Below are 277,281 nucleotides of genomic sequence, written 5' to 3'. Positions count from 1 at the left end.
TTTAACTGCTTCCCACGCTTCCCACAACTAGTTCTGGAAAGCTTTATTTCAAGTATTGATATGAGGGAGACATTCCTCTCTAACTTGGACTGACTCTGCATTGCTGGATAATAGTTGTTCAAAAACCTCTTGTCTGCTCACTTCAGGGGATAAAGATCTCCCATTCTCACTCCTCTTAGAGTCCTTGTGCCTGCTGAGAGAAAAGCTCGGGCTACAAAGCTCATCACATTACCATCTTTTCACAGGCTTGTCGCCATTTATTTTCTATTCACGCAACTTGCTTGATTCCAATCTCCCCAGCCAGCGGGAACTAAACATCTTCCCTTCAAAGTTTCCTTAAAATTGCAGTGATTGCTACAGAATTCTAATTGCCTCTTTTATAAGCTGTCGGGGTGACATCTAGAGAAGCAGAGAGAGAACCTTCTGCAGCTTTCTTGAATGAGGAAAGACAGTCACAAGTTCACAGAATCTTTTATTTTTAAACATGGATTTTCATCTCCCTTTCTATTTTTGCATATTTGTTAAGAGCATGTTATTTTGCAGGCTGGTAAACCTCTAACCAAATGTCCAAGGATTTGAGATTCATTCTTCGGTTGCTCCACAGTGTGTATCTAAGTGCATTTACTCAGAAGTAAATGTCACTCAGTTTGATAGATTTAGTGTGAAATAAGAGTATAGAGAAATGTTAGGGACAGCATGATCATTAGACAGAGGAAGGGGGCTGCTGGGCCAGCAAACTGTCTTGCGACTGTATTTCTTTTTACTAAAAAAGCAGCATTTGTTCAGTTTAGCAGGTGCAGTTGACTGGCCAAGGGTGGGTACAGTTCAAGGATGTCAAAAGGGTGGCTGCTTGTAATGGTATGGGGAAATGGTATGGGGAAATGACCTTGGGAGACAGGGAAGAGCCACAGTCACATGAGCAGTTGGATAAGAGGCAGCTTAGCCTGCAGCAGGAATGTGGACATAGTAAACGTCTCAGAAGGGACCCTCCCTAGTTTCTTGGGCCTTAAGGGTGACAGGGGAGAGATGTCCTTTCAGTCTTGCAAAATTCTGTTAATGTAACCTTCCAATGAAGTAGAAATAGTTCATATGGGCGTGCTTCCTGTCTGGACTACCTCACAAGGCTGACATGAATCTTGCAAGTCTCCAACTCTCTTCCAAAGAGAGGTAGAAGATCCCGCACGGAATGTTTGAAATGGCCTCCAACCTCCAGATGAACTAATTCTATTTTACTGTAAGGTTACATTAACAAAATATTACAAATCTGAAAGTACATTTCTCCCCCATCGCCTTTACAGGCCAGGAAACTAGGGAGGGTCCCTTCTGAGACGTTTGCCACACCCCCATTCCTTCTACAGACTCAAATGCCTCTTATCCAACCATTCCTCTGGCTGCAGCTCTTCCCCATCTCCCAAGGTCATTCCCACGTATCATTACACTATGTGAGAGAAGCCTTGCCCTTTTTAATGTGTATCACACAATTGGCACATGAAGAAAGGAGCAGGGCCTTAACTATGCAGCTGCCATCTTGACTGTTTTGACCCCCTTGGATGCCCTTTATTGTATGCATCTGTGCTTTAGAAAGAAACACCATTTTGTGTTCTATTGCTGACCTCAAAATGTTTTGGCCTGGTTTCAGGGCTGTGGTCGAAGAGCCAATTAAGTATGTTTTGGGATATCAGGGCTGATATCCCAAATATGTTGAAGCAGGGCTGCAACAGTAAAATGAGCAAGGCTGTGTCACACATATTGGTGGGTCAAGTTCACATTTTTTTCTTAAAGGGGGAGATGTTTGGGGGCTGATTCCTATGGTTTTTAAAGTAGGCCTATTTTAGGACTCACTCTACAGTTTTGTGAATTTTCTGCTTCAAAGTGGAAGAAAACCTTATCACCAAAGGGATTCTGGGACCTGTGAAACAGATTTGGGAATCTGATGAAACTCTCTTAACTTAAGCTGCTCACCCTGGGCCTTAGGATTGCTAAATATTCATCTACTGGCTTGGGACCATTTTTTGTTGAAACCAAAGCCAGCCATAGGCCATGGCAGGCAAATCAAGGTAGAAAATACAGCAAGCTCAGATTTCAAAGTTTGTCTAATCTTAAAATGGGGGGTTACTCCAGAACCTCCAGCTGACTGACATTCATGAAGTTCTTTGTATGTAATTCTTCCTTTGGGGAGAACTTACTAATGCCAAGTTTCATCCTGCTCCTATGAAACTAAGGGCAGCATAATGAAACATCTGCTTCCCATGACATCCTCAAAGCAATTTTGTGATGTGGGCTAGGCTGAGAAATAGTGACTGCACCTAGAAGTATGGAGTGACCTTCACAGGGACTCAGGCCGTCTAACTGAGATCTAACTTCTAACTGTACCTCCTAGCTGGAACCCTAAAAGCATATTTCGTTGTAAGAGCTGTTGAATTCAGTGGGAGTGGCTTCTCAGTCTTTAGCATTTTTCACCTCTCTCCTCCCTTCAATGTGGTGAAAGAATGATATATAGAAAAATAATGATGAGTAGTATGTGGGAAAGGGCACCCAGGTTAGGAATAATGAGATTTGAAATGTCACTGATTGCAAAATACATCCTGTGCTCCATGAACCTTTCTATGTTGTTAGAATGACTTTTTTGTTGTTCAGAAAGAGGGGTTTGTAATAGACTTGCAGCAAAAGAAGAACGTGTTCATTTGGTAATAACAGTTGTGAAACAAATCTTTAGCATAGGGGAAAAAACTGGAAATATCATGAGCTAGAGAAATAATGGTGCTATAATGCACAGGTGAGATAAGCAGGAACTTCTCTCCAGGTAACTTCCACATCGTCTTGTGATAGGATAAGGAGATGCCCTCTATCACATCAAATAAATGGAGCCTTTAGCACAGTGAACTCTGGCTCAGGAGTGTGATTCTCTCGATTTTGCTGAATTACATCTTTCTGATCAATTTCCCATCTTCCCTGAACAACTTCTTTCTTTCCTGGCCACTGACTATGCTAACTAAAACATCTAGAATGCCTTGATCCCATAATGTACTAATGGCCATGGAAAACATTCTTAAGTTGCATTTATTGACCTTACATCAATCTCTGATTTTGTCAATTGATTTAAATTGTGAGAAAAACTCAAGAGAACCAACATGGATAGACAGCTTTTCAGGTTATTGATGGACTTGCATTTTAACCTTAAAGGTAGGTGACAGTGAGTCAACGGCAAATTGTTATTGGCCCCCTTCCTATATAATTTTTGTATTAATTATACTATTCTGGCCACAAAATCACAGTCACCTTTGCTTGATAGATATAAGGTAATGACCTTGATATGCTGACAATATGGCACTTGTGTCATGTGTCAAAACTGGGCTTTGAAGAATGGCTGTGAGAAAGGATTAAATTATGATGAAATCAAAATAGAGGTCTTTGGTCAGAGCAGAACCCAAACAAGGAGTCAATAAAACTATGCCCCTCCTTTAAATACTTGGGTATTTCTTTCCAGGAATCATTGTTCTGAAAAGTGCATCTTAATTTATTGTTAATAACTGCTCAACACAGTGGGATATTCTGAAGTACTTCTACTCTATAGGGGGTCAGTTAATTGCCTTTGCATTCAAAATATTCCAGACAAGGTAAAGCAGTTCTGTAACTTTTGTATGGGAAGAGATTTTGGGAACAGAAATGTTGTTGCCCAATAAAAACATTTTCCCAAGTCTTCCATGGGATACTCCTACCACAATATTTAAGAGTGGAGACAGGATTCTTCTCAAACTCTGTCTCTCTCACACACACACAAACACACACACCACCATCACCACCAGGCTAAAACATTTTACAAAACCCACAGCCTCCCAGATGACTTCCTTTGTAAATCATAAGTCAATAAAATGAGACAAATGTACTGGGTTTTATTGCAGAAATATACTTCTTGTCCTATCCAGAAGAACTGAAATCCAGGGTTAGGGAAAAGATCTTTGACCAGCTCCTGAATAGGATAATAGCCAAGACATAGGCTTAGTTCAATGTTCTAAGTTCTTTCTTTTGGTGTCCTCACGTTAAATAGACACACACACCCTAAAAAAGGAAGTCATTCACCAGCTTATTTTAAGAACAAAACAAAAGAAACCTCTGTACTCTCAGAAGGCAGATTCTATAAAATGTCCACACAGCAGCGTTTTTGCCCTTGAACTTAGGGGCAGATCGAAGAGCTCAAACATTATGTCCCAACTTGCCCCTTTTATGATGCGATTAGAAGAAAAATGTTCACGTAGATTATTGACAACTTCTCAGACTCGGAAGCTTTTTTATTTTGGCTGGCAGATGTGTTTCCTTGTATTAGTTATCAAGTGGTCATCTTTATTTTTTATTAAAATTAGAATGAAATATGGACCAGTTAGACTTTCTAGATCTCTGCCCAGGGTGTAGATTTTAGCCAGAGTTTAGACTGCCATAACCCTGCTATAACTCTAGATAGACATTTATATTTGCTGTAATTTTATTTGCATTTGAGCTTTTCTTTTTTTTTTCTTTTTGCTCTATTTTATATACATTAAACTTGTGTCATGAGTTTTGGTTACAGCAATAAACTTAACTACTGCATCTAAATGAGGGGTACCCAGATTTCTGGGGAAAACCACATTTGATATCTTGGGGAAATACGCTCTAAGATAGAGAAGCAAGCTGGCCAAGTAAATTTGATTTGATTTAATTGAAGTTCAATTAAATACATTAAAACTTTTGAAGCGAATATTTGTAGCTCAGCGTTGAACTGTGGAGTCCTTGGTGCTCGCTGAGCCTTGTTTTTTCTTGCAGACGTTTCATTGCCAGACTAGGCAACATCTTCAGTGCAACTGAAGATGTTGCCTAGTCTGGCAATGAAACGTCTGCAAGAAAACAAGGCTCAGAGAGCACCAAGGACTCCACATTTAAACTTTTCCAGGACTGGATGTGACTCTGTATCTTTTGACTTTGCATCCTACATCTCATGGGCCACTGTTCCTCATGTCATCTCTTCCCATTCTTCTGGGGATGTGACCAAGATCCTTTAATGAGCAATGCTTTGCATTAAAGGGTATGGATAAAATGAAAAGAAACCTTCCTCAGCACACCCGGTCCCTGCTTTCTGGGCAACAGATTCAGGTCAGACTAAATCAAAATCACACAGGCTGGTTCTGCAAAAACCTGCTGGCTGTGACAGCTAAATGGAACCACCACATTTAGAGGTAGTTTACCTCTCAGTACCTGACAGAGACGGCTGGTTATTTTGTTCCATTTTTAACTGACTGGACCCATTTGCATGTCCAAGACAAATATTATTTCATTTATTTCATTGGATTTGGAGGCCGCCCAACTCTCAGTGGACTCTGGGCGGCTTACATCTCAAAAGCAAGAAACGATAACAAAATAGAGAAAAGAACCTTGCACTCCTGGACAAAACACAAAACCCCCTCCCCCTCAAAAAATGACAAAAAGAATTATCAGGGCTAAATAACCACTCTAACTCGAAGCTGGGAGCAAAGCCAGGTTTTCAAAGACTTCTCGAGCAACTGGGAGCCATATGGATCCCTGGGGAGATGCTATTCCAGAGGGATATGTGGGTCAGGATGATCCACTCATCTTCTCCCAATTTTTGTGACTTGGCTCATAAAACAGACAAATGGCCAGCTCAAGAAAGTTACCAAAATATGAATAAAAGATGTGCATTTTGTGTTACAATGCTTTACAATGCTCGTTCTCAGTGTTTACAATGAATTAGCACACATATTTTGTGGAGAAAAAAATAATTTTAAAAGGTTCATGCTTTTCACAACACTACATACTGGTTTGGAAATGGGATGCAATGGTTTATGAATTATGATGAAACTGTTTCATATCAGAAACAGACTGTTGTATCCATTCCTAGAATCAGATGTTGGGGATCAAAAACGGGAGAAAGCTATTTCTTTGTTGGCAATTGGCTTGGGCTCCCTATAAGCAACTGGAAGGCTACCTTTGGAATCATAAAACAAACCTCATATATTCTGAACTGATTCTTCTGATGTTCTTATTTCCAAGAGATCCAGAGAGAAGAAATCCTGGTTTAAATGAAACACTTGGGTTAAGATGAAAAGCGGATGGTGAACATACTAAGAATAGCATGAATAGAGGTTGCTTTCAGATTGTTGTTGTTGTTTATTCGTTCAGTCGCTTCCGACTCTTCGTGACTTCATGGACCAGCCCACGCCAGAGCTTCCTGTCGGTCGTCAACACCCCCGGTTCCCCCAGGGACGAGTCTGTCACCGCTAGAATATCATCCATCCACCTTGCCCTTGGTTGGCCCCTCTTCCTTTTGCCTTCCACTCTCCCTAACTTCAGCATCTTCTCCAGGGTGTCCTGTCTTCTCATTATGTGGCCAAAGTATTTCAGTTTTGCCTTTAATATCATTCCCTCAAGTGAGCAGTCTGGCTTTATTTCCTGGAGGATGGACTGGTTTGATCTTATTGCAGTCCAAGGCACTCTCAGAATTTTCCTCCAACACCACAGTTCAAAAGCATCGATCTTCCTTCGCTCAGCCTTCCTTATGGTCCAGCTCTCGCAGCCATATGTTACTACAGGGAACACCATTGCTTTAACTATGCGGGCCTTTGTTGTCAGTGTGATGTCTCTGCTCTTAACTATTTTATCGAGATTTGTCATTGCTCTTCTTCCAAGGATTAAGCGTCTTCTGATTTCCTGACTGCAGTCAGCATCTGCAGTAATCTTTGCGCCTAGGAATACAAAGTCTTTCACTGCTTCTACATTTTGCTTTCAGATGGAACTACTATAATACATATTTTAAAAAAATCCCTTCTTACCCCTATGGGGTCTTGAGGTCTTCCTCAACTTCGGGTCCTCTACCAGAGGCCTGGGTGTTTGAGGGCTCTGCGCAGTATCTTGGCTGTTCCTAGCACTGCACTCTTCTGGACAGAGAGCTCTGAGGTTGCTCCTGGGATCTGTTGGAGCCACTCTCCCAGCTTGGGAGTCACAGCCCCGAGTGCCCCCACCGCCACTGGGACCACGCTGGCCTTCACTTTCCACATCTTCTCCAGTTCCTCCTTCAGGCCCTGGTACTTCTCCAGTTTCTCATACTCCTTCTTTCTGATGTTGCTGTCACTTGGCACTGCTACATCTATCACCAACACTGTCTACATCTGTCACCAACATACAAATATAAAAAACCCCTCTCATCTCTAAGGGTTGTATGTGTCTTCCTCAACCTCAGGTCCTCTACCAGAGGCCTGGGAGTTTGAGGGTTCTGCATTATCTCTTAGCTGCTCCTAGCACTGCACTCTTCTGGACAGAGAGCTCTGAAGTTCCTGGGATCTGACCTTTTATCATTTTAAAACTACATCCATATTGTCACAACTTAATTTTGCCATTCTTCTACTGAAGCAATTTTGTTTTTAATGAGGAGCATTGAGTATCCTAGCAGCTATTAACATATGTGAAGCTAGTTCAGTATACCTTGTAGAAATATAGTTTAGTAATATTTAGTAGAAAGATGGCAGGCTGGAAAAGGAATTCGACTTTTGGAATTTATTTCATTGCATCATAAATTATTTTCCCAAATCACTGAGCTTTGGAACTACTATTAAATGTTACACGAAATGATTAGAGAACACCTCCAATCTTAACTCATATGGATGAACCACAGGTTATTATTTTTTTCTGTTCAAAATGATTTCCTGATTGTTAGTCATTAGAATTGGTTAGCTGGATACCGGAGAACCTCGGATATTTTCTTTGTGTTGTAACAGTGCTTCAATAAAAAGTAAAATCAATCAAAGGAGAGAAACAGGAAGATCCAGATTCCCAGTGAAAGGGCAAAACTTTGATGGATGGTGCTGGTGGTTGATGGGAGGTGTGCCTTAATGGAGGAGAAAGCTGCAACAGGCAGAGCAATGAAGAAGATGGGGCTGAACCACATATAAGCAAAACAAGAAATTTCTGAGTTTTTTTCCTTCTGGATATGGGTAGAAGGTTTTATTTATTGTATTCATTCATTCATTCATTCACCAGATTTATATTCCCCCTGTCCACTAGAACAATGGTTCTTAAACTGGGGGTAATTACATACCCTGGGGGTTATGGAACAATTTCTAATAGCTTGTTTGTGAATGGAGAATCCAGTTTGGGACTGCTGCGGAGATGCTTGTATAAAACAACATAGTTTGGGGGATCTTTTTGTGGGGGTAATGATGTTATTCGAGACCAGGAAAAGGGGTAATTGGATCAAACCACTTAAGAACCACTGCACTAGAAGCTCAGGATACCATATATATTTCCCTCTACCCTAATTTTAACCCTATCTCCAGCGGCGTTTGGTTGAGGGGGATGAAAAAGTCAAGATGATGATGATTGCACAAAGCCCTGTCCCCCTGCCCCCTTTTTTCAACATGGATAACATATAAAAAATGAATAGGGCTTTGATCGCACAATTGTAGCCTTCATCTTGACTTTTTTGCCCCCCCTGCCCAACAGACACTCCCACTAACCCCAGTGATCCTGTAAGATGGGAGATGGTGATTGGCCTGAAGTCAACCCATGAGAATTCCATGGAAAGATGAAAACTGCCCCACTGATTCTTAGGAAGGATTCTGTTCCTAATAAAGATCTCAGGGGAGAGTTGAGGGCCACATGGACCCCTGAGGCTGAACGTTCCCCATTCCAGTCACAAATTAGGGCTCTCCAAGTATTTTCTTTCTAATTCAAAAACGGCAAAAGGTCTAACTGGAAAAAAGGGACAGGAGTTAAAGATACGATAGCTTGAAACCTGACTATATTGCAATGTCCCTGCGTTGTTATTCTCCTGAGTTATTCAGAAGGAAGGAAGAGATTAATTCAACGGTGACATTTTGATTCTTTCTGGTATCTTCATCATGGATTTCCTACAGGGATATTCAGAGTAAGCACATTTCTCAAACAAGGGAAAGCAGCAAGGGAAGGAAAGCAACACGGTACCTTACAAATTATCTTTCTAATGTGACAGGTTAGAAAATGATATTATAGTTCATACTATCTCCCCATTTCTTGCATCTAAAATTCCTCAGGCTGCGAGAAAGAAATTGCTTTTGGAGGGCAGACTTCGCTGCACTTGATGCTTTAGAGATTTGTATCTTTTCTTTCGAGAAAAAGATACCCTGGTTCTTACGTGCAATGTTTCGTCTACAATTATAAATTAAATTCTAATTCACAGAGCCGGCTGGCTACAGCCAGACCTTAAAGTATAAAGTTGTTACAGACTGCCAAATTTTACAAGACTAATATGTAGCAACGTAGCAATAAATAAATGAATAAATATCATTTTTTTATAAAAAAAAAAACAACCCTCACAAAAGACACCTCCCATTGTTGTTTTATCATGATAATCTATCCAATTTCTTTATAGATACTTCTGGTGCAGAATAGATAGAATAGATTTCTATGCACAGTGCTACGAACAACATTTTTGTGTAGTATTTTACGCATTTTCAACAGAATATGGGAAGATTACTTAAGTACTGAAAAAGCAAAAAAGAACTGGTTGCTTGTTATTGTCTTCGCGTTGGCACCCTGGAAAACAGAAAGATGAAAAGGATGCCCATTAACGGAACATGCCAAACCTGTAAAACCATGTTTGTGTTATTCCAGAATGAATGTTATGATTCGCTAAAGAAGTTTCTTAGACCAGGGATGAGCAGCCCTGGAAGGCCACATTACTTGGGGGACTGGGGAGGGGGAACAACAAACGCTATAATGAAAAAAAAACCCTTTCGGGGGGAGATGGGCGGTGATGTTGTTGTTGTTGTTTATTCGTTTAGTCGCTTCCGACTCTTCGTGACTTCATGGACCAGCCCACGCCAGAGCTTCCTGTCGGTCGTCAACACCCCCAGCGCCCCCAGGGATGAGTCCGTCACCTCTAGAATATCATCCGTCCACCTTGCCCTTGGTCGGTCCCTCTTCCTTTTGCCCTCCACTCTCCCTAGCATCAGCATCTTCTCCAGGGTGTCCTGTCTTCTCATTATGTGGCCAAAGTATTTCAGTTTGGCCTTTAATATCATTCCCTCAAGTGAGCAGTCTGGCTTTATTTCCTGGAGGATGGACTGGTTGGATCTTCTTGCAGTCCAAGGCACTCTCAGAATTTTCCTCCAACACCACAGTTCAAAAGCATCCATCTTCCTTCTCTCAGCCTTCCTTATGGTCCAGCTCTCGCAGCCATATGTTACTAGGGGGAACACCATTGCTTTAACTATGCGGGCCTTTGTTGTCAGTGTGATGTCTCTGCTCTTAACTATTTTATCGAGATTTGTCATTGCTCTTCTTCCAAGGATTAAGCGTCTTCTGATTTCTTGACTGCAGTCAGCGGGCGGTGATAAAATTTGATAAAGAAAAAAAAAAAAAATGAAATGAAATGAAGTGAAGTGAAATGCAAGGAGGATTTTGTGTTGGCCTACATTGCAGAAGTATATGCAAATGGGCCTCTCTGGATTTTTGTTTGTTTGCTTGTTTTTAGCAAAAATGGTCAGTGTGTGTGTGTGTGTGTGTGTGTTCAAACACATGTATATACTTAGGCATACACTTTACTTATTTGTATTTATTTACTGTATTTACTGTTTATTTGTATTTATGGACTTGTTTGTATTTATCAGGGCCGTGCAGAGGAGTTTTCGGAGCATATGCAAGACAAAATAGCTCGGATCCGCTCCATGTTAGACTCCAAGCGTGAGGCAGGGTCTGTGGAGGTACCAAGGGATCGTACTTACCATGTTATCTGGGAACAGTTTGATCCTGTTGGACCCGAGGAACTGGACAGGATCCTCCGGACAGTAAATGCCACCACTTGCCAATTAGATCCATGTCCCTCCTGGCTGGTGAAAGCAGCTCGGGAGGGGACATGTGGTTGGATCCAGGCGATGGTTAATACATCCTTGAGGGAGGGGGTGTTTCCAGCTGCCTTTAAGGAGGCGCTGGTACAACCCCTCTTCAAGAAACCATCGTTGGACCCTACTGTACTGGATAATTTTTGTCCAGTCTCCCACCTCCCCTTTTTGGGGAAAGTGGTTGAGAAAGTGGTGGTGTTACAGTTCCAGAGGGTTCTGGAGGAAATGGATTATCTAGACCCCTTTCAGTCAGGTTTCAGGCCTGGATATGGGACAGAGACCACATTGGTCGCACTTATGGATGATCTCTGGCAGGAGCGGGATGGTGGCAGTGCATCCATCCTCGCTCTCCTTGATCTCTCAGCGGCTTTCGATACCATCGACCATGGTATCCTTTTGGGACGGCTCAGGGAGTTGGGGGTGGGCGGTGTAGTTCTGCGCTGGTTCACCGCCTTCCTCCAGGGCTGGTCCCAGTCAGTGGTGATAGCGGGGGAGAGATTCGACCCTTGACCTCTTCTTTGTGGGGTGCTGCAGGGCTCGGTCCTCTCTCCTCTCCTATTCAACATCTACATGAAACCGCTGGGCGAGATCATCCATCACCATGGGATGAGGTATCATCAATATGCTGATGATACTCAATTATGTGTCTCCATCCTGGGTGAGGTAAGTGATGCTGTGACTGCCCTCTCTCGGTGCCTGGGGGCTGTAGGCTCTGGATGGGGAACAACAGGCTTCCGAGTGGCTGTGGGTTAAGGGTTCCTCCGTATCCGGGACTTTGTCATCTTTAGTTCTGGATGGGGTTGCACTGCCCCAGACAGACCCGGTGCGTAACCTGGGGGTCCTCATGGACTCACGGCTCCTGCTCAAAGAGCAGGTGGCAGCCATGGCTGGAAGGGCCTTTGCACAGCTTCGTGTTGTGCACCAGTTGCGCCCTTTCCTGGATCGGGAAGCCCTTTGGACAGTCACTCATGCCCTGGTCACCTCCCATATAGACTACTGCAATGCGCTCTACATGGGGCTACCCTTGAAGAGTATCTGGAAGCTTCAGGTGGCCCAGAATGTGGCCTCGTGGGCTATTTTTGGCGCCCCTAGAAGGGCGCTCATAACACCTTTGCTAGGCGAGCTGCATTGGATACCAGTTTGCTTCTGGGTCCAATTCAAGGTGTTGGTTATCACCTTTAAAGCCCTACATGGCAAGGGACCAGGTTACCTGAGGGACCGCCTCTTCCCCGTATCATCAGCCCGTCCCACCCGCTCATGCAGAGAGGGCATGCTGCGGACCCCGTCGATAAGAGAATTCCATCTGGCAGGGTCCAGGAGGCGGGCCTTCTCCGCAGTAGCGCCCACCCTTTGGAACATCTTGCCCCTGGAGGTGAGGCTAGCCCCATCACTCCTGGCCTTCCGGAGGAAGTTGAAGACCTGGCTGTGCCCCGGGGTTTGGGGCAGGGAGGAGAATTGACATACTTGGGGTTGGCTAGTGCCTTGAAGTGCCCCTCCTATGCAATGACTGAAGGAGATCACAGCCATCTGGATTTTATGAGCTGGGGTAGTTAAGAAATTGTTTTAGTGGGATTTTATTAGAATTTTATTGTATATTTATTAGAATTTTATTGTACATTTATTGTTCTGTATTGTAAACTGCCCAGAGTCGGTTTACAGGTGACAAATTTGATGGAGGAGATGGGCGGTGACACATTTGATAAATAAATAAATATGGGCATCACTAGGAAGCAGGCAATGGCAAACCACTTCTGAAAAACCTTGCTAGGAAAACTGCAGGGACTTGTCTGGGCAGTTGCCAAGAGTCAAACACTGGCTCTAAGGCACACAGCATAATTTATTTACTATATTTATATTCCACCTATTCTCTAGAAGCTCTAGGTCAGTGTTTTTTCAGACTTGGCATATCTTGGCAAGATATGTGGACTTCAACTTCCAGAATTCCCCAGCCAGCATGCTTTAGGTGGTGTAATTTATTTACTTATTAGACATATACTGCACAGCCACCCATATTTAACCACAACCCTGGACAGCTCACAAAACAATAAAAACAGCAAAAACAAAAAACAAAAACCCTCCAAACAACCACATTAAAACTCATGGTGCCCAGGGGCAACACTCTTCAACTTATGAACTTACCATTTTCCTGGGCTCCAGTCACACACTGTGCCAATGCTTGTGGGAAAAGCCAGATCTTCAAGGCTTTTCAGAAGTGTAGGGGCCTGCTGATCTTGGGGGAAGGGGCAGAGGCAGCTACAGAGAAGGTACACTTCCGAGGTCCCACTAGAGGATAACATTTAAGGGAAGGGCTCCAGTTGTAATTTCTGGATGGTCTTCAAGGGCAGCCCTATGTAGAATGAATTACAGTAATCAAACCAGGAGGGGACCAGGGTGTGAATAACTGTTAAGAAGGCCTCCCGGTACAGAAATGGGCACAACTGGCGCACAAGATGGATCTAAGCAAAGGCCCCCTGGCCACAGCTGCCACCATGGAGCTGGAGCCATGAGTCCAGGAGGACCCCCAAATGGCACACCAGCTCTGACTAGGGGAGTGTGACCCTGGCAAGAGTCAAAGGTATCCCTAGACCCTGAGGGAGAGGCCAAAACTCCACAGCTGCTCTGTCTTGCTAGGGTTGAGTTGAAGCTGGCTCCTCCTCATCCTGACCCTTACAGCCTTTAGGCACTGGGCCAACAGTGGGCCAACATCACTTGGCGGACCAGAGATGGAGATGTACAGCTCCACACCCCAAGCCGCTAGATGGCTGGATGACTTCTCCCAGTAGTCTCATGTAGATATAAAAGAGGAGGGGCTACAGTCCTGAGGCACCCCACACTGTACAGGCCTAGGGCTCAATCTATCCTTCCTCACCAACACCAAGGTTGTTACCTCTCCTTTAATTTGAATGGCACCACCAGGAGTTTTTGCTGGGAGGTTAACATTTTAAACCTATTCTAACACAAAATGAAAAAAAAAATCCACTGTAGGTAATCTGGGCTGGAAATTCTGGAAGTTTGGCAGTGCAATCAAGTTGGAGGATTGTGAATCAAGATGGTCAATCTATGAAAAGAGTGCAAATGTACCTATCTGCCCCGCCCCGAGTTTACAACCTAATGTACAGTTCTAATCACAGTTGTGTGGAGTAGTGGTTAAAGTGTTGGACAAAGACTGGGGGATCAAGTTTATCCCTGGACACAAAAATTCACAGAGTGTGAGGTTTCAGCCAACCTCTGACTCAGAAAATGAAACTCTTTTTGAGTCAGAAGGGGAAACAGAAACTTACCAGGCAGAAACCGGGAAAGCAAAACCCAGAAATGACTCAGCAGTGTGGGAAGAGTCACAGACACTGATTGGCTGATTCGGAGGAGGATTTGAATCCTCCAATCAGTGCGCGCGAATGACGTGCAGAAAAGTGCGCAAAGGAGAAAGCAGCCCAAATGGCTGCAGAAGAAAATAGGCGCGCAAGGGATCAGCATAAAAGGCAGACGTGCGAAGAGCAAGCTGCTGGAGACAACCGATCCTTCAAGCTCACAGTTCCAGCAGAAGAGTCCTTACCCACGTCGGAAACCTCGTCTGTAGCCAGAGGGGAATCAGTGCCTGTGTTTCCTACCAAAGGGGAATTGGATCCTGCAACCGCTGCCACAGAGGATCTTCTCCCTGCCAAATCCAGCAACCTCAGCCTCGCGTCCAGCTTCGGACCTCACCGTTGTCATTCCGTGCGTTCCAGGCATGCTTCGAGTTTCCAGCCATCAGAATCTGCAGCCCAGCTTTGTTGTGCTCCAAGTCCTCAGCCTTGCCCAGGATCTCCAGTTCAGCTTTACCGCGCTTCTAGCTCCCGGCCTTGTCCAGAGTCTCCAGTATAGTTTCATTGAGCTTTTGACCTACAGTCTTGCCTAGCATCTCCAGTCCAGTCTAGCCAAGTCCTGGTTGCCCAGCATTGTTCAGGACCTTCACATCTATTTTTTCATGAACCGGGTTCTCAACCTTGTCTAGAACCTGTGGTCCAGTCCAGTTGTGTTTCAAGCTCTCTGCCTAGTCAAGAACCTCCAGTCCAGCCTAGTTGTGTGCCAAGCTTCCAGCCTAGCCCAGAATCTCCAGCCAAGTCCAGCTTTACTTTGAGTTATCAGCCTTGTTCAGAGTCTCCAGCCTGGGTCTCCCAGTTCAGTCCAGTCCTGCCTCTAATGCCAAGCCTTGCCCAGTGGTTCCAGTTTGGTCTCACCCAGCTTCCAGGTGCCAGCCTAGTTCGAGTTTCAGACCGCGGACAGCCGTCTCCAGATCCAGTCGTGCCATGAGCCGTAGGTTCTTCCAGCTCCACAGCTCCCACCAGCAGATCCTGCCGGGCTGTTTTACCACAGTCTCCTCCTGCAACCTTGCCAGTTCCCCCGCTGTTACCCGGGTGGTCTTGATCGGAACCAGCCTACCTCTTGACCATAAGGTCTTAATTATTGTAAATAGTTATTTAATAAAGAGTGATTTTGATAATAAACCTGTCTGGCCACCTCATAGTCTGAACAGGACACAGAGTATCTTGGGGGCTAACAAGACTATTGCCGCAGTGAAAAAGGAAAAATGGAAGGAATCTCTCTAGACTGCTTTGAGGTCCCACAGGAAAGGTGGGATGATATTAATCTAACAAGCCAAAATGGCCACTGTGTGAATTGTGATCTGCACAGCACCCAATCGCTTACCCTGCTATGAATAAAATGGATGCCAATCTTATTTTGCAGTTCTACAAATGGTTTTCAGGGTAGCCTCTCTCCTTCAAATTCCTTTTAAAAACATTTTAAGGAAACTTTGAGGGCTACCTTATATTTTACACCTAATCTTCAGGGTAACTCTTATCTATATATTTTATTAAAACCATGCTATCAATTGTGGTCAATTCTAATACTTTGCTTACACATCATTTCTGCTTTTTGCTAAAATGTTGTTATTTGTTTACAAGGGCAAAACACCAGTAGGATCCTGATTTTTCCCTGTAATTGTGTGTATCTGTCTCCTGCTATTGGTTTCAGTCTTTGCACATTTAAGTCAGAAAACCCACTATGGATATCTGCTTTAAACACCTGCTTTAAAAATACACTGTTAACAGAGAAGCTCAGATAAATACTCTTCGCTGATAGAGACACTTTCTATTTGGGGAGTGCAGGGATTTAGTGGTGAGCAAAACATTTTGCATTTCGCATGGGATCTCCTGTTTCGACCATCGCTTCCAGGGTGGTCTAAACAAAGTTGGAACCCTTGCAGAAAACCAGGAACAATTATTTTGAGCTTGAAATTTTGTGATTTCAAAATGTTTGGACACTTTTACAGGAACCCTGCAGACTGCACACACTCTGCAGTCCAGAGGGGGCATCAATCCAGAACTCTGGAAATTACCCAGTCTAGTCTGTGCTGCTCTAGAGTAACCCAGTTAGACTCACCGTCTAGATCTGGAACAAGATTTCAGATCTAGGCATTCCATTCTCTATAGCTTAGCTGTAACTGATTGTAATGTTGTTTTCCTTAGAATGGGATGAAATCTGCAGGCAAGCTATGCCGCATGAGATGATTGGGACATATGAAGGGGTGGTGTGAGAGTTTAATCTCCTTAACTATCCTTAAATGGAGTTGTTGTTTTTCCGAATAAAAATGGAGGTGAGGTTGAATGATACATTGTAATAAATTTTAGGTCTTTTAGCTCTGATTTCATGCCAGCTGGGAGACTCCAACAAGGACGGGTGGTGTATCACTCTTGGCTAATGTCACTGATGAGTCTGCTGTTCTAGTGCAGACCAAGATGGTGGCACGTCCCTATTTAGGTATCAGATATGGAAGTGGAGGAAATGACCATGAGAACCAGAGTGGCTCTTACCACACCATTCTTCCCCCAGAAAGCTGCCAATATTTATGTGTCTGCTACATAAATTGAAACAATATAGCAAGAATAAGCTAGGCGCCTTGGCAATGCAGTCTTTAAATGTCATTAACAAAATAATGCAGTGTTAAAGATACCCTTCAGATAACATGAAAAGCTTGCAAAGGAAAACTGTGAAAGGCACCCTGCTGCTTGTGAATCTTTCAAATACTGCGACATTTAAGGGGGGGTGGGAGAAGGACAACAAACTCATTTAATAAGTGTGAATTGTCCTTCTGGAGGACTCTATGCTTTGGCAAATATTTATTTTTGCTCAATGAATGGGCACCAAGCTCAAGCAACACTGAGCAAAGCACAAGGAAATACCCATGGAACCTCTGAGGGAATGAATTCAAGGCTGGCAAAACTCCCGAGAAAAAGAAAAAGTGTGTCTGTGTGGGGGGGGTGGGGGTGGGGAACAAGCAATTCCAGGTTTTATCCACTGGAAACTTCTTACAGATTTGTCAAAAGGATAATAAGAAAACTTTTGAATTTGTGCCAAAGAGATGTTTGAATCCGTTTCATCTTTCATGAGCTGTTATCCTTTGAATAAATTCAATCCTCTTAACATCCTAAGAGCTGTGAGGCTGCGATAATCAGTTTTTCAATGTTTTCCATGGTGATGCCCAATTGTTTAATCAATGATCATTTAAAGAAAAATCTATACATGTTCTGTATTGTTGCAGTGGCCACCTTTTAATTAGTTTTGCACAGTGGAAGATTTTTACTCTGACACCATTATGATTATTTATCTCTGCCTTCCTCTAAGCCTTTATTGGCTTACCAGTCCTGCACACAAGGGAACAGAAGTTGTGAAAAAAAGTCCCAAGTCCAAACCTTCTATACATGTGCATACACGCATGCTAATTTTGAGTGGCCCATATTTGAATCAAAATTTGTTGGTTTGGTATCTTTTATTTGTTCAAGATATGGGCGAAAATGTGGTTATTCTCAGCACGGGTGGGATGGGGGTAAGAGTGAGAAAGAACTGAGGGTGAAGGGTTTTGTTTTGTGAACAGTGGTAGGTGGACATTGGTGACAGTGGTCCCTTGGGAAGCGGGGAGAAGGACCTAGGATGGGATAGTGAGGATGGGTCAGTAGGATATGTCAGGTTGGGATCAGACAAAGGAAGGAAGGTGCTTAAAAGTTCAGAGGATGGGCAGGCCAGCGCTTAAGCCCTACAGTGGAGGGAGGAAGAGAGGGGGTGATGGACACCAACTCACTACGTAAAGACAACATGGGATCCCTCTGGGTTTCGTTTCTGCCACCCGAAAACAGTTTGGCAGAAGTTTCAGAAGCCATGTTTTCGGTTTTGTCCACATCCTACAAATGCTAACAGGTCTTCAATGTCTCTCCTCTCTCCCTCTCTTGACAGAGAACTACGTCGCTGTAGTTACTTTGGAAATCTTTTCTATTGCCAAAAAGATGGAAATATGCAAAATTATCATCATTCAGGAATGCTTGCATGAAATCTTGTGAGGTTTCAATGTTTGCAAACAATACGTTTTTCAGATTCCTGAAATCCAGCAAGACAGACAATGTGGTATAGTGGTGAAGGTGTCAGACAGGGATTGGAAAAAGCCAAGCCAAGTCTGTTCTTAGCCACGGAAGCCACTGGGTGACTTTGGATCAGTGTCTCTATTTCTCCCTGCCAGCACACTTCACGGTGGAGATAAAATAAAGAGAGATCCCCATATGAACTCTCCAAGGAAAGGTGGGATGGAAAGCTAACAAACATAAATATAAAAAATTAGCAATCTCACTGAATATGCGAGAACACTTTTGTATGGTGAGGTGTCCAGGCCATTGCAAAAGACTGGGTGAGGTCACCCAGGCAAGAAAGTGTTGCCAACCATAGCTCATTTTATTACTTCTAATTATGGAGTTGTGTAGTTTAGAGAGCTGAGCAGTAAAAATGCACATGCTTACACTTTGCCTTCTTATATCTAAAAATCTTTTGCCTATACATAGCCTCAAATAAATACTATATTGTAGTCAATCTGTACTGTACTCAAATATATTGAGCGTGGTGTGGGCTGAACACCAGGCTATCATTGTGGTCAAAGTAGAGGAAGGGGTTGAAATCCAGAAATGGATTATTTAAGCCAGCTTCATTTCTAGCAGGAGGCAAGCAGCTTAAGGCTGCTATCTGGAAGAATCCTGAGTTGAGGAGTAGGAGGGCCTGTAAATTAATCAATCAATCAATCAATCAATCTTCAAGGTTTCCAAAAGCACCCTTGAAGTCACTGAAAGGCCTGCTTCTTTTTCCATGAACTTATTTTTGTGAAAATGGGTTTTCAGAACTCAAGACAAAGACCAAACACTGAAACAGACTGAATTTTACATCAGTTCTAAAACTTTCTTTAACATATCTTCATCTTGATACTGAAAGGTGCTACACATCCTATTAACATTTCTAATTAATTTATGAAATGTAAAGGAAAATAAAGATAATTATTAAAATGTATTTGATGTCTTCCCTGGCTGTTTTTAAAAGAGAAACAGACAGAGCTGATCATTGTTTTTTTTCTATTGTCTTCTTAAGTTTATGAAACTGTGGTCTAAACCCAAAGCAGTGCCATTAACTATTTGAAGAGTTCCATTGCATGAAGCACATGCAAAGGAAGCTACTGTGCCTGAAAATGGAAAAACAGCTTACTCAGCAATCTAGCTGGCAATTTCCCATTTCTTTTGATCTTTTCAATTAGAACTGGAGATAACTGTGACGGCTAGCAGCGTTTTTCACTCTGCTGGGCAAGATGCTTTTTTTTTGTTTTTAGTTAGTGCTTGGAGTACAAAGACTACTTTCAATGAAACAGTCCAGAAAGCAAATTCTAGTTTTCTTCTAGTTCTCCATGGACATTTTTTGAATTAAAATGCCACCGTCACAGAGAGGGCTATGAGCTTTATCTAAAATTGCCCAGCTGAAAAAGCCAAGTAGGGTGTAGTGGCTAAGATGCTGGACCAGGAGTAAGGAAACCCAGTTCAAGTTCATCCCCAGCCATGGAAATTCACTGGACTTTGGACCACTTGTTTCATCTCAGCTCAACTGACTCCACTGGGTTTCCTTAGAGGGGAAATTTGGAGGAGGAAGTGCTATGTTCAGCATCTTCAGTTCCTGGAGGAAAGGTGAAACAGAAATCTAATAGAAACAAAGACCAGGCAGGCTTAGGGAGAAAAAGAAAAAGCAGGAAACATTTATTTATTTATTTTTCAAATTTTGCCACCACCCATCTCCCCCAAGAAGAGGGACTAAATATGTATTTAACAAGTGAGGGCTGTATCTGATTATACCAGAATTTTCTTCACCTTGGTCTCCTCCAAATAAGCGTACGAACAGGAATGCTGAGAATTACAGTCCGGAGTCATCTAGCAGGCACTCAGCTGTAAACACTGAGCTAGCAGTTGGACCCTGCTTTCTCAGATGGCATCGCCAGGGGAAATTACTGTTGGACAGAACTGCTGGTTGGCTGGGCTGATATGGCATAAGGTGATGACAGGATGACAAAGAGTGAAATTCTGAACCTCTTTATCATTTCTGTTATCATGTGAAGCTTTCACTCTTCATTCAACTGTCCTTTGTGGTGCTTGTTTGGCCTGTCTAGACTACATAGTTGGGATGTAGCTTTAATGACACATTTGCTTCATCACTGGAAAACATAGGGGCCATCTTAGGGAATATCTGTGGAGCTACTGCATGAGATACAAGTTCCTTTTCACCAGACATACATCTGGGGAAGCCATAAGCCTCCTTCCCAGCTATCCCAACCTGAAACCATCCACATATGTATGGAACACAAAACCCAGATAGCATGTTATTTGGGCATTTTCGGAGTTGTTGCCACGTTCATCTGGAGGGTGCCAGATTGTGCAAGTCCAATCTAAAGTAAAATTCAGATAAAATACCATTCTTGCAGAGCTTCCTGCAACAATGATCAAGAAATCTACGGTGGGCATGCCCATACTGGCATCCTCCAGATGTATCAGGGCAATTTCAAAATTCTTGGCTATTACAGACAACTGTGGCCAGAGCTTTTTAGCAGGGAAGGGAAGGGAGGGGAAGGAAGGGAAAGGCATATTATTGAACATTTTTAGCATCACACCAAATTGTCTAACATGAAAATCCAATCCTTTAAAGAACATAAGGGCTAAATGTTGCTCTTAATAAAACCCATGGACATGCAAAATAAAGTTGCTTCAAAAGGCTAACTTTTGGGAGGGGGCTCCTGATGAAGATCTGAACATGCAAACTCAAAGCTTTCTTCCATTAATATTAAGTGTTATTGTGAAGAGCTTTTGAAGACAAGATATTTTTTTTAAAAAAAACAACCCTGAACCCAGTGGACACAAACATGTTCATTTTAAAATTGCCTACTTGTCTAAGAAGATATGAATGACTTAACATTTGCTTGACCTCATTCCAAAACTGCTCAATACTGGCACTGAGAATAACAGTTTGGATCTAATTTTTTTCTTTTTGAAGCATCAGTGTGCAAGTCAATGAGCTGTAACTGGATTAAACATTTCACTTCCATCAAACGGCACATGCAGACTGGCAGAGCAGAATGGCCATAATTTATATTTTCTCAAGCTCAGCGTAAGCTGATGGGGGAAAAATAGAATCTGGGATATACATATCTGAGAATATTCCAGTGTGCTTATCAGGTAACTGTCGTTCCTTTTGCTATCTGAATGAAAGCAGACAACTAGCGCTCTAACCATTACGGGAAGGAAAACTTATTTTATTTTATTTATTCGATTTCTATAGCCGCCCATCTCAGCAAGTGACTCTGAGATGGGCAGCTATAGAAACTTCCCATTAAAGCTACCCTATAACATGCTTACAGTGGTATTGTTACAGTGGTCTGTTCTAATGCATACCTCAATTTTTCAGAAGAACGTAGGGCTGCTACTGAAAATAAGAGAGAGAAATAATTCTGGACAAAAGGCAGAAAACAAAATCCATCATGGATTTCTAAGGCTGAGCTTTGTTAGAGCTACCAAAAGCGGTCCACCAAGGAACCAAGGGGAACTCTGCATGAATGGAGTCAAGTAATACCTACTTTTCTCTAGGCAATGTTCTGTGCTCTTGCTTGTGAGAAATGCAAGTGAAAAAACATGGTTGTTCAAGTAGTGTGCAAACATAGTCCCCCGCCCCTTCTGATATATGTAGCTCAGTGTTGAACTGTTTGTTGGGTTCTTCATGTCCTCTGAGCTTTGTTATTTTCCTGCAGATATTTCAGTACCATACAAGGTAACATCATATGCACAGGGGAGAGTGGGTTTTGCTGGTGGTTTATGTATAGTAACTAGCTTGACTGTTTCTACTGGGAAAGTTACATCTTTTTAAAAAAATCTGCATTAGGGCAATTTGCATAACAAAGGAAACAACATGGAAACAACATGGAAAGTATACCGGAAGTACTGAAAAGCTTCAGAGAAAAAAAAGGGAGTGTGAGTGTGACAGTCCTACAGTAGAGTTAAAAAGAAATATTTCGGTGTTGAGAGTATATTCTGCACCTCCAAAAGTGACAGTTCAGTATATGGGCATCTGCAGGTTCCTGCTGTTGTTGTTGTTTATTCGTTCAGTCGCTTCCGACTCTTCGTGACTTCATGGACCAGCCCACGCCAGAGCTTCCTGTCGGTCGTCAACACCCCCAGCTCCCCCAGGGACGAGTCCGTCACCTCTAGAATATCATCCATCCACCTTGCCCTTGGTCGGCCCCTCTTCCTTTTGCCTTCCACTCTCCCTACCATCAGCATCTTCTCCAGGCTGTCCTGTCTTCTCATTATGTGGCCAAAGTATTTCATTTTTGCCTTTAATACCATTCCCTCAAGTGAGCAGTCTGGCTTTATTTCCTGGAGGATGGACTGGTTTAATCTTCTTGCAGTCCAAGGCACTCTCACAATTTTCCTCCAACACCACAGTTCAAAAGCATTGATCTTCCTTCTCTCAGCCTTCCTTATGGTCCAGCTCTCACAGCCATATGTTACTACGGGGAACACCATTGCTATAACTATGCGGACCTTTGTTGTCAGTGTGATGTCTCTGCTCTTAACTATTTTATTGAGATTTGTCATTGCTCTTCTTCCAAGGATTAAGCACCTTCTGATTTCCTGACTGCAGTCAGCAGCTGCAGTAATCTTTGCACCTAGGAATACAAAGTCTTTCACTGCTTCTACATTTTCTCCCTCTATTTGCCAGTTATCAATCAAGCTGGTTGCCATAATCTTGGTTTTTTTGAGGTTTAGCTGCAAGCCAGCTTTTGCAGTTTCTTCTTTCACCTTCATCATAAGGCTCCTCAGTTCCTCTTCGCTTTCAGCCATCAAAGTGGTATCATCTGCATATCTGAGATTGTTAATGTTTCCTCCAGCGATTTTAAGTCCAGCCTTGGATTCCTCAAGCCCAGCATGTTGCATGATGTGTTCTGCATACAAGTTGAATAGGTAGGGTGAGAGTATACAGCCCTGCCGTACTCCTTTCCCAATCTTAAACCAGTCCGTTGTTCCGTGGTCTGTTCTTACTGTTGCTATTTGGTCATTATACAGATTCTTCAGAAGGCATACAAGATGACTTGGTATGGGGATCCATACCACTAAGAACTTGCCACAATTTGTTATGGTCCACACAGTCAAGGGCTTTAGAATAGTCAATAAAACAGAAATAGATGTTCTTCTGAAACTCCCTGGCTTTTTCCATTATCCAGCAGATATTGGCAATTTGGTCCCGAGTTCCTCTGCCTTTTCTAAACCCAGCTTGTACATCTGGCAATTCTCGCTCCATGAACTGCTGAAGTCTACCTTGCAGGATCTTGAGCATTACCTTACTGGCATGTGAAATGAGTGCCACTGTTCGATAGTTTGAACATTCTTTTGTTGTTTATTCGTTTAGTCACTTCCGACTCTTCGTGACTTCATGGACCAGCCCACGCCAGAGCTTCCTGTCAGTCGTCAACACCCCCAGCTCCCCCAGGGACGAGTCCGTCACCTCTAGAATATCATCCATCCATCTTGCCCTTGGTCGGCCCCTCTTCCTTTTGCCTTCCACTCTCCCTAGCATCAGCATCTTCTCCAGGGTGTCCTGTCTTCTCATGATGTGGCCAAGGTATTTCAGTTTTGCCTTTAATATCATTCCCTCAAGTGAGCAGTCTGGCTTTATTTCCTGGAGGATGGACTGGTTGGATCTTCTTGCAGTCCAAGGCACTCTCAGAATTTTCCTCCAACACCACAGTTCAAAAGCATCGATCTTCCTTCGCTCAGCCTTCCTTATGGTCCAGCTCTCGCAGCCATATGTTACTACAGGGAACACCATTGCTTTAACTATGCGGCCCTTTGTTGTCAGTGTGATGTCTCTGCTCTTAACTATTTTATCGAGATTTGTCATTGCTCTTCTCCCAAGGATTAAGCGTCTTCTGATTTCCTGACTGCAGTCAGCATCTGCAGTAATCTTTGCACCTAGGAATACAAAGTCTTTCACTGCTTCTACATTTTCTCCCTCTATTTGCCAGTTATCAATCAAGCTGGTTGCCATAATCTTGGTTTTTTTGAGGTTTAGCTGCAAGCCAGCTTTTGCACTTTCTTCTTTCACCTTCATCATAAGGCTCCTCAGTTCCTCTTCACTTTCAGCCATCAAAGTGGTTTCATCTGCATATCTGAGATTGTTAATGCTTCTTCCAGAAATTTTAATTCCAGCCTTGGATTCCTCAAGGCCAGCTTGTCGCATGATGTGTTCTGCATACAAGTTGAATAGGTAGGGTGAGAGTATACAGCCCTGCCGTACTCCTTTCCCAATCTTAAACCAGTCTGTTGTTCCGTGGTCTGTTCTTACTGTTGCTACTTGGTCGTTATACAGATTCTTCAGGAGGCATACAAGATGACTTGGTATCCCCATACCACTAAGAACTTGCCACAATTTGTTATAGTCCACACAGTCAAAGGCTTTAGAATAGTCAATAAAACAGAAATAGATGTTTTTCTGAAACTCCCTGGCTTTTTCCATTATCCAGCGGATATTGGCAATTTGGTCTCTAGTTCCTCTGCCTTTTCTAAACCCAGCTTGTACGTCTGGCAATTCTCGCTCCATGAATTGCTGAAGTCTACCTTGCAGGATCTTGAGCATTACCTTACTGGCATGTGAAATGAGTGCCACTGTTCGATAGTTTGAACATTCTTTAGTGTTTCCCTTTTTTGGTATGGAGATATAGATTGATTTTTTCCAATCTGATGGCCATTCTTGTGTTTTCCAAATTTGCTGGCATATAACATGCATTACCTTGACAGCATCATCTTGCAAGATTTTGAACAGTTCAGCTGGGATGCCGTCGTCTCCTGTTGCCTTGTTATTAGCAATGCTTCTTAAGGCCCACTCAACCTCACTCTTCAGGATGTCTGGCTCTAGCTCACCGACCACACTGTCAAAGCTATCCCCGATATTGTTATCCTTCCTATACAGGTTTTTTGTATATTCTTGCCACCTTTTCTTGATCTCTTCTTCTTCTGTTAGGTCCTTGCCATCTTTGTTTTTGATCATACCCATTTTGGCCTGGAATTTACCTCCAATGTTTCTAATTTTCTGGAAGAGGTCTCTTGTCCTTCCTATTCTATTGTCTTCTTCCACTTCTGTGCATTGCTTGTTTAAAAATAATTCCTTATCTCTTCTGGCTAAGCTCTGGAATTTTGCATTTAATTGGGCATATCTCCCCCTATCACTGTTGCCTTTTGCTTTCCTTCTTTCTTGGGCTACTTCTAGTGTCTCAGCAGACAGCCATTTTGCCTTCTTGGTTTTCTCTTTCTTTGGGATGTATTTTGTTGCCGCCTCCTGAACAATGCTGCCAACTTCTGTCCAGAGTTCTTCCGGGACCCTATCTACTAAGTCCAGTCCCTTAAATCGATTCTTCACCTCCACTGCATATTCCTTAGGAATATTAGTGAGCTCATATCTAGCTGATCTGTGGGTCTTCCCTAATCTCTTGAGTCTGATCCTAAATTGTGCAAGAAGAAGTTCGTGATCTGAACTACAGTCAGCTCCAGGCCTTGTTTTTACCGACTGTACAGATGTCCGCCACCTTTGGCTGCAAAGGATGTAATCAATCTGATTTCGGTGTTGTCCATCTGGTGAAGTCCATGTATAAAGCCGTCTCTTAGGTTGTTGGAAGAGAGTGTTTGTTATGCAGAGTGAATTGTCTTGGCAAAATTCTATCAGCCTGTGTCCTGCTTCGTTTTGTTCTCCCAGGCCATACTTACCTGTAATTCGAGGTGTCATTTGACTGCCCACCTTAGCATTCCAGTCTCCTGTGATGAAAATAACATCTCTTTTAGGCGTGTTGTCCAGTAGGTGCTGCAGATCCTCATAGAACTGCTCTACTTCAGCTTCTTCAGCATTTGTGGTTGGGGCGTATATTTGGATCACTGTGATGTTAGATGGCTTGCCCTGAATTCGAATTGAGATCATTCTATCATTTTTTGGGTTGTATCCAAGCACTGCTTTAGCCACTTTACTATTAATTATGAAGGCTACTCCATTTCTTCTGTGGTCCTCTTGTCCGCAGTAGTAGATCTGGTGGTCATTTGATGTGAAGTGGCCCATTCCAGTCCATTTCAGTTCACTGACGCCCAGAATGTCTATCTTTAATCTTGACATCTCACCAATAACCACATCCAATTTGCCCTGGCTCATAGATCTTACATTCCAGGTTCCGATGGTGTGTTGATCCTTAGAACATCGGATTCGCCGTTCACCACCAGCACCGTCGGCCGCTAGCCGTCCTTTCGGCTTTGAGCTAGCTGCGTCATCACGTCTGGGGCTAGTTGAGCTCATCCTCTGTTCCTCCCCAGTAGCATTTTGACCATCTTCCGACCTGGGGGTCTCATCTTCTGATGGTATACCGACATATCTCTGGTTGTACTGATCCATTTAGTTTTCACGGCAAGAATACTGAGGTGGGTTGCCATTACCTTCCCCAGGGATCGCATTTAGTCTGACCTCTCTGTCATGACCTTCCCGTCTTGGGTGGCCCTTCACGGTTTAGCTCATGGCATCATTGAGGTGCTCAAGCTCCAGCACCACGGCAAGGTAACAATCCTTTGCTGAAGGAACATTCTTTAGTGTTTCCCTTTTTTGGTATGGGGATATAAGTTGATTTTTTCCAATCTGATGGCCATTCTTGTGTTTTCCAAATTTGCTGGCATATAGCATGCATTACCTACACAGCATCATCTTGCAAGATTTTGAACAGTTCAGCTGGGATGCCGTCATCTCCTGCTGCCTTGTTATTAGCAATGCTTCTTAAGGCCCATTCAACCTCCCTCTGCAGGATGTCTGGCTCTAGCTCCCTGACCACACTGTCAAAGCTATCCCCGATATTGTTATGCTTCCTATACAGGTCTTCTGTATATTCTTGCCACCTCTTCTTGATCTCTTCTTCTTCTGTTAGGTCCTTGCCATCTTTGTTTTTGATCATACCCATTTTGGCCTGGAATTTACCTCCAATGTTTCTAATTTTCTGGAAGAGGTCTCTTGTCCTTCCTATTCTATTGTCTTCTTCCACTTCCGCGCATTGCTTGTTTAAAAATAATTCCTTATCTCTTCTGGCTAACCTCTGGAATTTTGCATTTAATTGGGCATATCTCCCCCTATCACTGTTGCCTTTTGCTTTCCTTCTTTCTTGGGCTACTTCTAGTGTCTCAGCAGACAGCCATTTTGCCTTCTTGGTTTTCTCTTTCTTTGGGATGTATTTTGTTGCCGCCTCCTGAACAATGTTGAGAACTTCTGTCCATAGTTCTTCCGGAACCCTATCTACTAAGTCCAGTCCCTTAAATCGATTCTTCACCTCCACTGCATATTCCTTAGGAATATTAGTGAGGTCATATCTAGCTGATCTGTGGGTCTTCCCTAATCCATTTAGTCTGATCCTAAATTGTGCAATAAGAAGTTCGTGATCAGAACTACAGTCAGCTCCAGGTCTTGTTTTTACCGACTGTATAGATGTCCGCCACCTTTGGCTGCAAAGGATGTAGTCAATCTGATTTCGGTGTTGTCCATCTGATGAAGTCCATGTATAAAGCCGTCTCTTAGGCTGTTGGAAGAGAGTGTTTGTTATGCAGAGTGAGTTGTCTTGGCAAAATTCTATCAGCCTATGTCCTGCTTTGTTTTGTTCTCCCAGGCCATGCTTACCTGTAATTCCAGGTGTCATTTGACTGCCCACCTTAGCATTCCAGTCTCCTGTGATGAAAATAACATCTCTTTTAGGCGTGTTGTCCAGTAGGTGCTGCAGATCCTCATAGAACTGCTCTATTTCAGCTTCTTCAGCATCTGTGGTTGGGGCGTATATTTGGATCACTGTGATGTTAGATGGCTTGCCCTGAATTCGAATTGAGATCATTCTATCATTTTTTGGATTGTATTCAGGGACTGCTTTAGCCACTTTACTATTAATTATGAAGGCTACTCCATTTCTTCTGTGGTCCTCTTGTCCACAGTAGTAGATCTGGTGGTCATCTGATGTGAAGTGGCCCATTCCAGTCCATTTCAGTTCACTGATGCCCAAAATGTCTATCTTTAATCTTGACATCTCACCAATAACCACATCCAATTTGCCCTGGCTCATAGATCTTACATTCCAGGTTCCAATGGTGTGTTGATCCTTAGAACATCAGATTCGCCATTCACCACCAGCACCGTCGGCCGCTAGCCGTCCTTTCGGCTTTGAGCTAGCTGTGTCATCACGTCTGGGGCTATTTGAACTCATCCTCTGTTCCTCCCCAGTAGCATTTTGACCATCGTCCGACCTGGGGGTCTCATCTTCTGATGGTATACGACATATCTCTGGTTGTACTGATCCATTTAGTTTTCATGGCAAGAATACTGGGGTCGGTTGCCATTACCTTCCCAGGGATCGCATTTAGTCTGACCTCTCTGTCATGACCTTCCCTTCTTGGGTGGCCCTTCACGGTTTAGCTCATTGCATCATTGAGGTGCTCAAGCTCCAGCACCACGACAAGGTAACGATCCTTTGCTGAAGAAATCAAGTCTACACATCTTAAAAGTTGCCAGGTCTGAAAAACATTGGTTTCAACGACCCCAATCTCCCCTCTTCCCACCCCACCCCTGAAAGAAGTTCATTCACCCCACCCATTCTTGGAATAGTAGGTTGTAGAAGTTCTGAGGTTCATACAAAGATTTCCTCCTATTTAGGCTAGTTGAATGCTTCTTGTGATCAAATGTTCTCAACCCTTCCAAGCCCTTTTTTTACAATACATGGAAAAGGGACATGCAGTTTTTTAATTCTGGCACAAAATGAAGATAAAGTTTCTCTAGAAATAATTTTAAAGTGATTTCTGTATTCCTGAATGAGCAAAAGAAAATAAATTTTGACAAGAGAGGGAAAGACAAGGGACTTCTCCACACTGCAGCCTTCAGGGGTTGGTCTCTGTTTGGGGGCAGTTGGAAATGAAATGGGCTTTTAAGATCCCTTCTGGATTTCAACCGTCTTCTCCACTTTGGTGAGAGGAATGGCCTTGTGTTTTGTCCAGATAGTGCTTGACGTGCCTCCCCCCCAATTTCTTTTCCTTCTCACCTGTATCAAGAAAACAAAGTCCAACTACTTTTCCTTCTGGGGAAATTGAATTGATTGGGTGTGGGCGGGGGGGGGGGGGGGGGAGAAGCGACCACCATTTCCTGTCATTTCAGCTGGGAAAAATTGGCAGAACTTTTATCAGCTTCACCAGTTAACACAAAACCAAGCTCCACCATTTTTCTCTTCCTCTGCTGAGCTGGCCAGCAGTTCATTATTTCACTACTGAACCCGAAAAAGAAAAAAAGAAAAGAAAAAAAAAAGAGAAGAGAAGAGAAGGTTCAGCCTTTCATGGCAGGCAGTCTAGCTCCCCTGATGACTCATGAATATCCCCAGGAAGACAATGCCATCACATGCGTTATGAAATCATTGCACAAATGAAATGAATTATATTATTTGTATGATAACAGCAAGATGCAAGTGATGTCACGTTGGCTTGAATGGGACATCTGTGGTGTGACCGCTCAGTGTCATGACCCCAAAGGTCTGGGCACTGATTGACTCTGGCTGCTCTAAAAGCCTAATGCACCCAGACCTGGTAGCCGCGCTTAACCTCCGCTGCTATCCACTTCAGCACCATTTGGTGTTCACTCAGCTTGACGGATCAGCAGTGGGAGGAGGCCCGGTCACCCAATACACCGGAGAAACCGCGCTAAGGCTCGGCAGCCACAAGGAAAAATTGGCTTTCATCGTGGCACCGGTGGGGCAACCCCTACTCATACTAGGGATCCCATGGCTCGTGCAGCAAAACCCAGTTATCAACTGGAAAACCAGAGAGATTAACTTTGCTGACGGGTGTTATCAAGCACCCACAGGGAACAGGGTCCCCCGAGCAGCCATGGGGAGGGCAACGACGACTTGAGAGCACAGAGAGGCGGTGCTGCCAGAGGGACTGCCAATCAAATACGCGGACTTCGCAGATGTCTTCAGCGAGAAAGAGGCGGACAAACTCCCCCCCACAGGAAAACAGACTGTACCATTGAACTTGTCATGAGTGCCGTTGAGCTGAAGTCATCAGCGCAATGGCACACATGACAATAGCAAGGAAACAGGGGAAGGGGCTCAAGATAAGTAGCCATCAACCCATAACGACTAACGGTCAAGAAACAATAGCTAAACGGATCACGGAACACACCCAAGCCATCAGCGCTAATACAACGGAGATCGCCCAGCTGAAAGCAATCACCGGAGGAATAGAGAAACCGATGATGGGCGATCCCGGAACGCCAGCGGGGCCTCGCAACCCCTCACCCACCGGCAGGGCAACGTATTGGACAAAGGGGGGTGACGTGACCGCGAGTGAGGGGGCGCTGACCGGCACGGGGTATTTAAACCCCGCACCGGCGCGCTCCTGTCACTCTCAGCTTTTTTTCCCGATGCTGTACCTATGCTATGAATAAACCAGAGCCTGTTCCACCGAGCCAGTGTCTGAGCATTATTCAGGGGTAGGCAGCGCATGACATAAAGCTGAGAGTCATAAACTCAGCCTCGCCGAGCCCCACCGGACGACAACGAGCCGCGGGAGGAATAGACGGCGAGAAGACCAGAAAGATGAAGCCGGAGCGACGCGGACAAGGAGGGCGAGCCGCACGGCAAGAAACAGAGGAGGACCGACCGAGGCCAGAGGCACCGCGGACTCCCGGAGCCATGGACGCCCACCCGACCCGACCCGAGCCTCAGCTCCAACCCCAAGGGGAGATGGCAACGGAGGCAACCCGACCGCGGGAAGGAGCAACATACCTTCCGAAACCAGCGGAGGACCCCGCGCCCCACATCGCACCCCAGCAACGGGCGTGGTGCGACAGCCCAACGGCGGTCAGCACGGAGGAGGACGACGGAAACACCCAGCAGACGGCGGAGGAAGCAGACCAACGGCAGAGGGAGGCTGAACCCCGCCGGCAACCCACCCCCGCCGACACACCGACGGAACCGGCCCCAGCGGCGGCGCGGACCGTGGACGAGGAAGCACGAGCTGAACACGCGGCCATGCGGGCCCAACTGGAGGAACTCCGGACCATGCTTCAGTCGCTCATGCCCCCCGCGCCGCCCAACGACGTCCCCGCACAGGCCCACACCCCGAGCGAAGCACCGAACCCCCACGGGCCAGCTGAAGGTCAGCAGACGGCCCAGGCGGACGACACCACAGGCCGGGAAGCGAGAAGAAGGGCCGCGCAAAACGCCCGGGCCCCAAAGGACTTCCCCATCTTCTTCGATGGGAACCCCACGAAACTGTCGTTTTTTATAACGAACGCCAGGGAGTTCATGGGGAGGCACGGACACTCCTACGACTCCGAAGCGGACAAGATCGCCGCCGTGGCGATCAAATTACAAGACAGGGTGGCGGACTGGTACGTCCAACTGTACGAGTCCAGCTCCCCCGCCCTCGCCAACTTCCCCGCCTTCATCAATGAGATGAAAAACTACTTCGAAGACCCCCTAGCCAAAGTGAGGGCGAAAAGCGCACTCCAAAGACTTAAACAGGGCACACGCACTGTCCCAGACTACGCCCTGGAGTTCAAAGCCCTCGCGGGGAAGGTCAGCGACTGGTCCGAGACCACCCTGCTGGAAATGTTCAAAAGGGGGCTCAACCGCGACGTACTCCAATGGGCCCTCTACCGCGACGACCCAGAAACGCTGCACGGGTGGATCCACCTCGCGGGGAAAGCCAAACACGCGCACCGCACCTTCCTCATGACAACCACGGAAGACACAAACTATACCTGCAAAAAGGTACCCGCACCACACGTGGGGACGGCCGGCCCCATATACCCAAAGAAGAAATTCAATCGGGAGCCCTGCGGGAAGTGTGGCAAACTAGGGCACAAGACGGCGGATTGCTTCGCCAACCGACCGCCGACCAGTGCGCCTAAACCCACCCCGAAAATTAGCCCCAAATCACCTAACCCGGGGCCGCCCCCTCACCGCCGAATGACCGTGGCCACAGCGACACCAGAGGAAGGCTGGGACGCCTACTGGGGGGAAGAGGACAACGTAGACCCCGACCAGCCGGCGGGAAAAGCTCCCCGCCTGCCCTGAAACGCGTTGCGAGGCAGGCGGTGGGACAGCAGCGCGGACCACCTCGACGGAACGGCGAAAGCCCCGTAATAATGGCGGCAATTAAACTCTCTACCGGCAACGGAGCCACCACGGCCGCGGCACTAGTGGACTCGGGGTGTTCAAAAAACCTCATCCACCCCGACCTAGTCGCCAAACTCGACCTCCGCTGCTTCCCCCTCCCCACGCCGCTGGCATTCCACCAGCTGGACGGCTCTACAGCGGGAGGGAAACCAGCTACGCTGCAAACCGAGCCGGTCACCCTGCAAATGGGCACTCACACCGAACGCACATCGTTCGTCGTCACTCACATCGGACGGCCCATCGCAGTCCTGGGGATGCCATGGCTCGCGACAAACAACCCGCACATCAACTGGGAGACCCGCACCTTCACATTCGGCGACGGCGAGTATCGGGCACCAGTTCCAGCGGGCAGAACCAACCCCACTGTGGGACGAGCGGAGGCGACTACACAGGACAATGCCGCTACCATAGCAGACCTACCGGAACAATACGCCGACTTCTCCGAGGTCTTCGGAGAGGCGGAAGCTGATCAACTACCCCCACACCGCAAGACGGATTGCCGGATCGACCTGCTGCCCGACGTCCCCTTACCTAGACCAAAGATCTACTCGATGACCCCGAAGGAGATGGCAACCCTCCGGGAGTTCATCGATAAAAACCTAGACAGGGGATTCATAGAGCCAGCATGCTCACCGGTCGGAGCCCCCGTCTTATTCCGGGAGAAGAAAGACGGCACCCTACGGCTCTGCACCGACTACCGGGGCCTAAACGCGGCTTCCCTGTCCAACAAATACCCCTTACCCCTGGTGAAGGACATGCTCGCCCACCTGTCCACAGGCAAAGTCTTTTCCAAATTGGACCTTCGCGAGGCGTACTATCGCATCCGAATCAGGGAGGGGGACGAATGGAAGACTGCGTTCAACTGCCCCCTAGGCGCCTTCCAGTACAAAGTGCTGCCGTTCGGACTCGCGGGGGCCCCTGGGGTGTTTATGCAGCTCATCAATGAGGTACTGCATGAACACCTGTTCAAAGGGGTCCTTGTCTACATCGACGACATCCTTATCTACACAAAAACGCACGAGGAACATGTGACCCTAGTCAGGCAAGTCCTCGACAAGCTCAGAAGGGCGCAGCTCTACGCCAAGCCTACAAAGTGCGAATTTCATAAAGCGCGCCTAGACTACCTGGGGTACCGAATCTCCGGGGACGGCATTGAAATGGACCCCGCAAAAGTCGAGGCGGTGCTAAACTGGGAGCGCCCCCGCAACAGACGCCAACTCCAGAGCTTCCTCGGCTTCGCGAATTTTACAGGTCATTCGCCTGGGGGTTCGCAGAGATAGCCCTCCCCCTAACGGACCTCCTCAAAACCAAAGGGGTGGGGGACACCCGACGCGCCAAGAACCCGGGCACAGTGTTGAATTGGACTCCCGCGTGCCAGACTGCATTCAACAAGCTGAAAGCGCTGTTCACCACGGAGCCAATCCTCGCGCACCCGGACCCAGAACGGCCGTTCGTGGTCCAAGCCGACGCCTCAGACTTCTCCCTGGGGGCCATCCTACTCCAAAAGGACCCCACGGGACTCCTGAAACCATGCGCCTACCTGTCAAGGAAGTTTTCTGAGACAGAAAGGCGATGGCACGTCTGGGAGAAAGAAGCCTTCGCGGTAAAATCGGCGCTAGAAACATGGTGACACCTACTTGAGGGAGCCACCCAACCATTCGAGGTCTGGACCGACCACCGGAACCTCGAGGCCCTACGAACGCCCAGACGCCTTAGCCCAAAACAGGTCCGATGGGCCCAATTCTTCAGCCGCTTTAATTTCCAGCTGAAGTTCTTGCCGGGCAAAAAGAACTTCCTGGCCGACGCCCTCTCCCGACTGCCCCAAGACGAAGAGCCCGCCCCAGACACCATTGGGACGGTCCTATCCGCCTCGCAACTGGGGATGGCCGTGACCACCCGAAGCGGCGCCCGGAGACAGCTCGACTCTACGGCGCAACCGACGGCGGGACAACCTGCGACCAGACGAAACCAACCGCAACTACCAGGGGGAATACGCACGGACATCGCCGCCGCCCTCAAAACCGACCCCTGGTTCCTGGCAAACCCCGACAAGGTAACGATGGCACAGGACCTGGCATGGGGGGAAGGCAGAATCTATGTCCCGGACTCGCAACGCCAAGCGATCTTGCATAGGTCACACGACGCCAAGCAAGCGGGACACTTTGGGTTCCTCAAGACCCTACACCTAACACGGCGTCAATTCTGGTGGCCCGCGCTCAGGCGAGACGTGAAAGCATACGTAGCGTCCTGCCCAACGTGCGCTAGGGCCAAACGGGCACCAGGCAAACCCGCGGGGCTATTACAACGGGTGGCAGAACCCTCCCGCCCATGGGAGGAAATCTCTATGGATTTTATAGTGGACCTCCCACCCAGCCAGAAGAAAACGGCCATTTGGGTGGTGAAGGATTACTTCTCAAAACAGGCCCACTTCATCCCCTGCACGTCGGTCCCGTCCGCACAACAACTAGCCAAACTCTTCCTCATCCACGTGTACAGGCTACACGGATGTCCCGCACGTGTGGTGACCGACAGGGGCACACAGTTCACCTCTAAATTCTGGCGGGCCTTCCTAAAGCTGACGGGGACCCAACAGGCCCTATCCACTGCCTGGCACCCCCAGACGGACGGAGCCACAGAGGTCCTCAATGCCACCCTAGAGCAATTCATACGCTCATATACCAACTATCACCAAGACGACTGGGCTGAACTGCTCCCGTTCGCCGAAGTCACATACAACAACGCCGTCCACACGAGCACGGGGAAAACTCCGTTCGAGGTAGTCTCGGGGCGCGACTTTGTCCCCATACCGGAGCTACCTCAACCCCCGGAACCCCAGGTGGACGCTAGCGATTGGGGACGGAAGATCGCGGAATCATGGCCAATAATCACGGCGGCGCTGAAGGATGCACAGGCAGCCTACAAAGAGCAGGCCAACAAGCACCGGCGCCAACAACCGACGTTCCAGGCGGGGGATATGGTCTACCTATCCACCAAATTCCTAAAGTCCCCCCAACCCTCGAAAAAACTGGGGCCTAAGAACATCGGGCTGTTCCGAGTCACGCAAATAGTGAACCCGGTGGCAATACGCTTGGACCTGCCACACAACCTACGGAGACTCCACCCGGTGTTCCACACCAGACTCCTGAAACCGGCAACGACCTCTCGATGGCACCCAAGCACGCCACAGCCCTCACCGGTGATGATCGACGGGCAACATCACTTCGACGTAAGGGACATACTCGACTCCCGCAAGCAACGAGGAACCCTACACTATTTGGTCAGGTGGAAACACTTCCCCCACCCAGAATGGGTGGCGGCGCACAACGTTAACGCGCCTGGCCTGACCCGGGCTTTTCACCGGGCATACCCCGACAAGCCAAAACCAAGGTTAGCAAGCCGTCCCCTGCAAAACCCCTCCCCCGCGGGCCCCCCCGCCTACCATGCCCCAAGGGAAAGGGCCCCCCCAAGCCCGCGACTTGGGTGGACCTCCCCCCCCGGGACTCACTCCCCCCGCCCCGGGCCCACGAGGCAGTAACAAGCGTTCGCCAGCACCCTCCCCCCGCCCCAGGCCCACGGGGGAGTGGCAAGCAAGTCAACAGGGCAACCTGGGGGCAACGCCCAGGAGCACAAATAACAAAGGCGACGCACTTTAAATAAAAAAGAAGGGCCTTACCTGGAGCTGATAAGCACCCGACCAGCCACGCCTCTCTCCTCGCCGAACTGAGCCAAACAAACAGGGTGTGGCCGGAGCATGCGCACGCCAGGGCGTGACCTGGGCATGCGTACTAGGACACACCCTGGGAAGGCACGTGGTAGAGGGAGGAGCAAAGGGAGGGGCGAAAACTACTCCGGCGGGAATTTCAAAAAAAAAAAAAAAAAGTGCCGTTTGACAGCTCCACGAAAAGAAAAAAACAAACAAACCAGAAAACCGGGGGGGAGCACTATTCGGACAGGGGGCAGTATGTCATGAGTGCCGTTGAGCTGAAGTCATCAGCGCAATGGCACACATGACAATAGCAAGGAAATAGGGGAAGGGGCTCAAGATAAGTAGCCATCAACCCATAACGACTAATGGTCAAGAAACAATAGCTAAACGGATCACGGAACACACCCAAGCCATCAGCGCTAATACAACGGAGATCGCCCAGCTGAAAGCAATCACCGGAGGAATAGAGAAACCGATGATAGGCGATCCCGGAACGCCAGCGGGGCCTCGCAACCCCTCACCCACCGGCAGGGCAACGTATTGGACAAAGGGGGGTGACGTGACCGCGAGTGAGGGGGCGCTGACCGGCGCAGGGTATTTAAACCCTGCACCGGCGCGCTCCTGTCACTCTCAGCTTTTTTTCCCGATGCTGTACCTACGCTATGAATAAACCAGAGCCTGTTCCACCGAGCCAGTGTCTGAGCATTATTCAGGGGTAGGCAGCGCATGACAGAACTGGTCCCGGGGGTACCCCTACCCAAACCCAAAATATATGCCATGACCCAGAGGGAGCTGGCAGCATTGAGGGACTTTGTGGACAAAAACTTGGCAAGAGGTTTTATCGAGCCTGCAAACTCTCCAGTAGGAGCGCCAGTCCTCTTTCGTGAGAAAAAGGACGGGTCACTGCGGCTCTGTACAGATTACCGTGGATTAAACGCCGCATGCGTATCCAATAAATACCCTCTACCCTTAATAAAGGACATCTTGTCCCACCTGGCAAAGGATAAGGTATTCTCTAAACTGGACCTAAGGGAAGCCTATTACCGTATACGGATACGGGAGGGGGATGAGTGGAAAACTGCCTTCAACTGCCCATTGGGGTCGTTTCAGTACAAGGTGCTACCATTCGGACTGGCAGGTGCACCGGGGGTATTCATGCAATTAATCAGTGAGGTCCTGCGTGACCACCTTTTAAAGGGGGTTTTGGTTTACCTCGACGATGTATTAATCTACACTGAAACAGAACGTGAGCACGAACGCTTGGTAAAAGAAGTGCTCAGGAAACTCCGCAAGGCAGAGCTGTTTGCCAAGCTCTCCAAGTGCGAGTTTCACAAGAAACAAATTGACTATCTAGGGTATAGGATTTCAGCTAAAGGAATAGAAATGGACCCAAGCAAGGTCCAAGCTATACTGGCGTGGGAGCGCCCACGCACGAGGAGACAACTTCAAAGTTTCCTCGGATTCACGAATTTTTACAGGGGGTTCATCCTGGGACTGGCGGAGATTGTATTACCCCTAACGGACCTGCTTAAGACTAAGGGCTTGGGGGACACGCGCAAATCAAGAAACCCGGGGGCGCTACTAAACTGGACAGCTGATTGTCAAACGGCATTCGAGAGACTAAAAAAACCTCTTTACAGCTGAGCCAGTGCTACAACACCCCGACCCCACCAAGCCTTTCGTAGTGCAAGTAGACGCCTCCGACTTTTCCATCGGAGCTCTCCTGCTCCAAAGGGACTCTGACAACCAGCTAAAGCCCTGCGCCTACCTTTCCCGCAAATTCTCTGAAACAGAGCGGAGATGGCATGTATGGGAAAAGGAGGCGTTCACAGTAAAAGCAGCTCTGGAAACGTGGAGGCACCTGCTGGAAGGGGCCACCTGCCCCTTCAAGGTCTGGACAGACCACAAGAACCTGGAGGCTCTCAGCACGCCTAAACGCCTCAGCCCGAAGCAGGTGCGCTGGGCACAGATCTTCAGCCAGTTCAATTTCATGCTGAAATTTATACCGGGCAGAAAGAACTTCCTGGCGGATGCCCTCTCCCGACCGCCACAGGACGACATGCAAACCTCAGACATCGTGGGGACGGTATGGACTGACAAACAGCTGGGTTGCCCAGCTGTCACGCGCAGCCAGACAAGGAATCAGCGCACGCCAGCACGAACGCCAGGGAACGAACGGAGCCACCATTCAATTTCCCCTAACTGGCAACAAAGACTCGCACAAGCACTACAAACAGATACATGGTTGCAAAACAACCGACACCATGTATCTATCAAGGACAGCCTCGCCTGGAAAGAGAAAGTCTTGTACGTGCCAGAATCACTGCGGGGGGAAATTTTAAACAGATCACACAATGACAAAACTGCGGGACATTTTGGGTTCGTAAAAACCCTTCATCTAACGAGGAGGCAATTTTGATGGCCAAACCTGAGAAAAGATGTGAAAGACTATGTTGCCACCTGTCCCACATGTGCCACCTCCAAACGGAAAGGGGGGAAACCCCAAGGGCTGCTGCAGCCAGTAGCCAGCCCCTCCCACCCATGGGAAGAAATCTCCATGGATTTTATTGTGGACCTCCCACCCAGTCAAAGGAAAACAGTAATCTGGGTGGTAAAAGACTATTTTTCAAAGCAGGCACACTTCATTCCGTGCGCAACCATCCCCTCCGCCCAACAACTAGCACGCCTGTTCCTGACACACATATACAGGATCCACGGCGCCCCCTGCAGGTTGGTGACCGATAGGGGCACACAGTTTACGTCAAAGTTTTGGATGGAATTTTAAAAACTAATCGGGACTAAACAAGCACTGTCCACTGCGTGGCATCCACACACGGACGGATCTACAGAGATCCTAAACTCAACACTTGAACAGTTCCTGAGGGCATTCATAAATTACCAACAGGACAACTGGGTGGACCTACTACCTTTTGCAGAGGTAGCCTATAATAATGCAGTACACCAAAGCACTGGCCACACCCCATTTAAGGTGGTCTACGGAAGGTACTTTGTACCAATACCAGAACTACCTCAACCAGATGCCCCACCCTGCTCACCAGACGACTGGGCAGCACAGCTGGCGACAACCTGGCCAATCATCCAAACGGCCCTAGCAGACGCACAAACTACGTACAAAAAATATGCGGACAACCACAGGGCGGAGGCACCAAACTACAAAGTGGGAGATAGGGTCTACCTCTCCACTAAGTTCATAAAAACCTCGCAACCCTCGAAGAAGCTGGCACCTAAATTCATCGGACCCTTTAAAATCACAGAGGTAATCAATCCAGTTACATTCAAACTGGAACTGCCTCACAACTTGCGACGGGTCCACCCGGTATTCCACTGCGCTCTACTGAAACCAACAAACACATCCAAATGGCATACGGAGGAACCCCCGCCCCCACCCACCATGATAGACAACCAACAACATTTTGAAGTACAAGAGATACTGGACTCAAGAAAGCAAAGAGGCAAGCTGCAATACCTTGTCAAGTGGAAACATTTCCCACACCCAGAGTGAGTCCAGGCACAACATGTCAGGGCAAGACAAGTAACCAGACGTTTCCATGAGGCATACCCATAGAAACCAGCACCCTAAAAGACATCTTCGGGGGGCAGCATGTCATGACCCCATTGCAAGGCACAAAGAGCCTCACAACGTGGATCATGATCATTAAGGAAAAGAGGAAGGAGATAATTAAAACAGTGCTTAAACCAAGCACCCAAAGCACCCACACCCATGGACTCATTATACAGCTGAAAAGAAGGGCTTCAGATAAGCAGCGATAAGCCGCACCTGGTGCCCTGGAGGACACACCGGAACCAAGAGGACAAGGAAAGACACCGGGAAAATGCCCACACAGCCATCAAGGAGCCCATCAAGAGGGATTGGGGACAATGAAGGGTGGAGGAGCACAGGACCCCGCAAGAGGGTATAAACAGGGTGCCTCACCACCGCACCCCCGTTCCCGTTTTTCGTTCTGTCAGCCACCATTCCAATAAACCGGAAATCCTTAATACCTATTAAGTGAGTCCGTGCCTTATTGCGAAGCGAGACTGACCCTGACACTCAGTCTACAAGCCAAACTGAAGGGGAACTCCCACCATAGGACTGCTGCATGAGTCTCCCTACCTTGACAGTTTACCTTTTCTGTTTCTAGAGCAACTGGATACATTTTCTACAAGGTACCAGTCAGTAGCACATTGCACCCACCATCATTACTTTTTAGTAAGGCATCTGTGACCTATAAAATTGATGCTGGAGGCTCTCACTTGGCTGGGTTCACACGTATTTACATATGGCATCTAACAATAATAGATTATAAATCTTGGGGAGGGGACGAAGGGTAGTATCTACAGTATAGGTATATTAAAGCTAGGGAACTAGTTGCATTCTTCTGATTTATACCTATTCAATCTAGACAAATTTATACATCAATTTAGAATATCCAACAACTAAGAGAAATGATAATGATAATAATTCCTGAGAGATCACTAAAATATTTACACTGTAATGGTGAATTGTTTCTGAATTAATATTGTACTTCTCTATCCAGTTCTAGTAATTATCAGAAGAATGTCTTGGCATGGAGAGTACCAAATGGTTTAGGGTCTAGCAATTATGATAGCATTATCTGCATATTAACTGTAAATAAGTACAGAGATGATTGATATATATATATATATATATATATATAGGAACACAAGAAGAAATCTATATACTGGAACACAAAACAACAACACAGATATAGTTAGCAGGCTCCTACTATACGGGGAAATTATCTTGAAATCTCCCCCTTCCAAAATCACCTTAATGAACAGTAAGAGTAAAACAAAAAACAAAAATCTCACCAAGTTAATACATTCATTCTTTTTAAAGATCTTCAAATATTCTGTTTTGCTTCCTGCTCTTTCAACATATTTCAGCTCTATACAAATTCTTATGAATAGACATTTAAGAATATTACATCATTGCCAAATTTAGAGCAAATGAGAAACTTTTTAAAAGTTTCTGTCCTCATCGGGGCCCATCAACACCCACCTCCGCCCCTTTCATACATTCTCACCCCATGTGAATGGGAAACGGAAGCTTTTAGGTCATCACCAATTAGATATCTTTTCAAAAGGAGCCAATTTTCTTTTCTTTTAATGCCAATCAGACACCAATTTTATTTTCTTTTAATGCCAATCAGACACCAAAGAGTATGAAAAAAAATCCGGAAAGCACCAGTGGTAAAACAGGGAGACCATGGTAATACTGACAATTAAGGGCTCCCCCAGGAGGTTAATTAATCACGTTAAGAGCCAAACATTTCAGAAACTACTTTGCAAATGTCATAAAAGAAAGCCTTTTCCTCCAGACAATTTAGGGCTAAACTGTTAACAGTTTTGTTGTTTGGGAAAAAGGTGTTGAACGAATAAATGTCTTAGGCATGTTTTAACTGGGCCTGTCAGTGCAGGGGAAAGAAGTGAAATCAGTTTCAGTCTCCAAGCTTGTATCCATCTGTCCATATTCTGACTTGTACTAATCTTGAAAGTCCTGAAGCAGTAGCATGAAAGGAGAATAGAAGATAGGCTGGGCTGCAGAGGGGCAAAAATGGCATTCGAAAATTCTTCAGCAAATTTATGGAGACATTAGGTAAATGGTGTCCCTAATTTCATGTTCTGAAGATAAAATTCTCCAAAAAGTATTGAAGGATACCCCTATTGACTTCAGCAAAGGATCGTTACCTTGTCGTGGTGCTGGAGCTTGAGCACCTCAATGATGCCATGAGCTAAACCGTGAAGGGCCACCCAAGACGGGAAGGTCATGACAGAGAGGTCAGACTAAATGCGATCCCTGGGGAAGGTAATGGCAACCCACCTCAGTATTCTTGCCGTGAAAACTAAATGGATCAGTACAACCAGAGATATGTCGGTATACCATCGGAAGATGAGACCCCCAGGTCGGAAGATGGTCAAAATGCTACTGGGGAGGAACAGAGGATGAGCTCAACTAGCCCCAGACGTGATGACGCAGCTAGCTCAAAGCCGGAAGGACGGCTAGCGGCCGACGGTGCTGGTGGTGAACGGCGAATCCGATGTTCTAAGGATCAACACACCATTGGAACCTGGAATGTAAGATCTATGAGCCATGGCAAATTGGATGTGGTTATTGATGAGATGTCAAGATTAAAGATAGACATTTTGGGCATCAGTGAACTGAAATGGACTGGAATGGGCCACTTCACATCAAATGACCACCAGATCTACTACTGCGGACAAGAGGACCACAGAAGAAATGGAGTAGCCTTCATAATTAATAGTAAAGTGGCTAAAGCAGTGCTTGGATAAAACCCAAAAAACGACAGAATGATCTCAATTCGAATTCAGGGCAAGCCATCTAACATCACAGTGATCCAAATATACGCCCCAACCACAAATGCTGAAGAAGCTGAAGTAGAACAGTTCTATGAGGATCTGCAGCACCTACTGGACAACACGCCTAAAAGAGATGTTATTTTCATCACAGGAGACTGGAATGCTAAGGTGGGCAGTCAAATGACACCTCGAATTACAGGTAAGTATGGCCTGGGAGAACAAAACGAAGCAGGACACAGGCTGATAGAATTTTGCCAAGACAATTCACTCTGCATAACAAACACTCTCTTCCAACAACCTAAGAGACGGCTTTATACATGGACTTCACCAGATGGACAACACCGAAATCAGATTGATTACATCCTTTGCAGCCAAAGGTGGCGGACATCTGTACAGTCGGTAAAAACAAGGCCTGGAGCTGACTGTAGTTCAGATCACGAACTTCTTCTTGCACAATTTAGGATCAGACTAAAGAGATTAGGGAAGACCCACAGATCAGCTAGATATGAGCTCACTAATATTCCTAAGGAATATGCAGTGGAGGTGAAGAATAGATTTAAGGGACTGGACTTAGTAGATAGGGTCCCGGAGGAACTCTGGACAGAAGTTGGCAGCATTGTTCAGGAGGCGGCAACAAAATACATCCCAAAGAAAGAGAAAACCAAGAAGGCAAAATGGCTGTCTGCTGAGACACTAGAAGTAGCCCAAGAAAGAAGGAAAGCAAAAGGCAACAGTGATAGGGGGAGATATGCCCAATTAAATGCAAAATTCCAGAGGTTAGCCAGAAGAGATAAGGAATTATTTTTAAACAAGCAATGCGCGGAAGTGGAAGAAGACAATAGAATAGGAAGGACAAGAGACCTCTTCCAGAAAATTAGAAACATTGGAGGTAAATTCCAGGCAAAAATGGGTATGATCAAAAACAAAGATGGCAAGGACCTAACAGAAGAAGAAGAGATCAAGAAAAGGTGGCAAGAATATACAGAAGACCTGTATAGGAAGGATAACAATATCGGGGATAGCTTTGACGGGGTGGTCAGTGAGCTAGAGCCAGACATCCTGAAGAGTGAGGTTGAGTGGGCCTTAAGAAGCATTGCTAATAACAAGGCAACAGGAGACGACGGCATCCCAGCTGAACTATTCAAAATCTTGCAAGATGATGCTGTCAAGGTAATGCATGCTATATGCCAGCAAATTTGGAAAACACAAGAATGGCCATCAGACTGGAAAAAATCAACTTATATCCCCATACCAAAAAAGGGAAACACTAAAGAATGTTCAAACTATCGAACAGTGGCACTCATTTCACATGCCAGTAAGGTAATGCTCAAGATCCTGCAAGGTAGACTTCAGCAGTTCATGGAGCGAGAATTGCCAGATGTACAAGCTGGGTTTAGAAAAGGCAGAGGAACTAGAGACCAAATTGCCAATATCCGCTGGATAATGGAAAAAGCCAGGGAGTTTCAGAAAAACATCTATTTCTGTTTTATTGACTATTCTAAAGCCTTTGACTGTGTGGACCATAACAAATTGTGGCAAGTTCTTAGTGGTATGGGGATACCAAGTCATCTTGTATGCCTCCTGAAGAATCTGTATAACGACCAAGTAGCAACAGTAAGAACAGACCACGGAACAACAGACTGGTTTAAGATTGGGAAAGGAGTACGGCAGGGCTGTATCCTCTCACCCTACCTATTCAACTTGTACGCAGAACACATCATGCGACAAGCTGGCCTTGAGGAATCCAAGGCTGGAGTTAAAATCTCTGGAAGAAACATTAACAATCTCAGATATGCAGATGAAACCACTTTGATGGCTGAAAGCGAAGAGGAACTGAGGAGCCTTATGATGAAGGTGAAAGAAGAAAGTGCAAAAGCTGGTTTGCAGCTAAACCTCAAAAAAACCAAGATTATGGCAACCAGCTTGATTGATAACTGGCAAATAGAGGGAGAAAATGTAGAAGCAGTGAAAGACTTTGTATTCCTAGGTGCGAAGATTACTGCAGATGCTGACTGCAGTCAGGAAATCAGAAGACGCTTAATCCTTGGAAGAAGAGCAATGACCAATCTCGATAAAATAGTTAAGAGCAGAGACATCACACTGACAACAAAGGTCCACATAGTTAAAGCAATGGTGTTCCCTGTAGTAACATATGGTTGTGAGAGCTGGACCATAAGGAAGGCTGAGCGAAGGAAGATCGATGCTTTTGAACTGTGGTGTTGGAGGAAAATTCTGAGAGTGCCTTGGACTGCAAGAAGATCAAACCAGTCCATCCTCCAGGAAATAAAGCCAGACTGCTCACTTGAGGGAATGATATTAAAGGCAAAACTGAAATACTTTGGCCACATAATGAGAAGACAGGACACCCTGGAGAAGATGCTGATGCTAGGGAGAGTGGAAGGCAAAAGGAAGAGGGGCCGACCAAGGGCAAGGTGGATGGATGATATTCTAGAGGTGACGGACTCGTCCCTGAGGAAGCTGGGGGTGTTGACGACCGACAGGAAGCTCTGGCGTGGGCTGGTCCATGAAGTCACGAAGAGTCGGAAGCGACTAAACGAATAAACAACAAACCCCTATTGAAAAAGCCCAAGGAGATGTGTTCTCTGATGTCTTCCTCCCTTGGGATTAAACTCAGGGAGGGTAGAAACAGCTAGAAAGATAGGGTGTTGATTCAGTATTTGGTCACCTGATCATTAAACAAGTGAAAGAATCCCATACTCCAGCAGTAATGGTATGGTGGGTTGGCATCTCCAGCTCCCGCAAGGAAAGATCCTTAAGACTTTCCCCCATGATCCCCACCGCTGCATCTTCCCAGTCACTTGGGGACAACCTGTTTTGCAGACTACCGCCATTCAACCCTTTGCTCCTGAGGAAATTCCTCGCTGCCCCTTTACTCAAGAGGAAGAGTGGAACACCTTCTGCTCTTGGTTTTCTTGCCCTTTCTGTAGCTCAGCAGAGTGGCCAGGATGTGCGAGAGGCTAAATTCTCTGCCTGAACAACAGGGAAAGAGTTCCAGAAAATTCCAGAAAAGGATACAAGACTTTTATAATATAACTGGGACTTGAAGACAATGGGAAATAGGGGAAAGAAAATATCATGATATTTTCCCACAGGCTTTACTCAGTGGCAATTCTTCCATGTAGGAATAAAGATCTGCATGCACACATGCACATACAGTACAACAAAAGAGGACTCGGGATACCAAAGCACAGCTGAGATCAATCCATAAAGTAACTCACTAAAAGGGTCCTAATCTGCATCTAGCTCCACTTGATGGCTATTTTTTTCTAATTCTCCAATCCCTTGTCTGATTTGGGACACTTTAATTACTGGGCTTAAGCAAGACTGAGATGAGATACAATCTCCTCCCATGATGGGTGGCCAAAGAACAATGGCAAAAATGGAGCTTTCCCATTGTCGTTTTGAAGGTCACCTACTCTTGACTGGTTCTTCAGAGTTTGATTCTCCTGGGTGTGGATGATCTTTCTTCCTTCAAAAGGATTGCTAAAGCAAATTCTTGTCCATCCAACTGAAGGAAAAAGGGGAAGGACAATTTCCCTGTCCAGCACTATCTGGATCTGGTAGTGGTTTCCCTGAAATATGTGGTTGGCCACTTTCAGAACAGGAAACGACAAGATTATCTTCTGTGTGTTCCAGCATGACTATTCTTGGAAGTTACAGGAGGTAAACAAGGTTCTCAGAATCACCACCATAAATTATATTCTAAAACAAAGCTTATGGTAACCCACGGACCAAATGGAAAAACCATGAGATGAATCAAAAACTTCAAAATACTAACTGTATGTTTTTGTACCAGGTTCAAGTTGGTGGATCTTGGCTTCTAAACTGTGTGGTCCTGTGGCCATGGACTCAAAGTGAAAGTAAGCTTTTCCCCTGACATGAATCACTGAAATCTTCCTAACAAGATTTACTGCATCACTTCAGTAGGAACAGGATTACAAGAATTTCAGCAAATAAACTATTTCCCACCAGAATCAATTTATATTCTAAACAATAAGGGATAAGCCTGTAGGTGTCTCTTTCGATCTTCGAAATCCATATTAGCCTGAGAACCGACTCTTAAGTAAACACAACACAAACAATGAACAAATAGAGCTCCTGAAAACATGCAAACCACTCACTGCTGTAACTAATTCATCCCCTCTTCAGTCACAGAGTTAAATGGCCAGCAAGACTGAGATTTGTGTGCACATTTCCATTATTCCAATCCCCCAAATCCCAGAATCAATGCTACTGATTTAGTGTAAGTCTAATAAATGTTGCGATTCCTTCTCCAATTAAAAATAGACATGATTTTCTTTTAAGGGCTGCTTGTGAAATGCATTAGCTAGTCGGCAACCACTTCCCACTGCATATAGATGCTTTCCCTCTTCATTTTAAGGGGTACTTATAAGGAAATGGTTGATTTACTGACTGTGGCACAGTCAGTAAAATCCATGCAGGCCCTATATAAAATTATGACACCTGATTTCCTACCTCATTTTCAACCTGGCCATATATCATATTGTTCTGAGGTTTGAAGTTTGCCCAGGGATCCATTGAAAAAGAGATTGTATATATGGGTCCACAAGTCTCTTTTTTTGAGTCCCTTAGCACTCTTTGAAATCACAGCCCCAAAATTTGGTAGCAAAAAAAAGCATGGAGGTACAATTTTCCACTTTTTTAAGAGTAAGGAATAAAATCACTCCCTCCCCCAGTCCCCAAATCCCCAAAATTTGAATAAAGGGACTAAAAATTCCAGTCTCATTTTTCTGCAAATGTCATTGCATCATCAACTGGAGCCCTTGAAAACAACTTTTTTTCCCCTGTTGTTGTGATTTCTTGCAACTGTTTTCCAAATTCTGAAAGCTTATTATCCTGACCTAATGGCTGATGATAAAAGCTTCAGGATTAAAGAATGTCCCCAAATGGTTAAACTGGTTGATTTACCCTGAAGGGACTCTGCTTTCCTCAATTTATCTCCATTTCGAAAATTAGTGTACAAAATGAATGCAGTTGGAAAGGGACTGGATATGGACATGAAGAGGTCTGAGTTACTTCCTGCAGGAACTCCATGATGCTAAAATTTCTCCTAGGAATCTAAAGGAGCAGTACACTCTTCTGAAGTGTGATGAAGCTCTGAGCCTCCACCTCTGCTCAATTTCATCTGTCTGTCTGTCTATCTATCTTTATCTATGCGTAAATAAACTATGCATCACGAAAAGTCAACAGTAACTCATTCAAATACCAAATCCTATGTGAAACATTTGCACTACCAAAACCTCACCATTTGACTAGGTTTATACATCTCCTAGATCACAGTGTGATTCATTTGGTTTGTCTTAGCACACAGTATGTGACTCGAGCCCCCATTAGTTTGTAAATCAAGTTTTACAGTTTGGGGTATGCTCAGATCAAGGTAGTAATAGTTTATTCAACAAAGCATGGTAAAGCAAGCTTCAGCTTAGCATGAAGTGTGAACCAGATCAGTATTTACCATTGCAGCCACCCTGAACCATTAGATAATAGATCGTAGTTTGACGGTTAATTGGGACCTTCAATCCAGTTCACTTCTTGATGATTTGCAACTGTGATCTGTGGGTAAATTATGTTTTATGCTTTTCTGGATGTAGCAGAAACAGAATGGACAGGAAGTACGCTTAAGCAATTGAAGAAAGGCGATGAACAGAAGGAAAGGCTCATTTGTGCAAAATCTATAAGCCGGATCATCCTTTCACCATCTTTACCTTACCTCAAGAAAATGTTCTGCCTGCTGTTCACGATCTAGCTTTCTTGCAGTTGTGGTTATGAGCCCTATAAGAAAAAACAGAAATATTGTCGGTAATTGTGAGGCCAGTTGTCTCTTATACAGCACATCTAACTGAAATAGCAAATGTTTCTATTTCATCTGACTGTGGTTAGTATCAAAAAGTGGGGCTTCCACTAACTGGAAGTGTTCTATTGCATTCGCACAACAGAGTCCTACACTTGGTTAACTGATCACAGACACACATCTGAAAAGACTGTGTTGACTCAGGCTGGAACTCAGTTACCTCTGAAATCAGCAGGTGAAATTAGCTGTGACTTTACAGATGCCGCCGACTTAAAATGACTGCTGAACGAGACAAAAGATTCCAGAGACTTTGCTTAACACACATTTTTAAGCAAACCGGCTTGATTTCACACTTCCTGGGTGAATATCCAGACGAAGCACTGTTATACACCGTTATACTGTTTTGCAGTGTTTGTTACTTTATTTATTTAATAAACAAATGTATATGGCTGTCATCTCATACACATGGCTCTGGGCAGCTAAAATTAATGACAAATAAGAACGGGATAAAACAAGCGTAATTAAAAAAAAAACAAATAGCTGCTGAGAATATTCATAATGTCCTGCATTGAAATTAAGCATGAAAGGGGCTCACCTGTACTGCCAGCGCCCCAGGCTAGATGGCAAAGTCATGTTTTTAATTAATTAATTAATTTGTTTGTTTGTCAGATTTCTCTGCCGCCCATCTCATACCCAATGACTCTGGCCAGCTTACAGATAATAAAATAACGATCAGTAAAAACAGTACAGTATAAAATAAATACAATATAAACATACATAAATAGCAATAAAAATATTAAAAATATTTATTTATTTATTTTATTTTTATCCTGCCTTTATTATTTTTATAAATAACTCAAGGCAGCGAACATACCTTCCTCCTCCTATTTTCCCCACAACAACAACCCTGTGAGGTGGGTTGGGCTGAGAGAGAGTGACTGGCCCAAGGTCACCCAGCCGGCTTTCAGGCCTAAGGTGGGACTAGAACTCTCCTACCATGCCTGATTGGCTCTTGGGCTGAGAGAGAGCGACTGGCCCAAGGTCACCCAGCCGGCTTTCAGGCCTCAGGTGGGACTAGAACTCACAGACTCCTGGTTTCTAGTCCGTTGCCTTAACCACTAGACCAAACCTTGGTGAAAGGTCCTCTGTGCAAGCACCGAGTCATGTCTGATCCTTTGGGGGGACGCCACTTTCGCGACATTTTCCTGGCAGACTATAGCAGGGTGGTTTGCCATTGCCCTCCCCAGTCGTCACCTTCCCCAGCAAGCTGGGTACTCATTTCGCCAACCTTGGAAGGAGGGAAGGCTGAGTCGACCTGAGCCGGCTACCCGAGAATCCAGCTTCCGCTGGGATCGAACTCAGGTCACGGGGAGAGTTTCAGTTGCAATGCTGCCACCTACCACTCTGCGCCACACAAGGCTGTAGACCAAACCTTAATACCTTGCAAAAGGCCAGCAAGGTTGAAGTAAGTCTAATCTCAGGGAGGATAATATTCCAGAGGGTGGTCACTATGGCAGAAAAGGTAGACTTATACTTCGTAGTAAAATGCAGGGTTATAATATGTTTAGAATTTGTAATGGACTTTAGACTCAGGAAAGCATGTACACTGCGTTTCTCAATCTTGGCAATTTTAAAGATGTATGAACTTCAATTCCCAAGCTAGCATGGCTGGCTGGGGAATTCTGGGAGTTGAAGTCCACACATCTTTAAGTTTCCAGGGTTGAGAAACACTGCATGTACATAATGAAATGAAGCCACAATGTTGTATTGTGTTGATACAGATGAACTACCCATCACAAAGTGTTTCTATTTTATTAATTAGACTTGCATTAGATGGCAGTCATTTTCATCTCTAGTATCTACAATTTTGATCATAAAGTCAAGTCTTCAATCAGCATGGACTTCTGGTGACTTCACAGACACGGTCATGGAATTTTCTCACATAAAGGCCTGACCTTATTTTCTTCATTTTGTTTTCACTTACTCCTGAGTTTAAATGCTCTTATCCAGGCTAAAATAATACATCAGAATTTTCTTTTTTTAAAGATTATATCCAAGTCACTCAAGTTGTCCTGACCACAGGCAAAAGGAATCCCATCATGATAATAAGAGGCAGTTTTATTATCCACCATGAATAAGATTTATTTTAAATGTAAACAGCATGTTCACCTAGCAAATACTGTAAATTAGAACTTGACAAATCAATCAGAAAAAAATATATATAAAGTCAGTCATATGGAGAATAAGCAGGCATATGATGTGATACTGTTATTATTCCTGTAAGCTTCTAATTTGAAAGTGGATTATTCCGATCTGGAATAAATGAAATTGTTTTACAGATATGACCAAATAAATAGATTCACAGCCAAGACTGATCCATCTTCCTTTTCCTTTCTTTCTTTCTGAAATAAACTTAAAGAGAAATATACTTCAGCAGATGGTAGTATTGATAAACTTGTCTGTGTTTGGGAGGTAAGGAGCAGCAGGTGTTGTTAGTAGCTGGATGGAAGTCCACCAGGGAGGAGCTTGGAAGGAAAAAAATTCCATAAGAAAGCAGTTACAAAACACTTGCATAAACTTACCAAGAAAACTATGGATGTTCATGTGACATCACTGGGAGCTGATGATGATTCAAAGGAAACTACATTTTAAAGCTCCTTGGAACTTGGTTTACAAACAGATTGTGAACTTTATTTTCTACGTTCAATTTCTCCTATGCTTTTCTTTTCATAAGGTCATAATGGTCACCCAATTGTTCAAATAATCATACTAATCTACCCAAACCTTTCTTTCTCCAGTTGTGTGGGGTCTACAATGTCCATAATTCCAATGATCCAAAGGCTATCCTGTCTGGCCATTTCTGATATCCCAACACATCTTGAGAACACTACCTTCAGGAAGACTGACATACAGTGGAATTAGTAATTTTGATCAGTATGGTAAAATGGGTTGAGAAATGCGATGTCAGTGTGAACCAGGAAAATTCAGGCCTTGCAAAATACGAATATGAATGTGGGTCTATTAATTTCAAAGAAAAACAGAACCTCCTCAAATGAGATAGTAGTTATTCTGTACTCAGGGGGCTCCCTATATATGAAATATATACATTTGTAAATGACTATTTTTAAATAGCCTGACAAGGGACAGCACATGCCAATTTTTTTAAATTAAAAATTACAGAAATCCCCTAAGACTTTGATAAACTCATCCCTAAGGTCTTGTACTGTATATCTCAAATGAACATGCCAACATCTTGTGATTTCTCAGCTAAAATCTTGTGATACGTAGCATTTTCAGCTGAAATTGCTAGAGTTTTATTCCATTCTAAAACTAATATTTTAATTTTAACTCAGGATGCCACTAGGCGAGTGCTGCCGAGATCTTGCTGTCACCATGTTGCTAATCCCTGAGAAATAGAGCGTGAATGACAACTTGGTGATCCAAAATCTAGGCTGAAATTCTATGCACAGTTAAATTGGAACAAGCTCCATTGATCAGAATTACTCACCAAAGGGCAGGCAGACAATTGCACCATTGTGTAATAAATCTCTACAAAGCAATTTGTCCCCTAAACAATCTGTAGCATCTCTAGAACTGGCCGAGGAAGAACGGCTGGGCTTCAACAGTATAGCAAAATGGAAAAGTATGCATTTGTAATACCCCTGAGGGCTAAACACATCACCGAATTGAACCAGGAGCCAATTTCTTCTGCCCAGAACCTCTAGAAGCTATAGTTGTGAAAGAGGAAACACTTGGAATTTGTAATGAAGATGTTTTGGTATCCTCTCCAAAATGCAATTCCCAGGATACTTAGGAAGAAGCCATGAGAATTATAGTGATATTAAACCTATAAAAACTCATAGTGCAGACAAGGCTGTTTGCAATCCAAGTCACAGCCTGTCGTTGTTGGAGTGTGGATAAGCGCTAGCTTGCCTGTCCTGATTTGGATGTAGTCTATTCCAGTCGATGTTTTACGTACCTCCGGAGACTTGAAAAGAACATAAATTATCTTATTTACAAATTTTACTATGCACAACCACCAACAACTGAACTGCCAGCAAAGGCTAAAGATATATTTTGTTCTTCCCCAAAGAACAGTAAAAATGAAACAACACCAGCTCTTTATTTTTCTAATGCAACCAAGTGCCTTGTGCTGAATACATTAAGATAGCCTATAAATCAAACATCACTATATAATTGCCTATCCCAGATGTACCATATGCAGCAGAAAGCTTAGTTATGTTAGAGTTATAATGAGCTGGAGATGTAACGGTGGCTAAGCGTAAAAGGAAAGGAACTCTATCTTGGATTATGGTGGATAATGCAGGAACATTGGGGAATGAGGGGTTAGGTGGTGAGGATCTGGGATATAAAGGTGCTCAATCATGTGCGACAACTGGGTACGGGCAGCAGAGTTTGTGGCACGACTGATGTCTGAGCTTTCTTTTGCGTAACGCTGAGGTTGGACTTCTCTACTACACCATTTCTTCATCCCTAATGGAGAAAACATTTGACAACCTCTCTCTCTCTTGTCCCAGATCAATGTTACATGGCATATTGGGCAGTAAGGGTTCTCCAACCCTTTCGGTCTTGGGCAAGTGCTTTGGCATCCTCTGACAACCTAGAGACCACCAATTGTATACACCCTTCAGTCCAATAGCAGCTTTCAGAATTTACCAGGATTGTGCCACTGCAATTATGTAATAAAATGACAATTTAGGACAGTGAGATGTTGGGCTTTTAAAATTGTTAGTGTTAACCTTTCTGCCCCCCACCCCCCAGCCAATATACAACAGGTCCCAATTCTGTTTGCCTTTAGGAAAGCTGTTAAGGTCTGGCTTTTCCCCCAAGTGGAATCCCCTTTTGGTTTTTTCTATTGGAGTGCTTGGTCACCATTTTATATTCTGCATTTTGTACTTACATTTTGAGTATGTTTTACTATTATGTGGGGTTTTTTTTTCAGTTTATTGTTTGTTTGGGGGGGTGTTGTTATCATATGTCACCCAGAGCCACATTGTTTGACTTGGGTGGCTTTATGAATCCAATAAAAAAATAAATAAATCTAAATTAATGATTACTTGACCAAGTTATTGTGTCATATATCATCCTACTTCAACTGCTCTTAATCTCCACCAAATTGGCCAGAAAGCTAAGGGCCCATCAATTCTAGTGATATCCACAACCCTCAAATACCAAAATGGAAAGGAGGTTGACAGTCTCCACAGTATGGAGGTTCAAAAATTTTTTAGGAGAGTAGGGAAATGATGTGGCTTCAAGGTCAACTCCCATTTCAAAAGGATGTAAAAAGTATTTTGACATTATTTCCATTATCAATGTAATGCTATGGAATATTAAAATCTTTGGGCAAATATCACAGACACCCCAAGAACAAAGCAGTAATGTAGCATCTTATCAGTATACCAGTATAATATATGAAACTATTGATATTGCAGATGGGAGTTTGAAGTTCACAGAAAATGACTTGTCAAAGGACTTTAACCAGAATCTCCTGGATCCCAGCTCAGTGTTGTTGCCACTACAATTCAGCATAAACATGGTCCAGCTGACTTCAGTTTAACAGACTTTGAAGACAACAGCCAAATTTTTCATTCAGATTTTACTCTCATTTAATGGACTGATGTCTGTTTAATTGAGGATTTCCCTATTAAATCAAAGGATTATCCTTTAAATGGAGGTTTTCCTGCAAATGAAATTTATCTCAATTCTATAATTACACAAATGACATAAATTAATGTAAATGAAATAAATATGGATTTAACAGACACTTGGAAGTAAGAGACATCATTTCCCCTGGATGGTCTCTTACATCTAGGTCTATACAAGTTTTCATGAAGTATTATTACTGTAGTATTACTCAATGGTGTCAAACAGAACTGTCCTAAAGATTTATAGACAAAATTTAAAGCAGACATCACACTGATTCTTATTTTCCAGTTTTCTAAAACATACCACTGAGATTTTATGTAATGCCTCATTCTGGGTACTAGCTACCTGTTAACACCCCTGGCAAAACAAAACACATGTACAGACACATCCTGCATTGAATATTCATAGTACATTCTTATTGACAAAGAAATGGCTGTTCAGAAACCAGGATGGGAATTATCTGTGAATATGCTTATGCTAAAGGTTATTTTATGCTTTATTTGGGGTCAAATCTCAAACCTGATGAGAATCACCCCCTGTCACTCCACCAATTTAATGCTGGTACATCCACTGGGAGTGACTGGGCATGGATTTCCCCAAATTCTCCCAAATGCCAAAAATCTCTGATTTGAAAATGAAAGGTCAGAATCCTTGAAAAAGTCTAGGAAGGACAGTAAAGCTGTTGGCAGTGAAAACCCCCAAATTTGCACCTTATTAAACAAAAGAGAATGGCATCTGAAAAGACTATAAACCTTTTGTTGATTTGAAGGGTTGCAGGGACCAAAACAACCCAAATAAAATTTCCAGGTGAGAAATCCATTTGGGAAGTCTTTATCAGCTGATGCAAAGTTGAACAAGTTAAGGTTTTGTGCAAGAACAATAATAAGCCAAATGGAATGACTATAAATTACTATAAATTGTAGACTCACACAACCACAAAGTTGGAAGAGACTCTTTAGACCACTGAGTCCAACCTCTGCTCTGTGCAGGAGCCCAATTTAGCGCATCCCTGACAGATGGCCATCCAGCATCTGTTTGAACACATCCAGAGGAGGGGAGATCACTACTGCCCTTACTAATTGGCAACCTTTTTGGTAAGCTTGAGAGATAGCAGATGTTTACAATTAAGGCTCTGTGGAATTCCCAAATGGTAAGATGTGGATAATAACACAGGGCTTTGCGGTAGCTAGCCTACTATTCTGGAGTTTGCTTGTTCCTTCTCCCACTGAGACACACATGAATCTGAAGAACAATTCCCACTTGCAAATGGAACTAAGGATGAAAAAGCAATCTTAGTGCAGTCTTAAATCTTAGTGCAGTCTGAGTGCCTTTCAACAGCCTCTAAACCGATTTTTAAACCATTTTCATGTCATACATTATGGGGCTCATATACATTTTTGATGGATGCTTAGATCCCCCCTCCCATCCATCCATCCATCCATCCATCCATCCATCCATCCATCCTTCTTTTTATATATTTGTTTTGCCTTTTGAAAGGTCTTTTCTCTGAAACCTTCTCATATGTTTCATCTAACAGGAACTATTACATTTGCTTTGAATTTCATTACTGACAGAATTGCTGACAGCTTAAAGTTCTGTGGGAACTCCCTGGATGTCTCTGAATCCGGATGCAATAGCTCTCCATGTGTCTCTGATTTTTATTTCTTCGCATTCTGGGCCTGAAGAGAAACTCTTAAAACTGCTTGGAATATCTCCTTGAGCAGAATGTCTTAATAGCATCACTTGTGTATTACGAAGTGTGGGTAGTGACTACTTTTGTATTAAGCTGATATTAAGAAGATAATATACCACTGTGTGGCAGAGGATGAGCATGAAACTGTAGCTCTGAAGGCTTCCTTCTGCAGGTGTGACTTGTCTTGAAGTAGAAAACATACTGCATTATATCTTTAATTTTCTTTTCTAGGGAAAACAGGAATTGAAATGAGGCATATGGCTGGGGAGAAAGGATTCGGCACCCTTCCATGGGACAAAGGCCTAAATCTGATTTATAGAGGGATCTCTGCAAACTTCTTGCAGATCCTCCTAAATAACTACAATCTGATTCTCTTAAAATTACAATGATTTTGCATGAGAAAATGGTATAAAAGAGAGATTGCCTTTTTCCATGCATTATAATTCTGCTGATTTCTATGTAGATAACATGTGCAAACACAGAGATTTATTTTGATGTTCTCCAAAGGATTCCTGTCTTACCCATATGCTTCAGGAATGAATGCAGGATGGGATTCTTGTATAATAATCAAAACAATGGCTCTCTCTTTCATATGGTGAAAGGTATTCTGGAGAATCAGAACTTTCAGCATTGATACTTGCTGAATCTCAGCAGGACCAAGAATATGTTGGGTAAAAAGTCATGGTGTGCAATATTAACCTACTTTATATCAAAGAAGGAACTGTAAGATATCCAATCACATTGCTTAACTACAGTCTGAGATTCAGTGCATTAAGGAAGTTTCCTTAGCCCATTAGTGGTTTGCAAATAAGGGGATCTAGCTGACTTTGGCTTATTTCAAACGCCTAAGCAGGGTTGGATCTGGTTAATGCTGATAGAAGACCACGAGGGAATATCAGGACTATAAACTGGACTGGGAAGTCAAACCAACTTCCTGAAGGATAACAACAAACCATGTCTGTATGACTGTCAAGAGAAGTATCTGAAAACTCCTTTGACCTAAAGGAGACTTTATTTTAAGTCATCATCATGATCATGATATCACCACCGCCACCACCACCACCACCACCATAATCATATTAATATTCGAGATTTATATTATGCCTCAGGGTAGTTTAAAGTATATTGTAATAATACACATGAGGAATGGGGAGAATTCATTTGGTTTGCAATTTAATGCAAATTTAGCTAATTTCACACATTTCAAACCAATTAATGAACTGAAACTCAGTTATATTTCAAATGTTGTCACTTCTCTGAATTTTGCAGATTAATTCACTAAGCCAGAAAAACAGTACAAATGTTAGAGAAAATAGGCACAAATCATATGAGAAAAATTTCCTGCAAAAGTGTACTCCTTTGGCAAAGTTCTGAATAAAAATGTGAGTTCAAAATACATACAAAGTTTAGTACAAACTTTTTTCTTTAAAAAAACTCTCAAACTAACTATGGAATGACAATGAACCAGACCTAAGACTAGACAAAGGAGAAATTTATATAAACCAGAGAGGACAGATTTGATTATCCTTAACCTATACACTGAGACACCATGAATCCATACATGTTTTTATTGTTGTTGCTTGTGACTCTGTATCCAGAGTTATGGTATATAAGATGCAGGTGTTACAAGTTTTCCAAAATAAATATCTAGTCCTTTGGGGCCCCTAAGACAAGAAAACTGAGATGCCCCTTTTCTGAATGAATTACTGGCCCAAGCTGGATCCTGTCCAGGGAAAAAAAAACAAATGTAATTACCGATTTATTCTTGATAAAGAAACTATCCAGAAAATATATTGCAATTTATATGCTTTTAATTTTGATTTTATTGTAAACCGCCCACAGTCCCCCCTTTTGGGAGAGATGGGCGGTAAGAGAAATTTGAAAAATAAAAAATAAAATAAAATAAAATATAGCAGAATAAATATAGACATCCATTACAATGCCTGTTTTTTATTTCTATTTTTCCTTCTCTTCCCCCATCAGGTTGATCCTCCCCCCACAATGAGGTTCTTCTAGAAACTCATTTATGGCCATTCCGAAGCCTACAGCACAGTCTTCCCTATGGGTGCAAAGCTCACATGGATAATGGCCCTGAAATTTGTCGTAAAGCAACCATTTTTTTTGCTCGTTTTTTTTTGCCTATGCTAAAATGAAAGTGATAACTCTTCACAAGACTAATGTAAAAAAAAAACCCAGAAAAGATCAAACTCTAAAATTGGGGCTGAACATTTCAGACCTGCCCCTGTGGCAACATCACAGCATCAGTATCAAGACCCTGCCTCCTACTGTCCTTGAAAACCATTTTTGGTGCAGCCCTCGATTGCAAAAAGGCATCCTGTCCCTTTAGGGATTTTGATCTCCTGGCTGATGCAATTTCAGAACATCTGGAATATAAAAGGATTGAGATACCGGGGAGAAAATCTCTACCAGCCTGATGATAAGTGAACAATCACAAAATGGAGAGGCTCTAACTGCAATGAATGGGACCACCAGCATGAATGATGAGGACAAGTGAATAATGGGCTGTTCCCCCTTTCCCCCCGATATCTAAAAGGTTCCAAAATGTACTCATTTGAAGACAAATGAAACACAGATGGATGTAAAACAAAATTTGGGTCCTTTTTTGTCTGCCTCTTCAGAGAAAATTCAGTGTCTCCTAAACAGCTAATTGTTAATATGGAGCCTCCTCACAGTTTTAAACAACTGTGTCACTCTCTCATTTTCAATGAAAATTATGGTATTCTAGTCTGCTTGCAATTAGTGTATAATTAGTACTTCCAGCAGTTGCTATAAATACTTATCTCACTGCTGGCTAGCTTGGTATCCAGCACGCACAATCATTATGCAATTTCCCTCATTTTTATTCCCATGCATCAGTGCCAGGGGAAACTGAGTAAAACTTGGGAAACTGATCAGAGTAATTTATGCTCATTGGCTTGGCCTTTAGCAGAAAGCAAACTCATATCCTATGTGTATGAGGTGGGTGTGGCACTCAGAGAGGCAAAGGGTTAAATCACAGCTAAGGAGCCTACCTTTCAAATTTCCCTTCAAACTATTAATATTTGACGAACGTTAAGAAACGTAACAAGGAAGTGAAGTCTCCTTTTTAAAAAAAAATTACACATATGCACTAGTCTCAGTATGGTAATATGTGGATATTTACTTGACCAACTTAGGGGTTGGTAGGATGGAAGAGAAAGAAAAAAATCCCCCATCCCTAATTTACAACATCTGCAGTTGCTGCTTAAGAATCCAAAAACTTTTTTTTGCCAGTCTTTCAATAGAATATTTTATACAAAAGTTACAGCTGGCAGAATCAAAGGACCCATCTTCCCTTCTCTTCTTGTGTAAATGAAGAAGCTCATTCTCTAGTCATGTAAAGCTCCAGGCCAGCTTTTTCCAAACTGATGCCTTCAGATGTCTCAGGACTATAAATCCAACAATTCCAAGCCAGCGTGAAAACTCATCTGCAAGGCGTCAAGTTGTCCAACCAACAAGAGAAAGAATCCGGCATGTATTGTAAGCACCATTGTCTCAACCTTTGATAACTTCCCATGGTATGAATTATCAATTAATTGATAATTAGCATTATCATAGCATTGCTTGAAGAGAATTCATGTTTTCTGGGATGACTGTACTTGGGTGCTATGTCCTTGTTCTTTATACATACGGAAAAAGCAGAAGCACATACCATCCAGCAAAAAAGATATGAGAATCAAAAACAACTAGGTAAGAACTGCTATATCAATCATTTCCACATTTTACAATTATGTGCAACAATTTCGCAGCCATAGGCATGAAAGAAAGCAATGTGATGCATCTCTAGAGAAAATAAACACATGAAAAATGCTTATATACAGCTGACATCAAATCACTTTAGATGGTTGACAGTTGAATTTTAGTCCTTTGGGCTGGTTTGGGGAAGAGAGATTTTCATGTAGGGTTTGAAAAAGGAGAGACAAAATTCCCAGAACAGTAAATCCCAGTCATATTCAGGTCTCCAACTATTATTATTTAGAAAAGAGAGACTTAGACATATTCAGCGCAGTCACACATCAGTCTGGTCAATGATGTCACAAATTACTGGGAAAATGGAAGTTTTTTTACAGGAACAAGAAAGTATTGCGTGTTAAAGAGAGCATGAATTATTGTGTATACGGACAGCCACACCCAAATACTGAAGTTGGGATTGCTGGACTACTGGCAATAGTAGGAAAGACTTTCAATTCTTTTTCCCATCTTCTTTCCCATTCCACATTGTTGAAATTGACATACAGCCAAATTAGAACACGTTTTTGCAGTTTTTTTTTAAGGGAATAAAGTAGATGTGTAACCCTTCCAATAGGCTGAACAGATCTGATTTACTGAAAACAATACTCTGCCCTAGTCCCAAAACCTCCACCTAAGGCAGCATTATAACTCACACTTGCCATCCATCACTTTCACTGGAATGAAACACCACAGTGTTCACAAAGTTTGCATATTTAGTGAACCCTACAGTAATCATGAAAGGATTAAACCTTCTCCTATTCCTGAAGATGTCTGTCAGCTGGGTAATCGTGCAAACAGGCCCGCATCAGGTTTTCAAAAAGTCTTCTCTCCTACCTTGTCCTCTTCAAATGTTTGACTACAGCTTCCAAGAATTCCTAAATTAAACTGGGTTAGGCACTGTGATCCACTCCGTCTGAAAGTAAGAATTGCTTCTGCTGATATTTGTGTTGTTTTCATTATTTCTGTTGTTAGACCACAGTATGAGGTAGTAGCAGACAGTTTCAGAGTGGTGTTATTATTTTGCCTAACTAAATTTTGTTGTGCTGTAGTTGTCAGTAAATAAGTGCAGCTGTTAGTTCCATGAAAAGAAGGGTGGCCACAGTTGTTAAGGCTGAAGGTTACATTTGGCCTTTGAATGGTGACAATACACTAAAAACAGAAGAGATTGGACCAAAGCTCTACTGGATTTAATTTACTTTAGATTTGAATATTGTTAAAGTTACTCACATGCAGTTAATACGTTTATTTGCCATGAATTTAAACATGTTTTCCCTTTTCATTTGGGGCAATTTGGGGAGGAGTTTGGTGGGCTATACAAAGCTTTACAGAGCTCCCTATGGTTCTTCCTAAGATCTCAGGCTGTACAGCTACTCTGAGCATCCTTTAGTATGGAAAAGTGGAATGCATTCAATCTGAGGAGAAAGAAAGGCCCTGAATGTCATGGTTGAAATGATGAATATGCCATTCATCGTGGTATAACTAGCTTTAGTAATGTCTACCTTAGCTAGGAATCTGTAATATTGCAAATCTGCAGCAAAGTGGCACATTTGGAACAATCATTTGCATCTCAAAAGGTTGCACAGTCTACCTCCTGGAAGCTGTTTCCTTGCAGAATAGCTGCCTTGAGTGTGGAAAGGGGCTGAATGTGCTCTTTTATAAAGCATTCCGCTGAGTAATGAATGGCCTTCGTATAGTGGTCAAATTGATCCCATTTTCCATATCTGAAGTCTCCCCTTGTAGTTCCCAGTTATCATGTGCAAATCTGTTAATAAGAATTGAAATTACAACAGTGTGAGCCATGCTAGGGGCTCTCTTGTGGAAGAACTGAAACAAGAATTATTTTCCATCTGCATAAAGGCTATGGAAGACATGTCATGCTTGGCCAATATTAATTTTCCATCCTATTTACTTGATATTAGTTTGCAAAGAGTGTGTTAAACTTAGAAAGAGAGAGGGAGGGAGGGAGAGAGGGGGGACTGACTCTGTAGTTCTTGGTTTCTCCACATGGCACCTATATTACCTTTGACTCCCCCTGACATCATGCCTCACCCGATTTTTTTAAAGGTTCTTTCAATTTAAATAAACTAAATGAAAACTACCACAATGTAAACTGCTAGCATCCAAGAGATATCCATCTATATCCAAGAGATGGGTTCTATCTATGTTTGGAAGCATTACAAAATTAATAATAATAATATTCAATAACCACCCAGAATCGTCACTGAATGAGATTGGGTGGTGGATAAATTAAATAGATAGATGGATAGATGGATAGGATAGGATAGGATAGGATAGGGTAGTAGTTGTTGGTGCTTTATTTAGAAGTGTGCATCCTTTCTACCCTTCCAATTCAGATAAAGGAAAGAACAAGTTGGAGGGGTATGCACCAGTTTGCCTCCTCCTAAATGTTTTTCTTTTTTTCTTTTAACCCAATTGGCCCATCCCAATAATTATATGAAAAGTGCCCATAATATGCCTGAAATGTCCAAATGTGCTCACTGGCCCATATGAATTTGAGCTATTCTGTCATTTTTATTCGTTTTCTTAACTGATTTTAGGTTTACCCACCTATCCTGGGCAGCTTACAGAGGGCTTGTGAAGTCTTTTTCAAGCTACTGATAGAAATTAAGGCTAAAACAAGCTAAAATGGGATGGATTGAGAGAAAGCTAAAGAGTCAAACCAGACATGCCTTTGAACTCATTCACCAAAAAGTAGCTGCAGACCTTTCCATTGGATCTGGACTTCCAGGAAGCAAGAAAAAGAGTGTGATAAAACCTTCTTCCACCACAGTCTTCAAATTTCTCATGCTTTTAGTGCAATTGGTAACTTTCTTCTTAGAGGAAATCACAACTTTAATTCTCCACATCACAGACTATCACTTTATCTTGAGAAAACAACAACAACTATTATTATTATTTAAATGTATATGCCACCTGACTCCCAGCAACTCTGGGTGGTAAACATTTTAAAACTCATATTAATTCCAGTCAAACATTTTATAACCTAATTTTGAGCTAAATTGTGAAACGGGCCATTGTGATTCCTCATCACCTGTCACATTCATCAACAGCGTAATCATAATCCTGACAACAGATGCTCTTCCCCACATATGTATGCAATGAATGAATGAATAAAATGATAGAGCAATCTTGAGCTGAAAATTATTAAATAAAACCATGAACAGTTTGCTACAACACAGGGAAATAAAACAATAGAGGAAAAATACTTGAAAGAAAATTCAATTTAAAATACATTCCTAACGGCAGTCTGTTTCTGGAGTAGTTCTTACCCTGAAGCATGTTTTCAGCAGGTGTTTAAAATGCACAATGTGGTGACAATAATCTTAGGAATGGATTGGACTGGAGAAGAGTGTACAGTATTCCTAGGTACTGCACTGCAAGTCACATTTATCAAATCTGTATTTTAGGTCAATTATTAGCCTTTATGTTTGGACATTATATTTGTAATGCCCTAGACAAAACAGGTTCATGCACAAACAGCCATAATTTGGACTGTCTGGTTTCAGTTTAGTTATCTTCAGGAAACCTCTCAATGTGTTTTGGAAAACCATAGTTTATGACGTATAGTAGTATATAGCTAAGCTTTTAACCATGAATTGCTGAACCAGAATTCTAGAGCTGGAACATCTACTGATGTCCTCAAGTCTACCCCTTTGCTCAAGGAAGGAATCTAACTTAAACATCCTTATCCACTTCTAGTAAAGGGGACTTGCCCACCTCTCTGGCTAATTGATTCTACTGTCACTGCTCTTACAGGAAGGTTTTTCTAAACTTCAATTGAAATCTGGTTTCTTGAAACTTAATTCTATTATTCCACTTCCCGCATTCTTAAATTATGGAGGTCTTGAGCTATATATGTGTGACATCTTTTCAAAATTTTCAAGATATCATACTCTTCATCCCCATCATAAATCTTCTCTTCTCAAGGCTAAACATTTGCAATTGATTCAGTCTCTCATCATAGGACCGCTTTGGCTAATATCAAGTCTAATATGCATGACAGGATCTAGTTTCTAATCTTTGTTACTGTTTTCTGATCATATTGCAATTTCTCTCCCTAAACTGTGGTGCTTCAAACTGGACATAGTACTCAAGCTAAGTTCTGACCAGAAAAGAATAAAATGGATCTATTACTTCCTATGAAAACTGTATTGCTATGCCATAAACCACTGATTAAGTCATAAGCTAAAGACTGAGTTCTCATAACATGATTAAGCCAAAACCAATGAAACAAATTATGGCTTAAAGGGATGGTTGAACTTAGGATGCTAAAGGTTAAACTCTTATGAGGGTTGCAAGTAAAAAAAAAGTATCGCCCTTTCAGCTCCTCTAATGAACTTAACCACATTTAACCAGTGAATACAGCTGAGTGGTGAGCATAAAAGACTCTTTTTCCCTACCCTTTTGAGTAGCTCCTATAGAACAGACAATGAAAGAGAATTTGGAATTGTATTTGGAGAACTTCAAAAGAACAACATCCTTCGTAAAAGGACAAACATCACTCTTAATTAACTGTGCATTGATAACGACTTGCATGTCTTCACTTATAAGTTCTTTTCCTGGTGTTTTCCACATTAATACAAGTTCCCTTTTCTTTTAAAGGAAACGTAGGGGAGAAAGCATTTAAATATTCAGGTACATATTTTTGACCTTATCTCAAAATATACCTTTTTTCTTTTTAAAAAAAGCATGATTTTAGCTAGAAACAGCATCACAATATGCAGAGAAACGAGAAATCCGATATGAAGCTGCATTTGATGGCTTTTTTGTCTGGAAGGTGTGGATCAGGAGAATCTGTAATTGCATTTTCAAATGCTGAATTCTTCAACCATAAAGGAAAGTATCAAGAAAAACAGCACTTGTCTGCTCCGTCTCCAACATCTGTATATGCTTGAATGGAAACCTCACTGTATACTTCTGGTGATAAAGACATCATCTGTGAATCTATCTAACCTTTCTCTAGAACTACAGCAGGTAGTGGCCATTGTTACATATTGTGCTAGTGAGTTCCATAAGTTAACTGTGGTTTGTGTGAAGAGGTTCTTCTTTTTACCTATGCTGAATACAGTGCTGATCAACTGGGTCACCTTACATTCTAGCGTTATTCATCCTTTCTGCAGCAATTGCACGATTATCAGCTTTATTATCTCCCCTTTCAATCTTCTCATTTTTCTAATCTAAAAAGACTGATTTTTTTTTTTAAAGATGAACAGGACTGCAACCCTTTGATCATTTAAATTGTTCTCTTTTGTACCAAAATAAGAATGCATGCTGCCCATTCTATCCAGCATTCGATCCAATTCTCACTGTAGAACTGAAGTGAAAGTCCTAAGCATTTTTTTTAAAATGCCAATTGATAAAATTCAGGAAGGCAAACAAATTATCTTCCTTGTTCACCTTCTTCACTGACTTTTTGGAACCCAAGATTTGGCCTGGGCAACAGTCTTTCTTCTATTGTCATAAAGAGCTGAGAAGCATCACTCCATCTTCACCCCACTGCGCTTATGTGCTGCTGCCATTAAGCAACTTCAGCGAGGGTTAAGGATGTGAAAAACTCATTTCTATCTTTCTGTCCAGATTAGTGGGTCAGATTTTCAGTCCAGTCATTTTTTTGGGACGCGGTGGTGCTGCGGGTTAAACCGCTGAGCTGCTGAGCTTGCCGATCGGAAGGTCGGCGGTTCGAATCCATGTGACGGGGTGAGCTCCCGTTGCCAGTCCCAGCTCCTGCCAACCTAGCAGTTCGAAAACATGCAAATGTGAGTAGATTAATAGGTACCGCTTCGGCGGGCAGGTAACGGCGTTCCATGTAGTCATGCCGGCCACATGACCACGGAAGTGTCTACGGACAAACGCCGGCTCTTCGGCTTTGAAACGGAGTTGAGCACCGCCCCCTAGAGTCGGACACGGCTGGACTTAATGTCAAGGAAAACCTTTACCTTTACCTTACATTTTTTGTAGAGAACTTCTTTTTAGTTCATAGAAAATTTTAAATGTGTCTACAAAATTTTGAAATCCCGTTCGAAATGCTTTGTAACATATTGACAAGTCCTATAATCTAATCTTGCTCTAATTGGCACCATTAAGTAAAGGTAAAGGTTTCCCTTGACGTAAAGTCCAGTCGAATCCGACTCACATTTGCATGTTTTCGAACTGCTTGGTGAGCAGGAGCTGGGACGAGCAACGGGAGCTCACCCCGCCGCGCGGTTTTGAACCGCCGACCTTCCGATCGGCAGCTCAGCGGTTTAACCCGCAGCGCCACCGCGTCCCTTTTGGCACCATTATTAAAGCCTATTGTCCAAGAAGAAATCTTAAAAGAAATCATTCTGCCCTCATTCTTTGATATTTATTAGATTTAGAGGCTGCCCAAATGGGCAGGTTACAGTACATCAAATAAGATCAAGAAAACAAGAAAAAACAAGATAATGCCATGTGTCTGGACAAACTCACTCCCACTAACAAAGGCATCACCTGCAGGGCTCCACAAACACCCTATCCCAAGGCCTAGGGGTAAAGCCAGGTTTTTAAGGCCTTCTGGAACATCATCAGGGTGGGAACAACATGGATCTCTGGGGTGATATCATTCCAGAGGGCTGGCATTGCAACAGAGAAGGCACGTGGAGGGAAATGTGAATGTGACACTGTTCCTAAATGTAAGTTTTCATTTTAAATGCAAGGAAGATCCATTACTAAGGCAATAATTAGACAAGTGCAGCTTTGGTCCATTCCCAAAAACTAACTTGAGAAAACTTCTCAGACAGGCACCCCCCGCCCCCAATTCACATGAAGATAAAGTGAGGGAGGGGGGAGCACATCGAGACTTGCAAGATTCTGTTACTAAAGCTGTTCTAATAAAAATAGTTTTAGACCTGTATGGCATTGGTTTCTTAGTCTGGTCTATCCTACAGGGCTGACAGAAGGCAGGTGATCTACTGCCCAATTATATGAGAGTGCCATGCTCTAATTTTTAGGTCCTCCCCAAATGACTGCCACAGATGCCTTTCTGTAGTCGATGAACAAAGAAGACACATAGAGGACAGTCTTCTTCATTGATGGTTTATGTGCCATCAAGTCAGAGTTGACCCTTAGCAACCAATAAATAGATTATCTTCAGGAGGATCTGCCCCCAACTAAGTCCATCAGGTCTTCCAAAAATGGACCCGTTGCCCCTGTCACTGTCAGCCCCACCAGATAGATCAGACCAGGAAATCAACTCCACAGGAAGACTAGAACTGCTTTTATTGAGAGTGGCTGTAACAACAGAATCATGTGATTCCTGATTGTGCTATACGTCCTCCTTATACTCCTGTGAATTAGGGAGGTGTCTGTTTGAGCCTCTTCTGCGTATTTTCTGTCTATTGCGGACTTAAGATATGTTCCACCACCCCCCGCTTTGCTTTGGTAAGAGATCCCTCATATTTCCATCAAGGACATCTTCCTTACTCTGAACTAACTGAACACACACATCCACACTGCTGCTGGTCATCCTCTTCTTCCCTTTCCTTCCACCTTTCCCAGTATTACAGCCTTCCCCAGAGAATTAGGTCTACACTTAATGTGTCCAAAGTATAAGAATTTGAGCCTGATCATTTGTGCCTCAAGTGAAAAATTTGGGTCGACAACCTGCTTTATACAGTGCTTTTACCAAAAGTAGGTTCTAACACATAGTTGCCCTCTGTGGTTACACAGTCTCTTCACTGAACTTCTTTCAAATGCAGTAACGCCCAGATTATAACTGTTACAGTTAAACTTCACTCATGTCTACACTTTCATGTGTTCTAGTATATTTGTGTTATCTCTTACAGGTCTGCACTTATTAGAAGCTCCAGTTTAAGATTACACTAAACATCTTTCTTCTGTTAACATCGACTATTGGTCCCTAGTCTGAGGGTGCACCATGGTGTTATCCGATCCAACTTTAAAAATATGAATAATTTCACGGGGAATGTATTTTTCTGCAGTTGTATGATTAAAAAAAATAGCAATTTGAGAGCTGTGTTTACCTCCCAATCCCAAATCATGGCAAAATAAATTAAAATTTGCTTTGATAGAAAGAATCATACTTCATTTCAAGCTCGATTCTTTCATACTTCTGTCCTATTAATGTATAAAGATGTAGAGATATGTCACTTAAGCCTACAGCATATAATCTGTATCCAAATATGTTAGTGCAGGAGGAGCAAGAATTTGAGAAATGCATATTCTGAACTGAAATGACCCATTCTGCACATATTATGCAGATCAAAACTTATTTTAAAGATGCTAAGTTCAACAACAGGCTGAACTCGGTTACTTATAAAACTAGTAGCACAGCATACTAAACTTGGTTAGCTTTATCCTTGATTAGCCCTTTCTCCCCAGTGTGACAGTGTGCTGTGCGAACCCAGTCTCTTTGGTTGTATGATCAGTCAATGTATTCTGTGAACCTATAAAATATGCTAATTTGTAAATAGGTTAGTGAATGAACAACTAAGCATGTAATATGAACATAGTGCCATTCTGTAAATTGATAATTCCCGAAAGATTTTGATTTTTTTTTTAAAAAAAGGTTTTACACACTTCTATTTGAAACAAACAAAAACATTTAGAGATGCATATTGAGTGAAAAAATAGGTTAAAGTAATTTAACCCTACTTTTCCTCATGGATTTCCTTTTTAAAAAGATAACACACGAATGAAGAAACAAGGCAAAAATCGGAAATAGCTGATTTGCCCATCCCAGCTATATGCAGAAAAGTTTCCATCTGCATCTATTCCATTTGCAATAATACAGAGCAAGCAGATGCTCTGTATTATTGCAAGGCAAAATAAATAAACAAAATATGGAAAAAATATACACTACTATCTTTTTTTCCCAATAGCTGAGATTCTGACCTGTGAAGAATTCAACTTTTCCCACCTGCTAAAATACTTGAAGGATATTACTGAAATATAGTCCTGTTGCTACCACAATGCTATAAATAGATTCCACTGCCATTACATCAAGATTACAGCTTTCAGACTGAGGCCCCCTCACAATAGCAGCAGCAACAGGATGGATTGATGGATGGATAAATGAAATAAATAAAGAAACAGAAGTAGCACCACTTGACTTCCAGTCCAATAAGCAATCAGGCTATAACCATATTCTATACCAGTTTTGAATCTCCTGGGGAGAAGGGAACACGACAAATGATAGGGGAATGGGGAAGATTCTGATGAGCTTCTTTCTAGCTGAACAGGGACCAGCAATTAAATCTTCTTGCCTATGTCTCCCATGAGAAAGCATTCTCAAGCTAAGTGGATAACAAGATGGCACTCAAGTGGAAAAGTGTCAGGAAGTGTGGAAAGAGTTCTAAGTTGGGATTGGTCAAGCCTTGTCTGAAGTTATATAAGGGAAGGAACTATAGTTCTAGGGAGCCTTGACACAGAACAAGATACTTGTTGGGAGAATGGCCTTGGGAGACAGGAGGAAGAGCAGCAAGATAGACAGCGGTCTGCTAAATGAAACCTGAGTCTAAAGGAGGGATGCGGGTGGAGAAAGCGTCTCAGAAGGGACCCTCCCTAGTTTTGGGGAGAGTAAAAGTAAGGGAGGGGAGATGTGCTTTCAGACCTGCAAGGTTCTGTTACTGTAACCTTGCAATAAAGGTAGTGTTAGTATTCCTGGTTTGTGCTTCTTGTCTGGACTACCTCGAAGGGCTGACATCAGTTTTGCAAGTCTGAAAGCACCTGTTTACTTGAATGGTGGGTGCCCTGCCTCAACTCTTCTGAAATTCAAACCGAGCCTGGCCAGCTAGATGCTGAGCTGGGTAAGTATGTATGGGTATGGAATGTGTGAAGCTTTCAGTCAGAAAGTGAACAATTACATTTGCAAACCTGCATTTGTTTATATGTGTCCTGAGTTTCTGCATTAAAAAAAAGCTGGAGGTATCATAAAGATCCTCTTTATTACTCTCAGTGGGACATGAACAACTCAGCAATGGGCCAGCCAGCCAGGCCTCTAATAATTGTACGATCTTGCTCACATGGAAGCCAGTGCAAATAAGACAAGTGTACAGAGGTTTTACTTTTCTGCAGGAAAAGGTAATGGAAGGAGGGCTTCCAATCTGGCAACAAGAGAGGCAGGGGGCTGATTTTTGGCTCATCAACCACACAGTGGAAACCAGTCTACGATTTCAGTGAAGCAATGTTTGGATCTATATTATTTGCAGCTAAAAGGCAGGTTTGCAATGTCACTTAACAAAGGATGTTCAAGATCATAATTTAAATTTACTCATCCTATTCTGGCCACAAGGTGAAGCCTAAGGGATGGGGTGGTAGGAGGGATAGCCAGACAGTAGCAGAGTGTATCCCACCCCTTTTGAATTAGCCAAGCTGTTTGTGTGCAGAAGCTAAGCTGAAATATAACCAACCCTTTTGAATACATTTTGAGTTTACTATCCCAAATACTGGCATACCCATTCATCACTCTTCCTTGCAGTGATAGGATCCATACTAACAATAATCTCACTCCTCTGAGTACCAGCCCTTAAACTGATAAAATAATATTGCCTAAGCACAAAGGGAGTATAAGGAGACATGCAGGGATTCCAGGTTTTGCCAAAGTTCAACAGAATCATTAAAGAAAATATCATGTGTGAAACCCCCTCCTCCATTACTCAAAAACTCAGTTAAGGACTAAGTATACACTGTGAATACAGAGTACCAAGCGTTGGCTTGGAGGGGATATAAACCTCCATTCACACACAGTGGGGGGGTGTGGGGATGTAAGAAGCCCAGTTGATTGAAGTGCTGCTGCAGTTCCCATAAAAATACACTACTTGTAAAAGCACTGATAAATCATTGCAAAAATGAATATATTAAAAATAATTAAGAGTCACTATGGAACACAGCAAGCAAGCTTCTCAGAAGGATCTCAGTGGCTGAAAATATGTGCAGCGGGGAAAAGGAATGGAAAGGAAAGCTATTATGAATCTGTACAAAATTGATGGGAAAAAATAGCTTATTTGAAAAATGAAATTATTCTGCATTCATTCACTTGCAAAGATGCACATACTGTTCAGCATGGGATACCACTACGCATGTGCCAGCAGTCTGCAGGCCTTCCATAAATGTGTACAGAACCCCAACTCATTACACGTGCCATCTTTCAATTAGCAGGCCATTTGCCCAGACCACTGTTACGTACCTTTCCTTAAAGGAATTAATAGAGACAATTTTAAATTGCTGATGTTTTTTAACCAGAAGGAGCAAGTGACCCATAACAATTCTATTACTGTGCTCTCAAAAATCTCCATAATGCAGCTTCAACTGGTTTTGACATGGGAGCAACAAACTTTGATGGTGGGATGTCACCTCCCCCATTCACACACTTTTTATTTTTATGTCCTTACGTTCAAAAGAGTTAGGAGTTACTTGCAACCACTTGTATATAGCTGAAGAGCCAACCCAAGAAACACACACACACACAAAGGAAGGAAGGAAGGAAGGAAGGAAGAAAGAAAGGGGGGAAAGAACAGGCGGGGGAGGGAGAAGCCAACACACAATTCAGCAAATGATGTTTCCATGGAGAAAACGCTGAGACAGCACAAAAGGCTCAGAGAAAGCAGCGCTCAACCCAGTGGTAGCCTGATTGTCACATATATTCGCAAACACTGACACTCCAGCAATGCTAGGCAAGTAAGAGAGAAAAGGCCCTTGGCCATCTGTTGCTATGGATGACATCACCCTTCCGAATCTTTGGCCTTTCTCTTTAGGATTCTATTTGGCTCATTAATCAGGATGGCTGCTATACAGACCCATTCAGCAGCCTCTTTCAATGGCCAACAATTGAGACCTGGAGCTCAAATGAGACAAGGATACTGGCCACCATTGCTCTCTCTTGAGCTTTAAAGTGACTTGGACATGAAGGCAAACACTGTCCTAAAAGGGGGTGGGAGGGAATCAGTTGAAGAAATAGGGGGAGTAATGCATTACACTAAGCCACAAGGTGATTCATCTGGTTCAGTCTTAGTGGGGGTGTGAATCCGGTCATGCTTGTTTGCAAACTACACTTTAGGGCATCGGGCATGGTGCACTGAAACCAAGTATGGATTATTCAAACCATCATGGTTAAGCAAATGATGACCTAGTGTGATATGTGAACCTGGTCACTGTTGGAAACGAGGGCTTTTCATGTTGGTGTCTTTTTGGGTGAAAAAAGAGCTGGACTAAGATACTGCTGGAAGGTTGGTTATTCAGTGGCTTGGCCTCATAGCTGTATGTACCACACAGCAAAATGCAAACCCTGCCCCAGATCAATATATCCCTTAACTAAAAAATAAGTAATAAATCAGCTAGAGCTCAGAGCAGCATTTCTCAACCTTGGCGATGTTAAGATAGGTGGACTCCAACTTCCAGAATTCTGGGAGTTGAAGTCCACCTATCTAAAAGTTGCCAAGATTGAGAAATGCTGGCTCAGAGGTACAGTAGCCTGCTTGGCAAAATTCTGCCAAAGTTTGTAGTTCTCAGCTTGTGGGGGAAAAGAAGTTTAAGGAAGTAAGAAAGGACATTTCAGTCAGAATATTCAGCTTTTTTTCTTATAACAAAGGAACTGTTCTTCCTTTGCTTAAGAGACAGTGACTGATGCATGGTTAAATGGGGCTTAAATGCGTGTTTTCCCAATCCTCGTCTCCTGTCTTATCTGCTATATCCACCAGTTCAGGATTAGTTATCCTGATTCGTAACACTGTGGGTTTTTCACAGTGACTTTTTCAACAGAGCAAATTAATCTATGCACACATATGTCCCTGTGTGAAAGAACTCTGTAAGACGGCTAGATTATGAGATCTATAAAACCAGCTTTACCTGAAAGACTAAACAAAAATCAGATGCTGTGCCAAGCATCAAATTCTAAGGGAAATTGCACACATGTAGAATCTCAAAGACTGTGTAGCTTTTCCTTTCAAAATGTAGGAACGCTAAGGTGTCTTTGCAATCCCCAGTATAATGCTGAACTTTATCTGCTAGCTGGGGAAAAAAAATGGCAGAAGCAGTCTGGCACAATAAAAGCATTAAAATTTCAGACAGATGAAATGAAACATGACAAATTTCTCAGCAAATCCACAAAGCCGTATAGACCAGAACACACTTGGGTCCTATGATTCATCTACTCTCTACTCCAGTTAAGGGAAGGGGAAAAAACAAAGAAAAGTAAGAAGAGCGACCAAAAGTCCACATTAATTTGGCAAGTAGACTTTTCAGTTCCAACTTAGACCATATTATTTTTAATCATGGGCAACACATTTAGGAAAAGACCGGCACATTAGTTTTCATTAAGCTTGCAAGATACTTTCAGGTGTAGAATGAAATAAAACAAAACCACAGTTTTAACTTCTATTTTCCAATGTTCCTTACAGTCTTGCTAGATATTGTCAGATTTATGTGGCAATGGCTGTGAACAGTACTCCTCCCTCATTTCTTCCTGTTCTGCTCTATTCAAAAGGGACTGAGATGAAGCCCACTTTTTTTGGGTGGGGGGCTGGTAGAGAAGGAATACTGTTTCTCTTTAATAAGTGCCATCCTCGGCAACAATTTGAGGGGTCTGTGAAACTGAGCCCTCATCCTGATTTTTGTTTGTTAACTCCCAGAATTTGTACTGCTCAAGCCATATACAGATTGGAATCCAGCCTGGCAAAGGAACCCTTACTCTGTAAAGTGTGGAATGCAATTCGCCATTCAAAAGACCCATGCATTTGGGAAGATGACTTGCAAAATGTTATGGACAGGGAAAATGAATGTAATGCAGAAAGGTGCACATAAAATTCACTAATTAGGAGAAATCTAGCCATCACAGAAACAGGATGGCATCAGCTTACCCCTGGGGGGAGGGGGGTTTGGGAAGAACAATAGGTAGAACTGGGTTTCAAACTCACCAATCCTGAGACAGGACAGAAGTAAAATATGTCTAGTGATTCAAGCAATTGTGTTCTCCATAGCGCCTGGCCCCTATTTACCAACCCCAAATTATACAGAAAAATAAATAAATGAATAAACAACCAACCAACCAGGAAAGATCAGCTAAGGTGCAAAAGTCTGGAAAAGTTAGAAAGTAGACTTGGAAGTATTATAATGCTTGCAGCTTTTTAAAAAAGTAAATAGAGCTGGGTTACCTTGGCATAAATACACAAGAAGAACAAAACAAATGAAGCAAAGAAAGGACAGCTGTTCTGACAACTGTATGTAGAAGCTTTCAGAACCAGCACCCCCTTCCCCTTGTTTCCTAATGTGCAACAAAGCTGAAGGAACTGGGAAATTCTTTTCTGTGTCAACTTGCAGGTTGAGGGTATCGTATCATTCCTGTTTCAATAATAGCTCCTGGCACACAATGCTCATATATTGTAACACATTAACAGCAAGCTGTGAGGTTCTCACAAATCAGAAGCCAATTGCTGCTGGGTTTTTTATGGAGGAGAGAGGGAAGAAGAATATTATCTAAGATTCAGTAACTGAAATGCAAGCAGAGAAAAGAAAGTGAGGGGGAAAAAATGGCCCATAAAGTTCCAGGACAGTAGCTGTAACTTGGGAAGGACCTACAAAAGAGTCCAAGTTCTTTTTTAGAGAAGGAAACTCAACTAGCTGGGATGGGGAAATGCTTGGGAGAGAGGCAGGAGATCTGGGAGATGGGAAGACTATGGATTGTTCATTGCCATCAGATCTGTGATGGCCAACAATATAGGAGACTAGACAAATTTATTAAAAATTGGGTTGTGAACAGCTACAATTTTGATGGCTGGATACTACTCCTCAGTCAGAGACAGCGTACCTTAAGTAACAATTTATGGGAAACAACAGTGAAAGAGGAGATTGCCCTCCTTTCCTGAATTATCCAGGTTGGCTACTGTATGTCACAGAATGATGAACCAGATGAACGTGAATGCAGGCAGGAGTAACTTTTTCCAGGATATTCTGTGCAAATATTTTCCAACAATGGCGATGTCCAGATCTGTAGACTTCAACTCCCAGAATTCCCCAGTCAGGATGATCATTGTTGAGAACTGTGGGAGTTGAAGTAAATACAATTGGAAGTGTCCAAAGTTAAGAAACACTTTTTCTCCTTGATCAGATTTTTCTGATTTTTTCCCCTTTTTTATTTGCCCCTCAACTGTAACTTGGCATTCTGGGGATCCACTAAATATTCACTGGGCTGTTTGAATGTTGGTGATTTCAAAGACAGCCCCACATACAACACAAGGATCTTCTAAAAGACTGCCAGATTTTTGGACATCAAGATAGCTGATATACCACTTGTGAGCCAAAGTTAATAAAAGGTTACTTAAAAGAAAGTCCCACTGATTCCCATTAAACAGATTTCTAAGAAATGTTCTTGGGTTAATCATTTTTGCTTAATTAACCAAACATTTTGAAGTTCTGCACACCATTTGGATAAATCGCCAAAGATTCTAAAGTAGGGTTTCTCTTACAAAACAGGATTGGACAGCCTATGTTCTCTGGGTATTTTGGACTACAATTTCATGCCTTTGGCTGTCTTGGCTAATAACCAGACTGTAAAGTTCTAAAGCCGACAGAAGATCAGAAGTCATGTTATAGGATAAGCAGTAAGCAAATTGTCTAAAAACAAATGAGGATGGAACCTCAGATTAAAGGTTATTCTTTTTAATTCTGTGGATTGTTTTTTGTAATTAACAAAGCCCAGGTAACAGGAATTCTTCCACCTTCTCCCTGAGTTTGTCACCATGCTTAAATTGAACTTATGACCACCCTCTTTAAGATTCCATAGATGACTGCCCTACATAGGAAAATTAGCAAATGTCCTTTTCACTTCTGATAAAAACACACTGGCTCTTTTGAGACCTAGTGAGAAAAAAATGTGTGTATATGTGTATGTTTAAAAATACAAACAGCCTCCCAACCCATGGCATTGCAGGCTATTCCTTTAGTGAAGCCCAAAGTATTGGCGCATCAAATGTCAACATCAAAACAATATAGAAAAAAAAATAATTACAGACAGTGTTAGTGTTGTAAGCTGATAAGGACCAGATGGTCTTTTGTATTTATGGTTTGCTTTGTGCATACAAATGTGTTGGGGATCTAATTAGCCTTCTCCAAAACTCAAACTGGGTAATTACTATCATTATCTCCTTTTCAAATAAATCTGAAGTCTAAACTGCAATTAAGTTTTAGAAAAAATATTTTATTTTACAATTTAAAGATTCTTCACTGGAATCTTTTTCAGGGAAAAATAATGATTGGAATAGAACTTCAGCTTAATTTTTAAAAAAAAAGCTGGAGAAGAGGGTGGAAATAATAACTCAGCAGAAAAAGAAATAGCACGTCACATTAAAATGATTTCCATGCAAGCACTGAGCCCATGCAAGACTAACCCTTGTTTCTAAAATAATGCCTAAAATAGTGGCAACTTTCACCTTATAGTCCCCTAACAAAAAAGATTTAAAAACAATGCATATTAACCGATAATCATCTGATTAATTTACATATGATAGCTGGGAAGTCTGTGACAGTGGGGAATCAGGTTAACTATTTTTTAAAAAATTAATAGGATAACAAGCAAGAGGCATTATACAACATTCTGCCTCTTCGTTAAATACTTTCTGTGCAACTATGCAGACTGGCCTTCCACAAACTGGTGCCTTCTCAGATGTGCTGAGACTGCAATTTACAGAATTCCCACCCACAGAAAATGCTTGTTAGGAATTCTAGAAGTTGCATTTCTAACATATTTGGAGGGTATCAAGTATAAGAAGACAATGCAACTAAAGAGGACTATGCAGATGAAAGGGAGGTACCATCAAACAGAAACAAGACCAGTCAAAGCAGACTATTTAGTTCTGCGGGTTGAAATAAATGAGTTGCAATTAGCACCATTCTGAAAGAAAGGCTGCATTTTAGAAAAACTTACTTGAAGGCGTTTGGTGTGGCAAGCCTGGCTACAGATAGGCTTTAAACTGAATCCTCTGGAACCAAAAAATAAACTGAATTAAGGACTTCAGATAAAGACTTGTACCCTCTAGAAGCAACTGGAAGTATTGCTGAAGTAAAGCCACTTGACCTCAATGAAAATTCAAATATAACATTAGCATATCAAGTTCACAGCTGTTCACTAATACTCGGGATATGGGAAAGAAACCTGGTGAGGACAAATTTTAATACTAAAACAATTACGATTTAATAGCTGTAAAAGATATTTGGTGGAATGAGTCCCACGATTTCAACCCAAACCCAAATCTCATGAGATCTTAGCTGAGAAATTGCAACATTTTGGCAATTTGGGGGGCTCAGCTGATCGTCTTACCCACCTTCCTACTCCACTGAAGTAGACCAGAAAAGAAAAGAATACTGCAACTCAGTGACTGGCTACACAAATGGTATCAACTAAAATGTTTGCTTTCTTGGAACACGTTCTGAGTTATCTACAAGATGGACTGCTGGCAAGAGATGGTTTGCACCCACAAGAATTATTAAAAAATGTGTTTGGTTCGCACGATTGCGATGACTTGTAAACTGAATTGTTGACATCATCTTTATTACAGCCAAATACCAAATTTAATCACCAAAAAGGCAGAACTTCTTCATTCCTATTTTGAGTAGGTCTTCTCCTACCAGAAAGTATGTGTTATACTAGGAAAATGTGAATGTTTTCTGATTGAACTAGACATTCAAAGAAACAAGCTTGGGGACTATCTTTTTACTTTGAATGAACTAATGGATCCAAGGACAAATAAATTGCATCCTAGGGTCCTGAAGGAACTTGATGAGGGTATGGTTGAACCTTTCTGCATTTTTTCTGAGAACTCTGGAACCCTGGAAATGTGGTAAAGTTGTCCCTATCTTCAAAAAGGAGAAAGAAAGAAAATCCCAGGATGTACATATTAGTCAGTCTGGCAGTGATATCTGGAAAATTTCCAGGACAGATCATAAAGAACCCAACCTGTTACCAACTTAAAAACAATATAATACAGGACAGTAAGTAGCAGAAATGAACATGGATTGTCAAAAACAACTCTCGCCAGACCAACCTTACATTATTTTAAACATCTGGTAACTTTCTTAATAACAACCAGTTCAGATTAGTGGTTAGGGAGCTGGACTAGGGGTAGGGAGACCTCAGTTAATCCTGCCTTAGGCACAGAAACCAACTTGGTGACCTTGGGCCAGCCGCTTTCTCTCAGCCCAGGAAGAATGGCAAGCTGCTTCTGCAAAGGTTGACCTCTCCATGACTCCATGCCAGAAGTCAACACTGATCTGAAGGCACATATACACAAAACACAGACATAGAAACAACTCCCTCCCCTTTCTGAGTAGACTGTGAGAATGCTATAGATGTATCTTGATTTCAGTGAAGCATCTGACAGATTGCCCCATGAGTGTCTGATAGCAAGCAGGCTAAATGTGAGCTGGATAGCATGACAATTGAGGGGATACAAACTTGGCTCAAATATCATACTCGGTGTCCATCAATGCTTCCTCACCCCATTCTGTGGCATCTACTCTTCAGTACTTTTTAAAAGAATTTGGCAGAATGCTTTTCAGATTTGCAGATGATGTAAAATTAGGTGGGATAGGTAATATTTTAGAAGTCAGAAACAAAATTCAAAACCATCTCAAAAGGTTAGAGAAATGGGCTTAAATTCACATTTTATATTTATATTTCAAATTTCGTCACTGCCATCTCCCTCAAAAGATACTAAAAGCTTACAGAGACAAGTACAAAATGCTTCACTTAGGAAACAAAAATCAAATGCAAAATTATAGGGCAGGGATAACTAGCTTGATAATTGTACTTCTGAAAATATTTGGGAATTGTGACTGATTACAATGAAATGTCAGCCTGGATGCAAAAAAGACAAATGCAATTTTGGGTTGCATGGATAGAATTGCTTCCAAATAATAGGAAATGATTATTCTCACGTTATTCTGCATTGGTCAGAACCTACCTAGACTATTGTGTCTCACTGTGGGCAACATACTTTATGGATTTGGGGAAAATAGATTCAGAGAAGGGCAACAAGGAGGATCAAGGGAAAAGGATCAAGAAATTAAGTTTAGGAATTAAAACTGAAGGATCTGTACTTATCTAACTGGGTCAGCCCTTGAAGATAGGCCAGAAAAAGAAATAAGTACTACCGTGTTTCTCAACCTTGGCAACTCTCAGATGTGTGGACTTCAACTCCCAGAAGTCCACACATCTGAAGGTTGCCAAGGTTGAGAAACACTGAGGTACAGTAACAGAATCTTAAAAGCCTCTCCAAGTTTCTTGGTGTCCCATCTTACACTAAACAAGAACCAGTGGAGTTATTTTGAGTTTCTTGCTCATCCTTTCCTTTTTTTCAGGACTGTGTAATCTTTGGAAAGCTCCTCCTTAACACTTGTGCCTTCCTTCTCTGTTCCCAAAGTCAGCTCTACTGTCCTTCACAAACCCTGAGAAGACTGAAGAGGTATATGATTGTGCTCTTCTTCAAATAAATGAAAGGAGACTGCATCTTCTCAGACTGTAAGACACGGAGTAACAAATTCATTTCGTAGCAAAGCAGATTTCTAACATTTATTAGAAATATATTCCTAACATTTAGACCAAGTGGACACAGAATACTGTTACCCAGAGAAATGGTGGGTTCCCCTTCACGGGATGAGTTGCTGGAGAGCCACCGCTTCAGAATGCTTCCATTTAGATTAATGCACTGAACATTGGGTTGGACTCAGTGGCCTTCATGGTCTCTTCTCACTCTAGCGTTCTATGATTATTGGGGCAGACCTAACTTTTGATGCACCTTAGTGTTGACCTTGACTTTATGTAGACCTTAATTTTAATCCCATAAATCTAAATGTGGTAGTCATGACACAGGATTGAATACCATACTACTAATACACATACATTTGTTTGTCGTCATGGTACATCCTTAATTCCCTAAACCTAGTCAAAAGTTGGGAAATCCAAAGACATGGAGGACCCTTAGGGAAGGGTGTTAGGTTATAAGAAAGTGATTTATCATCAGGTCCATCTGGATTTTAATTCACAAGGTACCAAGAACTGTTTTCCTATCTAACTGAAAAATTGGCATGCTGCCATATTGTAAATTATCCTATGCTCAAAGTAGTAATTGCCTATGAGATAAGGAGCGGATGGTGATTTCTTTTAATGAGATAAGAAACAGCACTCATTCTAATTAACTTTTAAATCCACCCCAATAGGTAACATGTATCCCACGAAGGAGGTATAAAAGTATAGAGGGGTAAATAATTAAGCAAATCACATCAGTCCTCTTGGTTTTAGGCCTTTAATGTGGAAGATCATGTGACCAAACATGCCAGCACCATATGAAAGCACCATAGTGAACTCAATTAATGGAAAAATTAATCAAAATCTATCAAAAGCCTAAATAAATTAGAGGTGTCAAAATTAAAACTTAATCCATTTTCGCTGTTCTAGAAAAAAAAGGAGGAAAAATACATTTCTGAGCAGTGTAATTTTTGTTTTTAGGTCTCTCAACACAAAAACAACAATAATAATAAAAAACACTGCCTCAGTGGTACCCAGGGGAGACAAATTCTGCAAGATGGCAGCTGCAATGCCACAATCAAAGCTCTGCCTCTTCTATGCATGCAGTCATCTTGCGGATTTTGACCCACTCGCCCCCAGAAGAAACCATGCACCATCTTGAGTCAAACAGACTGTATATCAGAACTATATATCTGTACTTAATTTCATTACAGGTAGTCCTCATTTAGTGACCACAATTGGAACTGGCAGTTCTGTCATTAAGTGAAGCAGTCACTAAGTAGGAAATCACATCACTGTGCTTCATTTTTTCCCACTTCCCCGCCCTTTGGAATGCTCACCCTGGCAGTGGGATAATTAGCAAGAAGGGAAGTAATGTCTGTATTTACATTCCTTCTTCAGCAAAGGATCGTTACCTTGTCGTGGTGCTGGAGCTTGAGCACCTCAATGATGCCATGAGCTAAACCGTGAAGGGCCACCCAAGACGGGAAGGTCATGACAGAGAGGTCAGACTAAATGCGATCCCTGGGGAAGGTAATGGCAACCCACCCCAGTATTCTTGCCATGAAAACTAAATGGATCAGTACAACCAGAGATATGTCGGTATACCATCGGAAGATGAGACCCCCAGGTCAGAAGATGGTCAAAATGCTACTGGGGAGGAACAGAGGATGAGCTCAACTAGCCCCAGACGTGATGACGCAGCTAGCTCAAAGCCGAAAGGACGGCTAGTGGCCGACGGTGCTGGTGGTGAACGGAGAATCCGATGTTCTAAGGATCAACACACCATTGGAACCTGGAATGTAAGATCTATGAGCCAGGGCAAATTGGATGTGGTTATTGGTGAGATGTCAAGATTAAAGATAGACATTCTGGGCATCAGTGAACTGAAATGGACTGGAATGGGCCACTTCACATCAAATGACCACCAGATCTACTACTGCGGACAAGAGGACCACAGAAGAAATGGAGTAGCCTTCATAATTAATAGTAAAGTGGCTAAAGCAGTGCTTGGATACAACCCAAAAAACGACAGAATGATCTCAATTCGAATTCAGGGCAAGCCATCTAACATCACAGTGATCCAAATATACGCCCCAACCACAAATGCTGAAGAAGCTGAAGTAGAGCAGTTCTATGAGGATCTGCAGCACCTACTGGACAACACGCCTAAAAGAGATGTTATTTTCATCACAGGAGACTGGAATGCTAAGGTGGGCAGTCAAATGACACCTCGAATTACAGGTAAGTATGGCCTGGGAGAACAAAATGAAGCAGGACATAGGCTGATAGAATTTTGCCAAGACAATTCACTCTGCATAACAAACACTCTCTTCCAACAACCTAAGAGACGGCTTTATACATAGACTTCACCAGATGGACAACACCGAAATCAGACTGATTACATCCTTTGCAGCCAAAGGTGGCGGACATCTGTACAGTCGGTAAAAACAAGGCCTGGAGCTGACTGTAGTTCAGATCACGAACTTCTTCTTGCACAATTTAGGATCAGACTCAAGAGATTAGGGAAGACCCACAGATCAGCTAGATATGAGCTCACTAATATTCCTAAGGAATATGCAGTGGAGGTGAAGAATCGATTTAAGGGACTGGACTTAGTAGATAGGGTCCCGGAAGAACTCTGGACAGAAGTTCTCAACATTGTTCAGGAGGCGGCAACAAAATACATCCCAAAGAAAGAGAAAACCAAGAAGGCAAAATGGCTGTCTGCTGAGACACTAGAAGTAGCCCAAGAAAGAAGGAAAGCAAAAGGCAACAGTGATAGGGGGAGATATGCCCAATTAAATGCAAAATTCCAGAGGTTAGCCAGAAGAGATAAGGAATTATTTTTAAACAAGCCATGCGCGCAAGTGGAAGAAGACAATAGAATAGGAAGGACAAGAGACCTCTTCCAGAAAATTAGAAACATTGGAGGTAAATTCCAGGCCAAAATGGGTATGATCAAAAACAAAGATGGCAAGGACCTAACAGAAGAAGAAGAGATCAAGAAAAGGTGGCAATAATATACGGAAGACCTTTATAGGAAGGATAACAATATCGGGGATAGCTTTGACGGTGTGGTCAGTGAGCTAGAGCCAGACATCCTGAAGAGTGAGGTTGAGTGGGCCTTAAGAAGCATTGCTAATAACAAGGCAGCAGGAGACGACGGCATCCCAGCTGAACTGTTCAAAATCTTGCAAGATGATGCTGTCAAGGTAATGCATGCTATAAGCCAGCAAATTTGGAAAACACAAGAATGGCCATCAGATTGGAAAAAATCAACTTATATCCCCATACCAAGAAAGGGAAACACTAAAGAATGTTCAAACTATCGAACAGTGGCACTCATTTCACATGCCAGTAAGGTAATGCTCAAGATCCTGCAAGGTAGACTTCAGCAGTTCATGGAGCGAGAATTGCCAGATGTACAAGCTGGGTTTAGAAAAGGCAGAGGAACTAGAGACCAAATTGCCAATATCCGCTGGATAATGGAAAAAGCCAGGGCGTTTCAGAAAAACATCTATTTCTGTTTTATTGACTATTCTAAAGCCTTTGACTGTGTGGACCATAACAAATTGTGGCAAGTTCTTAGCGGTATGGGGATACCAAGTCATCTTGTATGCCTCCTGAAGAATCTGTATAACGACCAAGTAGCAACAGTAAGAACAGACCACGGAACAACAGACTGGTTTAAGATTGGGAAAGGAGTACGGCAGGGCTGTATACTCATCACATCATGCGACAAGCTGGGCTTGAGGAATCCAAGGCTGGAGTTAAAATCACTGGAGGAAACATTAACAATCTCAGATATGCAGATGATACCACTTTGATGGCTGAAAGTGAAGAGGAACTGAGGAGCCTTATGATGAAGGTGAAAGAAGAATGTGCAAAAGCTGGTTTGCAGCTAAACCTCAAAAAAACCAAGATTATGGCAACCAGCTTGATTGATAACTGGCAAATAGAGGGAGGAAATGTAGAAGCAGTGAAAGAGTTTGTATTCCTAGGTGTGAAGATTACTGCAGATGCTGACTGCAGTCAGGAAATCAGAAGACGCTTAATCCTTGGGAGAAGAGCAATGACAAATCTCGATAAAATAGTTAAGAGCAGAGACATCACACTGACAACAAAGGCCCGCATAGTTAAAGCAATGGTGTTCCCTGTAGTAACATATGGCTGCGAGAGCTGGACCATAAGGAAGGCTGAGAGAAGGAAGATCGATGATTTTGAACTGTGGTGTTGGAGGAAAATTCTGAGAGTGCCTTGGACTGCAAGAAGATCAAACCAGTCCATCCTCCAGGAAATAAAGCCAGACTGCTCACTTGAGGGAATGATATTAAAGGCAAAACTGAAATACTTTGGCCACATAATGAGAAGACAGGACAGCCTGGAGAAGATGCTGATGCTAGGGAGAGTGGAAGGCAAAAGGAAGAGGGGCCGACCAAGGGCAAGATGGATGGATGATATTCTAGAGGTGACGGACCCGTCCCTGGGGGAGCTGGGGGTGTTGACGACCGACAGGAAGCTCTGGCGTGGGCTGGTCCATGAAGTCACGAAGAGTCGGAAGCGACTAAACGAATAAACAACAAAATTTACATTCCTTGGAGAAGAAGGGATTACAAGAGAGTAAGATGGCACACAATAGGGAATACACATTGAAAGGAAAACCACTGGTGCTGGCAGCCCCAAGGGCACTACCCAAACAACCCAGTGTATTACCCATTGTGTCCCTGCTTACTCTCTTGTAATCCCTTCCTCTCCAATCTCTCTTCTCTGCAAGTGGGGAAAAAAAGAAAATCCACACATCAGGCACAGGACTATGCATACTGACTGTCATGGCGATCACGTGACTGAGAGATGCTGCTAAGGTCATAAATATGGGCATTGGTCAGAAAGTTACTTTTGCAGTACTGTCATAACTTTGGAGGGCCACTGAACGAGGCAGTCAGTAAATGAGGACTACCTGTATGCTAATTTAGTAAAAGAAAAGACATGCAGTATTACTGTAAGTTTAGAATGGAATCTTGTATATGCTTACCTGGGAATAAACCCTATAAAACTTAAGACGGAATTGCTTTTGAGTGGCCATCTTCAAAACTGCTCTTTTACTTGAAGAAAATGCCATTGAAATAACAATAATAATAATAACAGCAACAACAACAACACATGCAAAATATTTGAGGGGAGAAGAATGAGGAGTATAAGCACAAACAGACCCAATTCCTGGAAAGCCTACTTCGTGTTCCAAATAATCCTACCACTTTTTACTATCAAACACACAAACATACATATTTCTCTGGGAACTCTAAGAGAAACTGGTTTAAAACATTAAGAAATATCTGCAAGTGAAAATCCGAACAAATCTTGTGGCATGTTGCCTTTACAAATTTGTTTTGCTCCAGAACAAATCCAGGAGAATTATACCCTAAATCCCACATTGAGAATATGAAACCAGTTCCTACTGTTTGGCTCAGACTAGAGCCATGAAATAACAGTTAAGTTTCATTTCATTTCTGCTTCCTTTCCATGCACCATTCATTTCAACAAAGCCATGACAGAGGAGCCTAGAAAATTACCCCCTCGTTCCTAAATTCATTCAAATAAAGCAAATCTGGAAACTTGCAATGTTCCAAATTAAATAAAAGCACACTCCCATCTATTTTCTTCTTGAAAGCAATGGGTCCACCAGTCTCAAAAAAGCACATGGAGACAAATAATGTTGTCTTAGATTCTTTTCACTGAAGGAATAGAATAACCTGCCCCAACCTGGTGCCTTCCAGCTGGGTTGAATTTTAAGCTGGGTTGAATTATTAATATATTATCCAATACAGCTGGGAATTTCAGAATTCCCAGCTGTATTGGATAATATATTAATAATATGAAAACCTAAAGGTGGGATCTTCCCTAGTTGCTCTGAAAATTGATATTTCTGACCTTCCTAAAATATTGTGGCTTTCAGATAAACCACAGAATGTGCCTGGGTTCATCCAACACTACCCCTCCCTTCCTCACTCCAGAGAGATAAATACATGTTTAGTTTACATGTAGAGAGATTGGGTAGCAAATCCTCAATTAAGAAAACACAGCATGTCAAAATTCAGCATCAATTCGCTCCTTGTTTAGCTACAAGAAGATGCTTTGTTTGGATTAAAGGCAACAACAATGAATTTTCAATAGAGAGCAAGTGGCATATTGAACACCCAAAAAAAAAAAAAGGTTTGATTATTGGGATGACTAGATGAAGAAGCCTATTCTTTGCCTTGTTTTTGGCAAGTGACCATGGAGAGAGATGCTTTCATTGTACCAGGACAAAGTCTATTCACCATTATAGGACAGCAAAACCAGATCTGTGACATGTGTTTATTTGACAGGAAATTACAAATCCTAGACCTTCAGTAAGTATATTTGTATTGTAACGGCCTTTTAAATGGCTTTTTGCGCTCAACGGCACAAAAGCTTTCCCATCAACTGATGCTGGCATTCAGTCCCCATTGTGACATCAGTTCTCCATGGCATGATCACATCTAGTCAGTTGAGGTGTGCAGAAATTTCCAAGTGGTTTGATGCACTGTTATCAGAATTAAAAATGGATCACAAAGCCAAACATACTGACTATAAAACTAAGGCCAGAATGGTTTATTTAGAAGTTGGACTACTTCCAGTAAGGCTGGAACAGCCTGTTCTAGTGTTGGGAGACTTCTGGCAAGGTTAGAATGCAATGTTTTGGGGTTGGGACATGTCAATATGGGGTTGTCCTCTGAGTCTCTTTAAAAACCATAATTGGTTTGAATACAGAGATTGGCTTGACAATATCTGGAACCAAGCAACGGAGAAAGGCCATTCTTCCTTTTTTGTCTTTCCCAGAAATCTTATTTGGAATTTTCTTTGACCATACCATTCATAATATTGGGGAAGGAAGGAAGGAAGGAAGGAAGGAAGGAAGGAAGGAAGGAAGGAAGGAAGGAAGGAAGGAAGGAGGGATTATTTGTTCTTTTTTCCCCTAATGTGCCTATTTCTGTGCTATTTTCCCTGGTGTGTGCAGTTCAAGTTTTTTTCAGTCATAAACTGCACTTTCCACATTTAAACACACACACACAAACACACAGTTTTGTATTTCTTGAACTGTGATCAATGCCACCATTGTGAAAAATGTGCATTTTGCTATGTGTGTCCTTTTCCTACCTATTCATAAGGTCTGAAATTGATTTAGGTAAAGGTAAAGGTTTCCCTTGACGTAAAGTCCAGTCGTGTCCGACTCTAGGGGGCGGTGCTCATCTCCGTTTCAAAGCCTTGGAGCCGGCGTTGTCCATAGGACACTTCCGGGTCATGTGGCCAGCATGACTCACGGAACGCCGTTACCTTCCCGCCGAAGCGGTACCAATTAATCTACTCACATTTGCATGTTTTCGAACTGCTTGGTGTGCAGAAGCTGGGACGAGCAACGGGAGCTCACCCCACCGCGCGGTTTCGAACCGCCGACCTTCCGATCGACAGCTCAGCGGTTTAACCCGCAGCGCCACCGCGTCCCTTCCAAAAAGTTATATGCCAAAATTATTTATATGCATATCCATATGTCACAAATTTCTTATTTGTTACTAGGCAAAAGGAGCTAACTTTGCTAGTGTTGACAGAATATATTTCCTGGGAAGTTCTGAGCACAATTCTACGTGTTTAGCATTTAGGTGGCCTTCACTAATAAGTATTTTCTGAACAGAATATTAAAGGCAAAGCTGAAGTACTTTGGCCACATAATGAGAAGACAGGACACCCTGGAGAAGATGCTGATGCTGGGGAAAGTGGAAGGCAAAAGGAAGAGGGGCCGACCAAGGGCAAGGTGGATGGATGATATTCTAGAGGTGACGGACTCGACCTTGGGGGAGCTGGGGGTGGCGACAACCGACAGGAAGCTCTGGCGTGGGCTGGTCCATGAAGTCACGAAGAGTCAGAAGCGACTGAACGAATAAATAACAAAATAATTAACTACATAATGGAATCATATTAACTGCATTTAGTTCATCTTGGCTGTGACCATTCCTTTACCCTGGTTCTTCACCTTTTGGCAGTGCATCTCACTCAAAGACCAAGTACATTTTTAGCAACTAAGCTCTAAACAGCACTGGTAGAATTCTTCCATAGTCTTGCCCCTAGAGATCCTTAAGTTCCTCTCTTCATCAGATGCCCAACCCAGCAGATATTTTATAACGTGCCCAGATTAGCCTATGTTTTGGAAACGGACTGTAGAATATCTGTAATACTAATTGTTTTAACGTTTTTCAGTTTTGCATTTTCCACTTAGAGTCTGGATGGAAAACATATAGTCGGAATACAGAGTACTGCCAATAACTATCTTTGTTTTGGAACTGGATTGTGAAATGTATCTTTCACGTTACATCAAAAATTGTAGCCAAACTGGACTTCTGGAGAAACAATGTCGAACTGAAGATGGCTCGGCTGAGAGCGGAGTTGACAACCGCAGTGGAATGAGGAGCTGGCAAATGGACTGGCTTCTCAGAATTCCTCTCTGGACAAGGAGAGGACTCAGGATCACCCACAAGTACTCTAGACAATAGCTCCCCATGAGAAGACTGTAAGACAGTGGTCTCCAGTGGGTTTAGAGCTCTGTGAGCCAAGGTAATGCCATCTCGGCACCTTTTTGGACATAGGGTTCCCAAACTTCCTTTCTTAATCACTTCTGGAAATTACTTGTTAACTCTTTTTTGGATACCAATTGAAGCGAATATTTGTAGCTCAGGGTTGAACCGTGGAGTCCTTGTGCTCTCTGAGCCTTGTTGTTTTCTTGCAGACATTTCAGTGCCAGACTAGGCAACATCTTCAGTGAGAACATCTTCGCACTGAAGATGTTGCCTAGTCTGGCAATGAAACGTCTGCAAGAAGGCTCAGAGAGCACCAAGGACTCCCATCTTTTTTGGATATTAGGAAACTTCAGAATGGCAGTGCCCACATGTATGACCTTTGCAGCATCCCTCAGTCACATACTCACCATTATAGTCAGTACCATTATAGTCAGTACATGTTGTCCTCTGCCTGACCTGTGGTTTTTCTCCCCTGCCTTGCAGAGAAGAGAGATTGGAGAGGAAAGGATTACAAGAGAGTAAGCAGGCACACAATGGGGAATACATTGAGTGGTTTGTGTAGCGTGCTTGGGGCTACCAGTGCCACTGAATTCCTGTTGATGTGTATTCCCTATTGTGTGCCATCTTACTTGCTTGTAATCCCTTTCCTCTCCAATGAATGTAAATACAAACATTAATTCCCTTTTTGCTAATTATCCCAGTGCCAGATTAAGTATTGCAAAGGGCAGGGGGAGTGGGGAAAAAGGAAAGCATTTGCAGTCATGTGATTTCCCACTTAGTGACCACTTCACTAAGTGATGGAGTTGCTACTCCTGATTGTGGTCACTAAATGAGGACTACCTGTAATCTCTCAGCATCCCATATAGTACCAGAGGCAGCTTTTCCCAAAAGGAGAGAAAATGAGTGGCCCAAGATGGAGTTTTACTTCCCAGCAGCCAGATGGTGATGACAACAATGATGATGATTGGAGGGGGAGAAGAGCAATGGGCATCTTGGAGCACTGGAGGTGCACTTTGGCATAGGATGTCATATGGGTCTTAAGGGGGAAGGGAAGGAAACATGGAAAAGGGCAGTCTTTCACTCTTCACATTTTGTTGTAGGTCCTAACAGTTGAAACAAAATCCCATGGTGTAATGGACTGTGAGAATAATACTGGGAGGCAAGAGGAAGAGCTGCAGCCAGGGCAGCGGTCAGACAAGAGCTATCTCAGCCCTCAGAAAGAATGGGGTGGAGAAAGCATCTCCGAAAGGACCCTCTCTAGTTGTCTGGAAAGTAAAGGCAAGGGAGGGGAGACACGCTTTCCCACTTGCAAGGTTCTATTGGTAACCTTACAATAAAGGTAGTGTTAGTACTCATGGTTTTGGTTTCCTGTCTAGACTACCTTGTAGGACTAACACATGGCCCTTCCTTTGCTGCACCATTGTCCTCCCCCAATCCCATTCTGATCTGCCATCAGAACAACCCCTCAAGGAGAAAAAAGCTGGCTTTCATTTAAAGTACTCCTGCTTTTGAACAGTAGTGATATACTGCACTGGAACTTCATTTTCCAAATGGATAATGTGCTAAATATAATGAAATATTTAATGCTGCAGGTGATGTGCTGGCCACATTTTTCAAAGAAAAGACACACACAGAGAGAAGGGAGTAAATCTTGGAGAGAACTGTGAACAGCACACTATGAAATTCTGCTGAGTGATCACATTTTCTTGCTTTTCCTCATCCTTTTCAGCCATGGCTCTCTTTTCCCTTACTAACATAGAAAAATTGATTATTGCTGCTTAGGATATCTTTTTCCCTTCTGTTTTCATATTCACCTATAGTCATAAGAATGCCCTTGGGAATTCAAATTTATCCCAGCAGCAACTCATTGTGACGTTAGAAGCTGTGGGTGCTAAGTTTCAATGTGGAATAAACAGCTTGATGGAAATACATGAACTCAAAAGCAAAAATACATTTTGTTTTTAGAGCTTGCAGTGCTGAAGGGGAACTCTTTCTTTTTAAAAAGAAAAAGCTTCTAGGGAGAACAAGGTTACTTTAAATAGATAACTGTATTTGGAAGGTGGGGAGGTCTGGTGCATGGAAAGATGTTACAGTGAAATATGGTCATTCGTTATTGAAAGTATTGTATAAAAGCATAAAACTTCAGACACCCATAAACACAATTTTTGTTGCATTTCTTTTTTCCTTTCTGTTTTTGCATTTGTGTTTTTTTTAATTTCTTGATTCTTGAACTTGGCTCTAGAACTAAAAGTTGGTTCTATTTTATTAAGTAAAACTAATGTTTGATATTCAGGGATTCATGAAGTCCCTTTCATAGCCAAACAACACCCACCATGCATCAGAGAGAAATGTTTCAGAGAAATTCTAAAATGTGCAAAAGTACCCAAAACTGACTCAGGGGAAATTAGGGAAAGAAACTTTTCCCCCAGCAACAGCAGAATGAGATACTTTGAAATTCTGATTCTTGTTCGGGGTAGGGGTGGGGAACAAAAGAGCAAAAGAGAATTTCTTAAAAAGGATATAATCTACTGCAGCATTTTATTTATTTATTTAGTGGTCAGCACTGCTCACGGAAATACAACACCACACTAGCTATGGGAGAAAAAATGACCACACCTTTTAAATTTTCATGGCTTGAACCTACATACAAATCAGACATGCTGGGGTCTGCAGTTCTTAGAATTAAGCAACAGGGCTTGCAAATAAAAAGGTGTGCACAAAAATGTGTATATTAAGGGGAAAATGCCTTAAAGTGCTTATATTTGGAAAAATACTGTCAAAATCCATTAGTTAGAGGACACGACAATTACTCGAAAAAAGTGCAGGCGTTGGAAAAATCAAGCACAAACGTTTGCATCATTAGGAGAAATGAAATGAAAAATGCGTACAAATTTTTGGAAGGCACTTTTTTCTCCTCACAAAATTGGACAGCAGAGATGGAGATAGGGCCAAGGAAACTTGCCTTCTAGAAAACAGAATTCAACAGGTTTGCGATCCCTACACATCCCTCCCAAGGGCAGAATATCTGCCTAAAACAGACCCTTCGGCTTCCTAATTCCTTGCATCCAGTCCCTATCCTTAACTGATATTTATTTGTAATTCTTGGTGTGATAAAACAGGAAATGATTCAATAAATGACAGGAGAAGAGCAGGAATAACAGCAGTTATTTTTGTTAAATGCAAATGTAAATAACATCAAATGTAGTTCTTGTTCTGCCCCCGCCCCCAGCTAGTGCTGCTAGCAAGTCTCTCAAAGAACTGAACAGAATGGAATTCTGTGGTCCTTGTTAAAGAAAGATGAACCCTTGTTCAAAGACCTTGAGAATTTCAGCCGATCAAAGCAATCAGCACTGAGCTACGTATTTATTAAACAAACCAAAAGAAGTAAATCTAAAAGAGGTTCATGGCCTTGGTTTCTTCTACTTCAGATGGCTATACGCAACATCTAGGTTGAGAACAACAAATGATCCAATCTCAACTTCAGATAGATAACAATGCTCCAGAACTTTTACACTGAGGTCCTGCATGTGGATTTTTTAGTGGAATCTGGACACCCAGTTTTTTCATCCACCATGCCTCTTCCCATATATGGTTTATATATGGTTTATTTGTTTGGGCATCACATGTTAGGAAGTGTGTTTTGTAACTTAAGGCTAAGATTTAGTATGATGTATGATCCCAGTCAATCAACTTAAGAAACATCCAACATATTGGAAGTAACAAGGCAAATTAGCTTTCTTGCACCAATTCCAGCATGGTGGGCTTTCCATACAAATGGAGGGGCCACCCTAATCTTCTCAAGACATTGGTTAGTAGTCTGAGAGCCACCTCTTAGTTCTAGAATTAAGTTGTGTGCCTTGCTTAGGACATGAAACACTGCACAGTTCCTCATGAAAGAACAACCAAATAGAAAATGCAGATGTTTTATGGAAGCCTATTAAACAAAAGTGTTGATTTATATTTTGCTCTCCTGTGCCAAAAAACAGAACTTGTTTGATAACTCAAGAGGATAGTGCAGACAACAACAGAACCATCTGAAATATTGGTGCTGGCTCACCTGGTGAGATGGGTTTGGCTGAACACGCAGTTACTCCCAGCACCTTTTCCCCACAGAAAAAAGATTGTCCAGTGTTAGATCGATTACACAGTCAGTGATGATACACACTAGTGAAAAGGAGCAGCACACAGAAGTGACATCAGGTACAAAGTATGAGGAGCAAAAGAATGGCATTTAATAGCTGATGCTGCCCAGGGAGAATAATAAATCTAGAAGGACAGGACCATTAATAGCATGTCACCCAGTTCCTATATTTTATTAATTCTTTGATGGAAGAGCAGAACTCAGCACTATTTAAAAACAAAACCTTTCTTTAAAAAAAATACGACAGCACACAGTAATGACCGTTTTCATTGTACCATGTTACAAACAAGAGACCTGCCCCTTCCTTGTTGCCTGCTGCCTGAGAAGGAAGGAAGGAAGGAAGGAAGGAAGGAAGGAAGGAAGGAAGGAAGGAAGGAAGGAAGGAAGGAAGGAAGGGCCATTTCTTGCTTAACTCAGCCTATCATGTTTACAATAAATGGTGCTCAGAGACTGAAACAGATGGTCCCTGAAGAAATGCAGCCCGATGGGAAAAAAGCTGCCTAAATATATCAGATTTAGCCGCTTATACCAAAACCATGGAATTTCAGGTTAAAATCCTTACACAAACACAATCTTTCAGCCTAACTTATCTCAGGATTGTGGTGAGAATTTTTTTTTAAAAAAGGAAGAGTATAGTTTGGAGGAAGAATAGCTTAAAAACTAGCTGATTCACATCACCCCCCAACTTGATTTGATAATAAAGGAAGAGAATTTTAGACTAGTTACAGGCACACCCTAAGCTCTTGATGAAGAATGTTGGGGAAAGGAAGCATCCCTCATTCACGGTATTTCCAAATTCCCATTAGACTAACACCATGGCACAAGTTGTATCATATGACATTGTTCACAGGGAAGAGGTGAAACTGCTTTCATTATCTCATTTGTTCCTTCCTTTTTGCTTTCACCTGAATGGCAATCTATTAGTGCTGGGCCTCAGACGGTCAAAAAGCATATGGCACTTATGTTCCCTTGCATCCACAGAGGAGCTCAGTGGCCATCTTGCAGCTTTGCTGGGCAAAGTGGGGGATGTTTCCCTCCAGGAGCCCTCAAATCATTCCAAGCCAAATCTTTGGCTCAGTTCAGCTAAGGAGTACAGGTTGGACCATTCCCCAGCTTAGCCCCTGGGATGAGTCCAGTCCAACTTCTTCAGGACATTTCAGGTACCTTGTTATGTCTCTAAAGTGACTTCACACCTTGAATTGGGAATGATGAAGGCAGAGGCCAGACTCTGCTCTTAATTTTTACCTACTGGTTGCAAGTTGTCTTCTTACCTGAGGACACTTCTCCTTGACAGTGTCAGGTAAATCTTACTGGATGAATTCCCTTGTAATCAAATTACAGACATATGGTCTTTCTCCACAAGGAATATTAAAAAGGAGCTGTGTTCAGGCAGTGTCACTCATTAAACAACGAATTATGGATGTGGAGTGCTAAACTGATCTAGGCAGAACTCCTAAATTGCCGGTGGGCCAGTACATAAGGTAGCTTCTAAAACTGGCCTAACACCTCACAAAATTGGTTCACCCAAGCAAAGAAGAGCCTTCGCCTTGGCAAGGTGTCCTTCCTTCAGGAGTGCTAGAGGGGAGATATGGAAAAAAAAGTCTCCTGTCCAGAATAATTGCGCCCCTGTGGGGAAGGGGAGGTAGAAACAACTGAGCATGTGCTTTGTCAGCTCAAAAAAGTAGGTTAAGAAACCAGTGTCATATGTGTCAGGACTATCTTTCTATGACTTCTATAGTAATGGGATGTGCTTCCCCTTCCCTCACTTTATCTTTGTATGAACTAGGGAGAGGTCTGTCTGAGATGTTCAATCAAATAATTTCTTGGCCCAGGCTCAAGCCCCTCTTATCTGACCATTGCCTTGGTACAGGCTCTTCCTCCTGTCCTTCAAGGCCATCCCTTGTATCTTCCACATGCTATTTACTTGTCAATATTACACCCATGTACAAAGAACCTATTTTACACCACTGCTAGTGGACTTCCCAGGTCATCCCAGGCATTTCTACACTTCGTCCCTATCGTCTGACAAAAGCTCCACCTTAATGTATATTAAACTTTTGTGTGGTGGCATGTCAGATCAAGAACTTGTTGGCTCCTCTAAAAGGCTACCAATAACTGCTTTTTCCTCAGGTCCCCCCACCCCACCTTGCCTTCTAAGCTGCTTTGTAGTGACATCCTTGGAATAGCTGATCACTTTTTATATGTAGGCTTCTGTTTTCAGCCAGGGTTTTTAGACACACTCCTTTTATGAACTGATTATTTTCCTGTTTTATGCATTGTCTAGTATATTTTATACAGAGTAATTTTATAATGGTTCTAGTTTTCTCTCGATTTTATCTCTACTCAGGATTACTTTGCCTGTTATATTTTCTTATAGCTTTGCCTTTTTATTATTTTGGTTTTAGTACCTACTGTGGCAGGTTTTATTATTTTTAGAAGTTTCTCCTTCTTCATTGCGTGATTTTTAAAAAAATTATACTGCAGTGTTCTAAGCTGGTATTTGGTCCTAACAAAGTTTTACGTTTCAAGTTAGAGCTGGGAGGAAAAGTCTTCATCAAATTTCTGCAAATTTCTGGAGGGAAAGGAGAAATTCTCCAATAATTTGTCAAATCCCATGAGAGGATGTCCCGTTGATGGCTTTCTTTAGGATATAATGGACTATGGGAAGTCTGAGGAGCTGCAAACTGAAGAATAAAGGACAAATGGCTACATCATGCTTTTGAACAGTATTTTATTTTTTTGAATGCCAGTGATATCTCAAGTCCAAGAATATTCAGATCATGTGTTGGTGGGGCTGCAGCAAAAACTCAACAGACACAGTAGAGAAAAGCTGTAGCACGAAGCCCCAATTTAGCTAATCACTACTGAGCATTTATGGGTAGCTCAGAGGCTCTGCAGCTATAAATAATATCATGAAGCCATTATGAGTGTCGCTGTCAGTGACTGCTTTGAAAGGCCTTGTTTTAAAACGATGGAAATGATTTTGTCCTTTACTTTATCAGTACCTTTCTAATGAGCAGACACAATGGTTACTCCTTCTGCCCTTTGATGTGAACATTAAAGAGTCTTTATTGCCAAAGGTGACTTCCAGAATCTTAAACAAAACGTCTCCCGGTTCCAGGTATACTGTGCGTCAATATGCAGAAACAGAAAGTAATAAATATGAGATGCATCTTAGTTCAGTAAGCAGGTACAATCATGTGTGATCATATTTATTCTGTGGTACTAATGGTTAAAGAATAAAGCCCATTTACTGAGTCCAATTGTTGGTCCTTGTCTTCTGACATTGTCTACTGGCAGTGAGTTTTTTAAGTTATCAAAAACATGAATCTCACTCTTCCTTTGATCTCTGAGTTCTTCAGAACTAGGGATGCAGGGCAATCTTCTCCAATCTGAGTCCTCTTCCGTATAATGATTTTATTGGCAAGAATTCCCCAGCTAGTATGACCATTGCAAAGGATTCTGGGAACTGAAGTCCACAACTCTGGAAGGAACCCAGCTTGGGAAAACTAAGTCTGTAGACATTTGCAAACAGGATATGTAATATACCACTGAGGTATAACCCCTCCCCTTCTTTTTTCCCCTCCTAGCCCAAACAGCCTCCTATATGCCATAAGGATAATTAGGTTGCTTCGATATTACTGCCTTTCCCCCTGCTTTGGAGCTGTTGAAAAAAAGGACTTGAGGGCTACTTACAAAATCAATAAAATACATGTTTTTTGCTGTTTATTTTAAGTTCTTAAAGATTATAAAAGTAGATCTTCCTATTCTTATATTGAGAATTGAAAGCACTCATTCACCGTGTTTCCAGCCTTGTCATTCCAAAGGAGTCTAACTCCTTTAAATCGGTTAATAGGCAATTTCCAAGAATAGTTAGTGGCGGAAGGGCACAAACTTAGTGTCCTTTACAAGGCTCCATTTGCAGTTGGAGCAAATATGGCGAATTCCCCCATCTCCTGGTTTCCCCCTTCACCCGGGATCGTTGTCTTGTGGACTCTTTGTGAAGAAAAGAAACAACCATGAGGAGAAACAGCTTGGGCAATCATGTGTCTCTCTCTTCGATCCAGAGAAGATTGTGGAATGCTGCAAACATTGGCATTGCTTGTTGGTGGAGCTGTCTTCAGTCCACCATCTTCCCCTGGAAGCCCCCCAGATCAATACAATATATGGAGAACTAAGTGGCTCTAGCGATTTTGAAATTTCTGCCACCTCTTACTGAAATTCTTGGTCTTCCACCAAATTTCTGTGCTATCTTATCCTGGAACAGTGGGTTTATTTTGCTATCCTCTTACTTAATGCTTGCTAGATGAACTCTGAATTTGCAATCCTGTAAGCAATTATTTGGGAGTAAGCCCCACTGAATTCAGTGAGATCTACTTTGAGATATATACCTATCTGAAGAACATATATACGTATACTTTTCATTGTTAGTTTTCTTTTTGCATGAGAAAATGCCTTCTCAGTACAGTTATTGAAAGACTACAGAATGGACTGATGGACTCTTTAAATGCCTTTTACGTCAAGCTGTAACTCTTAATTTAAAAGAACACAAATCAGTTTAATGTACGTGCTTGGGAAAAAGGGCATTCACGGCTTGAAGACTACAAAACCCTTGATACGGTATAGATTCATGTGAAAATATGAGTTTCAAGGTTGAGGGAATTTATTCAACAAAAACATTGGAAGGAAGTATCATAAACTATGGAAAAACATGTAGAAGTTGGCAAGCAGGTCATTGTTAATGAATTTTTTTTAGAAGAAAAATTTTGCTTAGGAAGATAAAAAAATAAATTGGTAGTTAGAATTCCTTCTAACATTTATAACTTTTCAACACATCCATTCTGGTCCAATGATGCCTGTTTTTCAGCATTCATTAATTGCCTGGCTCTAATTAGCATCATGGGCCACCAATCTTTGCTTCAGATAATCTTCTTCTCAAGTGTTTGTTTGACCTTGAATAGGTTATTATTATTATTTTTTTTTACTGGTGATGATACCCAGTGAGATACAAACCATTCACAGAAGAATAATTGCAATGATGCTATCACCATAACAAGAAAAGAAATGATTCAAAATTATAGACTTTCACAAAGGTTCAGGAGAGGTCTATAAAAAAATAGGACAAAAATAGATCATCACTGGATAATGACAGATAGATAAACCATTTAAGCAAGAAACATTTCAAAACACTCACTGAACTTTTTTTACCATTTCTCCCTTAGGCCAAAATCATTTATTTTTCAAGATACGGCACTTCAACAGCACAAAGACCAATAAATCTTCATCATCAATACACCAATACCTTATTTTTTATATATATGTGAGAGAGGGAGAGGGATTGGAAGAGAGAGAGATCTGTCTAAAATTTTAAAGAATTGGGGAAGGGATAAAGGAAATTAACTTCTTTGGAGAAGGTCTGAGAACCCAACCCAAAATGTCCCTTTAGAGACAGACTTGGGAATATCTTAGTAGACTACCATTAGAACCAGTTGCCAAGTAAAAGGAAAACTGATAATAAGTGCATTCATCTTCTAAGGAAACAGTAAAAGAGGGAGAGAGCATGACTTTCATTTTTCCCAATCTCAACATAATTGTAGACCATGTTCAAAAGGAAGAAAGGCTTATCTCCAGCTGGGTATAAGGACGTTTAAAGAATCTGAACTAATCTGATTCACATCTTTCAGACTCATGTGCAGATTGAATGTAATTATCAACCTGATTTTTTGCAACCAATTTTTCTCCTAGTTGTCACAAAATTTGGAGAAATGGGAGGGAGGGAGGGAGGCTGGGCAGCAGAAAAGACAAATGGTGTTTTGGTTCATGGGCAAGAATATCAGATTGGCTTGTGCTAAAAAGTGTATTGAATTTTATCCCTCTTCCTATGATTAATTCTCACATGATTAATAAGACCCTTTAATTTACATTGTCATTGAAATAATAACTTCGAAAATTATCTGATCCAAATTAGTAAAACAATCCCTCCTAAATATGTCATTAAAAATTGTGTGTGTTTCATGCATATTTTCTCAACACCTAAAGTTTCTGTCTTCACTTAAAATGCAATAGCAGACCTCTTAATTCAGAGGAGGTAATAAAGAAAATACAACATGTTAGCTACTTAGATATGTTGACTTTAGTATTTCCATGGAATTGATTTCCTGTATTTCTGCATCTTTGCATGACAAATTGTTTTTAACACAGAAGTTGACAGAGATGTGAATGACCCTAGTTAGCCTACATTTGCTGATGTCTCATCTTTACCAGCAAAGAAAGAATCACGGAGGGATGGAAAATGAAAACTAAAAGAAAGACTGTTTTTGGACAAGTTTCCCCAAAATGTAGTGTGATACATCTTGATAACACTATTATCAAGATGTGTAGAGCAATACAACGAAAAGACATCATTTGATCACAGCCAAAGTTCCACATTTAAGTTTTCCATTTCACGCAGTCTTAGGAATCTATCTCAAATAATACAGATACTCTTTGATCCCTTCTCCACTCTTTTGCTGGCCTGACTGTATATCTAGAGGGAATAGGCTTACATCTCCAATACTTCGAAGGGGTCTCTCTCTCCCCCACCCTCTCTCTGCCTGGAGCTATCCAAGGTCCTGAAACATCATTTCAATTTTGTCTGCTTACCTAATGTAATATGACTGATTGACTGAAGAAAGAATGGATTGATGGATGGATGGATGGATGAATGAATGAGGGCAGGAAGGCACCTATATGTTACTTAATACAGATGCTGTTGTCAGATGGCAGCACTAGAGGCTTTGGCTGAGATATAGCCAGACTAGGCTGAGAAGTCCAAAAGAAAGACAACGGCAAACCATTTCCGTACTGTTGCTAAGAAGGCAACATGCATCTGCTCATATAGGCAATTTTCCCTAGAGAGGATCCATGAAGATTTCCTGATAAAATCAATTTTACATATGCATCTTTCCACACATGTATGTATCTATAAGAGCAGTTTCCCAAATAGATAGAGGCAGGAGACTATTACATAAACAGTCAGCCGCAATTTTCTTCCTTATTAGTGAAAAGACCTGCCTCCTCACTGGACCACAGGAAGGCTGTTAGAAAGAAGATTAAAAAAAATACTTTCCTAATACACCTGGAGCTATAATAGTTCTAAATAGGAAATAGTTCAATTGCTTGAACTCTCGTAAGCCTGTTCCTTTCTTCTCAACAAATTTTGCTAAAGAGAAATCTGTCATTATCCTGCTTGGAAAGAATCACTTTGTATTTTAAGCAACTGGCAGTTTTTCCCTCAACCTGAACTTGATTATGGTACAACCATCCCAGTCCTTTCTTCTTTATTTCTGCTACATCAAGATTATATCTCTGATTCATCTCAACTCCTGATAAACCCTTTTTGGGGGGAGATGGGCGGTGATAGAAATTTGAATAAACCAACAAACAAATATATTATTTATTATTCAAATTTGGCTACCGCCCATCTCCCCCAAAAGAGAGACTCTGGGTGGTTTATAACAAAATTAAGACTACAATAATAAACAACCAAGATCTTATAAAAACAATTTACAAATATAAAAATTCCATCTCCATCTGTGATTCATGGCTTCACTGGCAGAATGGCAAAAGAATTAACATGTAGATTATCTGTACTATCTGTTTCTCCATATAAAACAGTGTCATGTATTCAGGTTTTCATATAAACATTTGTACTGCTTTTGTTGAACAATTGCAGCTAACTACTGGCTGTGGGCAGTTTCCCATGGTGCCCAAAATACTTCACAGGGCTTCCAATAAGTCCTGTTCTTGAATTTTTCCTAACAAAATGTGGACCATTAAAAACCGCTCAACTGCTCATCCTGGTGTTTGTGAGTTATTATTCCCCTTTGATCAAAAAGCAATTGTAGTTAATGCTTATCACGTTTACTGTTCATGGCTATTTCAGGTAGTTCTCGCTTAATGACAGTTTGTTTAGTGACAGTCCGAAGTTACAACAGTCCCGGAAAAAGTGCTTTATGACCTGTACTCACGTTTATGACTGTCACAAAAGTCACACCACCCCGCAGTCACATGATCACAATTCGGGCACTTGGCAGCCAGCTTGCATTTATGACCAGTTGCAGCACCCTGCAGTCAAGTGATCATGATCTGTGACCTTTTTTGCCAGTTTCTGGCAAAAAATGTCCATTGGGAAGTTGGATTCACTTAATGACCATTGTAAAAATAGTCATAAAACCAGGTCTGGTCACGTGGTGATTCACTTCGCAACTGTATCCCTTAACAACCAGTTTTCCGGTCCCTATTGTAGTTGTTAAATGAAGACTACCTGCATATGCTTTCTTTTGGCTATTGTATGTTTTATTTACTTAAACTGTTGGACAATTAAGCCCTCCTATTGTTTTGTGTACCATTTGGCTCTTTAAAGAGGAAGAGAAACAGAGAAATAAAATTAACCACAATCATAATCAGGTCCCTAGGCAGGGTGAGGATTGTGCTATTGGGACAGACTAGGGTTTTTTGCCTGAAATACAGAAGCACAAAATACACAGTCAACCACATTTTAGTCTAGCATGTTAGGCAAACTTTGCCCTTGTAGTTAGCTTGTGCCATGCAACTCCAGAAAACTAGGATAATTGAGAAAACTGGAGAAACATATCTTGTGAACACAGTCAACCTGTTCCTCCACCTTGAAATGAAATATTTTAACACCCAGTATACTCTTATAAACTGGCCAGAAGATACAAATGCAGACAAAATTTGAGCCATGAAGTCCTGGTGCACTCTACTACCAATTAGGTCGGCACATATAACACTGTTGCTGCGCGAGGTGCACTGGGTGCCAGTCTGCTTCTGGGTCCAGTTCAAGGTGTTGGTTATCACCTTTAAAGCCCTACATGGCATGGGGCCAGGTTACCTGAGGGACCATCTCATCCCCATTACATCGGCCCGCCCCACCCGATCATCCAGAGAGGGCATGTTACGGACCCCATCCGTAAGAGAATTTCATCTGGCGGGGTCCAGGAAACGCGCCTTCTCTGCAGTGGCCCCCACCCTTTTGGAACATCTTGTCCCCAGAGGTGAGGTTAGCCCCTTCACTCCTGACCTTCCGGAAGGCCCTGAAGACGTGGTTCTGCCGTCTCACCTGGGGCAGGAAAGTGGGTAACCATTCTTGGGGGTGGCTCGCATCCTAGAGTCCCTCCCACCAGCTTTGAATTTTATACCCTCTTGGATTTTCTATTTATTTATTGCATTTTATAATAATTGTGATGTGTGTGGTTTTATGAGATTTTAATGTTTATGTTCGGAATTTGATTTTATTGTAAATTGCCCAGAGTCCCTCTCTTGGGGGAGATGGGTGGTAATTAAATCTGAATAATAAATAAATAAATAAACAAAATTACTATTATATCAGAGTAAATCCTTGCTGCTTTCGGCTTAGCAGGCGTGACTCACAGTATACATGATCATAATCTGAAAAAATGGTATTTGTTTTCCCACCTACCATATAGATATTCAGTATTAAAGCACTTCATAATGTGTGCTGCTGGACTTTGAAGCTTCATACTTCTTGGATTCCTAGTTTTTAAAAAACTTAAAAGGCTTTGAAGAACTTCAAAGATTCTTTCATTTTAATGAGTCTATAGGAGCAGAGGAGAAGAACAAACTCAATGGGATGCTCTTTAATTTTTCATGTCACATACCTGCAATCCTTATAGCTGCTTACTGAATGATAAAATAGTGAAAAGTGATAATCTGTGTGCCAGACAAATATATATTTAACATGTAAATTTGCAGGCTCAGAATTGCACCTTGGACCCTGTTCATCATCTCAACTCCTGATAAATTTCTTCTATAACTGCAGACATCCCTAACAGGAATCTATGCAATCAACCGTAACAAAGCACGTTGCCTAACTCATCCTTCCTCAGTCTGATGCCCTTTAGATGTGGACAAGTTCCATGATCCCCATAAGATCCAATAAGCATTCTAGGAATTGTAAGGCACAAAAACAGAGAAGGATGCTCCATAGCTGTTTCTGAATGAAGACCCAGTTCACTTTTTCCAACAGGAACCTCATCAGGCAATGTTGAACAGACTGCATATGCCCAGCCTAGCCAAATTCACGGCACTGCTGTGAAAACAAAAGTTGGGGGAACTAAGGTATATATGCTACTATAAGCAACTCAAGAAAGAGCTTAAGGTTATTTCCTGCTATCCCAGGTTATTTATATTTATATTTATATACACACGCACACGGATCCACGGACACATATACTTTACTCCCGCAGTGTTCTCTTAATTGAGGGAATCTTCTTTTTTTAGATCCCCTCCACTCATATGAGGGGAGGAATTCATATGAAACTGACACTTGCCACAAGCTGACCTTAGAAGACAAGTACTACATGGTCTGTGTAACTGAAAGCACTACACACTGTGTAAAAATGGAGAAATTCCTCCCCCCTTGAGGAGGAGGGTGGAAGTTTTGGAAAAGCCTCTACATGGGGGTGTGACATAATGTAACATCTGTCTCTCTCTATTCTTATAAGTGGTGGATTATATATACCATTCTCACAGAGACAAGCTCAACTCGGTTCAACTTTTCTGAAGCCACCCCAGTTCTTTCGAATTCACTCCCTGTTGAGTGGAGAGGCCTAAATTCTTAACCTTAAACAGCCCTGAAAACACAACTTTTGATTGCTGGCTTTTAATTGCTGGCTTAATGGTTGATTTTAACTGCTTTTGCTTTCAACGGTTTCAAATATGTTCACTTTTAATGCTGATTTTATGGTTTATTTTAAATTGCGGAAAGACTTTGGTGGTTGGCAATGTAAGTTTGATAAATTAAAGTAAAGCTTCAACGAAAAAAGTAACGCTTAAAAAAAAGTAACATTTTGAAAATGCTAGGCTCTCTTTGGACAAGAGCTGAGTGATCAAATGCCCAATCTTCCTTTACTGTAAGATTGCAGCATTAAAAAATGCTATCAAGTCACATGCCTCTCTATTAAGGGTATGCAAAGCAACTGCTTCTGTTCAATGAGCCTTTGAAAGACAAGCACAAAACATGCATTATTACAACACAAACTCTACCTATCACATGCTTGTACACATTTTATTTATTTATTTATCAAATTTGTCACTACCCATCTCCTCCCACCAGAGGGACTCTGGGCAGTTTACAACAATAATCAGTAAAACAATAAAACAATAAAATTACAATAAAATTACAATACAGTATATAAAAATACAATACCTAAAAATACAGTTACAAATAAACAATAATTATAGATAAAAATAGAATCCAAATGGCAGAAAATAACTCAGTCCTTGTATGCGACAAGCACTCTAGGGCACTAGCCATCCCCAAACATGATGACTCCCCTCCCTGCCCCAAGCCAGGTGGCAGAGCCAGGTCTTCAAATTTCTCTGGAAGGCTAGGAGCGATGGGGCTAATCTCACCTCCGGGGGCAGGATGTTCCAAAGGGTGGGAGCTGCTGCAGAGAAGGCCCACCACCTGGACCCCGCCAGATGGAATTCACTTACTGGCGGGGTCCACAACATGCCCTCTCTGCATGATTGGGTGGGACGGGTTGACGTAATGGGGAAGGGGTGGTCCCTCAGGGTTCATATTTGCAACACATTTGCACAAAGCACAGAAATTGTGGTGTGACATTGCAGTGCACATCCCATCCTTTCAGCATCACTCTTGTGAGGAACAGATGCCAATGATCAGAGGCAGCAAAGGACCTCACCCCACAAGGGTAAGTTGGTGGTGATTTCAATGTCATGCTAAGCCCAGCACTCCAGAAAAGCTAATGGAGAATCGAGGGTTTATTTTTAATACATTTAGTGAAAATTTCTACTATTACATTCAAATAGGACATTTTCAGCACTGGTTCAGCCAACTTTTCTGTAATATATTTGCTATACATCTTGGAGGCTCTTATACTGTCCTTTCACATCCCCTACTACATTGTCCTAAAAGATATACTCAAGGATATTTTAAAAGTGTATTGTAGTAACACCCTTGAAGGTATCCAATCAAAACTTGGCAGGACCAAAGTCACTGCTCTTTTCAACCATTTTGTCAAAAATGGAGTAATTTCAGGAGTTCTGAAATTTCCCCATTATAACCTGTGGCAAATCTGTTACCCTAACTGAATTGAGAAGAAGCTTGATTCAAATTAGGTTGGCTTGATTCTTAATTACAAATCCTAATCAAATCACACCCTTTTTGAATCTCCCATCTGAACTGAATCATGGCCAAGTTGCACAGGCTTGCAGACTATAACCAGAAGAAACGAATATGTGGATATAATTATCTAATAAAGACTTGAATTTTCAAAGACTCCCAGTGCTACATACATACATACATATAATGAAAAATCTGTAGAACCCCAATGTTCTTGAGAGTACAGTTCTTTTGAATTAAGGAGAAGGATTCCCATTCATTCAACACCAAGAGGGCACAATGACAGTAATAACAAAATGTATAAATCAAATAAAACACTTAATGTGATTCCTTCTATTCCCATTATACCTCCTGAATGTTGCATTCTCTTTTTTCCAATATCTCTCTGAAGCTTCATTAACAGAAGCATGCCGGTCAATAAAGCGAGGTTATCTTGCAGGACCCACAAAGTGTGCCTTCTTGGTGGCTTTTAGCCTGCTTGGTTTTAGTTGTTTTAGACCAAATTATTCTAGACCTTGATATGGAACTGGACATCTTCAGTGTAATGGAAATAAATACCATAGTACTGGTAAATGAGGAATGATTGATGACAAGACAGGAAGATCTACAATTGAATAGTCTAGACCCTATTAACACAATCTACACTATTCATTCTATAAGAAAACAGCAACTTGGCAAGTGCAGTGTCAGAATATATAATGTACAATAGTTGCTACTTTAATTAATATAAAATACTTAACTGCACAATCCATTCTTGGAAGTATGCCCAGGAAAGTTCCCAAAATTATTTTTAGCCTGCAAGTATTTTTATTCCCATGAGTTTTGCTCAGGTGAAGGATCTCTTTTATAACTAAACAGCAGATAAACCAATGATTTTGCATTTATTAAAGCACAGCAGCGTGTGGTAGGTGAAACAGTGTTATGTTTCCATGTTGACTCTACAGAAAATGGCTCAACTTCTTTCCTGGTGAGCAAGAAAGCCAACTCTGCTGATGAAAGAGAAACAGATCTTCCTGTTTCTTGTTGGTCACCATTCTGCAGCTTGATGCTTGCCATTGCGAACATGAAACACCTTCTGCCCCACACAACACAGAAAATAGAGAAGTTAATCTTCCTTCTCATCCAGAGCAGGTTTTACAGTAATTGTCACCCACCTGGAAGGCAAGGAAGCTATCAAAACAGGAATAAACTTCTTTATTGTTCACCTAAAGAATATTCTTGATTCTCCCTTCCAACCCTATAATTCTATAAATACTGAAATACTTTGTGATGATTGAATGCAAGTCTGGAGCAAGCTCCTTAGAAATGCTGGGATTTCTTTCAGACTTGGAATTTCCTTCCTTCATAGGTGTATGACCACGTGGTCAAAGAAATAACCAGAAGAAATCAGTGGAACACTTCTGGAAGCTTTAAGAGATAGCCTCACGGACTACCATGATATTAACCACAGTGTGATAACTCAGTTTTACTTCATACAGATTATTTTTAGTCTCATAACTGCTACTGCTAAATCTCACAACTGCCATGTGCTGGGTGGGTGGGGGCATAACATACTGACAAGAAGCACAGGAAGAGAAAGGTGGCAGGGGCAAATAAAGAGAAACTGTTGAAACAAATACCTTGTGTGATCAAGGATGACAATTAGAATTATGGCTGTTTAAATAACCTGGGTCCAGATAATCAGGGCATTTGGACAGTGAGCATGAAACTACCATAAAATCACACTGATTTATGCCACTGAATCCTCTTCACCTGAACATGCAGGCATCAAAATTAAAGCACCCACAACACATCTAGTTTCTATTGGAGCACATCTGGCAAAGAGTGATCTATCATTTCTCTTAATAATTGGTTCCGCTGGTAAATGGCTTATACTATTAGGAAGATTTTTTCTAACATTCAAATGTAATCTGCCTTCCTGAAACTGAAATCAATTATTCCACGTTCTGCTCTCTAGGGTGATGACGTATTGGTCTACGTCAATGTGAAACATCCTTTCATATATCATTCAGAATTGGACAAAATATCTCTAGAGTAGTATTTCCCAACCTCAGCAATTTCTAGGTGTGTGGATTTCAAATCCCAGAATCTCACAGCCAGCATGGCCATTGATGAGAATTCTGACAGTTGAAGTCCACACACCTGGAAATTGCCATGACTGGGAATCCCTGCTCTAGTTTTCTAACACCTCCTCCCACATTTTTTACTTCATCCACTTCAGTAATATCACATCACTATCACGCTCCCTTTGGTCTTCATGGGCCCTTAAAAAAAAAAAAGACAGCCCACATTTGCCCAGTGCCATGACAAAGACTTTGATCTGTAGCTAATAAGAGATGTGGCCATCCCTACTATGTGAAATTGTTGCACCTACCTTTCTCTGTATTCTTTTGCTATGGCAGATTCTTACCTTTCTACAGTATGATGAAACGTAACCTAAACTTAATTTGTATTTTACTACACAACTTTTTTTTTCTTTACCAAGTGTCAATTAAATATGCCATAAACTAATTCCATCTAATTAGCTTGTTAGGAGTCATTAAGCTGGGCTTGACCATTGATGAACGTATGGACAAATGCCCCCCATCTTTCCAGACTTAATCTCCCCTTTACTTCACCGGCACACTGACATTTTATCTACTCAGAAGCCCATGAAAACAAAACTATATCTTCTCTTCATTCTTCAACATTAGTTGCATGTTGATTAACATCATCTTTTTCTTTTAATATTTAAAATTAACTCAGATTTTCCACATTCCATTTTTGTTTCCTAATTAGCTCTTCTTAATCTTTACTTTAAAAATGGTGTTATCTGTGTATCTCAATTTTTTAGTGTTTTGACCTCCTATTTTGATTCTGGCTGTCATCTTCTTCAATCCTGCCATCTTTGTGGCATAAGTTTAACGGATATTGTTTCAACATGTAACCTTGTCTCATTGCCTTCACTCCATTTCTCCAAACGCAGTATAGCTCAATGCAAAGGTTTCTTAGAAGGCTAATCAGATCTTCTGACACACATATTATCTTTGCTGTATTCCAAATTTTAGTATGATCTACAGATTCAAAGGCCTTGCTGTAACCAATAAAGCAAATCTCCTTCTTAAATGCTCTTGACCATTAGATTATCCATCTTATATTAGCTGTCTGTTCTGCTTTTTCTGAGATTTCTCTGTTGATCTGACATTTCTCTCTCTACATCTTCTTTGTAAGATCCTACTCAAAACAGGCTTGGGAGAGGAACTAATGCTGTGGTTTGGTAATCTGCATGTTCTCTTTCACCTGCCTTCTTCACTTTAGGTATACACACCAATCTTTTCCAATATCTAGGCTACACAATCTTGTTCCATATACGTTGACATACAGCTCTTAGCACTTTTATTACCTCTTCTCCTACACCCTTGAAATAGTGCACTATAGTTATTTCATCTGCACCTGATGCTTTTCTATTTGACAGCTGATCTATTGTTTCTTGTATCATACTTTCTAGTGGAGTTGTTTCCTGAATATATTCCCTCTCTATAAATATATCTGTCATTCTATAAATCCAATTGTAAAGGGTAGATTTTTCTCAAGTAGCCTTTAGCCACATTTGCCTTTATTAAATGCCATTCAAATACATTCATGGTTTCTCTTAAGTAAACTAACTTTAGCTAGAAAATGTTGCGTGATTCATGTCATTTTAAAAACATCTCTCATTTTGTTTTCCTTTTCTTGTTATTTTTTCTTGATTGGTTATATTTCCTTTTTCTTGCCTCACGCTACAGTTGCATTAAGTTTTCATTTATCTATCTTATTCCCCAATGTTTTCATCCATAATCTTTTCTTAGCTATCACAGTAGCTTGTCCTGAAAGTCTCTTCAATCTTTTTCTCTTGGAAATTCTGAGAATATATTTTTCAGTATCATTTTTGAATGATGCCTCTAATATCTTCTGATGGCTCCTTAAATTCTCTTTCAGCTAAGTTAAGTGGACAGAATATGTCCCTTGCAGTAATTTTATAGATTGGTCAGAGCCAAATCATGTTTACTTTCTTTAATTTTCCAAGTTTAGTCTGTACATTTGATACAAATGATTCAGGGTCTTTTCTACAATCTGTAACTGGAAGTGTCCTAGCTGAATGAATTGCATTTCCCCAATTCCTTAATACATAACCAACTTGATTTTGATGTTGTCCATCCAATAAAATTCAGGTGTAGAGCCTGTGTTTCTGTTGCTTGAAACAGGTGTTGCCACTGAGCAAAAATTCAGTTTGTAAAACTCATTTGATTAATCTCCATTCTTCCTGTAATTCCAGGTTTCTCCATATTTTCAACTTCAGTGCATTGGAATGTCCCATTGGAATGTCCCATATTTTCAACTTGCATACTATACTCTTCCTAGCTCTTGCAGTTTGACACAGAATTCCTCACTGTTTTGCATTGTGCAATACTGCTCTTCACTGGATGTCCATTAGTTCTGATAGACCAGTCATTTATTGGGTTAATCAACCCAATTTACTGGATAAAGCAGATACTGAACTTTGCCTTTTCTGAGTATCATTGCAATTCAGTTCCTTCACATGGTCTCATGCTCGCAAGCACCTGATTTATAGCAGCCCACTTTGATCCACCTAAATTCACTTATTCCTAAAACATATAATTTAGTGCATTTAATTTCTGCTTTGACAATTGCAAGGTTTTTTAGTTCAGTTGACCCTCATATTCCAGTACCAATTGTATGAGCTCCTCTTTTAATAAAGACACCATTGGATATATTTACAGCTTGGACTGGCCATATCATCAACTTCAGATCTGCTTCTGAAGGTTTCAGTGCTCTTCCCAGTAACTAGAGGAGTGTCTTTTGACCTGGGCTACTCTCACTGTGTGGCATACAACCTTATCTAAACATTGCAATGCAGCCATATCCAATTTTCTTGGCAACAACAGAGATGTGAGTTTTTCAGTGTCTTCATCTGGGTTTGATTTTGGAGTCTCTTGTTTTACGTTGGTTAATCCACAATCTGCCATCACATTGTAGATAATCCTCAGCTTCACCTTTCTTCTTTTGATCATTATAGCAAGGGTGACCCTAGCAGGCGTTGATGTTCCTGTTGGATTATTCTCAGAACCACTGAAACTCCAGCAATTTATTTAAAGTAAAAATTGTATATTAAGATTATACTCAGTGACAGGCTTTCAGAAGGGTTTTTATTTATTTTAATACTGCGGATCATTGGTTCCCATCAAGATGATTTTTAGTTTTTTTCCCCACATAAAGGAAGTTGACTATTTAAACCTGGGGGGGGGGGGGAAATCAAGGGTTGTTTCTAATTAGATGCACAATTGCTAATCCATCTGTTTACTCCTTGCTGTAGATTTCTGTGCTTACGCATGCTTGAATAATGATGAAAAATTAAAATATACCAAGAAGTCAAGTGAATATCTCAGAGTATATGAAATCATACAAAATGCTAGATAAAAATACAATTCCTCCTGCTTTTGAAAAAAAAAAAAAGTGATGTTTAATCAACATATATACCGTAATTAAAATTCATGGATATATTATTTGAAAATTGTGGCTTGAAAAGCAAGACTACATATATTTCATTGCCAATGGATATTTATAGGACCATCTCTCTCTAAGTGAATAAAATCTGGCAGGGTTGGAATGACCTACTGTCCCACCTACTAAACAATGCCATTTCATGGGACCTCAGAGGTACGCCTTCTCTGTCACCAGTCCTGCCCTCTGGAACAGCATTCACCCCCCACCCTCAACCCTAGTTAGCAAGACCCTGGCAACTTTTAGGAAGTTTCAAAATTTGCCCCTTCTGACACACACTGGGCTAGAGCATTTTAAAGACTGCTTACCAATATATTTTATGTTTTGTATTTTCTGACATGGTTTGGTTTTATTGACTGGCTGGTTTTATGATGTATTTTTAATTTGCTGTACATTAAATTGAGTCCTCTGATTAGGCTGTCTGTAAACACAAATTACAATAAAATAAATAAAATAAAACAAAACAAAACTGTCCTCAGTGTGATCCCTTCTCTTGGTGCACTCCAGATTCCATGTTCCACCTGACTTTTTCAATTTGAGACAGACCATGGCACCACAGCATCTACTTATGAAAGGGAAACTTCCCTCTCCCCCCACTAGCAGCTATAGTACTCACAACTTCTCTACAAATTCTGAATATTGTGCTTGGTCTATTTCGTGTCATCTTCAAACAGCTACTAACATCTTCACAAAATTTTGTGGATACCTGAGCTATGGTTTAATGCCAGTTCAAAATCCTCCCTCCCTCCCTCCCTCCCTCCCTCCCAACAGAGTTTCTTGTACCATAAATTAGGAAGTTGTAGTTCTGTGACCAAGACCATAGGCCTTCCAATGTAAGACTCCCTAGTTTTCCCTAGGTTTCTTCTAGAAAGTGTCATGGGGGGCTCGGAGTCCATGGGGGGTTCGGGCTCAGAGTTGGAGTCAGACAATGAGGATGGGCGCCCACCTCTCTCTGACGGAGAGTTTGGGGGCGGGCAGACAGCTCTCGATTAATGGCCGCCTGAGCAGTCAGAGGAGGCTGGGCTGGTCAGTGAGCAGCAGGACAGGAGCCGCTGAGGAGTGAGGACGAAGACTCAGAGCTGCCGCCCCCTCTCAGTCCTGGAGAAAGGAGAGCGGAAAGGAGGAACAGCAGAGGTTGGTGAGGTAGCCCCACCCTCCTAATAAGCTCCGCCCAGGTGGGCCTCTATAAAAAGGGAGCCACAAGCCCAGACCGGTCATGGGAGACAACGGCTGCTTACCGGACTCCAGGTGCCTGGACTCCTGATCGGAAACCCCGTGACCCGACTCTTGACCTTTGGACTTGCCTGACCAATCTCATTTTGAACGTGAAACTCCCTTAAGGCAAGCTCGTGGGACTTTGGGGGCTTGTTTCTGTAGAGTGTGTGCGTTTACACTCTCACTTCTTTGCCACCTGTTTGTTACCCCACAAGTTGACCCCACCAGTTTCTCCGCAAAGTTTTACCACTGCCTCCCTGGTGCATTGCATGTGATTGGGCTGGGACAGGACAGAAAGCCACAAAACAGATACATATTGGGAGTAAGGCTATGGGGTGCTTCACATTTGATTCCAAAAAGGTGCTCCAGAATATGTGAAGTTGTGACCATAGCACTACTTGTCTACAACTCTTTAAAACAGCTGCATCTTTTCCTGGGATCGCATAGTAGGCAGCTTTCCTGATCCTGGAAACAGAAGCAGCTGCTCTAAAGATGGGCCAGCAAGCATTAGGTTTATGCCTTGTATGTTCTGAAGCAGCTTTCCAGAACTGAGTCCAAAGTGATGCACAGCCCTGGCATGCCATGCCTCTGCCTTTAGCTCATTATCTCCAGTTCTGCCAAGATTGCTGCAGCAGAGGTTATGTCTGGTCCAAGAAGTTACCACATGGCATTCTGGAAGATTATGGTGACCCATGATTTATGAGAACACCGCTGATATGCCTACTACCTAACAAAATCACAACAAGTCTATAAAGGAGTGCAGAGATGCTTATTTCTTTCTCTTTTTGTACTGAAATATTATGTTCAAAAAATCATATCTGAATTATGCTAAAGTGGGGTGGGCTACAAATTCTGTAAAACAAAGAAATGTTATGGTTTCGTGGTTTCCGTGTATAAGGTTGTTGCAAGAATGAGACTTCAAAGGGACAGATTGGGATTCAACAGATTGGATTGGTCCACGAAAAGTCAGAGGTGGTGCTTTTAAACAAACAAAAGGTCAGTCAGCTTGCTGGGCTAAATGAATATATTTAACTTGCTATGAGGCGGCTGCTTGGACAGCACTCGACAGTTACATGACTATTTTATATCAGACATGGCTGTCACTACGGCTCCAAAGGTACATTAACGTTACACAAAGAGCATGGAAATGTCAGGTAGAGAGGGGGCAGAACAGGCAAAGGACAGAAAGAAGAGCACGTACCCATCACAGATGGACGAGGAACCTTCTATAGAGTGATAATGGAAAAGGCAGCTTGAACACTTCCAGGTATTCAGGATGACCCATTTTTATGTGCAGAACAGTGGTTCAACATTTAGTATGGGATAGTTTGCAAAATCCTGAGATCCTTTCAAGAGGGCAGTTTAAGGCAAGGGTGGGTAGGAATGGAGAAGTAAGAGTGCTATTGAGAGAATTCTACTCAATCTTCAATCTAGACCAGTGTTTCTCAACCTTAGCAACTTTAAAATGTGTGGACTTCAACTCACAGAATTCCCCAGCCAGCCTTGCTGGCTGGGGAATTCTGGGAGTTGAAGTCCACACATCTTAAAGTTGCCAAGGTTGAGAAAACTGATCTCAACTAATTCTTGCATCTGTTACTAAAGAATAAGTATGGAATCTACAACAAAATCTTGCAGTGTAGCTTGTTCCTGTTCAAGGACATAGCCAGCTGTTTTCTCTTCCCCAGCATTTAGGGTTTCCTTGAACTTGCAGAATTTTCCCTTTCACTGGAAAATGTTTAAGGGCAGAAGTTCATCAGGATAGTCTCTGAAGCCCCGCATAATTCTATGCCTAGGAATTATATATATGAATAGAAGCAAAAACTCTGATTTATACTCTACCGTTTAGCAAAGACATCAAAAGCCCTTAGTCAAATGGTAAAATTAAATCTATCAGCATGAAAGCAATCCTACGAATATTGACATAGAAGTAAGCTGCCCCGAGCTCAGTGGTACTTATTTCTTAGTTGGCTGGTTTGACTAAATAAATGATCCTCAGACCAGGGACCTATAACAACCTTTTGTTTTTAAGAAGAAATGTAAAATGCTTGAACAGAAGAGTTACCATTTATACCAATAGTGTGAAGTAGAAATAAAGCCGCATAAGGAAGAGAAAGAGAATGCCCAGTTTCTTATTTATTATTTTCTGTCTTTTGCTGTGCTAAATTGCCATAAACCATATTTGAAAGCCCCATTATTTCCTCCTTCACTTGCCAGAGCAAAAAGGATAGTTTCTTTATCTTTGCATTCTGGCTAAAGACTTATCTCCCAACTCTGGGAAACGAAAATAATAATGAAGTCCCGGAATGGCACTCTTGCTTCTATTACATCACTCCTCCATTTGGGGAAATATAAGTCTCCACATATGGATAGTTAGATCATAATGAACGTATAAACACAGTGTATGAATTCCTGCCTATACTCAAAAAGGTCAGCCTTCCCAAATTGGATAGCCTCCAGATGTATGAACTTCAGTTCCCAGAATTTTCAGCAATGGTCAGGATGGCTAGAGTATTATGGAGTTAAAGTCTACAAATCTGAAGATTGCCAAGGATAAAGAAGATCCAATAAGGATCCCCCATCTATTTGTATATATTTTTTTCCTGCAGCCATCTAGCTTAGCTATTCCTTCCTTCCTGTGCCTTCAAGTCAGTGTTGACTCCTGGACTAGTCGCTGCAGTTTTCTTGGCCAGGTTTTTCAGAAGTGGTTTGCCATTGCCTCCTTCCTAGGGCTGAGAGAGAGCGACTGGCCCAAGGTCACCAGCCGGCTTTGTGTCTAAGGCAGGATTCAAGTCACAGTCTCCTGGTTTCTAGCCTGATGCCTTAACCACTGGCGCTCTATCTATTCCTTAGTGCTTCTTAAATTAGTAAATTAATTTTTAATTCCCAACAGTATACCTTCCAGATGTTTCAGATACAAGTCTACTTTGCAATCAGCATGATCATCGAGACATGCTGACCGATGATGGCATCTGTAATCCAATACATCTAAGAGTTCATGACTGGCTTCACCAACCACTGCAACTCTGCAGTACAAAATTTTTCCATGGCTGGAAGTCCTGTAACTTCACCCCTTCATCTCAATAAATCTTGTTAAAGAGAACTCTGTGAGAATGGTTCTTGGAAAATGGTTCTTGGCAGTTTCAGCAGCTGCCAAAAAGCCTGATAAGCTTTTTCTCTGTCTCTCTAGGTATTATTATCTTCTGTGGAAAGATAACATAATTTCCAAAGAGGTGTAACACATGCCTAGGGACACTATTCATTTATTTTAGTAAATGATATTATCAAAAGAAAAAGCATGACCTTCTTACATTACATAGCCCTGATAATTCCAGGAAAAGGGTACTTGTTGGGAAGAGTGGTGCCCTATGCCCATCTAGCTAATACACTGGGGTCATATCATACACAGATGGCAAAAAATGTAAGTGATCCACTTCCAAAAAACATCCTTGCTGTGATGGATTAGGGCAACAAGGAATTTTCACCAGAATGTATCTTTCAGATGTGCTGGGACTGCAATTTCCAGGAAGCACAGATGAAACCAGACAGAGGAAAAATGTTGGACTACAATAACATAAAAACTATTCTGGTCATTCCATATATACATACTGTATATCCTTAAAAATGCTTCCTTTCATCAATCTGGCAGACTGAGGATTGCGTTTAGACAATACAATCAAATATGCAAAACAGAGAGAGAGAAAAGAAACGTCTTTTTTTTAATACGGATATAGTTATAAATACTGATCTACAACATCTCTAGGCTGAGGCCATGGGTTCAAGCATTTCGTCTGTATAATGAGAAATCTTACTTGTAGCATTGCTTGACAGAGAGCTAGCTGTACCCAAAACTGGCTAATCTTATTTGCTGCAGCTAACTAAATTAAATTGGTTGAAATTAGTTCTTCTAATTTATTTTATCAAGATTGCAAATTTATGGCCCCTAAAATGCCTATGTAGTGTTACTAGCTGCACTCATCTGGGCTTAAAATGCTAAGCAGAGTCAAGCCTAACTTGTACTTGAATGGGAGATCTCCAGGGAATCCCAGGGATTTAAGGCAGACTGTAAAGCTGATAAAACCGACCCCCAAAAGGCAATGAAAACAATTTCCACTGTGCTGCTAATAACACTATATGTATATGTCCATGAAGTCTCTAAGAATCAAGTTCTAGTTGATGGAAAACTTTACTTTGATTGTAGTTGATATCTACTTGATATTCTTGGTCATGCAGCACTTGGATTCACAAGAATTGATGGAACATACTTGAAGTACTATAAGTACAATTCTCACTTGTAATTTCAGTAAATTTGCTGGCAGAATGCTGTGTTCATCTTTGATATCTAACCCACTGCATTCAGTCTGTCTCCTTCCTTGAGTCGATGGTTGCCTGACAGATGTTATTCTTAACAATATGTGAAAAACACCTTCTTTCCAAAGTTTTTTTTTTAGCTATTACATCAAGGCAACGAGATGATGAAGCACTTTAATCCATCAATGTGGATATGTCAGCTGAATAGTTAAAAAGTTGAAGAACAGCAATCTAGTAAGGTTCTCTAATTCATTCTGGACTTTTTGTTTTTAAATCCTTTTAAAAAAGAAACCTAACAGCCAACAAATGGAGAACTTCGTTTGATCTGCCTTTTTCGACAAGCGGATGTTGTCCATACCTCCCTGTCACCCACTATGTGTTTCGAAACACGCATCTCCTGCTCACCTAGTAAATATTGGGACAACGTTCTGGCCAAATAAAGAATGAATCAATTGTCTTCATCCCATTACATGTTGTGAATTGCTGGTTTTAACATGATGTGGAAAACTGCTGCTGGTGTGAAGCGAGAGTGGATGTTGTAACAATAAAGCCCAGAGGTATCTGCAGGAGCTGATGGTTTTTCAAACTGATGAAATAAGCAATGCATTTTGTACATGCATTGCAAGGGCACAACACTTACTTAATCATTTGTGGTCCGCTTGGCCCTCTTTGGAGACCTCTGTTATAGACATCTTTAGGCATTCTCCAAAGAACGTTATCCAAAGGATGTACAGGAGCATGCTAAGATGTACAGGAGCACACTCTTGCATGCACAATAATGTACACGCAAGACTAAGTAGCTCAGTCTTGAGTGTACACTATTGCTCTCTTTGTTCAATATTCTTACAAATATACCAAGGGAGCTTTTGAATGTAGAGCTGTACCTCCACTGACATCATTGTCATCCAAGGAACTCAATATCCTCCATATGCAGTTTATACAGATGCTTGTATTATGTGTGTAGAAATCTAACCTTCATGAACATGTTGCAGCAATTAAAAAGTTCTCTCTTTCAGAAATAAAAAAGCAGGGGAAATATCTGTTACACCTTAGAGATCAAATAAATGACACTGCTGCCAACGAAATGCCTGCTCTATTCCCAGTGCTTTGAGACACAGTAGAAGACAGGAACAGATCTCAAGATTAAAAGTCAACAGGAAGAAGCCAGACCATCAGCAAAGAATGTTGAGTTTTCCTGCACCTATAAAAATAAATATCTGTATCCCCAGTTGGAGAAATACTCCCTTGTCCTTGCATTTGAATGTTGTACTACTTAACTGCTCCTCTGCATACCGGAATTGTAATGATCTGATACTGTAAACAGATTTACATAAGCTTTCCCATTACATTCCTTTAAAAAAATAGGTTTGAGGAGTGAAGGTTAGGGTAGCATTTATAACCATTTTTTTACTCAAATTATATATCATTTTAAGGAGTAGAAATATTTTTGTAAAACCATTTTCAGGGGAGGGAAGGACCCTTGGAAAACCACTGATTTTTTTCGGTTGCTGTATGTACTGTACACATGTACATATTGGGGGAGATGGGCGGTGACAGAAATTTGAAATATAATTAAATAAATAAAAATGTGGCCACCTAACATGGCACAACTTTACCTGTCTAATATTAAAGGAGGACAGGGTACTCAGTGAAGTACATACAAGTTGCCGTATCTGCTACATAGGGCTGTTGCCACCATTGTTCTTGTGATTGTGGGACTGGTTGTCCACCAGTCTCCAGCGGGAGAAGGTACAAACCAGAAGATGCAAATTCCAAGTTCTGAAGCCTAAAAAAATTAGGTTCAGAATGTTGATTTGCCCTGAAGCCACCTGGCAGCACCTTGTTAAATCAGAGATCCCAGGAAAGATGCAGCTTCTGTAAGGTATCACCTATAGGTGTGGCATGTACTCCAGTGTACTGTATATCCTGCAGCATGTTTTCTCCTTGAATCAGGACCACTGTATGACCATCCCCACTTAACAGGCTATTGTCTCTGCAGGTGGCAGCACCTTGTCAACCTGATCTGGGCCTGGAAACGGGGAGAGGCTGGTTAGTTTGTGGATGGGGCGCCTTCTGGAAAACACAGGACTATAAGCTAGATTGGGGACTGGAAAAAACATTATTAAAAAAAGCAGTTGTGGGCCTGTCCCTGAAGTCACCAGAAGCTGAGCCTGATCCAAAGGAGAATTCACCTTCTATTCTGTTGCTAAAGTCCAATCTGTTTAATTTAGCACAAGGTTGTGTAAACTACCAACTGTAGATTGCAACATCTCGTTTCTGTACCCTCAACAAATTAAGACTGTATCAACAAAATTTTGTGATAAAACAAGCCAAATTTCAACTGTACAGCCTTTTCTAGCTGACTTTTCTCCTTCCTTCCTTCCTTCCTTCCTTCCTTCCTTCCTTCCTTCCTTCCTTCCTTCCTTCCTTCCTTCCTTGTGGAGAAACTGCTCCAATTTCCCAATTTCAGCCTTAAAAACTCACCAAAGCTCACCAAACAGCTCTAAACCACCTATTTGGGGGCCAATTTTAGCTTAATTTGTTCACTGGCGGGGGTTGGGGTTAAGTGTGGAAATGAGAGAAGGCAGCAAATTCCCTTCCCACCTTAAAATCCACCCCTAACCCCAGAAAAAATACCTGAAATCAGCCCAGAAAATAGAGATTTGGGCTTTTAATGTGAGTTGCATGATTAATTCCTATTTTGATGTTATGTATGCTTGAAACACATCATTTCAAATAGTCTTCCAGGGCCGCCTAGAGGGCTGGATGGGTGGTAGTCAATTACGCCAAGATGGTACCAACAGGTACAGACGTGGCCACCATCTTGACCTTTTTGAACCCCCTCTGGCAGACATCCCTGTTCTACATAGAGGGGGTGAGCATTAAGTGAGAATGGCATTAAGTGAGCAGCCTTCAGCAGCTCCAGGTTTTCTGTCCACGCATTCATATTATGGGCTCTCATCCAGTTTTTCAATGACTCTACACTCCTGGTAATTTCAGGGCAGTAGTGCCAACTGAATAAAGGTTTCTATGTACAAAAAACCCTTTGATGTGTCAATATCATTCCAGAATGTAATTGCTAGCTCTTCCGTTAGCAGTTTGTCCTTTTTATTTTGAAGAGCATGATGGTCTGAATTAAAATTCATCACTTCCCTCCGACCACACAAAAATGTCATAAATCGAGGCAATAAATTACTGCTACGGGTTGCTGTGAAATTAATACTTATATATGGGAAATAAAACCAAAAATTTATAGCAGCAATCAATCTGCTTTAATGTATGTAACTCTATCATCTGCTTTATTTACTTTCTTCCCTTCTCTTCCCTAACAAACCCCTTTTCCAGGAACTGCAAAATTGAAAGGCAATGGCTTGTTATGAATGATATTCTGGCCATTGCAAAAAATGTCACATTACAAGAACTATTACAGGACGTAAGGCTACTGATTAATGAAGACTGCATGAAGGTGGAAAAATATCATTGCCAACAGAGTAACTGCTGGGGGCATAAGCATCCAAGCTTAAGATCTGTAATATATCAATAATATAATTAAGGGCACCTTTTCTAAACCTGCACTCTCCAGTGAGACTGGAAATTTTCAGTTCCACAGCTGGAAGGCACTACATTAAGACTAAGCTACATATGGAATTCACATGATCAGAATTTCAGTACAAACGGAATCCACACACCCAAAATATAAAGATTAAAACCCATCCAATGGTGCAGGAGTTACCTAAATGGGAACTCATAAGGAAAACTAGGATCCTTAATTTGAAATAATATACGTTCAAAACCTATTTAATTCCATTTGCAAACTCTGAAATCATTAGTTCTTAAATGCATTTTGACTAGATTTTCTCAGTGGCATTTACTCTTCTTCTTTTCAGTTCCTCCAAATATTTCTGTTTGAGTTTTGAAGTACATGTCTGTCTGATATACAGTAAATACAATTTTGTAGGGTAGTTTTATCACTGAAATGCATTAAAATTCCTTGCTTTGTACTTTGTAGGAAGTATTTTCTGTATCTTATGTAAATGTACTTATACATTTAGGGCTGATAAAGTATTTTAAACATTGTAGTCAAGTATTTAGTTTCAGAAAATTATTGACCTTCACGTTTTTGTTCTAAACAATGGTTTATTTGACCTAAAGTACAATAGGATTTTTTTTACATATTTACATAGTACAAATAATAAGCTTTTGAAAGAACAATGTCACTGTACATGATACCCTGTATAAGCAAGTAAGGTAAGCCCCTGTTTTCAGGCACTAGAACCATAGATTATAACTGTGGGCAAACTGCCAAGCTAAATTCAGACATTATGTAAAGGCAACTTACTTCTACTTTGGTATCTAAGCTGAAAAGCAATGACATTTGAGTTAAGCTGTGCTTTGGGGGGTACAAGGGATATTACATAGCACCTCCCAGTCCTTGGGATTATGTAGGTACTGTTTGAAACTGCAGCACAATCTGGTTTTAGGTTTAAGGACTTACTTCCACATGCAATGTACATGCCATCTACACAAGAAAGAACATTTTTCTTTTCAAATCCAGAGCTCCACACAGTTTTAAATTTTATACATCCTGGGAGCTGGAAGTATAGATGAAAACCATGGAATGAAAGCTGAATTGGCAAACGTTTGTTACAGCCAGCATTTTATCTAAGGGAAGTTGCCACATTAAGAATGAAACTATGGCATACTGGTGATCAAAGCCAGTTTGTGCTTGCTGGCTGGGAAACCCCAACCATGTAAGGATGGAAAACCCAGAAGCAATGGCTAATTGTGACTGAGTGCTCCACCCTTACCCATTGTTGAGAATGAGGGAAGGATGAGTGACAGTGAAGGAACAATGGGCGAGAAGGGAACAACCAGCAACGGTCCCACCCGCAACAGAAGATTTGGGAAGCCATCATCAAGTGAACTGTCAGCACAGAGGGAGGCCACCAAGAATGCTGAGAGGAAGGGGTGGGCCGTGGAAAAGGTGGGAAGCTTCAAGAGGGAGGCGGGAGGAAGTAGAACCCAGTCGTGGCTTTAACGGAGTAAGATACAGATCTAATAAAGAACTCCACATACCCCTAGTGGCTTGTGCTGTGAGTTACTGGGCTTAGATCTTAAGATCAAATTTCTCACAAACCATAATTTTGGTCATTAAATCATAACAAGAAAAATGACTGTTGGCTTACGATGTCTACAATGAACCAAAAGAAGGGGAATGAAGGGTGAGATACAAGGATGGAAAGAGATACAGAATAGGTTTTAAATGTTGCCCATCCCTTCATACGGAAACAACTCAAGTGAATAATATAAACGTCATACAATATTTGTCCAATTTTGGGAAAAAAAACCCAGAGGTTTCTAACCAAACCCATACATTTGACTGGAAATAGTGTGCCCTTATATATCTGTCTACTCACACACATTTTAATAGTTTAACTAAAATGGCATATATTTGTTTTGTCATTAGCGAAGATGTTTAGTCTGTAAATTATGCAATGACAGTCAACGTATATGACTGTATTAGCAAGATAATGGGTGAGGGAAAAGTAAATTATGTCACTCAATATCCAGCCTTACACCACCCACTAAACCCTAAATTGGGGTTGACAAAATATAATTCACATGTTCACATAACATGCTATGCTTACTCATAATATGGCTTAATGATGGTTAGTTATGAAAATGGTTTTCTACGACACTCTGAACCACAAACAGTTAGATTCCAATACTGTGCCCATGCACTACAGTCAATAGTTGTTTCCCTTTAGATTCTCATACCCACCAACAAAAAACCTGTCTCTTAGTCTTGGTATTTTCAAAATAATGCACTTCTATTTGCCTTTCCATCTTTCCTTTATGAAGTCCCGTCAGAAAAGGCTGGACTTCATTCAAATGGTTTAAGCAGGCTTCATTTCAGAAAAAATAGGTTCCACGTGCAAAGAATATGTCTGACAACATCACAGCAAAACAGTTTCTGAGTAAGTTAAACATCAAATAAAGGATATTTAAGCCCACAACGATGTGAGCGTTGTCACATCAGAGATGCTCCCCAAATATGTCTCTCACATGGTTTCCTGATTAATTTTTCATTCTTATGCATAATTAATTGGATAACATTGACAAAAAATGGCCTCTTACATATACGTGAGCGATTTTCCAACTAGCCTTGTCATCTGGATTTTACATTGTATTTATTTGCATATTATATCTGTATTTATATTTTTATGGTATTTTAATGTTTTATCTTGGCTGTAAACCGCCCAGAGTCCCCACTTTGGGGGAAGATGGGCGGTGGCAAAATTTGATAAATAAATAAATTAAAAAAATAAAAATAAAAAAGCACCAAAGTATCTATTAAGCTGCAATTTCTATATGTCACCATTTTGAGTGTGCTACAATCATTCCTATTAAAGAGAGATATTTGAATTAGCATTATTCTTCCCTCAACACAAATAACAAATAGCACTATGACAAATTTAACTACAGTTCGAATGGTAGACATACCAACATTTGTACAAGCATCAGGGACAAGCCTAATTGCTAGACTGACTGTCAAATGAAGAAATCCCTGGTTATGAACTGTAAAAAATTGCCAAATTTTCCCCAGAGAGCATCAATGGGAAAATCTGAACCATTTACATATAAACAATTAATTGATAGCCAATTAACATTATATGCAAACAACAAAAGACATACTACTGGAACTGCATCTACTTTGAAGATTATTAAAAGGCCAATTCACATATTTTACATTGAACAAACTATGGGGAGCAATTCAGATGCAACAGGAGCTCCATCTGTGTTATGACTTGCAAATTGAACTTCAGAATATGTGTGAATCTGACACAATTTTCCATTTCTTTCCATTTTCGTGTCAACTTTCACCTTGTTTTAGTGTTCCAGATTCCTGAAAACTAACCACAAAGAGCTGTGAACATTCTCTGAAGTAGAAGAACAAAAGACTGTTGGAGGAAAAGCAATATATGCCAAGAAAACCTTTCATAATATGCATACAACCATTCTTGATAAGCAAGAAAATATCTCATACCGGTTTTGGTGTTGATGGCGAAAAAGTTCTGGGGGTTCCCACTTGTAATCCTGTACGACAACTTTTCAGTAGTGCTGGAATCAGGATCTTGTGCCTGTATCTGAATAACTGAAACATCCTTGGGGGAATTTTCCAAAACAGATGGATAATAAATGGGTTCAGAAGTCAAGGGAGCATTGTCATTTACATCTTCAACTTCAATGTAGACCTCAATGGTGGTATAAAGCGGAACAATGCCACGGTCTGTTGCATACACAGTTAGCCAGTAGGCCTGACTAGTCTCTCGATCAAGGATATCACCTGTGTATATAACTCCTGCAGAAAGAAAAGGGAAAAAAAATTGGAATTGCAGAAAACAACAGTGAAATATTTCAGGTACAAACCTCCCTAACAAAGGAGTCTGTGAGCAAACATTTTGGAAGCCATATTGTGAAACCAGATGATTGAATCCAGAGAGTGAAGTGATTATTTCAGATTGGTGTGCAAAAATCAGACCTTACTGCAGCAAAAGGCTTCTGGCACCATTCTCTTTTCTAGTTTTTTCTTCCTGAGCATCCTTCTATTGGGCTATTCCACCAATCTCCCAGTGCAAGGCAAGTATTCCTACTTAGGACCATTTTTGTTCTAATCTTCAGCCCCAAAGACTTTCAGAAATCATGGTTTCGGAGGCCCATGGGTTGCAAGTATCCCACAGGCCACAAATTGCTCGCCTGTTATTTAAGCCAAAGATTAGTACTTAATCTTGCGCTTAAGTAACAGCCTCCCCAATCTTCCCTCTACTCCATTTCTTCTGTAACCCATGCATAACGCCTGAGCAAAGCTTAGAGCTGTCAATTCAGTTTTAAACCACTCTAGTCAAAGTGTGGTATATTCCAACCAAAGTAGCAGATCTGCACCAACCTATTTCCTTCAATGCCAGAGCTGCACGAACTTCTTCAAGTCTCGAATACAAGGCCCCTGATTCAAGTCTTGGATCAGTGCATCAGGAATGCACAGTTCTGCAATTGGCTTTGCACATCTGTAATGGTATGTGGGAATGACCTTGGGAGACAGGGTGAAGAGATGCTGCCTAGGGAATGGTCAGATAAGAGAGAGCATAGCCCACAGCTGGATAGTGGGCAGGTCAAGAGGCTCAGAAGGGACCCTCCCTAGTTTCTCGGGCTGTAAAGGAGATGGCTGGAGAATTGTACTTTCAGACTTGCACAATTCTGTTAATGGAGCTTTACAATAAAGTAGAATAAGCTTATCTGATCGTGTTTCCTATCTGGTCTACCTGGTAAGGCTGACAACATTGGTTCAAAAACTTGGTTCTGAAAACCATGGCCTTAAAGTAATGTTTCCATAACTGAAACCTCTTTCCCAAAGGGCAAACCTGTTTTTTTCCCAACAAGACATAAACCTTTTAGCAGGAAATGTCACTTACCTTCTCACTTGGATTTTCTCATCTACCCACCCAGAATGCTCAGTCACTTCCGTTCCCACCTACTGCACATGCTGTCTCCTTCCCATCCGCCACATGTACTTGTAATCCCACCCCCTCACCAACATACTTTTGGCTTCTTCTCCTTCTCACCATGTCTGTTCTCTCTCTTTCATCTCTCCCCCCTCCCACACACACAATTTTTTTTCCCTGTATTTTGTTTCAAAAGCTCTGTATGTTAGGGAACACTGCAAATGGAAACACATTCAGATTTGTTTTTTTATGGGTCTCAATTAAAAAAAAAGTTTAAAAAGGTAACATAATGGTCCAGAATATTCCTGTACATCTCTAGTTACAGCTGAATTGGAAAGCAGGGCACAGGTTTTAATTTTTTAATATTTTCTATGTCCCATCCCTCCCTGTGGCAAAGTTCCACCTTGTTGATGTGCTTTTCAAATACTCTGCATGTGAAAAACAACAGGGTCCACTTGTACCTGATTCAAATACAATTTATTCACAAGTTCAAAACACTCTTAAGACTCTTGGCAACGTGCCAATGTAGCTGTTATGCATGGTAGGGAATTGAGAACTGTGATCTGTTCACTGCCTTCTATAAGCTGTTTCTTCTAAACTTCCACTAGACATTTGTTTCAGTGTATTAAGGATGCCAGGGGACGCGGTGGCGCTGCGGGTTAAACCGCTGAGCTGCTGAGCTTGCCGATTGGAAGGTCGGCGGTTCGAATCCGCGTGATGGGGTGAGCTCCCGTTGCTAGTCCCAGCTCCTGCCAACCTAGCAGTTCGAAAACATGCAAATGTGAGTAGATTAATAGGTACCGCTTCGGCGGGCAGGTAACGGCATTCCGTGTAGTCATGCCGGCCACATGACCACGGAGGAAGTGTCTATGGACAAACGTCGGCTCTTCGGCTTTGAAACGGAGATGAGCAGCGCCCCCTAGAGTCAGACACGACTGGACTTAATGTCAAGGGAAACCTCTACCTTTACTATTAAGGATGCCACAAATAAGCTTTTCTAGTCAGAATTAGTTATTCCTGTTCCCTGGTGGTAAAGGCTTTAAACCATACAACAACGCCAGTAGTGAGGACTAAAGACAAAATTCAGACCAAAAGACAAAGCAGTAAACATTTAGTAAGTAGGCTAAGATATTAAAGTACACAGGGATCCTAAATATGTGAATATTTTTGTTAGCCAGAAAATCCTCTTCTAATGCTTCCCTTTTTCACTGGGAAGAAAAAGTGGAGGGTAAGCTGAGCTACTGTATTTAAGCCAACTTGAGAAGCAGATCTATCTATCTATCTATCTATCTATCTATCTATCTATCTATCTATCTATCTATCTATCCATCCATCCATCCATCCATCCATCCATCCATCCATCCATCCATCTAATTTATATAGCCTCCCATCTCACAAGAAGTGACTCTGGGCAGCATACAATAATCAATGCCTATCAGCAATGCAGAATCACATTCAACTGCCAAGGCTTTGAATAGCAAATGACAAACAGTGAAACACAGGGTACAGCTCAGTTATGCAGCAATGATTTTGCTTTGTGTTATACTGCTTTGAAGACTGTTTCTGAACTGGGAATTTTATTGCATAACAAAGAAGCGCACAATGCACAATGCTATCATGCAGTATGTTGGCCCATGAAGTGATTCAGACAGGCAATGACAAAACAAAAGCTTTCACACAGTCCTAATCAAAATAGTTGATCATCAGGACATAAATACATCTCCAGCTGCCTGTTGGCTTTGGTGGGAAGGAGACAATGGACACGGACAAGTTTCAGAGAGAAGCAGGAAGATCCTTTAAGAAGAATGTCTTAATCAATGCAACTATATATCAGCATTGGGTTGGTGAACTAGGCTCATTCCTGGGAGGATTTTATTAGGAATGGCACTGAGTACTTAAAGATTTGTGGGGGTTTTGGTGGGGGGTTGCCATGATATCCTTGAAACTAGTGACCAACAGTTTTTCAAGCTTCAGTTGGACTGGCTCAAGTTTCAGCATACCATTTGTCTTAAAATTGGGAAACACTTTGGGTGACCTCGAAATGATTTCTGGATCAACTGGAATGCCATCATAACACCAACGCATCCATTCTCTACTTTTATTCTTTTATTTGCAAAAGCTAAACCAGAACATAATCCAGGAACTGTCATGTTTTCATATGAAAAAAAAAGTCTTAAATAAATGCTTGCTAGACAATATGAACTTTGGAACAAAGGAGAACACTGCTGACTTCAAGATTCAATGGGCTTTCAACCAGGGAAGGATGAGAAGAAAGAACTTAATTCATTAACTTACATACTGTGAAAGGACTCAAGTACTGAGCAAATTGCCAGTATCAACTGCTATTAATTATTTTTTCTTTCTCTCTGGCTTTTAAAGTAAAGCTTCCTTTGAATTAGACTCAGTTTCTGATGACTTCATGGCTACTTCCACATGGCTCTCTTCTGAACAATATGGAAACAGTCTGACCTTCACTTCTAGGATTTTTTTGAAGTCTAACCCACAACCCTAGAATTTTCTGGTGGCCTCCCCTGCAATACTATCTAGGTTTGACCTTGTTTAGATTTTTGTCTAAGCAAGGATGACTAGATGGACAGCCACAAACGTGAATTAACTCAATGAAAGAAATTAAGTCAGTTGTTGATCAGAAGAGATACTACAACTACTGCTGCTGAACTATAGTTTTACAATATACTTGTTCACATATTTTAACATAGTAGGTCTGGATTTATCTGTATTCAGAAAATAACCTAAAGCTGAATTTTTGTCTCTGTTTTTACAAGTTCTTGTTCAGGTGTTGTGGATTCATTATGTGGTTCTTTTAACCCACCTTCACAAAAAAAAAAAAACACCACACAATAGCTATTACTAGTGGAGGCAGGACAATACACAGTCTGATAATGTAAGACTACAGGTATTTTCTATTGCACCTGGTACAAAACTGCACCAAGTGGCATCCAGTCATTTTGGACTCCAGTTCCCATAAGCTTCCAGCCAGTGTGGCCAATTATCAGGGATAATGGCAGCTGGAATCCAAAAGAACTTAAAGGCAGCAGCTTCCTTGGCCTTTATTAGAAATTACATCAGGAGGTGCACAATACAGGGTTGCTATTTTCAGTTCACCAAGTCTTTTAATCAGGTTTCCCCTCTTTCTTGTTTCTGAGGTTTTCTGAATGACTCAATTTTCTACTTCTAGTTTCTCTGTGAAATAATATCACCCAATGAGACCTATTACTGAGTTAACCTTTATCTTGGCTTCTAATTGAGATATAGTATGCCCTCTTGTCCACCGAGCGCCTACAGAGAGCTGGCTTACTAAAATGCACTCAGATTAGGGAACCTGCTAGAAGTCAAAAGGAAGAACCATATAGATTTCCTCTCTCCTCCCGCCCCCGCTTTTCTTCTCTCCTTGTTCTTTTCTCTTCACCAAAGTTTTTTCCCCCCTAACACTGGACTGTAGGAAAAAGCTAAAGGACAAAAAATTTCACTCCAAGGAAGGGGATGGATGCACAAACAGACGGTCTTATTTCTGATTAATACTGTGAATTAATGCTGCATTAACTGGAAAAGAACGGGGTATTTTAATAGCTAATGTCTTCCTCCTGTGAAAATTTTCCTTTCGCTAACCCACAGCAAAGATATCCACATGAGCCTTCTTCCTTTCACAAAAAAGAGATCCCTATGTTCATTTCATGGTTCTAAACAAAGCATGATTTGTTGTTTTATTCCACCGGGCTTGGTGGAAACAACAAAAAAAGTTATTTTCAGTACTAGTTTGCAAGGATGCAATATAGCTTCCTGTTGTGTCTGAACTGACAAACTATGGTTTGTCTCAAAAAGGAGCAATGGCAGGATGGAGCTTAGAAATCCAAGGCTAAGCTATACTGTTATTTGATTTGCTGTGTTATCTATACTCAAATCTTGGGTCAGGCTGTGGCTAAGGAGGATCACCTTAATAACTGTCTATGGATTACTGTCTTAATCACAGTTGTCCAAACCCAGATGAATGACAAGCTGAGTCCTCCAGAAAAACCATGTGGATTCAGGCACACCTGCAAAGCAGAGCTGTTCCTGCACCACTGCAGAGCAGCTCCCACATAGAAGAGAACCTGTTATGGCAAACATAGGACAGGCGCCTCCTGAGGCCACTAAGAGAATGATGAAATGTTGGCTGAATTTAAAAGGAGGGAGGAAAAAAATCTAGAATTTAAATTCAGGAACACAGCCTATTGAACCTAAGGGCTATGATTTCTGCATACTGCAATGGACGAATCTTCTGTGACTACATGGCTTCATTCCTATCTGCAATACGGAGAATAATCTTGCTGACTAAGCCAATTCCTAAATTAGGAGTCAAATAACAGGAGAGCTGAAATTTACAGTCATGCCTCTGTGAAGCCTGACAGCTAGATTTATTCTTTGATACCCCCATCACTACAGGAAGAGAGCTTTTCCCTAGTGACCAAGGATTAGACTATGATTTCATGTGCTCTGGCAATCTCTATACCACCAACAAGTTGCCAAAGTTATGCTCCAGGATCAGAAGCAACTGTTGACCCAATGGACCAGTTAGCCTAGACAATGAACCATCTCGCTCAGAAGGGGGACAAAATCTACGAATGGACCTCTACCAATTCTAGCCCAAAATGCTAGAGGTGTAGGAGAGGAGAATGCAGAAGCTGCAACTCACCAGCATTGAGTAACCCCCATCCTCGCCTGGTAAATACGATCAGAATCCAAGTAAATTTACGGCCTGCTTTGCTTAATGTGAATTAGACATCCTGAGACCTGAAGATTTTCCCAACAGTAATATCCATGTAAGATTTATAATTGGCATAAGGCCAAAGGGAGCTACAACCTTTCTGATTTGAAACAGCTCAGACATGGACAATTGTGCTAATTTTGTGGCATGCCTGAGAGCTAAATTTGATGAACTGGACAAGCATACAATTGCTAACAATGAAATCCACTGCCTCCAACACAGAAAGTGTTTGGGGTGGGAGTACGCAGCTGAGTTTCAGCTGTTAACTCAGGATGTGGGCTGAAATGAAAGAGGCATAATTGACATCACTACACAGATTCCGTGAATTATGTCATTTGCATCAATTTATTTCATTTGTATAATGTCATTACACCAATTATGCAAATCAAGGTGAATGATGTAATTTAATATTTTATTGATATCTGGGATGACGAACCCCACACCTCAAATGGTCAGTTAAATCAAAATTTCACTTAATTAAAGTCTCTGAAAATGGAAGCTGATTGCAGTAGGGACTTAGATTCTTTTCAGGTAGAAGGAAAAAAAAAAGCCAGATACCATCCTGATGTATAGAATTCTGTACTGTCAAGGCCCTACCTACTATTTGTTGCTTTTTACAACAAATCTACTATTTGTTGCTTTTTAGATCATGCTGAAGGTTTCTAGACAGGAGCGAACCACAGTAGCAAAGCAATTGATCAACATATGGATCTGGCTTTCCTTTCTGCCTTGTCACTGCCCTAGGGAGAACATTCATCTTCAGTGACAGGTTGATCAACAGGAGATCTAAGGACGGCTGAGTCTAGGAATGCGCTGAACCTCCAAGCTGTAGTAATATACATAGAATGTATATACGTATATTCTATATACACATTCATTCTATGTATATATACATAGAACGTATATACAGAATGTTCTTCTATAGTCAGGTCTTCACCAGTATGGAACTTTGAGGGCCGCAGTTTTGGGTCTCCTCCATTTTGTAAAAAATCAGGTAGATTATGCAAGATTGAAGTCTGTCACAATTGTTTCATCCTGTTGGCCTATTTTATGTGTTGGACAAATAGCTAGAACAGGTTCAAAGACCAACTGTGGTGATCCAGGTTCAAGTTACTAAATTTGGCAAACATCTACATATGATCTTTATCAAGTATAGCTCATGAAATTAGCCACTTCTTAGATATTATGCCTCATGGTTTACTCTTTCCTCCACCAGGCCCCTTCCTTGTTTTATTTCCTCTACTTCAGCGTTTCTCAACTTCAGCAACTTTAAGATGTGTGGACTTCAACTCCCAAAATTCCCCAGCCAGCATGCCGAGGTTGAGAAACTGCTCTACTGTATTTTAGATTGTGAGCTCTTGCTAAGTGTCACACAAAAACACCAGTGAAGCCAGGAGGAGTCACTGATCTCAAAATGATGGGTGCAACTGAGCAAGCGATTCCACACCTTTCCATTGTGTGTTACATGCTTCACTTGCATGTTGAAAGGAGTGGGACTTTGATTACCTACCAATTTGATATTATTGACCACCCCACACTCAGATGTCTCTGGTGCCACACACAATGATGTTATCAAAATGATAAGAATATATATCAAGAGTCAGCATTGTACTAATTTTTATTTATTTATTGGTGTGTCTTGACTCCTGGAAACTGCCTGGGGAAGTCTCTGAAGTTTTCTTGGCAACATTTTTGAATGTGGCTTGCCACTGCATACTTCTAAGGGCTGAGAGAGGGGGACTGGCCCAAGGTCACCCAGCTGGCTTTATGCCTAAGGCAAGACTGGAATGCACAGTTTCCTGGTTTCTAACCTGGTGCCTTTAACCACTGTACCAAGCTGGTTCTTGTTATGCAACTTATTTCCAGGTAAATGTAAGTCTTTGCTAATCTGCACAAGGGGATTTGCAACAGCACTGATTCCAAATCACTTTGCTTCATCCTCTACTAAAGTCAGAAACATTTAGGCAAGTGCTCACACAGAGAGTGCCATAAGCAGAGAACGTCAGTTTTAGGAGAAACCAAATATGTGTAAATGAACACAACTGCAGGAAATTTTACATCAACTGTGTGCATATATGAATAAAACACTGAAAAACTGTCATGTCTGCTGGCCCACAGAGCTGGCCTTGAAGAACATTCAGAAGCTTCAGCTGGTCCAGAATGCAGTGGCATATGTGGTTTGGGGGCACTCTGTGATATGTCTGCGTACATGAGCTGCGATGGCTCTCAGTAGGCTTCCAGGTGCAATTTAAGTGCTGGCTGTCACCTTTAAAGCCCTACATGATATGGGGCCAAGTTACTTCTCACTTGTGGAATTGCTTTCCCCCAGTAGCTTCTGCCCATCCCACCAGATCTGGCGAAGTGGGCATGTTGCAGGTACATCGTCACTATAAGTCCCACAAAGCATGCTTTCTCTGTCGTGGTGCCTGCCCACCCCCCGATATGGACAGCTGCAACTCTACTGCCCTCTTCCCCCAGGCACTGGGGCTGAGAGGTTAGTTATGGGAGCTCTATATGTGATTAGTGGCTTCGTGAATTTACTGAGACTCAGTTTGGGATTTTAGGTTTTACGAGATGCCTTGTTCTTACTTTGTTTGCCATCCAGAGCTTCTTGGATAAATGAGCAGGTGCTTACATTGGGATAATAAATAAATAATACAGGGAATGAATTATGGTCTCTACACTGTTGTCCCACAACCTGATTTTGGACCCGCACTCACACTGGCTCAAGGATCAGAAGATTTCTAGTCTAAAACTTCCAGATGGTATTATATTGGACAAGGATGTTTTACACTGCTTAATGGAGGTTTCAGGCTTTTGACAAATGTCTATCCATCCTTATTTGGACATGCAAAGGCTGAAGCTTGCCTACCAGACATATGCTGTCAAACTGAATAACAACCCCTTACTTGCTGCAAGTGCCATAGACCTCTAAAGAACACTGGAATTCCTGGCAAGGTTTTTAAAGCATGTGTTACCCAGCAAACATCTGATGCCAGGCAATTAAAGGGCTAGTTCCACTGGGTTGCATGGAGCACTGTGAATCAACTAAAACATCTGCTAATTCTTGCAGCTAGCAGCAAGCAAGAACAACGAAGAAAAAACACAGAAAAAGACATGCCACAGCCTTACCTGCCACTTACAAATTTCTAACACAGGTAAACCCTACAAAACGTGCCAGGAGATCAGTGCAAAATCTGGCACATCATTAACCAGCAACTTTAACCACCTGGCTGTCTAAACACACCAAAACAATGGGCACAGAGTCCAGGTGTAAAACAGGGCAAAATGATTTGCTATATTAGGACAGGAGAATGCCTCTGGATGATGCTACAAATTGATGGAATTGCCCATCTCTCTCTGGTTTGTGTTTAGCAGGCAAAGAAAAGGAGAATTATTTCTACAAATTTATAATTTAGAAATGACAGCAGTGCATCTGTGTATGTGTGTCTAAACTGAAATATCCACATATAAGTAGTCTGGATTTTTTTAAAAATAGAGTGTTTCTTCTTTTCATGTTAATAGGAAAGGATAATTAGACATTTACATTACTTCCTGCTGGGTTGCAATATTAATCTACTATGATAAAACCCACTGGAAACAACACACCATTGGAACCTGGAATGTAAGATCTATGAGCCAGGGCAAATGGGATGCGGTTATTGGTGAGATGTCAAGATTAAAGATAGACATTTTGGGCGTCAGTGAACTGAAATGGACTGGAATGGGCCACTTCACATCAAATGACCACCAGATCTACTACTGTGGACAAGAGGACCACAGAAGAAATGGAGTAGTCTTCATAATTAATAGCAAAGTGGCTAAAGCAGTGCTTGGATACCATCCAAAAAATGATAGAATGATCTCAATTCGAATTCAGGGCAAGCCATCTAACATCACAGTGATCCAAATATACGCCCCAACCACAGATGCTGAAGAAGCTGAAGTAGAGCAGTTCTATGAGGATCTGCAGCACCTACTGGACAACACGCCTAAAAGAGATGTTATTTTCATCATGGGAGACTGGAATGCTAAGGTGGGCAGTCAAATGACACCTGGAATTACAGGTAAGCATGGCCTGGGAGAACAAAACGAAGCAGGACATAGGCTGATAGAATTTTGCCAAGACAACTCACTCTGCATAACAAACACTCTCTTCCAACAACCTAAGAGATGGCTTTATACATGGGCTTCACCAGATGGACAACACCGAGATCAGATTGACTACATCCTTTGCAGCCAAAGGTGGTGGACATCTATACAGTCGGTGAAAACAAGACCTGGAGCTGACTGTAGTTCAGATCATGAACTTCTTCTTGCACAATTTAGGATCAGACTAAAGAGATTAGGGAAGACCCACAGATCAGCTAGATATGAGCTCACGAATATTCCTAAGGAATATGCAGTGGAGGTGAAGAATAGATTTAAGGGACTGGACTTAGTAGATAGGGTCCCGGAAGAACTCTGGACAGAAGTTCGCAACATTGTTCAGGAGGCGGCAACAAAATACATCCCAAAGAAAGAGAAAACCAAGAAGGCAAAATGGCTGTCTGCTGAGACACTAGAAGTAGCCCAAGAAAGAAGGAAAGCAAAAGGCAACAGCGATAGGGGGAGATATGCCCAATTAAATGCAAAATTCCAGAGCTTAGCCAGAAGAGATAAGGAATTATTTTTAAACAAGCAATGTGTGGAAGTGGAAGAAGACAATAGAATAGGAAGGACAAGAGACCTCTTCCAGAAAATTAGAAACATTGGAGGTAAATTCCAGGCCAAAATGGGTATGATCAAAAACAAAGATGGCAAGGACCTAACAGAAGACAAAGCGATCAAGAAAAGGTGGCAAGAATATACAGAAGACCTGTATAGGAAGGATAACAATATTGGGGATAGCTTTGACAGTGTGGTCAGTGAGCTAGAGCCAGACATCCTGAAGAGTGAGGTTGAATGGGCCTTAAAAAGCATTGCTAATAACAAGGCAGCAGGAGACGACGGCATCCCAGCTGAACTGTTCAAAATCTTGCAAGATGATGCTGTCAAGGTAATGCATGCTATATGCCAGCAAATTTGGAAAACACAAGAATGGCCATCAGACTGGAAAAAATCAACTTATATCCCCATACCAAAAAAGGGAAACACTAAAGAATGTTCAAACTATCGAACAGTGGCACTCATTTCACATGCCAGTAAGGTAATGCTCAAGATCCTGCAAGGTAGACTTCAGCAATTCATGGAGCGAGAATTGCCAGATGTACAAGCTGGCTTTAGAAAAGGCAGAGGAACTCGGGACCAAATTGCCAATATCCGCTGGATAATGGAAAAAGCCAGGGAGTTTCAGAAAAACATCTATTTCTGTTTTATTGACTATTCTAAAGCCTTTGACTGTGTGGACCATAACAAATTGTGGCAAGTTCTTAGTGGTATGGGGATACCAAGTCATCTTGTCTGCCTCCTGAAGAATCTGTATAACGACCAAGTAGCAACAGTAAGAACAGACCACGGAACAACAGACTGGTTTAAGATTGGGAAAGGAGTACGGCAGGGCTGTATCCTCTCACCCTACCTATTCAACTTGTACGCAGAACACATCATGCGACGTGCTGGGCTTGAGGAATCCAAGGCTGGAGTTAAAGTCGCTGGAAGAAACATTAACAATCTCAGATATGCAGATGATACCACTTTGATGGCTGAAAGCGAAGAGGAACTGAGGAGCCTTATGATGAAGGTGAAAGGAGAAAGTGCAAAAGCTGGCTTGCAGCTAAACCTCAAAAAAACCAAGATTATGGCAACCAGCTTGATTGATAACTGGCAAATAGGGGGAGAAAATGTAGAGGCAGTGAAAGACTTTGTATTTCTAGGTGCAAAGATTACTGCAGATGCTGACTGCAGTCAGGAAATCAGAAGATCCTTAATCCTTGGGACAAGAGCAATGACCAATCTCGATAAAATAGTTAAGAGCAGAGACATCACACTGACAACAAAGGGCCGCATCGTTAAAGCAATGGTATTCCCAGTAGTAACATATGGCTGCGAGAGCTGGACCGTAAGGAAGACTGAGAGAAGGAAGATCGATGCTTTTGAACTGTGGTGTTGGAGGAAAATTCTGAGAGTGCCTTGGACTGCAAGAAGATCAAACCAGTCCATCCTCCAGGAAATAAAGCCAGACTGCTCACTTGAGGGAATGATATTAAAGGCAAAACTGAAATACTTTGCCACATAATGAGAAGACAGGACACCCTGGAGAAGATGCTGATGCTAGGGAGAGTGGAGGGCAAAAGGAAGAGTGGCCGACCAAGGGCAAGGTGGATGGATGATATTCTAGAGGTGACGGACTCGTCCCTCGGGGAGCTGGGGGTGTTGACGACCAACAGGAAGCTCTGGGGTGGGCTGGTCCATGAAGTCACGAAGAGTTGGAAGCGACTAAACGAATAAACAACAACATCTATATATCTATATCTCTTGTACCAGGTGGTACCAGCTGGAGAAGTACCAGGGCCTGAAGGAGGAACTAGAAAGGATGTGGAAGGTGAAGGTCAAAGTGGCCCCAGTGGCGGTAGGGGCACTTGGGGCTGTGACTCCCAAGCTGGGAGAGTGGCTCCAACAGATCCCAGGAACAACATCAGAGCTCTCTGTCCAGAAAAGTGCAATGCTAGGAACAGCTAAGATACTGTGCAGAACCTTCAAACGTCCAGGCCTCTGGTAGAGGACCCAAGGTTGAAGAAGACACATACCACCCATAGGGGTGAGAAGGGATTTTTTTTTTTAATGTAAAATCACATGAAAGTGCATCCAGCACACATTTGGATTATATAGAGGAGAGATCTATTAGATACCTCTGATATAAATGGTGAAGGAGATCAATGTCTGTCCCTTTCAAATGATACTCAAGAGGTAAATGTCTGATCAGATATCCTGGAAAAGCATCAATTGGTGGATAGTTCTGGTTGAATTCTGTTTGACTGGGGCAACAGGATAGGCCATGAATTCCTGCAGACACCTTCTGTAAATACTTTTGGAACACAAAAAGGGTAGATGGCTTCAGCCAGTGCTTTATTGAGAACATTTCCAAATATCCAGTATACAGCATCCAGTTTTTAAAAAAAACATATATTTTTAAACAGTATCCAGTTTTAAAAGAAAATGGGTTGGTAAGGAGCATCCTGGGAGGCTAAAGGAGGTGGCCTTCTGATAAATTAAAATGTTCTGAGTTGCATTGGCCACTACACCAGTACAAATTAAAATGCCTCACCATGGCAACTGTTCTGTTGGAGCATCTATTGGATGTTAAAGATAACAATACTGGAACTGCAGGTAAGTTGTTTATACCTTTAAAGTACCTGAAGGGAAGGGAGATCAGCACATGGCTTTTCTTTTCTCTGAAGTCCCATGTTTTGCTTTTCCAGCATTTAGTGTCCACATTAAGCTGCCAAAAAACTTCACAGAATAGGCTGAACTACTTCAGTATATCCCAGGTAATCAATCTCAAATAGCTGTTTCTGAAAGCTCTCTATTGCCATGTTATTTAACTGAGATCTAGAATGAAAGTGAAGGAACTGGAAGTATTCCTGAGGTATTGATACAAATTCAGAGGAAGAAAAATTAGGTGAAAAAGCTTATCTAATATGCAGACAAGAAAAATCAATTAAGCATCATTAGAAGAGAAATGAGTTCAACAAATAATGACTTGCAAACAAACACTGGAGAAAGCTGTTACTTTTTGTCTCTCCTGCAAATATGTAGCAAGGATTTAACATTAAAGATATCAAAAACCTACTTAAGTCGGTTCATCCTTGGGGAGAATAAATTTGGCTCCAAGTTTACAAATCTATCTATCTATCTATTTATCTATCTATCATATTTCTTCACCATCCATCTCAATAACGACTCTGGGCGGTTTACAGGAGAATTTAAAACAGTAAAAAATTGAATACCAATTAAAAGAGATACATTGTAAAATATACATATGCAAGTTTACTAAAAACTCTAAAATATAAAATATGCAATCTAAAACCCAAGATGGTGAGATCACAGTCTTGATAAAATTGCAAGGACCACATCAAGGTGCCAGCCACCCCCATGACAAACTATCCCCCCTCTCACCCCAAGCGAGGTGGCAAAGCCACATCTTGAGCCCCTTTTGGAAGGTGGGGAGAGTGGGGGCTTGCCTTACCTCTGGGGGTAGCTTATTCTATGGCAGAGAAGGCCCTCCTCCTGGACCCTGCCAATTGGCAAGTCTTCATGGACAGGGTCCATGGCATGCCCTCTCTGCCTGACCGGGTGGGATGGGTCAATGTAATGGGGATGAGATGGTCCCTCAGGTAACCTGGGCCCATGCCATATAGGGCTTTAAAGGTGATAACCAACACCTTGAATTGGACTCGGAAGCAGACTGGCACCCAGTGCAGCTTGCGCAGCAAAGGTGTTACAAATGCTGACCTTGGGGCACCTAAAATTGCCTGTGCGGCTGCATTCTGGACCAGCTGCAGCTTCCAGATATTCTTCAAGGGTAGCCCCATGTACAGCGCATTGCAATAGTCTATATGGGAGATAACAAGGGCATGAGTGACTGTTCGAAGGGCTTCTCAATCCAGGAAAGGGCGTAACTGGTGCACAACATGAAGCTGGGCAAAGGCTCCCCTGGCCACGGCTTCCATCTGCTCTTCAAGCAGGAGCCATGAGTCCAGGAGAACCCCCAGGTTCCACACTGGGTCTGTCTGGGCAGTGCAACCTCATCCAGAACTAAGATGGTATGTTCCCAGATGCAGAGGAGCCCCCAATCCACAGCCATTCCATCTTACTAGGGTTCAGCTGAAGCCTGTTGTTCCCCATCCAGACGCCTACAGCTTCCAGGCACCGAGAGACGGTGGTAACAGCGTCACTTATGTCACCCAAGATGGAGATGTATAATGGAGTATCATCAGGATATTGATGATACCTCACCCTGTGGTGACGGATGATCTTGCCCAGTGGTTTCATGTAGATGTTGAAAAGGAGCAGAGAGACTACCAAGCCCTGAGGCACCTCATAAAGGAGGGGTCGAGGGTCAGATCTCTTGCTCCCTATCACCACCGATTGGGACTGGCCCTGGAGGAAGGAGGTGAACCAGCACGAAACCACACCACCCACCCCCAACTCCCAGAGCTGACCCAAAAGGATACCATGGTCGATGGTATCAAAAGCCGCTGAGAGGTCAAGAAGAGCCAGGATACATGCACTGCCTCCATCCTGCTCCCTCCAGAGATCATCCATAAGTGTGACCAAAGTTGTTTCCATCCCATATCTGGGCCTGAAACCTGATTGAAAAGGGTCCAGATAATCCGTTTCATCCAGGATCCTCTGGAGCTTCAACGCCACCACTTTCTCAACCACCTTCCCTAAAAAGGGAAGGTGGGAGACTGGACAAAAATTGTCCGGCACAGTGGGATCCAGTGATGGTTTCTTGAAGAGGGAGTGTACCAGCACCTCTTTAAAAGCAGCCGGCAACACTCCCTCCTCTAAAGATGAATTTACCATCGCCTGGACCCACCCACACGTTACCTGCCAAGCTGCCTTCACCAGCCAGGAGGGACAGATCTAACTGACAAGTGGTGGCATTTACAGTCCAGAGAACCCTGTCCGCTTCCTCAGGCCTAACAGGGTCAAACCGTTCCCAGATAAGCAGGTAAGTATGTTCCCCAGGCATCTCCACAGGCCATGCCTCATGCTTGGCATCCAACTTGGAACGGATCTGAGCGATTTTATCCTGCAGATGCCCAGAAAACTCCTCTGCGCAGCCCTGTATAAGACTAAGTTCCTAGGAGACCCAGGGTCAAGTTCTCATTCAACCAAGTAGCTGACTCAGTGACACAGTATCAGTCATTCCCTCAATGCAAACAATCTCACAGGGATAATGTTAGGAGTGATGGCCGTGTACGTCGGCCAGAGGTTTCATTAAAAAGGGTGAGATATCAAAGCAAAAATAAATATATTGTTTACGAAATTGTTTTTCAAAACATTATCATCATGTTGGACTCACACTCTGTAAACATTCTACAGTAATCTCAGGAAAGATACAGTAATATTAAAAGATTCAGGGTCTCCTATTTATTTTAAGCATGAAGCAAATGATTCCTTAGCCTGAACGGACTTGCTATAGACAGTTATAGCATAAGGAGGGAGTCTAATCCTTCACTGATTGTATCAGCTGTCTCTTCTGTAACAGAATTAATTCAAGGGTTTATGCAACATGATCATGATTTACCATAATCATTTAGTAAAAATGGCTCTTCAACAGCATACAGTACAATTAAAACAAAATTACACTTTCTGACCTCATCAGTGAAAGAGACAATGTTAGGAAAGCCACATGCTGATTAACCCTTATCTTTCCCTCACAGCCAGTTCAGTGATAAGAGCTTCAACCCCAGAAAGATGGTTACCAAAAAAAGGGGGGGACACACAAAATAATATAATCGTCGTTGTCGTCATCATCATCATCATCATCATCATCATCATCATCATCATCTATTCTTAATAATAGCTTTAGTCAAGAAGGAGTTGTTGACCAGCCAAAGCTCCCATTTTTTACACCAGAGCCAGCCAATCCAGAAGTTTCAAAATCTGTGCCAATAGCTAAGGCTATTACAGTCTGCAGTTCTCTTCAAGACCTAATGAGGGCTCTAAGGCCGGAACATACAACCTAAGGATTTTATTGGGCTTTGCCTACATATATAGCCAACTAAGGCAGCAGAACAGACAGCAACTCTTCCAGTTCTCTCTCTGTGTCTCTGTCCCCTTTTTTAGTATTCTCCTAGGTGGAAAAGAAGAAGAAAGACAATTGTCCCCTTTCTTCTTCCTCCTAGGTGGAAAAACTCCCTGCAGAAACACAATAGGTAGGTAATTGTGGCAATCACCTCTTCCTTTTACTTACATTCTTGCTACTAATTTCTTTTTACTTGTGTGGAATTATTTTTACATGTGGGAGCATTCAAAGAAAGTGTATAATGATATTCTCTAGTCTACCAACTCAGGATTTTTATCCCTATTTTTGAATGCAGTGATGCAATTAATTCCCTGTCTTTGAGCAAATAAGGTATAATGCTAGGTGGCTCCTGGTCTTGTGATGCTACAAAATCAAAATGGAACAATTTGGCCTTGAAAGCAAAAGTAATATGCCGAAATGTATCTTTACTTCTCCTGTGAAAAAAAGGGTTTCATTCTTTCTACCTTATTCTCAGGGTGTGAGAATTTGTTTCCAGGTGACAGGGGCTGTTGGTAGTGCTTTCTGTCTTGTGTGCAGTTGTGTGATGGCTGTTGCATGGGCACAAATGGACACAGCTTAGAAGGAACACTGATGATAGACTTTTCAAGAGAGCTTGGTCTTTGCATGTGTCCAAAATGTGATAATTTAAGCCTAGGCATTTGTGCCTTGTACTTTGGATGGATTTGTTTTATGATTCATTTATAATTAGTTATATATTGCTATGCATTATAACTGCTATTTTGGGGCCTTGCTTATCTAAGGTTATCATCTTCTGCCATCTTCATCAGCCCATCCATCAAGAACAAATAGGGTCAAGTCCTTTTACAAAACTGGGTCAGTCTTTACAAAACTGTCATCTGATGGGGCCTTGGAAATTGGCCTTTTCAATAGTTGCCCATGCTTTGGAACTCACACCCTATGGACATTTGGTCAACTCCATCCCTCTGAAGCTTTAGGAAACCTGTTAATACGTATCTTTTCTATCTAGCACAGGTGGAAGGTATGTTATGAATGAAGTTGGCTTTTGCATGTACATGACTTTTGTATTTTTGGGCTTCACATTTTGATTTATTCATTCTTATGCATTTTTGGAGTTCTTTTTGACTTTGTAGATGTAATGTTATTTTATGATGGAACTATCAGCTGCCCAAAGTGGTAGAGGTTGGGCATCTGTGGTGGATTTCAGTAATGCTGCTGGTTCTCAGGAAGAAGGGAACACATTCCAAGGAGGGGGGCAAGATAAAAAGAGACACAGTCCGGGACTGGAATGGAGGAAGAATAAAAGGTTCAGACAAGCCCCGCCCTACCAAGTTATTTCCCCTGAGGTTAGGTAGACTAGCTTTAGTCTGGCAAGATTCTGTCTATATGGTGTGAGCAAATAAAGAACTGAAGTTTGGCTGAACTGATTCTCTGACGTTCTTGGGCTGGGCCTGGCATCAGACAGGAGAAACAAATCAATCAATCAATCAGTCAATCAAATTATGTTATTATTGGGGCTAAGTTTATTTTACTTTTATCTGGGCACTTTATTCTGTTTCATGTTGTTGTAAGATCCAGCAACAGAGAACAACAACAATAATGTTATGATCATTGTCATCATCTTGCCTGCTTGCTCTCGACATTCAGAACCTTTTTCTTCAGACTGGCAGAAGTCTGGTATCAGTACAACTGAAAGAAATTAAAATATTACAGCTGTGTTTTGAGCCCTGCACTGGTTTCTGATTAGTTTCCAAGTACAATTCAACGTGTTGGTCATTATCTATAAAGCCCTATATGGTTTGGCATTGAAGTATCTCCAAGACCATCTCCTCTGAATGGAATCAACCAACTTGACTCATTTGTCCTAGGAGAAACTATTGGTAAACCCTCATTTCTATAGGTTACATAGTGTGAAACCTTGTAGGTGCTGTATTTCTGTGGTAGTGCCTACACCACAGAAGATCCACCCACTTGAAGTTGAGTTGGTCCCAGAAAATTTGCCTTTCTGGAAATGATAAGGCAGCAGAATTGTTCTGGGGGGCCTTCAATGAGGTATGATTGTAATTTTGATTTTAATTAGTATGATTATGTACTTTTCATATTTTTTTTTTACTATGGACATTTTTATTTTTGTTTTTGCCTTGGGATTGTGGTGAGTCAAAAATGGTACAAATCAAACAAATCAATCGATAGATAAATAAATAAATTCCAGAGACTATATTGTGGATCTAAGAGACGCAGGTAAGATATTATTCATCAGTTCCACTTTGCCCTTGCCTGATATTCAAAGCAGACCTTCCAAATACACACGTTTTATATCTGATTGGGGCAGAGCCAAGTTTAAATAAACTACCATTTGTTATTTGGAGTCCAAGATTTCTCAGTTACTTCCCTTGAACATAATATTAAAGATGAAGAAGAAAATATCCCAGTGTATTTCTGATTTCAATTTACTAATGTGAGAGACTCCATTTCCTTGTTGTTTAGATCAGATACTGTAAATGCTTCGGCACTGCTGTGTTATTAGAATGATGCTTCACAGAAGGCGTCAAACACAACTCTTTTTTCATTCCCCACTCCTGAATTACCCAGAGGTAAATTAACATGATTTTTTTTCTTGCACCACTGGCTACTCAAGTTGCATCTGGCAATTCACAGTAACAGTTGGTGCATTCTGTTCAACATCACACCTGAATCCTGATGTCTCTGTTGTGGAACATATGGTTTCCTTTAATTACTTCGTTCATTCATTTAGAGATCAGCTTTCACAAAGGCTAGTATTCTGTTCAAAGAAGCAAGTGAGAACTTTAGACCAGCTATCAGAAATATCACTGAAAAGGCACCACCAAAGTTTGTGGTCTCGACATGATCCAAAGAGAAGAAAGATGGACAGGGAACTCCAAGATAATTATTGTGAAATAATTGGGGGGTTTGTAGCCCAGAGGTTATAATAAAGTAATAAAGTGAGTGGGCATGGTTCTGATCTGAAGCCAATAATGGTGAAGGGAGGACATACAAATTTTTCATCTTTGTACAAGCTGAGTACAAGACTGCAATCTTGCTATGGTTGAAGTCCCTCATAAATCAACTGGACAGCTCCAAAGAAAAATCAAGTCGTGCTGCAAGTGGTGTTAACTGCATATACAATTACTTCTTGTTTTCACAGTGACAAAACTGAAATTTTAAGTTCCTCTGAGCAAGTACCTCTTCCACTCTTAAACATATATTGACTATACATCAATCAATACTGGAAGTGAAATACAACAACCAGTAATGATGATGATGATGATTCCAATGTTACATAGGGTATTCCACTTGTTTGCATAGTGGAAATGGAATTTTGTTTCAAAATCATGAGCCATACATGAAAAAAATATAGACACAAAGAGAAAAATATACCCACAATTTGATAATCAATGTGCAGTTTGTATACCCAAAGACCCTGAAATTTCTGTTTTCTTAAATAGGTACAAAACATTAGTCCCTGATCATTTCAGAACTGAATATAGTTGAACTTTCAGCAGTATAAATGCCAGCAATGATATCCCGAGAGTATAGATTTGAGTATCTTCCCTGGGATGAGGAAAAAATAAGCCAAAAGATGTATAGAAAATCTACCAGCTAATTCTCACTAATATATTTTAATTAGCATTTTGAATATCGTAAGGATTCTGTGCCAGGTTTATTATTATGTAAACCAGCCAATGCACATCCAACATTGTTTTGCAAGAATTCATTGGAATTTCTGTGGATGAAAGAATGGTTCTTTCTTTAATTTTAATATCCTTAGTGTTTAATAAGTGAACAATGATGAAAACAGGCATTAATGTTGGCTTATATGTATATACCTGAGAACAGTATCCAGTTCTGGGCACCACATTTTAGAAAATGTCAAATCAATATGAAAAAGTTCAGAGCAAATTTCCCAGCCAAAGTGCCTACGTACGAAAATGTATGTGGAAGCAATTTTCCAAACAGAATGAACAAGTTTTACCTAGATTTACCATAACATGGTGTTTTTTTAAACACTCAGAGGTATTCAACAGCCTTCTCTCAGCTGGTTTAACTATTGTGATAAATAGGTCAGTAACATTATATTTCATCAGTGCTATTGTCAACACCTGAAAAGTTCAAGATGAATATGCGAACTGCCGAACTACATAGCATTCTTTGCTTGAGTTCACATAAATCACAAACGTTCTGTGACTCACTCACAGACCGAAGTAATTGCTGGATGTCTCTGATTATTACTGCATTTCCAGCAGTTGGACACCAACAGCAGAAAACTCTTTGGACTTTCCAGACAATAGACTAGGTAGAGAAATACTAAACTCAGCTTATGTTTTTGCATCTGGTATTTAGCATGCATAAGGGAATTATGCCAATGCTCACATGTTGCCCTTCATTGAAATAGAGACCAAGAAAATGAGTAATTGGCATTTATGCATCCTGCTGAATAATATACAAAATGCCCTTGCACATGGTTCAGAGTGAAGGACTGGGAGGAGGATGAAACAGAAGGAACTCTGGACATAAACAATAAACAGAAAACAGAGTTCATTAGTGGCTTATTTCATAAATATCCAAATTGTAGAACATCTGAGAAGATACTCAAAACTTTCAAAGCGAGTCCACCTTAATAAACTCACTAATGAAAGAGGGCTGGATGTTCCTAACCAGTTTCCAAGGTTCTGTGCCTTACCCCTAATCCTTGAATTAAAGTTCCTTACGAAAGTCTGGATGATTCTTATTTCCTTAGTCATGCCCTGCTGTACAAGGCTTAACATCCAAGAACAGCTGGGCATATATATTTTGACTGAAAAGCATTTTTAAAAGCACCTTTTGAAGTACGTACAATTGTATCTTCTTGAACATGGGTATCTATGGACAGGACAAAAGACAAAGCATGCATTGAGACATAAGCTACACGATCTACAGATCTGCACATGACACTGGGATGCAAGTATGAAAGGCTGGGTTTGCATCATAATACTATGACACAGATTTCGTTATACTCATGACTTCCAGGGAAGAAATGGCAGATTGAAGACGGCTCTGCAAAAAGTGGAACTAATGACCACAGCAGAATGAAGAGATGGCAAATGAATAGTTCTTTGCTAATTCCTCTCCAGACAAGGAGAGGCCTTGAGAGCATCCACAAGTGCTCCAAACAGGGCTCTAAAGATTACAATTAAAGGAGAAGAACACTTAAATTTTACTTACAAATTCAGAATGAAGCAAATATTTTAATACTGGAAATATTGATGGATAGTTTTGAACAAGGGATCCAGAAGTTAATTGTAAGAGAGTCTGCCTCTACAGACATACTGTGTTTAAAAGATATTATGGAAGAGGAACAAGTTTTACCTGACAAGATTGAGACTGATCTGAAAGTGGATTTAAAAATGACGGCTACAAGAAGGATATGGAAAAAGATGCTACACTGAACATACAAAAGAAACTGGCTGATGTCTTAATAATTAAAAGGGATATACAAATAACAAACCAAGAGAGTGACCTGGATATTTTCCTACACTTGGATTTACAAAAGAGGCTTTTTAAAGTTCTGAAGAATTTTAGAGAAGGGACAAAGAAAAAATGAAGTTCTAGGACATTATCTGAAGGGGCTAAAGATCAAGATTGTTAGAAGTAAAAGGAAGGAATATAAAGTTGGTTTATTTGATCAAGGTTAAAATAGATATGTTGTTATCTCTGGTAACCCTTAATGGACTTTTGCTGACATCAGGACTGAATGACAAGGTTTATAGATATGAGATGGGATATGGGAAGAAGAGATCATTTGTTGTATTTTAAGAGAAGGTGATAAGTTACTAAAATTGTTTATACTTGTTGGGATGAATGGGGAAGTCATTTCTTTATATATCTCCTTTTTTTCCTTTATTATATTCCTATTTTTTCTTTTATATTTTTCTTTCTTTTTTCTTTCCTGCACCTTTTCTTTTTTTAGTTTGTATTGTTGTATTTGTAATTTTCAATAAAATTACTATTAAAAAAAGATTTCATCATGTACATGTCATCAGAGTTTGCACCAGATGCTTCCATGACCAGGACACTCACTCACTCACTCATTCTTTAATTTATTCGACTTACTACCAGCCCAATTACCACCTGGGGTGGGAGGGGCAACAGCTCTTATTGGGGGTGGCTAGCACCATAGACCTCTCCCCATCAAATAAGAGCTTCACCCCTTGGGTTTGGTGTCTATTTTATTCTTATTTATTGGTTTATATATTGTAATTTATATTTTATGATTTTAACTCTGATTTTATTGTAAACCGCCCAGAGTCCCCCTCTCTTGGGGAGATGGGCGGTAATAGACGCCTGGAAAATAAATAAATAAATAAATAAATAAATAAATAAATAAATAAATTCAAAAGAGACTCTTAGTGGTTTATAATGCATCTCTAGAACGTCCAAGGTATAACGCTAAAAATAAAACATAACTCACCCCAATAAGCCATAAATGAATCAATAACCAATGGCATTGATTGATGCCCCAAAGGTTCTCCAAAATAAGTCATATGGTAATAACTTATGGAAAGCCAATTCTGAGAGATGGTGGGGAGGCTGGGAGACTAATGGATGGAATGTTCAACATAAAGAACTGATAGACGGTGGGGAGTGGGGGGAATCCTGTCAATACCTTACTTCATAAATGGCTACTAAGTGCAGGTGGCAAGAAACTCAGGAGGAACAAGTCAAAACTTCCTGAGACTTTCTGCCTTAATGAGCTTCTGGCCACCTGCACTTTGTAGCCATTTATGAAATAAGGTATTGAAAGACGGCAGCCCCTGCTCCCCCCATCTACCTGTGCAGAATCCAGGAAGCAAGATGGGTAGTCATATAAATGGTTTCAATCAATCAATCAATCAATCAATCAATATTCACCCACTTTAAGAGCATGACCACGTCATCTATCTACAGGGAGAGAATTGTGCACATGTCCTCCTGTATTTGGTATGCTTCCAGGTCCCCACTTCAATGAGGTGATGAGGGTGGAAGCTCACAGACACTGTTGGTGCACCTGCTCTTTGGAACAGCCTTGCCCTCCCAATAGAAAAGGAAAGAGTAAAAGAAAAATCCCCACATTTAGAAAAACAAAAAGACCTTCAACCTATACAACCATACAGCCAAATTCACTTAATATCCTGGCCTAATGCCCAGGGTGTGGCCAAGTTTTTAACAGCCAAGTTTTAAATTTAATAGCCAAGTCGGCTAAACAGTGGCCCATTTTTAGAAACATTTATCCTTAACATCTCCAAGTGATCAGCTTGTAGGTTGTAATATTAATGGCTGTCTTCCAATGATATTGTATTACATGCTTTTCTCACTCTTGTACAAATTTAAATGACTCCCCTTTCTTATCTAAGGGCTTCACTATCCAGTATTAATTGCCACCATATCAGGACTTCCTGGATCTTTATTAAAAAAGGAAGAGAGACAGTGAGACTTAACATTTTGCAATCTCTCTATGAAGCACGTCAGATGACTGCCATGAAAAAGCTTTTGAAGTAAGGGGATGATAGTCCTATTTCCGATCCAAACTCAATGACTCACTGGCATACGTAATATTATCCTGGGAACTGATGTTGTATCAATGGGAAGACAATTCCACCATCAGAGAACTTACATGTCTAGTTATATCTGCTTCAAAGCACTCCAGATGCACATTGCTGGAGTATATTCTACACCAGGGTTTCTCAACCAGGGTTCTGTGGCACCCTAGGGTTCCACAAGCGGTCACTAGGGGGTCCCTGGGAGATCATGATTTAATTAAAAAATTATTTCAAATGTGGGCAACTTCACATTAAAGAGGTTAAAAGGTAAAGGTAAAGGTTTCCCTTGACGTAAAGTCCAGTCGAGTCCGACTCTAGGGGGCGGTGCTCATCTCCATTTCTAAGCCTTGGAGCCGGCGTTGTCATAGACACTTCTGGGTCATGTGGCCAACATGACGACACGGAACGCCGTTACCTTCCCGCCGAAGCGGTACCTATTGATCTACTCACATTGGCATGTTTTCGAACTGCTAGGTGAGCAGGAGCTGGGACTAGCAACGGGAGCTCACCCCACCGCGCGGTTTCAAACCGCCGACCTTCCGATCGGCAGCTCAGCGGTTTAACCCGCAGTGCCATCGCGTCCCTTATATTAAAGAGGTAAGTTTCATTATTTTCAGTTTAAGGACACTGTTAATGTATATATACTGGCCTACCCATGAAACAAATATAATGATTTTGTAACTTCTGGCCTACATTTGAGCCTGAATGGGCAGGGGTTCCCGGAAGCCCGAGAAATATTTCAAGGGTTCTTCCGGGGTCAAAAGGTTGAGAAAGGCTGTTCTATACTGTATAGTTCTTCTCTGAATTCTGGAAGAAAAGCAACTTGGGAATATTACAAGTAGCCTAAAAACAAAAATATATTGTTGTATATTCTGGTATCATGTACACTCAGGGTAATTGATATTGATTTTGATGCACTAACTTCTATATTATAAATGCTGAGGATCATAGCTTCAGTTATTATGCATTCAGTGGTTATAATGTACAAATTCTGTACCATTTTCCTTTTTAGCTTTGCCCAAAAAACCTTTGATACCACTTTGATGGCTGAAAGCGAAGAGGAACTGAGGAGCCTTATGATGAAGGTGAAAGAAGAAAGTGCAAAAGCTGGTTTGCAGCTAAACCTCAAAAAAACCAAGATTATGGCAACCAGCTTGATTGATAACTGGCAAATAGAGGGAGAAAATGTAGAAGCAGTGAAAAACTTTGTATTCCTAGGTGCAAAGATTACTGCAGATGCTGACTGCAGTCAGGAAATCAGAAGACGCTTAATCCTTGGGAGAAGAGCAATGACAAATCTCGATAAAATAGTTAAGAGCAGAGACATCACACTGACAACAAAGGCCCGCATAGTTAAAGCAATGGTGTTCCCCGTAGTAACATATGGCTGCGAGAGCTGGACCATAAGGAAGGCTGAGCGAAGGAAGATCGATGCTTTTGAACTGTGGTGTTGGAGGAAAATTCTGAGAGTGCCTTGGACTGCAAGAAGATCAAACCAGTCCATCCTCCAGGAAATAAAGCCAGACTGCTCACTTGAGGGAATGATATTAAAGGCAAAACTGAAATACTTTGGCCACATAATGAGAAGACAGGACACCCTGGAGAAGATGCTGATGCTAGGGAGAGTGGAAGGCAAAAGGAAGAGGGGCCGACCAAGGGCAAGATGGATGGATGATATTCTAGAGGTGACGGACTCGTCCCTGGGGGAGCTGGGGGTGTTGACGACCGACAGGAAGCTCTGGCGTGGGCTGGTCCATGAAGTCACGAAGAGTCGGAAGCGACTAAACGAATAAACAACAACAAAAAAAAACAAAAAACCTTTCCCTGCTTCTTAAAGGTGATCAGAGAAAAGGCACAAAGTGTCCTGATCATCCAAACAGGCTGGTTTCTAAAAATTGCCTATGCAAATAACCATAATAATTCAGGACAAGTTCACTCATTTCAAAATGGCCGCCTACACTTACAAAATTAACCCAGGCGTTTTGGCTCAATAAGCTGTAGTTTGAATAAACTGCATGCTCCTTCACCCAAGCAAGTAAGCAACTTAGGAAACAGCTATCTTTGACCATATTGCCACGATACACTCATTAAAGTTTATCTTTAATGGTGAACATACATAATTGCATGTTAAATTCTCACCCCACTGACCTATGTGGTTTGAAAGCAGGCCCATTTATGTTGTATACAATTTATTTGGTGGTCTTCTAATAACTTACACTGTTACTAAGCAGAGTAATAAACTGAAGATAACCCATAGGATGTCTGTTTCTCTGGTTTGCAGAGGACAGAAACCACGGGCAGGGAGGATAAGTGTTAAAAAACTCAGCTGTGGCTATTTCTGAGCTCTGCAAGTTGGGAAGAGTAATTTCCTGACATGACAGTAAGGCTAAATATGGTAATATGTCATGTAAACTTACCCTTTCTGGACTACAGGAACCTGGAATTAAGTCCACACAAAGAAACAAGAACGGTAAACCTGAGTTTAGTCAAGTTTTGTTACAGACATATAAGGCATAGTCCCAAATTTGGCTATCATGTAACAAAAATCCAAAAAGCAGTGAATGCATCCGTTTGTACAAAGTAACTAGTGAAAGGGTACTCCCAACTCTTACATGGATCTGGCCTACAGTTTCCATGGTACTCATCTCTGATAGGTACATGCATGTACACACACACACACAAACACTACACACACACACGCATGACATATGCATTGTCTATTCTCAAAACTAGCTGCAAACAGATCCCATCAACAAGCTTTGCAGTGAAAACAGGAGTCGCAAACTCCTTTTGAAAAGTCTTCAACTCAATCCTATGCTCCTTTGTTCAAAAAACACTTTGATTTCACTTTAGCTCATTTCCCTAAAATAATGAATAGAACGACAGCCTTTCTCCACTAAAACTGTGACTGCCTGCTTCTCCTTTATGGACTCAGACACACGTGCTTTGGATGGGTATGATTTTAATACTGTACCCTTTCGGTTACGTAGTATTTATTACATCCATCAACATAAGCTCAAGGATCCCCTGATGTTTCTTTCAAGGTATTTAAATGTACTTATATGTGCAAAACAAGCTGCACCGTATTAGCATTGTATTAGTTTACATGACCCCAGAGTTGCTGGGTATCTCCCCTAGGCAAAATTCACATTCTTATAAATTGCTATTAAACACGAACATATGGAGATTTGGGGCATCCCGAGATGTCATTTTTCTCATAAGGTGAACATGTAGGAGATGAATTGTCTTTCTAAGCCTAGGAAAACAGCTTGTTTCCATGAAGCAATAAGAGTAGCTATTTCCCACATGCAATATTCAAGGTATCAGTGACCTTCTAATTGGTGAAAGATGTTCCATATTTCCTTCTGGTTTCAAGATGAAGGGCTCCTATGCATTCAGTTTTATTATTCTCTGAGAAGTCTTTTAAATGAAACATTTCTAGGAATTGGTGGGAGAAGGAGAATTGTAACTAAACTTCATAACTAAAGAGCTATGACCCAGTCAGAATAAAAAATGCCCCTCCAAATGCATACCTAAGATCATTATTTTGTTAGCATGGATACACTTTTAGAGGTAAAGATGTAACATCTGGGTTACTTTGACTTCTGAAAAAATTAAGCCAGTTTCTCTTTTTGAGGAGAAAAGGAATGGAAATTTGAGAGGAAAAAAAAATGAAATAACATATTTTACAAATTATATCATGTGTAACCTAGCTTGTTCATAAAATCATCATAGTAATGAACTCTACCATCTCTTATTCTTTATTTTATTAGCTTCCTTTATTGTGTTTTATTGGGTTTGGTTTTATGATGCACTTGTTTTGTATTTATTTCAAACTGTCAGATTATGGCAGGGTAGAAATGTGACAAATAAATAAACATTTGCTATATTAACTTTAAGAGGGTGCTTAAGACTATAGGTGATTTTTAGTTATACACAAATACTCTATGCTGAAATAATACAGCTCTGGAATATTCTATTTTTCTCACATGGGTTGATCCAAGTATTTTGAGTGGGGGGCAGTCCTGTCCCATTTCCAGAAATTTGCAGTCTAACCCAGAAAGCTCAGTTTGGTCCATCCATGGGGAAAAATGGGATATTCCAGAGCAAAATCACACTATCATGGAACATTTCACACCCAACTAGTGAGCTTGTTTCAAAATATCAGATGAATAAAAATTCAATATTTTACACAGTTACTAAAACATACTACTAAAATATAATATTTTGAGTTCAGAACTTCCATGCTGAAATGTATTTTGCTTTATTAAACAAGAAAAAGTAACCATCTTGCTGAAAATATAATAATTTTCAGTGCAAATGAAAAAGAATACAGATATTAAATTCATCTTTCAATATGATAAAAATTTGGACAAACTATACAGTCCAAGGTAACAATTCACATGGCAAACAACCCCCTAAGAGTCTTCAAAAGAGAATTAAAAGTTCTTTTTCTAGAATACTTCCTTTTAAATAAGACATTCAGCTCCTCCTATGTGGAATTCTATTCCTTTTTTAAATCTCAAGGGCATCTTTACAGGGCCAAGAAGAGAACGGGTTCCAGTGCCAAAATGTTTCAACTTTTAAAATCCTTCTAAAGCAGCAGAGCAAACATTTCTTTATTTCTAATCTACTTGGTAACAGAATAATGGACTGCTGCCCTCCCTAATCCACAGCACCGATGGTCTTTTTGTGAGGCTTAATCAAAGGACAGGGGTAGATCCTCCAAACTCTGAGAGAACAGGAAAATTCACAAAGAAGAAACATTCTTCCTTTCCTGGGGATAGCATTTTGAGTTAAAGGACCTTGTGGATTCTCGTAAATTTCAAGGCTCCCTGCAATATCTGGAAACACCTTCCTCATCCTGAGTGGGTGCCTGCTCAGCATGTCAATGCTTCTGATTTAATCAACCGCTTTCACCTGGCTTAGTCTGATAAACCGCATTGCTAAATGTTTGTTTCCTTGCTATTAACTTTTTTCTCCTTAGTGTTCTTTTTTTCAGGGGGGCTGAATGTCATGGTCCCCGTTCCAATGTTCCCGCAAACATCGTAACATGTTCCCATGCCATGCTGGTGCTGACATGTGTTGCTGTACGGGAGGGCGCTGCCTCCATTCTTTGGACCAGGCGCTGATGCGAGGACTCTGGAATGTGTGTTTGGGTTATCTTGTCTGGTCAAGGACATTTTCCCGACGATCGGCAGGAACCGTTAGGGGCACCTGCAAGGAATGGACTTGTACTGACTCTGGGGGAAGGGATTGGGAACTGCCTAGGCTTTTATTGAGTGAAATCCCGTGCTTTTGCCATTCTCAGCTTTGCTTGTGATCCTGCATACTATTCATTACTAAATCAGATATCCGTGAAAGTCTTGTGTGAGTCTGATAATGATTTTGAATAGGCAATCATTACATACGCATCTTGTGCTTGGACGGGTGACCTGTACCCATTCCATAGGAACAGCCATGATTCTGTGTACAAAGTCTTCTTGATGGATCATTTTTAAAGAGATCATGTGCAAAATATTGCAGTTATCAGAATCTTTGCCTTAAACACTGTGTCGAGGAACTTAAAAGTTCTAAAACGCTGTAAATGTTCTAAAATGTTTCACAAGCTTTCCCATGGAAAAGGTAAATAGAACATTTGGAGCAGTAAATTAAGCTAAACTTCAACGACACTGAAATTATCATATTGTTTATTTGCTTGGGGGGTGGGAGGAACAGCCAGACTTGCCCAGTCAGTTTTTAATGCTTAGAGAACATGAAAAACCTACGCAACTCCATCTGCCACTGTAATAGCAGATTCATTACCTCAGTACTGGCATACTGTGTAACCTTGGACTTTATGAATTAAAATCAACAGATAATTGAACCAAGGGTGTAGATGTATCTGCCCAAACACCTATGTCAAAGTTCAAAAGGGACCATCTTCAAGAATGATTTGCAAAAAAAAAAGATTATGGCAGAGATTAAGCAAACATCCTGTTTTAGAGAGATAAATGGGCACTTACTGCTTTTTTTCTGGGACATAAGAAGTTTCATTTTTGTGTTCTTATTTCCCAGGAGCTCAAGGAGGCTATAATTCCTGAGAACTTATTCCCACAGCAGTGTGGGAAATGAAGGCTTGCATACCTTTGTACATCAGTCCTTTTAATTTTGACTGTTGCAGCAAATGTTGACCAATGCAAGACTGAAAGAACAGCAGGTTGTGCAAAAGTAAATCTTGGTGGGGAAAGGGATGGGGGTGGTGTGTCCATCCTGGTACTCCTTGATCTCTCAGCAGCTTTCAGTACTGATGACCACAGTATCCTTTTGGGCCAGGTTGGGAGTGGGAGGCCCTGTTTTGTAGTGGTTCTCTTCCTTTCCATGGCCAGTTTCATTTGGGATTGATGGGGGTAAGAGGTTATGTCTGCAGCCCCTCACTTGTGGGGTGCCACAGGACTTGACTCTTTCTCCCCCTTTTTTTAACATCTACATGGAACTGTTGGATGACGTCCTCTGTCGGTTTAAGGTCAGGTGTCATCAATATGCTGACAATATCCAAATTATACATCTCAATCTTGGGCCAACCAAGCGATGCTGTTGAAGTCCTGACCCAGTTTCTGGAGGCTGTGCAGGCCTGGATGGGGAGGAACAGACTCAAGGTCAATCCTAACAAAACAACTGGCTCTGTTTGTTTGACCCCTTGGTTCTGGGGACATTCCATCTTTAGTCTCTAAGGGAGTGAGACTAGTGCAGTTTGGGGGTTGCCTTGGACCCTTGGCTCCTGTTAGCTGTGGCTAAGAGGGCCTCTGCGCGGGTGTGCCAGTTGTTCATGCTGTTCCTGCACTGAGGGGCCCTTTAGAGGCTCAGGTCTTGGTCACCTTTTGAGTGCGCTACTGTAATGTGCTCTACATGGGGCTTCCCTTGGAAACCACTTAGAAACTAAAACTGGTCCAGAATGCACAGGTGTAGTCAGAGAAGGGCATGTCACAGTACATACATGTGTCTCTAAAATTTTGTGTCTCTGAAGAGTTGCTCTGATTGCGTTAGCTTCCAAGTGCAATTCAAGGTGCTACTTATCACCTATAAAGCCCTACATGGCACAGGGCATGGCTACTTGAGGGATCAATGTGTCCATATGACCTCTTGTGAGGTCAGCTAGAATGGGTACCCTCTCGGTCCTCTCAATTAAGCAGTGTCAATCTGAAGGGCCACCTCAGTGATGGTGCCTGCCCTGTGGAATAGCATTCCCCTGGAGAACCGTTCTGCTCCCACCTTTTGATTTTTCATGAATTGTTAAAGACCTGGTTGTTCTCCCAGGCCTTGATTTAGAATGATGGTTGAGCCTCTTTGGTTTTTGATCCTGTCTTCTGCTCAGCTCTTTGCTTTTACTTTGATGTATATAGTTCTCTTTTCAATTTTTTAAATTGTAATCTGCCCAGAGTTGCAGTAGAGTCAGGAGGCCTCAAAACTGAAATAATAAAATGAAATTTTAATTATTTTGTCATTAATTTGAATTCTGAAATTAGTAATTATAGCCAGTGTATAACCTTCCATAGCTGGGCAAGGGAACTGAGAGACACTGTGACTCTATTGATTTTTCTTGCCTTCACGGTGGCATTTGATACCATTGGCCTTCTGAATTGCGTGGGAGATTTGGGAATTTAATTTTTTGTTTATTGCATTTTCAAATATAAACCAACCTGTGGAATCTTGGGAATAGGAGACACAGCTTTACAGTCATTCCATTCCTATCTCTGGGGTGGATTTTAGATGGTGTTGCTTGGAGACGGTTGCTGCTTGAAACAGAAACCATTATGCAGTGTCCCAAAGGGCTCTGGTCTATCTCCAATATATTTCCATATCCACATGAAACCACTGAGAAAGATCTTCAGAAGATTTTGAGTTGGGTGCTAGATCTATTTCTCTGTGACATCTCCAAGAAATGCCCGAATGCCTTCTGACAGTGAGTAATGGCCTGGATGAAGGATAATAAACGGAAACGGAACCTAGACAAGATTCATTGTGAGGAGCCATACTTCCAGAAAGCTGATAGATAGACCTGTTGTAAATGTGATTATGCTCTCCTAGAGGAGCATGTATGCATTTTGGGGATGCCTCTAAATCTGAATTTCTCTCTTGTTCCACAGATTGGAGCAACGGTCAGGAGCACTGTTTATGAGCTGAGGAGGTTCACTTACAGTTGCCACAAATTTGTCTGAAAGCTACTTCTCATGTGGATAAAAAGGCTAGCAGTACCAAAACAATACAGCAATGCAGATGTCCCACTTTCCAAAAGGGGCAAACTTCCAGCCTGTTGCACTGAAAAAGCAGGAGAAATTCCACCATAATTTGCCTATATAAATTTGTCTCGTTTGAAAGTAAGGCACTTGCTGGAATTCCTGTGTAGTAACTTGACCTTCCTTTTAATAAATACAACTAATCCTAAATTCTCATTCTTTTGTTTAATGTTTCCAGTCTAGACTGCAAGGAGGAAAAATTGTCAGGCAGTGACTTGAAGCTTTGCCTTCTCTGTTGCCACTCCAGCTCTTTGGAATACACTAGTTGTAAAGTCAAGATGTGCTGTTTTAACCACTTTTAATATCTCAATTTAATTTTTTTTCAACCGTAAATCACTGAGAGACTTTGGTAAGTTGGTGGTATACCAAGATGAATGAACGAATAAATAAATAAAATAGGAGTCTCTAGCAAACACACAGAACAGATGGTATATTGCCATATTCTTCCCCTAAGCTCGTTCTCTCTTCATTTCAGTGGGAATAGTTCACATATTCAGCAATAATGTTGGAATGGTTGAATAGTCTCTGAATTTATTGACTTTTAATTATGCAACATTCAGCTCAGTACCGTCTGAACTGAAAACTGTCTAAACAAAATTGATGATTCCAATGCATAACGTGTTATTTTCAGTAGAACAATAACGAATGCCCAGAGAACTTTTCCCTTTCTTTTCTGAAACATATTAGTTACTTTGACCAGGGAATCTCTGATGCTTTAAAAAACCACTTCCCGATAGCTGACGCAACTTTTTCTCAGCAAGATATGGTAACAGTTGTTTCCTGCTAAATAATATGAACAAATTTTCCCTTTGTCTGATAGTTGTGTGCAGCGTGGCATCTTGGGAATAGGAGACGAAAGTTGAAGCAATTATTTTATTAATTATTAGTGATGACATAATGTCACCTGTGAATTGACCCAAATCTTGGTGACTTTATGGACAAGTCCACACAAGCTTTCTTGGCAACAATATATCCATGATTTGTCACTGATTTTTTGGGATGGTTTTCTGACTTCCTAGTTTAGCCTAGAGCTCTGGAATTCCCTGTTGGTTTTCTATCCAACCAATCGTAAGGTCAAATTTTGCTTAGCTTTTGGGAGACAGCAAAGCTCAGCTAGATGCAGCTGTTTAGCTGGGGAATTAGTAGTGATACCTGAAGCCACATACTTTGAATTTTTAAATTGATACTGTCCTTTTAGAAAAGAATTTGCTTATCATCCCCCAAGCCATGGGAGATAGGCTATGATGAAAGGTAATATCAGCTGGATGATTGATTGATTTATGAAATTTATATGGCCACCCAGCTCCCTCACAGTGACTCTGGGTGGCTTACAAAAATAAAACCCCAAATGAAAAACCCACTATAGCCCCACCCCCCGGCAGCAACAATACAGTTCAAACAAACCACTTGATGGGCTCCGCATCAACCTGGGATCCCCAGCCCCTCTGGCCAAACCATGTCTTCAAGGCTTTTCGGAAGAGTATTAAGATGTGGGACAGTCTATCTCTGCAGGGATGATGTTCCACAGGGAGGGAGCCACCATGGAGAAGGCCCTTCTTCTCAGTCCCACTAGATGAACTTCCTAAATGGGGGGTACCCGTAACATACCACACCTCCCCAATCTGGTGGGTTGGGTAGATGTAACTGGGGAAAGGCGGTCCTTCAAATAGCTTGGTCCCAAGCCATGTAGGGCTTTAAAGGTGATAACCAGCACCTTGAACTGGACCTGGAAGCAAATCAGCAAAGATCGCACTCCCGCAGGAGAGGTGACACACGTGCAAATCTTTGGACTTGCACAAAACCATGCGGGCCGCCGCATTTTGAACCAACTGAAGCTTCCGGATACTTTTCAAGGGCAGCCCCATGCTGAGTGCATGATATGAAGTTGAGTCTGTCTTGATATAATAATGTATCCCAAAACACTAGAGTACTTATTTCCTGTATGCTGTATATTCTTGAAAATATATTTTCAGCAATTTGACTAAATAAATCTGTAAGAGGGAAAAAACCCATTCTCTCCTTCGATTGCAGTTGCCTTTAAAGATCAAAAGTTCCTATGGAAAGGGCAAACTTTCAAACTAGAGAACTTAGCTTCCCACCCTCTGAGGACACATGAACAGGGGCAGACAGAAAGATTCGATTTGTCTTCCACAAGGCAGCATGAAGTCTAGTTGTCTTTCCTTGCAGCTTTGTTTTGCTAAAAGAAGACAGATGACTACTTGGGCAACAAAATAATTCTGGTAGGCAAATTAAGTGTAAAGTGGACTGCTTTATAAACAAGGGCTATAAAAAGCTCTCATTTTTTTACTGCAGTTAATGTGAAGCAATCTTTTCCTAATTACCTTTGTAAACAATAAATGGCAATTATTTAGCAGCTCAGTTCATTCCATTAGCTAAAACCAAGTGGGTGTTATCTCTCTCTCTCTCTCTCTCTGTCTCCATGTATTATTCTTCATCAGAATATGTTTTATGGCGTCCCAATTTAAATCACATTATTGGCTAAAAGCATATTATGTTAACATTTCAGCTGATGTGTCTTTTTCTGAGTGCCCAAATCATAAGAGAAAGTTAAACCAGCAATTATTATTTATGCAATAAGCACAGTGTTTCATAGACACAATTATATGCAAGAGTATTATTTAAGCACTTCTAATCCTTGGGTCCCACTCACTCTATTGCAGCCCACTGGCCACTTATTGGCAAGCCAAATGTTCCAATTGTTATGAAGAAATACAAATAATAGAAATAATCTACTTTCAAACAGATCTCAAAACTGGCAATAAAGACTAAAGGTTGGCCTAAAATACACTAGATTTAGATTAAATTTGACACAGAAGACAATAAAACTAAAATTAGAAGAGAAGGATCTTGCTTAGGTGAAAGAGGTTGTTTCATACCATGCATCATTTTCAAAAACAGTCAGAAATAAACTTGCCACATGGCATTGTCTTTATTCTATTAAAAACCTGGAATAATTATTCCTAAAACATTTTTCCTCTTTTGTAGAAATGAGTATGTCAAGTTATACAGCTCTGATTTTTTTTTTTTAAAGCAAAGTATATGAAAGTCTCTGTAAGTCTTTGGGAAAGAACAAATATCAAAATAAATATGGCTTCAAGACTGATATAGACGTTGAGAGTTCTGCTTATGATCCTACCACTTGGGTGTCTTAAATGTACTGGCATATTAATGGTAAAATTTCTATGGAATGGTCAAACACCCGACTGAATGGACTAATTCTGACTGAAGGGGATTATCTGGATCCCTTTCAGTTGGGATTCAGACCCAGGTATGGGATGGAAACGGCATTGGTTGCACTTTTGAATGAGCTCTGGAAAGGGCAGGATGGGGTTATGCATCCATCCTTGTCTACTTGACCTTTTGTTGGCTTTTGATCCATCAACCATGGTATCCTTCTGGATCAGCTCAGAGGATTGGGCATGGGTGGCACCGTGTTTTGCTAGTTCACCTCCTTTCTCCAGAGTCAATTCCAACTGGTGGTGATTCGGAGGGCAGAGATCCCACCCTCAGCCCCTACTGTGTGGGTGCCACACGTTTCAGTGCTCTCTCCGCTCCTATTCAACTCCTACATGAGGCCTCTGGGTGAACTCATCTGTCGTCATGGGCTGAGGTATCGTAAATACGCTGATGATAGAAGAGAGTCATGATGTAACTTTAGAGAGACAGGTTAAATTATAATTGTACTTATAACTGCTGTGAAGAATATCGGAAACTACTTCTTTATACCTTTATATCTTTTTTTATATCTTTATTCTTTTTTTCTTATTACACTTTTAGCCTTTTCTTTTATTTCTCTCTTTCTTTTTCATTTTCTCTATTTTAGTTTGTATTAGTTCTTATTATTGCTGTTAAAACTTGTAATAAAAACTATGTATGTGGCTCCAACAGATCCCAGGAACAACATCAGAGCCGTCTGTCCAGAAGAGTGCAATGCTAGGAACAGCTAAGATACTGTGCAGAACCCTCCAACTCCCAGGCCCAAGGTTGAGGAAGACACATACCACCCACAGGAATGAGACAGGAATTTTTCTTTTTCTTTTTTTTTTAATTAAAAATGGGTCAGTTCCAGTGTTATCTTTTAAGGAGAGGGCACTATCCCTGAGTTAGCAGGTCCATGATTTGGGAGACCTCCTGTATTTGCGGCTCCTGCTGGAAGGGCAAGTAGCAGCGATAGCCAAGGAGGCCTTTTGACCAGCTTCAGTCTTTTCTGGGATGGAAGGACTGGCAACAGTGATTCCTGCCCATATCACCACATGCCTGGATTACTGCATATTTAGCAATATATTTTTATTAATATATTTAGATTAATAAGGATCAATGTGGCTTTGTAGCAGAGTGCAATTAAAAGTGCTAATTTTGGCCTAAGAAGTTCTGTATGGCTTGGCACCATGGTATTGCCAGGACCACAATGGAACCAACTCTCTGGAGCAGTCTTCCTCTAGATATTAAATCCTCTCCTATGGAATGGGCATTCCAGGAAGCAATGAAAACGGAATTGTTCTAGAGGACCTTTGAAGATTTACGCTCATCTTAATGGAGATGTTTGAATTTTGATAGGAGTTTTGGTCATCCCCATTTTTTAGTTATTATCGATGGTCCTACCACGGACATTTTAATATTTAACATTGTGATTACAACAGTTCCTTGTTTAATATTTATTGTAGAATATGGATGTTTTATGTATGTTGTTGTTACTGATATTTTATTTTGATTGCAAGCTGCTGTGGATCTCTGTGAATTCATAAATAAACATGTTATTTGCATATTTATGAACCAGAGTCACTGGTTTGAGATGGGCAGCTATATAAATTGAATAAATAAATAAAAATAAATATTTTTGCAATTGTCTTACAGTAAGGTAGCCAGAATAATTCCAAAAGAGATCTGACTAATGCAAAGCACACTAAGAAGCTATTATATATTCTATTTGGAAACCATGACTGCTATTTTCACCGCTTAAAACTGCATTAATAACCATTGGCATAAACTATGGAATTCATGTTGTTGTTTATTCGTTTAGTTGCTTCCGACTCTTCGTGACTTCATGGACCAGCCCACGCCAGAGCTTCCTGTTGGTTGTCAACACCCCCAGCTCCCCCAGGGACAAGTCCGTCACCTCTAGAATATCATCCATCCATCTTGCCCTTGGTTGGCCCCTCTTCCTTTTGCCTTCCACTCTCCCTAGCATCAGCACCTTCTCCAGGCTGTCCTGTCTTCTCATTATGTGGCCAAAGTATTTCAGTTTTGCCTTTAATATCATTCCCTCAAGTGAGCAGTCTGGCTTGATTTTCTGGAGTAGGGACTGGTTTGATCTTCTTGCAGTCCAAGGCACTCTCAGAATTTTCCTCCAACACCACAGTTCAAAAGCATCGATCTTCCTTCTCTCAGCCTTCCTTATCGTCCAGCTCTCACAGCCATATGTTACTACGGGGAACAGCATTGCTTTAACTATGTGGACCTTTGTTGTCAGTGTGATGTCTCTGCTCTTAACTATTTTATCGAGATTGGTCATTGCTTTTCTCCCAAGGATTAAGCGTATACTGATTTCCTGACTGCAGTCAGCATCTGCAGTAATCTTCGCACCTAGAAATACAAAGTCTTTCCTGCTTCTACATTTTCTCCCTCTATTTGCCAGTTATCAATCAAGCTGGTTGCCATAATCTTGGTTTTTTTGAGGTTTAGCTGCAAGCCAGCTTTTGCACTTTCTCCTTTCACCTTCGTCATAAGGCTCCTCAGTTCCTCCTCAGATTCTTCAGGAGGCAGACAAGATGACTTGGTATCCCCATACCACTAAGAATTTGCCACAGTTTGTTATGGTCCACACAGTCAAAGGCTTTAGAATAGTCAATAAAACAGAAATAGATGTTTTTCTGAAACTCCCTGGCTTTTTCCATTATCCAGCGGATATTGGCAATTTGGTCCCTAGTTCCTCTGCCTTTTCTAAACCCAGCTTGTACATCTGGCAATTCTCGCTCCATGAGTTGCTGAAGTCTACCTTGCAGGAACTTGAGCATTACCTTACTGGCATGTGAAATGAGTGCCACTGTTCGATAGTTTGAACATTCTTTAGTGTTTCCCTTTTTTGGTATGGGGATATAAGTTGATTTTTTCCAGTCTGATGGCCATTCTTGTGTTTTCCAAATTTGCTGGCATATAGCATGCATTACCTTGACAGCATCATCTTGCAAGATTTTGAACAGTTCGGCTGAGATGCCGTCATCTCCTGCTGCCTTGTTATTAGCAATGCTTCTTAAGGCCTATTCAATCTCACTCTTCAGGATGTCTGGCTCTAGCTCACTGACCACACAGTCAAAGCTATCCCCAATATTGTTATCCTTCCTATACAGGTCTTCCGTATATTCTTGCCACCTTTTCTTGATCCCTTCTTCTTCTGTTAGGTCCTTGCCATCTTTGTTTTTGATCATACCCATTTTGGCCTGGAATTTACCTCCGATGTTTCTAATTTTCTGGAAGAGGTCTCTTGTCCTTCCTATTCTATTGTCTTCTTCCACTTCCACACATTGCTTGTTTAAAAATAATTCCTTATCTCTTCTGGCTAAGCTCTGGAATTTTGCATTTAATTGGGCATATCTCCCCCTATCACTGTTGCCTTTTGCTTTCCTTCTTTCTTGGGCTACTTCTAGTGTCTCAGCAGACAGCCATTCTTGGTTCTTCTTGGTTTTCTCTTTCTTTGGGATGTATTTTGTTGCCGCCTCCTGAACAATGTTGCAAACTTCTGTCCATAGTTCTTCCAGGACCCCATCTACTAAGTCCAGTCCCTTAAATCGATTCTTCACTTCCACTGGATATTCCTTAGGAATATTAGTGAGCTCATATCTAGCTGATCTGTGGGTCTTCCCTAATCTCTTTAGTCTGATCAAAACTGTGCAATAAGAAGTTCATGATCTGAAATACAGTCAGCTCCAGGTCTTGTTTTTACTGACTGCATAGATGTCCGCCATCTTTGGCTGCAAAGGATGTAGTCAATCTGATTTCGGTGTTGTCCATCTGGTGAAGTCCATGTATAAAGCCGTCTCTTAGGCTGTTGGAAGAGAGTGTTTGTTATGCAGAGTGAATTGTCTTGGCAAAATTCTATCAGCCTATGTCCTGCTTCGTTTTGTTCTCCCAGGCCATGCTTACCTGTAATTCCAGGTGTCATTTGACTGCCCACCTTAGCATTCCAGTCTCCTGGGATGAAAATAACATCTCTTTTAGGCGTGTTGTCCAGTAGGTGCTGCAGATCCTCATAGAACTGCTCTACTTCAGCTTCTTCAGCATCTGTGGTTGGGGGATATATTTGGATCACTGTGATGTTAGATGGCTTGCCCTGAATTCGAATTGAGATCATTCTATCGTTTTTTGGATTGTATCCAAGCACTGCTTTAGCCACTTTACGATTAGTTATGAAGGCTACTCCATTTCTTCTGTGGTCCTCTTGTCCACAGTGGTAGATCTGGTTGTCATTTGTTGTGAAGTGGCCCATTCCAGTCCATTTCAGTTCACTGACGCCCAAAATGTCTATCTTTAATCTTGACATCTCACCAATAACCACATCCAATTTGCCCTGGCTCATAGATCTTACATTCCAGGTTCCAATGGTGTGTTGATCCTTAGAACATCGGATTCGCCGTTCACCACCAGCACCGTCGGCCGCTAGCCGTCCTTTTGGCTTTGAGCTAGCTGCGTCATCATGTCTGGGGCTAGTTGAACTCATCCTCTGTTCCTCTCCAGTAGCATTTTGACCATCTTCCGACCTGGGGGTCTCATCTTCCGATGGTATACCAACATATCTCTGGTTGTACTGATCCATCTAGTTTTCATGGCAAGAATACTGGGGTGGGTTGCCATTAAGGAAGGATCCCTTCCCCAGGGATCGCATTTAGTCTGACCTCTCTGTCATGACCTTCCCATCTTGGGTGGCCCTTCACGGTTTAGCTCACGGCATCATTGAGGTGCTCAAGCTCCAGCACCACGACAAGGTAACGATCCTTTGCTGAAGAATTCATACTTGTGTGAAAATTTTCTTGCATGTGTAACATCAATGCTGAAGATGTACTGGAAATTGAAAAAAATGCATATCCTTAAGAAAAGTTTCATATATCCCCTTGGCTTGTGATTTTCTTGAACTGCTCACACTTCAAGCTGGACTGATACAAGTGTATTGCTTTGGGGGGGAGTTCATTTGTATTGCATTGCCAAATGAGGACAAAATAAAAGCAGCCGATCAAAAAAGGCTTTCCCTAAAATATCATCAAGACATTATTTTTATTGTACTAGTGCAACTTCTACCCATCTGTTTTTGCTGTTTTATCTATTCCATCTGCTTCCATTTTCAGCCCTATATAATAATAGGGCTTCTGTGCAATGAAACAGAAAAGTAATTTGCATTGGAGAGTGGGAGACGAAGAGACAGAGAGAAAGACACACACACAGACTCAAACCTCCTTGCGTTATTGGCTTCACTTGAACTTTCCAGAAACAAAATGAACTGCAGTCCCACAAGGATTTCAGTATCCAGTGTGATATCCACAGATTTCAATTAGCAGCTCACACGCAGCCAGACAAAATAAATTGATTTAGCATCTCATTCCTTTGCAACCAAAATCTAAGCGAAGGGTCCCTCTTCCCTCCACCTCATCAACTGCATGTCATCCGCAAATATAAGTTACCATAATGGACTATCACGTAAATCAAATAATGGGCTCTCTGCTGTAATCACATCAGCAACTGCAATAGCATGTTTCAATGGTTATCCACTGGAACTCATTAAGAAGGCATTATGTAAAGTAAATTAAAATGCAGGGTCTACGATCTGCAGACAAAGAGATGACAAAGCTTATCATATGTATGCCATGGACTTCTCATTAGCAGAGCCCGCAACAGCACTGTCCTGCTGGAACAGGTCACAGCGCTCTAGGATATTTTGGTTTTCTAATGAGTGTGGCAGAGCCAGAGATGCTGATCTGGCTATGCAAGCAGTGCAGAAGGAGCTACCACAAGATGCTGGCAACCAAAATAAGAAAGTAGGCGGGCAGTTGGGAAAGAGCTATTTGGATGGCTCCTGCATTTTCCATGAGAACGGGTATGAGAGCCCACTTGGCAATAATAGATTTATCCTCAAGTGTGCACCCTCTAACTTCGAAAAGCCAATGATTGAAATAACAACAGATCTTCCTCCTCATCATCATCCAAAAAGCAAATCCTGCCTAAGTTTCAAATGTAGGTGAAATCTAGACATTCAGATCATTCACACGCACTGCAGCCTTCCTGGGAAGGTAGCGCTTTAGAATGAAGACGAGGGAGCTGCCTGTTTGACAGGTTTTGCTCTCTACTTTCTGAGAGATGTATCTAACGTACAAATGGGGTAGGGGTGGGGGACTTCGCCAAAAAGTTTTAGACTGCGTGACTATTGGGACATTACTACTTCATCATCTTTCTATCCAGGGGATAAGGCATGGGGAAGTGGTAGAGTCTGAAGATTAGTATACCATGTTGACCCCTCCTGGAATGTGACTACTAAATGAGAGTATGTCTGCACAGGGACAGCGCATATGGCTACAGGCAACCTGGAGTTAGTTTTAGCCACATCAAGCATAGGAAACATCTGCCCTCCACATCAGAATTGGCACTGTCCACGTGACATGGTGGAAAAGCTATCTAGTTCTCTGGTTGCTTTCCCCATTTCAAAGTGTTCAACTCAACGGGATAAATTGTTAACTCAATAAAAGCTGCTCAGGGACCGTATGCAAAGGACTGGTACCATCGGAGACACACGGTTGGGCTTTCTCTGTCGCTGCCTCCTACTTTTGAACAGCGTTCCTCCTGAGATGAGGCTGGCACCGATCCTGGTGGGTTTAGGAAAACCTTTAGAGCCCAGCTCTTCCAGAAATCCTTTGCAAGCTGCTACAATTGGTCTTCTCCTGTGGTAAAGTTAAGGTTACATCGATTTTTGTTCCCTGGTGTACTACGACAGGAGAGTATTCTTGCTATGTCCTACAACACAGAATAACATATACAGTATTGTTTTAATATTTTACTGAGAGTGAGAAATGTGAGGACAGAACTGATATTTTACTGTAAATGAGAAATGAGAATTGATTGAACAGCCTAAGTAAGTAAGCAAGTGTGTTCCCACCGAAAAGTCTCCAGTTCTAATGCTGGGCAACTGGATCAGTTTTAAGCTTCTAAAATTACTTAACCTCAATAACTTTTTTGCAAACACTTCCTCACTGACATTTCTTTACGGGCATCACCACTGCCAAGAATATCTTCCCAACAAAACCCAACATTTCAACTGTCCAGCTCACTGCCCATATGCCACTATTTGACCACCTAAATAGGCTTGTATTCCACCACATCTGCCTCCACCAGGCTGCCAATTTATAAATATCCAATATTTACTTTGCTTACTGAACAAAAAGCCATAATCAGCCATTGTGCATCCACATTTTTAGGCTTCAGACCCTGGAAAAATTGCAAATCTCCCTTCCACACTTCTTGTCTTCTGCACTGGTCGTTTAATTTGAAAGTGGTGAGACCTTAATACTAACACAAATAGCAGCTAGCATCAATACATCAGACTCTCCCCCACCAAAGGTATAATTATTCAATAGTAAAGACAAGCATTTAGAGGCTACGTTCACACAGCAAACAAAGCTTTAACCCCAAGTAAACAAAACACAATTGCTGGGTTCATGTAATGTGAAATGCCTGAACCAATATACCATATTAAGGCTTAATATAATGCCTTTGTCTATACAACATGTCCATGTCAACATGCCCATGTCAACGCCAACTGGATGAAGTGGCGCCCGGTGACTGGAGTCCTGTGTGATCATCGGATGCCCCTATGCCTCGAGTCAAAGGTCTACAGAATGGGAGTGCGCCCAGTCGCCCTCTACGGATTGGAGTGCTGGCCAGCAACAGCAAAGCACGAGCAGGCCCTGCATGTGATGGAAATGCAAATGCTCCAATGGTGCCTTGGACTAATGCAATTTGACCACGCCATGAACGACGTCGTCCGGCGACGACTGGGAGTTGCGCCAATCATGGCAAAACTGTGGGAAGGAAGGCATAGATGGTATGGACACGTCATACGCAGCAAAGAAGACTTGGTGGCGAGAACAGCCATACTCCTGGGCCCTGGTGGCCAGCGGCCCCATGGTAGACCCAAGAAACGGTGGATGGACCACATTAAGGAGGACATGGAATGCCTGAACGTCACCCCTGAAGATGCCTTGGATCGAGTCAAATGGAGATGGGTACGCCGACAAGCGGACCCTGCCATAGCGTGGGAAAAACGCTAGGAAGAAGAAGTCTATACAACATGTTAAGACAATGACTGAACAGTCTTTTACCTAGACTAGCATATTGTATGAGCTCAACTATACAGTGGGGACCATGCTAAGTTAATGCAGCAAAATCCAGGCATAACTTTCCCATAGGAAAGGAGGGATGGAGAATCTTTGGCCCACAGGACTTATCCCTCCCTTCTGGCTTGCTCATCCAGCCTATGGACCTTAAGAAAGGTCTTTTCCTCTCCCTGTTTGCCACTGCTTCCCTGTGTTTATTTCATCTTTCCTATTCAGGAAATGTTACGTCTTTACCCCTGAGAGAGCTTTGGTGGCCACAGCTGCCTTTTAGGAAACAACTAGTTTTAGATCCTTCACATTACAGTGAAGAGATGAACAAAGGAACCTAGAAGGTGGGGCTTAAAGGAGGAGGTGGAAATAAATCCAGTTCTTGGTCAGGTTCAGTTCCCTGCATTTCTCCTGATCATAAACAGCCATGCCACAATAAGCTTATAAACTGTTTTTTCTATTATCCACAGCCAGAAAACACAACAAAATGAGTATATTGTTGTGGTACCTTTTCATTAGCTCTCTTGAATCCAGGCAAACTGAAGTCAAGCTAATTACAGAAAGTAAGGGTCAGAAGGGACCTTGAAGAACATCTAGCTGAAGGAATCCATTAGTATAGCATCCCTGAGAGATGGACATCTAGTCTATGTTTAAAAACCTTCAGTGAGGGAGAATCCACCACCTCCTCAGCCAATGTGTTCTGTTGTTGAACAGTTCTTATTGTTAAGGGGGGAAAAAAACCCTGATGCCCATTTGGTAATTTATGTGGTATGTGGGAATGGGCCTGATGCACCTGCTCTACTCTATGGTGTTAGAAGTGGCAGATTCAACTAAATGTGGGCTTTGTAGCTCCTTCCCTCTAAACATTTTAAAATCTAATACTGTCAAGGCAAAATGCCACATATGGAACCCTGGGACAAGGAGAACATGCTTTTTCCTCTGTGTAATGAATGCCTATTCTAAAACACTCTCAGACTCATGAGCAGGAATTCAAAGATATCTGATTTATTAAAGAATAGTATGCAGGATCACAGAGAAAGCTGAGAATGATAAAAGCGCACCAAATGCAAACTAAAAAACCCTCGGTGCAAACGAGATCCCTCCCCCCATAGAATCTTCCCAGGGTCACAATCCCAGGTGCTCCTAACGGCTTCTGATGGTCCACGGGAAAAGTCCTTGAGCAGAGCCCATAACCCAAACACATCCCATTGAAATGAACACAGATACAGAGCTTGGCACAAGGTTCCACAGCAGCTCCCTCCCAAACAGAAACGGGCGTCAGCGCCATGGCATGTGAAACGTTACGATGTACAGTGCACGTTGAAACAGTGACCATGACACTCTGACAATCACAATATTAACTTTGCCCAGCAGCATTTCTGTATTAGTTTTGGACTTGCTCTGAACATGACAACACAGGGATCATTGCCATGGTTCAGCAAGTCTTTGATTTCCCCTGGTGACAGCTCTCTTTGAAGACCATCACTCATTCAGGGCAAAATGAAAACACATCAACAAGCTGGCTTGGAGGTGGGCAACTGTTTAATTATCTGCACCCTTTTTAACAAAGCCGAAGCCACAATGTTTGTGCCCTTCTCTCACCTCTGGAAGAGGAAAAAAAAGGGAAAAGAGAAGAAAATCTATCTCCCAAGACTCATTTGAAGCTGTCGCCTAATATATAATCTGGGCCCATAAAGTCTGCCAAGCAGTGAAAATTTAGACAAGAGGTTGAAGTCAGGGGAAAAACGGTTAAGGGCTGCACTTTAAAAGCAGAGGGAAAACACGAAGGAGACCAATAACAAGCCAAGGGAAATAGCATTCTACCCATCATCCACAGCATTAGCTGATATATCCACTGGATTTGCCTTGTTTGGGCTTAAATTCTGTTTGGGAAGACTAATCTAGAAACCAGCTACAGAAAACATCCACTGAGCCATGATACTTGGAATCACAGCTTCACACAAAGAATCAGGTGCAAAGCCAGCAAAAACAGGACCCTTCATTAGCATCCCACAGATCTCACTGCCGCAAGATGTTGAGCTAACAATTTGGACAAATGTCTTTCTGGGTCAAAGTTTTGATGATTGTATGGAAGACAAGGTTTTATTTTCTCAATTAAATTCCATCCCCACCCTTTATAAGAGCCGTTCCTGAGGTAGATTGAATCAAAGAGCCCCAAATCATCAAACTAGGTTGTATGGTCGAACACCGATAATGAGTCTGGATCTCTCCAGTTTCAAGACCATGCCTGAACATATCAGCATTCTCTACCTGGCTCCCTTCAGATATGTGGATTTCAATGCCCAGAATTCTCAGCAGCGGCCATTCTTGCTAAGGAAATCTGGGAGTCGATGACCACAACTTTCCATTGTCTGAAAAATTACCAAGCTGTCATCCCTACTTTGGGCAACTCACAATCTTTTAAGCTTTTCCCAGGACTATGTCTCTAATTTTCATTACTGATCAGCAGCAAATGGTTAATTGGCATTGTCTTAATCGAGCAGAATCACGAATTGTAAGAGGTAACGTAAGCCGTCAAGGCCAACCCTGGTTTAGAGATATTGTAAATTAAATAAATAAATAAGGAGAAAGAAGACCAAGAAACCCGAGGGTACGGGGAAGAATGAACAAATACAGGTTTTTCCTCAGGTGGTTTTCGTGTACTGTCTTGTTAACAATTCTGACTAGTTTTTAAAATGGCTTCTGTGGTAATCTGCTTTGAGATAGGATTGCATGGGAAGTGAGACCATAATATATTTCTCAATTAACAAAGCGAGCGAGCAAATACATTCCAGCAGAGAGACATATAGCCAGCAATTATTCTGAGGGAGACAGCAGAACAGAAGCTTCAGCCTCATGTGTTCTGTGGGACAATTGCCCAAAGGTGTCAACTGCCCAGAATGTAGCGACTGACTAAAATACCAATATGCAACATAGTTTGGAGGGTTTTATTTATTTCTGTATTTTTAAGAAAAGAACACAAAGCTTATTTTGCAGCAGATGACAATACCCAGCCACCCTTGGCTGAACCCAGAAAGAGCAAAGCAGAGTTGAACTTGGTTAGCATTTGGATGGGAGGCCACCAGGAAATATATTTGACTGGAAATCTGAAAAAAAATCCTTGAAGAAAGCAATGCTAGCCATTTCCATACTGTTGCTGTGAAAACTGTAAGATATGTCCCTGTAGTCCAGAGATGAGCTCAGCTTGAAGAAGTGTTATCACAGTATTTTTGTGTTCCTCATTTCAAAAATGACAGGAAATTATACTTCTGATTTTTGGCAATTGTTGTTGAGAGGTTCTGGGAGACTCATAAAAGGTTTTAGGGAAGTATGCAATCCTAAAGCTCCAGAATACCCCTGTAGGCCAGAAAAATAATTAGCCAATAGTCAGGAGTAACTAATTACAGATTAGGCACCCTGTGTGTCTGTATACCTTTCATGGTTCTGGCAGCTGATTTTATGGTTTAATAAAAATAAAAATTAAAAAAGGAAAGTAAAATAAAAATATAAAAGAAACTAAAAGCCACAAAATCATAAAAGAATAAGATGGATTGTATGTGAGAGGTTATCTATCTATCTATCTATCTATCTATCTATCTATCTATCTATCTATCTATCTATCTATCTATTGATCTATCACACTTGCCAGGAGTAAGCAGATTATAAAAATGACATATCAATCCAATATTAAAAACTATACTTGTCTTTCAGTTTAACCTGGCACAAGGTTATGCCTCGGTCCTGCAGAAAGGGAAGCAAATTGTGCGCAAATTCCTGTAAATTTTTTGTAATATCTTACTGAAAAGTTCAGTAAGAATTATAGAATAACTCAGTTGGAAGACTATTTAGGCCACTGAATCCAACACTCTTTAAGACAAATTCAAGCATCCCCAGCAGATGGCTGTCCAGTCTCTGCCTGAACACATCCAATGAAGGGGATGTTAACAACTGATATCAAAACAAGGATCCTTCCTTCCTTCCCTCCTTCCTTCCCTCCCTCTCTCTCTCCCTCTTCAGTATTACATTATAATGTTCTCTATGGTTTAATTAGAAGCTATGAAATCTCTGAAGGAACCATAATGAAGCAGGTAAAGGTAAAGGTAAAGGCTTCCCTTGACATTAAGTCCAGTCCTGTCCGACTCTAGGGGGCGGTGCTCATCTCCGTTTCAAAGCCGAAGAGCCGGCGTTTGTCCGTAGACACTTCCGTGGTCATGTGGCCGGCATGACTAAACAGAACACTGTCACCTGTCCCCTGAAGCGGTACCCATTAATCTACTCACATTTGCAAGTTTTCGAACTGCTAGGTTGGCAGGAGCTGGGACTAGCAATGGGACCTCACCCCGTCACGCAGATTCGAACCGCCGACCTTCTGATTGGCAAGCTCAGAAGCTCAGCGGTTTAACCCACAGCGCCACCGCAGAGGAGCACAAAAAAAAAAAAAAAAACAACCAGAAAAAGAGAAAAAAGTGCCAGTGCCAGCCATACCATTGTCTGATTTTACTGTACCTGTTTTTTAGACAAAAATCACTGTTTTCCTTCCAGACTCTGTGGAGCTCCAAGTGACGGTAGCCAAAACTCTGAATACTGTCAAGTCCTTATGAAAAATCAGTCTTATTGAAAACAGTAATAGTTTTAACAGAAAGTATTCCAGCCTGTCAGGAAGGTTAAGTATTCTATAGTCAAATCACACTGTCTGTTTAAACTAAGAAAGGTACTGTTTCCCCCCCGCCCCTTAAACTTTGGACACTAGCCTTACTGGGCTATACTTCCTCCCTTCCTTTTCTGGAAGCTGAATCAAAACTAGAAAAATTGCTATTACTTTATTCTTACAGAAATGCAAAGTTCAATTTGTTCCTTCTCTGCATGGCTCAACAATAGAATCAACATTCTTCCATTGTATAAAGCATTATTTAAAATGCTTTCTATAAATGTTCTCCAGCAAAACTAGATCGTCATCCAAACGCTTCTCTTATTTACAGTCTAGATTTGAATGAGATAGCAAAAAGCATTAGAAAAAAGCCTAAGAAAGCAACATGAAATGTCACATGGGAAAGCTGTTCTTGTAAAACTAGTCACTCTTAAATCAGGATCTCTTGTACTATTTCCATTAAAATCTTGACGTCTCATGATTTTATCCCACTGTAGATACCGTGCATCATTTCAATTAAAAATATGGTAAGTGAATGAAAAGTGACACACACTTCATATAGGGCAGAATAGGTAGTGGTACTGTGTGCAATGACATTACCACACAAATGCCACAATTACATACTTGTGCCATGACATCTGCTAAAAGTTCATACAGTAAATCTCGACATTTGCCTGAAAAAAATTGTCCTGTACATTTCAACATTTCTCCCCAGCTGGAGATGCCCATGAGAACATAGCAGGGAAGATTTCAATTTGGTTTTCTTCCTAACACACTCATGAAAACTGCAGTCCTACACATACACATTGGTCTACAGTAGGAGGCAGCACCTGGTCAGCCTTGGATGATTTTTGGAAGGCTCAACATTTTGTTACACTTCCTGTCTTCAGGGAGATGAGGAATAATGCTTTATATAATGGAATAATGCTGATTCTATTGTTGAGCCATGCAGAGAAGGAACAAATTGTACTTTGCATTTCTGTAAGAATAAAGTAATAGCAATTTTTACAGTTTTGATTCAGCTTCCAGAAAAGAAAGGGATGGAAGACCACTGGGATATCTCAGAGTTGTAGGCTAGATTGGAATAAGAAAAAGAGTTTAAAAAAAGCTAAAAGCTTAGCCTGGGGGTGGGGTGGGGGTAGTAAGGAGTGATCATAATCATTTGAAAGCCCGAGGGGTTTTCTATATAAAAATCAGATCAATTCTCCAGCACACGACAATCCTACAGCATTCATCCCAGCTGGCTAACACTGAAATTCAGTTAGTTTTGCTTGACAAAATGAATGAGAGACAATTTGAACTTTTTGTAGCAGTAGAAGCAGTAGTCAGTTTGGTAAAAAAGAAAAAAAACAAAGGCTTAATTTCTGGAACATACAGTAAAAATGAAATGGACTTATACCTACAAAGATCATTGAAGGGAATGGTTTTCTCTGTGTCCCTGTGACACTTTACAGAAGCAAGAGATCTGTCTGTCTGTCTGTCTGTCTAGCCACCCATCTCATATAAAAGTGACTCTGGGAAGCATACAACACTTAATTAAAAAAACAACGAATACATAAAAATAGTCACAGTTAAAAAATAACTATAAAAATGCACACAAAATAAGAGGGGATGATATAACCACAGTAAGGGAGTCATTGCAAAGAGTTGAACTCTGAAGAAGCAGGACAGAAAGATTATTCATGCTTTTGAACTCTGGTGTTGGAAAAGACAAAAGAAAACTAAAAACAAATGGATAATTTAAGAAATCAATCCAGAGTTCTCACTCGAGGCACAAATGACCAGGTTTGAATTATCATATTTTGGGCACATTATGTGAAAACCCAGCTGTCTTGAGAAGTATTTAACGCTGGGAAGATAAAAGAAAGAGAAGAAGAGGACGACCAGCAGCAAGACAGATGGACTTGATTACAATGGCAATGGGTATTCAACTGAAAGATCTGAAGGATCAGACTGGGGATCATCCTCAAGAATATCTCCCTGTGTGGTTGCTAAGAGTCCACACCAAATTGATAGCACATAATTGATCAATATACATGTGTGTACATGAAAAGAAAGCAGAGCTTTGAGACAGTATTGCCAACTCAGTAAGAGCATCACCTGTAGGTGCTAATGGTGTTTTTTGGCTGCAGAAAGCAGTCAATGATGGCTAATGTTATAGCCCATAAACTTGCCCACTCAGCCTTCTGTGTCCTCCAGGCCCATCTGCCAGGTCTACAAATCTGCTTCAAATACACAAATCTCCCACCTCCATTTTTGTCTTTTGAGACACATGGTCCTGAACACCCACTCCTTGCAAACTGTTACTGTGTCTGGTGGGTTAATATTTTACAACATTATGACAAATCAGCTCTGTATTTGCTGTTGTTGCATTGCTCAGTGTGGCATGCATGTGTTTTGCAAATATTTTCTTACTCATTTCCTTATTTATGATGGACAAGGGCTTTTTCCACATTTTCTTTTTCCTCCTCGTTTCTGAATCCTAACAGTTAAAGACCAAGTGGCTGGTAAGAACGAGTGGCTGTGGGTAATGGTTCTTCTGTATCCGGGACATTAACATCTCTGGTTCTGGATGGGGTTTCACTGCCCCAGACAGACCCAGTGCATAACTTGGGGGTCCTCCTGGACTCACGGCTCCTGCTCAAAGACCAGGTGGCAGCCATGGCCAGGAGAGCCTTTGTGCAGCTACGTGCTGTGCACCAGTTACGCCCCTTCCTGGACCAGGAGGCCCTTCGAACAGTCACTCATGCCCTTGTTATCTCTCAGATAGACTATTGCAATGCGCTCTACATGGGGCTACCCTTGAAAAGTATCCGGAAGCTTCAGCTGGTCCAGAACGCAACTGCGAGAGCTGTTTTTGGTGCCCCCAGAAGGGCACATGTAACACCACTGCTGCGCAAGCTGCATTGGGTACCATTTTGCTTCCGGGTCCAATTCAAGGTGTTGGTTATCACCTTTAAAGCCCTACATGGCATGGGTCCAGGTTACCTGAGGGACCACCTCTTCCCCATTACATCAACCCGTCCCACCTGATCGTGCAGAGAGGACATGCTACGGGCCCTGTCTGTAAAAGAATTTCATCTGGTGGGGTCCAGGAGGCGGGCCTTCTCCGCAGTAGCTCCCGCCCTGTGGAACATGCTGCCCCTGGAGGTGAGATTGGCCCCATCGCTCCTGGCCTTTCGGCGGAGTCTGAAGACCTGGTTCTGCCGTCTCGCTTGGGGTGGAGAGGGGAATAGAGCTACATGGGGATGGTTGTTATAGACCACTCCTCCCACACTTGGACTGTTTTAGATGCTTCACCACTTGGATTTTTTATTTTTTATTCTTTATTTTTATTTATATTATTTTTTACTGTATTTTACTTTTTGTATTATTGTGATGGCTTTAATCGATTGTTGTAAACCGCCCAGAGGCCTCCGATGGGAGGAGATGGGCGGGGATAAATTAGATAGATAGATAGATAGATAGATAGATAGATAGATAGATAGATAGATAGATAGATAGATAGATAGATAAAGGTATCCTGGGGCAGAAACACTGTGATACATGATTGGCAAGGGCAAGCAAAAATGATAATGTTATGGACCCTGCCATGAGGGATTGCCGATTCACAGGGTCCAGGAAGAGGGCCTTCTCTGCCATAGCACCTGCCCTTTGGAACAAGCTACCCTGGGGGTAAGACAGGCCCCCACTCTCCCGGCCTTTTGGAAGGAAGTAAAAACATGGCTATGCCATCGGGCCTGGGATGGGAGAGGGGACAACTACTCATGGGGGTGGTTGGCCCCGTGAGGGTGCCAAGGTTAAGATCTTCCCATCTTGAATTTTATATTTTATATTTTGTACTTGTATTTGTGATTTTATGTATTTATATTGAACTGTTACTATTTTTATTCTTTGTAAGCTGCCCAGAGTCGTCATGTACGAGATGGGCGGCAGAGAAATTTAATAAATAAATAAATAAATAATCTTGCTTGCCACTCCAGAATGAAACTGAATAACCAAGCTTCTGAAAATACTGTATTTAATGGATTCCAGCAGAGAAATAAATCCTTATTTGTACATGAACATGATGAGAGTGCACACCTGTACACATGAACACACAGTTAATGGGGAAAAAAACAATTAGCAGGATCTTAACTGGAGAAAAAGAGAAAAGCAGAGACACCATAGATTTCCAGGTGGAACTGAAAGAACTTTGATTAAATCCCATTGAGTCCTGCGCCCAAATCCAGGCACCACAGTTCAAGGACAGTGATAAACTTGAGTGAGTTCAGAGGAAGACTACCAAGGTCTGGAAACCAAGTCCTTTGAGAAGCAGCTGAAGGGGATTCAGGTATGTTTGGTCTACAAAAAAGACAACTAAGGGGAGATGTGATAGCAGTCTTCAAATATCTGAAAGACTGTCAGACCAAAGAGGGAGTGGAATTATCCTTTACTACCTCAAGGCCTCTAGCAGTGGAAAATGACTTGATGGCTCATCATCATCATCATCATCATCTCAAAAGGTAGGACCAGAACCAATGAGTTAAAACAACGAGAAATGTGTTTTAAGTTAGACATCAAGAGGAATTTCCTGATAATATGAGCTTTCAGCCAGTGGAACAGGCTGCCACGTGATGTGCTGAGTTTCCCTTTTCTAGAGATCTTCAAACAGAAGCTCAATTGTCATTTGTCTGCTGGATTCTGCACTGAGCAGAGATGATCTCTTCTAACTCAGTGATGCTCCAATTTTATGAATCCTAGTCCTGGAACGGAATGTGTTGTCAAACCTTTTCTGCATTATGAAGGTCTATCCACTCACATCCCGCATCCGTGCTTGGATAGTTGCAAATAAAATAAACACTGCAAAGGATCTCCCAATGTTCCACACTCTAATTAAATGGAAAATAAAATCTGTGCAACTGTCCATAGGATGTTTCACAGCGGAGAAGTACGGAGTGCAGAATAATCAGTTATCAATTATATCCACTTTTGATATTAGGGACACTGCATTCATTTGCTGTTTTAAAAAGAGATTCAGCTTTCTGTTTATTTTTCAATAGAGAGGATAAAAAAAGGGGAGGAGGGAAACAAAGGTGCACTTGTTGGGAAGCTGGCAAAACAAACTCAGTGGTTTTGCTGCTGTAAACATTAGAAAGGGGAGATGACCTATTACATCATCTAGTAACAGTGCCCTCGCCAAGAAGAGCTTTTGGAAATTGGTTGAATTTTTTCACTGGTTGAATTAAAAAAAAAAAGTCCTAAGTCTTCTCCGCAAACTGACTTTACAGGCTGCAAATTATAAATGGTTCTTAGCTGGTCTGCCGTGCCAGCAGCAATGGCACAAAAAAAGCCAAGAACATTTCAGTGAATTTATCCTTTAATCTGCTGTTAATTTATTGTCTTGTTTATGCAGGATACAGGGAATTAAAACACACACAAACACACATTAATTTGCAAAAGGTAACATTCCATACAAATTAAACAATAGGGAATTGATTGAAGCAGTGTCCTCCCCCTAAATATTTTCAGTTTACCAGATGACATATGGTTAAGCAGTAAGCCACACAGAAGCAACAGTATTATCATACCAAGTTCTAAAGTTTGTGATAGTTGTTGTTGTTATGCCAGAAACTAGGACAGCTTACCTTCTGTAATTTGGAAGGAACTATCAAACCACAATTTTAACCTACTATGTGCTAAATATGATACATTATTTCTGCATGCACACATCACTGACAAACTACAACTGAGGGTGCTTCCCCAACTCCATGATGAAGGTTTAACATTGTTTTATCTGAAGATGAATTAAAATTTTATTTCCTAAAAATAAGTAGGAGAGCTAATTTGGTCTAGTGGTTAAGGTGCTGGGCTAGAAACCAGGAGACTGTGAGTTCCAGTCCCGCCTGAGGCATGAAAGCTGGCTGGGTGACCTTGGGCCAATCCAGCTCTCTCAGCCCAAGCCACTTCACAGGGTTGTTGTTGTGGGGAAAATTGGAGGAGGAAGGAGTATTAGGCCTGTTTGCCACCTTGAGTTATTTAGAAAAATAATAAAGGTGGGATAGAAAATAGATAGATAGATAGATAGATAGATAGATAGATAGATAGATAGATAGATAGATAGATAGATAGATAGATAGATAGATAGTCCTGCCTTAGGCACAAAGCCAGCTGGATAACCTTGGGCTGGTCACTGACTCTCAGCCCCAGGAAGAAAGCCCTTCTGAAAATCTTGCAAGAAAACTGCAGGAACGAATCCAGACAGTTACCAGGAATAAAAGAAAAAGAAAAAAGAAAATTAAAGATAAGTAGTGTAGATATTTCTTGCCCAACCCCCCAATGAAAACATTAGTTTTAAAGGGTTGCAATGTCAAGGAGGGTTGAAAACTCCCATCTTGATGAAAAATAGTAACAATAAAAATAGTAGCAGCAGTAGCAGCAGTTTCGGGTGACTTCAGGAGATTAACTCTCTGCCAATATCATCATTTCAGGAAGGCTGGCCAATTATTCCTACATCTCCAACTGAAAGGAAAGCTAATACTACTTAGGAAATACACTTTTGATCAACAAAATATAGGAAATTTTGTCTACTAACTCCTGAAGGGCATTTTTTTTCCTCTCTAAAATATTTATTTACAGGAAAAGTAAAAATATATTCATTTCTTTTCAAGGCTGCATTCACTTGACATTTTAGGAACATCAACTGGAGTCTTGAATGCAAAATTCAATAGTTTCTTCCACATTTCACTCCATTCTCCTTTAGAGAACTTTTCTTGTCCTTAGATACATATGATTAGGAACAGACAAATATGTCAATCGCCATTTCTCTCAATAACTATTTATTTTTGCTGTCTTAAATTGAATCTATCCCACTTCCACATTAACTGTGATTTGGACTTGGTGCTGTAGCACCAGCAAAGCATGCTACAATCTAGATCATGATTTGGGGCACAGTTCATACCTCCTTCATTGTGTCTGAGCTAACAAAAAGCACGACACCAACTTGTACTATTTATTTACTTCTGGTCTCATATTTGCAGTTGACTGGACCTCGGTCAATATGGTCACTGCCAGTTACTTGAAACCAGTTCCCAAATAGTAATTCAAAATTATCCTTCCATGGTACATGATTCCGTTTTACAGGGGCCAATTTCTCCTGCTCCTTTCTCAACTTACAAAAACCCAAAGTTCTACACTGGCAAATTTTAGTACCATGTTGAGGAACCCACAATACTCAAGAGTCACCACCAACTTAGCTGCCATCTTTTGCCTGCACAGAGCTGAATACAGATATTGCAGCAAAGTACTCCTAGAATAGACCGAAGCACACGCAAAAACATTTCTGGAGAAAGATCTGTTAGAAGAAAACCATTCACTGGTTAGTTTGACACATATCTCTGGGAGATCCGTCTGCTAGCATATTATTCCTAATTGTTTATCCTTGGCTTCATTTGTCTCAGTACCTAAAATTTCCTCTCCTGTTTGAAAGAGAAAGCATTGGGCCCCTGATCTACTAATGGTTTCCAGGCCCAGGGAGTTTGGGATGTCATCTGCTGAAAAAGCTTCTTGTTTATCTAGATCCGCCTGTCAACCCAGATTTTCCACCCACCAAGAATCTCACTCTTGGGAATTAAGTCTGCAAAGCATCCAGGCTGCCCACAGTGAAATATTCTCTGCGGTTCTGAAGCAGGAATACAATCAACGATTGAGACAGAACAATGGAAAACAATATGCAGTGCCAGCATGTTTCTTCATCCGGTGTTACTTCAAAGAAATAAACAAACAGGGGATTCAAAATTATAAGGCAATCAGGTGTTCCAAAAATATGCTGGATTACGAACGAAACAATGGTAACATCAGCATGAACTTCTGTCACTGTGCCATGCATTTTTTTTAAAAAACACATTTAAAAGAAGTATGCGCAACCAAAAACACTAACAGCGGAAGGGCATTTTCAGTAGAGCTTTAACCGCCATCTCAGACCCCTTGAGAAATCACTGGAGACTTTCTTTTTCCCTTGGAAAATTTTGAAGGAATTGATCACCCAATTTCTCTGCCCACAGATTTGGTGGAGAATTACAAAAGTCTGTGTTGACAAGCCCAGCTGCAAGAGCATTAAATTTAGCCTGAATGATGGACAGGAATTTGGAAATCCATGCTAAGATTCATGTACTACTCATTTACTGGAATGTAGCTTTCCCTCTCTCTTTTTCTCAGATGGTTCACTGCTAGACCATACAGACTTCTCGCTGTGACAAACCACTGAAGTCATATGGTGTAAACCCACTAAACATGTCTACCAAACGAGACGCAGCTAAAAATTAACAGAGCAGCAGGAATATTGAAAAATGCAGAGTTTTGTGTTATAGCCACAAGAGGACTCCTGATTTCACCACAAGCAACCGTTCTCAGCCCAACAGCCCTCTCAAAGTGAAGTGCGCTGCAGGAGACGAGTGTGCTTGAGCGCTATTCAGACTGAGGCATTGTTATTTATGGGAACCACATTACTTCACTGCTCCACTTGACATTACAGGACAGAAAAATGTTGTCTTAATGCAAACTGAAAACACATTTGTTGGCCCTGATTATTTTAATAACTCAGCCACAGATTAATTTAGCAAACTGCTTTAGATGTGTCTGTGGGAGGAGAGGGCAGCAGATATAAACATCTCATTTTTAAGTAGCTACGATTCTGCCATCCAGGTTAATCCTATGAAAGCAATGAGATTCAGGATCTATATTGTATGGATCCTTGGAAATCTGGTCAATTTTACTGTCTGTGTTAGTAGGGCAGCCAATCCCTGATGAACATAGATTTTTCCCTCCCTTCCCTCTCTCTCTCTCTCTCTGGATGCTATTGTCATTTAAAATTCCCCAATGAAGACTTTTAAAAACAAAATAGTATAAATGTCTCTGATGCAAACTCTTTGTTATTTCCCAGACATCTCTCTCATCAGGAAATGTTACCTTTCTGGAGCACTGTTGACAAGAGAAAATGAATGGTAAAAGGTTTTCTTCAATGTTAAGGTCAAGGCCAGGGGGTTTCAAACTTTATCATGTTCTGGAATTGGTTAGTTAAATAATCAAATAATCAAATAAATAAATAAACAAACCAGAACCCCTAATCCAGAGGCAAGACTCTAGTGATGGAAAACTGGCTGTGTTTGAGTGAACTCTTTTTAAAATCGTTGCTGATAAGCCTTTTACTATGGAGCTGTGGTGGAATCTTGGGGTTCTGCACAGCACAGTTTGAAAAATACTGGTCTTTGCTGAAATGTAAGTTTTTGGCAGATCTCATAAACCTACCCCAATCAATCAGTCAACACACACCCTCAGCCTTGTATTAGTACACACACACACACACACACACCTTCAGCCTTCTATTAGCCCAGAAACAATTCAGACTCCTCCAGCAAAAAGTAATATGGTAATATTTTTTTTAAAAAGTTTACATTTTCATTGTCAAAAAGACATTTTATTTTATTTTTAACAAAATCTCTTCATCAAGCTGAAATGTTTGGTTGCACACAAGCTATGTGCAAGCCTGGCTATACTCAGAGGCAAGGCACATGCCTTGCACATTTCAACACAGAATCACACAGTTAGAAGGGATATCAAGGCCATCTAGACTGACCCTCTACTCAGTGCATTACTTTGGAAAATGCTAAAATGTTTTGGAAAAATGTCTATCCAGCCTTCGGCTAAAGACCTCTACCAAAGAAAACCATATTACTCAGCAAGACAATCCATTCTACTGCTTGGCAGCTGTTACCATCAGGAAGTTCTTCTTAATGTCTAATTTGACTTTATTCTTCTGTAACTTCAACCTACTAGTTTTGGTCCTGTTCGCACAGAACAACTCCATACCCCTCCTCTACATGATAACCCTTTATGTAACTAAAGACTGCTATCATATTTCTTTCATTCATTCATTCATTCATTCATTCATTCATTCATTCATTCATTCATTCATTCATATAGCTGCCCATCTCAAACCAGTGAATCTGGGTGGCTAACAATCATAAAGGCAATTAAACAATTAACACAGTACAAAAAGAAATTAAATACAATTAGCAGCCAAGAGATATTACAATTTGTTGATGTCAACACAACCAGGAAAACAGCCCTTCACACACTTGGGACCCCATGCCTGAGCACATAGCCACATCTTCAAGGCCCTCCAAAAAGCCAGCAGGGTTGGGGCCATCCTAATCTCAGGAGGGAGGATGTTCCAGAGCTCAGGGGCTACGGCAGAAAAGGCACATCTCCTGGTCCCTGCCAGCCAACATTCCTTGGCTGACGGGACCCGGAGCATGTCCAACCTGCCGGATTCTCATCAATCTTCTGATCTGCAGGCTAAACATATCCAGTTCTATTAACTGCTCCTTGAAGGACTTGGTTTCCAGACCCTTCACTATCTTGGTAGCCCTCCTCTGAACTCAGTCTAATTAGTCTCTTTTTTAGATCATGGTACCCAGAATGGAACACATGGCACTTGACCAAGGCAGAGTGGAGGAGAACAATTACTTCCTGATTTACACCCCAAGTTTAATCCCTTGAAAGGACAGGTAGGGCTTGGAAACCCTGCCAAGTTCCTGCCAACAGTCTTCCTGCCAACATGAGCTAATTTCTTCTCCAAGCAGAAGGCAAATGTATGCCCCTTTTCAGACATGACACTTTTAATGGGCACATCACGTTGCAATATGAAAGGATAATGGGAGTGTAAAAAGAGAGAAAATGTTTTCGTATACCAAGAAGTACATGTAGCTGAAAGGTTTCCACTGCTCCCTTTTTAAGAGTTAGAACCGGAGTTCCCTTTTATTCTTAAGCTGCAGAAGATCTACATGTAACATGGGGGCGGGGGAGGAGAAAAAGCCCATCTTTCTAACTCATTCTTTGTGCTTCTCACTATTAGTCTGTGTTTGCCAGAAAGGAAGTCAGTCTGCTCTCTACCTTGGGACTGGAGTGATCTTAAGGTTGAAAAATGGGAAGAGGAATTCATGCAAGGAAGTGATAAGCAGTCTGAGCTATGAGGGCAGGCTTTGGACTTTGTTTTTTATTCATTCTCATGGCACCACGAGAAACAAAGAGCAAGAAAATTATTGTTTTAAACATTTACAACTTATATAGATGTGATATTTAGTTTACCTTGGTGGAGCTGGTTTTGCACTGGGGGGAAGCAGTCAGGGGGACTGAGAAGATGGTATGGACAGAAGAGTGAAATTTGTGCCACCTGCAAGATGCCCTCCAAACTGCAAAGAACACTATTTTTAATAATAGGAAGCATGCATTCTCAACTTTTCCCATAGTATGGAAAGGGAAGCAGTCCTAAATGAATTATGATGGGGGCATAGCGTCTTTCTCCCCTGTTTAATAGGAAAAGAAAATTCTGCAGAGCCAGTTTGGTGTAGTGGTTAAGGCGCCAGGCTAGAAACGAGGAGATGGTGAATCCTAGTCCCGCCTCAGGCACAAAAGCTGGCTGGGTGACCTTGGGCCAGTCCCTCTCTCTCAGCCCAAGAGCCAATCAGGCGTGGTATGAGAGTTCTAGTCCCGCCTCAGGCACAAAAGCTGGCTGGGTGACCTTGGGCCAGTCCCTCTCTCTCAGCCAAAGAGCCAATCAGGCGTGGTATGAGAGTTCTAGTCCCGCCTTAGGCATGAAAGCCGTCTGGGTGACTTTGGTCCAGTCCCTCTCTCTCAGCCCAAGAGCCAATCAGGTGTGGTATGAGAGTTCTAGTCCCTCCTTAGGCATGAAAGCCGGCTGGGTGACCTTGGGCCAGTCCCTCTCTCTCAGCCAAAGAGCCAATCAGGTGTGGTAGGAGAGTTCTAGTCCCTCCTTAGGCATGAAAGCCGGCTGGGTGATCTTGGCCCAGTTGCTCTCTCTCAGCCCAAGAGCCAATCAGGTGTGGTATGAGAGTTCTAGTCCCTCCTTAGGCATGAAAGCCGGCTGGGTGACCTTGGGCCAGTCCCTCTCTCTCAGCCAAAGAGCCAATCAGGTGTGGTATGAGAGTTCTAGTCCCGCCTTAGGCATGAAAGCCGGCTGGGTGATCTTGGGCCAGTTGCTCTCTCTCAGCCCAAGAGCCAATCAGGTGTGGTATGAGAGTTCTAGTCCCTCCTTAGGCATGAAAGCCGGCTGGGTGACCTTGGGCCAGTCCCTCTCTCTCAGCCAAAGAGCCAATCAGGTGTGGTATGAGAGTTCTAGTCCCTCCTTAGGCATGAAAGCCGGCTGGGTGACCTTGGGCCAGTCCCTCTCTCTCAGCCAAAGAGCCAATCAGGTGTGGTAGGAGAGTTCTAGTCCCTCCTTAGGCATGAAAGCCGGCTGGGTGACCTTGGGCCAGTCCCTCTCTCTCAGCCAAAGAGCCAATCAGGTGTGGTAGGAGAGTTCTAGTCCCTCCTTAGGCATGAAAGCCGGCTGGGTGACCTTGGGCCAGTCCCTCTCTCTCAGCCCAAGAGCCAATCAGGTGTGGTATGAGAGTTCTAGTCCCGCCTTAGGCATGAAAGCCGGCTGGGTGATCTTGGCCCAGTTGCTCTCTCTCAGCCCAAGAGCCAATCAGGTGTGGTATGAGAGTTCTAGTCCCTCCTTAGGCATGAAAGCCGGCTGGGTGACCTTGGGCCAGTCCCTCTCTCTCAGCCAAAGAGCCAATCAGGTGTGGTAGGAGAGTTCTAGTCCCTCCTTAGGCATGAAAGCCGGCTGGGTGATCTTGGCCCAGTTGCTCTCTCTCAGCCCAAGAGCCAATCAGGTGTGGTATGAGAGTTCTAGTCCCTCCTTAGGCATGAAAGCCGGCTGGGTGACCTTGGGCCAGTCCCTCTCTCTCAGCCAAAGAGCCAATCAGGTGTGGTATGAGAGTTCTAGTCCCGCCTTAGGCATGAAAGCCGGCTGGGTGATCTTGGGCCAGTTGCTCTCTCTCAGCCCAAGAGCCAATCAGGTGTGGTATGAGAGTTCTAGTCCCTCCTTAGGCATGAAAGCCGGCTGGGTGACCTTGGGCCAGTCCCTCTCTCTCAGCCAAAGAGCCAATCAGGTGTGGTATGAGAGTTCTAGTCCCTCCTTAGGCATGAAAGCCGGCTGGGTGACCTTGGGCCAGTCCCTCTCTCTCAGCCAAAGAGCCAATCAGGTGTGGTAGGAGAGTTCTAGTCCCTCCTTAGGCATGAAAGCCGGCTGGGTGACCTTGGGCCAGTCCCTCTCTCTCAGCCAAAGAGCCAATCAGGTGTGGTAGGAGAGTTCTAGTCCCTCCTTAGGCATGAAAGCCGGCTGGGTGACCTTGGGCCAGTCCCTCTCTCTCAGCCAAAGAGCCAATCAGGTGTGGTAGGAGAGTTCTAGTCCCTCCTTAGGCATGAAAGCCGGCTGGGTGACCTTGGGCCAGTCCCTCTCTCTCAGCCCAAGAGCCAATCAGGTGTGGTATGAGAGTTCTAGTCCCGCCTTAGGCATGAAAGCCGGCTGGGGGACCTTGGGCCAGTCCCTCTCTCTCAGCCCAACCCACCTCACAGGGTTGCTTTTGTGGGGAAAATAGGAGGAGGAAAGAGCATTAGGTATGTTCCTCACCTTGAGTTATTTATAAAAATAATAAAGGTGGGATTAAAAAAAAAATCCAAAAAAATCCATTAAAGCTTGTTTGGCTCTAACTTTAGCATTAAGACAGGCCTGTTAAACTGCAATGCATAAAGGAAAAATTGCTTTTTAGCATGATGATTACTACCAGAATGCTTAAAATCAAACTTCTAAAAACAAAAGAATGCTTCTTCGAACTATGATTTCAATGGTGTATCTGTAATATAAAAGAGACACGTATAGAAAGATGGGAGCCTCTTAGCACAGAATTGTGGTATGTTATAAAGTGAATATTGTTCTTGAATATATATTGGATATACAGGGAATCCTAGGGCCATAGACTAGATGGACAGACAGGCAGAAGGAAGGAAGGAAACTGGAAGAAAGCAGTGACAAATTTTCATGCTGTTACCAAGAAAACTGCATGGATGTGTCCAGTCACTCAGAGATGAGCTCATCTTAACGGATTCTTTACCTTATGTACACGTTCAAGAGGGCTGTGAAATGCTTTTGATTCCATCTGCAGAACGTGCTTCAGAGTGCCAAGTCTCCCATGCCATAAAACTGTGGCATCTTTTCCTGCAATCCTGCAGCAGCTGCAAAGATGAGATCCAGGGGGAAGTTCTGCATGGCCTCACACACTCAAATACCGCATACCAAATTCAAGTGGGCCAAAAATGTCTCTCAAAAACTTCCTAATAATGGTCCTAAATGTTTTGCATGAAAAACTCTGTCCTTCAACTGAAACAGAACAAGGGAAATTTGTTGGTGGTGTTCAGGAGATATCAAACCAACTGACCAATAATTATTAGGCTGAGGAGAAAGAGATTGAAGCAAATCACTAGGAGTGAGGAATAATGGGCTGCGCACCTTTGTACAGATGTATCTAAAGAGATGCTACGTTTTTAATAGGTTGCATATTAGGGTTATGCTGCACTTTGGAGTCAATCCCCAAAATGTACCTCAGAGATAAAGATGTTGCCAAAAAATGGCACCTGCTAGGTAGTCAAAGACAGTGGCTCCTTAATCTTCAGCTGTCAGAGTTCATGACAGTGTTTATGAAAGGATATATGGGTAAAGCTGCTCTCTCTCACAGGTAGCCGGTAAATTTTATTCGTTTCTTTGTTTGTTTGTCAAATTTGTCACCGCCCATCTCCTCCGAGCAGAGGAACTCTGGGCAGCTTACAATATAAAACAATAAATTCACAATAAAATTTCAATATAAAACACATTATAAAACCGTTTCGCAGAACTACCAAATATAATAAAATCCGGATGGCTATGGTCTCATTTAGTTGTTGTATAGGAGGGCCACTTCAAGGTACTAGCCAGCCCCAAGTATGTCGATTCTCCTCCCTGCCCCAAGCCCAGTGGCAGAGCCAGGTCTTCAACTTCCTCCGGAAGGCTAGGAGCGATGGGGTTAGCCTCACCTCCGGGGCAAGATGTTCCAGAGGGCGGGAGCTACTGCAGAGAAGGCCCGCCTCCTGGACCCCGCCAGATGGAATTCTCTTATCGATGGGGTCTGTAGCATGCCCTCTCTGCATGATTGAGTGGGACGGGCTGATGAAACGGGGAAGAGGCGGTCCCTTAGGTAACCCGGTCCCATTTATTTATCTATCTATCTATCTATCTATCTATCTATCTATCTATCTATCTATCTATCATGTTTTTATCACCACCCATCTCCCCCACATGCTATGATGATATCAGGCACATCATGATGGCATCACAAAATGACACATTATGTACACGGTGTCATTTGCATCACCTGACTGTTGATATCATGACGTGCATGGCATCACTTGTCTTCTCTGGGTTTCTCTTTCAGACATCTATGTCTTCATTACAGTATCTCCATGGGTGTTTTCAACCACCGAAGCTTTCCTCTGTCATTTTTTCTGCCTAGGTAGGCACACTTCCAAGCAAAATACTGGGCTGGCTGTCACCACCCAACATTTTAATTCTCTTAAACTGCGTCTAGGGACTATATTGAAACCAGGGACATCTGAAGGAATAGTAGAGGCTAGTGTCTTGCTTTCAAAGCATTCGTATTTTTTATTAATAAAGAGAGAGAGGGAGAGAGAGGCATGCGCAAAGCAGGTAACGAAGGAGGGTTTCTGCTGCAAAACTGGTGCTTTGCAGTTGGGTTTGTCCTGCTCCTGTTAAAGTAACTGGAGTAATCTTGGCAGGGAGAAGGTCCATCTATGTGGAAGTAGCCAAGGAGTAAAGCCTGCATCAGGGTGAAAAGCTGCCCACTTATGGTGACATAAATTTCCTCCCAAGTAAAAATATAGAGGCTTGCAGCCAAAGTTCAGAATGAAAACAGCAATTCTAACTAGGATTGCCTGTTACAAATTAAACAATTATCGAACTTAATGAAGTTGGTTTAAAATGCAAATGCACAGCTGACCCCCTCTGCAACTGATTCAGTGGTTCCCACCACGATTCCCAATTTCCCGTGACATTTTTTAATGTCTACACATTGGCAGAAGCTTTGCCACATTTCAAAGTTCTGAAGAATGCCTGTCAGCGTTGTGTGGTCTCTAGTCACAGTGATGTTAATTTAAGAGAAGAAAGCTGCGTGAATTCCGATTTGCAAATCTATTCTCATTCCACCAATCTTTCATTGCATCAGCTGTTTTAAGCGGAAACTAATAAACAAAGGTAGTGAAAGCCACCAGAATGGATAGTCGCTGCAGAATTCTGTTTTCTGTTTACACAGGCCCCCAACCATCCTGGACTGGCTCAAAAATACAAAGTCGTTATTTGGGTTACTTACCACTCATGGCCATCGTGGGTGGGGGGAGGAACAAAATGTGTACAGGTAGTCCTTGTTTACCAATCACAATTGGGACCAGCAACTCGGTCGTTAAGTGAAGAGTGGTCCGCAGCTGTGCTTATTGATCGTAATAAAGATTTTATTTTTTGATACTTCAGCTTTCCTTTGCTTTATAGACTTGTGAAGGTCATAAATGCGAGGACTGATTGTAAAGTTACTTTTCATCACCATTGTAACTATGAATGATCACTAAATGAGGACTATCTGTATCATGACACAAATATCACAACTTCCATACTTGTACCAGACACTGAGATGCAAGTACATAAGGACAAGATTTATATTATGACGCACACATCAGCATTTTTGCACCGTCGTGACATACTGCAAATGCCCTTCCCACCAGACTGTATCATAGAAACAACATTCCTAAATTTTCAAACATAAGTGTCATGAGCACTGATGGTGAGCAGGAGGGGGCCCCTATCCAGGGGGGAAAACATATGTGTAGTAATGAGGAGTTGAGCAGCCATTCAAAGAGACACAGAACAGACCCACCTTGAGTTTTGGGGTTTATCTGTATGGGTTTTCTCACGCTTCTTCAGTTTGTTAGGATTTTCTGTCTAATGTAGATGTCATGAGTAAGGATGGCGAGCAGGGGGCTCCCATCCACGCTGTAAAGCGCATGCGTAGTACTGAGGAATTAAGCAACCATTCAGAGACACAGATCAGGCCCGCCTTGACTTTTGGGGTTTATCTGTATGGGTTTTCTCACGCTTCTTCAGTTTGTTAGGATTTTCTGTCTAATGTAGCAGTAATAAAACACTAGACTTATTCCTCATCTCAGCGTGGTTCCTGACTGTTAGGACAACAAGACTCTTCCGTTAATTTAGTTCACATCTCCAAATCCTGGTAGTCCAGCCTACAGATGTTAAATCATGTCCATATACAGTAGCAGATTTGGCATGGCTGGATGAGAGGAGGGATGTCATCCTCTCTGAAATCTGTCCAGCTGGATTTTGAGTCCTTCAGCACCTCAACAACACGAGGGGGTGGCACTGATGGTGATTGTTAAAGATACTTTGTCTATGACCAGGAACTCTGTTCCTGAGATATGGAGGTATGAATATCAATAGGGTAAGTTGGACTGTACAGAAAAGCTGCATCTTTGGGCTGGTGGTGGAGAATCCCCAACTCTTGGTATTGGGGGACTTCAACCTCCAGGTTATGGAGGTTGGTTCTGGTAAGGCCCAGAATTTCATGGCCTCCATGTGCTTGGCTCAAGTAATCTCTGGTCTGACTCATGTAGACAGTCTTACATTAGACTTTGTTTTTGTCCCTGAACAGATGTTATGTGATCTGAATATGGAAGAGATTTCCATCACCCCTTTGCTGTGGTCAGATCATGTCTTGATCCAAATGTAATTTCACCCATGATCTCCATGGGGCCCTAATCAGATAATCCATACCAGATGCCTAATGAATCTCTATAATTTCCAGAGGGCTATTTTGGAGTTTCCCAGCATTCTAACAAGCAACTCAATTCAGTGCCTAGTGAGTCACTGGCAACGGGAGGCAAACTGAATATTGGACTTGATTGCTCCTAAATGACGTCCATCTGCTTGATGATCCCTTGTTTTTCTGTAGACCTCAGAGCAGAAACAACTCATGGTACACCAGTGGAAGAAGACAAAAAGTGAATTCAACCAAGCACAGGTACATGACCACATTCAGGCCTACAGTGTGGCCATAAAAGGGGGGTGAGCAGCATTACTTCTCCTCCTTTACTGCATTTGTAGGCTGTCATTCAACAGCTGTGTTTCAGGTCAATAATTCCCTTTTAGGGACAAGTCAAAATCAAGATCCTTCTGTGCTGTGACCAATTTGTACAGCATTTTAGTACAGACAACCCTACTTACATTTTATTTTCCAAATCTCTTGGCCATCAGCTTCTTACATTTCTTCGCTGTCTTCGTGATGCACGCAACACACAATTTCTAGAGATAGAGCTGTAACCGTAATTATGGTCCGACAAGCCAGGCATCATGCCAAACCATAACTGATTTTTTCTTTAGTTTGATTTGGCATAGTATTGGAATTAAGTCATATAAAATGATGAGGACATACAAAATGATGATTGAATTTCATAAAGACTTTTTCATGGCCTCCTTAAGGCAGACAAGTTTGCCTGGCATCTAATTAGGAAATAATTTGTCTTATATTCTAAAAAACCCCTTCGTTATTGTTATGGCATTGTATGAATACCCTGATAAAATAAAATTTTAAATGCCTGGCATATGTTTGTGCTTAAAAAAAAATCAGTGATGTTAAATTGGCTGCTATTTAATTGAAACTTTTTCCCAATTACATTCTTTTTGTACAAAAAAATGAAGGCATTATTGGCTTTGCTATATTTATCTCTATATTTCTTATTAACATTGCTGATTTATTGCTGGCAGAATTCTTTACTGCATATTAAATTTTTCTACTTAGAATGAAGGCTTTAAAATATATTTCTAATAAATGGTACTTACCAAGTCATAATTGTGCCATTTATATTAAATGAATATATATTTATTTATTCACTGCCAACTAGACTCATAAGGTTACCATCACAGACAATCCCTCTATCATAGTTTATTTAATAACTACAGAACCTGTGACCTGTTTGTCATCCTTTCTTTTCTTATCTAAATAGAGAAAAAGAATGACCATGGGCGGGCGAAAAAGCAGTGGGACAGGAGCGACTTCTGACTTCCTGCTGGCTTCCCCATTGACTTTGTAGGAAGCTGGCAGGGAGCACTGGAAGTCACTCCTCCTCCTTGGCTGACCCATGGAACTGCCTGCCACTTTGCTGGGGTGAGGGGGAACAAAGGGAGACATAGACTGGAGGAAAACTGCACCCCTGCTCCCCAACCTGACTTGTCCCCAAGGGGCCCCTCCCTCTAAGGAGGAAGAGGGTTCACCTGTCAACTGCCAGCGCCCTCCAGCCAGCCCTACCTCACCAGCCGGCATCCAAGTTGCTCCCTTGTCCTACCCTCGCCACCCACCGCTATTAAGAGATTTCAAATTTCAGCCTTGGTTCCAAAGCAGCCAATCTCCACTCGCCCACTGGGCCTTGCCGCCAGCCGATTGAGCACAGGGGCTAGAGGGAGGCAGGAAAGAAGGGAGGGATATGCCCTCATTTCTTCCTTTGCACCACGCAACCTACAGGTTTCCGTTAAGTGTAGTCAGAAGGTGTGGTGGCACTGAAGCAGCCACAACTTTGCCAAAATTTCAATCACACAGGAGTAATGGATCCTGGATTTTGGATGCATTCTGTAAGCCCATTTGAGGTATCTTGTTTCAAAAAATTGTTGCCCTATGAGGCACCATTTTGCCCAATTGAAGGTTACAAACAAACAGACAGACACAAGAATTTTAGTAGTATATAGATATAAGCATACATTTAGTATACGTGGCTGGATTCTTATCACACTTCCATTTCAATGTATTATTGCCGTGCTCAAATGAAATAAACCTATGAACTTTTCTTCAGCAATGGCTACATTTCTTATACCTTTCCACTGGTGGCTATTTAGCACTCAAGCCAAAGTAACAGTGTATGTATAAAAATAATTATATTACATAATACTTTCATCATTCTCGGAAGCAAAGGGGCATTCTAGAAAGATCAGGTCAATCCTCCAACATGCAATTATCCTACAGAATTCATCTCAACCAGCTAGAATTGTAAAATGCAGATGGTGCCCCTCAGCAATATGTACAAAAGACAATCCTAAATTTTTTGTTGTGAGAAGTGGGAAGTGGAATCAGTTTGGTCAAGAAATAGAGAGGCTTAATTTCTGAAACTCAAGAAATAAAAAGGGTTTACACCTACAAAGGTATACACAATTGTGCAGGAACAGTTCTCCTTGTGACATTCTATGGAAGTGAAAGTTGGATTTTGAAGAAGCAGGATAGAAAGTATATTCAGACTTCTGAACTTTGGTTTGGGGAAGATTGCTGAGAATATCACAGACAGCCAAGAAAACAAACAGATGGATCATAGAAAAAATCTATCTACAGTTTTGACGCAAGGCACAAATGATTAGGTTCAAACTATTGTATTCTGGACATATTATGCAAAGACCTAGCTCTCTTGAGAAGTCCATAATGCTAGGAGAAGTAAACAGAAAGAGGAAGAGAGGGTGATTTGGATGGACTCAGTTACAGTGGTGATGGATGCACCTTTGAAAGACGTAAAGGGCCAGGATGGGGACAGATCATCCTGGAGAAGGTCTATGTACAGTATGTGGTTGCTAAGCATTGGCACTATATAATTGTAGTTATGGCTAGGATGTGAGCAGAACAGGACAGGCACACAGTTGTGCTAAAATGGGGATAGGGATTCCACTATACCATACATCCCTTGCCAAGTTGAGTGTTTTACACCTTGAAAAATGGGAAGATGGTATGGTGCAAAGCAAAGTCCTAGCCACCAGCATGTAAGCTTTCTAGAAAAAAGAAATGATCAGCAGGCACAGCCCAGTGTTTTGTTTGGAAGTATGCCCACCTGCCGGAATAAAAGACAAAAATAAGCTGGAGAGAGTAATGCCAGAGGGGAGATGGGAGGGCAGGAAGATGTTACGCTGTTAAATTGGTGCTGTGCAGCTGCTTGTGTTCCTTCTTTGCTATTCTTTCCTGAGAACACCCCCAGTGTGTATCAAAATTCCAAGGATCCCATAAATTGCAACCCATAGAAGACATGGTGACAACTTAATTTCCCTACATGTCTTCTATTAGGAGAGCAATAGGTTGTGGAAGGCTGAAAGGTGGTTCAGCCTTGATTAATTTAACTGAGTTTTCATGTCCTTTATGTATAGGCATATATCACTATGGGCCAAGAGATGCATGTTGGGGTAAGCCTCAAAGTAGTATAGCCAGCCATTTTGAACCCCCCCCCCCCGCTTTTTTTGGGTTAATTTATTTATTGCCAGAAAAGTTCCTTTAAAAGAAACAGAACATATTTATCTACTAATCCAGCTTTTGAGATGATAAAGGTAGACCCAGGAATGGCAGGCAGATGTGGGACCCGTTTGCTGTTCTTCTGAACTTTGATTTGTGTCATTAATTTTAAACAGAAATAAATTAGACGCAGTTAAAATACACTCCAGGGTATCCATGCCACACACATCTTGATAAGAAAAAATGAGGAAGATTAAATATATATTGAGAAGACTAAGCCTCTTAATGAAATGTTTTAATGAATATTAAAATGTTTTGGAATGTACGTCTAGCGATATTAATTATTATTACTATAAAAAGCACAATCATCACTTTAGGTAGCAATAGTAGTGTTTGAAGTTGTGATGGTATCCTGTAAAACTAAAATGCTCAATATGACAATATTGTTCTATAAATCCCAGAATAATGTCAGAGATACAAAAGAGGTACAGGTTGGTGTAAATTCATTTTACATTTGCTTTGCTTTCCATTTTGAAGAGCAAATTTCTTCTTTGGGGTTTGAATGAAATATTTTAATAAAATATAAATTTGCAGTTACATTTTGAGAAGGGTCTTTTTTTTTCTTATTTACTTAAGTTTGAAACCTTAGAGTTCTTGGCCTTTTCTTTTTAGAGAAAACATTATCCCTAAGTTTTCACAGCAATCCATGATTTTCCTCAGACGTGGCTGTCCTATGCTATTGGCACTGATGTCATCTTGGAGGAGTTGTTTAAAAAAAGGAGGAGGGGGGAGGTATTTTCAAATTTTCTGAATTTTTGCCTATCTTTGACAATGAATGCTGTTAGGGTTTTACCTGGACCCTGTTTGGATACAAAGTTCACAAAAATCCCCAAAGCTTGGCCCTTGTTTCATTCATTTCATTAAAAAAGTCATCCAAGCTGTAATGTAACTACCCAGAGTCGTCGTATATGAGACGGGTGGTGGAGAAATAAGACAAATAAACAAACAAACAAATAAATAAATGTGCTGATGTCAAAAAGCAATCATCTCTCCTGAACTCAATCAATCAATTACACTGTGACTACTTCTGGCGAGGTTACTTTATTAAACCATCAGGGCCCCAAAGCATCAATGGTCACTGTGAAAAAAAGCCTGCATTCCATACCTTGCTGTATTTTAAACCCAAGGCCTAGGCCATGGCTAGGCCAGCTTTGTCGGCCCAGTAGCACATGTGGAATTTTGATAGCATGGCTGTCCAGGTTGGTCGTGGCAGCCATGAGACATCCATTTACCCCACCTTCCCTATGATTATCTCAGAAGGGTGACAGAGGTTGTGGAAAGCTTCTTGAAAACAAAGCTGATGACAGAGGTGAATTGCCAATTACCATCAATTAATTAATGGAACAAATGTGTCTTCTTTTTTTTAAAGGAAGGCAGGAAACTGATGGAGGGAGTTCCAACAGAGGCATCTACCCATAGATTTGGTCATCCCACGAGTCAGCCAGGCACAATTTGAGTCATCCCACGAGTCAGCCAGGCACAATTATTTATGGGTTCATTATTAAAATCTATATTCTGCCTTTCTGCTGGGAGAAGGTGGCAGAGGATGGCAGCTTGCTTCTCCCGTTTCACCAGCCCCTGTACCAGTTTTGTAAATGTGAAGTGACTTTCTTCTCCCTCTCCTCATTCCGATTCTACTGAACATCACAGCTGATGTTGGTCAGTGTTCTTCATGATTCCAGCTTTCCCCCAGAGAAATCGCTTGGAAATCGTAAAGGTAGCATCTAATTATATATGAGGAACAAAACGGCGCTGCTGTTTAGGGCTGGCCTGTCATAATTTATTCCAAATTTAGGCTATCCTATTTCTTTCTACGTCCTTGCACCTAATCTAAATTCTAAAATCCCATAGAATTTTTGCTTGGTCATTTTCAAGTATTTCACCTATGATGGTATATTTCCAGGAACATGCAATTTACTTATTACTTATCGCAATTCATTTATTAACTGCAAATCTGTACTTTTTTACATAAATGCCAGTGCAATCTCTTCTCAACTCTATTATGCCTCTTTTAGTATTGGTCTGTGCTGTTTTGCTGCTTCCAGTTATTATATTTCATCCTTACCGCAGCACAATCAACATTTATTACCCAAACTGTTTTTTTCCCTATAAAAAGAAGCATATTAATTGGTAATGTTCCATCAGGTCATTGTCAACTCTTAGCAGATAGACAGATGATGATGATGATGATGATGATGATTATATACAACAGTGTGAAATTACAGCTGCCAGTTCTTTAGCTGGTGTTGGCCTTCATTCGCATCGAGTTCTTCCCAAGAACCTAGGATTGACATTGTTGTGCTGTTATTTCCACTACTATTATTCGTAAACTTAAAAAAAAAAATCTCTGCCCTGAGAGTTGGAAAGCTGGGGATATTTAAGATACGCCATTTAAAAAAGGTAAGTCTGCATGAATCTCTTCCCTTTTAAAACCAGCAGAATTGCAAAAATGCCTGACTTTGCCAGATCAGTCCAAGACACGGCTCATCCAAAGGCAACAGGCAAGCATCACAGGCGAGGCGGGATTTCAACCTAGCTCTCCTACTGTCAACTGCTATCTGCTCTGCACCCAGCAAATCACATGAGAATGTGCTTTGACTGTGGAATGAAAAGGTTTTTAAAAAAGCGGTCACATTGAAAATGCAAACAGATCATTCCTATCAAAACCACTTCGATGTCAAAAAAACCATGAATGCCGGCTTTGCTATGCTTTTTTTTTTTTTGCAGCCTTTAAAACATCTCCCTCCACCCTCCCCCTCCCCTTCTTAATACTCATCCTTCTAGCTCCTTTTTTTGACCTCGCAGTAATAATAAACCATAAGATTAAAGAAAAATTCCACCAGCCTATTTACCCGGAGCCAGCTGCAGAACTTAGAACTTTAATTTACAGAAAGAGAAATGATGTTTCCCGCCTTTGTAGTCAGAAACGATAACCTTTCAACCCAGAGCTCTGTTTCTGAACTGACAGATTAAGGGGGTGTGAGGGAGGAAGGGTTAGGTTCTGGGGTCAGCTTCCACCATTCCTGGTTCAAATCTTCCTACTCTACTGAAATGGGAAGCTGACAATTGCATTCGCTGGCTGCTTTTACGTATAGTGACGCCGAAATGTTCTCCCACTAAAAACAGAAGACAGCCCGCTCTCAGCTTGTGCCAGCAGGCTGATATAAATTTGAACTTGCAAGAAACATGCAAGAGAACTACACCGGTGCCAAGCAAAACTGAAAATGCTGCTAAAGTCCAAGGAGGCATCCGCCAAGGAGGCTAACTGTATGATCTCTTAATGAAGCTCTGACCTTACAGTTTTTCAACTGGCCCACCGTGTTGGTTGAAAAAGCTTCTTTGGAGAGCTACAGTAGCTGAGTGGATCACGCTAGTTCTCGCGATATGGAGAGGCTGCATGACTCATGGTGAAAAAGGTGAAAGGTCCCCTGTGCAAGCACCGGGTCATCTCTAACCCTTTGGGGGGACACCGTTGCTTTCATGACATTTTCTTGGCAGACTAGAGCGGGGTGGTTTGCTATTGCCTTCCCTAGTCATAATTACCTTTCCCCCGGCAAGCTGGGTACTCATTTCACTGACCTCGGAAGGATGGAAGGCTGAGTCGACCTGAGCCGGCCACCCGAGAGAGAATCCGGCTTCCGCTGGGATCGAACTCGGGTCGTGGGGAGAGTTTCGGTCGCAGTACTGCCGCCTACCACACTGCGCCACACGAGGCTCTTGCATGACTCATAAAGAATCCCAATTTTATCAATGCATGAGGTGCTGCTCTGGATGTACCTTCTCTGTGGAGTGGCAAAATCAGAACAGTGACTCCCACTGTTTCACTTCTTCCCAGGATCATGCAGTTGCTTTAAAGGGTTCTGGACAAGAGCTACATTTCCATTTCCATGTGCTCAGAACCATTTTTTGGAAATCTAATTCAAAGCACTGCAGAGGATTAAATATTACCATTCCTTCTATATACCATTTTCCAATTGCTACTGTCCCTGTTTCCATTGCTTGGCCAACCCAAATGGGAAAAAAAAAATGCTCTTTGTGGATTTGTGGAAAGGACACCAAGTACTATAGGTCATATTTATGCAGAAATATTGAAAATTCAAAAGGGTTCATAAACTTTTAAGCACCGCTGTAAGTGACTTAATTACACAATCATTTCTGCTGCTCGAAACTACTGATATTTTTGTCCCCATTCTGAATCCTCGAAGTTATTTGACACTGCAGTTTCTTTGGGTTCATTCTGCTTGGGGATATTCTCAGCATCTCTGCTGAATACAGACCCTGTCGCCCGAATATCACTAACAGCGCCGTATCCCATTTCAGATCATTTGCTGTATCACAAACTTTGTTGCCAACCATAAAGGAACAGATGGCGTTCTCTTGCCCCAGAACAGGCGCCGAGCTTTTGCAGCATCCGATGTCAACTGTGTCATCAAAAGTTCTCTCTGCAATTTTTTTCAGAGCTGCTGCAGAACCATGCAAGATCTGAGCAAGATGCCACTTTACTGCCACTTTTTTCTATTTTTTCCATTTTTGCTTCTTTTGGCTGCATTTTCTTCCTGTATTCAAAAAAAACTGCACAGGAAAGAAATTTGTTCCATCTTTGAGTCTTATGACCCAGACGAAGAGGGGGAAAGTCAGCTCAAGTTAGCATTCATGTATCCACATGCATGTTTCAAGTAGATGCTCTAAAGATGTTCTCCCAAAATGTTTGAGAATTGTTCTCTCTTTAGTTCCATTCTGTTACTTCATGGCATGTGTCACATCTGACAATTCTGAGACTTTTTTTTTTAAAGATTCCTAGTAGAGTTACCATTCTGGAGTATTTGGACCAGAAGTACTTCTAGGTGCGAAGATTACTGCAGATGCTAACTGCAGTCAGGAAATCAGAAGACGCTTAATCCTTGGGAGAAGAGCAATGACAAATCTCGATAAAATAGTTAAGAGCAGAGACATCACACTGACAACAAAGGTCCGCATAGTTAAAGCAATGGTGTTCCCTGTAGTAACATATGGCTGCGAGAGCTGGACCATAAGGAAGGCTGAGCGAAGGAAGATGGATGCTTTGGAACTGTGGTGTTGGAGGGAAATTCTGAGAGTGCCTTGGACTGCAAGAAGATCAAACCAGTCCATCCTCCAGGAAATAAAGCCAGACTGCTCACTTGAGGGAACAATATTAAAGGCAAAACTGAAGTACTTTGGCCACATAATGAGAAGACAGGGCACCCTGGAGAAGATGCTGATGCTAGGGAGAGTGGAAGGCAAAAGGAGGAGGGGCCGACCAAGGGCAAGGTGGATGGATGATATTCTAGAGGTGACGGACTCGTCCCTGGGGGAGCTGGGGGTGGTGACAACTGACAGGAAGCTCTGGGGTGGGCTGGTCCATGAAGTCACGAAGAGTCGGAAGCGACTGAATGAATAAACGACGAAAAAGGTAGCTGGTACAGAACATTGCATGAATGTTCTCAATGATTCCATCATTATACTCAAAAGGGAAGGGTTGGCAACTATAACCCTAAGTCAGAACCTGGTTCATGAAAGAACCTGTCATTTGGCCCAGTTAATGCAAACCTCCTCTCTACTCACCAACTTTCTCTACAACTTGGCAGAAGCTAACTAGTCATCTGTGCAAAATAAAGGTGGGACAAAAAACAAACAAACAAATAAAACCTGAAGGAAATCACAGTGGGTGGAGGGAAGGTAGGGAAAGATAGGAAATAGACTGTGTGAAGCTTCCATCTGAGTCAGAAATTCGAACTGAATTGTCAAATTGAATTGGATGCCTCTGAATCAATTTGGCAATACAAATGAGATGCATGCATGCTCTTCCCCCCCCCCAAATCAGTTGGATTTGATTTACTGAAATGGACTTGATTTGCTGAATTGTCTTGAATTATATTGGATCAACTGTCCAAACAGATGATTTATTGGAGACGATCTATACTTCCCCTTTTACACGTCCTCTACTTCCTGCTACGAGAATCAAGAAATAGACTATGGTTTAATAGATCCATTTGTTCCTTAAAATCGTATCAATACCACCACCATCCTTGTCCCCCCAAAGGTCCAGAAGGTTAGACTATCCATTCTGGGCACCAGAAAAAGTGCTTTTTGTAGTCCTGCAATAAAGAATGTGAGGCATTAGCAGGCTGCACAACATTATGCTAATATTTTTCATTATTTCCCCCAAATTAAGTTTCTAGAGGCCTATTTGCAACCCCCCCTGCCCAATTTTACCCTTCCCCTCTTTTGGAATCAGCAATTGTATTGGTAATACAAGCCAGCAATGGGCTAATAGCAAAATATTCAGATGGCTGACCAAAATAATAGACCCATTGGCAATAAGCTACTAGGAATTACAGAGACAAGTTTGCGTAACAAAGTGCATTATGAAAAACAGGCCCAGATTTAAACTATTGTTCAGCCAAGAAAAAATGATTTGGGCCAACTGCTTTCTCAACCTCATTCCAATCTCTCCAAATGCAACTCATAAAAATGTACAGCTGTCCATAATATATTATTTTTCAAACTAGCAGTGCCATCTTTTCTTTTTTTTTTAATTCCCTCGAATAGCCAATTTGGGTAACGAATGCCAATAGAGATTAAGAGTGAAAATGGATCACGGGGAAACCAAGAAGAAAATGTTAGCAAGGTCAGAAGAACTCTGAGGCTCACAGAAGCTCAAATACATTTTAGGAGTCGAGAGTCACAAATGGGTAAAAAGAGATGGAACTGAAGTGGGTGGAGTGAAATGGCAAAGCATAAACCTCTGGGGTTGTCAAAACAGTCAAGATGGTGGTTGCAGCCACACAGATGAAGGCCCGCCCCCTTTTTACATTTGTGCAACACACATTAAAAAAGGTGGGGCTTCCATCACACTATTGTAACTGCCATCTTGCCTCTTTGACACCCTGTGCAGACAGCCCTGGACAAGCTTATCAGCCTGCACGACAGGAACACCAACCAGTAGCACCCTCCAGATTACGAGTGTATTTCAAAACTTTTTATTTCTTGCCGCTTTTTTAATAATAGCATTTATTATAGATTACGTGGCTGTATTTTTGTTGGAATTCCTACCGTAGCATACTAAGACCACCACCTTTAGGTAGTCAGGTATTTCCATCCTGATGCTCCCAACTGATTTTAACAATTCTATTTTATATTTCATGAGCGTTTTCTGGTGAAACTATTCAAGGATTCTTCCTTTCCTCATTGCATATTCCCAGCTTGGCATTCCCCAGTGAGGCTCAACAAAGCTTTGAGGCCTATTTCTGTAAACGCACAGTATCCCCTTCCAACCCCAGCACCTTCTTCTGAACACAAGTATCCGATAGTTTTGTTTATTCAAGAGCAGCAAGTTCACGACCAGCATTTATTAAGGGGGCTGGAAGAGAGACATTGTGAACAAAGATTAGAACTTTTGAGCCTTTCACTTACTGTAGATGTCAGCTTCCCATCTGAAACCTTCCTTTCTCCTAAAGGATCTTAATCTTGCAACGGTAGGGAATAAACCACTCAGGAGTGGAGCGTTAGGCTGAAGAAGTTCTCCAAGTTCGGCGTTTCATTGCGGTCGCCTCGTTCCCTGCCTACATAACATCTTCAGGGCGATGACCTTGGGGGTTTTAACTTTCCCATTTTTGCTTTGTTCTTCAAAGCAGCCTTGCAATATTGAGCAGTGGGCCGGGGTTCTTACCCCCACTGCAATACAATGATGAAATAAAAGTTTATTTCTAAAGCCCAGACAACCTTCAGCAGCCTTCTCCAATCTGGTGGCTTTCAGGTGCGTCACACTAGACGTTTATGCTGAGACCGCACAGCACTAGAGAGATGCCGAGTCAGAGGAGGCTAACCTGGAATCCAGGCTGTTGAGATTAACGTGGCATTAAAGTCTGGATGCATTTTCTGCCCACAGGCACATGTGTGAAGTACAAGATTGTACGCCGCGTTACTGATTTTATTTTATTTTATTTATCAATCATGTTTTTATCACCGCCCATCTCCCCCACACGGGGGACCCTGGGCGGTTCACAAATTTTGCTTTTCATCTCCTGTCAGAAATTACAATTGGGCCAATTTTTTTTTCTTACTCTTCAATTTTGCTTTTAATGTTGCATGCTTTGTTTTTAAGACTTTAGCCAGCCTTTCAGAAAACACAGATGGACCATTGAGAAGTTTCTGTCTATTGTTTTGTGGGGTTCATCCTCGGCGACCACTGTGGAGGGGTTTTGTTTATACTTTGCCAATATTGTTTTTGGTTTTAATGTGTTGTTAGCTGCCTAGAATTGCATTTGTGAGATGGGTGACCATATAAATCAAGGGAACAAATAAATAAGTAAATATGTTATTGAGCAGCTAGAGAATTGAATATGTATTACAGGTAGTCCTCGTTTAACAACCATTCATTTAGTGACAGTTCAGACTTACAATGGTGCTGAAAAAAACAACTTGTGACCAGCTCTCAGACTTACAACCATTGCTGCGTCCCTGCAGTCACATGATCACAATTTGGGCACTTGGCAACTGGTTCATGCTTATGACCATTGCAGTGTCCTGTAGTCATGCAATTGCCATTTTCAACCTTCCTGGCTGGCTTCTGGCAAGCAAAATCATGGGGAACTACGTGAATCACTCAATGACCAGCATGACTTGCTTAAAGCTCATGGTGATTTGCTTAACAACTGTGGCAAAATAGGCCATAAAATCGGGTCAGATTCACTTAATGACCACTTCACTTAGCAACTGAAATTCTGGGCCCAATTGTGGTCACTAAATGAGGACTACCTGTATGTGTTTCTGTGTATGTGTGTATGTATATGTGTATATATATATATATATATAATTATTTTTAACAACTATTGCTATGTAAAACAGCTCTGTTTAAAAATCAGATCTTTGGTTCTTTTCCTATTTGGAAAAATATTCAGAACCTCTCTTGCCATGAAATACCCAGTGTAATTAAGCACTCCATGTAGGACTGTTTCAGAGGGACAGCACCAGTAAATCATGGCTTTGAAGCACTCTTGATTAACAGTTCTTCTTAGAATTTGTGACAGTTTTGAAAATTGGGCATAGAGTTACAAATGTAATGCAATGCATATGTTAACTCATATACTGATGTACAAAGAAATTCAGCTATTTCTTCTTTTCATTGCAAACTTTCTCCTTCCCTCTCCAATATTTGTACAAATGGGAAATTCTCACGATCTTATATTCTTTAAAAGCTATCATGGAGCAAATTTCAAAAAATAAGGAAAGAACTATGGACTTCTCTACTTTGGAAAACGTCATGATCAACCATGACCAAACAAAGTCTTCTCTCTTGATCCACTGTGTTCACACACTGCATCAAGTCATGGTTTGTTTAACCATGATTTACTGAATGGACCACAATTGGCTGGAATCACACAAAGCCACAGGGGTATACACAGGGAGGGTATAAAAAGTCATATGTCATATGATCACATGACCATTTGATCGAAGTCTTACCCTTTCACATATGTACAAGCAGGGTTCAATTGTGCAGTCACAACCTCAGTCTTGGCATTTTTGACCCTCTCCCCAGCATCTTTGCAATGCAGTTATAAAGCATGATTTACTAATTGCAACTGGTGGGGTTGAAAAGATGTAGTAAGCCAAAATCAAACAAACCACATTTGGAATTAGTGTGATGAGTGAATCTAACCACCAAATTGGAAATCACAGGTTATAACTTCCATGCAACCTGCTTGGAAATGTTCTCAGAGGCCTGGGTGAGTTTCTTTATACAAAGTTCTGGGAGCTTATTTTGAGGTGGCAACCTCACCAACCCCTTTCAGGTAAGAGCTATTTCTTGTGAGATGTCCTGGGGTTCACAAATTCTGCTCTGGAATAACAGCAGGAATTCTATTGGCAGCAATCCTGGGTTGGAACCTGCTAAAGGATGGGCCATCAGAAAGCCCAATTTTAAATACAGCCTCAGTTTTAGGTGGGAGTGTAATTATTTCCAATCAATAATTGCCTTGTTTACCTAGCATGCCCCAGATTTCAGGTTTTCTGATTACATACGATTGCATATGTGAGATTTCCATTTTAATAAAATATATTGAGATACTATATTTGCCGTCTTCCCCTAGAAGAGGTATTGTCATTCCAGTTTGAGGCTGTCAACATTTCCTCACTTACAAAAGCAGACAGAATCCCTACTGGACAGACCTGTCAGGGCCATCCACCTAGATGGATATGTAGAGGCAAAGAAACTGCCTAAATAACAAAATAATAATAATAATAATAATAATAATAATAATAATAATAATAATAATAATAATAATATACAAGCATATGTGTACTGCTTCAAACTGCAATCTCCTACCTTCTCAGGTTCCTTTAAACACACCCATGGCCAGCCACCAATGTATTTTCCCCTGGAATAATGAACAAGTAACATTTCCAATCCATACACTCTTCAGCATCACAAATTAACCATAGACAGATAGATAGAGGTAGAGGTAGAGATATCTCATTAAAGAGGTAAGTTTCATTCTTTATTTTTAGTTTAAGAACGCTGTTAGTGCATATATACAGGCCTACCCATGAAACAAATGTAATAATTTTGTGACATCTGGCCTATATTTGAGCCTTGAACGTGCAGAGGTTCCCCAAAGCCTGAAAAATGTTTCAAGGGTTCCTCCAGGGTCCAAAAGGTTGAGAAAGGCTGCTCTAGATCATGCTAATCCAGCCATGGTCCAGCATCAACATGGAAGGAAATCTTTCATATCAGGAAATGTTTTGTGTGCCACCAAAATGATGTCACCAATGATTAAAATTGAAACAATCTTTTGAAAATATTGCCTCTAGCATAGAGGATCGTGGGAAAATCCAAAATGGCAGACGATCTGGGATAATGTAGAGGAGTAATTCACACGGCAACCCTTTATTACATCTTTCTTGAAGTAAAAAAAAGAAGGAAAAGACTCATTCAAGTTGAGCCCAATTCCTGGTGCCCACATGGATACATCCAGGCAGTTTTATTTGGCAACAGTCGAAAATGGTTTACCATTCTCTTCTTCTGTGATATTTTTCAACCACTCAGTTTAATCCACGGCTCTTGAATTTCCACCTGGTCGCCCATCAAGTCAAAACTAGGTCCACCCCTGCCTAGTGTTTTTGAGGCAGCCAAGATCAGCTAGGTACTGCCTCCAGCTGTGACCAGAATCTGAAGAAGGTTGTTGAAAAACCAAAACCACAAAACGGGAGTTTGTTTAGAGCTAGAAACTGGAGGGACATTAGCTGTTTACTGCCCTAATCAATACTTGAAAGGAAGGAAACCAGATATGAAAGCTTATTAATGTCAGCCCCCAGGAAAAGCTTATTAAAACTGCAAGAGAATGAGGTTCTCTTGTGCCTATCAAAGCCTATAAGCCAGACTTACTTTGAATCAAGGTTTTCTCATGCCTATCAAAACTATAAGTCAAGCTTAGTCGGAATCAAAGCAACCCAAATGTTCTGTTTGTACTACCACCTATCGCTGGCTACCAATCTTCCTCATTGGCTTCTGACCTCAGCCAAGCAAAGGGTGGGTGGACAAGCGTAATGGAGACCCAAGCTTGTGTCACACCACCACGCTGGCAAAGAAGCTTGGAATTTCAATGAGTTATACAAGTTGTCAAACAGAAAGGGTAAAAATTAACTAGCTCATTAGGCAAGAGAAACAAAGCTCAATACAGTCTATACACAAAGGGATAAACAGGCTTCATCAGAGAGGCTTGTTTTTCCATGAAAAATACATGTCATGGCATTGCTAGAAACATAATTAAACTTTTTTTCCTGGCAATTGGTAGATCAGTATGTGTGTGTGTGTGTGTGAGAGAGAGAGAGAGTGTGTGTGTGTGTGCACAGAGAGAGAAAAAGAAAATGCATCACAACACAGCTTTTAAATTAGTTGTGGCCTGTTGTGGTTCCCCCCCCCCCCTATGCATATGAGCATCACTGCACAGTTAAAAATAAAAGAGAAAGGCCAGTGTGTCAAAACATTAAAGAAGTACACAAGCTTTTGATGATTATGGCTGCAGTGTACTTTATTACTTGTTAGTCACTCTGAATGATCCTTTCTACTACAAAGGCAGAACATAAAATCTAATAGAAGAGAATATCTGTAGCTCAGGGTTGAACTGTGGAGTTCTTGGTGCTCTCTGAGCTTGCAGACGCTTCATTACCCAACTAGGGAACTTCATCAGCGTGAGGGAGGGTGGGGTTTTAGAACATAAAATTTTAAAAATGTACTTCCAGAATTTTCAGTGGGTCTTTGCCCCTTCTGGGTTTGGGGACAGTTAATGGTTATTTATTTACTGTAAAAGAAAAAAAATCTAAAATTCAGAGTGAAGGGCACTAGATAATTCTGTCTCCTGCTGATATTGTTCATGTGTCAGCCTCTGCAAATATTCATGTGTATAGCATATATGATAGCCAGTGTTGTATTGGGCTGGGGTGAGGAGACCCAGGTTCTTGTCCCTACTTAGCCATGGAAGATCACTGGATGAATTTGGGCTAGTTACCCTCAGCCTGAGAGGCAGTACGGTATAATAGTTATAGTGTTGGAAATAGGAACGAGGAGACCCAAATTCACCATCAGCCATGGAAATGCATTGGATGACTTTTGGCCAGCCACCCCTCCCCAGCCCAATCTATCTCACAGGGTCATTGCTATGGGGAAAAAAAAAAGAGGGAGTGCTACGTATGCTGCCTTCACCCCCAGATTGAAAGGTAGGACATAAATCAAGACATGAATTAAAATGTCTGCAAGAGATAACTCTTCTCCTGTAGATTTAAGTACAAGTGTCTATATCCAGGTTTTCTGCAGGACCACCTTTCCCCAGTTACATCTACCTGGCCCACCAGAGCGGGAAGGCAGGGTATGTTGTGGGTCCCTTCAGTTAGGGAGGTACATCTGGGACCAAGGAAAAGGGCTTTCTCAGTGGTGGCTCCCTCCTTTTGGAACATCATTCCCCCAGATATGGTTGGCCCCCTCCTTGCTCCTTTTCTGGAAGGCCCTGAAGACGTGGTTCAGTCAGCAGGCCTGGGGACCCCAGATTGAGACGGAGACAATCAAGTGGCTGATACGAATGGGTCTGCTGCTGCTGGGGGGTGTCCATTGTGTTTTTATGGTTTTTAATTCTGTAAGCTTGATTGATAACTGGCAAATAGAGGGAGAAAATGTAGAAGCAGTGAAAGACTTTGTATTCCTAGGTGCAAAGATTACTGCAGATGCTGACTGCAGTCAGGAAATCAGAAGACGCTTAATCCTTGGAAGAAGAGCAATGACAAATCTCGATAAAATAGTTAAGAGCAGAGACATCACACTGACAACAAAGGCCCGCATAGTTAAAGCAATGGTGTTCCCTGTAGTAACATATGGCTGCGAGAGCTGGACCATAAGGAAGGCTGAGAGAAGGAAGATCGATGCTTTTGAACTGTGGTGTTGGAGGAAAATTCTGAGAGTGCCTTGGACTGCAAGAAGATCAAACCAGTCCATCCTCCAGGAAATAAAGCCAGACTGCTCACTTGAGGGAATGATATTAAAGGCAAAACTGAAATACTTTGGCCACATAATGAGAAGACAGGACACCCTGGAGAAGATGCTGATGCTAGGGAGAGTGGAAGGCAAAAGGAAGAGGGGCCGACCAAGGGCAAGATGGATGGATGATATTCTAGAGGTGACGGACTCGTCCCTGGGGGAGCTGGGGGTGTTGACGACCGACAGGAAGCTCTGGCGTGGGCTGGTCCATGAAGTCACGAAGAGTCGGAAGCGACTAAACGAATAAACAACAACAATTCTGTAAGCCACCTGGAGTCACCGTGTGCGAGTTGGGCAGCCTTATAAATCTGTTTGATGATGATGATGTGTCTATTTCAACCTGAGGCCAGATTCTGCATGATCCAAGTCCTGGCTCAAATGGAAACCAACATGATTGTCTGAGTGAGATCCATTTGACCAATGTCAGCAAAGGTATATGGCTTATCCAGCCTGCTCCCTTGATGACCACACGAAGAGCTTAGGTTATTCCTATTTACTTACGTTGCAACTAAAAGTTGCAAGACAAGTTTTTCATACCACTGATTTTCAAGAAAAGTTGTAGGAGGACTCTGGAGGCTTTAAAAAAGGGGAAGCAGGGGTGCCACAGAGCTATAAGTTTCTCTTCCTTAAATTACAGAGTTCCGAATTGGACTATAATATAACATTCATGTCAATCAACTTCAGTGACATTCACAAAAGTAGGTATATTGGCTTGCAGATGTCTCCTTCCTTTGACTTTGTATTCTCTTGAGTTCCCCAAAGGAGCTAAGACAATAAGCCAATTAGAACAATCAACACCTGGAGTGCAAAACATCTAGAGGGTGCCAGTTTGGAGTCTATACCTGTAAATACCAGCACCCTGTTGTTAGGATGACAAGCTCAGCAAAGGACATGAATACATTTCCTTGTTTCCTCATTATGTACTTATTTTTTGTTTATTTTTGCAAAGAAGTGAAAATGAGAGGAAGGCAATGCTGAGAAGAGAACAAGGACATGAGATGGTCTGTAACACCAACAAGTCTGAAAGAACATGCTACAAAGAGTTTACTACGTAAGTGTGTTTCCCCAGACACACTTAAAGCAAAGTACAGAATGAATGCCGGGATTCTAAATAGCATAATCTTTTCAAAGGGAATCTATTAATTTGTTGGTTATTTTCTTCAACTCATTCTCATTTACCCACCCCTCCAGAGCTGAGCATTTAATACTGCATTATTGAACTTAACATATACACAATATATATCTCAAAATCCATTTTCCATCCCTTATTATCTTCCTGCATTTGTTTTATGCGAATTTGTATTTTTTTTTAATCTGATTTTACTAAGACTACCAGTGTTGGAAGAAAATATTTTTCCTATGTCCCTTCTTTGGTTCTGCTTGTGCTGATGACTTCCGTGCACAGTATACAATATACATTACCTCTGCTAATGACCTCTCATTGTGCATACAGATTTGCGAGATGGAAAAAACTATGGGAGGGACTAGAAGCCCCAGTCAGGGCGGTCAACTAGGGAGATGCACTATATATTTTTCCTAGGCCCAGTGGGCCACAGGAGACTTTCTGCTGTCATCTACATGGGTAGTTTTGCTGGAGTTTGGGAGGAAAGAATGGGAATTGATGTGTTTTGCCTCACTGAGGTTTAGGGAACTCCTTTCTCTTAGTGATTTGACTGATTCCACAACTCAGTACCCTTAGTCTTAGGGATGCTGGGGGGCACAAGCAGACCACAGATTCCTCATTTAGTTTATGGGATAGCATACTGTGTGAAGCAGCTCAATTGGACTCATTCCCACCAGGAAGAAGGTCCTTGTCCCACGGCCATGGCATTGCCTTGGAAAAGACAAGGGGAAACCTTTCACTTTCACCTTTGAACTGAACATGAAGAGGCAGTGAACGTGACCAGTTTCATCCTATTTAGGACTCATCAAATGTAGGCAGCCAGATACTATTCTATCGCAGTCAAACCCTCTATCAGGAATTGAACTCATGGACTTTTGAACTTTAGATGAGAATGGTATCTACAGCCCACCTTCACTTATGTTCTCAGAATAGTAACTATGGATGTCACATTATGTCAAGTCCCAAACAGGGTGAAACTGATCATATACCTGCCTCCTGGTGGTCAATGTTAGAGAAACACAATCCAAAGGTGGTGGTGAAAATAATGTGACATCCCCCATGCAAGGCATAACATAATGTAACATCCACCTCTCTCTGCTCTGAGGCCCTGAGAGAAGGGGGGCTGTATATATCATCCCAAAGAGTGCCTTTGCCATCTCCTTCTTCTTCAATGATTGGTGCCCTTCCAAGACAAGGAAGATAAATCAAATCCATAAACTATTGATACCAACAGTCAGACTACCATGAAAACTGCCCTAGCCTTTTCTAATTGCCTAACCCTAGAAGGTGTTAGGGATGATTTTATTTCCACGGCAAAGGAAGTATTTCATTTCATTTCATGCTTAAAAAGCAAGAAAACCCCCAATTTTATCTCTCCTGGTTTTCTTTGTTCCTTTTTCCTTCTTTCTTGAAACAGCAGGCAGAAGGAATGATCTGATCAGATGCACAGCTAATGCAGCACACAAGGGAGGCTAATCAATGGAAGTCCAACTGAGAATGTTGCAAGTTAAAGCCGAAAAAACACAATTCATGCAAGCGAAATGTGCTTGCACACCTAAATATAATAAAGCAATTGCTTAGTGTACAGACCACGAGCTATGGAAATAATCTTAAATCAAGAGAGTGGCTGTTTCTTAGCAATTTCAGAGAAAGGAGAAACAGTGTAATTGGCAATCAAGGGTTCCTTTGGGAGCTTCTGAACAGCCAGCTCAATTTGTCCGCACGTGGTTAATGTGTCTGGGGCAGATTCTGCAGCAGCGCAAATTGAAAAGGCAGTTTCACGTGTGACATAAGTCAGTTGGAAGGAATGTGCATGAACACAGAGCACACCGTTTGGAAATGTAAATATAGTCGGGTCTCCGATACCCTGCCAAGACACCAACTATACTGTTTAAATAAGACAGAGCAAATCTGCCCACCTCTTCTTCCCTGGCAGAAGTCCATATTTAACTTAGGATCAAGCTGCAAATGCAGCGTATATTAAAGAGTGTGGACATTTCCATTCTTCCTGTAACTGAGGAGCCACACTGCCTTTCTGGCAGTGGTTCTCCTCCTCCCAATATCCTTCTCACCTTATCTTCACAAGGAGTTTCCATGTTCATCCAATACAATGACAAGCCTGAATTGAAGATGACAACCCCCAAAAGATCATATGGAAAAAAAAAAAACTGATCTGCCTCCATTTCTATTATGTACAATAATATCCTGTTCTAAAAGTAAAATATTTGGCCGGGGCAGGGAAATTAGTCTTCTTTTCAGGTAAATATACCAGGCTGGCAGAGTCCTGAAAATAGCATCTAGGTACCTGGACAGCGTCGTGGCAGTGATTTGTGACCTCTGTTTTCCTTTCTTCTGTTTAGATTCTCTTGGTCAACATACCTGAGGTTTTATCCCTGTACTATGACATCTCTTCATTCACATGGCCTATGGCACACTCCACAATCTGTTGTCCCTCTCTACTTTTCGTATGGAGTTGAGCAATGCTGCAACTCTTCCTAATGGATTTATACAACTGCAGGATTTGTTTTGCAGCCTTTTCCTCTATTAACTCAAGCAAGGGTAAAGAGATCTGTCGGCTGGAAATCCAGGCTAGCATTTCTGCTTCCAGAGTCTGCATTTCACTGCTCGCTTACACAGCTAGGCAGCTGTGAATAATCACACCATCATTTCATTATTACTAATATATTATGTTTAAGTCTGCATTCTTATAACTGTGTGTGGGCAGTCATTGGACTTCAAACAAACACGCACAACCTGAAATTATAGTACTACTGGTAAAGCAACCCAAACCAGGGACCCACTGGGGAGAGAAAACTAACACTGAACTAATTACACTCCATTAAAAGCTACTTACATATGGAGTAATCTACTATGCCACCATTTACAATTGTCAAAACTGCAGTGCTTTCAGCACAAGCATAAATAATAAAACAAAGTCAGTGTTTTAAGCCTGCCCACTTCTCCTTCAATTAGCACATTATGCACTGGCGGAAGACTTAAGCTAAAATTCTCTGGGTCCAGAAGGAGCAGGATGCTGCAAGTCCCGTTGATTAGGGACTGCCAGCTTGCGGGACCCACAGAGCGTGCCTTTTCTGTCATAGCACCTTATCTGTGGGACACCATACCTTTCCTCCACCTCACGGCCAGGATCCGACTGGCCCTGATGTTGCTGGCCTTTTTAAAAACTTTGAAGACACGGATTTCTTTCTGGGCAACGCTGGACCTGCAGTAACCCACCATCTCCCCCTTTATTTATTTATTTGTTTGTATGTTGTTTGTTGGCTAAGAGTGCCTTTGGAGTATGTGAGGGGATCTAGAGGCATCCTTGCACATAAATGTGTGATTAGAGATTGGTAATTGATCACCACCCAGAGTCATGTTCAAATGAGATGGGTGGTGATGAAATTTGAAACAAACAAACAATAAATAAATAAATGCCTGTTCAGCAGGCCACTTTCTCCACAACTAGATTTCTCCGCTTACAGTCCTATTCCAAGAGCTACACTGCCTGCCCATCAGCTTCCGGGTGCAGTTCAGAGTATTGCACGGCTCAAGTCTGTTTAACTTCAAGACCAGTGCTCTAAAGTGAGTCTGCTCATCAAGTAGGATGTGGGAAGGTGGTTCTGCTGAGCATCTTGTCCTCTAAGGATTTTTCATCTGCAGGGACCTCACAGAATGGCCTTCTCAATGGGGGCACCCCTCTGGTGGAATATCTTGCCTCGGTATGTAGAGACCATCCCTTCCCTGATGCAAAGAATCAAAACCCTGGTTCCAGGGGAGGGGATTCAAGAATCAAAACCCTGGCTCCGGGAGAGGGGATTTGGGGGATGGACTTGGCTGTTATGGCTTGTTGTTTTCTGCCTGTTGTTTTTAATCCTTATTTTCACTGAATGTCACTCACAGCTATTTGGAGTGGAGCAGCCTGGAAATGTCAGGAATATATAAATAATAAATAAACCTTAATTTCTGCATTCCTCAAAAAGTCAACATAATAAAGAAAACAGATTCAGTTTATCTAAGGGAGAAGCTAAGGAAAAAGAACGGCTAATTCTCTATATACAGTAATCTGCAATCAAAGCTGAGATGCAGGCAGAAAACATAGTAATTGTCTTTGAACAGTGATCTAATTTTCCCCTGAAATGCCCTCAAATGAAAGGTTTCCTTTAATATATAATACAGGAACTGAGAGCTAAATAGTGGTAATTTGACAGCATGCAGAACTGTGGATGCTTTTTATTTTTATTTCCGCTCATCGCATTAACTCTGAATCGTTTCAGCTCTACATGCTGGAAGGATGCAACCTCCCTCCCTGCTAAGGAAACTGCAGAGATATGATGCAGTTGGAAACTGGTGTGACACTCATCAGATGCCAAGCAGTAGAAGCTCATTAACTGAATATTTAACCAGAAGCTGCATAACCTGTTTGAGAAGAGATAGCCATGCTGCAATGCCAAGTTTCCTTCCCGATATGACAAAAAAACAGGCCAGAAATGAGAAATGCGTTTTCTTGAAAGCTCCAAAGCTCCAAAATGAACCTCAAGAGATTAAACTGTATTTAAGGAATATCTTAAATATAACAAGGAATCCCACCACTGCATAGCATTTGTGGTGTGTGTGTGTGTGTGTCTGGCTAAACCACAGAAACGTGGGTAGCAAAACTCCATTTAAAATCTGCAAACTCTCCATGCATGAGGATAGGAAAGAAGATGGAAAAGGGAGGGTGCCTAATGAGCAAAAAAGCCATCCTTCTAGAGGATTATAAAATACTAAAGTGGGAAAAAAGACTAGGAGGTTGACCATTCCAACATTCCTTTAAGTGGATTTGAGAAAAGAGAGCATCATGAACCATTCTCCTCTTCCCTTATTTTTACCTGCATCTTGAAAGGTCTTAAAAGGTTTTACATGCATAATTCATCATGTGAGCTACATAATTTCATGTGACTTTGGAGGTAGTTGAAATACATGGTGAAGAGATAATGAACACACTAATGAAACCCCAGTCACACAGCAAATGGGTTAGTTGAAAACTGTGAAGGAAATAATAGGCTTCTATGACTGGACCTTCCAAAGTTGATGCCGTAGACTTCCCTCTCTCCCTCCTTCCCTTCCTTCCGTCTTTCCTGTTTTTCTGGAACATCTGAAATGTTTTGAGTCTGATGCTGGGCAGATAAATTCTCCTGTGTTTTCTCCTACTGGTTCTCACTCTGTCTGATAAATGTGAAGCTGTTTTCAAAATCGCCTTTGAAGGAGAAGAGCATTCAGATGAGATTCTCATGGAGGAACACTTACCAGTTATAAAGTGAGCAATAGCTGTACTACACTTCATTGTACAATCCTTTATTTTATTATAGAATCCTTTCTCCGATGTTGGCCTGCTTCCCTGTCTTCCCACACTTCTACAGAAATCCAAGAGAAGACCTCAAGAGGGATCTCTTCCCATGAGACTTTCTTGGTCGTGGTCATTGCTTTAGGGGAAGTTCGAACCTTGAGAAACTGTTGTGGAATTTCTCCTTTCCTTAAGAGACATTTGGAAAAAGCATTCACCCAATGTCTTCGTCAACAAACTGGGAGGAGAATTTTGTGAGATGGTTTCTGTCCAGCGTTATTTGTGGCACTTGATTGACACCACAGTGCTAATTCATCATCTTTGTTCATTCCTCTTTGAGCCTTCACTTAAATGTGAGGAAACAATGGTAAAAAAATCCAGTTTGGTCTAGTGGTTAAGGCACCAGGCTAGAAACCAGGAGTCTGTGAGTTCTAGTCCCTCCTTAGGCATGAAAGCCAGTTAGGTGACTTTGGACCAGCCACTCTCTCTCAGCCCAATTCACCCCACAGGGTTGTTATTGTGGGGAAAATAGGAGGAGGAAGGAGTATTAAGTGTGTCCCCCACCTTGAGTTATTTATAAAATTAATAAAGGCGGGATAAAAAGACATTTAAAAATGTGTGGAAGAGGCATGACTTTACAATTCCAATTGCTGAAGCTATCATCAAAGCCAGTAACTTTTAAAAGTAAGAAATATAAGAAAAATCCAGGATTCTTTCATGAATCTAATTATGCTCATCGAAGTGGATATGAAAAAATAATCTTTGTCCAATTAATCAGCTAATGGAATACTAAAAGTAGGCATTCAAGTCTGTTTATAAATACCTTTTACACAGTACAGAAAAGATGCTATTAACGTTTTGCGGTAGAGGTCATCATGATTTCCTTACAGGCAATTTTGTAGCTCCCCAGAAGCATCCAGCTACTATACATCTTGCTTTTTATTCAAGGAGCTGCTCAGCAACTCCATCATAAGGGGCAATCATAAAACACACACACACACACACACAAACTCAAAGCGCTAATATAATTGAGTATAAGGGAAGGATCAGCTTCAGTGGGCCTAGTTCAGACTGCACAGGTTCAACTTGAAAACACACTAAGATTTTCAACCAGCTGACTTGCAAATTTTTTAATTAAAATCAACTTAAAAGGCAGGATTGTAACATACTGTTATAGTGAAGTTGGAACCTGATCAAAGAAAATGAGTGGCTTGCCCAAATAAACAGGACATATGAACTTTGGCCTTCCAATAAATTGAATTATCACTCTTAGTCTGTAATCAGTAATCACTAAAATTGGGATATCTTGCATACTCCATTCAAAATCTCATACAGTATGTGTTTATTCAGGAGAGATGGTGACATTGTACAAATTGTTAATATGTTTTCTACTACAGATTAAGGTTACTATGGTAACTAATCATTTTGGCCAGGTAAAGAGGTCATTTTGGCCAGGTAAAGATGTAGAAGCAGTGAAAGACTTTGTATTCCTAGGTGCAAAGATTACTGCAGATGCTGACTGCAGTCAGGAAATCAGAAGACGCTTAATCCTTGGGAGAAGAGCAATGACAAATCTCGATAAAATAGTTAAGAGCAGAGACATCACACTGACAACAAAGGCCTGCATAGTTAAAGCAATGGTGTTCCCTGTAGTAACATATGGCTGCGAGAGCTGGACCATAAGGAAGGCTGAGAGAAGGAAGATCGATGCTTTTGAACTGTGGTGTTGGAGGAAAATCCTGAGAGTGCCTTGGACTGCAAGAAGATCGAACCAGTCCATCCTCCAGGAAATAAAGCCAGACTGCTCACTTGAGGGAATGATATTAAAGGCAAAACTGAAATACTTTGGCCACATAATGAGAAGACAGGACACCCTGGAGAAGATGCTGATGCTAGGGAGAGTGGAAGGCAAAAGGAAGAGGGGCCGACCAAGGGCAAGATGGATGGATGATATTCTAGAGGTGACGGACTCGTCCCTGGGGGAGCTGGGGGTGTTGACGACCGACAGGAAGCTCTGGCGTGGGCTGGTCCATGAAGTCACAAAGAGTCGGAAGCGACTAAACGAATAAACAACAACAACAAAGAGGTCGAATTTAATTGTCCCCTTTTCACATGTTAATGCTTGCATTGCCTAAGGGAAGAACTTGCCTGGACTTGTTTTAGTTTCAGTTTCCCTTCTGTGCAGGCTTGCAGAGTATGCAGCTGAGAGAAATCTCTCCTCTCAGCAAACAGCCTTTAAATATGTTTGTTTTCTGTAAATAAAATTATTTTTATAGAAATGCCCGGTGTGTGACTTTTCTGATCTCTCCTGGGCCAAATGCTTTCCTAGCAATCTGCCAACAGGTTATGGGCCCAGTAAGCAGCCCAGTAAAACCCAGAGAGAATAGAGAGGTCAGCTCCACACCTCATGCACAATTTAAAGGCAGGTAGCAAAGACCTGTGAAGATTTTCTTTGGAGTTGCCTGGAGATTTTCCAGCAACTGTCGGTCTACAGGACAAAGAAGCCAGCTGAGGTGACTTGCAAAAGAAGGAAGAAGCCATGGCTACCTCCCAGCCCTCAGCGATGCCTCTGGAGCGCCTATCAGAGACCAACTATTTGAATTGGGCCCTGAAGATGGAGATGTATCTTCGCAGAGAGAATCTTTGGCTGCCAATTGGTGAGCAAAACCCCCAAAATCCCAGTGCTGAATGGCTTAGACAGGATGAGCGGGCTAGAGCCACCATTATCCTGGGAGTTGAGGACAATCAGCTAGTCCATGTGCGAGGTATGCAGTCTGCAAAGCAACTTCGGGACGCTTTGAGAAACTTGTATGTAAAGGCAACAGCAGGGAGTAAAGTTACCCTGACAAAAAAGCTGTACAAAGCCTACCTTGCAGAAGGAGATAGCCTTCCTGAGCACCTGCATCATATTCAGCAGCTGTTTGTTGAGTTGCAGGACAGAGGAATGGAATTTATACCTCTCACAAAATCCTATATCCTCCTGTCCTCACTGAATGAAATGTGGGACACACTAATTTGTACTCTGGAGGCTATGCCTGAAGCAGACCTCACCCCATCGTATGTTACACAGCGCTTACTCGCTGAATGGGAGAAGAGAGAGGAAAGATCCCCCCCCCATCTCTTCTGGAAAGCTGCAGTACCAGAAAACAAGGGAAAAGAAGGGAAAGGAAGCTGAGGCCACAGCACTAGCTAGCCAGCGATGCTTCACTTGCGGTTCAGATGGACATTTGCAGAAAGACTATGCCTTGAGACCCAAGAGTAGAAAGACAGAGAAGAAGAACACAAGGGCAACACAGAAGAAGGCTCTTCAGACAACCCAAATTGCACAGGTTGCTGAGAAGGGTAATTCTGATGTATGGGTGTTAGATTCTGGGGCCAGTTGTCATTTATGTAATTGTAAAAGCTCTTTTGTGTCACTGTCTAAAACTGAAAGACAAAGTGTATCTTTGGCTGATGGGTCTGTGACCAAAATTATGGGACAAGGTGACTTGTATTTATCCTGCTTGGGAGAAACTATAAAAGATGTGTTGTATGTGCCAAATTTACAATCAAACCTTTTATCTGTGGCACAATTAGCTGCAACAGGGTATGTCATAACATTTAAGAAAAATGGTTGTGAGATACGTAAAAATGGAAAATTGTGTGCTACTGGTATATTAAAAGACTCCTTGTACATTGTGCAAAATGCAAGGAAGCCAAGCTGCAAGGCTGCAGTTGGCAACACGCCATATCATGACCAATGTGTACACCTGATGCACAGGAGATTTGGTCATGCTAATTTTAAGTATATAGCACAAATGCCACAGCTGTGTGCTGACCTAAAGATAAAACCCTCTGACAAATACTTAGACTGTGTAGTTTGCAAAGAATGCAAAACATTAAAAGCTCCTGTGAGTAAGCACAGTGACAGAGTTACAACTAGACCTTTGGAAATTGTACACTCTGACATTATTGGTCCTTTTGCTCCAAGTCTTGGACAAGCAAGGTATGCAATGACCATCATTGATGATTTCTCAAGATACACATTTATCTACATCTTAAAACACAAAGATGAGGCATTTGAGAAATTTAAAGGTTTTGTGACGTGGGCAAATGGAAAATTCCCTAGGCCTGTATCTGCACTCCAATGTGATAGAGGAGGAGAGTACCTTTCTCACAAATTCAAAAGGTTCCTAGTGGAAAAGGAGAGAGAACAAATTCTTTCTAACCCTTACACCCCTCAGCAAAATGGTGTTGCTGAAAGAAAGGGCAGAACCTTGCAAAATGTGATGGAATTCATGCTTAAAGATTCACATTTATCTTTTAAGTATTGGGGAGAGGCAATATCTACTGCCTGTTATGTCCAAAACAGATTGTATAACTCTGTGATTCAGGACACTCCATTCCATTTGTTTTATGGTGTGAAACCAAAGGTAAACCATCTTAGAGTGTTTGGTAGCACTGTATGGGTTCACATTCCAAAACAACTGAGAAGGAAAGGAGGCTCCACAGCAAAGAAAGCCATCTTTGTTGGCTATGAACAAAGCCAAAGGAGCTACAGGTTCATAGTGGGAGAGAAATTGATAATTAGCAAAAGCGCTTCTTTTGCTGAACAAAACTGGGGGAGATTAAATTCTAGCTCTCCAGTTGATCTGACCACAAGAGAACAGCAAGGACTTGCTGATGGTGATCTTTTGCCTGATGAGGACATTAAACCAGAAAAGCAAACTGAAGATCTGTCTGATGAGACAGATGCTTCTCAGGAAAGTGATAGGAGTCAAAATTTAAGCCTTGTATTACCTTGTAGATCTCAGAGAAGTAATAAAGGCGTTCCTCCATCACATTTTCAGGCTGAAACAGTAAAGGCTTTTCACATATTCACAGAACCTGAGTCGTTAGAACAAGTGAATGCTTTACCACCTGAGATTGCACAAAACTGGCATTCTGCCATGCAACAGGAGTTAGCATCCTTGAAAGAAAATAAAACATGGAAACTGGTAAATCTACCTCCCAATGAATGCTGTCTAGGTTGTAGGTGGGTTTCAAACTGAAAAGGGATGCTGATGGCAAAATCCAAAAATATAAAGCAAGGTTAGTTGCAAAAGGGTTCACTCAAAGGAAAGATTTAGACTTTGACAAGACTTTTGCACCAGTTACTAAAGGTGAATCAATTAGATTACTGTTAAAAATTGCTGCACTGAAAGGAATGTCAGTTCACCACTATGACATTCAAACTGCATTTCTCTATGGTGATTTAGACCACAGATTATACATGCAGCAACCCCCTGGCTATGAAAAAGGGGAGAATCTAGTCTGTGAACTGCAGAAGTCAATCTATGGGTTAAAACAAGCTGCTAGATCCTGGAACCAAAAATTAGATGAAAAACTGCAGAATTTTTGGTTTTGAAAAAGGAAACGCAGATCCATGTGTATGTATGAAGAAAGACAAACAAGGCTGTATGTATCTATGCATTTATGTTGATGATTTGCTGCTGTTCACACCAACAGAAAAACAAAGGCTTGATTTTAAACCTGCGTGAAAAGCCAATTCACATTAAAAAGCCTTGGAACGGTAACAAATTACCTAGGTTTGGAAATACACAGGAAAAAGGATGGTAGCTTTCTGTTAAACCAAAGGGGAAATAATGTTCATATATTGTGAATGGAAAGACATACAGAGTTGTCAAAGAAAACGGTTTGTGTCTTATTCTGTAGTATAAAAAGGGGAGTGTTAATATGTTTTCTACTACAGATTAAGGTTACTATGGTAACTAATCATTTTGGCCGGGTGAAGAGGTCGAATTTAATTGTCCCCTTTTTATGTGTTAATGCTTGCATTGCCTAAGGGAAGAACTTGCCTGGACTTGTTTTAGTTTCAGTTTCCCTTCTGTGTAGGCTTGCAGAGAGTATGCAGCTGAGAGAAATCTCTCCTCTCAGCAAACAGCCTTTAAATATGTTTGTTTTCTGTAAATAAAATTATTTTTATAGAAATGCCTGGTGTGTGACTTTTCTGATCTCTCCTGGGCCAAATCCTTTCCTAGCAATCTGCCAACACAAATCACCCAGTCTTTAGCATATTTTTTCTTGCATGCAACAAACAAAAAACCAAAGCAACTTCAAATTAAAATACAGATAGATAGATAGAGAATATAAGCCTACATAACACTGTGCTTCTCTTTTTTAAAAAAAGATATGCAGTCAACATTCCTCCTTAATAAAATTCTGTAATTTTTCAAAGTCTATTGTTCAGTATTACAACTTAAGTAACAAAGTAGGCTTTTTTAAACCTGTGCATAGCCATAAAATTAATCCATCAGACTTCCATAACAATTCAGTAAGAATTAATATCCATTTAATATAAAACATTATCAAATCTATTGCTTAACAGACAGCTAGAACTGGTATTGATGTCATTCTGAGCATGTGGAAGAAATCCATTTGTGACCCCATGTGTCATGAAATTTAGCATAATTACACACTTTCTCATTTGGGTGATTTTTTTCATTAAATTAGTTCGTAGCATGGTTACATTTTCTCATCATTTTATTACATTTACCTTATGGTGAACAGCTTTTCTTTCCAGCCAAAGCTCTGAAAGATGAATTATGGGCGGGGAAGATATGCTTGCTCAGAGGTAGAGCACATGATTGGAACCTCTAATTAAAATAACGAGCAGGGAGCAGATAATGAGAAATGGCTTCTGTCTCAGCAAACCAGCATAATGCATCTGCAAGAGAACTGCAACTGCAGACAATACTTGGCTAGTTGTATTACAATCCTAACATATTACTGGACTTCTGGTGAGGAATGGAGAACCAATGCCTCACATTTTCTCTGCTCCGTGGATCGTGGGGGCATTACAGCTGAAAAGGCAGCTGGATCCTCTCTCTGGATCAAAGAGAAATCTTGATATTACCAGTATGTACTATGGACAGCTGCTTTCTGCAGAAACCAATGTTTTTGCAGCCACTTGTGATCAGCTGGGAGTCGCGGGTTCCATCATGCTCTGAGCTGCCAACGCAGCCTTTTATAGCTTCAAAGTTCAATGAAACCTCATCTTTTAAACCATTTGGAATTGTTTTTTTAAATTGATTCTTTAAGATTAGATTGAAAAACCTTCGGAATCTCAAGTTTAGCATTCGCTAGGTGAGCCTCTCTTCAATCCACTTAAAAAGAAAGAAAATTACATGTTTTCAGCTTTGTAAGATCCTAATTTTTTTTTTTTTTTTGCAATATACAGCAAAAGGGTGACCATACTGTTGTTTTGGGAAAGTTTTTAAATGCTAAGGGCTTGGATGAAGTTGTTAATGCTGAATATACTTGCTGGGGATGAAGGGGGAAGTTTCACCATCTTCTTCCTTCCTTCCTTTTTTTTTTTTTTGCAGGGGGGAGTTCTGCACCTCTTTAATATTTTTTTTCTTTTTTTCTCTCTTTTTTAATGTATTTTTGCATTAGGTTCCTGTATTAGTTTTATTTGTTCAATATAATTCTTCATAAAATTATTGAAAAAAATCCTAACTTACTATCAGGCATTTGTGTATGTTCCTGAAAGTAGTGGTCACACAGAACAAGGTTTATTTTTAATGTATATGCTTACACTTATTTGTACCCTGCTGAGTTATTTTTACTGTGCTCTGAAACTAAAAGGGCTTTTAGCATCAGGCTAGAAACCAGGAGACTGTGAATTCTAGTCTTGTGTTAGGCACAAAGCCAGCTGGATGACCTTGGGCCAGTCTCTCTTTCTCAGCCCCAGGAAGCAAGCAATGGCAAACCACTTCTGAAATCTTGCCAAGAAAACTATGGGGACTAGTCCAGGCAATCGCCAAGAGTCAAGTCTGACTCGAAGACACACATATATACTGAATCATCATCATCATCATCATCATCATATTATTATTATTATTATTATTTTGTAGAGTGGAGGTTATTGTTACTATTATTTAATACATATTATTTATTAAATAACAATATCATTAAATTATTGTATTATTTAAATAACAGTAATAGTCCCTGACTCAACCTTACGATTTAAGAGGGAAAAAAGAGGATGGAAGAGGAAAAATACAGGCTCGTTGTTGTTGTTTATTCGTTTAGTCGCTTCCGACTCTTCGTGACTTCATGGACCAGCCCACGCCAGAGCTTCCTGTCGGTCGTCAACACCCCTAGCTCCCCCAGGGACGAGTCCGTCACCTCTAGAATATACAGGCTCAGACAACAGTATTTGAACTAACTGGTACTATTATGATCAGGTACTAAAAACAATTCAGGTAGCCTGATGGAAAAGCTGCCAAAAAAGTGATAGTTGAATAGAACCCAAAGGCTGCTGGATTCCCAACAGATACACTGGAACATCCCTGCTCCTCTTCTTTCCCTTCATGATGCAGGCTGATGGGATGGAAACATTTCCACCAAGAAAAGTTATGAAAAAGTTCCAGTGCCAAAGAGAGAAAAGGCATCACTAATCCTAAATTCCACTCTAAAGTGTGGACCCTGGTCATCCATTTACACACCAGGGTTCAGCTGTGAAGACACCTGGTATGATTGATGCCAGGTATGATTGGTCATGTGTTCTACTAAAGCATTTTTCCGCAGTGGTTTTCAAGATTTCTCCTCCAATAGAATGTTGGAGTAATTTAAAAGGAAGACAACAGAATATTGACCAAACTAGGTAATGTCCTAGCAGAGAGAGGAATGTTGCTTCCTGCTGTGATACATATTAGCAAATCTTAGGCAAAGGTAAAGGTTTCCCTTGACATTAAGTCCAGTCGTGTCCGACTCTAGGGGGAGGTACTCATCTCCGTTTCAAAGCTGAAGAGCCGGCGTTTGTCCGTAAACACTTCCTCCGTGGTCATGTGGCCGGCATGACTACACAGAACGACGTTACCTGCCCGCCGAAGTGGTACCTATTAATCTACTCACATTTGCATGTTTTCGAACTGCTAGGTTGGCAGGAGGTTAGCAAATCTTAACCTCCATCAAAATGTAGATCAAATATGGAAATGAAAAACTAGAGGAATTTTATGGGAAAGTGCTTCAAGAAATAGTTGGGTATATTTGTCTTCAGCTATGCTGGCTGAGAGTTCTATCAACTGAAGATCTACCATACTGCAAAGGCTTCTGAATGAGGAAGGAGATGTAAAGGCAGGAAAGTCCCTTCTTTACAGTTTTTCTCTTTCACCTTTATTGTGCAGTCCTCATTCTATTTCCTGAATGATTCAGAACAGGGGGGAAAAAAAACACTGGTTATGAAAAAATTAAATAAGGAAAGAGCAAAATCAAAAGCAGGTAGATAATTCAATACTGACCTGCTGCATGGGACAATCTTGTTAAGAAACACCCCATTAGGTATGCATAAATATAGTAATAAGGCTTTTTCATTTTTCCTGCTTTAACTTTGTTCCATCCTTTTTCTGCATTGCTTGCAATTTCCAACCCCAGAGCAGTTTGGACTTCTTGGTCACTATGAAAACTATGGAGATGATGCCACATTTTATTGGCTGAACACATAGTGAGTGAGATTAGAAAAGTAATTGCAAAAACATTGTTGTGAGCTTCCCCAACCTGTGTGTTTTCTCAGTGTGCGAATGTTGTCAGCAGTAGCTAGGGTATTCTGGGCTTTTAGGTTCCTAGTTGGGCAACAGTGCATTATTACATACTTCCTCCCACCACTTTTTAAATTTGCATTCAATCGAAATAGTTATAACATTGCTGAATAGTCCCAGAATAACATCCAATTTTTTGATTGCAAAAATTTTGTGTTTCATGTCCCATTATCTCTCTAACAACCAGCATACTGATAGCATAATTGCTAAGTAAGATGATTTTCTGGAAATGAAGAAAATTATCTGAATAGTTTAATCTTTTTATCTGACAACACCAAGTATTTATGAATGTCAGCAAGGAAAGTCTCAGGGTTTTTATGACTAAATATCAAATAATGAACTTTTGTTCAGCATAGCTAATGTCCACAGTGGATCTGCCAAACTGGCACAGGAAAATGGTATATTGGCTTGGCAGCTATCAAAGAGGTTCTAAATCTGATTTTGTGGATATATCCTGCTAAGATGGACTTTGAGCCAAGTCCGTATCAGAAAAAAACAAAATAGAAGTTTTTGAGCCTTCCAAATAACATTCAAATACTTGTGATAATTTGAATTAACAGAATTCTGCCTCTTTTTCTACCTGTTTACCTACCTACCTACCAACTACTCTACCTATTTTCATGATTTATATCCCATTACTCTGGGAGGCTCACATCAAACTAAAAAATTCTCAGAAACAATAAATGTAAACTATCCAATAATCAACTGTGATGATTAAAATCAAAAACTGTAGTTGAACGTTGAAATTAAAATTAAGATATCCACCCAGATCTCAAGGGATAGTGTGTTCCCAAGAAATGGGGCCACCAAGAAGGAGTGCCAATCCCATTAATGTTTTAAGGAGAGAGTACTAGAAATATCCCTTCTTATTTTGCTCAGGCAGGATACACAGATTCTACCTGGAGGAGATGGTTTCATAATAACCTGCACTCACATTATATAGGGCTTTGCAGGTCTTAACTAGCACCATGAATTTTACTTAGAAGCATTTTGTTGTTTATTTGTTCAGTCGCTTCCGACTCTTCGTGACTTCATGGACCAGTCCATGCCAGAGCTTCCTGTCGGTCGTCAACACCCCCAGCTCCCCCAGGGACGAGTCCGTCACCTCTAGAATATCATCCATCCACCTTGCCCTTGGTCGGCCCCTCTTCCTTTTGCCCTCCACTCTCCCCAGCATCAGCATCTTCTCCAGGGTGTCCTGTCTTCTCTTTATGTGGCCAAAGTACTTCAGCTTTGCCTTTAATATACTCAGAAGCATACTCATAGCCAAATGTAGTACCCGCAGTATGGGAATAAACTTGCTAAAGCTGCTCTCAACCTTTAGCATGAAGGCCTCCACATTCCATGCCAACAGATGTTTCAGGGTAGACTTCAAAGGCAGCCCCAAATAGAAAAGAATTGCAGTAATCAAATGTTGAGGTAAGGAGGGCATGACTAACTGTCTGTCATGAGTAAGGATGGCGAGCAGGGGGCTCCCATCCAGACTGTCAAGCGCATGCGTAGCACTGAGGAATTGGTCAGCCATTCAAAGAGACACAGATCGGGACCGCCTTAACCCTTGGGGGTTATATGTCTGGGTTTTCCCCACGCTTCTTCAGTTTGTTAGGATTCCTGTTAAGTACTAGCAATAAATATTAGAGACCAGTTCCTTGTCTCAGTGTGTTTCCTGGCTGTTAGGACACTGTCCTTGGGCACCCCATTCTAAAAAGATTCAGGACCATCAGACCAGCAAAAGATGGACAAAGGCTTCCCTGGATGATCAAGTAGGAGCTGGGAATACATGAGACCATCCGGGCTGCAGATCGATCCCTTCAAGGGGAGTAGTGTTCCATCCAGAGACAGCATGGGGGCCAACCAAAAACCTGGTAACTTTTTTGTTAACTAATTTATTACAACTTCCCCACTTTGTCAACTCAGGGTTGCTTATCGTAATAAAGGTCTGTGCGTGACATACTTGCGTATGCATATATGTATATGTACCTATACCAGGTGATTTCAAATTCTGCAGTGCCAGGGCCTCCTAAAAATTATTCATTTCACAGAATGGAAGGAACAAACTGGCAGTGACCCAGCTCTGAGCACAGAGCTGTTTGGGTTGCACGTTGGGATATACAAGCTATTGTTTGTTTGTTTGCTATTCCCATTTATACAGCTGCCCATCTCATATATATGACTCTGGGTGGCTTACGAAGGATTAAAACAAATATAAAAACAACAGGAAAAAAACGATACAATAGTTTTAAAACAAGAACAAATATAAAAGCATATAAAATACCAACATGAAATACATAAAACTCACAACTGAGAAAGGCCCATTCATTGAAACAATCAGTATGGCCACTGCACTGGATCCACCACACTCCGGGGTCCCCATGCCCATTGGCAAAACTATGACTTCAGGGCCCTGAGAAAAGCCAACAGGCTCAGAGCCAGTCGGATCTCTGGATGATGTTCCAAAGAACAGGTGCCAGGGCAGAAAAGGCTCTCTTCCTGGGTCCTGCCAGATGACACTCCCTGGCTGACAAGACCCACAACGTGCCCCTCCTGCCGGACCTGATGGGACAGGTAGATGTAACTGGGGAAAGGCAGTCTCCCCACTAACCCTCAAGGCTGGCTTGATCCACATTATTTAACAGAGAATTTGAAGTACTCTGTAAATGGTGAAAAGTACCAACCAGCTATAGATTATGAATTCTGAATTCCCTCAAACCAACACAGCTGGTCCTTGAGTTTACAACCATTTGAACACTGCTCTGTCACTAACTTTACTTACAGTTCTGCTCTGATAATTAATCCAGCTGTCATTCTACTCCATAGAGTCAGGTTCACACAGAGTGCGCTCAAATAGAGAAGCTAGCTTAAAGCAACCCCCCAGCAACAATTCTGGAGACTAGTGGCAGGCTGCAGGCATGGTTCCAACATTACTGTACTTCTAAACATTGGTTGACCTTTTTCGGTCCCTGAAGCTTGGAACTGCTGATCATGGAAACAGATATGGCTGTTGAAACAGGTCACCGATGCTATGCTCACCTGTGCATTTCGAACCATCTTTTCCAAACTGAATCCAAAGCACTGCCCGGTTCTCGTGTCTGCATTTGAATAGGCCACACGTTGCTCTCCAGATGCTGAACTACAACTCCTATAAGCCTTAGGTAGAATGTCAAGTGACAAGGGATAGGAAGAGTAGCAATCCAGTAACAATTGAAGAACCACATATTGGCATAAGGATATTCCACCAGACATTATAGGTACCCTTCTCCCTAATGTAGGGCAAAATCTTCCATTAAGGTAAGTATCTGAATGGCATCTAAGCCAGACTGGATCTTACGTGGCTTGTGCAATACAATTTTCATTTAACGGAGACTCTATGTTATGTACAAACAGAAATGTGCAACTGTTATATGCTGAATTGTATAGATTAAGGAAATAGCCATACAAAAAGAGACACATAAATACCTGTAAGATGCCTAGAAAAGGGATAGGCTGAAGAATGCAACATACGTAAATGAATATGGATTTTCTTGTGCATGTATTTTAAATTTTGCAGATGAAATACAACACTGACCAAATAAACTAATGGCTGAATACAAGTGGTGCTGAACTCGGTTAGATAAGGATGATTCAACAGTACCTGTGTGTGAAATGCAACAGTTTAAATCTTAGCCTGAGAAAATGTGTGTACCTTCAGAAAAGCATAAACGTATATAGAAATAAGCTGCTTTCTATGAAAATAATATTATAACTGCTGGAATAAATAATATTCAGCAAAATTGACTGAGCCCATGCACCACAACAAGAATGCAGAGAAGAGGTGAATATAAACTACAGAGGATGAATAAAAGGGTTACTGACCAGGTGTCAGTGGCTAAAACACTTTTTCAAGAGAAATGGAGTGGGGGAAGAAGTCAGGATTGAAGGAAACTGATGGTTGATCAAAAAAAAAAGGAGAAGAAAGTTTAACAACTGTACATGGCACTGAGTGCCTGTAACAGAGGGAAGATATTACTAAATATATTCATTCAATTAAATTAATTCCCTCTAAGCTTTTTTATACACATTGTAGATAAGATTATTGTATACACTGGAATTTACCACATTGCTGGGCTAAACAGATTGGTTAATTTCAGAATACAGGAAAATCTAGTTAGGTTTGCTTATTTATTTAAGCACAAAAGCCCAAACAGAAAATAATTTCCTAAATTGTTCTGACATTCAAAGGATCAGACACTCAATCTGCTGAAATGGAAAAATAAGAACAGGATGGTGGGGAGAAAGCTTACAAACAAAACTGTTACTACTGTAAGTGTAACTGTACTTACAGTTACACTTACATTTACAAAACTGTAAATGTAAGTGTTGATGTTATGCATATAACTGATAATAATCATGAGGATGACCTCTACATAATAAGAAAGAGAAACAACAGCTTCTACAGTTAGACACACTGTCCTATGGAAGAGGACTAAAATTTAGACTAAAATTTCACAAGATTCTTACAGTCCAGTCCTTCTATCTGGAACAGTCAACCTCTTCCTCTGAGTGTGCTCCTTCAAAAGGGACATGAATGAACCAGTGAGTGATGAAGAGGACACACATGAAGTCAGCCAGAGCAGCTGAATCAAATCTGTCAATCAGTGAATGAATGACAGATGCTGCAGCCAGACTGCCTCCCACTCTGACTAAATTCCCCAGAATTTAACTGCTAGTTAAGAAGTAAACTACAGCCTGAAAGAGAGTCATCTATACCATCAGTCCTAGAGAGTAACTATTATCTCCATTCACTGATTATTGTGAGTATAGAGGATGGTCTTGAAGGACAGAGGGAAGAGCTGCTGCCAAGGCAACGATCAGATAAGCGAGGTTTGTGCCTAGACCAAGAAAGTGGTTTACAAAAACTACTCAGATAGTCCCCCCCCCCCCAATTCACAGGAAGATAAAAGAGGGAGGGAGGGAAACACATTCAGACTTTCAAGGTTCTGTTACTATAGCTGTTCTAATCAAAGTAGCTTTAGGTCTACACAGTGCCTGTTTCTTAGTCTGGTTTACCTCATAGGGCTGACATCTATCTTGCAAATCTCAAGGTCTTCCCTCTGTCCTTCAAGGCCATCCTCTATACTCACCACACTCATTCAAGTTGGAATGGACATGTTTTCTCTCATCTCACTAAATATGCGCAGATCAGTGTAAATCAAAGTCTGCAAGACAATCCCTACTTTTGAACCGTTGAGCTGAGGATGCCTCACTGGAATACAAGGCAAAACATTTGCAAAAAATGTGATCTCTACTTCAGTGTTGATCTCCCTAAGCCCAGAGAACCCAGCTAAAAGCCTGTACAAATCCATTTTACCACCTACGTTGCAAGGCAAAGTTCTGGTCTGGCATTTTCTCACTTATTTTAACTTTTAATACCCAAATAAAGACTGTTAGATCATTTATGGTCAGAAAGCGGGTTAGTTGTTTTTTCCCCCCAAAATATATGAATGCAGAGGGGGGGGGGGGAAAGGACCCCCTCTTCAAATAAGTATCAGCCTTTTCACAGTATTCCGTTTTCCTTTGCAGCCTTTCTTGGAATTACTAGGTGACTATGAAGCACTGCATGGTCAAGTGATCATTCAGGAAGTGCAGCAAAAAAGATAAAAGCCATTAAGCAAAGAACTGTATGTTGTTATGAATTTTTGAGGGAGCATGACATGTTAGAAGAACAAGGGTAGCTCCTCAATCTTTTATACAAGTAAGGCAGGTTTTGAAAAAGGAAAAAAAAAGTGACACATATTTGCCAAACTTTGTTCCTACTAGTATTCTTCCCACCATGGGTCTACTGGGACTGAAATACGTTCATTTCAAGAGGATTCTTGGCAGAATTCTCTTTGTCCTTATTTCTCAAAGAGGCCATCAAAGATAACTGTCCTGTGAGAAGAACAGCAGGACCATCTGTTCAGGACAGTGATGGTACTATTTGGTCACACTTGCTGGAGAAGGCGGACCTAAGGTCACACTTTATTACGTCTATAAACTGGTAAGGTGAAATTTAAATCAGGTCCTGTTCCTATCATGGCACCTGCAACTTTTTAAAACAGATTTACTGCAAGATGGTTTTACATTTATCTGTAGAGATTTCTTTTTTCTGGGCACATGCCAGTGAAGGGAGGCTAGATTTCTTTTTCTAATTCCAGACTAAAACATCAAGCAGTGCTGGTCCTGCTAATCCAACTCCTCTTAAGTCACCATTTGGGGAAGTGGGTAGGAGGGAGAAAGCACTGGCTTGAAGCCCTGGAACAGGAAATTGGTTACTTGTGCTAATTCTCATAAGGGAAAGGGGAATATGCATATGAGTATTTTCCCTTGAACAAAATTTCAAAGAAAGAACCAGATTTTAACTGACCAAAGACTGACTTCAGTGAAGTCAATCTTCCATTTTAAAATAGAAGTAGTAAAAATTGTATTTAAGCAGGATTCTTAGCATTCCCAGGCATGGCGTGTGTCCAGACATTCAGATACAGGCTGAAGAAAGTATTTGTTGATACAAGTGAAATAGCAAGTCAGCTTGGACATCTTTTTGCAGATGTTTGCAAGAGGAAATTAGGTGATGACAAGAACCTGACAAGAAGCTTTCCTCTACTCCACAGGATAATATGGACATTTCATCGAATTGCCATGGTGGTGAATTCAGAGTGGGTGTAAAGCCCTTCGAGGGCACAGAGGAGAGTTAAATAAGACTTAAGGAAGCTCCTGTAATTTCCAGCCCTTTTCATTCTCAGCTTTTTAATTATCAGATCTACATCCTTCCTGGCCTATTAGAAGCTCTTGGGAGGTATCAAAACAAGTGTTCTCCAGACATTTGCTTGCAAAGCCCATTGTGCACAGAACATTCATGCCCAAACTACCACAGACATTAAATGTGTCTTTACTTCTAACATGCTGAGGGAGGAGACAATTAAATTTGCAGGGGGTGGGGGAGGGAGATATTAACTGGAGCAGAAAATTACATAGAGCTTTTTTCTACTGTTCTATTACCCTGGGGTAAAACATTCTCCTGAATGGGTACATGCTTCCTGGGGACAGTGAGGAAAGGAGAACAGAGAAAGAAGAAAATAAGTAAATTTCCTCTCCATGTTTACTCTGATACCATTAAGTATCAATCCCCATATTCTTAGTTTATTTGCATTCAGTACAAACAGCATTCATGTGAACATTGCTCGCCTTGGCATGGAGGAACTCAAGAGAGACACTGAGCAAGCATTGTTTCTTGTTTCCTTGTCTGATAAAATATCACTGGAGAATGTTGTAGGTCACTTATGCCTGTAGTCTCTGGTTCAGCCCTCAGTTATCTCTAACTCATTGCAGTTTGGATTGGTTGGTGGGGGAAGGAATTAGAAAGGCTCTTATGCTATCCAAACACGCGTGCAAACACACACACCTTCCTGAAGTAAAACCATCCCCCAAAGCAGAAGTGGCCCAGAGGTAGCTAGAAACAGTAAGCTGTTTGATCCATCCTAGCTAATTAGTGTAAAAACATTTCCTCATGGTTTAAATCTGCTTCTCTATATTTTGCTGGCCGAAACCTTAAGACTTCTTCCTGACATCTCTCAAGGAGCCAACTCAGAATCCACTGAAGTTCAGCTGAAGTTTTTGAACAGTGTTAGCTATGAACTGAAGTCTGTCATTGTCAAAGATTCTAGACTGCAAACTAAACTCTTTTAGCAGATATGGTTGAGTATAACTGTCAGCTTTAATGAAGGATTAAATGAAGCAAAGAAAACCAACTGGATGGTGGAAGGTGCTGAGGAGAAGAGCAACTAGCAAAGGCAACATTACTCCCAAAAGGACCTGTTTTCCAGTGAAAGAAAAACAGAAAATATTCTCCCAAGTAGATCTGTTTGTCCAAGCAGAGATAAGGTAAGCCAGAATTCTTCCAATTTCCCCTTTACTTCTAAACACGAGAGAGAAAAGGAAGGGAGAGGGTATTTAAGAGAAGCAAAACTGGATCACCAGGGAGCCCAAACTCTGCAAGCCATTGCAAGTGCTTTTTCCACTGATACCTATCCATGGAGTAAGGCTCACATTCAAAACTTAGACATGGTGAAACAGAGACGCAAAACCAAGGAGACAGGTAGACTCAGGATGGTAGATATAAATATAAATAGCAAAAGAAATAGACAACGAAAACATTGGAGTCAAAGTTCCCATGACATTCCCCAGTTCAGGGAAATCTTTATTTTTTTTGTACATAAAACATCACCTTATCAGTCAAAACCAAAACTTTGTGTCTGTGGTCTTTGTGGCCAGCCCAAAGGAATCTTGATAGTTGCCCCATCTTCTAGAGGGGCAACTATCTAACTACTTTAATTGTCATGTTTTCATCAAGAGCTTTCATCTACTGTTGCTTGCTACTAATAACAACACTTTTTATTTACTTAACCAACATTTTCTAAGGATTCAGGATTGGCACTGAATCACATGCCATCTTTGTAACTCAGCAGCAATGTGAACCTCGATCTCTCCTATCTGGTCCAGTCACTACCTACACTAGATATAGTAGCTGGATGCTAAAGCCACATAAATGAAAGAGAATAAACAGAGCTGCTACTGTATTTAGGATGGGATAGCCTTAAATTTCTTTACACTTTAAACACCATAATTCTGTGATAAGGGACAAGATAATTGCCTATCTAATGAGAGCAACTGGATTGCATTAGCAAAGTCCTCATTCATCAGCCCCAGTCAGAGTTGTTGAAGCTATATTCTCAACCAAAGCAACTGTTGCAATGCAATGTAGATTGCACTAGTGAGGGCTACTTGCAACAGTTCTATAGATCATTTGTTCACACTCTGTTTTACCAATGCAGTGTTTACAGCTGAAAGCCGAGTATGGTCTTTCTCAATCCATTTCAGCTGACACAGACATTTTCTTTTCTGTTCTGCATTTCTGTTAATATGACCTTGAGTTCACAAATCTCAGCAACCATCCCTAGCTAACAAAAATGGATCATTTATCCATGATCTATCAGCAATGTCTTTGCCTCCAGAGGTATTTCACCAAGCTTGTTCACTTCCAAAGTCCTTATTCACCCATCCATCCATCCATCCAGTTGTTACTTTGAGGAGAAAGCTAGAAAAAATAAATCAGAAGAAGGAAGATACAACTTAGACTGAAAGAGAAAAAAATGCTTTCAAAGTTTAGAGTGATAAGCATAAAACTTATTAGTTACACTGCTATCCTATTCCTTTAAATGATCTCCCACATAAAAATATAGACTTTGACCTTTAAGGACTAAATAAAAAAATGTTTGTTCAGTGGAATACCAGAATGGAAAACACTGGATCAATAGCTAGTTTAAAGGGGTTATGCATAAAATGAAAAGTATGTTTTGTTCAATTCTGGAACAAAAAATTGCATTCCAGGTGTTCTTTCAAACTGTTTCAGATTGCCTGAAGTTTGGGAGGGGAGAAAAACAGGAACATTCTGGCTGTTCCAGATTTTGGGCAAAATAAAATTCAGAGGGATCTTGGAATGATTTTAAGGTTAAAGGAGGTAAGACTTCCTTCCCACACCAACCTCAGTGTGTCCCAGAGTTCCATCTGACTAGCTGATTCTCCTGTTTTTCTTCCCTTCCCTTTCCTGTCTCGCTTCAGCCACCTTTGCCAAAGTATTTGGCTTTTTCCCACTCTTCACTCTCCCCGAACCCAGGATCGTTTCAAACCAGAATTATCACATTTTGGCCCACACACTTAACAAACAGTCTGTTTCCTCCTGTATATGGACCTAAACACCTGTAACACATGTTTTTGGGACTAGTCATGGATGGCATCAAACTTTACCTTCTGTGCCTGGAACACTTAATACATGAAATGTGTTGCACAAACATTTGTTTGCACAAATGCTTTGCACTCTGAGTTGTAAAATGCACCATCTCAACAAGAAGTCCTCATATTATCTCTGAAGTGCCATTTAACCCATCTAAGGGATCCTATCTAAAATGACTTCTTCCTGCTTCTAGAGTTGCAACACACAAAAATAAGATCAGTGTAAGGAGCATGTTACATAGTTTAATTATATAATATAGAATCATGCCTGGAATATTAACTACATAGAATGGAGTTGCCAGGAAGAAGAGAAGGGGAAATTCTGACTCCATCAAAAGCCTATTTCAGCAGCTTAATTTGTTGTTCAAGCTATATATGTTAAAATAGAGAGCCAGTCTGGTGTAATGGTTAAGGTGCTGGGCTAGAAACCAGGAGACTGTGAATTCTAGGCCCCCCCTTAGGCACGAAAGCCAGCTGGGTGACTTTGGGCCAGTCACTCTTTCAGCCCAACTCACCTCACTGTTGTGGTGAAAATATGAGGCAGGAGTATTAGGTATATTTGGCACCTTGAGATGGATGGATGGATGGGGAAAGAAGGAAGGAAGGAAGGAAGGAAGGAAGGAAAGAATCTAATAATAATAATATCCCTGTTTCATGGTATAAGAGTCCTGTCCTCTTTCTACATCTGATCATGTTAACATTTGGCCTTCAGGCGAAGTTCATGTATTCCTCAGCCTAACTGCTAAATGCCTACACAAGGGCTTCATTCAAGCTTCTGACAAGAGCGATCTGCCCTTCCTCTTTTGCCTGGGAGAGTCCAAACAAGATGCCAAAATAAGAAGAATGATAAAGAATGAGACTCTGCACTTCTGAATCAGGTCCAACCCACTGATTGTTCAAGTCCTGTCCACTATTTGGTCCCCAGATTATGCCCTTGGGAATATCATGATTCAAATGAACCCGAGCTTGGAAATATGAAGCTTTAGTAATAATGCTGGAAAAATTGTTTAAGAGAATGCAGTGATGTGCTATCTGGCTGAAGATCAAGCTGTCCTCTAGTTCTCAGGCATGTGATCCAGCTTTCTCCAAAGTTCTCCCTCTAGTTCTGCTGGTGTGGTCACTGTCAAAATTTGCAGCCAGCAAGCCCATCTTCAATACAGAGGATTCTGGGATCAACAGTACAAACAAATCTGGGGTAAACCAAGTTGCAGAATGTTGGCTAATTTAATTGATGGTGGCCTTCCCTAACTCTAGGAAGAAAACATATGTGGCTTTGGTAGCCAGCTGATTTTTAAGAGAAGCCAACGAGGACTCTAAGGTGTGCAAAGCATTCACTACCACGTGCATCACTTCTTTCCATGTAATCTCTTGAATAGATTCAATCTGGTTTATTAGATCCTTTCCCTATTTCATTACCTTTACATCTCCAAAATATCCCTTTTTAAGAAATTCTATTAAAGCCAGTGTGTTGACTCTTAAAACAGTGACTGAAAGCCAAGAATATTAAAAGCACACAGAAGCATGAAAAGTGGGTGTAAACATGCATTTTCTTTGGGCTGCAGGCACACAAGGTAAAAAGTGAGCTGAGCAGATACAGTTTGAAGGAAGTCAAATCAGCTGAGTATGCCTGGAGATTTGCAAGAATCCAACAACTCAAGTCAGAATAGGACACACTAGAGTATGTCAGTTCCAGACAAGTGAGCCAGGTTAAATAGGCAGACTCGGTTGCAGCAAGACATGCAACTAGACAGGTCAAGACAGCTTAATGGCTTAGAAACAGGGTAAATTGAATCAGCACCAGGGATAGCTCCAGCTCCATTCTGAATGCTGGAGCTTGTCACTGAAAGACCGTAGTTTAATGACTTAGGAAAGATTCAGATGGGAAGAGGGAAAGGTGCTTCAGGCATGAGTGACACTCACATTCCACCTGTTGTCAACTCCTTACAGAAGTTTGCACATTCCTGAGCTTGTGCAGCTGTCTTCTGCAGTTCAATCTCTCAGGCCTTTGGTAGCTGCCTGAATCAAATGTGATTTTTTTCACCTCCACCTCTTTCTTTATCAAGGTTTACTAAGATAAAAGCAGTTATGATTAACAATAATTTCACCAAGTGAATGATTTCCAGTTTAGGGCCAACATATTTAGGTGTAAATGAGGGGAGTACTTTATTTTATTTTTATTTATTTCCATGCTGCTCCAATCCTAAATGACTCTAAGCAGCATACACACTTAGTGAAATAAAGTAATTGACTTTCTGGGGCCTTTTTTCCCAGCCTCATAGTGCTTTGGAGAGGAGGCAGATCTTTCCTCTGATAATGCAAGAGTCAGCTGCTGTGAATTATCCCCACGGCAGTTGCTTGAATCTTCGTCAGTCTGAGAAGCCACTTTATACAATCCCCCCAAAAGAAGCATCTGCTTTAAAGGGGTGTTGACGGGTGAACGCTTCAAGTGCACCCAGAGATATTCCAAGCCACCTCTTCCCTTTGCAGTTGGATTGCTGCATAGCCCTATTAAGAAGATCAGTTGGGCTTGACTTTCAAGCGGCTTATCTCCCTTGGAAAAACTGCTGAAATATTAAAGGGCAGGTGTGGATTCTTCAGCCTTGTGTTCACACATGACAATGAAGCAGGAAAGGCTACAGGGGCATCATGTGCTGAATCTGAAAAAGGACGAGGAACCTCTTCAGGTTGGTGGGCAGTGTCATACACTTCCTCAAACGGACTGGCCACAATCTGTTTAAAATGGATCCTCCTCAGGACAATGTTTAGAAATATGGGCAGGGAATAAAATGTGCTATGGTGCTGAAAATCACCCTATATCTTACAAGACATCCAGAAAAATGTCTGTTCTCTCTTACTCTAGAAGCATTTCAAGGTTATGAATAATCATCTGCATATCTTGGCTATTTGAGATTTTTATTTATTCAGTCTGTCCAAAGATGCCCTAGCTAGTCTTATCTATCTATCTATCTATCTATCTATCTATCTATCTATCTATCTATCATATTTTTATCACCGCACATCTCCCCCACACAGGGACCCCCTCTTACTGTTGTGCTTGTTAATACAATTGGAAGGTCTCATGACAATAAGCTATCAGCACATGCATTTCATTTCTTGTTCCTCTGCATTTTAACTTCACTCAGTCTTCACTATTTCTACAACAATGAAACTGAACATGTTTTGCTTATAGCAAAAGACTGTGCAGTGAAGGCTCTTTGAGAAGGAAACCAAGGAAAAGTGGGGAAATAAAGCAGAGATTAACCACTGTATCTCCTACCCAACATCTTTTTTCAGTTACACTCAGAAGTGGATACAGCACTGATCAATGAGTCCATGACTATATTATCATATTAAAATATTCAGAAGAGTTTTCATAGGAAAACAGATTTACCTTCTTAAAGATGGTACTAAGGATATAGCTGATCACTTTTAAGACTAGTAATGATAAATATCCTACTCCTTCAGGAATGTATTTAAAAGACTGCAGGACCCAGCTCCCTGCAAAATAAAAGTTTTATTTAGGATCCTTTAAAACTATTCTCCTGCCTCCCAGGCAACACACAGGATCCTGTGTCTGACAAACTGATAAAAGGAAAACTGCAAAACAATAATGGTAAAACATGCAATGATATTTACAACATACTTAAAAACAAGTGACAACAGTAGTTAATACTAAGTAATGTTCACTTCTGAATGTAGCATCAGTGTTGTCTGCCAGTGCAAACGTTTTACTAAATACAACATTTCAATCAGTTCCCAAAAGCTGTCTCCAACAACGCAAGATCCAAGCTGACTTCTTCAAGGGAAGTAATTTATATGGCAGGTTAAAGTCACCGGAAGAATGAACAGTTTTGTTTTACATGCATTCCATTAGCATTTTCACTTTGATGTCACCTTTCAAGTAGGTCAAGAAAGGGGTCTGCTAATTAACAAACAGCTGATGTTTTTTGAAATTTGATGCATTTTGCCAATTATTTAAATGTCCCATATTCTACTAAATTAAAAGTCTGGAAAAAAATCTGAACTAATTTCAAGCATTTAACCCGTAATATGTAATACATACAGTCTTGAAACGCTTGGATTTAATTGGAAACAGGTGATTCAGAAGATGCAGGAATACAAAAGTGGCACTTGGCTCATTAAAACAGCCGCACCTGTTTTCTAAAATAGCAGGGAGGCTGCAAAAACCTCTTTGCAGTAGCCAAGCAATTCTGGAAAAGTCACAGACAGGTGCTCCATCCCTCTCATTCTAAAGGACCTCTTCTCCCTCACATCTGAAGCACCGTAATCATATCTGCAATCTCCTCTGTGAAACAGTCCATACTACTTATCTCCACAATAATCTACTCAACAATGATCAAAAGCTTGGTAACTGCTCTTCTTTTCCCATTATTTTAAGAAACAGTGACATAAATATGTATTTAAGGGTGCCCTGTTATAATGATGCCGTCATTAACCCTAACATGAGTTGCAGATGGAGAGATGGGCCATTCACTGGGACCTTTGTTCAACCACAGTGTTGAAATTCACTTGCTCGAGTAATGTTCTCAGACTCAATTTTGGGAGTGAACAGCCTGAAAATGAACACTTTTCAGCCTTGGATGTGAATTGCATTACAGTTATTCTTTAGCAGCTGCATTCCTTTAAATATCGTATGATTCTTGGTGTTGAAAAAAAATCTGTATAAGGAGAAAAGAACAGATTCGGGATGAAACAAATGCAAAAATGCTATTTGCAAAAAAAAGGGGGGGCGGTAAAATAATTATGTGGAACTGATATGGACTGGAAGCAAACTGACTTATACTTCCATGCACAGAGTTGCTTCCCTAGAAGTGATATCCTAATCTAGTGGATTGTGGATCAGTGATGGACCACTCTCCTCCTTTTCCCTGGCCTGAGCCTGCTACCCATTCAGCCCACCCTTTGCCTATGTTCACTACCAGTCAGCTGGCCAAACTAGAGTCACTTGCTAGCAATCTCTTCACATTCATCACTAATCACTGCTTTAGAAAACACAGATCAATTACTGAAAGCTGGTTCACTTACATCCAAGTAGCAATATGAATGGGTTTCAAGAGCAGTTAATGACTATGACTCTCCATGTGCTATGATAAACCATGATCTCACACAAACCACCCCACAGGAATAGAAAATATGGCAATGACTACTGAAAAACAGGATTTCTTTGGGGCTCGAAATCCACTCTCCCCAGCTCCTTAGTACTTAAGAGATTTCTACTGAAGAATATTCTTCACCAGCAGGCTTGTACTAAGAGCTGTTATTATTAAAATCAGAGGGGACACAAAATTAAAGTGGTAAATAAATAGTCAATTTGGATTTAAAATTGTGGGGACAAAGATATTTTTAAAGTGCCTTTAAAAATGTAGGGGAAAGGAAAGTATACACAAATGCAGTTGTAATCATTTAACTTTATCTGCCAAAAATTGAACTCCCATATTCTTAAGGATGAAACAGAGGAAGGGGACAGTTACTTAAGTGGGTGGCCCTGGAATTTTCTGAATGTTTAGTGGCGCACATGGATTGAGGAAAAACTGCCTTATTCCCTTATCTAGTACAAACAAGATGCATGGGACTCCCATTATTTCCAAATAGCTTGCCCAAATTATGATAGCTAAATTCCTACCTGGAAGATACCAGGCTTCAGAAGACTGATATAGTATGTGAAGAAATTGCCTTGATAGAATCCAGAGATGGATGGGTGCGTACACACATGCCAACATAAAATACTGTATGGCTTTATGCAACTAACCAATTTAAGAGGACCTCAATATGAGATAATATGGTTAACAGAAATGGTTATTGCAGCCCTCTTTTTGTAAGAGTAAGAACAGTAAAAGATTGCTTTTACTTTTTTATTTATTTCCCCTTCCCATTTTTTGCTTAGCTCCACAAGTTTCCAGGAATCTTATAAGCAACCCACAGCCAAGGTCAGTTCCAAGTAGTTCCAAAGAGCAACACATAAAATAAATAGATCTCTCTTCTTAACAATTAATTCAAGCCAGTGACTTTTACAGCTGATTTATTGCTCAATAGGGTTTTAAGTCTGCCACTATCTTAAAAGACGTTCTCCCATCATTTCTGCCCATTAAGCAGAGTTATCTTCCCTTGGAATGTGCAATTACAAGAGTGCTAGATATATTCTAGAATTCACTCTCAATTTGTTCAAGTAATGTGTGAAAACCTAGATGGTGCTCCACAAGAAGGAAACATTGTCCAGAATTCTCAGTGATGCACAAGGTTTTCAAAACCAAATTCTCCAAGACAGGTTTTTTTTTTTTCAATCTTCAAACAAATGTCACAGGAACCTTATCAAAACTACTATCCTATAGTTCAGAACTGACTGTTTCTCTGAGAGTTTCTTTTGCCCTATCAGAAGATGTCAAAGATTGAACCTGAGGATCTTTGTGTCTAAACATTGGGCTACAGGGATGTGGCAGGATGGTTCAGATGACGGATGTCTACAACGAAGATGTGTGTCATGCACCAATTAACCACAATTTAAAAGACTGTAGAGCAGAAAGACCTCTCTGGTTGACATCAGTAAATGGGCAGGATTGTACTGGAGGAGATATTCTCTGGTGCAATCCTGTTTGATCTCCAATCCTATCTCCTATTTTATGTAAAGCTATCTCCTATCTGGGACCCTCTGCATTAAAACATGATGTAGAACAACAGGGATGGGAACGGATTTTACTTGCAAGACTGATGTCAAACCCACTAGGTAGACCAGACCAAGAGATCAACTCCACAGAAAGGCTACTAGAACCTTTACTGAAACTGGATATAATAACAGGATCTTGCAAGTCTGATTGTGCTGTGCCTCCTCTTCCTTCTTATAGTTCAGTGACTTAGGGAGGCATCTGCCTGAGACACTTCCCAATGTTATCTCATTGTTCTGGACTTAATAAATGCTTCAGCTCATTTTGCCTAGGCAACGGTTCCTGCATATCTCCATCAACTGTCATCTTCCTTACTCTCTACAGTTATAGATGTTGCAAAGCCCTGTCTCATAATCCCACCAACCACACCCCAAAAGGCAGTACAGCAGCAAGATCTCTCCAGTTAGCAAATGGTCAGGACTGCATAAGGAGACTGTCCTTCAGAGATCTTGATTCACAGCAACACATTCTAAAAAATTAATTCTGGGGGGAAAAGGCATGTTTATGGACTACAAATAAGCATAAAGTAAGAAGATCTCTTCTGAGATAAGTCAAAGAGCAATTTAAAAGTGTGTCTTCACAGTGGTCAATCAGGTATCTGCCAAAAGGTAGTGGAGCATGGCAGAATTAGCTTTCTACCACTGGTGCTTACCAGTAACCTTCTTCCAAAGACATACTGTCTCTGACCAAAGAGGTAATTTACTTTATATCCATTATGACTACTAGCCATTGATAGCCTTATTTTTCATAATGCCCTGTGCGAAGAAGCATTTTCTCTTCCCTTTCCTAAATCTCTCACCATGCAGTTTCTTTGGGGTTCCAATATTAACAGAGGGAATAATACATTACCCACCATCTCCCACTATGTATAACTATAAACCTCTACCATATTCTTTCGGAGAAACAAGCTGTGTGTGTGTCTCTGTGTGTGTGTCAATTGAGGAAGTCCATTTTTATTATCCCAATTTATAGGCAGGAAGAGTTTATCCTTCACTTCCTAAATGCAATTTTGTTGGCATTTCTCCATCACCAGAAGTACACTTATGAGACTTACGAAAAAAGCCCCCCTGATTTGGGATGATTGAGAAAATAATGGCTCCGAGGGCATGTATTGACCTTTCCCTTAAACTCAGAGAGTTCCACATATTGTTAAATCTTCTAAGGCATTCTGGCTTCCCTTTTCTACTCCTTTTCCAGGTTCACATGATACAGGATATATGTGTATGTATGTGCATTATGTATACGGACATACTTCTTGAAAACATTCTCAAGATGTAACAGAGAATCACATTTCCATTCTGACCATCACTAGGTTTCAGATGCAGAAGCCTTTGAAAGGCTTTGTCATCCAAAACCTAGATCTCTGGACAGTGTGATTTCCAACTCTGCTGCCATTACACAATCCAAACATCAACATAGTCTCTCAAGAGACGTTTTATATGTTTTCACTGTTTTTTTGAATACACCAGACCCCAGAGTGTATACAGCTGTCTAGCTTTCATAATCAGCTTTGGATATTGGTGTCTGATTAAACAGCTTGAGATGGCCAAGAGAGAAACTTCTGGTACTTTTAGACCAAACAGAAAGATTATAGGCCTTCAGAGAACAAAACACATCTTCACCATCCACCATACTGACCATGTAATTTACTTCTCTATTTAAGAAACATGTCCTAGGCCATATTAACCACTGTGTTACAAACCGTACACAGGACCTTTTTTAATGGTGTAATTTCTGAAAGCTTCTATATTTGTCCTATGTTGCTTGAAAATAGTCCTCCTCAGAACACATAAGACCTTTTTTTTCTTTTTTCCAAAAAGACAACAAATCTGATAGTTACATTATAGAGAATTATGATATTGTTACTTTGCAGAGAGGAGAGTTTTGTACATGGCACGGAGCCTGGTTATCTGAAGGACTGCCTACCTCCAACTGCTTCTGCCCATCCGGTAAGTTTGGGCACAGTGGATGCACTCCAAGTCCCCTCAGTTAAACATTGTCATCTTGTGGGACCAAGAAAGCGTGCCTTCTCGTCACTGCCCCCACTCTTTGGAACAGCATCCCCCCAGAGATATGGACAGCACCCACTCTCCTGGGCTTCCAGAAAACCCTTAAGACCTGTCTCTGTTCCCAGGTTTGGGGTTAATGTTTTAATGGAGGCCTTGTTGTGTTTTTATTATTATGGCTGTTTTTAGCCTGGGCTGTCTGTTTTGTTTTATGTGTTTAAACTGTTTTAACTATTTGGATTTTGTAAGCCACCCAGAGTCTACTGGAGTAGGCAACCAAAGCAGCAGCAGCAGCAACAACAACAACACAATTTTGTAACTGATATATCCATATTACATATCTGAGCAGGGTTGGGATTTCTCCCCCCACAATTTTGGGTGATGGATTTTTGGAGGTTTTCTGAACTATGTTAGCCTACTGTGCTGCACGTTTTCTATCACAAAATGGTGAAGAGCCATTTTGGGATAGAAAAACTCATTTTTAAAAAGGTTGGAAGGGTTCCAGCAGCCAAAAAAAAGGGAGAGGGGAACCTGCCCTAGTTTAGAGACTACAAATAACCTGAGATGTCAGCTTGCCTAATTGCTATAGAAGAGGATAGGAAATTAAAATGTGGTTGAAAGTTCTTTGGCAACGCAGATGTCCTAATAGCACCACCGAAGGATGGTAGAGTACTTCAGATGGTGCAGAAAAGCTGATCAGTAAGATTCTAGTAGTTGTGCAGATGGGTATCAGTCAGTGGTGGAGATGTCAACATCAGCAAGATGGGAGGCAAAGCATCACAATCCAAGTCCTGCCTTTTTTGTACGTGAAAGTCACGACACCAGAAATGCAGAGTAAGCCTTTTCTTCTTGGCGCCTGGAGAAAGGCTGCGCCTGTGAATTTTCCCTAGGCCCCAAGAAACACAACTGTATTTCCCACTGAGAACCAACATGTGATATCGATTCCTATTTTAAAAACTTTCAATCATTTCTTTGGCATAAAAGAAGACAATAAGAGGAAGGAGATATAGTGAATTTGTGCCCTCTGTTCCCTCCCAGACATAGGGCAGAGTTTAATGCAAAGCTAGTCCTTAATGAAATTTCTTCAAAATGCAAAGTAATGACTTCTAATTTCCTCACTTAATTTAATGTTACAGCTACTCCATTAATGCCACCACCTATTACATACTTAACAACCAGCTTGTTTAGCTGCAATTTTATCATATGGATGCATCCCCTGCCTTTCCCTTCCCTGGTTTTGATAATGTTCAGTAATGACAGTGGGGAAGAATCATAATTTAAATATCTGACAGCCTTCAGACCCTTAATCACTTCTGGAAAATGAGAACGTTTAATGCTTTTTGCATTAAAAAAATGAAACAAGCATGAAGTTCAAATGTCATTCTATACTTAACATAATTCTAGATTAATCAGTGCTGATTCTGAATTACTATATTCCCATTCTGCATATTTTACTGGTTATTTAGAAAAGCTCCCCCAGTAATATTTATTTATCAAATTGATATGATAAATTTGATATATAAATAAATACAATAAAGAACAATGCATCCACCAAGGTAATCATCAGTCTGACAATCCACTTTGCACTTCTAATTTTGCTGTATCAGACTTCACGTTTTTGATGGGGTCAGGAATGTGCAGACTGGGCCGCATAATTTACAGTTGTCACCCCATAATACCCCGCAGGAATGGAGTCACAAAGAGGCACCATTTGCTTTTTACTCAGAACAGAGTAGTGGCAAAGGGAAGTTTGCAATTTTGCGTCCCTACTGGGACAGATGTCAATCACTGCCATTACAATCGGGAAATATGTGCAGGCAGAAACATAAACAATACTTTCATCAACCAGCACCTAGTTTTCGTGCTATAACCGAGAAAGAATGGCAAACAGACTGAAAGGTGTCTGTGTATCAGTTCCCTACATGCAGGCTAGATTAAAACACATACTTCCCCCTTAGGAATATTTCCAATTCAGTCACATCATAGGGCTCCCATATTAGCTGCCTTTTAAGGGTGACAATGACTCTGTCATTCTGCAGGGTGGACAGAAATCCTGACTTTGACTCAGATGGAACACCTTTACTTATACATTGCAGAGAGAAGAAGGATCCACCTACCAGTTTCTTCATCTATGTTAAAACGTCCAAGCCCACTGCCATCTCTGATGGAATACTGAATCTCACCATCTCTGCCGGTGTCATCATCCCTAGCATTAACTTGCAAAACGCTTGTACCAATACGTGAATTCTCCTTCACGGACCCAATGACTACGAAGTCAGAAAAATAAGGAGTGTGGAGATTTTCATTCACATCCACCACTTCGACTTCCACGAAGGAAACTGAGGATAAGGAAACTGGGCGCCCCTTATCCTTGGCTCGTACTGTTAAGTTGTAGAACTGCTGCTTCTCGTAATCAAGTTCTTTACTGAGACGGATGGCCCCACTGGATTTGTCTATCTCAAATCTCCCATTGTAATCATTCACCAGAGAGTAACGCACTTGTCCTCCAAGACCAAGATCTGGATCTTGAGTTTCAAGCCAAGCAATGACTGTACCAACGGGTAAATCTTCCAAGACTTTCACGCTATAGCTGGGTGGTATGAAAACTGGAGCACAATCATTGACATCATCCAAAAAAACCTTCAAGGGGACAACAGAGAATTGCTGGTGCCCATTCTCTGCTCTATCTCTTGCCTCTATCTTTAATGTAAAATTTGCCTTGGCTTCCCTGTCTAAATTATCACCTACATAAATTATCCCCGTGGAGCTATTGATTACAAATTGTTGTGTGTCTGTCAAGACAGAGTAAATCACTTCTCCATTTGCTCCCAGATCTCGGTCCCTGGCCTCTACCTGGATAATCTCGACACCAATACTTGTACTTTCCAAAATATTAACTATGTAACTTTCCTGCAAAAATACAGGCTTGTTATCATTTGCATCTTCAACGGTTATGGTAAGTAATCTCCATGTGGCTTTCTGAGGGTTGCCTAAGTCGTAAATGGTAATATTAAGAAGATATAGCTCAGTCTTCTCACGATCCATGGCCATAAGGACCTTAAGCAGACCAGTCTCCATTTCGAGATTAAAACAGCTGTCAGTATTGCCAGATGATATGGTATAGAGTACCTTCCCATTAAAGCCAGAATCAGCATCATAAGCCTTGATTCGATATATGGTAGCACCAACAGGTAGATCTTCTCTGACTGATATGTCAGAGGGAAAGGATTTATCAAAATGTGGGGCCTGCCTGTTCACAGAATAAAAATCAAGGAAGCCATCTTCTGAATTAAGTTTCACGTTGGCTTTGGCCTTTTTCAGCAGCTTCTCTGCCAGCCTCTGAGCAACCCTTGTCTCTCTACAGCTAAAGGTCTTGGAAGAAACTTTTCCGTGAACTACTGAAATGTTGACAAACATAGAATCAGCAAAATACTCCCCATCGGTTGCTGTTATCCGAAGTCCAAAATTACTGGTCTTTATGCCAGCACCAACTAGAGACTTTTTAAGCTGTAGAACTCCTGAGTCTGAATTCAGGTAAAAAAAACCCAATTCATTACCTGAAATGATTTTGTATTTCACAAGCTCCAACTCATCAATATCTATAGCAGACACAGCAGTGATATGCCCTCCAACGGGAAAATCTGATGAGATGACTCCTTGACAAGCCACCTTTTCAAAGAGTGGCTTGTTATCATTCACATTGCCTATGATGATTGTGACATTAACCTCACTTTCATGGCGGTAAGGTGAGCCCCAGTCTGAAGCCCTCACAATAAACCGGTAACTCTCTGGGGATGACTCAAAATCCAGTTCTTCAGATGTGCTAATAACCCCAGTAAACTGGTTGATGGAAAAGGGGAGTGAATTTAAACTAGCAATGCTGTATGTGATATAGCCATTTTCCCCCCGGTCCTTATCAAAGGCAGAAATTGATAGAATATTAGTCCCCACAGGGACACTCTCATTGATATAGGAGCTGTACAAAGGCTGGGTGAACTCTGGAATATGATCATTGGCATCTTCAATCCTCACGGTAACAGGTGCTTTCAAGTCCCCTTCTTTATTTGTTACTTCTAAGTCATACAATTCCTTGTCAACAATTTTTAAAGGACGTGCTGTGGTAAGTAGACCTGTCCTGGGATTTATCTGAAAATATTCAGCATCTTCATTGGGAGTTAACTTATATTCTTCTCTCTGAGTTTCGGGTGTTAATTTAACTATGGCAACAACTACTCCAGGAGGGGAGAATTCACTGATTGCTACGTCATACATTTCCTTTTCAAACTTGACTGGATTGCTCTCCTTCTTGGGACTGGCAATATGGACCAGTTTCATAGCTGAAAATTTTTGAGGAGACCCCTTGTCTTTGGCTTGCAAAGTAAGATTGTAACCATATGGAAAACTGTCCCAATCAATGGCCTTTTTCTCTTTGATTTTGTACTCATTCATCCATCTCCCCTCCTTGACCAGCTGAAACTGCTCCAAGGGATCTCCAGCAACGATAGAAACAGATTCAATTTCACCATTAGCACCTTCATCTTGATCATCAACATTAACAACAGCATAGGTAGACTCTTTATCCAAAGAGAAGGGAACATGCGTTACTACATTAATAGTTGGGGCGTGCTCATTTATACGTTCAATATGTATATAAAGTTTGGCAGTGCTGCTGACTCCATTGTTACCATATAGCTTCATCCCACGGTCCACAGCCAGAACTTCGAGGTCATAGCGGTTTTTCTCATCATAGTTTAGCCTGCCACTTAAGGAGATAACCCCACTAGTGGGATGGACTGAGAAGAGATCAACTTTATTTTTGAAGTAGTAATAGAATTCACCATTAGAACCAATATCAGCATCTGTTGCAGTAACCTGTGCGATACTAGTCCTCAAAGGTGTGCTTTCAGCTATTGTTACAGAATAGGTGGTAGGTGAAAATAAAGGCCGTAAATCATTCATGTCCAAAACTTGTATGTTCACTTTTGTCCATGCTTCCAAGTCTTCTCCCCGGACAGAACCTTTTATTATCAATAAATAATTGTCCTGGATTTCTCGATTCAGTATGGCAGAATTTCCCCCTTTAGTTCTTATCCTAAGGAAACAGAAATCAGCTATTGCAACTTCCTCTGCTTTGAAAAAACCTTCATCGTCACCAGATACTATCCTGTATTTGATGTCCCAAGAAAAGTCAGCCGTAGCGATGCCCATCCTGCTTTGACTGTTCAAGTAAGTCCGTGCCGCTGAGTTTTCGTACACCGTGGTGTTGTAAATGGAATGTGTGAAGTGGAAGCCCAATGGTAAATTCCCTTGAAGGCCATGACAGATGTTAGCCAAAAGCTGAACAAGCAGGAAGACAAGGCCAGATGCAGGGGCCAAAGGATATGACCAGTGGCCCATATTCTTCTCCATCACATCATTCTTTCATCCTTTAAAAATAAGCAAAAAGATGGCATTGATTAGCAAGAAATGTGGTTTGACCTATGAAATTATTTTAAAAATTGTATAAATGGAATCAGTTCTGCTTTCCAAAGCTATATTCCACCAAGCTGAAAGTCACCTATCAGCCAGAAAGAAGCTTTACAATTCTCAACTTACAATTGTTTGTAAGCCGCCCAGAGTCATATATATGAGTTGGGCAGCTATTTAAAAAAAAAGAAAGAAAAATAAATAAATAAATTTCTTTTTATAGCCTCAGACCAGTGGTAAAAATACATCAGAGTGCCTGATAGGTGGACAAACACAACTGGTAGCCTATAATCAGTAAGGTGGGTAAGATTCCAGCCTGTTTTAGCATTTCATCAAGTTCTAGAGCAATATTAAAGAGTTATGGATTGCCTGCTAATGGTCTAAAATGGATACTGTTAAAGCGCTCTTGGCAAAAACCAGGATTCTCTGTTTATTAAAACTGAGAACCAGATGGTTTTGTCTGCAATATCTTAATGTTGCTGCACTTGCTCTTTTCAACCCAACAGGTGTTTGTGAAATTATAGCAGCATCGTCAGCGCATAGAAGTATTGGGAGTTTGCGCTGTGCTAATATGGGTGCATGGAAATCCAGGTTATATAATAAGTCCACCAATGAGTTAATCCACAGGTCCAAAAAAGGAGGGGGCCAAACATTACATCAGAGCACTAGTACATTGCCCATCTTCAATATCCAGTGAATAATACTGGGAAAGAGGCATCTTTAAAGTCTGCAAAACAAAATAACTTGTTTTCATTTTATTTATTTTCTAAAGCAGAGCCAACATTTTGTCAAGACAGTTCCCCCCACCTTATTTCATTTACAGATACACCCTGCTCCAAGGACTTCAGTTATAGCACATATCTGACGTTCTCTAAGACTGGAAGATAAGCAGGATCAGGCCTTGTTGCTACTTGGATGGGATACCACCAGGGAATACCAAAATTGTAGCTAGATTTTTTGTTTAAAAATCCCAGAAGGAGCCAGCAGCAAACCATTTCCATATTTTATCTAAGTCTGAAGTGAGATTTCTTAAAGGAAGGCTTTAAGAGTTGGTATAACATTCAGCCTACTACAACAGAGTAAAGCCTTAATTTAATAGAATAATAGCTGGGATGGGGTGTCTGCTAAAGCAGAATGTCCACTTTGGGATTTTTCATGCCCTAAATCATACTCATACACGAGAAAGCCTACTTTACTGATAAGAGGAAATACTCATTTTCAGGAGAAGCAGCCAATATTTTCCAAATTTGACCCCCCCCCCCCCAAAAAAAAACAGTTTGCGATGCAGTCTGGCCTGAAATGTGGACAAAATTAAAGATCTAGCAGATTTTGTCAATTAAATGTAAGAAACATGGATTGAAAACCAACCTAAACTGAATGAAGAACTGCTCAGAATTCATAATAATTGGGTAATACACAGTTCTGTTGATTTATTGGCTTGTTTCTGTAAGGAACTTCAAGTTAACTTTTAAATAAAATCCTCACTGCAGCTTTCAAAGACAGCTGGAGTCAGCTGGCATCCAAATTGAGTAAAATAACATAAAATAATTAAAACTTTACAAATTAAACACTCATGCCCACTATATATTTGCACACCTGCAAATGTACAACATATGTATGTTTGCATATGTGCAAATATATAGTGGCCGTGAGTGTTTACTTTGTAAGGTTAAACATGTATCACAACAGCTAACAAGCCCATTTAAAATAAAAGCAGTTAGCAAGTCTCGAACGTTATTAGTGTTTTCTGAACAAGTAACTGTTGAAATCATTCATCCTTGCATATTTGGCAGCAAAGACAGACTAGGGTGGAACAGAGCCAATACACACAGCTTCCTTGACCTGCATGAAGAGGGCCCTATAACTGTTTTTTGAGCATAGGATTGCATGCCTCCTCTTGCGTCTTCCTGCAGCAGAGACCGCAAGGACAGCTTATACTTGTACTCTGGAAGTGGCATTTTCCTAATATATCACCCGAAGACACTTATTCATGCACAGGCAAGTAAATTAACAAGGTGCATTTGAGAGATGGCCTGAAATTATGTGACCTGGACAATTTTGTGCCTCCAGTTCTGCCAGTTTCCTGAGGGACTATCCCTTTCAGTCTGGTCCCCAAACTCTTTGCCAGACCCTCAGCAATTCTAGCTACAAAGGAGACCATAATTTTGGCTCCAAGGGCCTCTTCTCTTTTTAAAAAATGGGCTGGTTGACCTAGAGTGGGCAAAACTGGAAATTGACAAGACCATGCCTGATTTACAGCACCTAACTGAAAGTGTAATTGAAAGAATTCAGTTCTTGTAGTTCTGTAGCTTGCTAGCAGGGAATTCCCTTCCCAGTAGCCACTGTTCCTAGGGAAGTTCACTGGCCACATCTCAGCTTAACAAATCCACTTGACCCCTAGAAGACAGCAGAGACAAAAACACTAACTCTTTGCTGCCACCTAGTGACTGAAACAATGAACCATCAACCCACATTTATACAGGTAGTCCTCGCTTAACGTCCACTTGTTCAGTGACTATTCAAAGTTACGATGTCGCTGGACGAGGGGTACTTACAATGGGTCCTTGTAGTTGTGGCCATTGCATCATCCCCATGGTCACGTGATTTGGGTGCTCGGCAACCAGCTTGCAATTATGACATCACAGTGTCCCATGGTCACGTGATTGCCATGGAGGTCGCAAATGGCGATCACGTGACTGAAGGATGCTGTGACCATGCAGGATTCACTTAATTAAGGCAACTGGGACTGCTGGAACTGGAACTGGTCATGTGACATCGCCCCTTACAATTGTGTTGCTTAGCAACAGAGTTCCTGGTCCCAATTACCATTGGTAAGTGAGGACTACCTGTAAAGATTTTTTTTTTTTTTAAATTAATCAATCAGTGATACAAGAAAGAACAAAGGAAAAAAAAACTGCGGTGCACAGAGTTACCAGACCATTGTGCATGCCGATCACAAGAAACTTTTTCGTCTGATGGGTGATGTTGGGCAGAGCTGGAATTTCAAATCATGGCAGCTGGAATGTTGTGTGTTAAAGCTGTATGGACAGCAACACAGCACAGACTCATTCCAGGTGCTTGGTAAGGGCACGCTGTGGGGGCGATACAATTTGAGGTAGGATAAGGGCGGTGATGAAATGTGATAAATAATAAATAAATAAGTTCCCATTGACTTTGGGATGGGAGGGGAGCACAGCAAAACAGCTGTCTGGATATAGATGGGTTTTGTTCTGCAGCCTATTGACTGCTATATCTACCATTAAAGAAAAAACACTTCCTGAATCAGATTAACCTGTGACTCTGAAGTGTTTTGCCTTCACCTGTAATATATAGATTTTATTTATTTACTATCCCACCTTTATTATTTTTATAAATAACTCAAGGTGGCAAACATACCTGATACTCCTTCCTCCTCCTATTTTCCCCACAACAACAACCCTGTGAGGTGGGTTGGGCTGAGAGAGAGGGACTGGCCCAAGGGCACCCAGCCGGCTTTCATGCCTGCGGCGGGACTAGAACTCTCCTACCACATCTGATTGGCTCTTGGGCTGAGAGGGACTGGCCCAAGGTCACCCAGCCAGCTTTCATGCCTAAGGTGGGACTAGAACTCACAGACTCCTGGTTTCTAGCCCAGCACTAGACCAAACTGGCTCTATGAACTGAGGATATGAAATTTCACAACATAATTGCCTTCAATTCATTTTCTCCCAAATACCCCTGTGGTTGATCATCTGCCACAGGAACACCCTTCCTGTGGGGAAAAGATGAGTTCCAAGTAGGGGAAGAAAAAAAAATCTTGAACTAGGCAAACATTAGCATAACACTGCATATCCTTTGCAAACAAGATTTAGATTGGAAACTGTTCTTGGATAGCCTTCTTCCCCCCCTCTGAATTCTTGGCTTAGCAGCTGGTCAACTGGGATTCTTTAATGTAACAAGAACCATTTTTGTTTTCTTCATTCTTAGCAGGTAGGAAATTTAATGAGATTAGAGGTAACCAGTCATAAAAGGACTGGGTCTAAATGCACAAAACCCATCCGGTAAATATGTCTCATCCCGAACCAAAGAACTCAAATGAATATGATGGTTTCAAGTGGAAGATTAAGTGTGTGATTACTTGTGTGCGGTCTGGAAACATTCAAGAAAGACTCTACACAGAACTGCAGTGGCTTTACATACAGAGGCAAGAGGCGGAAGAGAAGAGAAAGAGCATCTGTTTTGTTCAGCGTCAACTGAAAATGGAACTCTTCTCCAAATCCACCAGTCAAGGTGACTTTTAATTACACATAGTAGTTCCCTGACAATAGACACTACTAATATTCTTGGAAGATTAAGTAAACTCTGTTATTCACCTTGTAAATGCAAATTCCCTGAGCCCAAGACAAATACTTCATTACCATATTGATGAAATTTAGGACTTTCTTCTTGTCTTGGCAGAGCAGAGGCATGCAACTTTACCAGCGGTTACAAGAAATGCACACAGACAAAAGAGGAAAGAACATCCGGGAGCAGTTTGACATGCAAGAGAAGTAAACACAAGCCAGCATTCAGATGCTGATGTGGACAGCCTGCCCAAACTGATTGTCTCAATTAGGGTTTAATAGTTTGAGAAGAAGCAACAGCAACAGAGCTCAGATTAAAGTGTTCCCCGCTTTTTTTCCCCTCTTTTTTTATTTTCCGTAGCAGACCACAGTTTACCAAATCGTGCACAGTGACGTCTATATTTTTACAGGCCAATGTTGTTAGGGGGTTCTGTTTGTCTTCCTGTCTGTTAAACTGCAAATGATGTCACTTGTGGCAATTTACCTCATTTGCGTAGTCACATCATTGTGCAAATGCCATCAGTGATGTTCTTTGCAGCCATTGGTGTCATTTGCAAATGACGCGTAAGCATACCGCGTACACAGGCAATGCGAACTGGCACAAATGATGAATTTTCATCTTTTACATAATGGCATCATTACATGAATGACTCAAATCAATGCAAACCTCAGAAAATTTATGTAACTGTAACTGCCTCATATACATTACTTCAGATACAGGAGATCTGTCTATAATTTTGGGAGAATCTCCAGACAGAAATCTGGTCTGTTACATCCCAAGTTCCCTAAATGGGGCCATGTGAAATTAAGGTTTCACTTCATTGGCCAGTATTGGTTTCTGAATCATTGAGTCAGAGATGAGTGGCCTCTTTTTCCTCAGAGAGAGCATATCTTTTAATTAGGTTTTTCAACCTCCATAGAAGACATGACCTTCAAGGTAGGTCAGGTCAAGAAACAGACTCAACAAGAAAGCCTGAAACTCTACTTTACTGGTACAGGCTATAGTAACAGAATCTTGGAAATGTGACAATGTTTTCCATTCCCTTCCTCTTAAACTAATGAGCATTAAGGTGGGGTCACTTTAGGTTTCTAATGTTCTTTTCCTTTCCCTGGTTTAATTCATGTTTTGTTACCACTGCTATCCTTCCCCAAGGTCACCTCTGTCTAACAGTGCCAATACAGTGGACAGCAGTGACATTTTCAGCTCTTTGTTTAATTCTGGGGTGTAGCAGAAAAGGTTAATAAAGAAAATATTCAGAGGCATCACAAAACTATTTTAAGCCTTAATTTGTAAACAAAAAATGGGGAGAGGGGATGTTGGCAGAAATGGCTGCTTTGCTGCCACCAAATTTTATTAACACAACTTAGGAGGTAGTGGAATTGGGGGGGGGGGGGAATTGCAGCCTGCAATTTTGAGAGGATAGCTGGTACTCAGGACAAACCATACCAGGCAAGACAGTCTTGATTAAGTATAAAGCCTTATATGCAGAAAAACAGTTTTAACCAACTCTTACTTGCCACAAGATTCCTAAAGTATGTAAGTATCTTCATGAGTTGGGGGCGAATATACTGAACACCTGTCTTTGAAGAAAACCTTATTATTTTGCCATTAAGATTTCAAGGCACTCACACTTCACTCGTTAACATTCTCAAAGTGATCTTTAACTTCTGAGACAAGGCTCTCACAATCAATAATTTAAAACAGAACACCTGGGAACTTCACTCTACTGTCCTATAAAGTCTACTGAGAGAATGAAGAAAATCTATAGAATTTTACGTCCTGGTCTGATGCTGGAAAATGAGTGACTCAAAGCAAGATGGAAGCCCCACAGAACTCAGAGGGATGCCAAGCGTTCTAAATTTGACACGTCTACATGCTAATCTTATAGAACTCTCTAACATAGTTACTAGTCATCATTTAAGAATATAGTTTCTTCCCAAAAAAGATTTTCCATCACATCCATAATTGGCTTTACTGCACACATCATAAAGATGCTTACAAGCTTGCTATCTATTTGAGAAACTTATCTCCATAAATAGGGTACTGATAAAGTATGATGGCTATTTCCAGCACCAATGCAGAAAAAAAAAATTGCATTTGTGCATGTGTCGTTTTTTGTTTTTTGTTTACTTTCTGGAGGCTTAAAAAAAAGAGGAACGGACCCACTGTTCCATAAAGTAAAAGAATCCCAAAATGTGGTGAGAGGAAGGGTACAATAATGACCTCACAAGACTTGAGGTGAAAGGAAAGAGGAAAATTGCTCATCAACCTTAAGATCCCATACTAAGTCAGAGGTGGGCAACCTACAGATGTGGGGCTACATGCTGTCATTAGCCAAACCTCAAAAATCCCTTGTAAGAAATCATTTCAGTTCTCGTATCTTTCTTTTGCTCATTGCTTGCTCCTTTGGAGAGGGGAGAGCATGCAGGACGTCAGAGGAAAAACAAGGGTGAGAAAAGAGAAGAGTAGCAGAAAGGGGGAGGGGAAGAATATACAAAGAACACTCGTGTCTGCACCCACTGTTAGGTCTGACTCCATCAATTGTTTCCTTTGGTCTTGATGCTATGAAGTCCCTAAGAGATTACACATGAGGAATGTGACTCATCACAGGCCAAGTCCGTTCCTGGACATGGCCTCCAAGCCCAAATGCTTCTACTCTGTTGCATAATCCAAGAGAAGAAATGTGAGGCACCCAGACTTCATATATTGTAAACTACTCAGACTTCAGCAGGAAATGGTGTAGAAAGTCTAATAAAAACGACAATGAAGACAGTCTTCTCTGTAACAGGGTCTAAATTACAAAATTCCCTCCCCCCCAAAATGTGATTGGAGCCAAATTAAAACCCTTGCCTTTTTGGAGAATTTTAGCTGGTCAATTTCTTCTTTTGTATTGTGTGGTCTTGTAAATGGTTTAAATAACCACTCTGTTTTTATTATGCTTCAGGATTATATAGCCTTGTGTACATCTTATTTTATTCAGTGCTTTAGAAACTTGGATGAAACCTTACTAAGAGATATTTGCAAAACTCACCATTCCAGAGGAAAAGCATTATGGTGTTACCTGAAATGGTCTGTTTTTCTCCTGGAATGCACTGATCTGGCTGTTTCAATGGTGGTTTGGTAGTTTCCCATAAACCATTTCCTTTTCTGGGAAGTTTACTTCCAGAAAACCACTGTGGGAACAGACAGACTGGGATATTCTGGAACAAAAACATCCATCCCCAAAATAGAAGAGTTTTGCACACTATTAATGTATCCATATTCTCTGGGACAGCTTACTTCCCACCAAAGCAAGGATTACTCCTGGTCTTCCTGAAGGTCAAAACACTTGGTTGTTCCAGAAGGCCTTTGGGACTTGAATATTATATACTGTAGCTCCTGGTGCCAGGAACATTTATTATATTAATTATAATTTTTACCTTAATTTTATATTGTATTTCAGTTATTGCATGCTATCATATTTTATAGTTATTATTACATTGGCTGCAGCTGTTGCTTTTATGTACTGCTTAACATAGCATTGACTAAAATGGCTTATCAACTCACAAGTAATAACAGCACCCAAAAGAATAATCTGGTGGTGATGAGTATGATGGGCATTTCGGACACATAGCAAATTTGAGAATATCAAGCTGACTTCAACAAAAGCAGACACACCAACCATACAGCTTCTCTTTTTTGCAGCATACCGAAGCTAGACATTGTCATCTTCCAAGGTGTAGTTCCTGCCGGTAAGCTATGTTTGTCATTGAAATAGAAACACATGATAACTGTATTTTTTTTTTTTAAAAAAATCAAGCTGGCCATACTATGCCTCCACAAAGTGTCACTGCTTCCTTACAAAGGGCATCTCTTGTGCCTGAAAATAATAACTGCTCTGGGCATAATGCAGTTCTATATGTCGTTTTGTAAAAAAAAAAAAAAAAGAGCTTAAAACAGCTTTTGTCATCCCAAAGCTCAAATGAGCAGAATTTCAATAAAGGCAGTGCTCCATTTTGCACCTGTTCCAGGAATTTATGGAAGTATTATCTGTGGTTTGTGTGCCTCTGAGCCATAGATTTTATTTTAGTAAATGAACTGAGAATTATATTACTTGTCTTTAAAAAAAGGGGATGAATAAAAGGAGACACAAGAAGACTTCCTAGGCATTGAAGCAAAATGGAACTATGCTTCTCAATCATTTTGTCAAGCCACCATCTTGAATATATATATGGTAGCAATGTTAATAACTTCTTTGAGAAAAGCAGTGGGTTGCATGAAGATGAACACACATTTAACTAAACTTGAGTATAGTTCATATGATGACTGTCCAGTCATGCGTGGTTAAGGGGATGGACTGATAGGAAGAAGACCGAGGGTCTACTCCGCCCTCAGCCAGAGAACCTCACAGGATGTCAGCCCTTCAGGAAACAGATTCCATAAATCTTGAAAGCCTGACCTTTTCCTTTCCCTTTCTCTTATACCAAAGAGAGCCAAGACAGAGTCACTTTCAAGTTTCTTTCTAACATTGTCTTTCTTTTCAGGGCCTCATTCATATTTTACTGACAGGATATAAAATATTTTTTTAAAAAAATACAAATAAATTTGTTTTAAAGTCATATCATCTATTGGATCTATTGAATAAATATGTATCAGTTTTGCCTCAGAAATTTCAATTTTGTAAGAACTTCTGGAGGTACCTGGGATTCTAGCAGCCTCTGCTCTACCAAGGATATTTTAATGCTCTGATGAATATTCTACTATGGTTAGGTTTACAGGTAATGCTAAGCCATAAATCAGGTTTCAGAGCCTACCCATTACGCTAAGGGAAAACAAGCGCACCGCATTAGTAGGATGTCTGAACCCAGCTGCTGAAGTTCACCTAAATTCCAAGGCCAAAGCAGAAATTCATGCTTGGGTCCAATAGCTAAGGAAAACCAGCAAGGAATAAAGATAGTTCCGTGGCCACTAATTAATTGAATCTATTTCCAATTTGAGCTGAAAAAATTCTTCTCTAAAGACCTTGAGGTCTACAACCAGTTAGAGGAATGACTGGGTTTACCTGTAGTGGCTTGGTGCACATACATTGCTTAGTCATAGACCACACAACCATTGCAGTGTCTCCGTGGTCATGTGATCACATCGAAAGCCAAAAAAGGTTGTAAAATCCGGTCAGAATCGCTTAATGACCACTTTGCTTGGCAATCAAACTTCCAGTCCCATTTGTGGTAGTTAAGCAAGGATTACCTGTAGTGTTGGCAGTTGTTGCTGGTTTTCTGCTCTAATTATAGCTTTTCTACTATTAGTAACAGAGCTAGCTTATTAAAGAGCTGGGTTTTTGAATCTCTGCCTGATAGTTTTCAAATATGAGTAACAATCTGGGTGAAACTTCACATATGATGTGTAAGCAATAACGGCTGGGTTTCCATACTGATTTAAGTCAAAACCAAGCCAGCCACATTACAAGTGAGCACAAAGTGTCAACTCAGGAAAAAAATAAAGTAGTGAAAATTTTCTCAAAAGGTTCTAAACATCCCCAGTCATTCCAGTAGCTCCTTCCATGATAGTTTACATATTAATTCACCTTCCCTCACATGTTTTACCTTGTTTCTGTTAAAAACAAATATGCAGTTAATACAGGTTGAAGCCAAGACTTTCAGAAGTATTTAACGTCACCAATGTTGGCTGCATCAATGTCAACTCAGTAACATTACCCAGGGCACATGGACTACTCCAAGCAAGTGCAACATTTCCACAGTAGCTCAAAACTGCAGCCTGCTCTCAATTTAAAGCAAATTGTACGGGTTAATTGACAAAGGTAAGATTCTCCTCCTCCTGTTACCCTCTTTGGTAATGAACATACAAAGGATTTATCAGCCTTTGCTCCCAAGTTTTCCTCTTCTGAAACCCCAAATTACTGGAATAATTATAGCAAGAAAGCATCTTGTGCTGGTATGCAAAAATGTTCTGTAGCCAAGGAAACTGTAATGGTGAAATCAGAAAGCATGATATTCCCTGTAACTCTTAGATTACCACCATGAATTTCTAAAGCTTCTGGACCATTTATCACTGTGAAAACCGTCAATGTCACTAATGCTGTGGTAGCTTAAACACGTTAGAGCCCAGGAAAGCAGGAGATGTAAGAGAAATGATAATAAGGTGCTTCGCAAGACTGATCCTACAGCTTATAATGCAGAACTGTCCCCTCTTAATATCTTGTTATGGAGTAAGGACAGAAAATATCACATAGTGATAGCATATATGTAAGATACTGCCATTTGTACAGCGTTTTCTCCTTCTCCCCTATTTTTAAAAATGTTTCATTTCCACAAATAATTGCAATCCACAGAAAGCAGCAGGGGGGGAAAAATGACATGTTTTAGTTTCCCCACAGCTCACAATGGGCACCCATTCATGATCGCAGCAAACTTTTTTTTTAATAAGAATTTTTATTAGATTTAAAGCAAAGATAAAAACTACAAAAAAGCAAGAAAAAAACTACAAAAAGGAAAAACCTTTAAAAAGTGTGAAAACACAAGAAAAAAAAAAGAATTTTAAAGATTATATAAAGAGGTGACTTCCGACTTTTAACAGCAAGAATATACAGCAATCTCCATAATCAATCCCTTACTCTATATCAAACCAAAGTCACATTATTTCTATAAATCATTCCATTAGCACATCGTAAAAATCACTAAATACAATTGCTCCTTCCCCTTATATTAAGAAAAAAAGAAATATATAAACCTTCTATTTAACTCCCCCCCAAAAACCAACATTTATTTAATTATTTCTGTCCACTATAATAAAGATCAAACTAAAAAACATGTAAATTATCTACTCTTATAAGTAATAAAGCTGCAATTATAACAATCTTAATTCTATTAAACCTAAAACCAAACATTGATTGTTTATACCTTATTAATATTAATCCAAGTCATTAAAAAAGAGTATGAAGTCAAACAAGCCTTAAAAGCAATCCAAATCAACATTCTTAAATTTTTATGTAAAGATCGTAGCAAACTTTTCAATTCTAAGAAGTCCTGCTGGTTTTGGTGGTGGTGGTGGTTGTTGTTTTAACTCCTTAAGACTTTTTCTGATCAGTCGAACCAAACTTCCACAGTGCTGCATTCCTGAAGCCAAGTCTGAAAGCAAAGCCAAAGTTTTTCTCACTTTCTGTAGTTGCTATAGAATATAATTTTCTGGAAATGCAAGCGGCTTGGCAGGATCAGAAGTCAAGAGCATGTGATGGAGCATGCAGGATCTTGGGTTCAACATTCAAGCTGTACATTCTCTGCCAATCAAGATTTGCCATCTATAACAAATAAGTCCTTGGATATGCTTTTTAAAAAAAAAAAAATCCGTTCAATCGAGTCCAATTCATGGAGACTGCCTGGACAAGTCCTATCCGTTTTCTTGGCAAGGTTTTTCAGAAGCGGTTTGCCATTGCCTCCTTCTGAGGTCTGAGAGAGAGTGACTGGCCCAAGGTCACCCAGCTGGCTTCATGCCTAAGGCAGGACTAGAACTCACAGTCTCCTGCTTTCTAGCTTGATGCCTTAACCACTACACCAAACTGGCTCTCTTGGATATGCTTTAAGGATATAAAAACTAGGATCAAGTGCATTGAATAGGTAAGTCCACCGTAGTAAAGGTAAAGGTTTCCCTTGACGTAAAGTCCAGTCGAATCCGACTCTAGGGGGCGGTGCTCATCTCCGTTTCTAAGCCTTGGAGCCGGCGTTGTCACCGTAGATGCAAGTTAAACAAATGTAAGCCATTCTCTCTTACTTGACAGCAAATATGCCATTTATCAATCTGGGATTCCAAATGGAGAAGAGTTTGAAAAGAAAAGTCGTAATTACTGGTTAAGCCAAAAGTAGGTAATGACTATGTAAACTCCACCCCAGGACAATCGTGTTCACCAAAGTTCATTATGGGCAGCCTTGGGAATAAGCAGCAGCATCATTTTCAAACTATGGTCAGCATACAGCTTACTGTATGGATTATCATAACTTCATCAACCTTGACTCTTGAAGCCCCTGGAAAGCCAAAAACATTGAAGCACAGTCCCTGTTCACAAGGAAGTCCTCCACCCTAGGTTAAATAATCTCCAGTAGATGCTTCCAAGGCAGACTCCAGATTAGCCGGACTAATTGTCTATTTTCAAAACCTTTTAGGCTTAGATTATATCTCCCCTCAAGGTAAATATTTAAAAATGTATTTTACATTTACATATTTACAAATGTAAGCAATCCCCTCATTGTAAGTATTTCTTGCAACAAAACAGTTGTGATAGCAGGAATAATTTAAGAAGCTATTAAGTTTTAAAAAAGGCCCATTCTTCCTTCCCAAAATGGATCCACTATACGAATATGTTATTGCTAATGACATGTGGCATGCTATAGTATCAATAATAATTTATTAAATTTGTATGCCTCCCAACAACTCTCGGCAGCTCACAACAATTGAACAAAAAGATTATAAAATTACAATAAAATCAATAAAAGATAGAAGATGGCAAGAACAACAGATCAGATGGAATGAAGTGAGGGGTCTTACTCCCCCTTCCCAAAGGCTTGGGTGAAAAGTCAAGCTATATTGCAACAATTGCAAACAATTACAAAATGACATTTTTGGCTTTGGAGTGTAAATAAATTCGGATTGATTACAAAACTACATATGATACAACATCACTGGTTTGGGAGGGGGAGTTCTATTCTGAACTGTTGGCAAAGCTAATAGATTGAGACCTCCATACTAAAAAGTTCACGAAAAACAAAATCTAATTTGCCTGCCACTATGAATAGATAATTTAAACTATTTTTCTTGTGTTTGCCATACACACCCAACCAGTTTTGCATTATTTCTTCTCCAAAATTCTAGTTCAACAATATACTCTAACAACCTGCTTGTTTCTCTCTTGGTGACCTTGTGCATTTTAACTTGCTTTCTACTGAATTTTATAAATTCTTGCAATATTTTATGTATTTATTTGTTTGTCCAATTCGTCCCTGCCCATCTCCTCCCATCGGGGGACTCTGGGCGGTTTACAATAATCAATCAATATTCTTTCAGTATGCATGAAGTAAATAACAGATTTAAGGTTCAGTTTCAAAAGATGATTCTCAGCACATGAGACCAAAAATGCAGCCCCTGCCTGGAACTTTTTAAAGCACCGGTGTCTTTTCTAAGCATTACTCCAGGGATAACATCTATGTCACCTAGAGGAAAGGTGGAATATAAAATTTAGCAAGCAAATAAATAAAGTTCAAGCTATCTTTTTCTGAGTGTATATTTGAAGATTCTTTGCTTAATCTAAGAAAGTCAAAAGGAAGAACAGAAAAAGAAGAATCACAAATTATTATGTCAAAGTACAGAAGATAATTCAGGATAGAATTTATTCAGAAGGCAGGGAGAGGGTTAAATTTTTATTAATCCTTTCCCAGACAGTTATTTTTCCATCCCACGTAGGGAGTCATCAGAGCCATCAATCCACCAAATACTGTAAGTTTACAATTCATTTATTCTACTTCCCTGTCACATTTGGCTACTCACATCAGCTTCCATTTCAAACTCAAAGCTATACACTGTTTAAAAAGAAACCCAACAACTTCACATAACAAACTGTTCCAGCAAAATATACTTAGCAGTACTAGTTCTGGTTAAGAAAACCTTTTGGAAAGAGAAAGTTGTAAAACGTGACAAGAGGTTTCAGAACTGAGGTCAAGTCTGAAAATGCATTTCAAAAAAGAACCTGGGGACCGCTGAAGAAGAAAGATTTATTTATTTTGTATGTATTTATTTATTTATCACATTTAAAATAACCACCCATCTCATGTAGTGACTCTGGGCGGCATACATAAGAAAACAATCTGAATACATTTAAAAATCATTAAAATACAACCAAAATAAATTTAAAACATAAAAACAAAATGGCGGAAAAACATACAAGAGAGTGCACCCCAATTAACCACCATATAATCATCTAGCAGGCTCACTATCATGGGATCCCCAGGCCAGTTCACAGAACCATGTTTTAAGGGTTTTCCAGAAGGCCAAGAGAGTTGGAGCCAGCCTCACCTCAGGGGAAATGATGTTCCACAGGGTGGGGGCCATGGCAAAAAATTTTCATCCCAGGTCCTGCCTGATGAAACACCCTGGCCGATGGGACCCACAACATTCCTCTCCTGCTGGACCTGGTGGGACGGGTAGATGTAACCAAGGAGAGGTGGTCCCTCAAATACGGCACAGAGGGACATAGACAGAAGGGTCAGAGATCCCTATTACCACAGAAATTGTTGACTCTACCAACCAGCCTACTCTGTGATCAGATCTCACTTTTTGCAGAGTCTGCCAGCCAACTGTTTTGCTTTGCCAACTTGCTGTCTTAGCCTCTCTTCCCCCAGGCTCCGTGACAGGAAACTATACGGGAAGAACTGCGGCAGCTCACACTTCCCATATGATACATTAACTGCTACAGTTCATTTGCTCCTGTTGATTAGCTCGGCGAGAAGTATTCACTAAACTGACATTTTCGAGGAAAAAAGAAAGTGCCTGAGAAAATGGGCACCAAGGGTTCACAATAGGTAGCTATTGTGTATATGTCTTTCTCTTCTTTAGCTGATACTTTAAAAGGCAGATGAAATTGCTTATAGCTTCCCTATGCAATTTTGCAAGAGAGAGAGAGAGGAAAAAAATGCAGAAGCACGCTGGCGACAATTTGCAGGAGAAAGGGTGTGCCCATGTCAGAGCCTCCATGGTCTGCAAACTTTGCAAAGAGTAGCTGTCCTACTTCTCCCTTCCCCCTTTCCTCCTTGTTCTGCATGGCCACCTTAACCAACACATCATGTGGGACTTCATTCAAATGCTAATAGCTTTCAAACAAGTGAGCCCTGTATTTTCTCTCCTTTGGGTGGTAAGCCTGTTTTTAGAATCACTGATCCTCCCCTTTGTCATTTCCATGGTGGTGGTGGTGGCGGTGTTGGTGAATCTTGATTTATTCAGTTATTGGGGGAGATGGGAAAGCGAAGAAAAATAGAACTAACGCAAGGGGCAGGGAGAGAATATGCGGCCACAAAATTGTAATGCATTTCCTAAAGAGCTTGATGCACTATTGCTGTTGACTATTACTCCCATATCCCATCTAGTTTCCAGCCAATTTTCTCAAAAAATTTTGGGGGGGTTCTTGGGTTTAACTCACATGGAGCAAAGCAGGAGGTGATCAGTAAATTAGGTTCTGCCCTTCTTTAAATTCTCAGGAATGTCACGGACAAGTGCTGTATTCAGTATTGAAGATTCATCACATCAACAAACCATGATACTTTTCAATTTCTTCTGGGGTGTGTTTTAGACAAATTTTCCGCTTCAAAAAAGTGCTACTGGTAGTGTTTTTCTGTCCCACATCTCTCCAACAGTTTGAACTCGTTGGCTGGCCCTGCTCCCTATCTGAAAGAGTCTCCTAGGAAGAGTTTCCTGAAATTTAACAGATGAGCAGAAAGCCAGGAACAGTGCAGAGTGTTAGAGAGGTAGATGTACAATAAAAAAGAGGATATTTATGCATATTCTTCAACCACTAAGGTAAGGGGAAGTTCCCTACAGCTCACTCATCAAAACTTCACTGTTTTTTCTTAAAAAACAAAAATCTTTATTCAGAAGACAGTAAAACACTTGCATACTTTATTACAGGTGAGGTTCAATCAGTGCATTTTGCCAGCACTGAAATTTAGAAAATGAGTTTATGAAAGAATCTCCCTTCCTTGTCAACTTCAGTGCTGATAATGATGGATCAGACAAAAAAACCAAACTGTCCATCTCCTACCATTATGATCGTCAACCAAATGCCAATCTGATGCATTGACCCATCATCTTCTAGAACAGAAATTGCTAGAGCAGAATAGCATTAGCAAATAATCAACTGGGAGAAAACTGAACAATTTTCAGTCACCCACCATAAGGAACATTTCTTAAATCAACATCTATTTATGGCTACTGTTCTAGCTCTTGCTTTCTTTAAATCAGTCTCTGAAGAGGAAAAGGAGTTTTCCCTCTTTCTGCATCAAAGCAGAATGTTTCTACTGCACTTCTGGGTGATTAATATGTCTGTCCTGTTACTCTCAGTCCAGCCCGGAAAAGGAAGGAATGTTATATGTCCCATCTCCACATCAACCATGATTGGATAATTTGGTTATTCAATATCTAGGGACACAGCAAAATACCTAACAGTAGAGCAGACATTCTGTTGGATTTCTGCATTCAGGAAACATACTTGAAACAGAAATTCATGCATTACATAAGTTGGTTTTTTATTTTATTTTATTTTTTTAGGGTATGTAATTCTCATGCTCATAAGGATCATTACCTTGTCGTGGTGCTGGAGCCTGAGCACCTCAATGATGCCATGAGCTAAATCGTGAAGGGCCACCCAAGATGGGAAGGTCATGACAGAGAGGTCAGTCTAAATGCGATCCCTGGGGAAGGTAATGGCAACCCACCCCAGTATTCTTGCCGTGAAAACTAAATGGATCAGTACAACCAGAGATATGTCGGTATACCATCGGAAGATGAGACCCCCAGGTCGGAAGATGGTCAAAATGCTACTGGGGAGGAACAGAGGATGAGTTCAACTAGCCCCAGACGTGATGACGCAGCTAGCTCAAAGCCGAAAGGACGGTTAGCGGCCGACGGTGCTGGTGGTGAACGGCGAATCCGATGTTCTAAGGATCAACACACCATTGGAACCTGGAATGCAAGATCTATGAGCCAGGGCAAATTGGATGTGGTTATTGGTGAGATGTCAAGATTCAAGATAGACATTTTGGGCGTCAGTGAACTGAAATGGACTGGAATGGGCCACTTCACATCAAATGACCACCAGATCTACTACTGTGGACAAGAGGACCACAGAAGAAATGGAGTAGCCTTCATAATTAATAGTAAAGTGGCTAAAGCAGTGCTTGGATACAATCCAAAAAACGACAGAATGATCTCAATTCAAATTCAGGGCAAGCCATCTAACATCACAGTGATCCAAATATACGCCCCAACCACAGATGCTGAAGAAGCTGAAGTAGAGCAGTTCTATGAGGATCTGCAGCACCTACTGGACAACACGCCTAAAAGAAACATTATTTTCATCCCAGGAGACTGGAATGCTAAGGTGGGCAGTCAAATGACACCTGGAATTACAGGTAAGCATGGCCTGGGAGAACAAAACGAAGCAGGACATAGGCTGATAGAATTTTGCCAAGACAACTCACTCTGCATAACAAACACTCTCTTCCAGCAACCTAAGAGATGGCTTTATACATGGACTTCCCCAGATGGACAACACCGAAATCAGATTGACTACATCCTTTGCAGCCAAAGGTGGCGGACATCTGTACAGTCGGTGAAAACAAGACCTGGAGCTGACTGTAGTTCAGATCACAAACTTCTTATTGCACAATGTAGGACTAAAGAGATTAGGGAAGACCCACAGATCAGCTAGATATGAGCTCACTAATATTCCTAATATGCAGTGGAGGTGAAGAATAGATTTAAGGGACTGGACTTAGTAGATAGGGTCCCGGAAGAACTATGGACAGAAGTCCGCAACATTGTTCAAGAGGCAGCAACAAAATACATCCCAAAGAAAGAGAAAACCAAGAAGGCAAAATGGCTGTCTGCTGAGACACTAGAAGTAGCCCAAGAAAGAAGGAAAGCAAAAGGCAACAGTGATAGGGGGAGATATGCCCAATTAAATGCAAAATTCCAGAGGTTAGCCAGAAGAGATAAGGAATTATTTTTAAACAAGCAATGTGTGGAAGTGGAAGAAGTCAATAGAATAGGAAGGACAAGAGACCTCTTCAGAAAATTAGAACCATCGGAGGTAAATTCCAGGCCAAAATGGGTATGATCAAAAACAAAGATGGCAAGGACCTAACAGAAGAAGAAGAGATCAAGAAAAGGTGGCAATAATATACGGAAGACCTGTATAGGAAGGATAACAATATTGGGGATAGCTTTGACGGTGTGGTCAGTGAGCTAGAGCCAGACATCCTGAAGAGTGAGGTTGAATGGGCCTTAAGAAGCATTGCTAATAACAAGGCAACAGGAGACGATGGCATCCCAACTAAACTGTTCAAAATCTTGCAAGATGATGCTGTCAAGGTAATGCATGCTATATGCCAGCAAATTTGGAAAACACAAGAATGGCCATCAGACTGGAAAAAATCAACTTATATCCCCATACCAAAAAAGGGAAACACTAAAGAATGTTCAAACTATCGAACAGTGGCACTCATTTCACATGCCAGTAAGGCAATGCTCAAGATCCTGCAAGGTAGACTTCAGCAACCTCATGGAGCGAGAATTGCCAGATGTACAAGCTGGGTTTAGAAAAGGCAGAGGAACTAGGGACCAAATTGCCAATATCCACTGGATAATGGAAAAAGCCAGGGAGTTTCAGAAAAACATCTATTTCTGTTTTATTGACTATTCTAAAGCCTTTGACTGTGTGGACCATAACAAATTGTGACAAGTTCTTAGTGGTATGGGGATACCAAGTCATCTTGTATGCCTCCTGAGGAATCTGTATAATGACCAAGTAGCAACAGTAAGAACAGACCACGGAACAATGGACTGGTTTAAGATTGGGAAAGGAGTACGGCAGGGCTGTATACTCTCACCCTACCTATTCAACTTGTACGCAGAACACATCATGCGACATGCTGGGCTTGAGGAATCCAAGGCTGGAGTTAAAATCGCTGGAAGAAACATTAACAATCTCAGATATGCAGATGATACCACTTTGATGGCTGAAAGCGAAGAGGAACTGAGGAGCCTTATGATGAAGGTGAAAGGAGAAAGTGCAAAAGCTGGCTTGCAGGTAAACCTCAAAAAAACCAAGATTATGGCAACCAGCTTGATTGATAACTGGCAAATAGAGGGAGAAAATGTAGAAGCAGTGAAAGACTTTGTATTTCTAGGTGTGAAGATTACTGCAGATGCTGACTGCAGTCAGGAAATCAGAAGACGCTTAATCCTTGGGAGAAGAGCAATGACAAATCTCGATAAAATAGTTAAGAGCAGAGACATCACACTGACAACAAAGGTCCGCATAGTTAAAGCAACGGTGTTCCCCGTAGTAACACATGAGTGCGAGAGCTGGACCATAAGGAAGGCGGAGCGAAGGAAGATCGATGCTTTTGAACTGTGGTGTTGGAGGAAAATTCTGAGGGTGCCTTGGACTGCAAGAAGATCAAACCAGTCCATCCTCCAGGAAATAAAGCCAGACTGCTCACTTGAGGGAATGATATTAAAGGCAAAACTGAAATACTTTGGCCACATAATGAGAAGACAGGACACCCTGGAGAAGATGCTGATGCTAGGGAGAGTGGAGGGCAAAAGGAAGAGGGGCTGACCAAGGGCAAGGTGGATGGATGATATTCTAGAGGTGACGGACTCGTCCCTGGGGGACCTGGGGGAGTTGATGACCGACAGGAAGCTCTGGCGTGGGCTGGTCCATGAAGCCACGAAGAGTCGGAAGCGACTGAACGAATACACAACAACAAATTCTAATGCTGTAATGATAAACTACACGTGGCCTCTAAGTGAAATGTACCTATATTTTTAATTTGGTGGAACAGAGGAGAAACTTTTCAGCTATTAGCACGAACATTTATTTATGATCCAAGACCAAACACCTATTTCAGCTATTAGAAATTTGAGGAAAATATTTTTCTAGAAACACATTAAAGCTTGCAGGGATCAACAATAAGCAAAAATAATTCCTTGACATTCTTTCAAGCTGGTGGAGGAGGATGGAAAGACTCTGCTCAGAGTAGCACAGGACTTTAGAAGCACTTGGCACCTCTACTTGGTATGGATACATCTATAATTTATCTGATAAAGAGACAGAGATAGATAGATAGATAGATAGATAGATAGATAGATAGATAGATAGATGATAGATAGATAGATAGATAGATAGATAGATAGATAGATAGATAGATGATAGATGATAGATGATAGATAGATGATAGATAGATAGATAGATAGATAGATAGATAGATAGATAGATGATAGATAGATAGATGATAGATAGATAGATAGATGATAGATAGATAGATGATAGATAGATAGATGATAGATAGATAGATAGATAGATGATAGATAGATGATAGATAGATAGACAAGATAGATGATAGATAGATAGATAGATAGATGATAGATGATAGATAGATAGATAGATGATAGATAGATGATAGATGATAGATAGATAGATAGATAGATAGATAGATAGATAGATGATAGATGATAGATAGATAGATAGATGATAGATAGATAGATAGATGATAGATAGATGATAGATAGATAGATAGATAGATAGATAGATGATAGATGATAGACAGATAGATAGATAGATAGATATAGATAGATAGATGATAGATAGATAGATAGATAGATAGTAGATAGATAGATAGATAGATAGATGATAGATAGATAGATGATAGATAGATAGATAGATAGATAGATAGATAGATAGATGATAGATAGATAGATGATAGATAGATAGATAGATAAGATAGATGATAGATAGATAGATAGATAGATAGATAGATGATAGATGATAGATGATAGATAGATAGATAGATAGATAGATAGATAGATAGATAGATAGATAGATAGATAGATGATAGATGATAGATAGATGATAGATAGATAGATAGATAGATAGATAGATAGATAGATGATAGATAGATAGATAGATAGATGATAGATAGATAGATAGATAGATAGATAGATGATAGATAGATGATAGATGATAGATAGATAGATAGATAGATAGATAGATGATAGATGATAGATAGATAGATAGATAGATAGATAGATAGATAGATGATAGATGATAGACAGATAGATAGATAGATGATAGATAGATAGATAGATAGATAGATGATAGATAGATAGATGATAGATAGATAGATAGATAGATAGATAGATAGATAGATAGATAGATAGATAGATAGATAGATTTGCACTTCAAAATACCTATGTATGCATAGTTCAATACATTTAAATTGTGCCAGTACACGATTTAAAATCCAGATAACCCAGTTCAAATCCACATTTCAGTCCAAGAAAGGTGGATTAGCCTAGCAAGATTTCTTCTGAGCATATTGACTGGGTATTCTGAGAGCTGAAATTCCAAACACTACGCTGAGTAAAGCTGACATTTAGAAATAGAAAAGGACTAAATCCTCCTTCAGCTACTCAGAGATTCACCTGCCTCCATTCTTAACCTTGACCCTGTGAAATGAGCAAGAGATATACATGATCTGATCAGTCAACCACCAAAACAACAGCTCCTTTGTAGAGATTTTTACCACTGTTATATCACCGTCCTGAACAGGTCATGTTATAAGCGCCTCCTAAAAGTACATCCTAGACATTAAAGATGAACTGCGATACGTATGCATCCCAGATGATTCATAACACCATGGATACATATGCATGTTAAGAGAAAGTGTTCATTAAATTGCAGGCACCAGGGGAAAATACATTTCAATATATATATATATTTAAAAATTGCAAAAAGCGCACATGCTACTAAAAGTGTATATCAAAGTGGGATGGTCAAAAAGGAGTGGCGTGAAGTTCCTACAAATTCCATCCAACCCCCTTTCCCCGCCCTGAATTCATAAAGAATGCAAACCCAAGGATGAATCAAACTTGCTGCCAGTTAAACTGAAAGGCTGAGTAATATCAAACTGCTCCATTTTCAAAGGCTGCTAAGAGAGTTATGCAAAGTTTCCAAAGGATGCTTTGCATTGACATCCTACTGAAGTTCTTTGTGAAGCACCATGGTCTCTCTGATTCTAAAAACAATGTGATAGAGCTGCATGGCTTTGCTTTGAAGCTTCACCCAACAGCTCTGCTAGCCCAAAGAGTTGCCTATTCTGGCTATAAGAATTGCTGAATGAGCTTCAAGGCAACTCAAGCACTTTGATAAGAAAATTGTATTGTCTCTCTGTTGCAAAGTGCTTTGTCAACATAATGCACAACCACCATGCACTTCTTCTAATGAATAACACAGCTCTGTGTTTCCCAGATGGGTCACTGCTAGATCTGTTTTCCAACTCATGTCATCTCTCTCAGACAGTTCCAAATCTTGCTACTGCTACCTATATAACTCCAGTATTACACTCTCCCCATTTTATCCACTGCAAATTCCTGGGCTATGTGGCCAGGCCTGGAGTGTTGAGTTGTTATCCTGGCCATGGTTCAAGATACCTTAGTTTCAAAACACATTTAACCAGACCCTCTTCTCTGGAATATGTTTCCTTTGCTACCATCACTCATCAAACTGCAAAAGAGTTAAGCACACATGGATTACATCAATGGAATCATGTCACAAATTTGGCAAGTGACACTGACAGCAGCACAACCTCAATTTAATGCAAGTGCACTGATAAGTCCTAGGTCGGTACAAGGATTAGTAACTGTGGCACTGAAGAGATCCATGCTCTTCACAGAAAATCTTTTCTTTCATACTTTAGAAATTTTCATTTTTTTCCCTTTAATTCTGTTATTGTAGGAAAAAAGAAAGACACAGAAGGGAAAAGAGGAGAAAACATTAAAATCATTAAGGATTTATAAAATATAAAAAATATGTATAAGAATTCACAAGATTTTAAAAGGAAAAGGAAAAACACTTCATCAGTCTTACATACTTAAACCGACATAAAGAAATTCAAAATATGAATTTGATAGTAGGACAAATCAGAGCTTCCCCATAATCTCTAGGCTTCTGCAGACTTTCCACTTAACCTGAAGAATGTTAACAGGCAAGGCTTAAGGCAAACTTGTACTGTTTATATGCAGTCGCTTGCCCTGCAAGTGTTGATGGGGGAGTGGTTTTCTCCTGGGTAGTTCCTTGATAGTTCCTTGATCTTCTTGATAGTTCCTTCTCCTCTACCAAGGAGAAGACCACACCCCACCAACACTGGCAGAGCAAGCGACTGCATATAAACAGGGAGCAGACCCCACACTCACTTGCACTGATGATGTTATCTAGTCGGGTAATGAAACGTCTGCAAGCCAACCACCAAGCTCAGTGAGCACCAAGGAATCCACAGCTCAACCCTGAGCTACAGATGTTCTCTTCTATTTCATTCTAAGTATATTGCAGTCTTTCCAGACAAACTTGGGCAAAGTATATGCAGCCCTCTCTGTGCTTCCTTTAGTGATACATCTGGGTGTGTCTGTGCGCATATATGCACTGGGAAGCACAGGGCAAGCTACATTCACTCTGCTCTGGATCCTGTGACCAGGATGACAAAGACAGAAGGACTGTCCCAATGGGACAGTCAACAATACTTCAAGCTCCTGCCCAACTGGCTGTCCCATAGTAATATTTTCTTTTTCTCGAATGCCCTTTCTCAGCCCTGAGCCTTATCTGGCCTATTTTCCAATGAAACCCTTCTTTCGCCACCTTCTCCCTCCACACCAATTTTGATCCCATTATATTCAGTTTTCAGAGCATTATTGTACTGATGGACAGAGATAGAATCTTGACTTACGTAATTTATTTCCAACATTCTGTTCAGTTGGAAAAAACGCAATGACAGACTTGTTGTGTGAATATAATGCACATTCCAAAATTTGCTACTTGATATGAAACTTAGTTTTGTTCCATCCTTGATTCAGCTCTTTCCCCAAGTAAAAAGTTCTTCAAGTTTGAAAATGCAATACTTCATAAATGCTGCATCATACGCTGAGCTGATGATTCCTGTGATATAGTTAATCCAAAAGTGAGGGGACCAAAACAACCCATGGCTAAGGGCCAAATTACTGTGACTCTTACTTTAATGTGCTTTTCCCCATAATTTTTAACTGAACACAATGAAGTTGTGAAATTTTCAATGCAATCCATAACTAAAAACTGGGGAATGAGTTTCTCCTGATGTTTTTTTCTGCTAAAATTGTCCTCTTGGTCTCAAAAGCTTTCTCAAAAGCCCCCTGTATAAAGGAAATGGTGCATGGACCTACACCTTCCCAAACTGATCTTCTATTGCAAATGCAATTTTCAGATACTAATTTAAACAAGTTCGGGAAAGGATGAAAGCTCTGGCTTCCAGAATTCCAATTCCTTAAAAACAGCTCCACATGACAGGGAAGGAAAAGAATGGAGATCTCAAAGTGGAAGAGTCAGCAACATTTCAAGCACTGCCTAAATACCTCTCCCATGAAGATGTACTGGGGAAATCATTCTGGTTTGGTTTTGTTTTTTAATCTCTGTAAGCCTTAGTTGGATGCAGCTCAATTTTGAATTAAATCTTTCTTTGGTGGACTTTTTCTGCCATATCAAATATGGTCCAGTTTTGTTTTGGTTTTGGAGAGTTATCCTGCTGATGGACAGAATCCCAAGCCTTCGTAATTTCCTTCCAACCTTATGTTGGATTGAAAATATTTTTTTTAAAAAGGGGGGCTAGAAGAAAAATGGCATGGCATGGCAGAAAGATCAGGGAAAACTCCGTAAGATTGGGAATCGCCTGAGTTTTCCATTAAGAATGTCTCAGAAGGAAAAAAGCTGTTCTTCTATGACAATACCAAAGTACAAACTACACATGTAGAACTTCCAAATAGAAATGTTTCATGTAAGTTTCTTGGCACATGAGTGGTGCTTGTAGATTATTATATTCACCAGGGTATAAATGAATCTGTTGGGAGATTTCTCTTACTCATCAATAAATGTACGAAGACTCATAGTCTTGAAACCCAAGGCCACCCAGGATTTGAAACCCTTGAAAGAGGCACCACAGGACAAAGTGAATCAGTGCAAATATCTTGCCCAATTCTCAGAGCTCTGTGGAAACTAAGAAGCATCCACCACATGGTTTACACCATACACGGTAAATTCTAAAACTTTTGAGTCTGCAGAACTAAGATGAGATCTTACCTTGCAAGAAGTGTAGAGGGAATCCAACTTTACCACAAACAGGATGAAAATGATCTGGTCTTCTTCATGATTTGTTTTCTTTGAAATCACATGGCTCTGTGAAACATATCTGCCCTCTAACACAGCCCTGTCTCGGTTCTTACACAACGACTCCTCTACAGTGTGCTAAAACACATTTGCATGTGCCCTGGGATTGTGGTGAAGAAGAAGCAGGGATACTCCTCTACTGTTGATAGTTGGGAGGAGGGAAGCCACTTATGATCCTGTCTGACTGGCTTACAGACAATTTCCACCCCTGCAAGGTTTAATCAACTCCTTCTTTAACAGAGTTGGAATCCAAAGCACCTATTTGCATATCTACCCCACCCATTGCACACTATAGCTTTCTCTCACGAGCAAAATCACAACAAGCAAGCGCTAGCAACAGAACAATGCCCGCAGACTTTTGCTGGAGAGGGGAGGGAACGTTTAAACAACCTCTCTCACCTTTGAGCTCAAATAACAAAGCCTTCTAAACTCAGCCGGTTCCCCTTGCTGTGAAGCAGATCTCAGAGGACTTGTCCGTCTCATAATCTCGAAAGCAACAGCCAGAAACAACTGCTCCCAGCTTCCTTCATTCTTCAGCAAGCTAGGAGATGTGCCTGCTGCCACGGTAACCAGCAAAAGCAAAAAAGGGAATGGCCCGGCCTTAGTTTTCGCTGAGAAGCGATGGGTTATAAATAGAGAAGGAGGGAGAGACGAGAAAAGCAAGGAGGAGGGCTGAGATGATGGGATAATCACAAAGTAAGACTTCTTTTTGCCAAGTAACTCAAGGCAACTGTAGGGACTTGTTCAAGTTTAGCATTCCTTGTCTCCGGGATGTCCATGAAGAAGGAGATGGGGATGAGAACAATCTTGAAGGAGGGGGGACCGATGGATGCAGGGATGGATCTGGGGGGGAGGGGGGGAGAAGGGAGAGAGATCTCCTATGTGACATAGGCACAGAATCAGAACAATGCTTGCAAGGGCAGGTGTAGCAATTTCTCCTCCAGGGTAGGAGTTTGCGAGAAAGAGTCACCCTGAAGCTGCATTGTGCAAATAACGAACAACCCTATTGTTTGTCTCTTCCTCTGATGATAAAAATTGGTCTTTGTATTTGAATAAATGACCGGAGAGGGTTAAAGAATTTTACCAACTTGCATGGGAGGAAAGGAGGGGCAGAAACATCGCCTTCCTTTATTTCACTCATTATCACACACTGAAGCTTCCGCGTTATATGCACTTTGGATTTATGCAGCTTCACTTACATGCATTTTCCTTCCCTCTTTTGCCTGCACCTCCTAACCCGGCAGTTCAATGGAGCGCTCTGGAGCCCAGGGGGATGGGAATTCCACTGGACCCAATTAACACTCTGCTTTGCTGACTGCTCAGTGCATGATTGATTTAAAAATAAACTGTGTTTTAGCATCCCTGGATTAAGCAAAACAAAAACAAAAAACACCACACACACATCACAGTCCAGTAAAATAATCTCTAGCTGCTAAGAGCGCTACCTCAGTTTCCACTGCGGGAAAAGGAAGACTGATGATTCAACAGCAGTAATGAAAAGAAACTGCAGCAAAGAGGAACAATGGTATTAACTCATCTGGCTGGTCAGTTGTACACAATCCAATCCTGGGTACTCACTGTTTAAATTAATGGTTCTAGCCTTGATGAAAGAAACCACTGAGAGATTGTTTAAACTCAGGAACTCCACCAGGCCTTTGGCCAAGCTCTGTTCGTATGAGATCGCCGTGTGTAAGGGATGGTGCTCCATCTGAGGTTCAACTAAACACGCCTGAAACTGCAACAGCTCTGTGTAAAACCAACTATTCACGGACACGGAATACGTAAAAGACGGAAGATTTATACAATCTGAAGAGAAACCAGAATATGTCGACCAACATATTTGGAAGCATTTGCTTGGAGAACTGGCTTAGTGCCAAGGAAAGAAATCCCCCTTCGTTTTTTTCTACCAGTTCTTCAATTTCACGAAAGAGTAATTCCTTTAGAAATTTGCCTCCCGTGGGAATGTTTCAGAAGTGTTGCTTCTGTGAGTACTAACAGGAAGTCCTGCTCTTAGAAATCATTGGAGAATTTCTTTCTCCTGGTAACGTTCAGAGAAATGCCCCCTTCCCATTCCTCTGGCCACAAATTTGGCAGAAAATTTCAAAAATGGGCCCAACTTTTAATTATAAATACCCAAAGGACTAATAATCTCACACCTGAGCTTGGTTTTCTTCTTACAAATACTGATGTAACCTGAACTCCAAGTGCCCAACACAAGACAGAATGAAAGATCGCCTCCAGTAATTGTCTCGGCCTCTGATATACCATCTTATAAACCTCCCAGCAGCTAATCTCTTCCAGGGACTGGTGAGCTTTATGATTCTGACTCCCAAGGAAATTATCTTTCCAGGGAACCGAAACTAGTCATCTGACATTTATTTATTCATTTATTTACTCATGTACAATGGCTTGTATGCCATTCAGTTTCAAATCACTCTGAAGGCCTTACATCAAGCAACAAAAACATCAAAAAACAAATCATAATAGTCAAAACAACAACACATCCTAATGGTGACACCAAATGGGGACAGGGCAATCTCATTGTCCTCAAGGGCTTCCTTGAAGAACCATGTTCTTCCTCCCTGAAGAACCATCTCTGGAAGCCTAGCAAGGGTTTAAGACCAGGACTTCAGCTTTCTATTTCTCTATTCATTGTCAATGATCTTGTTCATAGCCCAGAAACTATGGAACAGGATCAGAGATTGGAGCTGCAGAGTCTGTAGATACCACAGGAATTGGATCTGTTTCAGCCTTCACTCCTGATGTAAGCTCTTAATCAAATCCCAGACTCCAGGATCTTCATCCAAAGGCATCTCCCATTCTTCCATTAAGGAGGGACCCCAGGACAGACAGGAAATTCTTTAATATTACTCTAAGATCTAAAATGTACTCTGCATATCCATTCTACATAGCCCCGTGAGTCTCAGAGAGTTGGTCTATACGGACTAACAATACTGAAGAATTCATGCCTATTCCACCCATCTTACATCCGGCAACGTTTTGTGGTCAACTGGCATTCCAGAATGCTCCTGGAAACAAGCTGATTTTTTTTTTCAAAGAATTCCCACATTATTTGAAAGAACAATGGGCTCTTGAAGAGGTTTTATTAAAGGATAAGGCATTTCTCAGACACTTCGCAGTTTATAAAACTCAATCTCCATCTTCCCCCAGATTTCACCTGCATTTTTAATAAAATATTGGAGCGAAACATTGTGAGACCCAGAATTTGTTTTCCAAACCTAACAATTAAGTGGAATGGAACTATCCCGAGCCTATAATCCTTTCTCCACTGTGTCATCACACCACCAACAGGGATGTTAAAAAGAACGCAAGAGAAAGCAGGCAAATAATATGAGCACTGTTCTTTAAACTGGGACCGCTGCTTTTTATTTTTATCATATGGTTTTCTTTGATGACACTTTGAGGATGCTGGTTGAAAAGGAGAATTGAAGTTCATGAAATAGAGTACACACACACATGCCCAGACATAAATGTATAAAGCCATTTCAAAATCAAATATTGAAAAAAAACAGGCAGCCTCTTTGAAGCACGAGGGATCAGCAAATCCAGTAACTACTGTAAATCTGCGTTTGATTTTCCAGAATGCGCACTTTGTTGTGCAAATTGGCTTCACACCTCAGGCCAACAATCCCACTGCATCTTTTCATGTAATGGAAAGGCCGTAATAGTCTGCATGACTATCAAAAGTAACCCAGGTGTCAGCTTTAAGCACACCTTCTCTGCTCAGAATCTTAGATTCAATGAATTTATCATCTGCAGACATTTAATCTTTTCTCTCGTGTTCTATGAGTATTAAAACGAAAAGAGCAGGGGGGGGGGGACCTTTACATTGCTAGTGCAAAACCTAGAAAAGGAATTTCCTACTGTGATTTTTTTTAAAAAAAATTACTTGTTTTCTATCTCATTCTTTTACCACTGTAAGAGATGGGGGAGGACAGCATACAATTTGACCCATCAGCAATAAAATAAAAATAGAAAACATTCAGCAAATTCATTGACAGAACAGCTGAGTTTACACCAGACTCCAATCTATCTTCTTGGATTAATGGGAGATCACATTTCCATAAGAATAAAGTCAATTTAAAATGCTCGTCTGGAAGAAGATGCCATTAATGGATGAAAGCTACTGAAGGCACACAGGGGTTAAATTAATGAATATTAACAGTCTATGTTTAAATTATTTTCAGGGCAATGATACTAAATCAGGGAAAAAAACTGAACAAATGAAAAGGCTTTGAGGTGTGAGTCTGCTGGCTTGGATATGTATTATTTTAAAAATACTACAGTATTTAGTCTTTTGCATGGAACAGCCACACATTACACAGCTTGAACCTGTGAGCTGCCAAGCTGAAGATGACACACTTGAACAGCGTCCTAGTTTTGGTGCCTGACTACAACTGCAAACACAGTGGGCCATGACCGTCCAGGTGATCCTATTTCACAACTGGAGTGAACTGACATGCCATATTGAACAACTAAGAACAGCTACTTCAGTGTACTACATTTATATTCCACTTTTCCTTCAGCAAATCAAGGCACTTGACACATTATTTTGTTAAAAAGATTAGGCTAGGATAAAGGCATGCTTTGAACACTGGGGTATAGCATGGTGGCTTCAACATGCGTCACTGAATTTGTCACAGTCCTTTGCTAATTCTCTTGTACGATACGGTAAGTTATAAAGCTGCAGGGCTGGGGTTCATAACATTATGTCAAAATCAACGTAACAGGTTACGTCTTAGCACAGTGTACGAACCCCGCCAAAATGACTAACCCATATTTCAAAGGAGGCTTGAGAATAATTTTATTGTAAGCCACTCAGAGTCACTTATATAGTGAGATGGGCAGTATATAAATTTGATTAATAATAATATATATCTAAATTTCTATAACCCTAGAGCAGGGATAGACAACCTTTGGATGGCAGAGACTTACCTTGGGAAGGGTGATGAGAGCCTCAAAGGGAGTGGGGGTACTTATACTGATCCTTGATCAAAAACATTTTGAATTGATTTGATTTGATTTGATTTGAAAGTGGGCTCTTCACACGCTCATCTGGAATTAGATTTGGGAGAGTTCTTTTTTATTATTATTGTAATCTTCCTCTTTTGTAAATGACAAAATAGTTTTCATCTGTTTCCAGTTTCAAAATGGCAGAAAATATCAATGGTTGTTAGCCAATTAAAGCTATATGAAGTCTTTATGATCAAAGGCTAGAGTTGGAGAGGGCAAAGGCAAGAAAGACATTAAGGCTGTGGCTTTTCCACCTTGCTCGTGTGTTTCCCAAAACATCAGGCCTACAATGCTTGTGTTGGAAACTGGATATAGAAACATCATTTTTTTCCCCCAGATGGGTTGGATTATACCCCAATTTCTAACCAGCACATGTGGAGAGCGCCAGGTTGGAGTAAAATGAGAAGTCTGAATGATGGACAAGTTTTGGTTTTGGCTCAGAATGTTGTATGAATCCAACAGCTTGTAATGGTTGCCTATTCTAAAACACCATCAGACTCATGAGTAGGAATTCAAAGATATCTGATTTATTAAAGAATAGTATGCAGGATCACAGAGAAAGCTGAGAATGATGAAAGTGCACCAAATTCAAACTAAAAACCCTCGGTGCAAATGAAATCCCCCCCCCCCCGTAGAATCTTCTCAAGTTCACAATCCCAGGTGCTCCTAACGGTTTCTGATGGTCTGCGGGAAAAGTCCTTGAGCAGAGAAAATAACCCAAACACATTCCATTGCACTGATTTCACATACAGAGCTTGGTACAAGGTCTCACAGCAGCTCCCTCCCAAACAGAAATGCGCATCAGTGCCATGGCATGTGAAACGTTACGATGTATAAACTACATTGAATCAGTGAACATGACATACTGCCCCCCCCAAAATGAAGAATACATTAAGCAGCAGGCTTCAAAGGATAAGCAAGGTGGAAACGGTTAACTAAATCAGGAGCGTTAACATGGTGGGCAGACACCCATTCAGAATGAGGAAAGTGTTTCCATTGGACCAGATACTGCAGGGTGCCTCGAAGCTTGCGAGAATCAACGATGTCCTTGACTTCAAAGTGTTGTTGGCCATCAATCATAATTGGAGCAGGAGGAGGAGGTTGAGGGTGCCAACGCGGTGAGTGGTGCACAGGCGTAAGCAAGATGCAATGGAAAACAGGGTGCAAGCGTTTCAAATTGTGAGGCAGTTCCAATTTAACAGTAACTGGATTGACAAGATGAACAACAGGTAAAGGACCAA

General features: G+C 41.3%; 1 protein-coding gene across 1 annotated transcript; it reads right to left on the bottom strand.

Moving 5' to 3' along the window:
• Window positions 1-47,299: 47,299 nt before the first annotated feature.
• Window positions 47,300-245,613, bottom strand: LOC134498585 (protocadherin Fat 3-like). The gene is made up of 4 exons (XM_063304743.1): window positions 242,331-245,613; window positions 122,026-122,340; window positions 48,288-48,349; window positions 47,300-47,425 (listed from the first exon to the last, which is right to left on the bottom strand). The coding sequence occupies exons 1-4, from the start codon at window positions 245,608-245,610 to the stop codon at window positions 47,300-47,302; spliced, it is 3,783 nt and encodes a 1,260-aa protein (XP_063160813.1). The 5' UTR covers window positions 245,611-245,613.
• Window positions 245,614-277,281: the final 31,668 nt, after the last annotated feature.

This window comes from Candoia aspera, chromosome 5, assembly GCF_035149785.1.
Source record: "Candoia aspera isolate rCanAsp1 chromosome 5, rCanAsp1.hap2, whole genome shotgun sequence".
Taxonomy (NCBI): domain Eukaryota; kingdom Metazoa; phylum Chordata; class Lepidosauria; order Squamata; family Boidae; genus Candoia; species Candoia aspera.
The sequence above is the reverse complement of the archived record's forward strand: the minus strand, read 5'-3'. Positions and strand labels throughout refer to the sequence as shown.

Coding starts and splice junctions, on each gene's coding strand:
- LOC134498585 (XM_063304743.1), bottom strand. CDS start 245,610: ATGGGCCACTGGTCATATCCTTTGGCCCCTGCATCTGGCCTTGTCTTC. Junction 122,341..242,330: donor TAACATAGATGAAGAAACTG/GTAGGTGGATCC, acceptor TTCTTTCTGCAG/GAGTTATATACACAGGTGAT. Junction 48,350..122,025: donor CGCCATCAACACCAAAACCG/GTATGAGATATT, acceptor TTTTTCTTATAG/GGCTCATAACCACAACTGCA.